This window comes from Ranitomeya variabilis, chromosome 6, assembly GCF_051348905.1.
Source record: "Ranitomeya variabilis isolate aRanVar5 chromosome 6, aRanVar5.hap1, whole genome shotgun sequence".
Taxonomy (NCBI): Eukaryota; Metazoa; Chordata; class Amphibia; order Anura; family Dendrobatidae; genus Ranitomeya; species Ranitomeya variabilis.
The window spans coordinates 208,772,877-209,061,234 of record NC_135237.1 but is presented as its reverse complement, the minus strand read 5'-3'; positions in this window follow the sequence as shown (position 1 = coordinate 209,061,234).

Below are 288,358 nucleotides of genomic sequence, written 5' to 3'. Positions count from 1 at the left end.
AAAAACCAGGCCCACTGTATTACACTACACAATGTAAGTGGCAGAACGTGGCTTGCAGATATACGACAAACAGAACTGATGCAGATCCACTTAGTGGCAATTTAAATCTCCCTTTTTTGTGTGGGAGACTGCTGAAGAAACCAGGCCCACTGTATTACACTACACAATGTAAGTGGCAGAACGTGGCTGGCAGATATACGACAAACAGAACTGACACAGATCCACTTAGTGGCAATTTAAATCTCCCTTTTTTGTGTGGCAGGCTGCTGCAAAAATCCGGCCCACTGCATGAAACTACACAATTTAAGTGGCAGAACGTGGCTGGCAGATATACGACAAAGAGAACTGACCCAGATCCACTTAGTGGCAATTTAAATCTCCCTTTTTTATGTGGGAGACTGCTGCAAAAACCAGGCCCACTGTATTACACTACACAATGTAAGTGGCAGAACGTGGCTGGCAGATATACGACAAACAGAACGGACGCAGATCCACTTAGTGGCAATTTAAATCTCCTTTTTTTGTGAGAGACTCCTGCAAATATCAGGCCCACTGTATTACACTACACAATGTAAGTGGACGAACATGGCTGGCAGATATACGACAAACAGAACTGATGCAGATTCACTTAGTGGCAATTTAAATCTCCCTTTTTTGTGTGGGAGACTGCTGTAAAAATCAGGCCCACTGTATTACACTACACAATGTAAGTGGCAGAACGTGGCTGGCAAATATACGACAAAAAGAACTGACACAGCTTCACTTAGAGGCAATTTAAATCTCCCTTTTTTGTGTGGGAGATTGCTGCAAAAACCAGGCCCACTGTATTACACTACACAATGTAAGTGGCAGAACATGGCTTGCAGATATACGACAAACAGAACTGATGCAGATCCACTTAGTGGACATTTAAATCTCCCTTTTTGTGTGGGAGACTGCTGCAAAAACCAGGCCCACTGTATTACACTACACAATGTAAGTGGCAGAACATGGCTGGCAGATATACGACAAACAGAACTGACGCAGATCCACTTAGTGGCAATTTGAATCTCCCTTTTTTGTGTGGGAGAATGCTGCAAAAACCAGGCCCACTGTATTACACTACACAATGTAAGTGGCAGAACATGGCTTGCAGATATACGACAAACAGAACTGATGCACATCCACTTAGTGGCAATTTATATCTCCCTTTTTTTTGTGTGGGAGACTGCTGCAAAAATCAGGCCCACTGTATTACTCTAAACAATGTAAGTGGCAGAACGTGGCTGGCAGATATACGACAAACAGAACTGACGCAGATCCACTTAGTGGCAATTTAAATCTCCCTTTTTTTTGTAGGAGTCTGCTGCAAAAATCAGGCCCACTGTATTACACTACACAATGTAAGTGGCAGAACGTGGCTGGCAAATATACGACAAAAAGAACTGACACAGATTCACTTAGAGGCAATTTAAATCTCCCTTTTTTGTGTGGGAGACTGCTGCAAAAATCAGGCCCACTGTATTACTCTACACAATGTAAGTGGCAGAACGTGGCTGGCAGATATACAACAAACAGAACTGACGCAGATCCACTTAGTGGCAATTTAAATCTCCCTTTTTTTCGTAGGAGTCTGCTGCAAAAATCAGGCCCACCGTATTACACTACACAATGTAAGTGGCAGAACGTGGCTGGCAGATATACGACAAACAGAACTGACGCAGATACACTTTGTGGCATTTTAAATCTCCTGTTTTGTGTGGGAGACTGCTGCAAAAATCAGGCTCACTTTATTACAATACACCATGTAAGTGGAAGAACGTGGCTGGCAGATATACGACAAACAGAACTGACGCAGATCCACGTAGTGGCAATTTAAATCTCCCTTTTTTGTGTGGGAGACTGCTGCAAAAACCAGGCCCACAGTATTACTCTATACAATGTAAGTGGCAGAACGTGGATGGCAGATATACGACAAACAGAACTGACGCAGATCCACTTAGTGGCGATTTAAATCTCCCTTTTTTGTGTGGGAGACTGCTGCAAAAATCAGGCCCACTGTATTACTCTACACAATGTAAGTGGCAGAACGTGGCTGGCAGATATACGACAAACAGAACTGACGCAGATCCACTTAGTGGCAATTTAAATCTCCCTTTTTTTCGTAGGAGTCTGCTGCAAAAATCAGGCCCACCGTATTACACTACACAATGTAAGTGGCAGAACGTGGCTGGCAGATATACGACAAACAGAACTGACGCAGATACACTTTGTGGCATTTTAAATCTCCTGTTTTGTGTGGGAGACTGCTGCAAAAATCAGGCTCACTTTATTACAATACACCATGTAAGTGGAAGAACGTGGCTGGCAGATATACGACAAACAGAACTGACGCAGATCCACGTAGTGGCAATTTAAATCTCCCTTTTTTGTGTGGGAGACTGCTGCAAAAACCAGGCCCACAGTATTACAATACACAATGTAACTGGCAGAACATGGCTGGCAGATATACTACAAACAGAACTGACGCAGATCCACTTAGTGGCAATTTAAATCTCCCTTTTTTGTGTGGGAGATTGCTGCAAAAACCAGGCCCACTGTATTACATCACACAATGTAAGTGGCAGAACATGGCTGGCAGATGTACGACAAACAGATCTGATGCAGATCCACTTAGTGGACATTTAAATCTCCCTTTTTTGTGTGGGAGACTGCTGCAAAAACCAGGCCCACTGTATTACACTACACAATGTAAGTGGCAGAACGTGGCTAACAGATATGCGACAAACAGAACTGACGCAGATCCACTTAGTGGCAATTTAAATCTCCCTTTTTTTGTGGGAGACTGCTGCAAAAATCAGGCCCACTGTATTACACTACACAATGTAAGTGGCAGAACGTGGCTGGCAGATATACGACAAACAGAACTGATGCACATCCACTTAGTGGCAATTTAAATCTCCCTTTTTTGTGTGGGAGACTGCTGCAAAAATCAGGCCCACTGTATTACACTACACAATGTACGTGGCAGAATGTGGCTGGCAGATATACGACAAAGAGAACTGACGCAGATCCACTTAGTGGCAATATAAATCTCCCTTTTTTGTGTGGGAGACTGCTGTAAAAACCATTCCCACTGTATTACACTACACAATGTAAGTGGCAGAACATGGCTGGCAGACATACGACAAACAGAACTGACGCATCCACTTAGTGGCAATTTAAATCTCCCTTTTTTGTGTGGGAGACTGCTGCAAAAAACAGGCCCACTGTATTACACTACACAATTTAAGTGGCAGAATGTGGCAGGCAGATATACGACAAACAGAACAGATGCAGATCCACTTTGTGGCAATTTAAATCTCCCTTTTTTGTGTGGGAGACTGCTGCAAAAATCAGGCCCACTGTATTACACTACACAATGTAAGTGGCAGAACGTGGCTGGTAGATATACGACAAACAGAATTGACGCAGATCCACTTACAGGCAATTAAAATCTCCCTTTTTTGAGTGGGAGACTGCTGCAAAAATCAGGCCCACTGTATTACACTACACAATGTAAGTGGCAGAACGTGGCTGGCAGATATACGACAAACAGAACTGACACAGATCCACTTAGTGGCAATTTAAATCTCCCTTTTTTGTGTGGGAGACTGCTGCAAAAACCAGGACCACTGTATTACACTACGCAATGTAAGTGGCAGAACGTGGCTGGCAGATATACGACAAACAGAACTGATGCAGATCCACTTAGTGGCAATTTAAGTCTCACTTTTTTGTGTGGGAGACTGCTGCAAAAACCAGGCCCACTGTATTACACTACACAATGTAAGTGGCAAAACGTGGCTGGCAGATATACGAAAAACAGAACTGACTCAGATCCACTTATTGTCAATTTATATCTTCTTTTTTTGTGAGAGACTCCTGCAAAAATCAGGCCCACTGTATTACACTACACAATGTAAGTGGCAGAACGTGGCTGGCAGATATACAACAAACAGAACTGATGCAGATCCACTTAGAGGCAATTTAAATCTTCCTTTTTTGTGTGGGAGACTGCTGCAAAAATCAGGCCCACTGTATTACACTACACAATGTAAGTGGCAGAACGTGGCTGGCAGATATACGACAAACAGAACTGACGCAGGTCCAGTTAGTGGCAATTTAAATCTCCCTTTTTTGTGTGGGAGACTGCTGCAACAACCAGGCCCACTGTATTACACTACACAATGTAAGTGGCAGAACATGGCTGTCAGATATACGACAAACAGAAATGACGCAGATCCACTTAGTGGTAAATTAAATCTCCCTTTTTTGTGTGGGAGACTGCTGTAGAAACCAGGCCCACTGTATTACACTACACAATGTAAGTGGCAGAACGTGGCTGGCAGATATACGACAAACAGAACTGACACAGATCCACTTAGTGGCAATTTAAATCTCCCTTTTTTGTGTGGGAGACTGCTGTAGAAACCAGGCCCACTGTATTACACTACACAATGTAAGTGGCAGAACGTGGCTGGCAGATATACGACAAACAGAACTGACACAGATCCACTTAGTGGCAATTTAAATCTCCCTTTTTTGTGTGGCAGACTGCTGCAAAAATCCGGCCCACTGCATTAAACTACACCATTTAAGTGGCAGAACGTGGCTGGCAGATATACGACAAAGAGAACTGACGCAGATCCACTTAGTGGCAATTTAAATCTCCCTTTTTTGTGTGGGAGACTGCTGTAAAAATCAGGCCCACTGTATTACACTACACAATGTAAGTGGCAGAACGTGGCTGGCAAATATACGACAAAAAGAACTGACACAGATTCACTTAGAGGCAATTTAAATCTCCCTTTTTTGTGTGGGAGATTGCTGCAAAAACCAGGCCCACTGTATTACACTACACAATGTAAGTGGCAGAACATGGCTTGCAGATATACGACAAACAGAACTGATGCAGATCCACTTAGTGGACATTTAAATCTCCCTTTTTGTGTGGGAGACTGCTGCAAAAACCAGGCCCACTGTATTACACTACACAATGTAAGTGGCAGAACATGGCTTGCAGATATACGACAAACAGAACTGATGCACATCCACTAAGTGGCAATTTATATCTCCCTTTTTTTTGTGTGGGAGACTGCTGCAAAAATCAGGCCCACTGTATTACTCTAAACAATGTAAGTGGCAGAACGTGGCTGGCAGATATACGACAAACAGAACTGACGCAGATCCACTTAGTGGCAATTTAAATCTCCCTTTTTTGTGTGGGAGACTGCTGCAAAAATCAGGCTCACTTTATTGCAATACACAATGTAAGTGGCAGAACATGGCTGGCAGATATACGACAAACAGAACTGACGCAGATCCACTTAGTGGCAATTTAAATCTCCCTTTTTTGTGTATAAGATTGCTGCAAAATCAGGCCCACTGTATTACACTACACAATGTAAGTGGCAGAACGTGGCTTTCAGATATACGACAAACAGAACTGACGCAGATCCACGTAGTGGCAATTTAAATCTCCCTTTTTTGTGTGGGAGACTGCTGCAAAAACCAGGCCCACAGTATTACAAAACACAATGTAAGTGGCAGAACATGGCTGGCAGATATACGACAAACAGAACTGACGCAGATCCACTTAGTGGCAATTTAAATCTACCTTTTTTGTGTATGAGATTGCTGCAAAAACCAGGCCCACTGTATTACATCACACAATGTAAGTGGCAGAACATGGCTTGCAGATATACGACAAGCAGAACTGATGCAGATCCACTTAGTGGACATCTAAATCTCCCTTTTTGTGTGGGAGACTGCTGCAAAAACCAGGCCCACTGTATTACACTACACAATGTAAGTGGCAGAACGTGGCTTGCAGATATACGACAAACAGAACTGATGCAGATCCACTTAGTGGCAATTTAAATCTCCCTTTTTTGTGTGGGAGACTGCTGTAGAAACCAGGCCCACTGTATTACACTACACAATGTAAGTGGCAGAACGTGGCTGGCAGATATACGACAAACAGAACTGACACAGATCCACTTAGTGGCAATTTAAATCTCCCTTTTTTGTGAGGCAGGCTGCTGCAAAAATCCGGCCCACTGCATGAAACTACACAATTTAAGTGGCAGAACGTGGCTGGCAGATATACGACAAAGAGAACTGACCCAGATCCACTTAGTGGCAATTTAAATCTCCCTTTTTTATGTGGGAGACTGCTGCAAAAACCAGGCCCACTGTATTACACTACACAATGTAAGTGGCAGAACGTGGCTGGCAGATATACGACAAACAGAACGGACGCAGATCCACTTAGTGGCAATTTAAATCTCCTTTTTTTGTGAGAGACTCCTGCAAATATCAGGCCCACTGTATTACACTACACAATGTAAGTGGACGAACATGGCTGGCAGATATACGACAAACAGAACTGATGCAGATTCACTTAGTGGCAATTTAAATCTCCCTTTTTTGTGTGGGAGACTGCTGTAAAAATCAGGCCCACTGTATTACACTACACAATGTAAGTGGCAGAACGTGGCTTGCAGATATACGACAAACAGAACTGACACAGCTTCACTTAGAGGCAATTTATATCTCCCTTTTTTGTGTGGGAGATTGCTGCAAAAACCAGGCCCACTGTATTACACTACACAATGTAAGTGGCAGAACATGGCTTGCAGATATACGACAAACAGAACTGATGCAGATCCACTTAGTGGACATTTAAATCTCCCTTTTTGTGTGGGAGACTGCTGCAAAAACCAGGCCCACTGTATTACACTACACAATGTAAGTGGCAGAACATGGCTGGCAGATATACGACAAACAGAACTGACGCAGATCCACTTAGTGGCAATTTGAATCTCCCTTTTTTGTGTGGGAGAATGCTGCAAAAACCAGGCCCACTGTATTACACTACACAATGTAAGTGGCAGAACATGGCTTGCAGATATACGACAAACAGAACTGATGCACATCCACTTAGTGGCAATTTATATCTCCCTTTTTTTTGTGTGGGAGACTGCTGCAAAAATCAGGCCCACTGTATTACTCTAAACAATGTAAGTGGCAGAACGTGGCTGGCAGATATACGACAAACAGAACTGACGCAGATCCACTTAGTGGCAATTTAAATCTCCCTTTTTTTTGTAGGAGTCTGCTGCAAAAATCAGGCCCACTGTATTACACTACACAATGTAAGTGGCAGAACGTGGCTGGCAAATATACGACAAAAAGAACTGACACAGATTCACTTAGAGGCAATTTAAATCTCCCTTTTTTGTGTGGGAGACTGCTGCAAAAATCAGGTCCACTGTATTAAACTACACAATGTAAGTGGCAGAACGTGGCTGGCAGATATACGACAAACAGAACTGACGCAGATGCACTTAGTGGCAATTTAAATCTCCCGTTTTTTGTGGGAGATTGCTGCAAAAACCAGGCCCACTGTATTACACCACACAATGTAAGTGGCAGAACATGGCTTGCAGATATACGACAAACAGAACTGATGCAGATCCACTTAGTATTGTTTTATATCTCCCTTATTTGTGTGGGAGACTGCTGCAAAAATCAGGCCCACTGTATTACTCGACACAATGTAAGTGGCAGAACATGGCTTGCAGATATACGACAAACAGAACTGATGCAGATCCACTTAGTGGACATTTAAATCTCCCTTTTTGTGTGGGATACTGCTGCAAAAACCAGGCCCACTGTATTACACTACACAATGTAAGTGGCAGAACATGCCTGGCAGATATGCGACAAACAGAACTGACGCAGATCCACTTAGTGGCAATTTACATCTCCCTTTTTTGTGTGGGAGAATGCTGCAAAAACCAGGCCCACTGTATTACACTACACAATGTAAGTGGCAGAACGTGGCTGGCAGATATACGACAAACAGAACTGACGCAGATCCACTTAGTGGCAATTTAAATCTCCCTTTTTTTTGTAGGAGTCTGCTGCAAAAATCAGGCCCACTGTATTACACTACACAATGTAAGTGGCAGAACGTGGCTGGCAGATATACGACAAACAGAACTGACGAAGATACACTTTGTGGCAATTTAAATCTCCTTTTTTGTGTGGGAGACTGCTGCAAAAATCAGGCTCACTTTATTACAATACACAATGTAAGTGGAAGAACGCGGCTGGCAGATATACGACAAACAGAACTGACGCAGATCCACATAGTGGCAATATAAATCTCCCTTTTTTGTGTGTGCGACTGCTGCAAAACCAGGCCCACAGTATTACAATACACAATGTAAGTGGCAGAACATGGCTTGCAGATATACGACAAGCAGAACTGATGCAGATCCACTTAGTGGACATCTAAATCTCCCTTTTTGTGTGGGAGACTGCTGCAAAAACCAGGCCCACTGTATCACACTACACAATGTAAGTGGCAGAACGTGGATGGCAGATTTACGACAAACAGAAATGACGCAGATCCACTTAGTGTCAATTTAAATCTCCCTTTTTTGTGTGGGAGACTGCTGTAGAAACCAGGCCCACTGTATTACACTACACAATGTAAGTGGCAGAACATGGCTTGCAGATATATACGAGAAACAGAACTGATGCATCCACTTAGTGGCAATTTAAATCTCCCTTTTTTGTGTGGGAGACTGCTGCAAAAAAACAGGCCCACTGTATTACACTACACAATGTAAGTGGCAGAATGTGGCAGGCAGATATACGACAAACAGAACTGACACAGATCCATTTAGTGGCAATTTAAATCTCCCTTTTTTGTGTGGGTAATGCTGCAAAAACCAGGCCCACTGTATTACACTACGCAATGTAAGTGGCAGAACGTGGCTGGCAGATATACGACAAACAGAACTGACGCAGATCCACTTAGTGGCAATTTAAGTCTCACTTTTTTGTGTGGGAGACTGCTGTTAAAGTCAGGCCCACTGTATTACACTACGCAATGTAAGTGGCAGAACGTGGCTGGCAGATATATGACAAACAGAACTGACGCAGATCCACTTAGTGGCAATTTGAATCTCCCTTTTTTATGTGGGAGACTGCTGCAAAAACCAGGCCCACTGTATTACACTACACAATGTAAGGGGCAAAACGTGGCTGGCAGATATACGACAAACAGAACTGATTCAGATCCACTTATTGGCAATTTAAATCTCCTTTTTTTGTGAGAGACTCCTGCAAAAATCAAGCCCACTGTATTACACTACACAATGTAAGTGGCAGAACGTGGCTGGCAGATATACGACAAACAGAACTGATGCAGATCCACTTAGAGGCAATTTAAATCTTCCTTTTTTGTGTGGGAGACTGCTGCAAAAATCAGGCCCACTGTATTACACTACACAATGTAAGTGGCAGAACGTGGCTGGCAGATATACGACAAACAGAACTGACGCAGATCCAGTTAGTGGCAATTTAAATCTCCCTTTTTTGTGTGGGAGACTGCTGCAAAAACCAGGACCACTGTATTACACTACACAATGTAAGTGGCAGAACGTGGCTTGCAGATATACGACAAACAGAACTGATGCAGATCCACTTAGTAGCAATTTAAATCTCCTTTTTTTGTGTGGGAGAATGCTGCAAAAACCAGGATCACTGTATTACACTACACAATGTAAGTGGCAGTACATGGCTTGCAGATATACAACAAACAGAACTGATGCAGATCCACTTAGTGGCAATTTTATTCTTCCTTTTTTGTGTGGGGGACTGCTGCAAAAACCAGGCCCACAGTATTACTCTATACAATGTAAGTGGCAGAACGTGGATGGCAGATATACGACAAACAGAACTGACGCAGATCCACTTAGTGGCGATTTAAATCTCCCTTTTTTGTGTGGGAGACTGCTGCAAAAATCAGGCCCACTGTATTACTCTACACAATGTAAGTGGCAGAACGTGGCTGGCAGATATACGACAATCAGAACTGACGCAGATCCACTTAGTGGCAATTTAAATCTCCCTTTTTTTCGTAGGAGTCTGCTGCAAAAATCAGGCCCACCGTATTACACTACACAATGTAAGTGGCAGAACGTGGCTGGCAGATATACGACAAACAGAACTGACGCAGATACACTTTGTGGCAATTTAAATCTCCTGTTTTGTGTGGGAGACTGCTGCAAAAATCAGGCTCAATTTATTACAATACACCATGTAAGTAGAAGAACGTGGCTGGCAGATATACGACAAACAGAACTGACGCAGATCCACGTAGTGGCAATTTAAATCTCCCTTTTTTGTGTGGGAGACTGCTGCAAAAACCAGGCCCACAGTATTACAATACACAATGTAACTGGCAGAACATGGCTGGCAGATATACTACAAACAGAACTGACGCAGATCCACTTAGTGGCAATTTAAATCTCCCTTTTTTGTGTGGGAGATTGCTGCAACAACCAGGCCCACTGTATTACATCACACAATGTAAGTGGCAGAACATTGCTGGCAGATGTACGACAAACAGATCTGATGCAGATCCACTTAGTGGACATTTAAATCTCCCTTTTTGTGTGGGAGACTGCTGCAAAAACCAGGCCCACTGTATTACACTACACAATGTAAGTGGCAGAACGTGGATGGCAGATTTACGACAAACAGAACTGACGCAGATCCACTTAGTGGCAATTTAAATCTCCCTTTTTTGTGTGGGAGACTGCTGCAAAAACCAGGCCCACAGTATTACACTACACAATGTAAGTGGCAGAAGGTGGCTGGCAGATATACGACAAACAGAACTGACGCAGATCCACTTAGTGGCAATTTAAATCTCCCTTTTTTGTGTGGGAGAATGCTGCAAAAACCAGGATCACTGTATTACACTACACAATGTAAGTGGCAGTACATGGCTTGCAGATATACAACAAACAGAACTGATGCAGATCCACTTAGTGGCAATTTAAATCTTCCTTTTTTGTGTGGGGGACTGCTGCAAAAACCAGGCCCACAGTATTACTCTATACAATGTAAGTGGCAGAACGTGGATGGCAGATATACGACAAACAGAACTGACGCAGATCCACTTAGTGGCGATTTAAATCTCCCTTTTTTGTGTGGGAGACTGCTGCAAAAATCAGGCCCACTGTATTACTCTACACAATGTAAGTGGCAGAACGTGGCTGGCAGATATACGACAAACAGAACTGACGCAGATCCACTTAGTGGCAATTTAAATCTCCCTTTTTTTCGTAGGAGTCTGCTGCAAAAATCAGGCCCACCGTATTACACTACACAATGTAAGTGGCAGAACGTGGCTGGCAGATATACGACAAACAGAACTGACGCAGATACACTTTGTGGCAATTTAAATCTCCTGTTTTGTGTGGGAGACTGCTGCAAAAATCAGGCTCACTTTGTTACAATACACCATGTAAGTGGAAGAACGTGGCTGGCAGATATACGACAAACAGAACTGACGCAGATCCACGTAGTGGCAATTTCAATCTCCCTTTTTTGTGTGGGAGACTGCTGCAAAAACCAGGCCCACAGTATTACAATACACAATGTAACTGGCAGAACATGGCTGGCAGATATACTACAAACAGAACTGACGCAGATCCACTTAGTGGCAATTTAAATCTCCCTTTTTTGTGTGGGAGATTGCTGCAAAAACCAGGCCCACTGTATTACATCACACAATGTAAGTGGCAGAACATGGCTGGCAGATGTACGACAAACAGATCTGATGCAGATCCACTTAGTGGACATTTAAATCTCCCTTTTTTGTGTGGGAGACTGCTGCAAAAACCAGGCCCACTGTATTACACTACACAATGTAAGTGGCAGAACGTGGCTAACAGATATGCGACAAACAGAACTGACGCAGATCCACTTAGTGGCAATTTAAATCTCCCTTTTTTTGTGGGAGACTGCTGCAAAAATCAGGCCCACTGTATTACACTACACAATGTACGTGGCAGAATGTGGCTGGCAGATATACGACAAAGAGAAATGACGCAGATCCACTTAGTGGCAATATAAATCTCCCTTTTTTTGTGTGGGAGACTGCTGCAAAAAACAGGCCCACTGTATTACACTACACAATTTACGTGGCAGAATGTGGCAGGCAGATATACGACAAACAGAACTGATGCAGATCCACTTAGTGGCAATTTAAATCTCCCTTTTTTGTGTGGGAGACTGCTGCAAAAACCAGGACCACTGTATTACACTACGCAATGTAAGTGGCAGAACGTGGCTGGCAGATATACGACAAACAGAACTGACGCAGATCCACTTAGTGGCAATCTACATCTCATTTTTTTGTGAGAGACTCCTGCAAAAATCAGGCCCACTGTATTACACTACACAATGTAAGTGGCAGAACATGGCTGGCAGATATACGACAAACAGAACTGACGCAGATCCACTTAGTGGCAATTTAAGTCTCACTTTTTTGTGTGGGAGACTGCTGCAAAAACCAGGCCCACTGTATTACACTACACAATGTAAATGGCAAAACGTGGCTGGCAGATATACGACAAACAGAACTGACTCAGATCCACTTATTGTCAATTTATATCTTCTTTTTTTGTGAGAGACTCCTGCAAAAATCAGGCCCACTGTATTACACTACACAATGTAAGTGGCAGAACGTGGCTGGCAGATATACGACAAACAGAACTGATGCAGATTCACTTAGAGGCAATTTAAATCTTCCTTTTTTGTGTGGGAGACTGCTGCAAAAATCAGGCCCACTGTATTACACTACACAATGTAAGTGGCAGAACGTGGCTGGCAGATATACGACAAACAGAACTGACGCAGGTCCAGTTAGTGGCAATTTAAATCTCCCTTTTTTGTGTGGGAGACTGCTGCAACAACCAGGCCCACTGTTTTACACTACACAATGTAAGTGGCAGAAGGTGGCTGGCAGATATACGACAAACAGAACTGACGCAGATCCACTTAGTGGCAATTTAAATCTCCCTTTTTTGTGTGGGAGACTGCTGTAGAAACCAGGCCCACTGTATTACACTACACAATGTAAGTGGCAGAACGTGGCTGGCAGATATACGACAAACAGAACTGACACAGATCCACTTAGTGGCAATTTAAATCTCCCTTTTTTGTGTGGCAGACTGCTGCAAAAATCCGGCCCACTGCATTAAACTACACAATTTAAGTGGCAGAACGTGGCTGGCAGACATACGACAAAGAGAACTGACGCAGATCCACTTAGTGGCAATTTAAATCTCCCTTTTTTATGTGGGAGACTGCTGCAAAAACCAGGCCCACTGTATTACACTACACAATGTAAGTGGCAGAACGTGGCTGGCAGATATACGACAAACAGAACGGACGCAGATCCACTTAGTGGCAATTTAAATCTCCTTTTTTGTGAGAGACTCCTGCAAATATCAGGCCCACTGTATTACACTACACAATGTAAGTGGACGAACATGGCTGGCAGATATACGACAAACAGAACTGATGCAGATTCACTTAGTGGCAATTTAAATCTCCCTTTTTTGTGTGGGAGACTGCTGTAAAAATCAGGCCCACTGTATTACACTACACAATGTAAGTGGCAGTACGTGGCTGGCAAATATACGACAAAAAGAACTGACACAGATTCACTTAGAGGCAATTTAAATCTCCCTTTTTTGTGTGGGAGATTGCTGCAAAATCCAGGCCCACTGTATTACACTACACAATGTAAGTGGCAGAACATGGCTGGCAGACATACGACAAACAGAACTGACGCAGATCCACTTAGTGGCAATTTAAATCTCCCTTTTTTGTGTGGGAGACTGCTGCAAAAAACAGGCCCACTGTATTACACTACACAATTTAAGTGGCAGAATGTGGCAGGCAGATATACGACAAACAGAACAGATGCAGATCCACTTTGTGGCAATTTAAATCTCCCTTTTTTGTGTGGGAGACTGCTGCAAAAATCAGGCCCACTGTATTACACTACACAATGTAAGTGGCAGAACGTGGCTGGTAGATATACGACAAACAGAATTGACGCAGATCCACTTACAGGCAATTAAAATCTCCCTTTTTTGAGTGGGAGACTGCTGCAAAAATCAGGCCCACTGTATTACACTACACAATGTAAGTGGCAGAACGTGGCTGGCAGATATACGACAAACAGAACTGACACAGATCCACTTAGTGGCAATTTAAATCTCCCTTTTTTGTGTGGGAGACTGCTGCAAAAACCAGGACCACTGTATTACACTACGCAATGTAAGTGGCAGAACGTGGCTAGCAGATATACGACAAACAGAACTGACTCAGATCCACTTAGTGGCAATCTAAATCTCATTTTTTTGTGAGAGACTCCTGCAAAAATCAGGCCCACTGTATTACACTACACAATGTAAGTGGCAGAACATGGCTGGCAGATATACGACAAACAGAACTGACGCAGATCCACTTAGTGGCAATTTAAGTCTCACTTTTTTGTGTGGGAGACTGCTGCAAAAACCAGGCCCACTGTATTACACTACACAATGTAAGTGGCAAAACGTGGCTGGCAGATATACGACAAACAGAACTGACTCAGATCCACTTATTGTCAATTTATATCTTCTTTTTTTGTGAGAGACTCCTGCAAAAATCAGGCCCACTGTATTACACTACACAATGTAAGTGGCAGAACGTGGCTGGCAGATATACGACAAACAGAACTGATGCAGATCCACTTAGAGGCAATTTAAATCTTCCTTTTTTGTGTGGGAGACTGCTGCAAAAATCAGGCCCACTGTATTACACTACACAATGTAAGTGGCAGAACGTGGCTGGCAGATATACGACAAACAGAACTGACGCAGGTCCAGTTAGTGGCAATTTAAATCTCCCTTTTTTGTGTGGGAGACTGCTGCAACAACCAGGCCCACTGTATTACACTACACAATGTAAGTGGCAGAACGTGGCTGGCAGATATACGACAAACAGAACTGACGCAGATCCAGTTAGTGGCAATTTAAATCTCCCTTTTTTGTGTGGGAGACTGCTGCAAAAACCAGGACCACTGTATTACACTACACAATGTAAGTGGCAGAACGTGGCTTGCAGATATACGACAAACAGAACTGATGCAGATCCACTTAGTAGCAATTTAAATCTCCTTTTTTTGTGTGGGAGAATGCTGCAAAAACCAGGATCACTGTATTACACTACACAATGTAAGTGGCAGTACATGGCTTGCAGATATACAACAAACAGAACTGATGCAGATCCACTTAGTGGCAATTTTATTCTTCCTTTTTTGTGTGGGGGACTGCTGCAAAAACCAGGCCCACAGTATTACTCTATACAATGTAAGTGGCAGAACGTGGATGGCAGATATACGACAAACAGAACTGACGCAGATCCACTTAGTGGCGATTTAAATCTCCCTTTTTTGTGTGGGAGACTGCTGCAAAAATCAGGCCCACTGTATTACTCTACACAATGTAAGTGGCAGAACGTGGCTGGCAGATATACGACAATCAGAACTGACGCAGATCCACTTAGTGGCAATTTAAATCTCCCTTTTTTTCGTAGGAGTCTGCTGCAAAAATCAGGCCCACCGTATTACACTACACAATGTAAGTGGCAGAACGTGGCTGGCAGATATACGACAAACAGAACTGACGCAGATACACTTTGTGGCAATTTAAATCTCCTGTTTTGTGTGGGAGACTGCTGCAAAAATCAGGCTCAATTTATTACAATACACCATGTAAGTAGAAGAACGTGGCTGGCAGATATACGACAAACAGAACTGACGCAGATCCACGTAGTGGCAATTTAAATCTCCCTTTTTTGTGTGGGAGACTGCTGCAAAAACCAGGCCCACAGTATTACAATACACAATGTAACTGGCAGAACATGGCTGGCAGATATACTACAAACAGAACTGACGCAGATCCACTTAGTGGCAATTTAAATCTCCCTTTTTTATGTGGGAGACTGCTGCAAAAACCAGGCCCACTGTATTACACTACACAATGTAAGTGGCAGAACGTGGCTGGCAGATATACGACAAACAGAACGGACGCAGATCCACTTAGTGGCAATTTAAATCTCCTTTTTTGTGAGAGACTCCTGCAAATATCAGGCCCACTGTATTACACTACACAATGTAAGTGGACGAACATGGCTGGCAGATATACGACAAACAGAACTGATGCAGATTCACTTAGTGGCAATTTAAATCTCCCTTTTTTGTGTGGGAGACTGCTGTAAAAATCAGGCCCACTGTATTACACTACACAATGTAAGTGGCAGTACGTGGCTGGCAAATATACGACAAAAAGAACTGACACAGATTCACTTAGAGGCAATTTAAATCTCCCTTTTTTGTGTGGGAGATTGCTGCAAAATCCAGGCCCACTGTATTACACTACACAATGTAAGTGGCAGAACATGGCTGGCAGACATACGACAAACAGAACTGACGCAGATCCACTTAGTGGCAATTTAAATCTCCCTTTTTTGTGTGGGAGACTGCTGCAAAAAACAGGCCCACTGTATTACACTACACAATTTAAGTGGCAGAATGTGGCAGGCAGATATACGACAAACAGAACAGATGCAGATCCACTTTGTGGCAATTTAAATCTCCCTTTTTTGTGTGGGAGACTGCTGCAAAAATCAGGCCCACTGTATTACACTACACAATGTAAGTGGCAGAACGTGGCTGGTAGATATACGACAAACAGAATTGACGCAGATCCACTTACAGGCAATTAAAATCTCCCTTTTTTGAGTGGGAGACTGCTGCAAAAATCAGGCCCACTGTATTACACTACACAATGTAAGTGGCAGAACGTGGCTGGCAGATATACGACAAACAGAACTGACACAGATCCACTTAGTGGCAATTTAAATCTCCCTTTTTTGTGTGGGAGACTGCTGCAAAAACCAGGACCACTGTATTACACTACGCAATGTAAGTGGCAGAACGTGGCTAGCAGATATACGACAAACAGAACTGACTCAGATCCACTTAGTGGCAATCTAAATCTCATTTTTTTGTGAGAGACTCCTGCAAAAATCAGGCCCACTGTATTACACTACACAATGTAAGTGGCAGAACATGGCTGGCAGATATACGACAAACAGAACTGACGCAGATCCACTTAGTGGCAATTTAAGTCTCACTTTTTTGTGTGGGAGACTGCTGCAAAAACCAGGCCCACTGTATTACACTACACAATGTAAGTGGCAAAACGTGGCTGGCAGATATACGACAAACAGAACTGACTCAGATCCACTTATTGTCAATTTATATCTTCTTTTTTTGTGAGAGACTCCTGCAAAAATCAGGCCCACTGTATTACACTACACAATGTAAGTGGCAGAACGTGGCTGGCAGATATACGACAAACAGAACTGATGCAGATCCACTTAGAGGCAATTTAAATCTTCCTTTTTTGTGTGGGAGACTGCTGCAAAAATCAGGCCCACTGTATTACACTACACAATGTAAGTGGCAGAACGTGGCTGGCAGATATACGACAAACAGAACTGACGCAGGTCCAGTTAGTGGCAATTTAAATCTCCCTTTTTTGTGTGGGAGACTGCTGCAACAACCAGGCCCACTGTATTACACTACACAATGTAAGTGGCAGAACGTGGCTGGCAGATATACGACAAACAGAACTGATGCAGATCCACTTAGAGGCAATTTAAATCTTCCTTTTTTGTGTGGGAGACTGCTGCAAAAATCAGGCCCACTGTATTACACTACACAATGTAAGTGGCAGAACGTGGCTGGCAGATATACGACAAACAGAACTGACGCAGATCCAGTTAGTGGCAATTTAAATCTCCCTTTTTTGTGTGGGAGACTGCTGCAAAAACCAGGACCACTGTATTACACTACACAATGTAAGTGGCAGAACGTGGCTTGCAGATATACGACAAACAGAACTGATGCAGATCCACTTAGTAGCAATTTAAATCTCCTTTTTTTGTGTGGGAGACTGCTGCAAAAACCAGGCCCACAGTATTACACTACACAATGTAAGTGGCAGAACGTGGCTGGCAGATATACGACAAACAGAACTGACGCAGATACACTTTGTGGCAATTTAAATCTCCTGTTTTGTGTGGGAGACTGCTGCAAAAATCAGGCTCACTTTATTACAATACACCATGTAAGTAGAAGAACGTGGCTGGCAGATATACGACAAACAGAACTGACGCAGATCCACGTACTGGCAATTTAAATCTCCTTTTTTGTGTGGGAGACTGCTGCAAAAACCAGGCCCACAGTATTACAATACACAATGTAACTGGCAGAACATGGCTGGCAGATATACTACAAACAGAACTGACGCAGATCCACTTAGTGGCAATTTAAATCTCCCTTTTTTGTGTGGGAGATTGCTGCAAAAACCAGGCCCACTGTATTACATCACACAATGTAAGTGGCAGAACATGGCTGGCAGATGTACGACAAACAGATCTGATGCAGATCCACTTAGTGGACATTTAAATCTCCCTTTTTGTGTGGGAGACTGCTGCAAAAACCAGGCCCACTGTATTACACTACACAATGTAAGTGGCAGAACGTGGATGGCAGATTTACGACAAACAGAACTGACGCAGATCCACTTAGTGGCAATTTAAATCTCCCTTTTTTGTGTGGGAGACTGCTGCAAAAATCAGGCCCACTGTATTACTCTACACAATGTAAGTGGCAGAACGTGGCTGGCAGATATACAACAAACAGAACTGACGCAGATCCACTTAGTGGCAATTTAAATCTCCCTTTTTTTCGTAGGAGTCTGCTGCAAAAATCAGGCCCACCGTATTACACTACACAATGTAAGTGGCAGAACGTGGCTGGCAGATATACGACAAACAGAACTGACGCAGATACACTTTGTGGCATTTTAAATCTCCTGTTTTGTGTGGGAGACTGCTGCAAAAATCAGGCTCACTTTATTACAATACACCATGTAAGTGGAAGAACGTGGCTGGCAGATATACGACAAACAGAACTGACGCAGATCCACGTAGTGGCAATTTAAATCTCCCTTTTTTGTGTGGGAGACTGCTGCAAAAACCAGGCCCACAGTATTACTCTATACAATGTAAGTGGCAGAACGTGGATGGCAGATATACGACAAACAGAACTGACGCAGATCCACTTAGTGGCGATTTAAATCTCCCTTTTTTGTGTGGGAGACTGCTGCAAAAATCAGGCCCACTGTATTACTCTACACAATGTAAGTGGCAGAACGTGGCTGGCAGATATACGACAAACAGAACTGACGCAGATCCACTTAGTGGCAATTTAAATCTCCCTTTTTTTCGTAGGAGTCTGCTGCAAAAATCAGGCCCACCGTATTACACTACACAATGTAACTGGCAGAACATGGCTGGCAGATATACTACAAACAGAACTGACGCAGATCCACTTAGTGGCAATTTAAATCTCCCTTTTTTGTGTGGGAGATTGCTGCAAAAACCAGGCCCACTGTATTACATCACACAATGTAAGTGGCAGAACATGGCTGGCAGATGTACGACAAACAGATCTGATGCAGATCCACTTAGTGGACATTTAAATCTCCCTTTTTTGTGTGGGAGACTGCTGCAAAAACCAGGCCCACTGTATTACACTACACAATGTAAGTGGCAGAACGTGGCTAACAGATATGCGACAAACAGAACTGACGCAGATCCACTTAGTGGCAATTTAAATCTCCCTTTTTTTGTGGGAGACTGCTGCAAAAATCAGGCCCACTGTATTACACTACACAATGTAAGTGGCAGAACGTGGCTGGCAGATATACGACAAACAGAACTGATGCACATCCACTTAGTGGCAATTTAAATCTCCCTTTTTTGTGTGGGAGACTGCTGCAAAAATCAGGCCCACTGTATTACACTACACAATGTACGTGGCAGAATGTGGCTGGCAGATATACGACAAAGAGAACTGACGCAGATCCACTTAGTGGCAATATAAATCTCCCTTTTTTGTGTGGGAGACTGCTGTAAAAACCATTCCCACTGTATTACACTACACAATGTAAGTGGCAGAACATGGCTGGCAGACATACGACAAACAGAACTGACGCATCCACTTAGTGGCAATTTAAATCTCCCTTTTTTGTGTGGGAGACTGCTGCAAAAAACAGGCCCACTGTATTACACTACACAATTTAAGTGGCAGAATGTGGCAGGCAGATATACGACAAACAGAACAGATGCAGATCCACTTTGTGGCAATTTAAATCTCCCTTTTTTGTGTGGGAGACTGCTGCAAAAATCAGGCCCACTGTATTACACTACACAATGTAAGTGGCAGAACGTGGCTGGTAGATATACGACAAACAGAATTGACGCAGATCCACTCACAGGCAATTAAAATCTCCCTTTTTTGAGTGGGAGACTGCTGCAAAAATCAGGCCCACTGTATTACACTACACAATGTAAGTGGCAGAACGTGGCTGGCAGATATACGACAAACAGAACTGACACAGATCCACTTAGTGGCAATTTAAATCTCCCTTTTTTGTGTGGGAGACTGCTGCAAAAACCAGGACCACTGTATTACACTACGCAATGTAAGTGGCAGAACGTGGCTGGCAGATATACGACAAACAGAACTGATGCAGATCCACTTAGTGGCAATTTAAGTCTCACTTTTTTGTGTGGGAGACTGCTGCAAAAACCAGGCCCACTGTATTACACTACACAATGTAAGTGGCAAAACGTGGCTGGCAGATATACGACAAACAGAACTGACTCAGATCCACTTATTGTCAATTTATATCTTCTTTTTTTGTGAGAGACTCCTGCAAAAATCAGGCCCACTGTATTACACTACACAATGTAAGTGGCAGAACGTGGCTGGCAGATATACGACAAACAGAACTGATGCAGATCCACTTAGAGGCAATTTAAATCTTCCTTTTTTGTGTGGGAGACTGCTGCAAAAATCAGGCCCACTGTATTACACTACACAATGTAAGTGGCAGAACGTGGCTGGCAGATATACGACAAACAGAACTGACGCAGGTCCAGTTAGTGGCAATTTAAATCTCCCTTTTTTGTGTGGGAGACTGCTGCAACAACCAGGCCCACTGTATTACACTACACAATGTAAGTGGCAGAACATGGCTGTCAGATATACGACAAACAGAAATGACGCAGATCCACTTAGTGGTAATTTAAATCTCCCTTTTTTGTGTGGGAGACTGCTGTAGAAACCAGGCCCACTGTATTACACTACACAATGTAAGTGGCAGAACGTGGCTGGCAGATATACGACAAACAGAACTGACACAGATCCACTTAGTGGCAATTTAAATCTCCCTTTTTTGTGTGGGAGACTGCTGTAGAAACCAGGCCCACTGTATTACACTACACAATGTAAGTGGCAGAACGTGGCTGGCAGATATACGACAAACAGAACTGACACAGATCCACTTAGTGGCAATTTAAATCTCCCTTTTTTGTGTGGCAGACTGCTGCAAAAATCCGGCCCACTGCATTAAACTACACCATTTAAGTGGCAGAACGTGGCTGGCAGATATACGACAAAGAGAACTGACGCAGATCCACTTAGTGGCAATTTAAATCTCCCTTTTTTGTGTGGGAGACTGCTGTAAAAATCAGGCCCACTGTATTACACTACACAATGTAAGTGGCAGAACGTGGCTTGCAGATATACGACAAACAGAACTGACACAGCTTCACTTAGAGGCAATTTATATCTCCCTTTTTTGTGTGGGAGATTGCTGCAAAAACCAGGCCCACTGTATTACACTACACAATGTAAGTGGCAGAACATGGCTTGCAGATATACGACAAACAGAACTGATGCAGATCCACTTAGTGGACATTTAAATCTCCCTTTTTGTGTGGGAGACTGCTGCAAAAACCAGGCCCACTGTATTACACTACACAATGTAAGTGGCAGAACATGGCTGGCAGATATACGACAAACAGAACTGACGCAGATCCACTTAGTGGCAATTTGAATCTCCCTTTTTTGTGTGGGAGAATGCTGCAAAAACCAGGCCCACTGTATTACACTACACAATGTAAGTGGCAGAACATGGCTTGCAGATATACGACAAACAGAACTGATGCACATCCACTTAGTGGCAATTTATATCTCCCTTTTTTTTGTGTGGGAGACTGCTGCAAAAATCAGGCCCACTGTATTACTCTAAACAATGTAAGTGGCAGAACGTGGCTGGCAGATATACGACAAACAGAACTGACGCAGATCCACTTAGTGGCAATTTAAATCTCCCTTTTTTTTGTAGGAGTCTGCTGCAAAAATCAGGCCCACTGTATTACACTACACAATGTAAGTGGCAGAACGTGGCTGGCAAATATACGACAAAAAGAACTGACACAGATTCACTTAGAGGCAATTTAAATCTCCCTTTTTTGTGTGGGAGACTGCTGCAAAAATCAGGTCCACTGTATTAAACTACACAATGTAAGTGGCAGAACGTGGCTGGCAGATATACGACAAACAGAACTGACGCAGATGCACTTAGTGGCAATTTAAATCTCCCGTTTTTTGTGGGAGATTGCTGCAAAAACCAGGCCCACTGTATTACACCACACAATGTAAGTGGCAGAACATGGCTTGCAGATATACGACAAACAGAACTGATGCAGATCCACTTAGTATTGTTTTATATCTCCCTTATTTGTGTGGGAGACTGCTGCAAAAATCAGGCCCACTGTATTACTCGACACAATGTAAGTGGCAGAACATGGCTTGCAGATATACGACAAACAGAACTGATGCAGATCCACTTAGTGGACATTTAAATCTCCCTTTTTGTGTGGGATACTGCTGCAAAAACCAGGCCCACTGTATTACACTACACAATGTAAGTGGCAGAACATGCCTGGCAGATATGCGACAAACAGAACTGACGCAGATCCACTTAGTGGCAATTTACATCTCCCTTTTTTGTGTGGGAGAATGCTGCAAAAACCAGGCCCACTGTATTACACTACACAATGTAAGTGGCAGAACGTGGCTGGCAGATATACGACAAACAGAACTGACGCAGATCCACTTAGTGGCAATTTAAATCTCCCTTTTTTTTGTAGGAGTCTGCTGCAAAAATCAGGCCCACTGTATTACACTACACAATGTAAGTGGCAGAACGTGGCTGGCAGATATACGACAAACAGAACTGACGAAGATACACTTTGTGGCAATTTAAATCTCCTTTTTTGTGTGGGAGACTGCTGCAAAAATCAGGCTCACTTTATTACAATACACAATGTAAGTGGAAGAACGCGGCTGGCAGATATACGACAAACAGAACTGACGCAGATCCACATAGTGGCAATATAAATCTCCCTTTTTTGTGTGTGCGACTGCTGCAAAACCAGGCCCACAGTATTACAATACACAATGTAAGTGGCAGAACATGGCTTGCAGATATACGACAAGCAGAACTGATGCAGATCCACTTAGTGGACATCTAAATCTCCCTTTTTGTGTGGGAGACTGCTGCAAAAACCAGGCCCACTGTATCACACTACACAATGTAAGTGGCAGAACGTGGATGGCAGATTTACGACAAACAGAAATGACGCAGATCCACTTAGTGTCAATTTAAATCTCCCTTTTTTGTGTGGGAGACTGCTGTAGAAACCAGGCCCACTGTATTACACTACACAATGTAAGTGGCAGAACATGGCTTGCAGATATATACGAGAAACAGAACTGATGCATCCACTTAGTGGCAATTTAAATCTCCCTTTTTTGTGTGGGAGACTGCTGCAAAAAAACAGGCCCACTGTATTACACTACACAATGTAAGTGGCAGAATGTGGCAGGCAGATATACGACAAACAGAACTGACACAGATCCATTTAGTGGCAATTTAAATCTCCCTTTTTTGTGTGGGTAATGCTGCAAAAACCAGGCCCACTGTATTACACTACGCAATGTAAGTGGCAGAACGTGGCTGGCAGATATACGACAAACAGAACTGACGCAGATCCACTTAGTGGCAATTTAAGTCTCACTTTTTTGTGTGGGAGACTGCTGTTAAAGTCAGGCCCACTGTATTACACTACGCAATGTAAGTGGCAGAACGTGGCTGGCAGATATATGACAAACAGAACTGACGCAGATCCACTTAGTGGCAATTTGAATCTCCCTTTTTTATGTGGGAGACTGCTGCAAAAACCAGGCCCACTGTATTACACTACACAATGTAAGGGGCAAAACGTGGCTGGCAGATATACGACAAACAGAACTGATTCAGATCCACTTATTGGCAATTTAAATCTCCTTTTTTTGTGAGAGACTCCTGCAAAAATCAAGCCCACTGTATTACACTACACAATGTAAGTGGCAGAACGTGGCTGGCAGATATACGACAAACAGAACTGATGCAGATCCACTTAGAGGCAATTTAAATCTTCCTTTTTTGTGTGGGAGACTGCTGCAAAAATCAGGCCCACTGTATTACACTACACAATGTAAGTGGCAGAACGTGGCTGGCAGATATACGACAAACAGAACTGACGCAGATCCAGTTAGTGGCAATTTAAATCTCCCTTTTTTGTGTGGGAGACTGCTGCAAAAACCAGGACCACTGTATTACACTACACAATGTAAGTGGCAGAACGTGGCTTGCAGATATACGACAAACAGAACTGATGCAGATCCACTTAGTAGCAATTTAAATCTCCTTTTTTTGTGTGGGAGAATGCTGCAAAAACCAGGATCACTGTATTACACTACACAATGTAAGTGGCAGTACATGGCTTGCAGATATACAACAAACAGAACTGATGCAGATCCACTTAGTGGCAATTTTATTCTTCCTTTTTTGTGTGGGGGACTGCTGCAAAAACCAGGCCCACAGTATTACTCTATACAATGTAAGTGGCAGAACGTGGATGGCAGATATACGACAAACAGAACTGACGCAGATCCACTTAGTGGCGATTTAAATCTCCCTTTTTTGTGTGGGAGACTGCTGCAAAAATCAGGCCCACTGTATTACTCTACACAATGTAAGTGGCAGAACGTGGCTGGCAGATATACGACAATCAGAACTGACGCAGATCCACTTAGTGGCAATTTAAATCTCCCTTTTTTTCGTAGGAGTCTGCTGCAAAAATCAGGCCCACCGTATTACACTACACAATGTAAGTGGCAGAACGTGGCTGGCAGATATACGACAAACAGAACTGACGCAGATACACTTTGTGGCAATTTAAATCTCCTGTTTTGTGTGGGAGACTGCTGCAAAAATCAGGCTCAATTTATTACAATACACCATGTAAGTAGAAGAACGTGGCTGGCAGATATACGACAAACAGAACTGACGCAGATCCACGTAGTGGCAATTTAAATCTCCCTTTTTTGTGTGGGAGACTGCTGCAAAAACCAGGCCCACAGTATTACAATACACAATGTAACTGGCAGAACATGGCTGGCAGATATACTACAAACAGAACTGACGCAGATCCACTTAGTGGCAATTTAAATCTCCCTTTTTTGTGTGGGAGATTGCTGCAACAACCAGGCCCACTGTATTACATCACACAATGTAAGTGGCAGAACATTGCTGGCAGATGTACGACAAACAGATCTGATGCAGATCCACTTAGTGGACATTTAAATCTCCCTTTTTGTGTGGGAGACTGCTGCAAAAACCAGGCCCACTGTATTACACTACACAATGTAAGTGGCAGAACGTGGATGGCAGATTTACGACAAACAGAACTGACGCAGATCCACTTAGTGGCAATTTAAATCTCCCTTTTTTGTGTGGGAGACTGCTGCAAAAACCAGGCCCACAGTATTACACTACACAATGTAAGTGGCAGAAGGTGGCTGGCAGATATACGACAAACAGAACTGACGCAGATCCACTTAGTGGCAATTTAAATCTCCCTTTTTTGTGTGGGAGAATGCTGCAAAAACCAGGATCACTGTATTACACTACACAATGTAAGTGGCAGTACATGGCTTGCAGATATACAACAAACAGAACTGATGCAGATCCACTTAGTGGCAATTTAAATCTTCCTTTTTTGTGTGGGGGACTGCTGCAAAAACCAGGCCCACAGTATTACTCTATACAATGTAAGTGGCAGAACGTGGATGGCAGATATACGACAAACAGAACTGACGCAGATCCACTTAGTGGCGATTTAAATCTCCCTTTTTTGTGTGGGAGACTGCTGCAAAAATCAGGCCCACTGTATTACTCTACACAATGTAAGTGGCAGAACGTGGCTGGCAGATATACGACAAACAGAACTGACGCAGATCCACTTAGTGGCAATTTAAATCTCCCTTTTTTTCGTAGGAGTCTGCTGCAAAAATCAGGCCCACCGTATTACACTACACAATGTAAGTGGCAGAACGTGGCTGGCAGATATACGACAAACAGAACTGACGCAGATACACTTTGTGGCAATTTAAATCTCCTGTTTTGTGTGGGAGACTGCTGCAAAAATCAGGCTCACTTTGTTACAATACACCATGTAAGTGGAAGAACGTGGCTGGCAGATATACGACAAACAGAACTGACGCAGATCCACGTAGTGGCAATTTCAATCTCCCTTTTTTGTGTGGGAGACTGCTGCAAAAACCAGGCCCACAGTATTACAATACACAATGTAACTGGCAGAACATGGCTGGCAGATATACTACAAACAGAACTGACGCAGATCCACTTAGTGGCAATTTAAATCTCCCTTTTTTGTGTGGGAGATTGCTGCAAAAACCAGGCCCACTGTATTACATCACACAATGTAAGTGGCAGAACATGGCTGGCAGATGTACGACAAACAGATCTGATGCAGATCCACTTAGTGGACATTTAAATCTCCCTTTTTTGTGTGGGAGACTGCTGCAAAAACCAGGCCCACTGTATTACACTACACAATGTAAGTGGCAGAACGTGGCTAACAGATATGCGACAAACAGAACTGACGCAGATCCACTTAGTGGCAATTTAAATCTCCCTTTTTTTGTGGGAGACTGCTGCAAAAATCAGGCCCACTGTATTACACTACACAATGTACGTGGCAGAATGTGGCTGGCAGATATACGACAAAGAGAAATGACGCAGATCCACTTAGTGGCAATATAAATCTCCCTTTTTTTGTGTGGGAGACTGCTGCAAAAAACAGGCCCACTGTATTACACTACACAATTTACGTGGCAGAATGTGGCAGGCAGATATACGACAAACAGAACTGATGCAGATCCACTTAGTGGCAATTTAAATCTCCCTTTTTTGTGTGGGAGACTGCTGCAAAAACCAGGACCACTGTATTACACTACGCAATGTAAGTGGCAGAACGTGGCTGGCAGATATACGACAAACAGAACTGACGCAGATCCACTTAGTGGCAATCTACATCTCATTTTTTTGTGAGAGACTCCTGCAAAAATCAGGCCCACTGTATTACACTACACAATGTAAGTGGCAGAACATGGCTGGCAGATATACGACAAACAGAACTGACGCAGATCCACTTAGTGGCAATTTAAGTCTCACTTTTTTGTGTGGGAGACTGCTGCAAAAACCAGGCCCACTGTATTACACTACACAATGTAAATGGCAAAACGTGGCTGGCAGATATACGACAAACAGAACTGACTCAGATCCACTTATTGTCAATTTATATCTTCTTTTTTTGTGAGAGACTCCTGCAAAAATCAGGCCCACTGTATTACACTACACAATGTAAGTGGCAGAACGTGGCTGGCAGATATACGACAAACAGAACTGATGCAGATTCACTTAGAGGCAATTTAAATCTTCCTTTTTTGTGTGGGAGACTGCTGCAAAAATCAGGCCCACTGTATTACACTACACAATGTAAGTGGCAGAACGTGGCTGGCAGATATACGACAAACAGAACTGACGCAGGTCCAGTTAGTGGCAATTTAAATCTCCCTTTTTTGTGTGGGAGACTGCTGCAACAACCAGGCCCACTGTTTTACACTACACAATGTAAGTGGCAGAAGGTGGCTGGCAGATATACGACAAACAGAACTGACGCAGATCCACTTAGTGGCAATTTAAATCTCCCTTTTTTGTGTGGGAGACTGCTGTAGAAACCAGGCCCACTGTATTACACTACACAATGTAAGTGGCAGAACGTGGCTGGCAGATATACGACAAACAGAACTGACACAGATCCACTTAGTGGCAATTTAAATCTCCCTTTTTTGTGTGGCAGACTGCTGCAAAAATCCGGCCCACTGCATTAAACTACACAATTTAAGTGGCAGAACGTGGCTGGCAGACATACGACAAAGAGAACTGACGCAGATCCACTTAGTGGCAATTTAAATCTCCCTTTTTTATGTGGGAGACTGCTGCAAAAACCAGGCCCACTGTATTACACTACACAATGTAAGTGGCAGAACGTGGCTGGCAGATATACGACAAACAGAACGGACGCAGATCCACTTAGTGGCAATTTAAATCTCCTTTTTTGTGAGAGACTCCTGCAAATATCAGGCCCACTGTATTACACTACACAATGTAAGTGGACGAACATGGCTGGCAGATATACGACAAACAGAACTGATGCAGATTCACTTAGTGGCAATTTAAATCTCCCTTTTTTGTGTGGGAGACTGCTGTAAAAATCAGGCCCACTGTATTACACTACACAATGTAAGTGGCAGTACGTGGCTGGCAAATATACGACAAAAAGAACTGACACAGATTCACTTAGAGGCAATTTAAATCTCCCTTTTTTGTGTGGGAGATTGCTGCAAAATCCAGGCCCACTGTATTACACTACACAATGTAAGTGGCAGAACATGGCTTGCAGATATACGACAAACAGAACTGATGCAGATCCACTTAGTGGACATTTAAATCTCCCTTTTTGTGTGGGAGACTGCTGCAAAAATCAGGCCCACTGTATTACACTACACAATGTAAGTGGCAGAACATGGCTGGCAGATATACGACAAACAGAACTGACGCAGATCCACTTAGTGGCAATTTGAATCTCCCTTTTTTGTGTGTTAGAATGCTGCAAAAACCAGGCCCACTGTATTACACTACACAATGTAAGTGGCAGAACATGGCTTGCAGATATACGACAAACAGAACTGATGCACATCCACTTAGTGGCAATTTATATCTCCCTTTTTTTTGTGTGGGAGACTGCTGCAAAAATCAGGCCCACTGTATTACTCTAAACAATGTAAGTGGCAGAACGTGGCTGGCAGATATACGACAAACAGAACTGACGCAGATCCACTTAGTGGCAATTTAAATCTCCCTTTTTTTTGTAGGAGTCTGCTGCAAAAATCAGGCCCACTGTATTACACTACACAATGTAAGTGGCAGAACGTGGCTGGCAGATATACGACAAACAGAACTGACGCAGATACACTTTGTGGCAATTTAAATCTCCCTTTTTTGTGTGGGAGACTGCTGCAAAAATCAGGCTCACTTTATTGCAATACACAATGTAAGTGGCAGAACATGGCTGGCAGATATACGACAAACAGAACTGACGCAGATCCACTTAGTGGCAATTTAAATCTCCCTTTTTTGTGTATGAGATTGCTGCAAAAATCAGGCCCACTGTATTACACTACACAATGTAAGTGGCAGAACGTGGCTGCCAGATATACGACAAACAGAACTGACGCAGATCCACGTAGTGGCAATTTAAATCTCCCTTTTTTGTGTGGGAGACTGCTGCAAAAACCAGGCCCACAGTATTACAAAACACAATGTAAGTGGCAGAACATGGCTGGCAGATATACGACAAACAGAACTGACGCAGATCCACTTAGTGGCAATTTAAATCTCCCTTTTTTGTGTATGAGATTGCTGCAAAAACCAGGCCCACTGTATTACATCACACAATGTAAGTGGCAGAACATGGCTTGCAGATATACGACAAGCAGAACTGATGCAGATCCACTTAGTGGACATCTAAATCTCCCTTTTTGTGTGGGAGACTGCTGCAAAAACCAGGCCCACTGTATTACACTACACAATGTAAGTGGCAGAACGTGGCTTGCAGATATACGACAAACAGAACTGATGCAGATCCACTTAGTGGCAATTTAAATCTCCCTTTTTTGTGTGGGAGACTACTGCAAAAACCAGGCCCACAGTATTACACTACACAATGTAAGTGGCAGAAGGTGGCTGGCAGATATACGACAAACAGAACTGACGCAGATCCACTTAGTGGCAATTTAAATCTCCCTTTTTTGTGTGGGAGACTGCTGTAGAAACCAGGCCCACTGTATTACACTACACAATGTAAGTGGCAGAACGTGGCTGGCAGATATACGACAAACAGAACTGACACAGATCCACTTAGTGGCAATTTAAATCTCCCTTTTTTGTGTGGCAGACTGCTGCAAAAATCCGGCCCACTGCATTAAACTACACAATTTAAGTGGCAGAACGTGGCTGGCAGATATACGACAAAGAGAACTGACGCAGATCCACTTAGTGGCAATTTAAATCTCCCTTTTTTATGTGGGAGACTGCTGCAAAAACCAGGCCCACTGTATTACACTACACAATGTAAGTGGCAGAACGTGGCTGGCAGATATACGACAAACAGAACGGACGCAGATCCACTTAGTGGCAATTTAGATCTCCTTTTTTTGTGAGAGACTCCTGCAAATATCAGGCCCACTGTATTACACTACACAATGTAAGTGGACGAACATGGCTGGCAGATATACGACAAACAGAACTGATGCAGATTCACTTAGTGGCAATTTAAATCTCCCTTTTTTGTGTGGGAGACTGCTGTAAAAATCAGGCCCACTGTATTACACTACACAATGTAAGTGGCAGAACATGGCTGGCAAATATAAGACAAAAAGAACTGACACAGATTCACTTAGAGGCAATTTAAATCTCCCTTTTTTGTGTGGGAGATTGCTGCAAAAACCAGGCCCACTGTATTACACTACACAATGTAAGTGGCAGAACATGGCTTGCAGATATACGACAAACAGAACTGATGCAGATCCACTTAGTGGACATTTAAATCTCCCTTTTTGTGTGGGAGACTGCTGCAAAAACCAGGCCCACTGTATTACACTACACAATGTAAGTGGCAGAACATGGCTGGCAGATATACGACAAACAGAACTGACGCAGATCCACTTAGTGGCAATTTGAATCTCCCTTTTTTGTGTGGGAGAATGCTGCAAAAACCAGGCCCACTGTATTACACTACACAATGTAAGTGGCAGAACATGGCTTGCAGATATACGACAAACAGAACTGATGCACATCCACTTAATGGCAATTTATATCTCCCTTTTTTTTTGTGTGGGAGACTGCTGCAAAAATCAGGCCCACTGTATTACTCTAAACAATGTAAGTGGCAGAACGTGGCTGGCAGATATACGACAAACAGAACTGACGCAGATCCACTTAGTGGCAATTTAAACCTCCCTTTTTTTTGTAGGAGTCTGCTGCAAAAATCAGGCCCACTGTATTACACTACACAATGTAAGTGGCAGAACGTGGCTGGCAGATATACGACAAACAGAACTGACGCAGATCCACGTAGTGGCAATTTAAATCTCCCTTTTTTGTGTGGGAGACTGCTGCAAAAACCAGGCCCACTGTATTACATCACACAATGTAAGTGGCAGAACATGGCTTGCAGATATACGACAAGCAGAACTGATGCAGATCCACTTAGTGGACATCTAAATCTCCCTTTTTGTGTGGGAGACTGCTGCAAAAACCAGTCCCACTGTATTACACTACACAATGTAAGTGGCAGAACGTGGATGGCAGATTTACGACAAACAGAAATGACGCAGATCCACTTAGTGGCAATTTAAATCTCCCTTTTTTGTGTGGGAGACTGCTGCAATAATCAGGCCCACTGTATTACTCTACACAATGTAAGTGGCAGAACGTGGCTGGCAGATATACGACAAACAGAACTGACGCAGATCCACTTAGTAGCAATTTAAATCTCCCTTTTTTGTGTCGCAGACTGATGCAAAAATCCGGCCCACTGCATTAAACTACACAATGTAAGTGGCAGAACGTGGCTGGCAGATATAAGACAAAGAAAACTGACGCAGATCCACTTACTGGCAAATTTAAATCTCCATTTTTTATGTGGGAGACTGCTGCAAAAACCAGGCCCACTGTATTACACTACACAATGTAAGTGGCAGAACGTGGCTGGCAGATATGCAACAAACAGAACTGATGCAGATCCACTTAGTGGCAATTTAAATTTCCCTCCTTTTGTGGGAGACTGCTGCAAAAATCAGGCCCACTGTATTACACTACACAATGTAAGTGGCAGAACGTGGCTGGCAGATATACGACATACAGAACTGATGTACTGACGCAGATCCACTTAGTGGCAATTTAAATCTCCCTTTTCTGTGTGGGAGACTGCTGCAAAAACCAGGCCCACTGTATTACACTACACAATGTAAGTGGCAGAACGTGGCTGGCAGATATGCGACAAACAGAAATGACGCAGATCCACTTAGTGGCAATTTAAATCTCCCTTTTTTGTGTGGGAGACTGCTGCAATAATCAGGCCCACTGTATTACTCTACACAATGTAAGTGGCAGAACGTGGCTGGCAGATATACGACAAACAGAACTGACGCAGATCCACTTAGTAGCAATTTAAATCTCCCTTTTTTGTGTCGCAGACTGATGCAAAAATCCGGCCCACTGCATTAAACTACACAATGTAAGTGGCAGAACGTGGCTGGCAGATATAAGACAAAGAAAACTGACGCAGATCCACTTACTGGCAAATTTAAATCTCCATTTTTTATGTGGGAGACTGCTGCAAAAACCAGGCCCACTGTATTACACTACACAATGTAAGTGGCAGAACGTGGCTGGCAGATATGCAACAAACAGAACTGATGCAGATCCACTTAGTGGCAATTTAAATTTCCCTCCTTTTGTGGGAGACTGCTGCAAAAATCAGGCCCACTGTATTACACTACACAATGTAAGTGGCAGAACGTGGCTGGCAGATATACGACATACAGAACTGATGCACTGACGCAGATCCACTTAGTGGCAATTTAAATCTCCCTTTTCTGTGTGGGAGACTGCTGCAAAAACCAGGCCCACTGTATTACACTACACAATGTAAGTGGCAGAACGTGGCTGGCAGATATGCGACAAACAGAACTGACGCAGATCCACTTAGTGGCAATTTAAATCTCCCTTTTTTTGTGGGAGACTGCTGCAAAAATCAGGCCCACTGTATTACACTACACAATGTAAGTGGCAGAACGTGGCTGGCAGATATACGACAAACAGAACTGATGCACTGACGCAGATCCACTTAGTGACAATTTAAATCTCCCTTTTCTGTGTGGGAGACTTCTGCAAAAATCATGCCCACTGTATTACACTACACAATGTAAGTGGCAGAATGTGGCTGGCAGATATACGACAAAGAGAACAGACGCAGATCCACTTAGCGGCAATTTAAATCTCCCTGTTTTGTGTGGGAGACTGCTGCAAAAATCAGGCTCACTGTATTACACTACACAATGTAAGTGGCAGAACGTGGCTGGCAGATATACGACAAACAGAACTGACGCAGATCCACTTAGTGGCAATTTAAATCTCCCTTTTTTGTGTGGGAGACTGCTGCAAAAAACAGGCCCACTGTATTACACTACACAACGTAAGTGGCAGAATGTGGCTGGCAGATATACGACAAACAGAACTGATGCAAATCTACTTAGTGGCAATTTAAATCTCCCTGTTTTGTGTGGGAGACTGCTGCAAAAATCAGGCCCACTGTATTACACTACACAATGTAAGTGGCAGAACGTGCCTGGCAGATATACAACAAACAGAACTGACGCAGATCCACTTAGAGGCAATTAAAATCTCCCTTTTTTGTGTGGGAGACTGCTGCAAAAATCAGGCCCACTGTATTACACTACACAATGTAAGTGGCAGAACGTGGCTGGCAGATATACGACAAACAGAACTGACGCAGATCCACTTAGTGGCAATTTAAATCTCCCTTTTTTGTGTGGGACACTGCTGCAAAAACCAGGCCCACTGTATTACACTACACAATGTAAGTGGCAGAACGTGGCTGGCAGATATACGACAAACAGAACTGACGCAGATCCACTTAGTGGCAATTTAAATCTCATTTTTTTGTGAGAGACTCCTGCAAAAATCAGGCTCCCTTTATTACAATACACAATGTAAGTGGAAGAACGTGGTGACGCAGATCCACTTAGTGGCAATTTAAATCTCCCTTTTTTTGTAGGAGACTGCTGCAAAAACCAGGCCCACTGTATTACACTACACAATGTAAGTGGCAGAACGTGGCTGGCAGATATGCAACAAACAGAACTGATGCAGATCCACTTAGTGGCAATTTAAATTTCCCTCCTTTTGTGGGAGACTGCGGCAAATATCAGGCCCACTGTATTACACTACACAATGTAAGTGGCAGAACGTGGCTGGCAGATATACAACATACAGAACTGATGCACTGACGCAGATCCACTTAGTGGCAATTTAAATCTCCCTTTTCTGTGTGGGAGACTGCTGCAAAAATCATGCCCACTGTATTACACTACACAATGTAAGTGGCAGAACGTGGCTGGCAGATATGCGACAAACAGAACTGACGCAGATCCAATTAGTGGCAATTTAAATCTCCCTTTTTTTGTGGGAGACTGCTGCAAAAATCAGGCCCACTGTATTACACTACACAATGTAAGTGGCAGAACGTGGCTGGCAGATATACGACAAACAAAACTGATGCACTGACGCAGATCCACTTAGTGACAATTTAAATCTCCCTTTTCTGTGTGGGAGACTTCTGCAAAAATCATGCCCACTGTATTACACTACACAATGTAAGTGGCAGAACGTGGCTGGCAGATATACGACAAACAGAACTGACGCAGATCCACTTAGTGGCAATTTAAATCTCCCTTTTTTGTGTGGGAGACTGCTGCAAAAACCAGGCCCACTGTATTACACTACACAATGTAAGTGGCAGAACGTGGCTGGCAGATATAAGACAAACAGAACTGACGCAGATACACTTTGTGGCAATTTAAATCTCCTTTTTTGTGTGGAAGACTGCTGCAAAAATCAGGCTCCCTTTATTACAATACACAATGCAAGTGGAAGAACGTGGTGACGCAGATCCACTTAGTGGCAATTTAAATCTCCCTTTTTTTGTAGGAGACTGCTGCAAAAACCAGGCCCACTGTATTACACTACACAATGTAAGTGGCAGAACGTGGCTGGCAGATATGCAACAAACAGAACTGATGCAGATCCACTTAGTGGCAATTTAAATTTCCCTCCTTTTGTGGGAGACTGCGGCAAATATCAGGCCCACTGTATTACTCTACACAATGTAAGTGGAAGAACGTGGCTGGCAGATATACGACAAACAGAACTGACGCAGATACACTTTGTGGCAATTTAAATCTCCCTTTTTTTGTAGGAGACTGCTGCAAAAACCAGGCCCACTGTATTACACTACACAATGTAAGTGGCAGAACGTGGCTGGCAGATATGCAACAAACAGAACTGATGCAGATCCACTTAGTGGCAATTTAAATTTCCCTCCTTTTGTGGGAGACTGCGGCAAATATCAGGCCCACTGTATTACACTACACAATGTAAGTGGCAGAACGTGGCTGGCAGATATACAACATACAGAACTGATGCACTGACGCAGATCCACTTAGTGGCAATTTAAATCTCCCTTTTCTGTGTGGGAGACTGCTGCAAAAATCATGCCCACTGTATTACACTACACAATGTAAGTGGCAGAACGTGGCTGGCAGATATGCGACAAACAGAACTGACGCAGATCCAATTAGTGGCAATTTAAATCTCCCTTTTTTTGTGGGAGACTGCTGCAAAAATCAGGCCCACTGTATTACACTACACAATGTAAGTGGCAGAACGTGGCTGGCAGATATACGACAAACAAAACTGATGCACTGACGCAGATCCACTTAGTGACAATTTAAATCTCCCTTTTCTGTGTGGGAGACTTCTGCAAAAATCATGCCCACTGTATTACACTACACAATGTAAGTGGCAGAACGTGGCTGGCAGATATACGACAAACAGAACTGACGCAGATCCACTTAGTGGCAATTTAAATCTCCCTTTTTTGTGTGGGAGACTGCTGCAAAAACCAGGCCCACTGTATTACACTACACAATGTAAGTGGCAGAACGTGGCTGGCAGATATACGACAAACAGAACTGACGCAGATCCACTTAGTGGCAATTTAAATCTCATTTTTTTGTGAGAAACTCCTGCAAAAATCAGGCCCACTGTATTACACTTCACAAAGTAAGTGGCAGAACGTGTCTGGCAGATATACGACAAAGAGAACTGACGCAGATCCACTTAGTGGCAATTTACATCTCCCTTTTTTGTGTGGGAGAATGCTGCAAAAATCAGGCCCACTGTATTACACTACACAATGTACGTGGCAGAACGTGGCTGGCAGATATACGACAAAGAGAACTGACGCAGATCCACTTAGTGGCAATTTAAATCTCCCTTTTTTGTGTGGGAGACTGCTGCAAAAATCAGGCCCACTGTATTACACTACACAATGTACGTGGCAGAACGTGGCTGGCAGATATACGACAAAGAGAACTGACGCAGATCCACTTAGTGGCAATTTAAATCTCCCTTTTTTTGTGGGAGACTGCTGCAAAAACCAGGCCCACTGTATTATACTACACAATGTAAGTGGCAGAACATGGCTTGCAGATATACGACAAACAGAACTGATGCAGATCCACTTAGTGGCGATTTATATCTCCCTTTTTTGTGAGGGAGACTGCTGCAAAAACCAGGCCCACTGTATTACACTACGAAATGTAAGTGGCAGAACGTGGCTGGCAGATATACGACAAACAGAACTGACGCAGATCCATTTAGTAGCAATTTAAATCTCCCTTTTTTGTGTGGGAGACTGCTGCAAAAACCAGGCCCACTGTATTACACTACACAATGTAAGTGGCAGAACGTGTCTGGCAGATATACGACAAAGAGAACTGACGCAGATCCACTTAGTGGCGATTTATATCTCCCTTTTTTGTGTGGGAGACAGCTGCAAAAATCAGGCCCACTGTATTACTCTACACAATGTAAGTGGCAGAACGTGGCTGGCAGATATACGACAAACAGAACTGACGCAGATCCACTTAGTGGCAATTTAAATCTCCCTTTTTTTTGTAGGAGTCTGCTGCAAAAATCAGGCCCACTGTATTACACTACACAATGTAAGTGGCAGAACGTGGCTGGCAGATATACGACAAACAGAACTGACGCAGATACACTTTGTGGCAATTTAAATCTCCTTTTTTGTGTGGGAGACTGCTGCAAAAATCAGGCTCACTTTATTACAATACACAATGTAAGTGGAAGAACGCGGCTGGCAGATATATGACAAACAGAACTGACGCAGATCCACGTAGTGGCAATTTAAATCTCCCTTTTTTGTGAGGGAGACTGCTGCAAAAACCAGGCCCACTGTATTACACTACACAATGTAAGTGGCAGAACGTGGCTGGCAGATATGCAACAAACAGAACTGATGCAGATCCATTTGTGGCAATTTAAATTTCCCTCCTTTTGTGGGAGACTGCGCAAAAATCAGGCCCACTGTATTACACTACACAATGTAAGTGGCAGAACGTGGCTGGCAGATATACGACATACAGAACTGATGCACTGACGCAGATCCACTTAGTGGCAATTTAAGTCTCCCTTTTCTGTGTGGGAGACTGCTGCAAAAACCAGGCCCACTGTATTACACTACACAATGTAAGTGGCAGAACGTGGCTGGCAGATATGCGACAAACAGAACTGACGCAGATCCACTTAGTGGCAATTTAAATCTCCCTTTTTTTGTGGGAGACTGCTGCAAAAATCAGGCCCAATGTATTACACTACACAATGTAAGTGGCAAAATGTGGCTGGCAGATATACGACAAACAGAACTGATGCACTGACGCAGATCCACTTAGTGACAATTTAAATCTCCCTTTTCTGTGTGGGAGACTTCTGCAAAAATCATGCCCACTGTATTACACTACACAATGTAAGTGGCAGAACGTGGCTGGCAGATATACGACAAACAGAACTGACGCAGATCCACTTAGTGGCAATTTAAATTTCCCTTTTTTGTGTGGGAGACTGCTGCAAAAAACAGGCCCACTGTATTACACTACACAATTTAAGTGGCAGAATGTGGCTGGCAGATATACGACAAACAGAACTGATGCAAATCTACTTAGTGGCAATTTAAATCTCCCTTTTTTGTGTGAGAGACTGCTGCAAAATTCAGGCCCACTGTTTTACACTACACAATGTAAGTGGCAAAACGTGGCTGGCAGATATACGACAAACAGAACTGACGCAGATCCACTTAGTGGCAATTTAAATCTCCCTTTTTTGTTTGGGAGACTGCTGCAAAAGCCAGGCCCACTGTATTACACTACACAATGTAAGTGGCAGAAAGTGGCAGGCAGATATACGACAAACAGAACTGACGCAGATCCACTTAGTGGCAATTTAAATCTCATTTTTTTGTGAGAGACTCCTGCAAAAATCAGGCCCACTGTATTACACTTCACAATGTAAGTGGCAGAACGTGTCTGGCAGATATACGACAAAGAGAACTGACGCAGATCCACTTAGTGGCAATTTACATCTCCCTTTTTTGTGTGGGAGAATGCTGCAAAAATCAGGCCCACTGTATTACACTACACAATGTATGTGGCAGAACGTGGCTGGCAGATATACGACAAAGAGAACTGACGCAGATCCACTTAGTGGCAATTTAAATCTCCCTTTTTTGTGTGGGAGACTGCTGCAAAAATCAGGCCCACTGTATTACACTACACAATGTACGTGGCAGAACGTGGCTGGCAGATATATGACAAACAGAACTGACACAGATCCACTTAGAGGCAATTTAAATCTCCCATTTTTGTGTGGGAGACTGCTGCAAAAACCAGCCCCACTGTATTACACTACACAATTTAAGTGGCAGAACGTGGCTGGCAGATATACGACAAACAGAACTGACGCAGATCCACTTAGTGGCAATTTACATCTCCCTTTTTTGTGTGGGAGAATGCTGCAAAAATCAGGCTCACTTTATTACAATACACAATGTAAGTGGAAGAACGTGGCTGGCAGATATACAACAAACAGAACTGACGCAGATCCACTTAGTGGCAATTTAAATCTCCCTTTTTTTTGTGGGAGACTGCTGCAAAAACCAGGCCCACTGTATTACACTACAAAATTTAAGTGGCAGAACATGGCTTGCAGATATACGACAAACAGAACTGATGCAGATCCACTTAGTGGCGATTTATATCTCCCTTTTTTGTGTGGGAGACAGCTGCAAAAATCAGGCTCACTTTATTACAATACACAATGTAAGTGGAAGAACGTGGCTGGCAGATATACAACAAACAGAACTGACGCAGATCCACTTAGTGGCAATTTAAATCTCCCTTTTTTGTGTGGGAGACTGCTGCAAAAACCAGGCCCACTGTATTACACTACACAATGTAAGTGGCAGAACGTGGCTGGCAGATATACGACATACAGAACTGATGCACTGACGCAGATCCACTTAGTGGCAATTTAAATCTCCCTTTTCTGTGTGGGAGACTGCTGCAAAAATCAGGCCCACTGTATTACACTGCACAATGTAAGTGGCAGAACGTGGCTGGCAGATATACGACAAACAGAACTGACGCAGATCCACTTAGTGGCAATTTAAGTCTCACTTTTTTGTGTGGGGGACTGCTGATAAAGTCAGGCCCACTGTATTACACTACGCAATGTAAGTGGCAGAACGTGGCTGTCAGATATATGACAAACAGAACTGACGCAGATCCACTTAGAGGCAATTTAAATCTCCCATTTTTGTGTGGGAGACTGCTGCAAAAACCAGGCCCACTGTATTACACTACACAATGTAAGTGGCAGAACGTGGCTGGCAGATATACGACAATGAGAACTGACGCAGATCCACTTAGTGGCAATTTAAATCTCCCTTTTTGTGTGGGAGACTGCTGCAAAAATCAGGCCCACTGTATTACACTACACAATGTAAGTGGCAGAACGTGGCTGGCAGATATACGACAAACAGAACTGACGCAGATCCACTTAGTGGCAATTTAAATCTCCCTTTTTTGTGTGGGAGACTGCTGCAAAAACCAGGCCCACTGTATTACACTACACAATGTAAGTGGCAGAACGTGGCTGGCAGATATACGACAAACAGAACTGACGCAGATCCACTTAGTGGCAATTTAAATCTCCCTTTTTTGTGTGGGAGACTGCTGCAAAAACCAGGCCCACTGTATTACACTACACAATGTACGTGGCAGAACGTGGCTGGCAGATATACGACAAAGAGAACTGATGCAGATCCACTTAGTGGCAATTTAAATCTCCCTTTTTTTTGTAGGAGTCTGCTGCAAAAATCAGGCCCACTGTATTACACTACACAATGTAAGTGGCAGAATGTGGCTGGCAGATATACGACATACAGAACTGATGCACTGACGCAGATCCACTTAGTGGCAATTTAAATCTCCCTTTTCTGTGTGGGAGACTGCTGCAAAAATCAGGCCCACTGTATTACACTGCACAATGTAAGTGGCAGAACGTGGCTGGCAGATATACGACAAACAGAACTGACGCAGATCCACTTAGTGGCAATTTAAATCTCCCTTTTTTGTGTGGGAGACTGCTGCAAAAACCAGGCCCACTGTATTACACTACACAATGTAAGTGGCAGAACGTGGCTGGCAGATATACGACAAACAGAACTGACGCAGATCCACTTAGTGGCAATTTAAATCTCATTTTTTTGTGAGAGACTCCTGCAAAAATCAGGCCCACTGTATTACACTTCACAATGTAAGTGGCAGAACGTGTCTGGCAGATATACGACAAAGAGAACTGACGCAGATCCACTTAGTGGCAATTTAAATCTCCCTTTTTTGTGTGGGAGACTGCTGCAAAAATCAGGCCCACTGTATTACACTACACAATGTACGTGGCAGAACGTGGCTGGCAGATATACGACAAAGAGAACTGACGCAGATCCACTTAGTGGCAATTTAAGTCTCACTTTTTTGTGTGGGAGACTGCTGTTAAAGTCAGGCCCACTGTATTACACTACGCAATGTAAGTGGCAGAACGTGGCTGTCAGATATATGACAAACAGAACTGACGCAGATCCACTTAGAGGCAATTTAAATCTCCCATTTTTGTGTGGGAGACTGCTGCAAAAACCAGGCCCACTGTATTACACTACACAATGTAAGTGGCAGAACGTGGCTGGCAGATATACGACAATGAGAACTGACGCAGATCCACTTAGTGGCAATTTAAATCTCCCTGTTTTGTGTGGGAGACTGCTGCAAAAATCAGGCCCACTGTATTACACTACACAATGTAAGTGGCAGAACGTGGCTGGCAGATATACGACAAACAGAACTGACGCAGATCCACTTAGTGGCAATTTAAATCTCCCTTTTTTGTGTGGGAGACTGCTGCAAAAACCAGGCCCACTGTATTACACTACACAATGTAAGTGGCAGAACGTGGCTGGCAGATATACGACAAACAGAACTGACGCAGATCCACTTAGTGGCAATTTAAATCTCATTTTTTTGTGAGAGACTCCTGCAAAAATCAGGCCCACTGTATTACACTTCACAATGTAAGTGGCAGAACGTGTCTGGCAGATATACGACAAAGAAAACTGATGCAGATCCACTTAGTGGCAATTTACATCTCCCTTTTTTGTGTGGGAGAATGCTGCAAAAATCAGGCCCACTGTATTACACTACACAATGTACGTGGCAGAACGTGGCTGGCAGATATACGACAAAGAGAACTGACGCAGATCCACTTAGTGGCAATTTAAATCTCCCTTTTTTGTGTGGGAGACTGCTGCAAAAATCAGGCCCACTGTATTACACTACACAATGTACGTGGCAGAACGTGGCTGGCAGATATACGACAAAGAGAACTGATGCAGATCCACTTAGTGGCAATTTAAATCTCCCTTTTTTGTGTGGGAGACTGCTGCAAAAATCAGGCCCACTGTATTACACTACGCAATGTAAGTGGCAGAACGTGGCTGGCAGATATATGACAAACAGAACTGACGCAGATCCACTTAGAGGCAATTTAAATCTCCCATTTTTGTGTGGGAGACTGCTGCAAAAACCAGGCCCACTGTATTACACTCCACAATGTAAGTGGCAGAACGTGGCTGGCAGATATACGACAAACAGAACTGACGCAGATCCACTTAGTGGCAATTTAAATCTCCCTTTTTTTTGTGGGAGACTGCTGCAAAAACCAGGCCCAATGAATTACTCTACACAATGTAAGTGGCAGAACGTGGCTGGCAGATATACGACAAACAGAACTGACGCAGATCCACTTAGTGGCAATTTAAATCTCCCTTTTTTTTGTAGGAGTCTGCTGCAAAAATCAGGCCCACTGTATTACACTACACAATGTAAGTGGCAGAACGTGGCTGGCAGATATACGACAAACAGAACTGACGCAGATACACTTTGTGGCAATTTAAATCTCCTTTTTTGTGTGGGAGACTGCTGCAAAAATCAGGCTCACTTTATTACAATACACAATGTAAGTGGAAGAACGCGGCTGGCAGATATATGACAAACAGAACTGACGCAGATCCACGTAGTGGCAATTTAAATCTCCCTTTTTTGTGAGGGAGACTGCTGCAAAAACCAGGCCCACAGTATTACAATACACAATGTAAGTGGCAGAACATGGCTGGCAGATATACGACAAACAGAACTGATGCAGATCCACTTAGTGGCAATTTAAATCTCCCTTTTTGTGTGGGAGACTGCTGCAAAAACAAGGCCCACTGTATTACACTACACAATGTAAGTGGCAGAACGTGGATGGCAGATTTACGACAAACAGAAATGACGCACATCCACTTAGTGGCAATTTGAATCTCCCTTTTTTGTGTGGGAGACTGCTGCAAAAATCAGGCCCACTGTATTACTCTACACAATGTAAGTGGAAGAACGTGGCTGGCAGATATACGACAAACAGAACTGATGCAGATACACTTTGTGGCAATTTAAATCTCCTTTTTTGTGTGGAAGACTGCTGCAAAAATCAGGCTCCCTTTATTACAATACACAATGTAAGTGGAAGAACGTGGCTGGCAGATATACGACAAACAGAACTGACGCAGATCCACTTAGTGGCAATTTAAATCTCCCTTTTTTTTGTAGGAGACTGCTGCAAAAACCAGGCCCACTGTATTACACTACACAATGTAAGTGGCAGAACGTGGCTGGCAGATATGCAACAAACAGAACTGATGCAGATCCATTTGTGGCAATTTAAATTTCCCTCCTTTTGTGGGAGACTGCGCAAAAATCAGGCCCACTGTTTTACACTACACAATGTAAGTGGCAGAACGTGGCTGGCAGATATACGACATACAGAACTGATGCACTGACGCAGATCCACTTAGTGGCAATTTAAGTCTCCCTTTTCTGTGTGGGAGACTGCTGCAAAAACCAGGCCCACTGTATTACACTACACAATGTAAGTGGCAGAACGTGGCTGGCAGATATGCGACAAACAGAACTGACGCAGATCCACTTAGTGGCAATTTAAATCTCCCTTTTTTTGTGGGAGACTGCTGCAAAAATCAGGCCCAATGTATTACACTACACAATGTAAGTGGCAAAATGTGGCTGGCAGATATACGACAAACAGAACTGATGCACTGACGCAGATCCACTTAGTGACAATTTAAATCTCCCTTTTCTGTGTGGGAGACTTCTGCAAAAATCATGCCCACTGTATTACACTACACAATGTAAGTGGCAGAACGTGGCTGGCAGATATACGACAAACAGAACTGACGCAGATCCACTTAGTGGCAATTTAAATTTCCCTTTTTTGTGTGGGAGACTGCTGCAAAAAACAGGCCCACTGTATTACACTACACAATTTAAGTGGCAGAATGTGGCTGGCAGATATACGACAAACAGAACTGATGCAAATCTACTTAGTGGCAATTTAAATCTCCCTTTTTTGTGTGAGAGACTGCTGCAAAATTCAGGCCCACTGTTTTACACTACACAATGTAAGTGGCAAAACGTGGCTGGCAGATATACGACAAACAGAACTGACGCAGATCCACTTAGTGGCAATTTAAATCTCCCTTTTTTGTTTGGGAGACTGCTGCAAAAACCAGGCCCACTGTATTACACTACACAATGTAAGTGGCAGAAAGTGGCTGGCAGATATACGACAAACAGAACTGACGCAGATCCACTTAGTGGCAATTTAAATCTCATTTTTTTGTGAGAGACTCCTGCAAAAATCAGGCCCACTGTATTACACTTCACAATGTAAGTGACAGAACGTGTCTGGCAGATATACGACAAAGAGAACTGACGCAGATCCACTTAGTGGCAATTTACATCTCCCTTTTTTGTGTGGGAGAATGCTGCAAAAATCAGGCCCACTGTATTACACTACACAATGTATGTGGCAGAACGTGGCTGGCAGATATACGACAAAGAGAACTGACGCAGATCCACTTAGTGGCAATTTAAATCTCCCTTTTTTGTGTGGGAGACTGCTGCAAAAATCAGGCCCACTGTATTACACTACACAATGTACGTGGCAGAACGTGGCTGGCAGATATATGACAAACAAAACTGACACAGATCCACTTAGAGGCAATTTAAATCTCCCATTTTTGTGTGGGAGACTGCTGCAAAAACCAGCCCCACTGTATTACACTACACAATTTAAGTGGCAGAACGTGGCTGGCAGATATACGACAAACAGAACTGACGCAGATCCACTTAGTGGCAATTTACATCTCCCTTTTTTGTGTGGGAGAATGCTGCAAAAATCAGGCTCACTTTATTACAATACACAATGTAAGTGGAAGAACGTGGCTGGCAGATATACAACAAACAGAACTGACGCAGATCCACTTAGTGGCAATTTAAATCTCCCTTTTTTTTGTGGGAGACTGCTGCAAAAACCAGGCCCACTGTATTACACTACAAAATTTAAGTGGCAGAACATGGCTTGCAGATATACGACAAACAGAACTGATGCAGATCCACTTAGTGGCGATTTATATCTCCCTTTTTTGTGTGGGAGACAGCTGCAAAAATCAGGCCCACTGTATTACTCTACACAATGTAAGTGGCAGAACGTGGCTGGCAGATATACGACAAACAGAACTGACGCAGATCCACTTAGTGGCAATTTAAATCTCCCTTTTTTGTGTGGGAGACTGCTGCAAAAACCAGGCCCACTGTATTACACTACACAATGTAAGTGGCAGAACGTGGCTGGCAGATATACGACATACAGAACTGATGCACTGACGCAGATCCACTTAGTGGCAATTTAAATCTCCCTTTTCTGTGTGGGAGACTGCTGCAAAAATCAGGCCCACTGTATTACACTGCACAATGTAAGTGGCAGAACGTGGCTGGCAGATATACGACAAACAGAACTGACGCAGATCCACTTAGTGGCAATTTAAGTCTCACTTTTTTGTGTGGGGGACTGCTGTTAAAGTCAGGCCCACTGTATTACACTACGCAATGTAAGTGGCAGAACGTGGCTGTCAGATATATGACAAACAGAACTGACGCAGATCCACTTAGAGGCAATTTAAATCTCCCATTTTTGTGTGGGAGACTGCTGCAAAAACCAGGCCCACTGTATTACACTACACAATGTAAGTGGCAGAACGTGGCTGGCAGATATACGACAATGAGAACTGACGCAGATCCACTTAGTGGCAATTTAAATCTCCCTGTTTTGTGTGGGAGACTGCTGCAAAAATCAGGCCCACTGTATTACACTACACAATGTAAGTGGCAGAACGTGGCTGGCAGATATACGACAAACAGAACTGACGCAGATCCACTTAGTGGCAATTTAAATCTCCCTTTTTTGTGTGGGAGACTGCTGCAAAAACCAGGCCCACTGTATTACACTACACAATGTAAGTGGCAGAACGTGGCTGGCAGATATACGACAAACAGAACTGACGCAGATCCACTTAGTGGCAATTTAAATCTCCCTTTTTTGTGTGGGAGACTGCTGCAAAAACCAGGCCCACTGTATTACACTACACAATGTAAGTGGCAGAACGTGGCTGGCAGATATACGACAAACAGAACTGACGCAGATCCACTTAGTGGCAATTTAAATCTCATTTTTTTGTGAGAGACTCCTGCAAAAATCAGGCCCACTGTATTACACTACACAATGTACGTGGCAGAACGTGGCTGGCAGATATACGACAAAGAGAACTGATGCAGATCCACTTAGTGGCAATTTAAATCTCCCTTTTTTTTGTAGGAGTCTGCTGCAAAAATCAGGCCCACTGTATTACACTACACAATGTAAGTGGCAGAATGTGGCTGGCAGATATACGACATACAGAACTGATGCACTGACGCAGATCCACTTAGTGGCAATTTAAATCTCCCTTTTCTGTGTGGGAGACTGCTGCAAAAATCAGGCCCACTGTATTACACTGCACAATGTAAGTGGCAGAACGTGGCTGGCAGATATACGACAAACAGAACTGACGCAGATCCACTTAGTGGCAATTTAAATCTCCCTTTTTTGTGTGGGAGACTGCTGCAAAAACCAGGCCCACTGTATTACACTACACAATGTAAGTGGCAGAACGTGGCTGGCAGATATACGACAAACAGAACTGACGCAGATCCACTTAGTGGCAATTTAAATCTCCCATTTTTGTGTGGGAGACTGCTGCAAAAATCAGGCCCACTGTATTACACTACACAATGTACGTGGCAGAACGTGGCTGGCAGATATACGACAAAGAGAACTGACGCAGATCCACTTAGTGGCAATTTAAGTCTCACTTTTTTGTGTGGGAGACTGCTGTTAAAGTCAGGCCCACTGTATTACACTACGCAATGTAAGTGACAGAACGTGGCTGTCAGATATATGACAAACAGAACTGACGCAGATCCACTTAGAGGCAATTTAAATCTCCCATTTTTGTGTGGGAGACTGCTGCAAAAACCAGGCCCACTGTATTACACTACACAATGTAAGTGGCAGAACGTGGCTGGCAGATATACGACAATGAGAACTGACGCAGATCCACTTAGTGGCAATTTAAATCTCCCTGTTTTGTGTGGGAGACTGCTGCAAAAATCAGGCCCACTGTATTACACTACACAATGTAAGTGGCAGAACGTGGCTGGCAGATATACGACAAACAGAACTGACGCAGATCCACTTAGTGGCAATTTAAATCTCCCTTTTTTGTGTGGGAGACTGCTGCAAAAACCAGGCCCACTGTATTACACTACACAATGTAAGTGGCAGAACGTGGCTGGCAGATATACGACAAACAGAACTGACGCAGATCCACTTAGTGGCAATTTAAATCTCCCTTTTTTGTGTGGGAGACTGCTGCAAAAACCAGGCCCACTGTATTACACTACACAATGTAAGTGGCAGAACGTGGCTGGCAGATATACGACATACAGAACTGATGCACTGACGCAGATCCACTTAGTGGCAATTTAAATCTCCCTTTTCTGTGTGGGAGACTGCTGCAAAAATCAGGCCCACTGTATTACACTGCACAATGTAAGTGGCAGAACGTGGCTGGCAGATATACGACAAACAGAACTGACGCAGATCCACTTAGTGGCAATTTAAATCTCCCTTTTTTGTGTGGGAGACTGCTGCAAAAACCAGGCCCACTGTATTACACTACACAATGTAAGTGGCAGAACGTGGCTGGCAGATATACGACAAACAGAACTGACGCAGATCCACTTAGTGGCAATTTAAATCTCATTTTTTTGTGAGAGACTCCTGCAAAAATCAGGCCCACTGTATTACACTTCACAATGTAAGTGGCAGAACGTGTCTGGCAGATATACGACAAAGAGAACTGACGCAGATCCACTTAGTGGCAATTTAAATCTCCCTTTTTTGTGTGGGAGACTGCTGCAAAAATCAGGCCCACTGTATTACACTACACAATGTACGTGGCAGAACGTGGCTGGCAGATATACGACAAAGAGAACTGACGCAGATCCACTTAGTGGCAATTTAAGTCTCACTTTTTTGTGTGGGAGACTGCTGTTAAAGTCAGGCCCACTGTATTACACTACGCAATGTAAGTGGCAGAACGTGTCTGGCAGATATATGACAAACAGAACTGACGCAGATCCACTTAGAGGCAATTTAAATCTCCCATTTTTGTGTGGGAGACTGCTGCAAAAACCAGGCCCACTGTATTACACTACACAATGTAAGTGGCAGAACGTGGCTGGCAGATATACGACAATGAGAACTGACGCAGATCCACTTAGTGGCAATTTAAATCTCCCTGTTTTGTGTGGGAGACTGCTGCAAAAATCAGGCCCACTGTATTACACTACACAATGTAAGTGGCAGAACGTGGCTGGCAGATATACGACAAACAGAACTGACGCAGATCCACTTAGTGGCAATTTAAATCTTCCTTTTTTGTGTGGGAGACTGCTGCAAAAACCAGGCCCACTGTATTACACTACACAATGTAAGTGGCAGAACGTGGCTGGCAGATATACGACAAACAGAACTGACGCAGATCCACTTAGTGGCAATTTAAATCTCATTTTTTTGTGAGAGACTCCTGCAAAAATCAGGCCCACTGTATTACACTTCACAATGTAAGTGGCAGAACGTGTCTGGCAGATATACGACAAAGAAAACTGATGCAGATCCACTTAGTGGCAATTTACATCTCCCTTTTTTGTGTGGGAGAATGCTGCAAAAATCAGGCCCGCTGTATTACACTACACAATGTACGTGGCAGAACGTGGCTGGCAGATATACGACAAAGAGAACTGACGCAGATCCACTTAGTGGCAATTTAAATCTCCCTTTTTTGTGTGGGAGACTGCTGCAAAAATCAGGCCCACTGTATTACACTACACAATGTACGTGGCAGAACGTGGCTGGCAGATATACGACAAAGAGAACTGATGCAGATCCACTTAGTGGCAATTTAAATCTCCCTTTTTTGTGTGGGAGACTGCTGCAAAAATCAGGCCCACTGTATTACACTACGCAATGTAAGTGGCAGAACGTGGCTGGCAGATATATGACAAACAGAACTGACGCAGATCCACTTAGAGGCAATTTAAATCTCCCATTTTTGTGTGGGAGACTGCTGCAAAAACCAGGCCCACTGTATTACACTCCACAATGTAAGTGGCAGAACGTGGCTGGCAGATATACGACAAACAGAACTGACGCAGATCCACTTAGTGGCAATTTAAATCTCCCTTTTTTTTGTGGGAGACTGCTGCAAAAACCAGGCCCAATGAATTACTCTACACAATGTAAGTGGCAGAACGTGGCTGGCAGATATACGACAAACAGAACTGACGCAGATCCACTTAGTGGCAATTTAAATCTCCCTTTTTTTTGTAGGAGTCTGCTGCAAAAATCAGGCCCACTGTATTACACTACACAATGTAAGTGGCAGAACGTGGCTGGCAGATATACGACAAACAGAACTGACGCAGATACACTTTGTGGCAATTTAAATCTCCTTTTTTGTGTGGGAGACTGCTGCAAAAATCAGGCTCACTTTATTACACTACACAATGTAAGTGGAAGAACGCGGCTGGCAGATATATGACAAACAGAACTGACGCAGATCCACGTAGTGGCAATTTAAATCTCCCTTTTTTGTGAGGGAGACTGCTGCAAAAACCAGGCCCACAGTATTACAATACACAATGTAAGTGGCAGAACATGGCTGGCAGATATACGACAAACAGAACTGATGCAGATCCACTTAGTGGCAATTTAAATCTCCCTTTTTGTGTGGGAGACTGCTGCAAAAACCAGGCCCACTGTATTACACTACACAATGTAAGTGGCAGAACGTGGATGGCAGATATGCAACAAACAGAACTGATGCAGATCCATTTGTGGCAATTTAAATTTCCCTCCTTTTGTGGGAGACTGCGCAAAAATCAGGCCCACTGTATTACACTACACAATGTAAGTGGCAGAACGTGGCTGGCAGATATACGACATACAGAACTGATGCACTGACGCAGATCCACTTAGTGGCAATTTAAGTCTCCCTTTTTTGTGTGGGAGACTGCTGCAAAAATCAGGCCCACTGTATTACTCTACACAATGTAAGTGGAAGAACGTGGCTGGCAGATATACGACAAACAGAACTGATGCAGATACACTTTGTGGCAATTTAAATCTCCTTTTTTGTGTGGAAGACTGCTGCAAAAATCATTCTCCCTTTATTACAATACACAATGTAAGTGGAAGAACGTGGCTGGCAGATATACGACAAAAAGAACTGACGCAGATCCACTTAGTGGCAATTTAAATCTCCCTTTTTTTTGTAGGAGACTGCTGCAAAAACCAGGCCCACTGTATTACACTACACAATGTAAGTGGCAGAACGTGGCTGGCAGATATGCAACAAACAGAACTGATGCAGATCCATTTGTGGCAATTTAAATTTCCCTCCTTTTGTGGGAGACTGCGCAAAAATCAGGCCCACTGTATTACACTACACAATGTAAGTGGCAGAACGTGGCTGGCAGATATACGACATACAGAACTGATGCACTGACGCAGATCCACTTAGTGGCAATTTAAGTCTCCCTTTTCTGTGTGGGAGACTGCTGCAAAAACCAGGCCCACTGTATTACACTACACAATGTAAGTGGCAGAACGTGGCTGGCAGATATGCGACAAACAGAACTGACGCAGATCCACTTAGTGGCAATTTAAATCTCCCTTTTTTTGTGGGAGACTGCTGCAAAAATCAGGCCCAATGTATTACACTACACAATGTAAGTGGCAAAATGTGGCTGGCAGATATACGACAAACAGAACTGATGCACTGACGCAGATCCACTTAGTGACAATTTAAATCTCCCTTTTCTGTGTGGGAGACTTCTGCAAAAATCATGCCCACTGTATTACACTACACAATGTAAGTGGCAGAACGTGGCTGGCAGATATACGACAAACAGAACTGACGCAGATCCACTTAGTGGCAATTTAAATTTCCCTTTTTTGTGTGGGAGACTGCTGCAAAAAACAGGCCCACTGTATTACACTACACAATTTAAGTGGCAGAATGTGGCTGGCAGATATACGACAAACAGAACTGATGCAAATCTACTTAGTGGCAATTTAAATCTCCCTTTTTTGTGTGAGAGACTGCTGCAAAATTCAGGCCCACTGTTTTACACTACACAATGTAAGTGGCAAAACGTGGCTGGCAGATATACGACAAACAGAACTGACGCAGATCCACTTAGTGGCAATTTAAATCTCCCTTTTTTGTGTGGGAGACTGCTGCAAAAACCAGGCCCACTGTATTACACTACACAATGTAAGTGGCAGAAAGTGGCTGGCAGATATACGACAAACAGAACTGACGCAGATCCACTTAGTGGCAATTTAAATCTCATTTTTTTGTGAGAGACTCCTGCAAAAATCAGGCCCACTGTATTACACTTCACAATGTAAGTGGCAGAACGTATCTGGCAGATATACGACAAAGAGAACTGACGCAGATCCACTTAGTGGCAATTTACATCTCCCTTTTTTGTGTGGGAGAATGCTGCAAAAATCAGGCCCACTGTATTACACTACACAATGTATGTGGCAGAACGTGGCTGGCAGATATACGACAAAGAGAACTGACGCAGATCCACTTAGTGGCAATTTAAATCTCCCTTTTTTGTGTGGGAGACTGCTGCAAAAATCAGGCCCACTGTATTACACTACACAATGTACGTGGCAGAACGTGGCTGGCAGATATATGACAAACAGAACTGACACAGATCCACTTAGTGGCAATTTAAATCTCCCTTTTTTTTGTAGGAGTCTGCTGCAAAAATCAGGCCCACTGTATTACACTACACAATGTAAGTGGCAGAACGTGGCTGGCAGATATACGACATACAGAACTGATGCACTGACGCAGATCCACTTAGTGGCAATTTAAATCTCCCTTTTCTGTGTGGGAGACTGCTGCAAAAATCAGGCCCACTGTATTACACTGCACAATGTAAGTGGCAGAACGTGGCTGGCAGATATACGACAAACAGAACTGACGCAGATCCACTTAGTGGCAATTTAAATCTCCCTTTTTTGTGTGGGAGACTGCTGCAAAAACCAGGCCCACTGTATTACACTACACAATGTAAGTGGCAGAACGTGGCTGGCAGATATACGACAAACAGAACTGACGCAGATCCACTTAGTGGCAATTTAAATCTCATTTTTTTGTGAGAGACTCCTGCAAAAATCAGGCCCACTGTATTACACTTCACAATGTAAGTGGCAGAACGTGTCTGGCAGATATACGACAAAGAGAACTGACGCAGATCCACTTAGTGGCAATTTAAATCTCCCTTTTTTGTGTGGGAGACTGCTGCAAAAATCAGGCCCACTGTATTACACTACACAATGTACGTGGCAGAACGTGGCTGGCAGATATACGACAAAGAGAACTGACGCAGATCCACTTAGTGGCAATTTAAGTCTCACTTTTTTGTGTGGGAGACTGCTGTTAAAGTCAGGCCCACTGTATTACACTACGCAATGTAAGTGGCAGAACGTGGCTGTCAGATATATGACAAACAGAACTGACGCAGATCCACTTAGAGGCAATTTAAATCTCCCATTTTTGTGTGGGAGACTGCTGCAAAAACCAGGCCCACTGTATTACACTACACAATGTAAGTGGCAGAACGTGGCTGGCAGATATACGACAATGAGAACTGACGCAGATCCACTTAGTGGCAATTTAAATCTCCCTGTTTTGTGTGGGAGACTGCTGCAAAAATCAGGCCCACTGTATTACACTACACAATGTAAGTGGCAGAACGTGGCTGGCAGATATACGACAAACAGAACTGACGCAGATCCACTTAGTGGCAATTTAAATCTCCCTTTTTTGTGTGGGAGACTGCTGCAAAAACCAGGCCCACTGTATTACACTACACAATGTAAGTGGCAGAACGTGGCTGGCAGATATACGACAAACAGAACTGACGCAGATCCACTTAGTGGCAATTTAAATCTCCCTTTTTTGTGTGGGAGACTGCTGCAAAAACCAGGCCCACTATATTACACTACACAATGTAAGTGGCAGAACGTGGCTGGCAGATATACGACAAACAGAACTGACGCAGATCCACTTAGTGGCAATTTAAATCTCATTTTTTTGTGAGAGACTCCTGCAAAAATCAGGCCCACTGTATTACACTACACAATGTACGTGGCAGAACGTGGCTGGCAGATATACGACAAAGAGAACTGATGCAGATCCACTTAGTGGCAATTTAAATCTCCCTTTTTTTTGTAGGAGTCTGCTGCAAAAATCAGGCCCACTGTATTACACTACACAATGTAAGTGGCAGAACGTGGCTGGCAGATATACGACATACAGAACTGATGCACTGACGCAGATCCACTTTGTGGCAATTTAAATCTCCCTTTTCTGTGTGGGAGACTGCTGCAAAAATCAGGCCCACTGTATTACACTGCACAATGTAAGTGGCAGAACGTGGCTGGCAGATATACGACAAACAGAACTGACGCAGATCCACTTAGTGGCAATTTAAATCTCCCTTTTTTGTGTGGGAGACTGCTGCAAAAACCAGGCCCACTGTATTACACTACACAATGTAAGTGGCAGAACGTGGCTGGCAGATATACGACAAACAGAACTGACGCAGATCCACTTAGTGGCAATTTAAATCTCATTTTTTTGTGAGAGACTCCTGCAAAAATCAGGCCCACTGTATTACACTTCACAATGTAAGTGGCAGAACGTGTCTGGCAGATATACGACAAAGAGAACTGACGCAGATCCACTTAGTGGCAATTTAAATCTCCCTTTTTTGTGTGGGAGACTGCTGCAAAAATCAGGCCCACTGTATTACACTACACAATGTACGTGGCAGAACGTGGCTGGCAGATATACGACAAAGAGAACTGACGCAGATCCACTTAGTGGCAATTTAAGTCTCACTTTTTTGTGTGGGAGACTGCTGTTAAAGTCAGGCCCACTGTATTACACTACGCAATGTAAGTGGCAGAACGTGGCTGTCAGATATATGACAAACAGAACTGACGCAGATCCACTTAGAGGCAATTTAAATCTCCCATTTTTGTGTGGGAGACTGCTGCAAAAACCAGGCCCACTGTATTACACTACACAATGTAAGTGGCAGAACGTGGCTGGCAGATATACGACAATGAGAACTGACGCAGATCCACTTAGTGGCAATTTAAATCTCCCTGTTTTGTGTGGGAGACTGCTGCAAAAATCAGGCCCACTGTATTACACTACACAATGTAAGTGGCAGAACGTGGCTGGCAGATATACGACAAACAGAACTGACGCAGATCCACTTAGTGGCAATTTAAATCTCCCTTTTTTGTGTGGGAGACTGCTGCAAAAACCAGGCCCACTGTATTACACTACACAATGTAAGTGGCAGAACGTGGCTGGCAGATATACGACAAACAGAACTGACGCAAATCCACTTAGTGGCAATTTAAATCTCCCTTTTTTGTGTGGGAGACTGCTGCAAAAACCAGGCCCACTGTATTACACTACACAATGTAAGTGGCAGAACGTGGCTGGCAGATATACGACAAAGAAAACTGACGCAGATCCACTTAGTGGCAATTTAAGTCTCACTTTTTTGTGTGGGAGACTGCTGTTAAAGTCAGGCCCACTGTATTACACTACGCAATGTAAGTGGCAGAACGTGGCTGTCAGATATATGACAAACAGAACTGACGCAGATCCACTTAGAGGCAATTTAAATCTCCCATTTTTGTGTGGGAGACTGCTGCAAAAACCAGGCCCACTGTATTACACTACACAATGTAAGTGGCAGAACGTGGCTGGCAGATATACGACAATGAGAACTGACGCAGATCCACTTAGTGGCAATTTAAATCTCCCTGTTTTGTGTGGGAGACTGCTGCAAAAATCAGGCCCACTGTATTACACTACACAATGTAAGTGGCAGAACGTGGCTGGCAGATATACGACAAACAGAACTGACGCAGATCCACTTAGTGGCAATTTAAATCTCCCTTTTTTGTGTGGGAGACTGCTGCAAAAACCAGGCCCACTGTATTACACTACACAATGTAAGTGGCAGAACGTGGCTGGCAGATATACGACAAACAGAACTGACGCAGATCCACTTAGTGGCAATTTAAATCTCCCTTTTTTGTGTGGGAGACTGCTGCAAAAACCAGGCCCACTATATTACACTACACAATGTAAGTGGCAGAACGTGGCTGGCAGATATACGACAAACAGAACTGACGCAGATCCACTTAGTGGCAATTTAAATCTCATTTTTTTGTGAGAGACTCCTGCAAAAATCAGGCCCACTGTATTACACTACACAATGTACGTGGCAGAACGTGGCTGGCAGATATACGACAAAGAGAACTGATGCAGATCCACTTAGTGGCAATTTAAATCTCCCTTTTTTTTGTAGGAGTCTGCTGCAAAAATCAGGCCCACTGTATTACACTACACAATGTAAGTGGCAGAACGTGGCTGGCAGATATACGACATACAGAACTGATGCACTGACGCAGATCCACTTTGTGGCAATTTAAATCTCCCTTTTCTGTGTGGGAGACTGCTGCAAAAATCAGGCCCACTGTATTACACTGCACAATGTAAGTGGCAGAACGTGGCTGGCAGATATACGACAAACAGAACTGACGCAGATCCACTTAGTGGCAATTTAAATCTCCCTTTTTTGTGTGGGAGACTGCTGCAAAAACCAGGCCCACTGTATTACACTACACAATGTAAGTGGCAGAACGTGGCTGGCAGATATACGACAAACAGAACTGACGCAGATCCACTTAGTGGCAATTTAAATCTCCCTTTTTTGTGTGGGAGACTGCTGCAAAAATCAGGCCCACTGTATTATACTACACAATGTACGTGGCAGAACGTGGCTGGCAGATATACGACAAAGAGAACTGACGCAGATCCACTTAGTGGCAATTTAAGTCTCACTTTTTTGTGTGGGAGACTGCTGTTAAAGTCAGGCCCACTGTATTACACTACGCAATGTAAGTGGCAGAACGTGGCTGTCAGATATATGACAAACAGAACTGACGCAGATCCACTTAGAGGCAATTTAAATCTCCCATTTTTGTGTGGGAGACTGCTGCAAAAACCAGGCCCACTGTATTACACTACACAATGTAAGTGGCAGAACGTGGCTGGCAGATATACGACAATGAGAACTGACGCAGATCCACTTAGTGGCAATTTAAATCTCCCTGTTTTGTGTGGGAGACTGCTGCAAAAATCAGGCCCACTGTATTACACTACACAATGTAAGTGGCAGAACGTGGCTGGCAGATATACGACAAACAGAACTGACGCAGATCCACTTAGTGGCAATTTAAATCTCCCTTTTTTGTGTGGGAGACTGCTGCAAAAACCAGGCCCACTGTATTACACTACACAATGTAAGTGGCAGAACGTGGCTGGCAGATATACGACAAACAGAACTGACGCAGATCCACTTAGTGGCAATTTAAATCTCCCTTTTTTGTGTGGGAGACTGCTGCAAAAACCAGGCCCACTGTATTACACTACACAATGTAAGTGGCAGAACGTGGCTGGCAGATATACGACAAAGAAAACTGACGCAGATCCACTTAGTGGCAATTTAAATCTCCCTTTTTTGTGTGGGAGACTGCTGCAAAAATCAGGCCCACTGTATTACACTACACAATGTACGTGGCAGAACGTGGCTGGCAGATATACGACAAAGAGAACTGACGCAGATCCACTTAGTGGCAATTTAAGTCTCACTTTTTTGTGTGGGAGACTGCTGTTAAAGTCAGGCCCACTGTATTACACTACGCAATGTAAGTGGCAGAACGTGGCTGTCAGATATATGACAAACAGAACTGACGCAGATCCACTTAGAGGCAATTTAAATCTCCCATTTTTGTGTGGGAGACTGCTGCAAAAACCAGGCCCACTGTATTACACTACACAATGTAAGTGGCAGAACGTGGCTGGCAGATATACGACAATGAGAACTGACGCAGATCCACTTAGTGGCAATTTAAATCTCCCTGTTTTGTGTGGGAGACTGCTGCAAAAATCAGGCCCACTGTATTATACTACACAATGTACGTGGCAGAACGTGGCTGGCAGATATACGACAAAGAGAACTGACGCAGATCCACTTAGTGGCAATTTAAGTCTCACTTTTTTGTGTGGGAGACTGCTGTTAAAGTCAGGCCCACTGTATTACACTACACAATGTAAGTGGCAGAACGTGGCTGGCAGATATACGACAAACAGAACTGACGCAGATCCACTTAGTGGCAATTTAAATCTCCCTTTTTTGTGTGGGAGACTGCTGCAAAAATCAGGCCCACTGTATTATACTACACAATGTACGTGGCAGAACGTGGCTGGCAGATATACGACAAAGAGAACTGACGCAGATCCACTTAGTGGCAATTTAAGTCTCACTTTTTTGTGTGGGAGACTGCTGTTAAAGTCAGGCCCACTGTATTACACTACGCAATGTAAGTGGCAGAACGTGGCTGTCAGATATATGACAAACAGAACTGACGCAGATCCACTTAGAGGCAATTTAAATCTCCCATTTTTGTGTGGGAGACTGCTGCAAAAACCAGGCCCACTGTATTACACTACACAATGTAAGTGGCAGAACGTGGCTGGCAGATATACGACAATGAGAACTGACGCAGATCCACTTAGTGGCAATTTAAATCTCCCTGTTTTGTGTGGGAGACTGCTGCAAAAATCAGGCCCACTGTATTACACTACACAATGTAAGTGGCAGAACGTGGCTGGCAGATATACGACAAACAGAACTGACGCAGATCCACTTAGTGGCAATTTAAATCTCCCTTTTTTGTGTGGGAGACTGCTGCAAAAACCAGGCCCACTGTATTACACTACACAATGTAAGTGGCAGAACGTGGCTGGCAGATATACGACAAACAGAACTGACGCAGATCCACTTAGTGGCAATTTAAATCTCCCTTTTTTGTGTGGGAGACTGCTGCAAAAACCAGGCCCACTGTATTACACTACACAATGTAAGTGGCAGAACGTGGCTGGCAGATATACGACAAAGAAAACTGACGCAGATCCACTTAGTGGCAATTTAAATCTCCCTTTTTTGTGTGGGAGACTGCTGCAAAAATCAGGCCCACTGTATTACACTACACAATGTACGTGGCAGAACGTGGCTGGCAGATATACGACAAAGAGAACTGACGCAGATCCACTTAGTGGCAATTTAAGTCTCACTTTTTTGTGTGGGAGACTGCTGTTAAAGTCAGGCCCACTGTATTACACTACGCAATGTAAGTGGCAGAACGTGGCTGTCAGATATATGACAAACAGAACTGACGCAGATCCACTTAGAGGCAATTTAAATCTCCCATTTTTGTGTGGGAGACTGCTGCAAAAACCAGGCCCACTGTATTACACTACACAATGTAAGTGGCAGAACGTGGCTGGCAGATATACGACAATGAGAACTGACGCAGATCCACTTAGTGGCAATTTAAATCTCCCTGTTTTGTGTGGGAGACTGCTGCAAAAATCAGGCCCACTGTATTACACTACACAATGTAAGTGGCAGAACGTGGCTGGCAGATATACGACAAACAGAACTGACGCAGATCCACTTAGTGGCAATTTAAATCTCCCTTTTTTGTGTGGGAGACTGCTGCAAAAACCAGGCCCACTGTATTACACTACACAATGTAAGTGGCAGAACGTGGCTGGCAGATATACGACAAACAGAACTGATGCAGATCCACTTAGTGGCAATTTAAATCTCCCTTTTTTGTGTGGGAGACTGCTGCAAAAACCAGGCCCACTGTATTACACTACACAATGTAAGTGGCAGAACGTGGCTGGCAGATATACGACAAACAGAACTGATGCAGATCCACTTAGTGGCAATTTAAATCTCATTTTTTTGTGAGAGACTCCTGCAAAAATCAGGCCCACTGTATTACACTACACAATGTACGTGGCAGAACGTGGCTGGCAGATATACGACAAAGAGAACTGACGCAGATCCACTTAGTGGCAATTTAAATCTCCCTTTTTTGTGTGGGAGACTGCTGCAAAAATCAGGCCCACTGTATTACACTACACAATGTACGTGGCAGAACGTGGCTGGCAGATATACGACAAAGAGAACTGATGCAGATCCACTTAGTGGCAATTTAAATCTCCCTATTTTGTGTGGGAGACTGCTGCAAAAATCAGGCCCACTGTATTACACTACGCAATGTAAGTGGCAGAACGTGGCTGGCAGATATATGACAAACAGAACTGACGCAGATCCACTTAGAGGCAATTTAAATCTCCCATTTTTGTGTGGGAGACTGCTGCAAAAACCAGGCCCACTGTATTACACTCCACAATGTAAGTGGCAGAACGTGGCTGGCAGATATACGACAAACAGAACTGACGCAGATCCACTTAGTGGCAATTTAAATCTCCCTTTTTTTTGTGGGAGACTGCTGCAAAAACCAGGCCCACTGTATTACACTACAAAATTTAAGTGGCAGAACATGGCTTGCAGATATACGACAAACAGAACTGATGCAGATCCACTTAGTGGCGATTTATATCTCCCTTTTTTGTGTGGGAGACAGCTGCAAAAATCAGGCCCAATGAATTACTCTACACAATGTAAGTGGCAGAACGTGGCTGGCAGATATACGACAAAGAGAACTGACGCAGATCCACTTAGTGGCGATTTATATCTCCCTTTTTTGTGTGGGAGACAGCTGCAAAAATCAGGCCCACTGTATTACTCTACACAATGTAAGTGGCAGAACGTGGCTGGCAGATATACGACAAACAGAACTGACGCAGATCCACTTAGTGGCAATTTAAATCTCCCTTTTTTTTGTAGGAGTCTGCTGCAAAAATCAGGCCCACTGTATTACACTACACAATGTAAGTGGCAGAACGTGGCTGGCAGATATACGACAAACAGAACTGACGCAGATACACTTTGTGGCAATTTAAATCTCCTTTTTTGTGTGGGAGACTGCTGCAAAAATCAGGCTCACTTTATTACAATACACAATGTAAGTGGAAGAACGCGGCTGGCAGATATATGACAAACAGAACTGACGCAGATCCACGTAGTGGCAATTTAAATCTCCCTTTTTTGTGAGGGAGACTGCTGCAAAAACCAGGCCCACAGTATTACAATACACAATGTAAGTGGCAGAACATGGCTGGCAGATATACGACAAACAGAACTGATGCAGATCCACTTAGTGGCAATTTAAATCTCCCTTTTTGTGTGGGAGACTGCTGCAAAAACCAGGCCCACTGTATTACACTACACAATGTAAGTGGCAGAACGTGGATGGCAGATTTACGACAAACAGAAATGACGCACATCCACTTAGTGGCAATTTGAATCTCCCTTTTTTGTGTGGGAGACTGCTGCAAAAATCAGGCCCACTGTATTACTCTACACAATGTAAGTGGAAGAACGTGGCTGGCAGATATACGACAAACAGAACTGATGCAGATACACTTTGTGGCAATTTAAATCTCCTTTTTTGTGTGGAAGACTGCTGCAAAAATCAGGCTCCCTTTATTACAATACACAATGTAAGTGGAAGAACGTGGCTGGCAGATATACGACAAACAGAACTGACGCAGATCCACTTAGTGGCAATTTAAATCTCCCTTTTTTTTGTAGGAGACTGCTGCAAAAACCAGGCCCACTGTATTACACTACACAATGTAAGTGGCAGAACGTGGCTGGCAGATATACGACATACAGAACTGATGCACTGACGCAGATCCACTTAGTGGCAATTTAAATCTCCCTTTTCTGTGTGGGAGACTGCTGCAAAAATCAGGCCCACTGTATTACACTGCACAATGTAAGTGGCAGAACGTGGCTGGCAGATATACGACAAACAGAACTGACGCAGATCCACTTAGTGGCAATTTAAATCTCCCTTTTTTGTGTGGGAGACTGCTGCAAAAACCAGGCCCACTGTATTACACTACACAATGTAAGTGGCAGAACGTGGCTGGCAGATATACGACAAACAGAACTGACGCAGATCCACTTAGTGGCAATTTAAATCTCATTTTTTTGTGAGAGACTCCTGCAAAAATCAGGCCCACTGTATTACACTTCACAATGTAAGTGGCAGAACGTGTCTGGCAGATATACGACAAAGAGAACTGACGCAGATCCACTTAGTGGCAATTTAAATCTCCCTTTTTTGTGTGGGAGACTGCTGCAAAAATCAGGCCCACTGTATTACACTACACAATGTACGTGGCAGAACGTGGCTGGCAGATATACGACAAAGAGAACTGACGCAGATCCACTTAGTGGCAATTTAAGTCTCACTTTTTTGTGTGGGAGACTGCTGTTAAAGTCAGGCCCACTGTATTACACTACGCAATGTAAGTGGCAGAACGTGGCTGTCAGATATATGACAAACAGAACTGACGCAGATCCACTTAGAGGCAATTTAAATCTCCCATTTTTGTGTGGGAGACTGCTGCAAAAACCAGGCCCACTGTATTACACTACACAATGTAAGTGGCAGAACGTGGCTGGCAGATATACGACAATGAGAACTGACGCAGATCCACTTAGTGGCAATTTAAATCTCCCTGTTTTGTGTGGGAGACTGCTGCAAAAATCAGGCCCACTGTATTACACTACACAATGTAAGTGGCAGAACGTGGCTGGCAGATATACGACAAACAGAACTGACGCAGATCCACTTAGTGGCAATTTAAATCTCCCTTTTTTGTGTGGGAGACTGCTGCAAAAACCAGGCCCACTGTATTACACTACACAATGTAAGTGGCAGAACGTGGCTGGCAGATATACGACAAACAGAACTGACGCAGATCCACTTAGTGGCAATTTAAATCTCCCTTTTTTGTGTGGGAGACTGCTGCAAAAACCAGGCCCACTATATTACACTACACAATGTAAGTGGCAGAACGTGGCTGGCAGATATACGACAAACAGAACTGACGCAGATCCACTTAGTGGCAATTTAAATCTCATTTTTTTGTGAGAGACTCCTGCAAAAATCAGGCCCACTGTATTACACTACACAATGTACGTGGCAGAACGTGGCTGGCAGATATACGACAAAGAGAACTGATGCAGATCCACTTAGTGGCAATTTAAATCTCCCTTTTTTTTGTAGGAGTCTGCTGCAAAAATCAGGCCCACTGTATTACACTACACAATGTAAGTGGCAGAACGTGGCTGGCAGATATACGACATACAGAACTGATGCACTGACGCAGATCCACTTTGTGGCAATTTAAATCTCCCTTTTCTGTGTGGGAGACTGCTGCAAAAATCAGGCCCACTGTATTACACTGCACAATGTAAGTGGCAGAACGTGGCTGGCAGATATACGACAAACAGAACTGACGCAGATCCACTTAGTGGCAATTTAAATCTCCCTTTTTTGTGTGGGAGACTGCTGCAAAAACCAGGCCCACTGTATTACACTACACAATGTAAGTGGCAGAACGTGGCTGGCAGATATACGACAAACAGAACTGACGCAGATCCACTTAGTGGCAATTTAAATCTCATTTTTTTGTGAGAGACTCCTGCAAAAATCAGGCCCACTGTATTACACTTCACAATGTAAGTGGCAGAACGTGTCTGGCAGATATACGACAAAGAGAACTGACGCAGATCCACTTAGTGGCAATTTAAATCTCCCTTTTTTGTGTGGGAGACTGCTGCAAAAATCAGGCCCACTGTATTACACTACACAATGTACGTGGCAGAACGTGGCTGGCAGATATACGACAAAGAGAACTGACGCAGATCCACTTAGTGGCAATTTAAGTCTCACTTTTTTGTGTGGGAGACTGCTGTTAAAGTCAGGCCCACTGTATTACACTACGCAATGTAAGTGGCAGAACGTGGCTGTCAGATATATGACAAACAGAACTGACGCAGATCCACTTAGAGGCAATTTAAATCTCCCATTTTTGTGTGGGAGACTGCTGCAAAAACCAGGCCCACTGTATTACACTACACAATGTAAGTGGCAGAACGTGGCTGGCAGATATACGACAATGAGAACTGACGCAGATCCACTTAGTGGCAATTTAAATCTCCCTGTTTTGTGTGGGAGACTGCTGCAAAAATCAGGCCCACTGTATTACACTACACAATGTAAGTGGCAGAACGTGGCTGGCAGATATACGACAAACAGAACTGACGCAGATCCACTTAGTGGCAATTTAAATCTCCCTTTTTTGTGTGGGAGACTGCTGCAAAAACCAGGCCCACTGTATTACACTACACAATGTAAGTGGCAGAACGTGGCTGGCAGATATACGACAAACAGAACTGACGCAGATCCACTTAGTGGCAATTTAAATCTCCCTTTTTTGTGTGGGAGACTGCTGCAAAAACCAGGCCCACTGTATTACACTACACAATGTAAGTGGCAGAACGTGGCTGGCAGATATACGACAAAGAAAACTGACGCAGATCCACTTAGTGGCAATTTAAGTCTCACTTTTTTGTGTGGGAGACTGCTGTTAAAGTCAGGCCCACTGTATTACACTACGCAATGTAAGTGGCAGAACGTGGCTGTCAGATATATGACAAACAGAACTGACGCAGATCCACTTAGAGGCAATTTAAATCTCCCATTTTTGTGTGGGAGACTGCTGCAAAAACCAGGCCCACTGTATTACACTACACAATGTAAGTGGCAGAACGTGGCTGGCAGATATACGACAATGAGAACTGACGCAGATCCACTTAGTGGCAATTTAAATCTCCCTGTTTTGTGTGGGAGACTGCTGCAAAAATCAGGCCCACTGTATTACACTACACAATGTAAGTGGCAGAACGTGGCTGGCAGATATACGACAAACAGAACTGACGCAGATCCACTTAGTGGCAATTTAAATCTCCCTTTTTTGTGTGGGAGACTGCTGCAAAAACCAGGCCCACTGTATTACACTACACAATGTAAGTGGCAGAACGTGGCTGGCAGATATACGACAAACAGAACTGACGCAGATCCACTTAGTGGCAATTTAAATCTCCCTTTTTTGTGTGGGAGACTGCTGCAAAAACCAGGCCCACTATATTACACTACACAATGTAAGTGGCAGAACGTGGCTGGCAGATATACGACAAACAGAACTGACGCAGATCCACTTAGTGGCAATTTAAATCTCATTTTTTTGTGAGAGACTCCTGCAAAAATCAGGCCCACTGTATTACACTACACAATGTACGTGGCAGAACGTGGCTGGCAGATATACGACAAAGAGAACTGATGCAGATCCACTTAGTGGCAATTTAAATCTCCCTTTTTTTTGTAGGAGTCTGCTGCAAAAATCAGGCCCACTGTATTACACTACACAATGTAAGTGGCAGAACGTGGCTGTCAGATATATGACAAACAGAACTGACGCAGATCCACTTAGAGGCAATTTAAATCTCCCATTTTTGTGTGGGAGACTGCTGCAAAAACCAGGCCCACTGTATTACACTACACAATGTAAGTGGCAGAACGTGGCTGGCAGATATACGACAATGAGAACTGACGCAGATCCACTTAGTGGCAATTTAAATCTCCCTGTTTTGTGTGGGAGACTGCTGCAAAAATCAGGCCCACTGTATTACACTACACAATGTAAGTGGCAGAACGTGGCTGGCAGATATACGACAAACAGAACTGACGCAGATCCACTTAGTGGCAATTTAAATCTCCCTTTTTTGTGTGGGAGACTGCTGCAAAAACCAGGCCCACTGTATTACACTACACAATGTAAGTGGCAGAACGTGGCTGGCAGATATACGACAAACAGAACTGACGCAGATCCACTTAGTGGCAATTTAAATCTCCCTTTTTTGTGTGGGAGACTGCTGCAAAAACCAGGCCCACTATATTACACTACACAATGTAAGTGGCAGAACGTGGCTGGCAGATATACGACAAACAGAACTGACGCAGATCCACTTAGTGGCAATTTAAATCTCATTTTTTTGTGAGAGACTCCTGCAAAAATCAGGCCCACTGTATTACACTACACAATGTACGTGGCAGAACGTGGCTGGCAGATATACGACAAAGAGAACTGATGCAGATCCACTTAGTGGCAATTTAAATCTCCCTTTTTTTTGTAGGAGTCTGCTGCAAAAATCAGGCCCACTGTATTACACTACACAATGTAAGTGGCAGAACGTGGCTGGCAGATATACGACATACAGAACTGATGCACTGACGCAGATCCACTTTGTGGCAATTTAAATCTCCCTTTTCTGTGTGGGAGACTGCTGCAAAAATCAGGCCCACTGTATTACACTGCACAATGTAAGTGGCAGAACGTGGCTGGCAGATATACGACAAACAGAACTGACGCAGATCCACTTAGTGGCAATTTAAATCTCCCTTTTTTGTGTGGGAGACTGCTGCAAAAACCAGGCCCACTGTATTACACTACACAATGTAAGTGGCAGAACGTGGCTGGCAGATATACGACAAACAGAACTGACGCAGATCCACTTAGTGGCAATTTAAATCTCATTTTTTTGTGAGAGACTCCTGCAAAAATCAGGCCCACTGTATTACACTTCACAATGTAAGTGGCAGAACGTGTCTGGCAGATATACGACAAAGAGAACTGACGCAGATCCACTTAGTGGCAATTTAAATCTCCCTTTTTTGTGTGGGAGACTGCTGCAAAAATCAGGCCCACTGTATTACACTACACAATGTACGTGGCAGAACGTGGCTGGCAGATATACGACAAAGAGAACTGACGCAGATCCACTTAGTGGCAATTTAAGTCTCACTTTTTTGTGTGGGAGACTGCTGTTAAAGTCAGGCCCACTGTATTACACTACGCAATGTAAGTGGCAGAACGTGGCTGTCAGATATATGACAAACAGAACTGACGCAGATCCACTTAGAGGCAATTTAAATCTCCCATTTTTGTGTGGGAGACTGCTGCAAAAACCAGGCCCACTGTATTACACTACACAATGTATGTGGCAGAACGTGGCTGGCAGATATACGACAATGAGAACTGACGCAGATCCACTTAGTGGCAATTTAAATCTCCCTGTTTTGTGTGGGAGACTGCTGCAAAAATCAGGCCCACTGTATTACACTACACAATGTAAGTGGCAGAACGTGGCTGGCAGATATACGACAAACAGAACTGACGCAGATCCACTTAGTGGCAATTTAAATCCCTTTTTTGTGTGGGAGACTGCTGCAAAAACCAGGCCCACTGTATTACACTACACAATGTAAGTGGCAGAACGTGGCTGGCAGATATACGACAAACAGAACTGACGCAGATCCACTTAGTGGCAATTTAAATCTCCCTTTTTTGTGTGGGAGACTGCTGCAAAAACCAGGCCCACTGTATTACACTACACAATGTAAGTGGCAGAACGTGGCTGGCAGATATACGACAAAGAAAACTGACGCAGATCCACTTAGTGGCAATTTAAATCTCCCTTTTTTGTGTGGGAGACTGCTGCAAAAATCAGGCCCACTGTATTACACTACACAATGTACGTGGCAGAACGTGGCTGGCAGATATACGACAAAGAGAACTGATGCAGATCCACTTAGTGGCAATTTAAGTCTCACTTTTTTGTGTGGGAGACTGCTGTTAAAGTCAGGCCCACTGTATTACACTACGCAATGTAAGTGGCAGAACGTGGCTGTCAGATATATGACAAACAGAACTGACGCAGATCCACTTAGAGGCAATTTAAATCTCCCATTTTTGTGTGGGAGACTGCTGCAAAAACCAGGCCCACTGTATTACACTACACAATGTAAGTGGCAGAACGTGGCTGGCAGATATACGACAATGAGAACTGACGCAGATCCACTTAGTGGCAATTTAAATCTCCCTGTTTTGTGTGGGAGACTGCTGCAAAAATCAGGCCCACTGTATTACACTACACAATGTAAGTGGCAGAACGTGGCTGGCAGATATACGACAAACAGAACTGACGCAGATCCACTTAGTGGCAATTTAAATCTCCCTTTTTTGTGTGGGAGACTGCTGCAAAAACCAGGCCCACTGTATTACACTACACAATGTAAGTGGCAGAACGTGGCTGGCAGATATACGACAAACAGAACTGACGCAGATCCACTTAGTGGCAATTTAAATCTCCCTTTTTTGTGTGGGAGACTGCTGCAAAAACCAGGCCCACTGTATTACACTACACAATGTAAGTGGCAGAACGTGGCTGGCAGATATACGACAAACAGAACTGATGCAGATCCACTTAGTGGCAATTTAAATCTCATTTTTTTGTGAGAGACTCCTGCAAAAATCAGGCCCACTGTATTACACTACACAATGTAGTTGGCAGAACGTGGCTGGCAGATATACGACAAAGAGAACTGACGCAGATCCACTTAGTGGCAATTTAAATCTCCCTTTTTTGTGTGGGAGACTGCTGCAAAAATCAGGCCCACTGTATTACACTACACAATGTACGTGGCAGAACGTGGCTGGCAGATATACGACAAAGAGAACTGATGCAGATCCACTTAGTGGCAATTTAAATCTCCCTTTTTTGTGTGGGAGACTGCTGCAAAAATCAGGCCCACTGTATTACACTACGCAATGTAAGTGGCAGAACGTGGCTGGCAGATATATGACAAACAGAACTGACGCAGATCCACTTAGAGGCAATTTAAATCTCCCATTTTTGTGTGGGAGACTGCTGCAAAAACCAGGCCCACTGTATTACACTCCACAATGTAAGTGGCAGAACGTGGCTGGCAGATATACGACAAACAGAACTGACGCAGATCCACTTAGTGGCAATTTAAATCTCCCTTTTTTTTGTGGGAGACTGCTGCAAAAACCAGGCCCACTGTATTACACTACAAAATTTAAGTGGCAGAACATGGCTTGCAGATATACGACAAACAGAACTGATGCAGATCCACTTAGTGGCGATTTATATCTCCCTTTTTTGTGTGGGAGACAGCTGCAAAAATCAGGCCCAATGAATTACTCTACACAATGTAAGTGGCAGAACGTGGCTGGCAGATATACGACAAACAGAACTGACGCAGATCCACTTAGTGGCGATTTATATCTCCCTTTTTTGTGTGGGAGACAGCTGCAAAAATCAGGCCCACAGTATTACAATACACAATGTAAGTGGCAGAACATGGCTGGCAGATATACGACAAACAGAACTGATGCAGATCCACTTAGTGGCAATTTAAATCTCCCTTTTTGTGTGGGAGACTGCTGCAAAAACCAGGCCCACTGTATTACACTACACAATGTAAGTGGCAGAACGTGGATGGCAGATTTACGACAAACAGAAATGACGCACATCCACTTAGTGGCAATTTGAATCTCCCTTTTTTGTGTGGGAGACTGCTGCAAAAATCAGGCCCACTGTATTACTCTACACAATGTAAGTGGAAGAACGTGGCTGGCAGATATACGACAAACAGAACTGATGCAGATACACTTTGTGGCAATTTAAATCTCCTTTTTTGTGTGGAAGACTGCTGCAAAAATCAGGCTCCCTTTATTACAATACACAATGTAAGTGGAAGAACGTGGCTGGCAGATATACGACAAACAGAACTGACGCAGATCCACTTAGTGGCAATTTAAATCTCCCTTTTTTTTGTAGGAGACTGCTGCAAAACCCAGGCCCACTGTATTACACTACACAATGTAAGTGGCAGAACGTGGCTGGCAGATATACGACATACAGAACTGATGCACTGACGCAGATCCACTTAGTGGCAATTTAAATCTCCCTTTTCTGTGTGGGAGACTGCTGCAAAAATCAGGCCCACTGTATTACACTGCACAATGTAAGTGGCAGAACGTGGCTGGCAGATATACGACAAACAGAACTGACGCAGATCCACTTAGTGGCAATTTAAATCTCCCTTTTTTGTGTGGGAGACTGCTGCAAAAACCAGGCCCACTGTATTACACTACACAATGTAAGTGGCAGAACGTGGCTGGCAGATATACGAAAACAGAACTGACGCAGATCCACTTAGTGGCAATTTAAATCTCATTTTTTTGTGAGAGACTCCTACAAAAATCAGGCCCACTGTATTACACTTCACAATGTAAGTGGCAGAACGTGTCTGGCAGATATACGACAAAGAGAACTGACGCAGATCCACTTAGTGGCAATTTAAATCTCCCTTTTTTGTGTGGGAGACTGCTGCAAAAATCAGGCCCACTGTATTACACTACACAATGTACGTGGCAGAACGTGGCTGGCAGATATACGACAAAGAGAACTGACGCAGATCCACTTAGTGGCAATTTAAGTCTCACTTTTTTGTGTGGGAGACTGCTGTTAAAGTCAGGCCCACTGTATTACACTACGCAATGTAAGTGGCAGAACGTGGCTGTCAGATATATGACAAACAGAACTGACGCAGATCCACTTAGAGGCAATTTAAATCTCCCATTTTTGTGTGGGAGACTGCTGCAAAAACCAGGCCCACTGTATTACACTACACAATGTAAGTGGCAGAACGTGGCTGGCAGATATACGACAATGAGAACTGACGCAGATCCACTTAGTGGCAATTTAAATCTCCCTGTTTTGTGTGGGAGACTGCTGCAAAAACCAGGCCCACTGTATTACACTACACAATGTAAGTGGCAGAACGTGGCTGGCAGATATACGACAAACAGAACTGACGCAGATCCACTTAGTGGCAATTTAAATCTCCCTTTTTTGTGTGGGAGACTGCTGCAAAAACCAGGCCCACTATATTACACTACACAATGTAAGTGGCAGAACGTGGCTGGCAGATATACGACAAACAGAACTGACGCAGATCCACTTAGTGGCAATTTAAATCTCCCATTTTTGTGTGGGAGACTGCTGCAAAAACCAGGCCCACTATATTACACTACACAATGTAAGTGGCAGAACGTGGCTGGCAGATATACGACAAACAGAACTGACGCAGATCCACTTAGTGGCAATTTAAATCTCATTTTTTTGTGAGAGACTCCTGCAAAAATCAGGCCCACTGTATTACACTACACAATGTACGTGGCAGAACGTGGCTGGCAGATATACGACAAAGAGAACTGATGCAGATCCACTTAGTGGCAATTTAAATCTCCCTTTTTTTTGTAGGAGTCTGCTGCAAAAATCAGGCCCACTGTATTACACTACACAATGTAAGTGGCAGAACGTGGCTGGCAGATATACGACATACAGAACTGATGCACTGACGCAGATCCACTTTGTGGCAATTTAAATCTCCCTTTTCTGTGTGGGAGACTGCTGCAAAAATCAGGCCCACTGTATTACACTGCACAATGTAAGTGGCAGAACGTGGCTGGCAGATATACGACAAACAGAACTGACGCAGATCCACTTAGTGGCAATTTAAATCTCCCTTTTTTGTGTGGGAGACTGCTGCAAAAACCAGGCCCACTGTATTACACTACACAATGTAAGTGGCAGAACGTGGCTGGCAGATATACGACAAACAGAACTGACGCAGATCCACTTAGTGGCAATTTAAATCTCATTTTTTTGTGAGAGACTCCTGCAAAAATCAGGCCCACTGTATTACACTTCACAATGTAAGTGGCAGAACGTGTCTGGCAGATATACGACAAAGAGAACTGACGCAGATCCACTTAGTGGCAATTTAAATCTCCCTTTTTTGTGTGGGAGACTGCTGCAAAAATCAGGCCCACTGTATTACACTACACAATGTACGTGGCAGAACGTGGCTGGCAGATATACGACAAAGAGAACTGACGCAGATCCACTTAGTGGCAATTTAAGTCTCACTTTTTTGTGTGGGAGACTGCTGTTAAAGTCAGGCCCACTGTATTACACTATGCAATGTAAGTGGCAGAACGTGGCTGTCAGATATATGACAAACAGAACTGACGCAGATCCACTTAGAGGCAATTTAAATCTCCCATTTTTGTGTGGGAGACTGCTGCAAAAACCAGGCCCACTGTATTACACTACACAATGTAAGTGGCAGAACGTGGCTGGCAGATATACGACAATGAGAACTGACGCAGATCCACTTAGTGGCAATTTAAATCTCCCTGTTTTGTGTGGGAGACTGCTGCAAAAATCAGGCCCACTGTATTACACTACACAATGTAAGTGGCAGAACGTGGCTGGCAGATATACGACAAACAGAACTGACGCAGATCCACTTAGTGGCAATTTAAATCTCCCTTTTTTGTGTGGGAGACTGCTGCAAAAACCAGGCCCACTGTATTACACTACACAATGTAAGTGGCAGAACGTGGCTGGCAGATATACGACAAACAGAACTGACGCAGATCCACTTAGTGGCAATTTAAATCTCCCTTTTTTGTGTGGGAGACTGCTGCAAAAACCAGGCCCACTGTATTACACTACACAATGTAAGTGGCAGAACGTGGCTGGCAGATATACGACAAACAGAACTGACGCAGATCCACTTAGTGGCAATTTAAATCTCATTTTTTTGTGAGAGACTCCTGCAAAAATCAGGCCCACTGTATTACACTACACAATGTACGTGGCAGAACGTGGCTGGCAGATATACGACAAAGAGAACTGATGCAGATCCACTTAGTGGCAATTTAAATCTCCCTTTTTTTTGTAGGAGTCTGCTGCAAAAATCAGGCCCACTGTATTACACTACACAATGTAAGTGGCAGAACGTGGCTGGCAGATATACGACATACAGAACTGAAGCACTGACGCAGATCCACTTTGTGGCAATTTAAATCTCCCTTTTCTGTGTGGGAGACTGCTGCAAAAATCAGGCCCACTGTATTACACTGCACAATGTAAGTGGCAGAACGTGGCTGGCAGATATACGACAAACAGAACTGACGCAGATCCACTTAGTGGCAATTTAAATCTCCCTTTTTTGTGTGGGAGACTGCTGCAAAAACCAGGCCCACTGTATTACACTACACAATGTAAGTGGCAGAACGTGGCTGGCAGATATACGACAAACAGAACTGACGCAGATCCACTTAGTGGCAATTTAAATCTCATTTTTTTGTGAGAGACTCCTGCAAAAATCAGGCCCACTGTATTACACTTCACAATGTAAGTGGCAGAACGTGTCTGGCAGATATACGACAAAGAGAACTGACGCAGATCCACTTAGTGGCAATTTAAATCTCCCTTTTTTGTGTGGGAGACTGCTGCAAAAATCAGGCCCACTGTATTACACTACACAATGTACGTGGCAGAACGTGGCTGGCAGATATACGACAAAGAGAACTGACGCAGATCCACTTAGTGGCAATTTAAGTCTCACTTTTTTGTGTGGGAGACTGCTGTTAAAGTCAGGCCCACTGTATTACACTACGCAATGTAAGTGGCAGAACGTGGCTGTCAGATATATGACAAACAGAACTGACGCAGATCCACTTAGAGGCAATTTAAATCTCCCATTTTTGTGTGGGAGACTGCTGCAAAAACCAGGCCCACTGTATTACACTACACAATGTAAGTGGCAGAACGTGGCTGGCAGATATACGACAATGAGAACTGACGCAGATCCACTTAGTGGCAATTTAAATCTCCCTGTTTTGTGTGGGAGACTGCTGCAACAATCAGGCCCACTGTATTACACTACACAATGTAAGTGGCAGAACGTGGCTGGCAGATATACGACAAACAGAACTGACGCAGATCCACTTAGTGGCAATTTAAATCTCCCTTTTTTGTGTGGGAGACTGCTGCAAAAACCAGGCCCACTGTATTACACTACACAATGTAAGTGGCAGAACGTGGCTGGCAGATATACGACAAACAGAACTGACGCAGATCCACTTAGTGGCAATTTAAATCTCCCTTTTTTGTGTGGGAGACTGCTGCAAAAACCAGGCCCACTGTATTACACTACACAATGTAAGTGGCAGAACGTGGCTGGCAGATATACGACAAACAGAACTGATGCAGATCCACTTAGTGGCAATTTAAATCTCATTTTTTTGTGAGAGACTCCTGCAAAAATCAGGCCCACTGTATTACACTACACAATGTAGTTGGCAGAACGTGGCTGGCAGATATACGACAAAGAGAACTGACGCAGATCCACTTAGTGGCAATTTAAATCTCCCTTTTTTGTGTGGGAGACTGCTGCAAAAATCAGGCCCACTGTATTACACTACACAATGTACGTGGCAGAACGTGGCTGGCAGATATACGACAAAGAGAACTGATGCAGATCCACTTAGTGGCAATTTAAATCTCCCTTTTTTGTGTGGGAGACTGCTGCAAAAATCAGGCCCACTGTATTACACTACGCAATGTAAGTGGCAGAACGTGGCTGGCAGATATATGACAAACAGAACTGACGCAGATCCACTTAGAGGCAATTTAAATCTCCCATTTTTGTGTGGGAGACTGCTGCAAAAACCAGGCCCACTGTATTACACTCCACAATGTAAGTGGCAGAACGTGGCTGGCAGATATACGACAAACAGAACTGACGCAGATCCACTTAGTGGCAATTTAAATCTCCCTTTTTTTTGTGGGAGACTGCTGCAAAAACCAGGCCCACTGTATTACACTACAAAATTTAAGTGGCAGAACAAGGCTTGCAGATATACGACAAACAGAACTGATGCAGATCCACTTAGTGGCGATTTATATCTCCCTTTTTTGTGTGGGAGACAGCTGCAAAAATCAGGCCCAATGAATTACTCTACACAATGTAAGTGGCAGAACGTGGCTGGCAGATATACGACAAACAGAACTGACGCAGATCCACTTAGTGGCGATTTATATCTCCCTTTTTTGTGTGGGAGACAGCTGCAAAAATCAGGCCCACTGTATTACTCTACACAATGTAAGTGGCAGAACGTGGCTGGCAGATATACGACAAACAGAACTGACGCAGATACACTTTGTGGCAATTTAAATCTCCTTTTTTGTGTGGGAGACTGCTGCAAAAATCAGGCTCACTTTATTACAATACACAATGTAAGTGGAAGAACGCGGCTGGCAGATATATGACAAACAGAACTGACGCAGATCCACGTAGTGGCAATTTAAATCTCCCTTTTTTGTGAGGGAGACTGCTGCAAAAACCAGGCCCACAGTATTACAATACACAATGTAAGTGGCAGAACATGGCTGGCAGATATACGACAAACAGAACTGATGCAGATCCACTTAGTGGCAATTTAAATCTCCCTTTTTGTGTGGGAGACTGCTGCAAAAACCAGGCCCACTGTATTACACTACACAATGTAAGTGGCAGAACGTGGATGGCAGATTTACGACAAACAGAAATGACGCACATCCACTTAGTGGCAATTTGAATCTCCCTTTTTTGTGTGGGAGACTGCTGCAAAAATCAGGCCCACTGTATTACTCTACACAATGTAAGTGGAAGAACGTGGCTGGCAGATATACGACAAACAGAACTGATGCAGATACACTTTGTGGCAATTTAAATCTCCTTTTTTGTGTGGAAGACTGCTGCAAAAATCAGGCTCCCTTTATTACAATACACAATGTAAGTGGAAGAACGTGGCTGGCAGATATACGACAAACAGAACTGACGCAGATCCACTTAGTGGCAATTTAAATCTCCCTTTTTTTTGTAGGAGACTGCTGCAAAACCCAGGCCCACTGTATTACACTACACAATGTAAGTGGCAGAACGTGGCTGGCAGATATACGACATACAGAACTGATGCACTGACGCAGATCCACTTAGTGGCAATTTAAATCTCCCTTTTCTGTGTGGGAGACTGCTGCAAAAATCAGGCCCACTGTATTACACTGCACAATGTAAGTGGCAGAACGTGGCTGGCAGATATACGACAAACAGAACTGACGCAGATCCACTTAGTGGCAATTTAAATCTCCCTTTTTTGTGTGGGAGACTGCTGCAAAAACCAGGCCCACTGTATTACACTACACAATGTAAGTGGCAGAACGTGGCTGGCAGATATACGAAAACAGAACTGACGCAGATCCACTTAGTGGCAATTTAAATCTCATTTTTTTGTGAGAGACTCCTACAAAAATCAGGCCCACTGTATTACACTTCACAATGTAAGTGGCAGAACGTGTCTGGCAGATATACGACAAAGAGAACTGACGCAGATCCACTTAGTGGCAATTTAAATCTCCCTTTTTTGTGTGGGAGACTGCTGCAAAAATCAGGCCCACTGTATTACACTACACAATGTACGTGGCAGAACGTGGCTGGCAGATATACGACAAAGAGAACTGACGCAGATCCACTTAGTGGCAATTTAAGTCTCACTTTTTTGTGTGGGAGACTGCTGTTAAAGTCAGGCCCACTGTATTACACTACGCAATGTAAGTGGCAGAACGTGGCTGTCAGATATATGACAAACAGAACTGACGCAGATCCACTTAGAGGCAATTTAAATCTCCCATTTTTGTGTGGGAGACTGCTGCAAAAACCAGGCCCACTGTATTACACTACACAATGTAAGTGGCAGAACGTGGCTGGCAGATATACGACAATGAGAACTGACGCAGATCCACTTAGTGGCAATTTAAATCTCCCTGTTTTGTGTGGGAGACTGCTGCAAAAATCAGGCCCACTGTATTACACTACACAATGTAAGTGGCAGAACGTGGCTGGCAGATATACGACAAACAGAACTGACGCAGATCCACTTAGTGGCAATTTAAATCTCCCTTTTTTGTGTGGGAGACTGCTGCAAAAACCAGGCCCACTGTATTACACTACACAATGTAAGTGGCAGAACGTGGCTGGCAGATATACGACAAACAGAACTGACGCAGATCCACTTAGTGGCAATTTAAATCTCCCTTTTTTGTGTGGGAGACTGCTGCAAAAACCAGGCCCACTATATTACACTACACAATGTAAGTGGCAGAACGTGGCTGGCAGATATACGACAAACAGAACTGACGCAGATCCACTTAGTGGCAATTTAAATCTCATTTTTTTGTGAGAGACTCCTGCAAAAATCAGGCCCACTGTATTACACTACACAATGTACGTGGCAGAACGTGGCTGGCAGATATACGACAAAGAGAACTGATGCAGATCCACTTAGTGGCAATTTAAATCTCCCTTTTTTTTGTAGGAGTCTGCTGCAAAAATCAGGCCCACTGTATTACACTACACAATGTAAGTGGCAGAACGTGGCTGGCAGATATACGACATACAGAACTGATGCACTGACGCAGATCCACTTTGTGGCAATTTAAATCTCCCTTTTCTGTGTGGGAGACTGCTGCAAAAATCAGGCCCACTGTATTACACTGCACAATGTAAGTGGCAGAACGTGGCTGGCAGATATACGACAAACAGAACTGACGCAGATCCACTTAGTGGCAATTTAAATCTCCCTTTTTTGTGTGGGAGACTGCTGCAAAAACCAGGCCCACTGTATTACACTACACAATGTAAGTGGCAGAACGTGGCTGGCAGATATACGACAAACAGAACTGACGCAGATCCACTTAGTGGCAATTTAAATCTCATTTTTTTGTGAGAGACTCCTGCAAAAATCAGGCCCACTGTATTACACTTCACAATGTAAGTGGCAGAACGTGTCTGGCAGATATACGACAAAGAGAACTGACGCAGATCCACTTAGTGGCAATTTAAATCTCCCTTTTTTGTGTGGGAGACTGCTGCAAAAATCAGGCCCACTGTATTACACTACACAATGTACGTGGCAGAACGTGGCTGGCAGATATACGACAAAGAGAACTGACGCAGATCCACTTAGTGGCAATTTAAGTCTCACTTTTTTGTGTGGGAGACTGCTGTTAAAGTCAGGCCCACTGTATTACACTATGCAATGTAAGTGGCAGAACGTGGCTGTCAGATATATGACAAACAGAACTGACGCAGATCCACTTAGAGGCAATTTAAATCTCCCATTTTTGTGTGGGAGACTGCTGCAAAAACCAGGCCCACTGTATTACACTACACAATGTAAGTGGCAGAACGTGGCTGGCAGATATACGACAATGAGAACTGACGCAGATCCACTTAGTGGCAATTTAAATCTCCCTGTTTTGTGTGGGAGACTGCTGCAAAAATCAGGCCCACTGTATTACACTACACAATGTAAGTGGCAGAACGTGGCTGGCAGATATACGACAAACAGAACTGACGCAGATCCACTTAGTGGCAATTTAAATCTCCCTTTTTTGTGTGGGAGACTGCTGCAAAAATCAGGCCCACTGTATTACACTACACAATGTAAGTGGCAGAACGTGGCTGGCAGATATACGACAAACAGAACTGACGCAGATCCACTTAGTGGCAATTTAAATCTCCCTTTTTTGTGTGGGAGACTGCTGCAAAAACCAGGCCCACTGTATTACACTACACAATGTAAGTGGCAGAACGTGGCTGGCAGATATACGACAAAGAAAACTGACGCAGATCCACTTAGTGGCAATTTAAGTCTCACTTTTTTGTGTGGGAGACTGCTGTTAAAGTCAGGCCCACTGTATTACACTACGCAATGTAAGTGGCAGAACGTGGCTGTCAGATATATGACAAACAGAACTGACGCAGATCCACTTAGAGGCAATTTAAATCTCCCATTTTTGTGTGGGAGACTGCTGCAAAAACCAGGCCCACTGTATTACACTACACAATGTAAGTGGCAGAACGTGGCTGGCAGATATACGACAATGAGAACTGACGCAGATCCACTTAGTGGCAATTTAAATCTCCCTGTTTTGTGTGGGAGACTGCTGCAAAAATCAGGCCCACTGTATTACACTACACAATGTAAGTGGCAGAACGTGGCTGGCAGATATACGACAAACAGAACTGACGCAGATCCACTTAGTGGCAATTTAAATCTCCCTTTTTTGTGTGGGAGACTGCTGCAAAAACCAGGCCCACTGTATTACACTACACAATGTAAGTGGCAGAACGTGGCTGGCAGATATACGACAAACAGAACTGACGCAGATCCACTTAGTGGCAATTTAAATCTCCCTTTTTTGTGTGGGAGACTGCTGCAAAAACCAGGCCCACTATATTACACTACACAATGTAAGTGGCAGAACGTGGCTGGCAGATATACGACAAACAGAACTGACGCAGATCCACTTAGTGGCAATTTAAATCTCATTTTTTTGTGAGAGACTCCTGCAAAAATCAGGCCCACTGTATTACACTACACAATGTACGTGGCAGAACGTGGCTGGCAGATATACGACAAAGAGAACTGATGCAGATCCACTTAGTGGCAATTTAAATCTCCCTTTTTTTTGTAGGAGTCTGCTGCAAAAATCAGGCCCACTGTATTACACTACACAATGTAAGTGGCAGAACGTGGCTGGCAGATATACGACATACAGAACTGATGCACTGACGCAGATCCACTTTGTGGCAATTTAAATCTCCCTTTTCTGTGTGGGAGACTGCTGCAAAAATCAGGCCCACTGTATTACACTGCACAATGTAAGTGGCAGAACGTTGCTGGCAGATATACGACAAACAGAACTGACGCAGATCCACTTAGTGGCAATTTAAATCTCCCTTTTTTGTGTGGGAGACTGCTGCAAAAACCAGGCCCACTGTATTACACTACACAATGTAAGTGGCAGAACGTGGCTGGCAGATATACGACAAACAGAACTGACGCAGATCCACTTAGTGGCAATTTAAATCTCATTTTTTTGTGAGAGACTCCTGCAAAAATCAGGCCCACTGTATTACACTTCACAATGTAAGTGGCAGAACGTGTCTGGCAGATATACGACAAAGAGAACTGACGCAGATCCACTTAGTGGCAATTTAAATCTCCCTTTTTTGTGTGGGAGACTGCTGCAAAAATCAGGCCCACTGTATTACACTACACAATGTACGTGGCAGAACGTGGCTGGCAGATATACGACAAAGAGAACTGACGCAGATCCACTTAGTGGCAATTTAAGTCTCACTTTTTTGTGTGGGAGACTGCTGTTAAAGTCAGGCCCACTGTATTACACTACGCAATGTAAGTGGCAGAACGTGGCTGTCAGATATATGACAAACAGAACTGACGCAGATCCACTTAGAGGCAATTTAAATCTCCCATTTTTGTGTGGGAGACTGCTGCAAAAACCAGGCCCACTGTATTACACTACACAATGTAAGTGGCAGAACGTGGCTGGCAGATATACGACAATGAGAACTGACGCAGATCCACTTAGTGGCAATTTAAATCTCCCTGTTTTGTGTGGGAGACTGCTGCAAAAATCAGGCCCACTGTATTACACTACACAATGTAAGTGGCAGAACGTGGCTGGCAGATATACGACAAACAGAACTGACGCAGATCCACTTAGTGGCAATTTAAATCTCCCTTTTTTGTGTGGGAGACTGCTGCAAAAACCAGGCCCACTGTATTACACTACACAATGTAAGTGGCAGAACGTGGCTGGCAGATATACGACAAACAGAACTGACGCAGATCCACTTAGTGGCAATTTAAATCTCATTTTTTTGTGAGAGACTCCTGCAAAAATCAGGCCCACTGTATTACACTTCACAATGTAAGTGGCAGAACGTGTCTGGCAGATATACGACAAAGAAAACTGATGCAGATCCACTTAGTGGCAATTTACATCTCCCTTTTTTGTGTGGGAGAATGCTGCAAAAATCAGGCCCACTGTATTACACTACACAATGTACGTGGCAGAACGTGGCTGGCAGATATACGACAAAGAGAACTGACGCAGATCCACTTAGTGGCAATTTAAATCTCCCTTTTTTGTGTGGGAGACTGCTGCAAAAATCATGCACACTGTATTACACTACACAATGTACGTGGCAGAACGTGGCTGGCAGATATACGACAAAGAGAACTGATGCAGATCCACTTAGTGGCAATTTAAATCTCCCTTTTTTGTGTGGGAGACTGCTGCAAAAATCAGGCCCACTGTATTACACTACGCAATTTAAGTGGCAGAACGTGGCTGGCAGATATATGACAAACAGAACTGACGCAGATCCACTTAGAGGCAATTTAAATCTCCCATTTTTGTGTGGGAGACTGCTGCAAAAACCAGGCCCACTGTATTACACTCCACAATGTAAGTGGCAGAACGTGGCTGGAAGATATACGACAAACAGAACTGACGCAGATCCACTTAGTGGCAATTTAAATCTCCCTTTTTTTTGTGGGAGACTGCTGCAAAAACCAGGCCCACTGTATTACACTACAAAATTTAAGTGGCAGAACATGGCTTGCAGATATACGACAAACAGAACTGATGCAGATCCACTTAGTGGCGATTTATATCTCCCTTTTTTGTGTGGGAGACAGCTGCAAAAATCAGGCCCAATGAATTACTCTACACAATGTAAGTGGCAGAATGTGGCTGGCAGATATACGACAAACAGAACTGACGCAGATCCACTTAGTGGCAATTTAAATCTCATTTTTTTGTGAGAGACTCCTGCAAAAATCAGGCCCACTGTATTACACTTCACAATGTAAGTGGCAGAACGTGTCTGGCAGATATACGACAAAGAAAACTGATGCAGATCCACTTAGTGGCAATTTACATCTCCCTTTTTTGTGTGGGAGAATGCTGCAAAAATCAGGCCCACTGTATTACACTACACAATGTACGTGGCAGAACGTGGCTGGCAGATATACGACAAAGAGAACTGACGCAGATCCACTTAGTGGCAATTTAAATCTCCCTTTTTTGTGTGGGAGACTGCTGCAAAAATCATGCACACTGTATTACACTACACAATGTACGTGGCAGAACGTGGCTGGCAGATATACGACAAAGAACTGATGCAGATCCACTTAGTGGCAATTTAAATCTCCCTTTTTTGTGTGGGAGACTGCTGCAAAAATCAGGCCCACTGTATTACACTACGCAATGTAAGTGGCAGAACGTGGCTGGCAGATATATGACAAACAGAACTGACGCAGATCCACTTAGAGGCAATTTAAATCTCCCATTTTTGTGTGGGAGACTGCTGCAAAAACCAGGCCCACTGTATTACACTCCACAATGTAAGTGGCAGAACGTGGCTGGCAGATATACGACAAACAGAACTGACGCAGATCCACTTAGTGGCAATTTAAATCTCCCTTTTTTTTGTGGGAGACTGCTGCAAAAACCAGGCCCACTGTATTACACTACAAAATTTAAGTGGCAGAACATGGCTTGCAGATATACGACAAACAGAACTGATGCAGATCCACTTAGTGGCGATTTATATCTCCCTTTTTTGTGTGGGAGACAGCTGCAAAAATCAGGCCCAATGAATTACTCTACACAATGTAAGTGGCAGAACGTGGCTGGCAGATATACGACAAACAGAACTGACGCAGATCCACTTAGTGGCAATTTAAATCTCCCTTTTTTTTGTAGGAGTCTGCTGCAAAAATCAGGCCCACTGTATTACACTACACAATGTAAGTGGCAGAACGTGGCTGGCAGATATACGACAAACAGAACTGAAGCAGATACACTTTGTGGCAATTTAAATCTCCTTTTTTGTGTGGGAGACTGCTGCAAAAATCAGGCTCACTTTATTACAATACACAATGTAAGTGGAAGAACGCGGCTGGCAGATATACGACAAACAGAACTGACGCAGATCCACGTAGTGGCAATTTAAATCTCCCTTTTTTGTGAGGGAGACTGCTGCAAAAACCAGGCCCACAGTATTACAATACACAATGTAAGTGGCAGAACGTGGCTGGCAGATATACGACATACAGAACTGATGCACTGACGCAGATCCACTTAGTGGCAATTTAAATCTCCCTTTTCTGTGTGGGAGACTGCTGCAAAAACCAGGCCCACTGTATTACACTACAGAATGTAAGTGGCAGAACGTGGCTGGCAGATATGCGACAAACAGAACTGACGCAGATCCACTTAGTGGCAATTTAAATCTCCCTTTTTTGTGGGAGACTGCTGCAAAAATCAGGCCCACTGTATTACACTACACAATGTAAGTGGCAGAACGTGGCTGGCAGATATACGACAAACAGAACTGATGCACTGATGCAGATCCACTTAGTGACAATTTAAATCTCCCTTTTCTGTGTGGGAGACTTCTGCAAAAATCATGCCCACTGTATTACACTACACAATGTAAGTGGCAGAATGTGGCTGGCAGATATACGACAAACAGAACTGATGCAAATCTACTTAGTGGCAATTTAAATCTCCCTGTTTTGTGTGGGAGACTGCTGCAAAAATCAGGCCCACTGTATTACACTACACAATGTAAGTGGCAGAACGTGCCTGGCAGATATACGACAAACAGAACTGACGCAGATCCACTTAGAGGCAATTAAAATCTCCCTTTTTTGTGTGGGAGACTGCTGCAAAAATCAGGCCCACTGTATTACACTACAGAATGTAAGTGGCAGAACGTGGCTGGCAGATATACGACAAACAGAACTGACGCATATCCACTTAGTGGCAATTAAAATCTCCCTTTTTTGTGTGGGAGACTGCTGCAAAAATCAGGCCCACTGTATTACACTACAGAATGTAAGTGGCAGAACGTGGCTGGCAGATATACAACAAACAGAACTGACGCAGATCCACTTAGTGGCAATTTAAATCTCCCTTTTTTGTGTGGGAGACTGCTGCAAAAATCAGGCCCACTGTATTACACTACACAATGTACGTGGCAGAACGTGGCTGGCAGATATACGACAAAGAGAACTGACGCAGATCCACTTAGTGGCAATTTAAATCTCCCTTTTTTGTGTGGGAGACTGCTGCAAAAATCAGGCCCACTGTATTACACTACACAATGTACGTGGCAGAACGTGGCTGGCAGATATACGACAAAGAGAACTGACGCAGATCCACTTAGTGGCAATTTAAATCTCCCTTTTTTGTGTGGGAGACTGCTGCAAAAATCAGGCCCACTGTATTACACTACGCAATGTAAGTGGCAGAACGTGGCTGGCAGATATATGACAAACAGAACTGACGCAGATCCACTTAGAGGCAATTTAAATCTACCCATTTTTGTGTGGGAGACTGCTGCAAAAACCAGGCCCACTGTATTACACTACACAATGTAAGTGGCAGAACGTGGCTGGCAGATATACGACAAACAGAACTGACGCAGATCCACTTAGTGGCAATTTACATCTCCCTTTTTTGTGTGGGAGAATGCTGCAAAAATCAGGCTCACTTTATTACAATACACAATGTAAGTGGAAGAACGTGGCTGGCAGATATACGACAAACAGAACTGACGCAGATCCACTTAGTGGCAATTTAAATCTCCCTTTTTTTTGTGGGAGACTGCTGCAAAAACCAGGCCCACTGTATTACACTACAAAATTTAAGTGGCAGAACATGGCTTGCAGATATACGACAAACAGAACTGATGCAGATCCACTTAGTGGCGATTTATATCTCCCTTTTTTGTGTGGGAGACAGCTGCAAAAATCAGGCCCACTGTATTACTCTACACAATGTAAGTGGCAGAACGTGGTTGGCAGATATACGACAAACAGAACTGATGCAGATCCACTTAGTGGCAATTTAAATCTCCCTTTTTTGTGTGGGAGACTGCTGCAAAAACCAGGCCCACAGTATTACGATACACAATGTAAGTGGCAGAACGTGGCTGGCAGATATACGACAAACAGAACTGGCGCAGCTCCACTTAGTGGCAATTTAAATCTCCCTTTTTTGTGTGGGAGACTGCTGCAAAAACCAGGCCCAATGTATTACACTACACAATGTAAGTGGCAGAACGTGGCTGGCAGATATACGACAAACAGAACTGACGCAAATCCACTTAGTGGCAATTTAAATCTCCTTTTTTGTGTTGGAATCTGCAGCAAAAACCAGGCCCACTGTATTACACTGCACAATGTAAGTGGCAGAACGTGGTTGGCAGATATACGACAAACAGAACTGACGCAGATCCACTTAGTGGCAATTTAAATCTCCCTTTTTTGTGTGGGAGACTGCTGCAACAATCATGCCCAGTGTATTACACTACACAATGTAAGTGGCAGAACGTGGCTGGAAGATATATAAAAAAAAAGGGACTGTACTACAATAACAATTTCCCTACAATGATCTCAGGACAAGTATGGCAGCCAGCATTAAAAAGGACTGCTGCACACAAAAGTGTGGACAAATAAACAATAGAACTGTGCAGAAGGGAGCAACAGGATTTTTGCTTTTAAAAAAAGCAGTTGGTTTTCACAGCGGTGTACAAACAGCAATGCAGCTATCAGGGAGCCTTATAAGGCAGCCTAATAAGCTACAGAGCTGATGCACAAAAATCTAGCCTCCACTGTCCCTGCAAAGAAAAGGTGGTGTTGGACAGTGGAAATCGCTACAGCACAAGCGGTTTGGGGGTTCATCTTCCCTCCCTAAGTATATCCCTGCTTCTGACGAAGCTGCAGCAACCTTTCCGTATGCTCAGATCGGCAGAAGTAATATGGCGGTCGGCATGCACGCCCCTTTATAGCCCCTGTGACGCCACACAAAGCAAGCCAATCACTGTCATGCCCTTCTCTAAGATGGTGGGGACCGAGACCTATGTCATCACGCTGCCCACACTCTGCGTCCTCCTTCATTGGCTGAGAAATGGCCCTGAATGCGTCATACGAAACGCGACTTTGGCGCGAAGATCGCCGACCGCATGGCCGATCCCACACTGGGAAACCCGACTTTGCCGAAAGTCGGCAATTTTTCAGTTTGTCCTATCCGTTTCGCTCAACCCTAATCTTCAGCAATAATATCCAAATGTCACAGTCGAAAATTATTTGTTGTAGTGTAACGAACACTGTTAAAGGAATGTCGCTAAACTTAGATAACCATGATCCTGGGAAACACCAGATTTCCTCTTTATAAGACATGGAAGATGATGGTATTGATGACGACTTTGAAATTTACCACATCCACACTAAGAAGATGAAGGTCACAGCTGCAAAAAATGTGCAAAAAAGGCTGTGAATGTCTGGAAAATCATTTTCTCTTGGGCAAACTTTCCATCTTACTAAAGTGGTACCGAATGATGCATACACAACTCTCATGTGTATTTAGCGTGAGATGGTTGAAAGATGATGTATTCTGTTTTGTCCATGTTCACTTTTTGAAAGCGAGCTGAAAAGAAGAATGAAATAAAGGGAAGACATGTGATTTTGGTCAGTAATGAGGTGATGTCAGGTACAGATAGGTAGACCTACATGTCATCGGCGTACTGATGATATTGCAAACTGTGCCATTACATGAGCTGTCCCAGGACGAAGATGGAGAAGGGTAGGGGTCCTAGAATTGAGCCTTGGAGAACACCGAAAGACTGGGGTCGAGGTGAGGAGGTGGTGTGGGAGAGGGAGACACTGAATGTCCCTGTAACAGCCTGGATGCTTTTTAAAGACTGTGCCAATAAATCCGAAAAGGCCATTTGCACTACCGGCCATGCCCACATCAGCAGGGGTAGCAAGACTCCCATCCTAACCACCACAAGCATGCTCAGGCACATGGCAGCAAAGCACCCGACTTTGTTGGTTGAACACAAGGCTCTATGAACAGTGTCTGCGGGTGATAACACTGCTTTTTCCGATGTTGTGCGTGCATGCCAACTCACTGTCCATAGTGCATGCAAAGATGCCTCATGCACTGCATCTGCAGTTGCATACAAACTCAACTAACACCATCAACAAGCATGTGCACATCCTTGTCCCAGCGTAGGGTTCAGTTGTTCATACCCCAGTCCTTGGAATGCAAGCGGAAATACGCAGCCAACGGCACAGTACTAAATTCACACATTTGTTGTCTACTTGCTCTCGAAATGTTGCATTTTAGGCCCGTGGGAGATGTAAGCTCTGCACAACCTGATGGCGGTGACCATCACAAGGTACTCGTTACCCAGCCGCCACAATTTTTCCCGGTCTGCCGTCACGACATTACACAAGCAACCATTACCCGTGCCCTCCACAATGCTGTTATTGGGAAAGTCTGCCTAACCACAGACACGTGGACAAGTGCTTGTGAACAGCGATGGTACATCTCCCTAACGGCACACCGGGTTAACATATTGGAAGCCGGGACCCAGTCCCACCTTGGGATGGTGCACGTCCTTCCAACCCCCGAGTATCGCGGGCCCCACATCAATCTGGGTTGCCCCCACAGTCTACAGCTCCTTTAGCTCCTCCTCCTTCGCGTCCTCTTCTGCCTCCATCTCCGAAAGTAACACATGAGTCTCAAGCTGGAAGCACTGCAGCACTGCCTCAGCCAAGCGGCAGCAGGCTGTGCTGAAGCTAATATGCTTAGCTGACAACCGTACAATGATGAAGAGTTGTGAACAGCTCTGAAAGAGCAGGCAGATCTGTGGCTGACACCGTTGCACCTACAGCTAGGCATGGTTGTGTGTGACAATGGCTGGAACCTGGTGGTTGCTTTGTGTCGAGGCGAGCTCACACACGTGCCATGCCTGGCCCATGTGCTTAACCTCATTGTTCAACGTTTTCAGAAAAGTGAAACGGAGGTGCTAAATCTGCTAGGAAAAGTACGAGGCTCTTGGTGCCCATTTTAGAAAGTCAGCTAGAGCTTCATCTGCCCTTGCCGTACTTCTGCAGCACTTGCAGCTTCTGGCTCACGGGACAGGTTGTGTGATGTCCTCCCCATGCATTGGAAAGGATTTGTGAGAAGAAGTGAGCAGTTATTGACTATCAGCACTATTCAGTTCTGACTTCACGCATAAGATCTCAGGAGTGGACATGGATGTCAGACATATGTACCATCCTCCAAAACTTTGAGGAATTCATCAAGATGGTGATCGGCAATGACGCCATATTTAACATATTCATGCTGCTTCTGTGTGTTCTAATATTAATATTTATAGTTATTTATATAGCCTCAACATATTTACAGTTTAAAACACAACAGTCCTAAGTAACAGCGATAATAATAATATAATAATTAAACAGAAATAAAACTACCCTGCTCGTTACAGCTTACAATCTACAGTAAGTAATAACGATAAAATTAATTAAAACCCCAAAAAATAATCCTGCTCTTGACAACTTACAATCTACAATAAGGAGGGGGAGATAAAAACTACAGGGGAATGTATTTACAATGATGTATTTACAATTATATTACTGATGACATTTGTCAAAAGTCGTGAAGCATGAGGACAAGGAGGAGGAGGAAACCATGGTCAGTTGTCCTCTTGGTGAGGACACGGAAGTATCGACTGTTAGCAGTCTTGCACGCATGACTGAGTTTATGTTACACTGCCTTTCCCGTCACCTTCGCATTCTCATAATTTTAGGTGACAAGCAATACTGATAGTTGACAATTCTAGACCCACGCCACAAGGAGAATTTTCTATCTCTTATTACCGAGGCAGACAGGTGTACTACAATGTTGGAGGATCATAGGGCCCTTCTTGCTGAATTACTAAAAAAATTCACATCTGAAAACGCTGGCAGAAGAGGTCACAGTTTGGTGGCCAAGCAAGGAGTACACGTGAGAGAGACACAACTCCAATCCAGCAGAGGTAGTGGAACACTGACATAGTTCGGGGAGAGTTTTCTCAGACCATCCCATTGCCCTGGCTCTGAGGCGTGGGAGTGCAAAGTTTGGGAAAATGTCGAGGGAGTACCTTGCTGACCATACCAACGTCCTCTGTCATTCCTCTGTACCCTTTAATCATTGTTTAGCAAAGCTGAACACAGAGCATGAACTGTCTCTTTAATGCGCACGTGAGCTGTACTCACGTTCATGGAGCGCACGGTGCCTCGCTCTATGGCTGTCACGGGGCACATGGCTCCTCACTTTCTGGCAGTACCACGGGAGCAAATGCCTTCGTAATACAGAGACAGAGTACAACACCACCCAAGCGTTCACACTGTGCTCCTCAGACTTTCTATGTGCGCAGTTACTGCCTCTGGGCAGAAGATGATGATGGTGGTAGTAGTAGTTGGAGCATTTAAGACAGTCATGAAGCAGCCTTGAAAACTTGAAAGAGAAGTATTTTTACAGAGATACCACATTGTTCGATATGTAGCTTGTATTTTTTAATTTTTTAAACTAAAATAGTGTACTGAACTAGGGTAAAAAAAACAGCAAATACAGCAGAATGTAGGCCTGAATTTCCAAAATTTGTAGGCCACAAATACATCAGAGGTCTGACAGCGATACCACACTGCCAAATATATGGCCTGTATTTTTTCCTATGCAAAATAGTGCTGCATATACAGCAACAGACAGCAAAAATAGTGTAAAACCATCCTAAAATGCCCAAACTTGGAGCACGCAGATATATGAGGCCTGTCACGGAAATACCACACTGCCAAATATGTGGCCTGTACTTTTTGGGGGTCTGCAAAATAGTGCTTTATATAACTAAAGTAACAGACAGCAAAAACAGTGGAAAACCGGCCAAAAATGCCCAAACTTGGAACATGCAGATATATGGGGCCTGTCACTTAAATACCACACTGCCAAATATGTGGCTTGTACTTTTTGGAGGTCTGCAAAAGAGTGCTGTATATAAATAGAGTAACAGATAGCAAAAACTGTAGAAAACCAGCCTAAAATGCCCAAACTTGGAGCAAGCAGATATATGAGGCTTGTCACGGAAATAGCACACTGCCAAATATGTGGCCTGTACTTTTTTGGGGGGTCTGCAAAATAGTGCTGTATATAACTAGAGTAACAGACAGCAAAAACAGTTGAAAACCGGCCAAAAATGCCCAAATAATAATAATAATTTTTATTTATATAGCACCAACATATTCCGCAGCACTTTACAACTAAGCGGGGACATGTACAAACAATAAATTCAGTACGAGTTAAGACAATTTAAACAGTGACATTAGGAGTGAGGTCCCTGCTCGCAAGCTTACAATCTACAAGGAAATGGGGGAAACAATAGGTGAAAAGTGCTTGTTGCCCAAACTTGGAGCACGCAGATATATGAGGCCTGTCACGGAAATACCACACTGCCAAATATGTGGCCTGTATTTTTTATTTTTTTAGTGCAAAATAGTGCTGTATATAGGTAGAATAACCGCGCTGCTTCCTCCTGCCTGTTGGGGTGATATGCCTCCTTTCCCATGTGTGCAGTTGTCTTCGTTCTGCATGTCCTCCTGCCAGGTTGGGTCAGTCACTATGTCATCCACCACCTCGTCTTCCACATCAGCACCCTTCTCCTCCTCCTGACTTTCTGGCAATTGTGTCTTATCATCGTCCACCTCTAGTGACACCTTCCCACCATCGTATACGTGTGACCATGGCTTGTCAAAGCTTTGGGCATCGCTACATGCGATCTCGTCTGTCCCCACTTCAAGTGAGGAATATCCGGGCCACACAAACAGTTAATCAGACTTGACCATGTGGAAGACATGGTGGTCGTGGTGGCTAAGTGACTGGAAGTATTATCCTCTATCCAACCTACAACCATTTCAGACTGCTCTGGCTTCAACAGTGGTGTGCTGCGGTCCCCTAGAAACTGGGACAGCAAGGTCGATCGAGAAGATCGTGGGTCTTTGTTGTGGCCCACTTTCAGCTTGGTCACAGCCTCGTCCTCTGCATGCACCATCAGCATCACGTCCACTTCCCCGTCCATTGTCCCTTACCTTGCCCATTTTAAATGGACTACTGCAGTATTTCAAAAGCTCAACAAAATTATATTTAACTGGAGCTAAATTATATCTGATCAGTATGCCTGCAAAGCTACGATTTTTCAAACACAGAAACACCAGGACATAACAAATTGTATAAATTTTTTTTTGCTTCTTGGTGAATTTAAAACAAAAAAAAAAAGAGTGGCACAAGGTTAGCACATCGAACTATGCTACGTATGCCTGCGGAAATACGATTTTTCAAAAACAGATACACCAGGACTCAGCCTGACAAAGACTGTATGTTAGGTGTCGAGTTCCCGCTGCTGCACATGGGGAATCTCAAACCATGTCCACTGTGGGCTCCCATTCTCCTCCAGCTGCAGTGGAACTTGCTTAGCAGAGACACCGGGCCCAGCATCTGGCTCAAGCTGATACTGAGCGCTTGGGTATTGCTGCTTTTCCAGGCTCAGCGTTTGTAGCCAGCACTGATCAGCAGCAAGCAGGCATTTCAGGGACTAAGTCCTGCTTTTCCCACACTGAGCATGCCCACGGGACGAACTCCAACTGGAGCTTGGGGGTAACATGCTCTCGTCCTGTTGCGGCTCCTATTGGACCATCAGGAAGGTCCCGGAGCGCTACTACTATAAAAGGTTCGCATGGCCGCTTGGCCATGCGCTAGTGTAAACTTGTGTGTGTGGATGAAAGCCTGTCGATGGATGAAAGCTCCGAATCACTCCCATCCCTAGTGCCTGCTCGCGAATGGTAGAGCTACCTAGCACCCGACAGTGCTATCCTGCACATTAGCACAAGTTACTTAATCTAGTTAGCAGCGACCGCTAGAGTGCAGATAGTGCGCTTCCCTGGCCCTAGTTAGGGTGGTTAGTGGCGGCGCCTCACACACTCCAGTGCGGTAAATGTTTACTTTAGTTGATCCCCTGGCACCACAGTAGCGGTGTCGAGCGCAAGAGATCTAGAGAGACTCTTACCCTGAGTCTTGGGGCAGAGTTCTATGTCGCCTTGCTTGCGCTCTCTGAGCAGCATTGTGGCCCTGTGACGCAACAGGGTTCGCTTCCTTCATACTGGGTGAAGCTAACCCGTGTGTGTACTCACATTATAATGCCATATAGTCCATCCTTACCAAGCAGTAGGTGTCTTAGCTGCACGGTGGACCCTGGACTGCGAACGCACCTTATATCATCTCTAATTATTATTTGGTGCGTTCCGCCAGTCCTAACACTGTATTATTGTGTTTTTTATTTTTTGGTGAATTTACAAAAAAAAAAAAATGACCAAGCTTAGCACACAGAACTATGCTACGTATGCCTGTGGAAATACGATTTTTCAAAAACAGATACACCAGGACTCAGCCTGACACACCAGTCTGTATTAATGTGTTTTTTGCTTTTTGGTGAATTTAACAAAAAAAAGAGTGGAACAAAGCTAGCAGACAGAACTATGAAACTTATGCCTGCGAAGCTACCATTTTTCCACCACAGATACAATAGGCCTCAGCGTGACATAACAGACTATATTAATTTTTTTGTGGGTTTTGGAGAATTTTTAAATTAAATAAAAAGAGTTGAACAAGTCTAGCAGACAGAACAATTAAACTTATGCCTGCGAAGCTACGGTTTTTTACCACAGATACAACAGGCCTCAGCCTGACATAACAGACTGTATTCAATTTTTGTGGGGTTTTGGAGAATTTTTAAAATAAAAAAAAAGAGCACAACAAGGCTGGCAGACAGAACTATGCTATGTATGCCTGCGGAAATACGATTTTTCAAAAACAGATACACCAGGACTCAGCCTGACATAATAGACTGTATTAATGTGTTTTTTGTTTTTTGGTGAATTTAACAAAAAAAAAAATTGACCAAGGCTAGCACACAGAACTGTGCTACGTATGCCTGTGGAAATACGATTTTTCAAAAACAGATACACCAGGACTCAGCCTGAAGTTTCATAGCTCTGTCTGCTAGCCTTGTTGTACTCATTTTAAATTTTTTACCAAATTTCACATACGAGAGAAAAAAAAATTAGACAGTCTGCTATCTGTGGCTGTAACATGGTGTATCGGTGGTGGAAAAACCGTAGTTTCGCAGGCATACGTATCATAGTTCTGTGTGCTAGCCTTGTTCTTCTCTTTTTTTTTTTCAAAAATTCACCCCCCAAAAAAATATTTTATACAGTCTGTTATGTCAGGCTGAGGCCAGGTGTACATGTGTTTGAAAAATCGTAGCTTTGCAGGCATAAGGTTCATAGTGCTTAACACCTATAGTGAATCTGCCTAACATATGATCACTAAGTGATCCCTTCTACTACCAAGATGAATCCGATATAGAATACAGAAGGTGCCAAATATGTAAAATATAAATTTTATTAAATACACCTATTGACAATAAATACATGCACTAAAACCTGCAGCTATACCAATGTCCCCCTCGTGATGTGTCTGGATAATATCACTACCACATTAGTACCATATATAATAGCTAAATGCTATCCATAAGGTGATAGTATAATCAAATACCAGCACACGCCATACGGAGCTCATATAGTACCTGCAGCCATGATGTAGTCCCAGATACGTGGTCCCGTAGCGCACATCACGAGGGGGACATTGGTATAGCTGCAGGTTGCCCTATCAATGCTTATATTTGGCCACTTTTTACTGCTAGTGAGGTTGCAAATACACTGGTATTACCTTGCTGGGACTGATATAGATTTTGACTTATTGTCCAATGGTGTATTATCTTTTTTAATATCTGATATTATTTCTCCCTTACTGCAGTTCTTTTGCACACCGGTAGTATTTGGGTACCATAAGCTATGTGAGTCCAAATTTATTGTCAAGATGAAGCGGTTATATACACACTTCATCTTGAGGCCATTATGGTACATGCCCCAGATATAGTATGGTCCCTTCTGGTTCTTTGCTGATATACAATTTGCCTTATTCTCCCCCTATTTTTTAGGGAATTGTTGTGTAATTGTATGTATAACTATATGTGTTGCTTGCCATTTAGTGCATGTATTTATTGTCAATAGGTGTATTTAATAAAATTTATATTTTACATATTTGGCACCTTCTGTATTCTATATCGGATTCATAAGGTTCATAGTGCTGTCTGCTAGCCTTGTTCCACTCTTTTTAAAAAAAAAAAAATTCTCCAACCCCCCCCCCCAAAAAAAAAAATTACAGTCTGTTATGTCAGGCTGAGGCCTGGTGTATCTGTGGTGGAAAAAATGTACCTTCGCAGGCATAAGTTTCATAGTTCTGTTTGCTAGCCTTGCTCCACTCTTTTTTAATTTAAATTTCTCCAAAACCCCCCAAAATTATAGTCTGTTATGTCAGGCTGAGGCCTGGTGTATCTGTGTTTGAAAAATCATAGCTTTGCAGGCATAAGTTTCATAGTTCTGTCTGCTAGCCTTGTTCCATTCTTATTTTTTTATTTTTAAAAATTCTCCGAAACTCCTCAAAAAATTATACAGTCTGTTCTCTCAGGCTAAGGCCTTGTGTACTGTGGTGTAAAATTTGTAGTTTCGCAGGCATAAATTTCATAGTTCTGTCTGCTAGCCTTGTTGTACTCATTTTTAATTTTTCGCCAAATTTCACAAACAAGAGAAAAAACAATTAAAGTATGTTATCTGCGATCTGGTGTATCAGTGGTGGAAAAATTGTAGTTTCGCAGGCATACGTATCCTAGTTCTGAGTTTTAGCCTTGTTCTTTTTTTTTTCAAAAATTCACCCCCCAAAAAAATATTTTATACAGTCTGTTATGTCAGGCTGAGGCCTGTTGTATCTGTGTTTGAAAAATCGCAGCTTCGCAGGCATAAGTTTCATAGTTTTTTCTGCTAGCCTTGTTCCATTCTTTTTTTTATTTTAAAAATTCTCCAAACCCCCCCCAAAAAAATTATACAGTCTGTTATTTCAGGCTGAGGCCTTGTGTATCTGTGGTGGAGAAATTGTAGCTTCGCAGGCATAAGTTGCATAGTTCTGTCTGCTAGCCTTGTTCCACTCTTATTTTTTTTATTTTTAAAAATTCTCCGAGATTCCTCAAAAAATTATACAGTCGTTTCTCTCAGGCTGAGGCCTTGTGTATCTGTGGTGGAAACATCATAGCTTCGCAGGCATAAGTTTCATAGTTCTGTCTGCTAGCCTTGTTCCACTATTTAAAAAAAAAAATGTAAAAAACAGAAAAAAATGTATACAGTCTGTTATGTCAGGCTGAGGCCTGTTGTATCTATGGTGGAAAAATCATAGCTTCTCAGGCATAAGTTTCATAGTTCTGTCTGCTAGCCTTGTTCCACTCTTTTTTTTTTCTTTTAAAAATTCTCCAAAACCCCCAAAAAATTATACAGTCTGTTATGTCAAGCTGAGAACTTGTGTATCTGTGGTGGAAAAATCGTAGCTTCACAGGCATAAGTTTCATAGTTCTGTCTGCTAGCCTTGTTGTACTCGTTTTAATTTTTTGTCAAATTTCACAAACAAGAGAAAAAAAGTTAAAGTCTGTTATCTGTGGCTGTGGCCTGCTGTATCGGTGGTGGAAATATTGTAGTTTCACAGGAATGCATATCCTAGTTCTGAGTGCTAGCCTTGTTCTCCTTTTTTTTCAAAAATTGACACATATTTTATATAGTCTGTTATGTCACGCTGAGGCCTGGTGTATCTGTTGTGATGCAGTGACCCCTGTAACAGGTAGGGGGCGCTGCATGATCTCCCTAGTATGCACACAGAGGTGTGTTGAGGCCATGATAGTGCATGGCAGTTGCATGCATTGCTGTGGTCATAAGACAAAGTCCGGCATTGTGATGAATGGCCGATATGTGTGTCGCAGAGGAGGAGACTCTGCGCTGCCAGCCTGAAGTGATGTGGTGGTCTGGGACCTGTAGTCCTACAGTTATAGTATTTGGCATATTTATAATGGGAGGCTAGGCAGGGCTAGTTATGTGAGATGGGTGGGACAAACTAGCCACACACACCCACACTCCCACCCGGGGGAGTGGTTAAAAGGGATATAATGTGACCAGGGTGTGGGTCACATGGTTCCTGTGTGGTCTGAGTGTGCAGACCTGTATAGTACAGGTGCAAGGTCCTGAGAGATACCTCAGTGTTGGGTGTGCTAAGCCCTGAAGAGCACGTGGTGGGACTTTGCTACTGGTGGCCTGGGTATTGGACGGTCTCAGCTGGGGATGGACGTCCTGAATAGTACCCGGACTGACCACCTGTGTGATCTTGTGTAACCTGGGTGTTGGGAGGTCCTGGGAGTAGGACCGGATCCCTGAACAGCACGAGGTGAGGACCGGGATCTGCATAGCCAGTGACAGCTACTGTGTGGGGAAGCTACAGTCCTCCGGTGGGTCTGGACTGACTAAGATATGCCGCCCAGGCAAGTTGGTGATCCCCGTGAGGCAGCTTACCCGGAAGAAAGGACTGACAAGGAGTCAGCAGGTGGAGCAGGAGCTCCCGTCAGGTACCTGTACAGACTGTTGGTACTTGTGATATGAACTGTGTGGTAACCCACGGCAACTGGTCAAGGGAGGACCAGCGTGTTTAGTTGCTGCAACCGTAGTGTCATATGTTGGTGCCTGTTGTGCTCCATGGACATCAATCAACTGTATGGCGTGCGGTCACCCACGATAACTGGACACAGAGGTTCAGTGTGTTTAGTGACTGCAGTTTAAAGCCATATACTGTGATGCCATAATAAACCATATAGACTGTTTTGTTTTGGAAAAACCGTGCCCATGTGCTTGAATCCCGTGCCAAGCGAGTGTCCCCCCAATACACTCAGTAAGAGCAATCTTACACTGTACAAGGAAAAATAGTGAAAACCAGCTCACCTATTAGGCATTTGTTGTGGGGAAGCCCGGATACCGTGCAGTCATCACGTGGAACGATAAGATAAAAGGAAAAAGAAATCCAGCTTCCAAAAATATCAAAATTTTTTGAAGATAAAATCCAAAGTCCAATGACATGGTTCACAGGAGAATGAGTAGCAGCAGGCTACGCGTTTCGAACAATGAGTTCTTTTTCAAAGCTGCTCACTATGCATCACAGTATGGTTAAATAGCAGCTGTGACAAATCACAGTGAGTAAATTTATCACCTGAAACATAAGTGAATATATACAATAAAAACAGCAAAAAATAACAAAGACAAAGGAAAATTCACATACAAGTGCATCAAGCATTACATACAAACTAAATAATGTTGATATCTTAATAGTGGAACATAATTTCTTTGCGAGCATTCAAGCCCGCAGGATGGCAAGTGTTAAGGCAGAACATCCAGTAAGCTTCACGCGTCATTAAGCGTCTTTTGAAGTCTCCTCCTCTGGCTGACATCGCAAGCTTCTCAATGCCGACAACCCGGAAAAATGCTGTGCTCCTCTGGTGACAGGTAATAAAATGCTTAGAAGCATGGGACATGGAGCGATTACTATCAGTGGAGACAACAATGTCAGTAATGTGCTCAGAAATACGGATCTTAAGCGTACGAGTAGTACAACCTATATAACTCAGTTTACATTTTATGCATGTTATCATATATACCACATTTTTACTGCTGCAATTAATATATTGCTGAATTCTATATTCCTGTCTGTTGTCGCTATCATAAAAAGAATGTGCAGCAACAGAGTGAGCACATGTTCGGCATCTGGAGGCACCGCAGCGGTAAAAACCTGTATAATGTAACCAGGTGCGAGAGACATTGCCAGAATTGAAAAAACTGGGAGAAAGAATGTCAGATAAAGTAGTGGCCTTCTTTGCAACCACTTGACACCCTGAAGACAAAATCTTAGAAAGAATTTCGTCCTCATATAAAATAGGGATGTTTTTTAAAATAAGAGATTTAATACTATTATATTGAGGACTGTATTTAATAGAGCAAAATGTCTTTTGATTTTGATTAGAATTCCTCTCCCTATTTTTTGGCAAGAGCATATCGCTCCGTTTTTTCTTTTTCACTATATTTTTGGCTCTATCGAGCGACCAATTAGAGTAGCCTCTCTTTTCCAATCTTCTGCAGCACGAATCAATTTCTTGCCTGAGAATACCAGCATCATTGCAGTTTCTAGTTATCCTGGTTAATTCACCTACTGGTATGGATTTAATAGTATGTCCAGGATGACTACTATAATAATGGAAAAACGCGTTGAATAAACCACCCGAACACCTTATAACTATATCTGGATCCATTATTTGTCGCAGCAGCGCGGATTTTATCCACATTCATCTATTATAACTATTGTTGAGCGATACCGTCCGATACTTGAAAGTATCGGTATCGGAAAGTATCGGCCGATACCGGCAAAGTATCGGATCCAATCCGATACCGATACCCGATACCAATACAAGTCAATGGGACTCATGTATCGGACGGTATTCCTGATGGTTCCCAGGGTCTGAAGGAGAGGAAACTCTCCTTCAGGCCCTGGGAACCATATAAATGTGTAAAAGAAAGAATTAAAATAAAAAATATCGCTATACTCACCTGTCCGACGCAGCCGGGACTTCAGCGAGGGAACCGGCAGCGTTGTTTGTTTAAAATTCGCGCTATTACTTGGTTACGCGAATTCCCGGCTTGTGATTGGTCAGGTCGGCCATGTTGCCGGGACGCGGACCAATCACAGCAAGCCGTGACGAAATTACGTCACGGCTTGCTGTGATTGGTCCGCGTCCCGGCAATATGGCCGCCCTGACCAATCACAAGCCGTGACGTCACGGGAGGCTGGACACGCGCTCATTTTAAAATTGGCGCGTGTCCAGCCTCCCGTGACGTCACGGCTTGTGATTGGTTGCGCCGCGGTCAACCAATCACAAGCCGGGAGGCTGGACGCGCTCATTTTAAAATGGGCGCGTGTCCAGCCTCCCGTGACGTCACGGCTTGTGATTGGTCAGGGCGGCCATATTGCCGGGACGCGGACCAATCACAGCAAGCCGTGACGTAATTTCGTCACGGCTTGCTGTGATTGGTCCGCGTCCCGGCAACATGGCCGACCTGACCAATCACAAGCCGGGAATTCACGTAACCAAGTAATAGCGCGAATTTTAAACAAACAACGCTGCCGGTTCCCTCGCTGAAGTCCCGGCTGCGTCGGACAGGTGAGTATAGCGATATTTTTTATTTTAATTCTCTCTTTTACACATTTTAACATTAATGTTGTTGCGATACCCGATACCCGATACCACAAGAGTATCGGAATCCCGGTATCGGAATTCCGATACAGCAAGTATCGGCCGATACCCGATACTTGCAGCATCGGAATGCTCAACACTAATTATAACGTCTCTAAGAGGTCGCAGCGCCGACCTGTGGATCTGCAGCAGCTGACAAACTACACGCCTTTACTGTGTACCACCAGGTGAGCAGTTCTCTCATAATTGATTAGAAGCAATCCTGAGGATAAGACCCTATTTGTGCTTTTTTTGTCTCCTACTTTTCTATACCAGGATGACTACTAGACGCATGCAAGATGCTGTTACCCGACAATGGTTTACAATATGTAGAAGTGGTGATGACATCACCTACAACACCACGCAACGTCAGATCCAAAAAAGAAATTACATGTGAATCAGTGTTACAAGTAAAACGAAGATTAAATTCATTAGAATTAAGAAAACTCAAAAATTCCGGTATGGCAGATACATCACCACTCCAAATAAGGAGCATGTCGTCGATGTATCTGCCATACCAGAATATATCCGAAAAGAACGGATTGCAGTCCGAATATAGAAACAATTCCTCCCAATAACACATGACCAAATTGGCCACGGATGGTGAATGTTTACCTCCCATAGAGACTCCTTTGCATTGGAGAAAAAACTGTTGATCAAAAGAAAAATAATTATGAGTCATCAGAAAATAAATAGCTTGCATAATGTAATTGCACAAATCGATAGTATAATTGCTGTATTTGTGCAGATGAAATTCAAGCGCTTGAATGACAATATTCTGTGGGATACATGTATAAAGAGAGATGACATCGCAGCCTATCCAATGGAAACTGTCACTCCATACAGTATTAGAAAGTTGATGCAAGACATCCCTTGAATCTCTCAAAAATCCTGGAACTCTCATGACAAGAGGCTGCAACAGAGAGTCCACCCATTGACTTAAATGTTCCATAAGGGAACCCATCCCAGATATAATAGGACGCATTGGAGGAGGTGTAGTGCCCTTGTGCACTTTGGGCAAGCCGTACATCGTGGGTATAATAGGATGACCCACCTTCAGATATTCCACATGCGTTTTAGTAAGTATACCCAAAGCTGCACCATCATCTACTAGGCTACACAATTCATTCTTAAAAGAAAGTGTGGGATCTGAAGGCAATCTCCTATATGTCGTACTGTCACTGAGCAGACAATTAATTTGATCTTTATATGTCGATGTGTCCATCACTACTATTAAACCACCTTTGTCTGCCTTTTTTATAGTGATCTCGTCCATGTTTCTGATTTCTTGAAGAGCTTTGCGCTGCTTCAAATTAAGATTACCTTTACATGCTTTCTGCTGAACAGATATATCTAGAGATCTCAAGTCCCGTTCGATAACAGCTTGAAATCTATCCATGCAGTCTACTCTCGATTGAATGGGATAGAATGATGGATTTTTGGTGTTAAATTGTTCAGCTTGATTTACATCTCTATTCATGGATACATTGAGATTATTTAGATCATTCAAATTTCTCAATAAACATTGTTCATTAAATGTGAGATCACAATATTCATTCTGAACAGTAGAAACACCCTCAATTGCAACCGAAAAGGAACTACTCGTACGCTTAAGATCCGTATTTCTGAGCACATTACTGACATTGTTGTCTCCACTGATAGTAATCGCTCCATGTCCCATGCTTCTAAACATTTTATTACCTGTCACCAGAGGAGCACAGCATTTTTCCGGGTTGTCGGCATTGAGAAGCTTGCGATGTCAGCCAGAGGAGGAGACTTCAAAAGACGCTTAATGACGCGTGAAGCTTACTGGATGTTCTGCCTTAACACTTGCCATCCTGCGGGCTTGAATGCTCGCAAAGAAATTATGTTCCACTATTAAGATATCAACATTATTTAGTTTGTATGTAATGCTTGATGCACTTGTATGTGAATTTTCCTTTGTCTTTGTTATTTTTTGATGTTTTTATTGTATATATTCACTTATGTGTCAGGTGATAAATTTACTCACTGTGATTTGTCACAGCTGCTATTTAACCATACTGTGATGCATAGTGAGCAGCTTTGAAAAAGAACTCATTGTTCGAAACGCGTAGCCTGCTGCTACTCATTCTCCTGTGAACCATGTCATTGGACTTTGGATTTTATCTTCAATAAATTTTGATATTTTGGAAGCTGGATTTCTTTTTCCTTTTATCTTAATCTTACACTGTGTTGGAAAAATCTTAGCTTTGCAGGCATAAGTTTCATAGTTCTGTCTGCTAGCCTTGTTCCACTCTTTTTTTTATTTTAAAAATTCTCCAAATTCCCACCAAAAATTATACATTCTGTTATGTCAGGCTGAGGCCTTGTGTATCTGTGGTGGAAAAATCATAGCTTCACAGGCATAAGTTTCACAGTTCTGTCTGCTAGCCTTGTTCCACTCTTTTTTTTTATTTTAAAGATTCTCCAACCCCCCCAAAAAAAATTATACAGTCTGTTATGTTAAGTTGAGCACTTGTGTTTCTGTGGTGGAAAACTTGTTGCTTCACAGGCATAAGTTTCATAGTTCTGTCTGCTAGCCTTGTACTCATTTTTAATTTTTTGTCAAATTTCACAAACAAGAGAAAAAAAATTAAAGTCTGTTATCTGTGGCTGTGGGCTTGTGTATCGGTGGTGGAAAAATTGTAGTTTCACAGGAATACGTATCCTATTTCTGAGTGCTAGCCTTGTTCTCCTTTTTTTTTTTTTTTCAAAAATTCACACAAAAAAATATATATTTTATACAGTCTGTTATGTCAGGCTGAGGCCTGGTGTATCTGTGCTTGAAAAATCGTAGCTTTGCATAGTTTCATAGTTAAAATAGTTTCATAGGCAGTTAACTGGTTCATGCAGCTTTACATGAACACCCGAGCCTTACACTATGGCTGGTCCAAATGACTAAAGCAATTGTTACCATCCACCTCTCGTGTCTCCCCTTATCCTCGTAGTTTGTAAGCTTGCGAGCAGGGCCCTCATTCCTCCTGGTATCTATTTTGAACTGTGATTTCTGTTATGCTGTAATGTCTATTGTCTGTACAAGTCCCCTCTATAATTTGTAAAGCGCTGCGGAATATGTTGGCGCTATATAAATAAAAATTATTATTATTAGTTCTGTCTGCTAGCCTTGTTCCACTCTTTTTTTATTTTAAAAATTCTCCAAACTCCCCCCAAAAATATACTTACTGCTATGTCAGGATGAGGCCTTGTGTATCTGTGGTGGAAAAATCATAGCTTCGCGGGCATAAGTTTCATAGTTCTGTCTGCTAGCCTTGGTGTACTCATTTTTAATTTTTGTCAAATTTCACAAACAAGAGAAAAAAAAATTGAAGTCTGTTATCTGTGGCTGTGACCTTGTGTATCGTGGTGGAAAAATTGTAGTTTCACGGGCATACAGTACAATCCAAAAGTTTGGACACACCTTCTAATTTAAATATTTTTTCTGTATTTTCATGACTATGAAAATTGTACATTCACACTGAAGGTATCAAAACTATGAATAGAACATGTGGAATTATATACTTAACAAAAAAGTGTGAAACAACTGAAATTATGTCTTATATTCTAGGTTCTTCAAAATAGCCACCTTTTTTGCTTTGATGATTGCTTTGCACACTCTTGGCATTCTCTTGAAGAATCTAGAATATGAGACATATTTTCAGTTGTTTCACACTTTTTTGTTAAGTATATAATTCCACATGTGTTAATTCATAGTTCTGATGCCTTCAGTGTGAATGTACAATTTTTATAGTCACGAAAATACAGAAAACTCTTTAAATGAGAAGGTGTGTCCAACCTTTTGGTCTGTATTGTACGTATCCTAGTTCTGTGTGCTTGCCTTGTTTTGTTTCAAAAATTCACAAAAAATATATATATATTTTATACAGTCTGTTATGTCAGGCTGAGGCCTGGAGTATCTGTGTTGGAAAAATTGTAGCTTTGCAGGCATAAGTTTCATAATTCTGTCTGCTAGCCTTGTTCCACTCTTTTAAAATAAAAAAAAATTAAAAAAAATTAAAAAAAATTTCCAACCCCCCCAAAAAATTACAGTCTGTTATGTCAGGCTAAGGCCTTGTGTATCTGTGGTGGAGAAACCTTAACTTCACAGGCATAAGTTTCTTAGTTTTGTCTGATATCCTTGTTCCACTCTTTTTTTTATTTTAAAAATTCTCCAAACCCCCCCCAAAATAATTATACATTCTGTTATGTCAGACTGAGGCTTTGCGTATCTGTGGGGGAAAAAATCATAGCTTTGCAGGCTTAAGTTTCATAGTTCTGTCTGCTAGCCTTGTTCCAATCTTTTTTTAAAAAAAATTATCTAAAAAACAGAAAAAAATGTATACGGTCTGTTATGTCAGACTAAGGCCTGTTGTATCTGTGGTGGAAAAATCACAGCTTCCCAGGCATAAGTTTCATAGTTCTGTCTGCTAGCCTTGTTCCACTCTTTTTTTAAATTCTCCAACCCTCCCCACCCAAAGAAAATTATACAGTCTGTTATGTCAAGCTGAGGACTTGCGCTCGAAATATTGCCTTTTAGGCTTGTTGAGACGGAGGCTTTCCGCAACCTGATGGCTGCGGCCATCTCAAGGTACTCGGTCCCAAGTCACCACTATTTCTCCCGGTGTGCTTTACCGGCATTACACCAGCCTGTGTCCCACAACATTACCCGTGCCCTCAACAATGTTGTTACTGGGAAAGTCCACCTAACCACGGACACGTGGACAAGTGCTTGTGGGCAGGGACGGTACATCTCACTGAGGGCACACTGGGTTAACATAGTGGAAGCCGGGCTGCAGTCAGACCTTGGGATGGAACACATCCTCACCAAGCCGAGGATTGTGGGCCCTACATCAATCAGGTTTTCCCCCACAAACTACAGCTCCTGCACCTCCTCCTCCTCCTATTCAGCTTCCATCTCTGAAATCAACACATCAGTCAGAAGCTGGAAGCACTGCAGCACTGCCTCAGCCAAGTGGCAACAAGCAGTGCTGAAGCTAATCTGCTTAGGGGACAAACCGCACAATGCTGAAGAGTTGCTGAAAGAGCAGTTAGGTTTATGGCTGACACCACTGAACCTACAGCCAGGCATGGTCATGTGTGACAATGGCCGGAACCTGGTGGCGGCTCTGAGGCAAGGTGAGCTCACACACGTACCTGGCCTGGCCCATGTGCTTAACCTCGTGGTTCTGCATTTTCTGAAAAGCTACCCAGAGCTGCCAGATATGCTAGTGAAAGTACGCCATCTGTCTGCCCTTTTTTTGAAAGTCAGCAACAGCTTCAGCCGCACTTGCCATGCTTCAGCAGCGTTTGCAGCTTCTGGCTTACTGACTGTTGTGTGATGTCCCCACGCATTGGAACACTACACTACCTATGTTGGAAAGGATTAGTGAGCAGAAAAGGGCAGTTGTTGACTACCAATATCAACAAAGCCATCAATATTCAGTTTAGACTCCACACATTAGACCTAAGGAGTGGACATGGATGTCAGACATATGTACAATCCTATAAAACTTTGAGGACTGCACCAAGATGGTGAGCGGCGATGATGCCATAATTGGCATGACCATCCCGTTTCTCAGCAATCTGAAAACTTCTCTGCTCACAATTAAAGAGAATGCACTACAGGCAGAGCATGAGGACATGGAGCAAGGAACCATACAGGGGAATTACTCTCTGCCCAGCCTCATGGCTTCCCAAAGTGGATTGGTAGGCAATGAGGAGGAGGAGGAGGAAGAATAGGAGCTACTTTCATGTGCTATACTTGTAGATGGTACTACAAGTACAGCTGTCATACCGTCTGTACAGCGGGGACAGCCTGAGGAGGAGGAGGAGGAGGACAGCATGGTCAGTTGTCCTGTTGGTGAGGACACGGAAGTCTTGCCTGTTAGCAGTCTGGCACGCATGGCTGATTTTATGTAGCGCTGCATTTCATGTGACCCTCGCATTATAAAAATTTTTGGTGACACTCATTACTGGTTGGTGACACTTCTAGACCAGAGGCAGAGAGGTGTACTAAATTGTTGCAGTACCAGAGGGCCCTTGTGGTGGAACTACTTAAAAAATGTCCACGTGAGAAAGCTGGCAGCAGACGTCAGAGTTTGTTTTACAACCAAGGACTCCAAGCGAGAGAGACAGAAGTACAATTTAGGTCAGGCAGGAGAACAATGGCAAAGTTCTGGGACAGTTTTATCAGACCCTCCCATCGTGCCTGTACAGAGGCAATGGGTGCTGTTACAAGAAGAGCAATGTTTTGGAAGATGCCAAGGGAGCACTTTGCAGATCGTAAAAACATCCTCCGTCATTCCTCTGTGCCTTTTATTTATTGGGTATCCAAGCTCGACACGTGGCATAAACTGGCTCTCTACGCCTTGGAGGTGCTGGCCTGCCCTGCTGCTTGCGTTCTGTCAGAGTGGGTTTTTAGTGCCGCTGGTGGAATTATAACAGATAAGCGCTTCCACCTGTCAACTGAATATGCTGACAGGCTGACTCTTATAAAAATGAACAAAGGCTGGATAGGGCAAGACTTCTGTACACCACCAAGTGAAAACAGCGAAACATAACCTTTAATACATTGTCTTTTTTATGGAGGTGTATTATCATGCACCTCTCCCCAACCACACATGGGTATCCGCTTCCTGATTTGGTCTGTTTGGTGTTATCCTCCTCCTTATCCTTATCCCCATCCTCATCATCCACAACCAGTACAACACCAGGGTGAACGTATTCCGTGATGCCAAAGTCACTCAATTTTTGTGCAAGGGTGTTTTTATGATGCCCGTTACTAATTAGAAACCAAAATAAACTCCCCCAGGGGGAACTGTCATCAAAATGAGATGTACGTATTTTTTTCCCATTTATTCTTATATATTCCAGTTTTAATATCTCTGGACCATCCTTTTATGACCTAGTGTATACCCCTACAATATGAAAATATTGAAAAACTATGATATTAATTTTTTACTTATAACCCTGTCTCTGAGCTGTTGCTAGGGACAAACATATCTCCTTGGACGCATTCTGGCATCATATATATGAACCTGTTTTTGCCCCTCCCTTATGTTATTTACTTTCATCGGTATATTCACATCCTTTATTTTTTTTATTTCAGTATGATTTATCTTTGTCTCCTCATTCTCCGCCACTAGATCACCAGGCTTAACGTCTTCTGTGCCGCTACAGGCAGTCTTTTTTGGCATGGGTGTCTATGATGCCCATAGTATATTTTTTAGAAATGTATCCACCTTGGGGAAATGTCTAGGAGACACACTCCTTTACATTGGGCCTAGTTTTGAATGAGGCCTTTAGCAATGTCTCCTCATTCTACACCATTAGATCAACAGGCTTAACGTGTTCTGTGCTGCTATAGGCAGTCCAATTTTTGGCAAGAGTGTCTATGATGCCCATAGTATATATATATATTTTTTTAAATATGTCCCTCTTGGGAAATGTTTGTCAGCCCATGGAATGTGTGTATGGGCATGACAAGTCTAGGAGACACACTCCTTTACACTGGGCCTAGTATTTAATGAGGCCTTCAGCAATGTCTCCTCATTCTCCGCCAACAGATCACAAGGGTTAACGTGTTCTTTGCTGCTACAGGCAGTCCATTTTTTGGCAAGGGTGTCTATGATGCACATAGAATATTTTTTTAAAATGTATCCCCCTTGGGGAATGTTTGTCAGCCCATGCACTGCGTTTCTGGGCATTACAAGTCTAGGAGACACACTCCTTTACACTGGGCCTAGTATTTAATGAGGCCTTCAGCAATGTCTCCTCATTCTCCGCCAACAGATCACAAGGGTTAACGTGTTCTTTGCTGCTACAGGCAGTCCATTTTTTGGCAAGGGTGTCTATGATGCACATAGAATATTTTTAAAAAATGTATCCCCCTTGGGGAATGTTTGTCAGCCCATGAACTGCGTTTCTGGGCGTTACAAGTCTAGGAGACACACTCCTTTACACTGGGCCTAGTATTTAATGAGGCCTTCAGCAATGTCTCCTCATTCTCCGCCAACAGATCACAAGGGTTAACGTGTTCTTTGCTGCTACAGGCAGTCCATTTTTTGGCAAGAGTGTCTATGATGCACATAGAATATTTTTTTTTAAATGTATCCCCCTTGGGGAATGTTTGTCAGCCCATGCACTGCGTTTCTGGGCGTTACAAGTCTAGGAGACAAACTCCTTTACATTGGGCTTAGTTTTTAATGAGGTCTTCATCCAAATCTCATCATTTTCTGTAACTAGAACATCATGGTGAACTTGTTGTATGCTGCTACAGACAATCCATTTTTATGCAAGGGTGTTTTTATGATGCCTGTTGCCAATTTGAAACCAAACCAAAACAAATGTTAGTCCCCCAGGGGGGAAATGTAGTAAAAATGAGATGTGTTGTGAATTCTGCTCTTGGGTTCCCTCCGGTGGTTATAAGTAGTAGCGCTGCTGTCTGTCTTTCACAGCAGTCATCAGGTGTGGCCACTTCGGACTGGGCTATTTAGTCTGGCTTCACCCTTTGGTCAGTGCCAGTTGTCCATTGTTCCTGGAGGATTCACATCCTTTCCTGGTCTCTCCTGCTTGCTGGGCAGTTCATCAAAGATAAGTTCTGACTTTGCTTTTTGCTGTCCACATGCTGTGGGCTTAATAGTTCAGTTCATTTTCATGTTTGTTTTGTCCAGCTTGGTCTGTGCAAGGATTTGTTCAGCCATGCTGGTATCTCTGGAGATGCAGATATACCCTCCATATCTTTAGTTAGATGTGGAGCTTTTGTATTTTTCTGTGGTGGATATTTTCTAGTATTTTAATACTGACCGCATAGTACTCTGTTCTTTCCTTTCTATCTAGCTAGTACGGCCTCCTTTGCTAAATCCTGATTTCAGTCTGCGTATGTTTTTTCCCTCTCCTCTCACAGTCAATATTTGTCGGGGGCTGTCTATCCTTTGGGGGTTTTCTCTGAGGCAAGATAGTTTTCCCTTTTCTTATCTCTAGGGGTATTTAGATCTCCGGCTGTGACGAGGTGTCTAGGGAGTGTTAGGTACATCCCACGGCTGCTTTTAATTGCGGTGTTAAGTTCAGGGTCTGCGGTCAGTACAGGTACCACCTTCTCCAGAGTGTTCCCCATGCTGCTCCTAGGCCACCATATCATAACAGAGATGTACGTATATTCTTCCCATTTATTTGTATATTTTCCATTTTTCATATCTCTGGATCATCCTCTAATGAGATACTGTATACCTCTACAATAGAAAAATATTGAAATACTATTATTTTTATTTATATCCCTGTCTCTGAGTTATTGCTAGGGACAAATATATCTCGTTGGACACATTGCTTGTCTCAGTTAGTATATAGTATAAGGAATAGATAGCAGTTAGTGTATAGCATAAGGTAAGGATAACGTTGAGGCATATTTAGTGGATATTAATTATTAAGTCAAGTTTGGCGATAATAGTTAATATCCGACCTCAATAGAGGTGTAAGGAGAGTTCCCCTATTTGATAACCATAAGGTTTGATATTTTGTAGGAGGGAACCTTGTCTCCTTTAACAATGGCGAGCTACAGGCCCACTGTTTAGATTTTATTTAACATGTTTTGCTGTTTGAATTTCTGGTCATCGTCTGTGAACTGATCAGGCCAGAGGGACGTGGACAGATTACATTGATACAGGGTGAACTGTTGTGTAATCCTGTGCATTCAGAGCGCTGATAGTTCAGACTGGTAATGCAGATTTTTAATACAAGCTATACATGGAACAAAATCAATAAGAGAACCCAGTCTTCTGATTTTTTTTACATTTTTTTTTCTTTTACCTTTGCTTGGTCATCTTTGAGAGTTCTGGGTGATCTTTACCAGTCCAATCTTCCAAAGAGTAATAGTCGTTCTCAAGGTAAAGTCCAGCTGGTCAGGAAAAGGCGTTCCGGTGGTAAAAGGACCTTTTCAAGCAGCAGAGAAAGTATGAGTGAGTATGGACTTATCAACCCTTAAAAGATTAGCAAAGCACAGTAAATTTCACCCAGTAACCACCACTGTACCAAAATCTGCAGAAATGCTGTGGTCTACCCTATTGGAACAAGCGTGTAGGCATGACAGCATGTGTATAGAGAGGCTGTCGGTCTTGAATAAATCAAGTAAACGACTACAAATGTTAGCTAAACTGATCTGTGTGTATGAGGAATCCCTGTGTAATGCAGATTCCCCAAATTTCCACTGCCAGCATTGTGTGACTAATGTGCAGAGAGTGTGTGCCTTACAGACATAACTGGCAGAGAATGAACAGTATAATGTGGACAGAGAAAAGCAGATTGCTAGCCTTGAATCACAACTGCTGAAAATGAAAAATCATTGTGTTGATATGGAAGCCCAGCTGACTCAGTCTGGGGCTGAGATCAAAGCTGTGAAGAAAATGGCAGCAGCTAGTGATGCCATTAATAATCAATGCAGTGTGGAGCTGGATACTGATTACTAGTCTGAAAAATATCATCAATGATTTTTCATATGTGGTGCCGGCCTTCTCTTTGTCTCTGAAAACAAGGGCAGATCCCAGACCAATTGTGCCCTGTGCAGGGCAAAAAGGGGGGAGTGATGGAACAGGTGAGGGATCAAATATATTATTACATTTTGATCCAATAACGAATAGTAATGACAGATATGTGCTGTCCAAATTACAAAGAAAGTGCAAACGTAACGTTGTTAAGAGTGCATCCTTAGTAATGGAAGAGTTTAAAGTTCCAGACAGAAGGAAGTATGTTCTATCCGGGCCCCTAAATCAGGCATGGCATGTGTTAGATGTTATGCCTTTGCTGGCTCCAGCCATATTGCCAGGTATTGCAATTGGCCGTGTACAGTGATGGAGAGAGGAAATTTCATTCTGTGAAATGTTTTAAATGTGGTCACTTTGGACATATTGCAAGGAATTGTTACTGCACAAGTAATTGTGAGGGGCTTAGCAATATTGTCAAGGAGCACAGGCATTTTCACAGCCATAATGGCATTTTCTCTCAGTCTGTGTCCTGCCATGTGCAGACTCCTCAAAATGGCCGATTACAAACAGGGAGGCTAGTGAGGCCTTGATGTAAACTCAGCTTATAAGAGTTTCACTCTGGCCTCTGGTCTTTCTGATTGTTTGCTTTGTTTAATTTTTTTTTACTCTTCTTCTGTTTGCGAAGTTTGCTCTTTTGTAAGTGAAATGTATTGTTTTGTTGGTTGTTTGCGGTTTTCTATCAGACCCCCTGTGAAGTAAATGAGGTTTATTTACTGGTACTTGTTTTTTTTTAGCTCCAGTTTTCCATAGAATTCATAATGATAAGAGTAACACAGATCGCAGGATAATAGAGTCACATCCATAGATGCTCTGACTTGTTTCTTGAACTAATATAGGTAGGGAGGTGTGTGTTCACATAGATTTTGAAGTTCAGCTCTAAAATTGACTGTTTGTTTTCCTGTGCATCTTAGATTGGATAAAGGTTGTTGTTACGTGAACTAAGATAGGCGAAGAAGCATGGACAGATAAAGGATGTACACGATGGAGTGTCATGTTATACTGTGTGCTGCTAAGACCTTGAAGTTTGGACGGATAACATGGTTTTGTTTAAGACCTGATGCAGGATACAACTAAAGTCGGTGTACCTTAGTTTTACTTTTAGTTTTCCTAAGGGAGTTAATGTTGTTATGGTTCCTTTAATAATAGAGTCACATACATGGATGCTCTGATTTGTTGCTTGAACTAAGATAGGTAGAGAGGTGTGTGCTCACTTAGGCCTTGAAGTTCAGCTGTAAAATTGACTTTGTTTGTTTTCCTGTGCATCTTAGATTGGATAATGGGTGTTATTACGTGAACTAAGACAGGGGGAGTAGCATGGACAGATAACAGATGTACACGAGGGAGTTTCGTGTTATACTGTGTGCTGACCTTGAAGTTTGGACGGATAACATGGTTTTGTTTAAGACCTGATGCAGGATACAACTAGAGTCAGTGTACCTTAGTTTAACGTTTAGTTTTCCTAGGGTGTTAAGTAGCTGCGAGGGTTGTATGTTACTCTTTTGAATTGTGGAAAACTGGTAGAGGTGTCTGTATAGAAAACAGAAGCAATTGACTAGGATCGTACAAAAAGAAAAGAAAATTGCACTCATTTTGTGGGGTTCAGGAGAGTTGAGGCATTGGATAATTACTGGGCAGCTCAAGAAAGGTTAACAGGGGGAGGTCACCCTGAAGTAAAAGTATAAAGAATGAGTGAGCTTGGGGGGACAGGGAAGCATCAAATAAAGATGTTTATTAATTGCACTGGGAGATCTCCCATAGCGTATTGTTCCTTTTGTCCCATTTTAGGTATCTATGTAGAATTGCACCTATCACTCCAGAGAAGAAGTCTTGACCTTTGCCCAGATGCCCCTGAGAGACTCCAGAACACCCCTCTTACGTTTGGTGCCGAGCTGAAACATCTCCTCTCAGATTTCAGCCATGAAGAGGAGACTGTAATAAAACCCAATGCCACTTCGTCCTGTCATTTTCCTCCTAGTCATTATTTTATATATATTAGACTGTTTATGATCTGCAGGAGGACCAAAAGACTAGACACCCAACTGCACGGAAGTCAGGCTGAGCACCATTAACTCAGTTGGTGTAGGGGGTTAAGGACATAAGAAAAATCCAGTCCTTTACCCCGAATTATATATAGACACTTTAGGTTTAAGTCCATCCAGGACTACCTGTACATTGACATACTCAGTAAGTGTGTTCATGTGAAGGTGTTCATGCATTTACAGCCAGTAGATAACTCCAACTGTACGTGGATCAATGATCTTCATGTGCATTATGGATCTGTAGCAACCATGCTATTTTAGTTTGTCTCTATTTGCATTATGGAATTGTAATATGTATTTTGTGTGAATGGGGTGTGAATGGGGGAAAAGAGTTCCCTAGGGACAGGTCCCCTCATCTAAGGTATTTGCCGCTTTAACCCTAGCAATGGTGAAGTTCGTAAGGGATGGATTGAATGTCGGTCAGAATTAGACGGTGTAATTTTCCCGCAGTCCACTTAGGTACTGTAACATCACTCCCTACTTAAGAAATTCTGACCTGCCTAGTAAAGATCTGCGTATCTGTCCATGGAGGAACCTCATCAACAATCTTCAATCAAGATTAAAGAAGAGCCTGATGGAAGTCGTGTCTGATGCATGTCTGATGAAAGTCGTTTCCAGTGCCAGAGTCCAGTCGTTTCCAGTGCCAGAGTCCAGTCGTTTCCAGTGCCAGAGTCCGCGAGGCCCAGAGGAAAAAAGAAACCTGTGACATCCAGCAGTCTCATCATGCCAGACATACTCAAATTCCTGCTGAATCAAGCTATAGGAGAGTAACGTGAAGTCTGGCAAGGTGACAGGTGCACATAGGATGATGTTGACTGACTATGGACTGTGAAGGTGAAGCCGTTCCAGAGTCTGACCAGTCACAACTGAAGAAAGATGGCTTTGGGATGGGCCGATACCTTAAGATTGATAATTAAAGACCAGAACAGAGACTGAAAACTGCAATAAGACTCCAAGAAAGAAAAAGGTGTACTCTGTGGATAGATGTTGTGAATTCTGTTTGTGGGCTCCCTCTGGTGGCTACTGGTGGTACTGGTTGACTTCTGTCTTCTATCTCCAGTGCACCTGTTCCCTTCAGGAAATGGGAGTTTCCTATATAGTCTGGCTTCTCACTCATTTACTTGCCGGCTATCAATGTTACCAGAGCTCCTCTGTTACTTGCTACCTGCTCCAAGTCTGCTGAGTCAGATAAGTTTGATCATTTGTATCTTTTGTCCAGCGTGCATTTATATGAATCTTGCTGCTGGAAGCTCTAGTGAACTGAAGTGACCACTCCGGTGTCATGAGTTGATACCGGAGTTTAAAGTCACTTCAGGATGGTATTTTGTAGGGTTTTGAGTTGACCGCGAAGTCCACTTTTGTATTTTCTGCTATCTAGTTAGTGGGCCTCTCTTTGCTGAACCTGTATTCATACTACGTATGCGTTTTCTTCTTAACTAACCGTCATTATATGTTGGGGGCTACTATTACTTTGGGGTTTTCTCTGGAGGCAAGCCAGGTCTGTGTTTCCTCTAGTAGGGGTAGCTAGATCTCCGGCTGGTGCGAGACGTCTAGGGATAAAACGCAGGTACGTTCCCCGGCCACTGGTAGTTGTGTGTGAGGTTCAGCATCGCGGTCAGCTTAGATTCCATCATCCTAGAGCTAGTCCTGTTTTTGCCTATGTCCCTGCCATTGGGAATCATGACAGTATAGCCGGCCCGACTGTGTTAAGTATTGGCTGAAGAAGGAGAGAAGAGAAGTTTCTGACACCTTTTTTTTTTACTCTGAAGTCTGTCTAGCCATAATTGCAGTCTGCTTCTTTCCCCTCCTCTTAATCCCTGAATGGCTTAGATCTCAGCTGCTGAGAAATGGATATCCAGAGTTTAGCTTCAAATCTGAATAATCTTGCCTCTAAGGTTCAAAATATACAAGATTTTGTTATACATGCTCCTATGTCCGAACCTAAAATTCCTCTACCAGAGTTTTTTTCTGGAGATAGATCTCGTTTTTAGAATTTTAAGCACAATTGTAGATTGTATCTTTCTCTGAGACCTCACTCCGCTGGAAACCCTGCTCAGCAGGTTAAGATTGTTATTTCCTTGCTGCGGGGTGACCCCCAGAATTGGGCATTTGCATTGGCGCCAGGGGATCCTGCGCTGCTCAATGTGGATGCGTTTTTTCTGGCGCTGGGGTTGCTCTATGAGGAACCGAATTTGGAGATTCAGGCTGAAAAGGCCTTGATGGCCCTCTCTCAAGGCCATGATGAAGCTGAAATATATTGTCAAAAGTTTTGTAGATGGTCTGTGCTTACTCAGTGGAATGAGTGCGCCCTGGCGGCGAATGTCAGAGAGGGTCTCTCTGACGCCGTTAAAGATGTCATGGTGGGGTTTCCTACGCCCACAGGTCTGAATGAGTCCATGACAATGGCTATTCAGATTGACCGACATTTACGGGAGCGCAAACCTGTGCACCATTTGGCGGTGTCTTCTGAGCAGGCACCGGAGAATATGCAATGTGATAGAATTCTATCCAGAAGTGAATGGCAGAATTATAGGCGTAAAAATGGGTTGTGCTTCTATTGTGGCGATTCTGCTCATGTTATATCAGCATGCTCTAAACGCACAAAAAGGGTTGATAAGTCTTTTGCAGTTAGCAACTTGCAGTCTAAGTTTCTTTTGTCTGTAACTTTGATTTGTTCATTATCATCTGTTAATGTGAATGCCTATGTGGACTCTGGCGCCGCCCTGAGTCTTATGGATTGGTCCTTTGCCAGGCGATGTGGGTTTAGTCTAGAGTCTCTGGAAGTCCCTATTCCTTTGAAGGGTATCGACTCCACACCATTGGCTAGGAATAAACCTCAATACTGGACACAAGTGACTATGTGTATGACTCCAGACCATCAGGAGGTGATTCGATTCCTTGTGTTGCACAACTTGCATGATGTCTTAGTGCTTGGATTGCCTTGGTTACAAACTCACAACCCAGTTCTTGACTGGAAAACAATGTCCGTATTAAACTGGGGATGTCAGGGGGTTCATGGGGAAGTACCTTTGGTTTCCATTGCTTCATCTACTCCCTCTGAGGTTCCGGCATATTTGTCTGACTATTGTGATGTGTTTGAGGAGCCTAAACTTAGTTCGCTCCCTCCTCATAGGGATTGCAATTGTGCTATAGATTTGATTCCTGGCAGCAAATTTCCTAAAGGTCGTTTGTTCAATCTGTCTGTGCCAGAGCATGCCGCTATGCGTGAGTATATTAAAGAGTCCTTGGAAAAGGGACATATCCGTCCATCCTCATCCCCTTTAGGAGCAGGTTTTTTTTTCGTGGGTAAAAAAGATGGTTCCCTGAGGCCTTGTATTGATTATCGGCTGTTGAATAAGATTACAGTCAAATATCAGTATCCTTTGCCACTGTTGACTGATTTGTTTTCTCGTATTAAGGGGGCAAGGTGGTTCTCTAAGATTGACCTTCGGGGTGCGTATAATTTGGTGCGGATTAAGCAGGGAGATGAGTGGAAAACTGCATTTAATATGCCCGAGGGCCATTTTGAGTATCTGGTAATGTCTTTTGGTCTTTCTAATGCCCCTTCAGTCTTTCAGTCTTTTATGCACAATATTTTCCGTGAATATCTGGATAAATTTATGATTGTGTATCTGGATGATATTTTGATTTTTTCCGATGACTGGGAGTCGCATGTTCAACAGGTCAGGAAGGTTTTTCAGGTTTTGCGGGCCAATTCTTTGTTTGTAAAGGGCTCAAAGTGTATTTTTGGGGTTCAGAAGATCTCTTTTTTGGGGTACATTTTTTCCCCTTCTTCTATTGAGATGGATCCTGTCAAGGTTCGGGCTATTTGTGATTGGACGCAGCCGACTTCCCTTAAGAGCCTTCAGAAATTCTTGGGCTTTGCTAATTTCTATCGTCGATTTATAACTGGTTTTTCAAGTGTTGTTAAGCCTCTAACGGATTTGACTAAGAAGGGTGCTGATGTTTCCAATTGGTCCTCGGCGGCTGTGGAGGCCTTTCGGGAGCTTAAGCACCGCTTTTCTTCTGCTCCTGTGTTGCGCCAACCTGATGTGTCACTTCCTTTTCAGGTCGAAGTTGATGCTTCAGAGATCGGAGTGGGGGCGGTTTTGTCGCAGAGAAGTTCCGATTGCTCGGTGATGAGACCATGTGCGTTCTTTTCTCGAAAATTTTCACCCGCCGAGCGAAACTATGATGTTGGTAATCTGGAACTCTTGGCTATGAAGTGGGCCTTTGAAGAGTGGCGTCATTGGCTTGAGGGTGCTAGGCATCAGGTGGTGGTCTTGACTGATCACAAGAATCTGATTTACCTTGAGTCAGCCAGGCGTCTGAATCCTAGACAGGCGCGCTGGTCGTTATTTTTCTCCCGGTTTAATTTTGTGGTCTCATATCTACCGGGTTCAAAAAATGTGAAGGCAGATGCCCTTTCTAGGATTTTTGAGCCTGACTCCCCTGGTGATTCTGAGCCTACGGGTATTCTTAAGGATGGGGTGATATTGTCTGCTGTCTCTCCAGACTTGCGACGTGCTTTGCAGGAGTTTCAGGTTGATAGGCCTGATCGTTGTCCGCCTGGGAGACTGTTTGTTCCAGATGAGTGGACCAGTAGAGTCATCTTGGAGGTTCATTCTTCTGTGTTGGCAGGTCACCCTGGAATCTTTGGTACCAGAGATTTGGTGGCCAGGTCCTTCTGGTGGCCTTCTCTGTCTCGGGATGTGCGTACTTTTGTACAGTCTTGTGATGTTTGTGCTCGGGCCAAGCCTTGTTGTTCCCGGGCTAGTGGATTGTTGTTGCCCTTGCCTATTCCAAAGAGGCCTTGGACGCACATCTCTATGGACTTTATTTCGGATCTCCCAGTTTCTCAGAAAATGACCGTCATCTGGGTGGTGTGTGACCGTTTTTCTAAAATGGTTCATTTGGTACCCTTGCCCAAGTTGCCTTCTTCATCGGAGTTGGTTCCTCTATTTTTTCAGAATGTGGTTCGTCTACATGGTATCCCAGAAAACATCGTTTCTGACAGGGGATCCCAATTTGTGTCTAGATTTTGGCGGGCGTTCTGTGCCAGGATGGGCATTGATTTGTCATTTTCGTCTGCTTTCCATCCTCAGACGAATGGCCAGACAGAGCTAACTAATCAGACCCTGGAGACTTATTTGAGGTGTTTTGTGTCTGCTGATCAGGATGACTGGGTCGCCTTTTTGCCGTTGGCGGAGTTTGCTCTTAATAATCGGGCTAGTTCTGCCACTCTGGTTTCTCCTTTCTTCTGCAATTCGGGGTTTCACCCTCGTTTTTCATCTGGTCAGGTGGAATCTTCGGATTGTCCTGGAGTGGACACTGTGGTGGATAGATTGCACCAGATTTGGAGTCATGTGGTGGACAACTTGAAGTTGTCCCAGGAGAAGACTCAGCAGTTTGCTAATCGTCGTCGTCGTGCTGGTAATCGTCTTCGCGTTGGGGACTTGGTGTGGTTATCTTCTCGTTTTGTCCCTATGAAGGTCTCTTCTCCTAAGTTTAAACCTCGGTTCATAGGTCCTTATAAGATTTTGGAGATTCTTAATCCTGTATCGCTTCGTTTGGACCTACCAGCATCTTTCACTATTCATAATGTCTTCCATCGGTCTTTGTTGCGGAGGTACGAGATACCGGTTGTTCCTTCTGTTGAGCCTCCTGCTCCTGTGCTGGTGCAGGGTGAATTGGAGTATGTTGTGGAGAAGATTTTGGACTCTCGCATTTCCAGACGGAGACTTCAATATTTGGTCAAGTGGAAGGGATACGGTCAGGAGGATAATTCTTGGGTGACTGCCTCTGATGTTCATGCCTCTGATTTGGTTCGCGCCTTTCATAGGGCTCGTCCAGATCGCCCTGGTGGTTCTCATGAGGGTTCGGTGCCCCCTCCTCAAGGGGGGGGTACTGTTGTGAATTCTGTTTGTGGGCTCCCTCTGGTGGCTACTGGTGGTACTGGTTGACTTCTGTCTTCTATCTCCAGTGCACCTGTTCCCTTCAGGAAATGGGAGTTTCCTATATAGTCTGGCTTCTCACTCATTTACTTGCCGGCTATCAATGTTACCAGAGCTCCTCTGTTACTTGCTACCTGCTCCAAGTCTGCTGAGCCAGATAAGTTTGATCATTTGTATCTTTTGTCCAGCGTGCATTTATATGAATCTTGCTGCTGGAAGCTCTAGTGAACTGAAGTGACCACTCCGGTGTCATGAGTTGATACCGGAGTTTAAAGTCACTTCAGGATGGTATTTTGTAGGGTTTTGAGTTGACCACGAAGTCCACTTTTGTATTTTCTGCTATCTAGTAAGTGGGCCTCTCTTTGCTGAACCTGTATTCATACTACGTATGTGTTTTCTTCTTAACTAACTGTCATTATATGTTGGGGGCTACTATTACTTTGGGGTTTTCTCTGGAGGCAAGCCAGGTCTGTGTTTCCTCTAGTAGGGGTAGCTAGATCTCCGGCTGGTGCGAGACGTCTAGGGATAAAACGCAGGTACGTTCCCCGGCCACTGGTAGTTGTGTGTGAGGTTCAGCATCGCGGTCAGCTTAGATTCCATCATCCTAGAGCTAGTCCTGTTTTGTCTATGTCCCTGCCATTGGGAATCATGACAGTTAGAGATGTGGGTTACGGTGAACGGCAGGGAAGAGCTGACAGCCGTGTGGATGATGTCTCAGTACCTAAGTGCAGTATTATGCTTCATTCCATCCTGAACTGTCACTAGTTATAAATGGGGTTGAGTAGACCAATAAATCCCAGCACAAAACGTCCCTCAATTTTCATTGTCGTGTTCTCGACAACGGGGAATGTCGAAGGGAAGTGCTCCAAAATGTGTATCTTTACATAGAGATGTGTTTAGTGATATGTAATTCCCCCATATGTGCTCAGTAGCCCCCTCCTCAAGCTTGTATATCAGGTTTCATTTAGGACTTAGGCCAGTGGACAATAGATTTGTGACCTCATCCCCACACACCTGGGGCTGGACACACCTTTTTAACACTAGAACTACTGGTGGGGTCTTTTTGACTCCTTTCACTTTTTATTTCTCTTCTGTGGCTACATTTTTCGGAATTCCGGCTTGAGACTCGGTGACTTTTCCTCAAATAGGATGTGAAAAAAAGATTTTGTGACAAATAATTTTGGTGAAAAAATTGAGCGTTTTTTTCACAATTTACCATTAACTACTAAAGGTAGTCATTTTGACTACCTACTAAATTGTGCTGTCCTTTTGTCACTAAATGTTGCTGTAAAGTTTTGTGCATAAATAAATAAAAGTTGTAAAAGATCCCTGCATCTACCTCAATGAATTGTTAGGAAAGAGTTTAGCTGTCTGTCAACTGATTCAGCCCACCTAAGTTTGAAGAAGGTGGCAGAACAGTTATTATTTCTTTTAGTTTTCATTTCATTTCTATTTTTCAGCAGTGAACCAGTGAACTCTCGAGTGGAATTTGTGAAGAATACGGCTGCAATTTCTCCAATTGCTAATGTGGCTAGATCTTACAATAATAATACATTAAAAAAAATATAATTATTAATAAATAACCACAAATGAAACTCTAAAAATAATTGAAAACAAGTCAGTAGTCAAAATGACTACATTCAGTAGTTCTAGTCGGGGTCACGAGTCCAGTAGTTCTAGTTTAAGCTGGTCACATAAAAGGCACAAGACACATGTGCTCTGCCTCTTTTGCTGTGCCTGCATGCTGGAATGAAGATGGACCCACATGGCTTAATTATACTCTGTATCCCCTTTTCTTAATAGGCCCAGTACTATTCATTAGGGTTAGCTAGCCATAGGTGGGAGGGCTAATATTGTATGTGTGATTTGGGTAATCGGGCAGTTAATTGATTATTGTGATGTTACTGGTAGGGTTGAGCGACTTTTACTTTTTCAGGATCGAGTCGGGTTTCGCGAAACCCGACTTTGTCAAAAGTCGGGTTGGGTGAAATCGGCCGATCATTGCAAAAAGTCGGGGGCCGACTGAAACACAAAACCCAATGCAAGTCAATGGGGAATAAAAGTCGGCAGTGAGTGGAGGACAGGAAAACACCTACCGATCCCATTTTAATGTCAAAAACATCAATTATTGTTACTTAAGCTTGTCAATCTTAATTTACCTTATAATAATAGTTAGCCATTGAAAATTTGGGGGTAATTTTGCAACAGTTGTGGGGGGAGTAGGGCTGGCTCAAGTTTTTCGTGGGCCCAGGAAACACGGACTACGTCACGGCGGTGGAGCAGGGAGAGGTAAGTATTTCAACTTTGCAAGTGCTGTGATCATGAGCAAGCAGGGGGGGCACACTCGTTTGCATTGCCACTGGCACAGGGCCCCTCAAAGTACGGCGTTGTGTTTGACGGTGGGGGCGCCTCCCACCGGCAGTGACACTTTTGCGTACTATGACGGGCCCTGTGACAGTGACGTCGCCAACGAGTATGCCCCCCCCCCAACTGATGAAGGACCCTGCACTTTCATATGCACCTTCCTCTTTGTCCCCGTGTAAGGTGGTATAGTATGCGGGAAGGGGGACCTGACTTTCAGCAGGGTCAGATTCTGGCTGTGTAGTGCAGACATTCGTCTGTGGTCTGGGTCAATGTACCAGCAGACCCATCAAGCAGTGGCTGGGTAATAGGCAGGATGAGGAGGAAACACAGATATAGGCCCAAAATAAAAAAGGAAGCTAAAAGCAGGAAAAAATTGGTTACAGGAGTAAACAGGCAGCATTGCTTTGTTCAGTGGAGGATGACAACAAGCAGCAGCAGACACCGTTAGTAGGGCCCAACCAAACTAGTAGGCCAAATACAGTTTCAAATTCTAAATATAGGCCGAAAGCCTGTAGATTGAAACTCAGCTTTGTTTCTTTGAGGAAGCCAAGAGGCAGCAGCAGACATAACTAGACCCAAACCAAGAACCAGGCCAAATGCAGTTTCATATTGTTGATAGAGGCTGAAAGCCTGTAGATTCAAACTCAGCTTTGTTTCTTTGAGGAAAGCAAGAGGCAGCAGCTGATGAAACTAGGCCCAAACCAAGAACCAGGCTAAATGCAGTTTCATATTGTTGATAGAGGCTGAAAGCCTGTAGATTCAAACGCTTTGTTTAGTAAAGGTAGAGTGGGCGCACCCACCTGTCCAGGCAAACGGCACTTGCACGGGTGCTTGCGCCATGTGGTGACCACGGTTCTGTGGGGGGAGTCAGCCCATTTAGGGAGGTATAAAAATGGCCTATGGTGGACAATCAGCAGCTGCAAATGGAGGAATTGGCAAAGTCAGTAAGAGGTGGGCAAAAGCGAGTCATTTATCACCCAAGCTAGGTGTCAGCAGGGGAAGGTGGGGCAAAAGAATTGGCAATCCATGATTTGTTCATTTTAATGAAGGTTAGATCATCTACATTTTGGGTAGCCAAACGTGTCCTTTTTTCGGTCAGTATTGTACCAGCAGCACTGAAGACTCTTTCTGAAAGCACACTGGCAGCAGGGCAAGCGAGCTCCTGTAATGCATATTCTGCCAATTCGGGCCAGGTGTCTAGTTTAGATGCCCAGTAATCAAAGGGGAATGACCTGTGAGGGAGAACATCGATAAGGGATGAAAAATAGTTTGTAACCATACTGGACAAATGCTGTCTCCTGTCACTTTGAATAGATGCAGCAGTCCCTGTTGTGTCAGTGGTCATTGAAAAATCACTCCACAACCTTGTCAGAAAACCCCTCTGTCCAACGCCACTTTGGATTTCGGCACCTCTAGCACGTCTGTCATGTTGCCCCCTACGGCAAGTGTGAGGACCATCACCGCCTCTGTGTGCTGGGAATGCCTGAACCAAACGGTCTACAAGGGTGGCTTGTTTGGTAGCCAATATTTGCTCAAGGTTCTCATGTGGCATGATGCTTTGCATTTTCCCCTTATAGCGTGGATCCAGGAGGCAGGCCAACCAGTAATCGTCATCTGTCATCATTTTGACAATGCGGGGGTCCCTTTTTAGAATACGCAAGGCATACTCAGCCTTGTGGGCCAATGTTCCTGGTGTCAATTCACTGGTCCTGCTGGGTTGAGGAGCACTTTCTTGGAAATCCACATCACAAGTGTCCCGCAAGAAACCTGTACCTGACCTTGCAACGCCACCAGTTTCAAGTGGCCCCTGAGAAGCATCCTCCTCCCATACATAGTCATCCCCATCATCCTCCTCCTCATCCTCTTCGACTGCCACCTCGTCCTGGACAGTTCCCTGACCAGACAATGGCTGACTGTCATCAAGGATTCCCTCCTCCTCAGCTGCAGACGCCAGCTCCTTGAAGTGCGTCAAACTTTGCATCAGCAGACGCATAAGTGGGATGCTCATGCTTATGATGGCGTCGTCTGCACTTGCCAGCCATGTGCATTCCTCAAAACACTGAAGGACTTGACAGAGGTCTTGTAGCTTGGACCACTGCACACCAGACAACTCCATGTCAGCCATCCAACTGCCTGCCCGTGTATGCGTATCCTCCCACAAATACACGACAGCACGCCTCTGTTCACACAGCCTCTGAACCATGTGCAGTGTGGAGTTCCACCTTGTTGCAACGTCGATAATTAGGCGGTGCTGTGGAAGATTGAGCGATCGCTGATGGTTCAGCATACGGCTGGAGTGTACGGGCGTACGGCAGATGTGCGAGCAAAGTCTTCGCACCTTCAAAAGCAGGGCTGGTAACTCCGGATAATTTTTAAGAAAGCACTGCACCACCAGGTTCAAAGTGTGAGCCAGGCAAGGTATGTGTTTGAGTTGTGAAAGGGCTATGGCAGCCATAAAATTTCTTCCATTATCATTGACTACCTTGCCTGCCTCAAGATGTACACTGCCCAGCCATGACTGAGTTTCTTGCTGCAAGAACTCGGCCAGAACTTCCGCAGTGTGTCTGTCGCCCAAACACTTCATTTCAAACACAGCCTGCTGACGCTTCCCACTAGCTGTTCCGTAATGGGACATCTCTTGTGCAACACTGGCAGCTGCAGATGGAGTGGTCGTGCGACAGCGCTCTGTTGACGAGCTTTTGCTTCTGGAGGAGTAGGAGGAGGAGGTGGGGTGGCGAACGTCTACAGCCAACTGTTTCCTAGATCGTGGGCTAGGCAGAACTGTCCCACTATTGCTGTCCCCTGTGGACCCTGCATCCACGACATTAACCCAGTGCGCCGTGATGGACACGTAACGTCCCTGGCCATGCCTACTGGTCCATGCATCTGTTGTGAGGTGCACCTTCCCACTGACAGACTGCCTCAGTGCATGGACAATGCGGTCTTTGACATGCTGGTGGAGGGCTGGGATGGCTTTTCTCGCAAAGTGGCAACTGGGTAGGTCATAGCGTGGTACTGCGTAGGCCATCAGGGCTTTGAAAGCTTTGCTTTCAACCAACCGGTAGGGCATCATCTCTAACGAGATGTCTGGCAATGTGGGCGTTCAAACCCTGTGTACGCGGATGACAGGATGAGTACTTTCATTTCCTAACAAGAGTCTCTTCTAGGGTGAGCTGGACTGGAGAGCTGCCTATGGTGGAACTAGCAGTGGTGGTGGTTGTGGACATGGCAGATTGAGAGTGAGTTGGTGATGTTGGCCTACATACGGTGCTTCCTACCAATAACCTTCTGACTCCCTGACTGCTTTGGCCTAGCGACGATCCCTCCACATTTGCTGCTGCTGGTGTCCTAATCGGTGGTTTTACAGTGAGGGAAGCAATGTTGCGGTGCTAACTACCTTCATTCAGACCTGGTGCACCAACGGTACGGGACGTTAGGTAGTTAGTCCAGGCTTGCAAGTGCATGCTGTTTAAATGTCTACGCATGCACGTTGTATTTAAATTGTTAAGAATCTTCCCTCTGCTAAAGGTCTTTGAGCATTTTTTACAGATCACTTTTGACTGATCATTGGGATCTTGGTCAAAAAAATGCCACACTGCACTCTTCCTACTATGGAATTCCTTTTCAGGCATTGCACGCTGTGCAACTTTCACAGGATGGCCACGCTGTCCTAAAACTGGTTTTGTCAAACGTTTTTTGCCTGATACGGGCCTGCCAGATGACAGCTGTTGCGATGTAGATTGGTGCTGCTGCTGATAACCCTCCTCCGCTTCTGAGCTACTGGCAGCGCCACCCTCTTCCCCCCATGGCTGCCAATCTGGGTCAACAACTGGGTCATCTATCACCTCCTCCTCCTCAATGTCATGTGCACCTTCCTCAGTGTCACCGTGTAAGGTGCTATAGCGTTCGGGACAGGGCATCATAGTCTCATCAGGGTCAGATTGTGGCTCAGCAAACTGCGAGGGCAATGTAGTGATCTGACTCAATGGAACAGCATCATAATCTAGCTGTGGCTGTGCATCAGTGCACTCCATGACCGATTCTTCTTGTAATGGGCAGGGTACAATTTCCCTTTCTAACCCAGGCACGGTATGTGTAAAGAGTTCCATGGAGTAACCTGTTGTGTCGCCTGATGCATCCTTCACTTTTGGTTTGGGAGAAGGACACAAGGAAACGTATTGTTCCTGACCGGGAGCATCCACTGACGACTGGCTGCTGTGACATTTCGAACTTTGGGAAGAGGAGGCCAAAGAGCTAGAGGCTGAGTCAGCAAGGAAAGCCAAAACTTTTTCCTGCTGCTCCGGCTTTAAAAGCTGTTTTCCTACTCCAAGGGAAGGGAGCCTTCGAGGCCTTGTGTAGCCAGACGATGACGCAGGCTCAAAACCTCCAGCCTTAGGTGCTACTGTGCTTTTGCCACTACCACCAGATGCAGCACCACCATCAGTACCAGCTGACAACCCCCGCCCACGGCCTCTTCCACCAGACTTCCTAATTTTTTGGGGGGAGACACAGAAGCACAACTCTGGCCCAGTGGTATAACACAACACTATGAACGTGCCAGAAAGTGGCTGGAATTATTTAAAAAAAAATAAATAAATAAATAACAAGCTCCCTACAATGAGCTCAGGACAAGTATGGCAGCAATAAAAAGGACTGCTGAACACAAAAATGTGGATAAATAAACAAGATAGGTAACTGTGCAGAAAGGAGCAACCGGAATTTTGCTTTTAAAAAAGCAGTTGGTTTGCACAGCACCGTGCACACAGCTATGCAGCTGCTGCACTAAAGTATGACCTCCACTGTCCCTGCACAAAAAGGTGGTGTGGGACAGTGAAAATCGCTCCAGCACAAGCGGTTTGGGGGTTTATATTTCCTCCCTAACTCTGTCCCTGCTTCTGACTAACTGCAGCAACACCTCTCCCTATGCTCAGATCGGCAGAAGTAAGATGGCGGTCGGCGTGCACGCCCCTTTATAGCCCCTGTGACGCCGCAGACAGCAAGCCAATCACTGCCATGCCATTCTCTAAGATGGTGGGGACCAGGGCCGTATTTAGAGTTTATGCCGCCCTAGGCACTTTTAGTGCTGCCTCCCCCATTGGTGAGTATGACTAATTCAGACACTATTGGCAGTCACTTAGGCTACTTTCACATCAGCGATTTTTGCCATTTGCAGCAGATCTGGAAGTTTTTCCACATCTGCCGCGTAACGGATCACTTACATCAGCACTGCGTTCGGCCTCATTCATTCCCTATGGGACTTGCGGACATGTGCGGCACTTGCGGTTTTTCCATGATCCAGCAAATGCGGTACTTCCAGCAAGAGAAAAAAAAACGCTGCTAGCGCTGTCTTTTTGTCTCACTGCAAGAGCCGCACATGTCCGCATGTCCCATAGGGAATGAATGAGGCTGAATCTATGTATATGCCCATGTAGCTCTTTCAAAATATTCCAGCAATATTTTTACATGTCCAGTCCATTCATCTGAAATTGGTTTGCATACATGTGCAAATGAGGGAGTAGATTTGTTACTCCAGCTATATACCCGCTCAGTGCCACCTCTTCCTGATCGACATACAGCTCTTTTTCCAGAAGGAAACACAGCATAGAGGCCATCAGTGAAGCAAAAGGAGGTGGCACTCTGTGGGAAATAGAGCTGGAGTGATAGAGGGTTAAGATCTACCATAGTGGTTAGGCATTATTTATATATCAATTGAAATGCTGATTTGGCCCATTATACTGATTACAATGATACCTGGTGATGAAATCCGTCTTGTGGTTGTTTAACTCAAAACTGAAGATAAAGATTACTGATATGCTCCTGCTCTGTGGTGGCTTCATGTGGCGCTCTGATTAGCTATTCAACTGTATGGCTTCTGACAGGTCACTGAATATTTTATATATTAATTTAATTCTTTTATCTGGCATAAATTTGTAATATATATATATATATATATATCTCAAAATGGCGATCCAATAGATGCTACTGCGCCAGCACACCATTTTGCTAGAGAGAAAAAAAAATCCTCCATCAAGATGGCGCCGTCTGCGTAGTAGCATCTATTGCATCGTCGATAGCTGCTACTGGGCAGGTGTCGCCCTTTGTATACAGATTTTATACCAACAAATAAAAGAATTAAATTCACATTATACATGCAATCATGCTGCAGTGCAGGCGCCTGCCTGCTGAAGGTGATTTATTTTAATCTTGCAATATATATAATTTCAGGATGTAAACTAGGGGGCAGGTCAGTGAGGGATCAGTGATCTGTCAGAAGCCATACTGATGAATACATAAGCAGAGCACCACATGAAAACCCCCCCCCACAGGCCGCCCCGGAGCACGGGAATCTCATTAACTGAAAATAAAGATTAAACAACAACCACAAGACGAATTTCATCAACCAAGCTGTCATTTTAATCAGTATAACTGTGCCGACCAGACACTGTCTGTAGGTTACTGAGCACAATCCTGCTGACAGGTTCCCTTTAACCCCTTACTGCCAGCTGATGGAATAGTACGTCAGCTGGCAGTATCCCCCTTTTTGAGGTGGGCTCTGGCAGTGAGCCCACCTCAAAGCCGAGACATGTCAGCTGTTTAAACAGCTGACATGTGCCTACATTAGGTGTAAGCAGAACCACGATCCGCCCGTGCCTATTAACTAGTTAAATCCCGCTGTCAGACGCTGACATCAGGCATTTAACTAGAGCTTCCGTCGCGCGGACGGAAATACGCGCATCTCTGACCCCCGTCACATGAGCGGGGGATCAATGCTGCGTTTCCATAACAACCTGAGGTCTCCTCGAGACCGCTATGGTTGTTGATGCTGGATTGCTATGAGCGCCTCCCTGTGGTCGGTGCTCATAGCAATGCTGTAGTTCTACTACATAGGAGCGATCTATGCATCACCTCTATATAGCAGAGGCGATCACACTATGCCAGCTTCTAATCTCCTATGGAGGCTACTGAAGCATGCCAAAAGTTTAAAAAAAAAAAAAAAAAAGTGTTTAAAAAAAAAAAAATAAAGTTTAAATCACCCCCTTTTTGCTCAAATAAAAAAAAAATCAAACCTGCACATATTTGGTATCGCTGTGTTCAGAATCGCCCGATCTATCAATAAAACAAAAAAAAGATATAATCTGATCTCTAAACAGCGTAGCGGAAAAAAAATAAAAACGCCAGAATTACTATTTTTGGTCGCCGCAACATTACATTAAAATGCAATAACAGGCGATCAAAAAAACATATCTGCACAAAAGTGGTATCTTTAAAAACGTGAGCTCGGCGCACAAAAAATAAGCCCTCACCCAACCCAAGATCATGAAAAATGGAGCCGCTACGGAAGGCGCCATTTTTTTTTTGTTTTAGCAAACTTTGGAATTTTTTTTTCACCAAGTAGATAAAAGAGAAGCTATATATGTTTGGTGTCTATGAACTCATAATGACCTGGGAATCATAATGACAGGTCAGTTTTAGCATTTAGTGAACCTAGCAAAACAGCCAAAAACAAAAGTGTGGGATTACACTTTTTTTTTTAAATTTCACTGCTCTTGGAATTGAATTTTTTTCCTGATTTCGAGTACACGACTTTGGAAAACCAATGATGTTGCTCAAATGTGCAACTTGTCTTGCAAAAAATAAGCCCTCACATGGTCGTATTGACGGAAAAATAAAAAAGTTATGGCTCTGGGAAGAAGGGGAGTGGAAAACTAAAACTAAAAAAAGCTCCTGTCAAGAAGGGGTTAATATAATCAAACAAGTCCCATTTTATTGATAAAGGAGATTCTTAGACTTGTAGTTCCACTAACTGCTGAGCCCCGTCCACTTTTAGAGAGGGGAGATGAGGCACATCAGAGGCGGATAGCTGCACATAACTGTAAGGCTTCTTTCACACTAGCGTCAGGCTCGGCCCGTCGCCGTGCGTCGGGCCGAGGTCCCCGACGCTAGCGTTGTCCCCGCCGCACAACGGGGGCAGCGGATGCATTTTTCCAGTGCATCCGCTGCCCCATTGTGAGGTGCGGGGAAGTGCGGGGAGGTGGGGGCGGAGTTCCGGCGGAGTTCCGGCCGCGCATGCGCGGTCGGAAAAAGCGGACAGTCGTGAGCAAAAAACGTTACATGTAGCGTTTTTTGCTCCCGACGGTCCGCCACTGCACGACGCATTCGTTGCACGACGGGTGCGACGTGTGGCAATCTGTCACAATGCGTCGCTTCATGTTAATCAATGGCGAAAAAACGCATCCTGCAAACACTTTTGCAGGATGCGTTTTTTCGGCAAAACGATGCATTGTGACGGAATGCAGTTAACGCTAGTGTGAAAGTAGCCTAAGCCATCAGATGTAGCAGAGCTGAAGCGGTCATGCTGCCCTGTATGTGCTGGGTATTAGACCAGCAGCCCCCAGGGTTATGCCAGAACATCGCAGAGGAACATGATGTGACATTAGTACAAGACATAATTTGAGCAAAGTCGCTTGATGCCCAATAAATGTGGTATAACCCCTTTTAAGAAATCACAATACGATTTCCCCAGATAACACACGACTCCTTCAGCACTGCTACATCCATACTCACGCGGCTGCTGTCCGGTCTCATAGTAACAATTTTGCACAATTCTTGACACCTGGAGATCAGTCATATTGTGCACTAATTCTGTGTATTTAGAAAGAACATTAGCTTCTCACTAGATTTCTAATGCACAAAGCAGATTTGCACCATCCACTAAGCTTCAGCCCTGCAGTGTGTGCTGGGACCTGTAGTTCCACTCAAGCTGCACAGCTATAAGCTTGCTAGCAACCCTTGCCCCAGAGACTGGATATCCCACCTGCAGCTTCTAATGCTCAAAGCACAAAGTCTGTGTCCCGTTCTCAGTGCAATAAGTAAAACAAGTTCTGCAGTTCGCCCCCCTTCCCCCACACAGGCTGCAGCGGACTGAGGCGTCAGACCGGACACAGCACTGACCTGCTGGAGGACACTGTGACTTGGCAGAGCAGGGAGCCTGGCCGCATCTGCACCGGAGCAGCTCCTGCTAGGTATTGACAATAACTTAGGAACCACATGACCCAGGCAGGTCCCTGCAACATTGGGGTCTGCAGTGTATAGCACAAGTGTATAGCCGGCGCCCGAGACCCCCTCCCCCCGCAGCAGCCGGGACTGAGGTGGGTGGGCGGGGCGACCCCCGCACTTTAAAAAAAAAATTTTTTTTTTTTTTGTTTTTTTAAACCTTGCTAAGGTGCCGCCCCCTGCATTGTCCCTGCCCTAGGCACGTGCCCTCAAGTGCCTAGTGGCAAATACGGCCCTGGTGGGGACCGAGACCTATGTCATCACGCTGCCCACACTCTGCGTCCTCCTTCATTGGATGAAAAACGGCGGTGACAGCGTCATATGAAGCGCGACTTTGGCGCGAAGATCGCCGACCGCATGGCCGATCCCACTGTAGGATCGGTTCGGGTTTCATGAAACCCGACTTTGCCTAAAAGTTGGCGATTTATGAAAATGACCGATCCGTTTCGCTCAACCCTAGTTACTGGTTATTGTGAATTTTTATATTGTGGTGATATTGTTGGGATATCATTGTATACTGTAGTGATATTACTGTAATAGAGCTGTAATATCCGTATATTGTGTGTGTGTATATGTATGTGTGTGTGTATATATATATATATATATATATATATATATATATATATATATATATATATATATATATATATACACATATATATATATATATATATATATATATATATATATATATATATATATATATATATATTAATCTCTATCAAGCTTGGGTATAAATATATATTTATGTTATAGACTGCAGATTTGTGTGTGTAATAAATACCCTTTATTGATACACGGTTCTGTCTCAGTTAGTATATAGTATAAGGAATAGATAACAGTTAGTGTATAGTATAAGGTAAAGATAACGTTGAGGCATAGTTAGTGGATATTAATTATTAATAGTCAAGTTTGGCGATAATAGTTAATATCCAACCTCAATAGAGGTGTAAGGAGAGTTCACCTATTTGATAACCATAAGATTTGATATTTTGTAGGAGGGAACCTTGTCTCCTTTAACATAGCCCCACCTCAAATTGTTTAAGTTTTTTAAAACATTTACCACTAATGTTATGGTGCCAGATACCACAAGATAGCTTCAAATCTTGAAATTAGAAATGTATATACTATATGCTTACTGTCAGTTCCCCAATAAGGCCAGGGTCACACTACCATAGAATACGGACAAGTGCTATGTGACAAAACATTGCATAGCACACGGACCAGTGTTAATCTATGGGGCAGCTCTCATCGCCATATTTTTTTTCTCAGGCGTATTCGACGTACTTGTAAAATCACAGCATTCTGCAATTGCATGTGTGCATTGTCCGAGAATCGCCAATGCAAGCCTATGGGTGCGAGAAACTCGGACACCACACGGACCATCCGTCTAGCTTGAGACAAATACTCACTGATTTTCGTCATTTAATTTAATGGCTCAATGGGCTAAAATGAGGAAAATGTGTGTACATTTTCCTCATTTTAGCCCATTGAGCCATTAAATTAAATGACGAAAATCAGTGAGAAATGGAAAGCCATACGCATGTCAAACGGATCTCATACGGATACATAGGTGCGAGGAAATCGCATCATCGCATTGCAAATGCATTACACACGGATGACCATACGGAGAGCATTTGTACGACTCTCGGCAAGGAGACTTGGATCGATTTTCCTTGCGTTAAGTGTGACTCAGGTCTAACTGGCCTGTTAGGAATAGAGAGTACGGAAGGCTAGCACTCGACAAACGTGGAAGTGACGGTGCAAGTGAACGGAACCAATGGTCCTCTCAGTCATAAAATATATAATCACTGCACTCGTACGATGAAGATACTTGATTCATGTGCATAATTTTATTGAGAAAATGTTCAGGTGAAGCGATAAGTACACAACGTTTCGGCCAACCCGTGGCCTTGATCACTAAATCGCTGAAACAAATAAGATAAGACATAGTAAATAACTATATACATAGTGTAGACAAAGACAATAATACATATATACATATATACACTACAGTAAACATGTCAAGACCGTATGCTGAGAAAAATGAAGGCCATGTGGTATCATACCATCAATAAATGATAAGGAACACAAATAAAGGAAAGGAAAAGGATACAGAAATGCACACTAGATAGATATTAGTAAGGAGACGGTAAAGATTAAAGCATACCCTTAGGTAAAAATTCCTTTCTCAAGAGTAACTGGTGCTGCTAGGGTATCAGCCAAAAAAAAGGTAGACAGACCTGCAAAGGGTAATAGGACCAAGATGAGTCGTATTGCTGTGATACTGGTATTGATGTGACATCAGGTAAGATCAAGAGTAGGCCCTGGACATGACGGGCGTATATGTGTGTACAAAAGCCAGGGGCTAATAAATGAACTTTACAGGGTTTGAGGAATATTTATCACCTTAATCTTATTGATGCCGCGGCCGCCGTGGAGAGAAGTCGGTTGCTATATGCATCAATTGCTGTAAGGGTAAATATAGACACACTAAATACTGTCGTCTGTTGGCAATATCTAAGTGGTGGGTTCAAATAGCAATAACTACCTGTTAGTTTGAGAAGCTCGTCAGAGCGAATGATTGGTGCTTTTAAAGGGGTAGACCAGTAATCCGGAAAAGTCTGCACGACTGGAAGGGGGTAGATAATGTGAGGATATAAACACCCATACTATGTTGTAGTCCATTGGCAAAGTAAATGCAGCATGTCAGAAATGAATCACTACCTCTTTGTTTGTGGAGCCAGCCCAAACCAATATGTGATAGTTTTGACAAGTTCGACCCGCAAGGTAAGGGAGTCAGTATAGCTATAGAAAGACATAAAAAGACTGATAGCATAAAAATGGAGCACAACTAGAGCTGTCATGAGTTAATAACTTATCTGATGGTGGTAGCTCACATCCGTCCTAGGAGTTCCGTATATGGAGTGGCTGGGACCAGCGTTGGTGGGCGAGTGGGATATGCAGACACCGGCTGTGTCAATGCATGTGGCAGCGCTACTAGTAGGTGTCAGAAGGGCGCTTTAAATAGGGTCCCGGGTCCTCCTGTATCGGTAATGAGTGCAGGGACGCCGGCGCATGCGCAGTACCAGTTACGGCCGTTTGCGCATGCGCAGTGGAAGCGGAGCTGAATCGATCAGCTATAGAATGGCTGGGCCTGCGCAGTATGTGTAAGCCCAGAAATGCAGATGGCCGAGAACTCTGAGCCTGCGCTGTAGGGGCTGTAGAAGGTGTCGGTGTACACATAGTAAAAGGAAGGGGGCGGTAATATCGCCAATCCTGCTGGGAGGGCAACAAATGCTCCAGCAAGGTAGATGAGAGATGCTGGGACTGTATAGTGAAGGCTCTGATGGTGCTTGCACTGTGTATACAAGGGGAATGAAACATGACAAAAAGCTCATGTGCCGAGGGGCACTTGTTAAAAAGATGTGAATGGCTAATAAGCACAATATAGAAGAAGATTCTAGTAGAGAAAACCCACAGATCCACATGATGACACATTTTATACAGTACAAGAATATACAGTAGCATGGTTATATGCAGATACATGGTAGGAGTCCAAACAGAATAAATGAAATAAATAAATAAATAAATGAATAAAATGAAATGAATGAACGATGAAAATCAATGAAATGAATGAAAAAGGAAATAAATAGAAGAAAATGAATGAAAAAAATTGAATGAAAAAAATGAATGAAAAAAATGAATGAAAAAAAAATGAATGAAAAAAATGAATGAAAAAAAAATGAATGAAAAAAATGAATGAAAAAATAAATAACTGGAAAAAATAAGAAAATAAATAAAATCAGGGGTACTGTTTTAAAAGGCACTGGGGTGTAATCTTACCGTCTCGAGTGCGCAGAAGGATGAGGCTAATAGTGCAGTGGGTTAAGTCTAGAAGAATAGGGCAAAAAATAGAGTTAATCATATTAGCCAGTCTATTTCTCGGTTCAATCCCCTAGGGTGGAGGCTATCAAGAGTATAAATCCAGAAAGTTTCCCTCTGTTTCAATAATTGGATATGATTACCCCCCCTCCTCGGGCGAGGAACTCTTTCTACAATCTGAAACCTAAGTTGTGACACATTATGTCTTGCCTCTTTAAAATGTAGTGGTAACGGTAGCCATACCTTACCACATCTAATTGTAGACTTATGGCTTGATATTCGGTCTTTAATGGCTTGAGTCGTTTCCCCCACGTATAGTAGCCCGCAAGGGCACTTGATGATATAGACCACATAATTTGTGTCGCAGGTATAGTGTTCTTTGACGGGATATGATTTCCCAGTACGCGGATGAACAATCTCATTGCCCTTAATGATGTTAGAGCAACATCTACAATTTAAACAAGGGAAAGTACCCGTTCTGCTTAGGCCAGTCAGAGTTCTAACTGATGATGTATTATGAGGTCCCAAGTCAGCCCTCACTACTTTGTCCCGTATGTTCCTAGGTCGTCTGGTACACATTAAAGGTGGATCTTTAAAGATAGAGATCGTAGGATAGGCCTTGCTGAGAAGAGGCCAGTGTCCTCGGATTAGATTATGTATTTTGTACATTGTGGGGTGGTGGTTATGTACAAAGGGGAGTCGTGGATTCTTTTGTACCCTAGAGGTTGTACTGTCTGATTCATGGAGGGCTCTGGAAGATTCCGTATTGAGAAGGTCAGATGGATATTGGCGGGCTTCAAACTTATTCGACATTTCTTGTAGTCTAATTTCTCTAGTGGAAGGATCGGAAACAATTCTGGTAACCCTTTTAAATTGTGATCTAGGGAGACTATTTTTAATGGACCTGGGATGACAGCTGTTGTATAGTAAAAGGCTGTTGCAGTCAGTTGGTTTTGTAAAGATGTCCGTGCTTAGATTACCCTTGAGATCTTTTAATATTTTAGTGTCTAAGAAGGTCACTTCCTCCTTGTGATGAACTAATGTGAAGGACAGTTCAGGTCTGACATTGTTGATGGTGTCATAAAATTCTAGGAGGCTAGTCTGGTCGCCCCGCCATATGCAAAAAATGTCGTCTATGTATCTAAACCAGGCGAGAGAATGCTGCTGGAAAATGGGGTTAGTGTATACAAAGTCACGTTCGAAGCGATCCATATAGAGATTGGCGTAGGCCGGGGCCACATTGGACCCCATTGCCGTACCGCATGTCTGTAGGAAAAAGTCATCCTCAAATCTGAAAAAGTTCTCCCTGAGTACTAGGTTTAGGAGATCTATACAAAGTTCCTGGGAACCCCCAGGCTTTTGTACACACATATACGCCCGTCATGTCCAGGGCCTACTCTTGATCTTACCTGATGTCACATCAATACCAGTATCACAGCAATACGACTCATCTTGGTCCTATTACCCTTTGCAGGTCTGTCTACCTTTTTTTTTTTTGGCTGATACCCTAGCAGCACCAGTTACTCTTGAGAAAGGAATTTTTACCTAAGGGTATGCTTTAATCTTTACCGTCTCCTTACTAATATCTATCTAGTGTGCATTTCTGTATCCTTTTCCTTTCCTTTATTTGTGTTCCTTATCATTTATTGATGGTATGATACCACATGGCCTTCATTTTTCTCAGCATACGGTCTTGACATGTTTACTGTAGTGTATATATGTATATATGTATTATTGTCTTTGTCTACACTATGTATATAGTTATTTACTATGTCTTATCTTATTTGTTTCAGCGATTTAGTGATCAAGGCCACGGGTTGGCCGAAACGTTGTGTACTTATCGCTTCACCTGAACATTTTCTCAATAAAATTATGCACATGAATCAAGTATCTTCATCGTACGAGTGCAGTGATTATATATTTTATGGCCTGTTAGGAAAACAGCCGCTGTCTCGTCCATGACTTGTCGATAAGTTGCGTAATTGTCCAGATGGTTGGAGGCAGCGGAGTATCGACCTCTGACAAAGTAATGGTTGAGTTAGGATCTGTGTGATAGCTCCACTCTTCTCCTTGGCATCAGTGTTGCTTTACCAGCACAAAAGACACATACACAATATTAGTCACGTAATTTTAATGCTATGGCTGTTAGGCGTATCTTATTATTATTACTACAATAATAATGTTTTTTAGATATCAATTTTTTATTTGGCATCTGTCTTGTTATAATACTAATAATTTTATTTATATAGCGCCAACATATTCCGCAGTGCTTTACAAATTATAGAGGGGACTTGTACAGACAATAGACATTACAGCATAACAGAAATCACAGTTCAAAATAGATACCAGGAGGAATGAGGGCCCTGCTCGCAAGCTTACAAACTATGAGGAAAAGGGGGAGACATGAGAGGTGGATGGTAACAATTGCTTTAGTTATTCGGACCAGCCATAGTGTAAGGCTCAGGTGTTCATGTAAAGCTGCATGAAGCAGTTAACTGCCTAAGTATGTAGCAGTACAGACAACGAAGGCTATTAACTGTATAAAGTGTATGAGAACAACATGATGCGAGGAACCTGATTATGGTTTAAGTTTTTTTTCTTTTTGAATGGGCCACACAGGGATGGTTAGGTTAATGCATTGAGGTGGTAGGCCAATCTGAACAAATGAGTTTTTAGGGCACGCTTAAAACTGTGGGGATTGGGGATTAATCGTATTAACCTGGGTAGTGCATTCCAAAGAATCGGCGCAGCACGTGTCTTGGAGAAGGAAGTGGGAGGTACTGATTGAGGATGCTAACCTCAGGTCATTAGCAGAACGGAGGGCACGGGTAGGGTGGTAGACTGAGACCAGAGAGGAGATGTAGGGTGGTGCTGAGCCATGGTGTGCTTTGTGGATGAGGGTAGTAGTTTTGTACTGGATTCTTGAGTGGATGGGTAGCCAGTGTAATGACTGGCACAAGGTAGAGGCATCGGTGTAACGGTTGATGAGGAATATGATCCTGGCAGCAGCATTAAGGACAGATTGGAGCGGGGAGAGTTTGGTAAGAGGGAGGCCGATTAGTAGAGGGTTACAATAGTCCAGACGAGAATGAATGTGAAACAGTAAGAGTTTTTGCAGAGTCGAAAGTAAGAAAAGGTCGAATTCTAGAAATGTTTTTGAGATGCAGATAAGAAGAGCGAGCCAGTGATCAGAAGTGGGTGGTGAATGAAAGCTTGGAATCAAGTGTGACCCCAAGGCAGCGGGCATGTTGCTTTGGAGTAATGGTGGAACCACACACGGAGATGGCAATGTCAGGCAAAGGTAGGTTAGTAGAGGGAGAGAACACGAGGAGTTCAGTTTTTGACAGGTTCAGTTTCAGATAGAGGGAGGACATGATGTTAGAGACAGCGGTAAGACAATCACTGGTGTTTTCTAAAAAGGCCGGCGTGATATCAGGAGAAGTATATAATTGGGTGTCATCAGCATAGAGATGGTACTGGAACCCAAATCTACTGATTGTTTGTCCAACAGGGGCAGTATACAAAGAGAAGAGGAGGGGGCCTAGGACTGATCCTTGAGGAACCCCTACAGTAAGGGGAAGGTGAGAGGAGGAACCAGCAAAAGATACAGTGAAGGAGCAGTCAGAGAGATAGGAGGAGAACCAGGAGAGAATGGTGACCTTGAGGCTGATGGAGAGGAGCATAGTGAGGAGGAGCTGATGATCCATAGTGTTAAATGCTGCGGAGAGATCCAAGAGAATTAGCATGGAGTATTGACCATTAGATTTCGCTGTTAGTAGGTCATTAGAGACTTTAGTGAGGGCAGTTTCAGTAGAGTGTAAAGAACAGAAACCAGATTGAAGAGGGTCGAAAAGAGAGTTATCTGAGAGATGGCGGGTAAGATGGGAGTGGACCAGGCATTCAAGGAGTTTAGAGATGAAGGGAAGATTAGAGACAGGTCTATAATTAGCGGCACAGTTTTGATCGAGGGATGGTTTTTTAAGTAATGGATGTATGATGGCATGCTTAAATGAGGAGGGAAAATTACCAGAAAGAGAGAGAGGTTGAATATTTTTGTTAGGTGAGAGGTGACAGCCAGGGAAAGGGACTGGAGTAGATGTGACAGAATGGGGTCACTGGTGCAAGTGGTCAGGCGAGAAGATGCAAGGAGCCTGATTACTTCTTCTTCTGTAACTGGTTCAAAGTCAGAGAGTGAACTGGATGCAGTGGGGGCGGGAGGACAGTGCATAGTATGAAGGGATTGGGAGGTAATTTCCTGTCAAATGTGGTCAATTTTTTCTTTCAAGTAATTGGCCAGATCGTTATTGGCTGATCGTTATAATTGAATCACTATTGGTGCCCATGCTGAAGGACATCAAGGTTATACTCATTCATATCTTAAGGAATATGGAGGTGATACATATAGTGTCCATTTAATCCATAAGAAGTTTGGTAAGAACAAAGAAGAACATTAAGACCTTATTTACCTTGCATTCAGTTATGTTATAATAGATTTGTGTAATTTGGAAAGGAAATGTACACTTAAAGGTCAGTTGCAACAAGCCTGGATTATATTATTTAAAATTCTACAGAAGGCTTGCTTTTGACTAATGTTGATTTAATATGTTCTCTAAATCTCTTACAATGGTTATAGTGTTTTGTGAGGAGGTAGACGGAAATGCAAGTTGTTGACCTTTAAAAAGAGAAATTCATCAGCGCATTAATTTGAAATAAGATAAATCCAATGAAAATTGCAAATACTTTAAAAACCTGAAAATAATCCAAGAATTAATGTAAAATAAGCTAGAAAATAACTAAAACAAGTAAAATCATAAAATGTATACCTATACCATATACTCAAATATTTTATATATTATATATATATATATATACATACATACACACACTATATACAGTATGTATAGCTGTTATGAAAATGGCATTATTTTTATCAGCAAATTGATTCAACGCTAATCATAAATATTGCAAATCCTTTGCCCAGAGAAGATGTGTAACAGTCTAAAGTCTCCTATAACTATTTTGAACCCTTTTTGAGCTCTTTAGTAGAGATGAGCAAATATTTCAATGTTCGGATCGGATTACGATCGCAGAATTTGCAATATTCTCCAATTTGTTTGTCGAATATTCGCTGAACATAAGCGAACTTCATTGGAGTCAATGGGAGGCAAAAGAAATGCATACACAACACCTTCAAATGGGCCCAAATCTGCCAAAACACATCAAATTAGGAGCAGACACTAGTTATGGGTGAGCCCTAAAATGCTCGGGTCGAGCAAATTTGAATACTCAGGTACTCGGCCAGAACAACGAGCCCAATGTAAGTTTATGGGAGACCCGAGTTTTTTTTACCTCGATCCCCCCCCCGGGGGTCCTTTAAGGTCTAAAAACATCTGAAAATGATGGAAACACTGTGTCACACTCGCGCCCTAGACTGGATGGCGCGGGCGTGTGGGGGTGTGGCCCCACTGGACCACAGACCAGACTTCCCTGGAAGGGGTGTAACTAAGTAGCTTCCTTGGTATTCGCTGGAGCCTCTGATGGTGAGGTCAGACTTGTGCGGCAGGAAGCTACCTGGTGCTACTCCAGGGTGGTGTCTGGCTGTGGCTGCTGATCCCTCCAGAGAACGGAACATAGACAGGCAAGTGGGCATGGCTGGCACTCTAGCAGACAGGCGGGCATGGCTGGGACACAGGCAGGCAGATGGGTACAACAGAGACACAGGCAGGCACGGCTGGCTCTCTGGCAGGACAGGCAGACAAGGCCGGTACACTGGAAGAACCAGTAGGGACCAGTCTGCAGGCAGGTATGTAAAACAGGTAAGAACCTGTTCAGACAGGAGGATTTATGAATAGGTAGAGAAAGACCGCAAGAGGGGATGTAGAGCGATAACACAGGAGCTAGAGCCAAGAACAGAGACATAGGAGGCGGAGCCAGGAGGAGGAGCCAAGTGTAGAAACGCAGGAGGCGGAGCCAAGAGCAGGAGGCAGAGCCACGTGCAGAAACACAGGAGGCGGAGCCAACAGAAAAAGATGTAGAACCGCAAGGAGCAGAGCAAGGTAGAACAGCAAAGAGCGGAGCCGCAGAGTGAGAGCTGAGCGGAGCCGCAGAGCAAAGCCACAGAGTGCAGAGCAAGGTCAGAGTGCAGAGCAAAGCTACAGAGAGCAGAGCTGAGAGCAAATCCACAGAGTGCAGAGCTGAAAGCAGAGCAAAGTCAGAGTGCAGAGCAAGACACAGAGTGCAGAGCCCAGAGCAAAACCACAGAGAGCAGAGCAAGGTCACAGAATGCAGAGCAAGAAGCAAAGCAAGGTCGCAGAAAGCGGAGCTGAAAGCAGAGCAAAGCAAGACACAGAGTATGCACAGCAGGGAAAAGAAACCAAGGCAGGGATATAAACGGACACAGGAACAGGAATAGGCTAAGACAAAGTCAGGAACAGGACAAGGCACAGAGACATGGACACAAGCCAGGGAATGACGTCCCTCTGGGTGGCGGACATAGGACAGGGTACGAAGCCCCGCTGGGTGGCTACACAAGGACATAGGCCAGGGTACTAAGCCCCACTGGGTGGCTACACAGGACACAGACCAGGGTACAACGCCCTCCTGGGTGGCAGACACAAGAGAAAAAAAGAGATAGGGCCTGGCACCTCAGCAGCTAAGAACTGACTGTGGGAGTAAGTTGCACAGGCCCCCACCAATGGGTGGGGATGTCTTAAATACAGGAAGCCTCATGGCGATTGGCCGGGGACACATTAGCAAGGTGCACACAGTCTCAATAAGACACAGGAGTTGCTGGCGCCGCCCCTCTATGCACACAGACAGAGCATGCACACAGCATTGAGCTGGCAGCAGAGAAAAGTCACAAGGCCCAGAGAAGTAAGTGAGTTTGAGTGTAATGCACGTGGGGGATTGGAGGCCATGCAGTGATGCCAGCAGGGTTGTTACACACTGCTCAAATGACACAGGGACATCATGGGTATCGCCCCTGGAAGCATTCCTGACTCCTAGTTCACAGCTTTAATCATTTTTTTTCTGAGATTCATGCCATTTTTCCCGATGCCACAAAAAACACATGAAAACAAAACCAAAACGGGTTTTGCTTGGTAATATGTCAAGGTACATCCTTTGCAGGTTAATGACTTGTCTGTAAGGCCAAATATTTAACCCCATACCTCTCCCACTTAGGCTTAGTTCAGACTCTTCATTTTTGAAGCATTTTTCAACTTTAATATTGCTTTCAACCACTACAAATGCATTCACTGGGAAATGTCATTGTAACATTTAACCCCTTCACCCCCAAGGGTGGTTTGCACGTTAATGACCGGGCCAATTTTTACAATTCTGACCACTGTCCCTTTATGAGGCTATAACTCTGGAACGCTTTGACGGATCTTGGCGATTCTGACATTGTTTTCTCGTGACATATTGTACTTCATGTTAGTGGTAAAATTTATTCGATATAACTTGCGTTTATTTGTGAAAAAAATGGAAATTTGGCGAAAATTATGAAAATTTTGCAATTTTCCAACTTTGAATTTTTATGCCCTTAAATCACAGACATATGTCACGCAAAATACTTAATAAGTAACATTTCCCACATGTCTACTTTACATCAGTACAATTTTGGAACCAAAATTTTTTTTTGTGACGGAGTTATAAGGGTTAAAAGTTGACCAGCAATTTCTCATTTTTACAACACCATTTTTTTTTAGGGACCACATCTCATTTGAAGTCATTTTGAGGGGTCTATATGATAGAAAATACTCAAGTGTGACACCATTCTAAAAACTGCACCCCTCAAGGTGCTCAAAACCACATTCAAGAAGTTTATTAACCCTTCAGGTGTTTCACAGGAATTTTTGGAATGTTTAAATAAAAATGAACATTTAACTTTTTTTCACACAAAATTTATTTCAGCTCCAATTTGTTTTATTTTACCAAGGGTAACAGGAGAAAATGGACCCCCAAAGTTGTTGTATAATTTGTCCTGAGTACGCTGATACCCCATATGTGGGGGTAAACCATTGTTTGGGCGCATGGCAGAGCTTGGAAGGGAAGGAGCGCCATTTGACTTTTCAATGCAAAATTGACTGGAATTGAGATGGGACGCCATGTTGCGTTTGGAGAGCCCCTGATGTGCCTAAACATTGAAACTCCCTACAAGTGACACCATTTTGGAAAGTAGACCCCCTAAGGAACTTATCTAGATGTGTGGTGAGCACTTTGACCCACCAAGTGCTTCACAGAAGTTTATAATGCAGAGCCGTAAAAATAAAAAATCATATTTTTTCACAAAAATGATCTTTTCTCCCCCAATTTTTTATTTTCCCAAGGGTAAGAGAAGAAATTGGACCGCAAAAAATGTTGTGCAATTTGTCCTGAGTACGCTGATACCCCATATGTGGGTGTAAACCATTGTTTGGGCGCATGGCAGAGCTTGGAAGGGAAGGAGCGCCATTTGACTTTTCAATGCAAAATTGACTGGAATTGAGATGGGACGCCATGTTGCGTTTGGAGAGCCCCTGATGTGCCTAAACATTGAAACTCCCTACAAGTGACACCATTTTGGAAAGTAGACCCCCTAAGGAACTTATCTAGATGTGTGGTGAGCACTTTGACCCACCAAGTGCTTCACAGAAGTTTATAATGCAGAGCCGTAAAAATAAAAAATCATATTTTTTCACAAAAATGATCTTTTCGCCCCCAATTTTTTATTTTCCCAAGGGTAAGAGAAGAAATTGGACCCCAAAAAATGTTGTGCAATTTGTCCTGAGTACGCTGATACCCCATATGTGGGTTTAAACCATTGTTTGGGCGCATGGCAGAGCTTGGAAGGGAAGGAGCGCCATTTGACTTTTCAATGCAAAATTGACTGGAATTGAGATGGGACGCCATGTTGCGTTTGGAGAGCCCCTGATGTGCCTAAACATTGAAACTCCCTACAAGTGACACCATTTTGGAAAGTAGACCCCCTAAGGAACTTATCTAGATGTGTGGTGAGCACTTTGACCCACCAAGTGCTTCACAGAAGTTTATAATGCAGAGCCGTAAAAATAAAAAATCATATTTTTTCACAAAAATGATCTTTTCGCCCCCAATTTTTTATTTTCCCAAGGGTAAGAGAAGAAATTGGACCCCAAAAAATGTTGTGCAATTTGTCCTGAGTACGCTGATACCCCATATGTGGGTGTAAACCATTGTTTGGGCGCATGGCAGAGCTTGGAAGGGAAGGAGCGCCATTTGACTTTTCAATGCAAAATTGACTGGAATTGAGATGGGACGCCATGTTGCGTTTGGAGAGCCCCTGATGTGCCTAAACATTGAAACTCCCTACAAGTGACACCATTTTGGAAAGTAGACCCCCTAAGGAACTTATCTAGATGTGTGGTGAGCACTTTGACCCACCAAGTGCTTCACAGAAGTTTATAATGCAGAGCCGTAAAAATAAAAAATCATATTTTTTCACAAAAATGATCTTTTCGCCCCCAATTTTTTATTTTCCCAAGGGTAAGAGAAGAAATTGGACCGCAAAAAATGTTGTGCAATTTGTCCTGAGTACGCTGATACCCCATATGTGGGTGTAAACCATTGTTTGGGCGCATGGCAGAGCTTGGAAGGGAAGGAGCGCCATTTGACTTTTCAATGCAAAATTGACTGGAATTGAGATGGGACGCCATGTTGCGTTTGGAGAGCCCCTGATGTGCCTAAACATTGAAACTCCCTACAAGTGACACCATTTTGGAAAGTAAACCCCCTAAGGAACTTATCTAGATGTGTGGTGAGCACTTTGACCCACCAAGTGCTTCACAGAAGTTTATAATGCAGAGCCGTAAAAATAAAAAATCATATTTTTTCACAAAAATGATCTTTTCGCCCCCAATTTTTTATTTTCCCAAGGGTAAGAGAAGAAATTTGACCGCAAAAAATGTTGTGCAATTTGTCCTGAGTACGCTGATACCCCATATGTGGGTGTAAACCATTGTTTGGGCGCATGGCAGAGCTTGGAAGGGAAGGAGCGCCATTTGACTTTTCAATGCAAAATTGACTGGAATTGAGATGGGACGCCATGTTGCGTTTGGAGAGCCCCTGATGTGCCTAAACATTGAAACTCCCTACAAGTGACACCATTTTGGAAAGTAGACCCCCTAAGGAACTTATCTAGATGTGTGGTGAGCACTTTGACCCACCAAGTGCTTCACAGAAGTTTATAATGCAGAGCCGTAAAAATAAAAAATCATATTTTTTCACAAAAATGATCTTTTCGCCCCCAATTTTTTATTTTCCCAAGGGTAAGAGAAGAAATTGGACCGCAAAAAATGTTGAGCAATTTGTCCTGAGTACGCTGATACCCCATATGTGGGTGTAAACCATTGTTTGGGCGCATGGCAGAGCTTGGAAGGGAAGGAGCGCCATTTGACTTTTCAATGCAAAATTGACTGGAATTGAGATGGGACGCCATGTTGCGTTTGGAGAGCCCCTGATGTGCCTAAACATTGAAACTCCCTACAAGTGACACCATTTTGGAAAGTAGACCCCCTAAGGAACTTATCTAGATGTGTGGTGAGCACTTTGACCCACCAAGTGCTTCACAGAAGTTTATAATGCAGAGCCGTAAAAATAAAAAATCATATTTTTTCACACAAATGATCTTTTTGCCCCCAATTTTTTATTTTCCCAAGGGTAAGAGAAGAAATTGGACCCCAAAAAATGTTGTGCAATTTGTCCTGAGTACGCTGATACCCCATATGTGGGTGTAAACCATTGTTTTGGCGCATGGCAGAGCTTGGAAGGGAAGGAGCGCCATTTGACTTTTCAATGCAAAATTGACTGGAATTGAGATGGGACGCCATGTTGCGTTTGGAGAGCCCCTGATGTGCCTAAACATTGAAACTCCCTACAAGTGACACCATTTTGGAAAGTAGACCCCCTAAGGAACTTATCTAGATGTGTTTTGAGAGCTTTGAACCCCCAAGTGTTTCACTACAGATTATAACGCAGAGCCGTGAAAATAATTTTTTTTTTTTTCTCAAAAATGATTTTTTAGCCCCCAGCTTTGTATTTTTACAAGGGTAACAGAATAAATTGGACCCCAAAATGTGTTTTCCAATTTGTCCTGAGTACGCTGATACCCCATATGTGGGGGGGAACCACTGTTTGGGCGCATGACAGAGCTCGGAAGGGAAGGAGCGCCATTTGGAATGCAGACTTAAATGGATTGGTCAGCAGCCGTCACGTTGCATTTGCAGAGCCCCTGATGTACCCAAACAGTACAAACCCCCCACAAGTGACCCCATATTGGAAACTAGACCTCCCAAGGAACTTATCTAGATGTGTTTTGAGAACTTTGAACCCCCAAGTGTTTCACTAAAGTTTATAGCGCAAATCCGTGAAAATAAAAATTCTTTTTTTTTTTCACAAAAATGATTTTTTAGCCCCCAGTTTTGTATTTTCACAAGGGTAACAGGATAAATTGGACCCCAAAAGTTGTTGTCCAATTTGTCCTGAGTACGCTGATACCCCATATGTGGGGGGGAACCACTGTTTGGGTGCATGACAGAGCTCGGAAGGGAAGGAGCACCATTTGGAATGCAGCCTTAAATGGATTGGTCTGCAGGCGTCACGTTGCATTTGCAGAGCCCCTGATGTACCCAAACAGTACAAACCCCCCACAAGTGACCCCATATTGGAAACTAGACCTCCCAAGGAACTTATCTAGATGTGTTGTGAGAACTTTGAACCCCCAAGTGTTTCACTACAGTTTATAACGCAGAGCCGTGAAAATAAAACATCTTTTTTTTCCCACAAAAATGATTTTTAGCCCCCCAAATTTTTATTTTCCTAAGGATAACAAGAGAGCTTGGACCCCAGAAGTTGTTGTTCAATTTGTCCCGAGTACGCTGATAACACATATGTTGGGGTAAACCCCTTTTTGGGCGCACGGGAGAGCTCGGAAGGGAAGGAGCACTGTTTTACTTTTTCAACGCAGAATTGGCTGGAATTGAGATTGGACGCCATGTCGCGCTTGGAGAGCCCCTGATGTGCCTGGACAGTGGAAACTCCCCAATTCTACCTGAAACCCTAACCCAAACACACCCCTAACCCTAATCCCAACGGTAACCCTAACCACACCCCTAGCCCTGACACACCCATAATTCTAATCCCAACCCTAATCCAAACGTAAATGTAATCCAAACCCTAACCCTAACTTTAGCCCCAACCTTAACTTTAGCCCCAACCCTAACTTTAGCCCCAACCCTAACTTTAGCCCCAACCCTAGCCCTAACCCTAACCCTACCCCTAACCCTAAACGTGACTGAAATACGTGGCACTGAAATACGTGGCACTGAAATACGTGGCACTGAAATACGTGGCACTGAAATACGTGGCACTGAAATACGTGGCACTGAAATACGTGGCACTTAAATTCGTGGCACTGAAATACGTGGCACTGAAATACGTGGCACTGAAATACGTGGCACTGAAATACGTGGCACTTAAATACGTGGCACTGAAATATGTGATACGTGGCACTTAAATACGTGGCACTGAAACACGTGGCACTGAAACACGTGGCACTGAAATACGTGATACGTGGCACTGAAATACGTGGCACTGAAATACGTGGCACTGAAATACGTGGCACTGAAATATGTGATACGTGGCACTGAAATACGTGGCACTGAAATACGTGGCACTGAAATACGTGGCACTGAAATACGTGGCACTGAAATACGTGGCACTGAAATATGTGATACGTGGCACTTAAATACGTGGCACTGAAATACGTGGCACTGAAATACGTGGCACTGAAATACGTGGCACTGAAATATGTGATACGTGGCACTTAAATACGTGGCACTGAAACACGTGGCACTGAAATACGTGATACATGGCACTGAAATACGTGGCACTGAAATACGTGGCACTGAAATACGTGGCACTGAAATACGTGGCACTGAAACACGTGCAACTGAAATACGTGGTACTAAAATATGTGGCACTGAAATACGTGATACGTGGCACTGAAATACGTGGCACTGAAACACGTGGCACTGAAATATGTGATACGTTGCCCTGAAATACATGGCACTGAAATACATGGCACTGAAATACGTGGCACTGAAATACGTGGCACTGAAATACGTGGCACTGAAATACGTGGCACTGAAATACGTGGCACTGAAATACGTGGCACTATGACTGTCAGAAAATGTTCATTAAACGGTTAGGGGTGAGGTTAGGGGTAGAGTTAGGGTTAGGGTTTGGATCCCTTTATCACAATGATGGTGGTGGGTGGCTTTTCAGTGTGTTTTCTGTTTTTTTTTCGATAAAAATGCATGCGTTTTTAACGCAAACAAACGCATGTGCTTAAAAACGCAAGAAAATACTGCAGGTTGTATTTCTGAAAATTAACGCATGCAGAAAAAAACCGCATGCGTTTGAAAACGCGACCAAACGTGTACAAAAAAAACGCATGCGTTTTCAATGTTAAATATAGGGAAAAAAACGCATGCGTTTTTTTGTGCAAAAAACGCTGCAGACAAAAACGCAAGTGTGAAACCAGCGACGCTTTTTATAGCAAAAAAGTTTTTGCGTCTCCACATTTTGAGAGCTATAATTTTTCCACATTTTGCTCCACAGAGTCATGTGAGGTCTTGTTTTTTGCGGGACGAGTTGACGTTTTTATTGGTAACATTTTCGGACACGTGACCGTTTTTGATCGCTTTTTATTCCGATTTTTGTGAGGCAGAATGACCAAAAACCAGCTATTCATGAATTTCTTTTGGGAGAGGCGTTTATACCGTTCCGCGTTTGGTAAAATTGATAAAGCAGTTTTATTCTTCGGGTCAGTACGATTACAGCGATATCTCATTTATATCATTTTTTTATGTTTTGGCGCTTTTATACGATAAAAACTATTTTATAGAAAAAATAATTATTTTGGTATCGCTTTATTCTCAGGACTATAACCTTTTTTATTTTTTTGCTGATGATGCTGTGTGGCGGCTTGTTTTTTGCAGGACAAGATGACGTTTTCAGTGGTACCATGGTTATTTATATATGTCTTTTTGATCGCGTGTTATTCCACTTTTTGTTCGGCGGTATGGTAATAAAGCGTTGTTTTTTGCCTCGTTTTTTTTTTTTTTTTCTTACGGTGTTTACTGAAGGGGTTAACTAGTGGGGCAGTTTTATAGGTGGGGTCGTTACGGACGCGGCGATACTAAACATGTGTACTTTTATTGTTTGTTTTTTTTATTTAGATAAAGAAATGTATTTATGGGAATAATATTTTTTTTTTTTTTTCATTATTTTGGAATATTTTTTTTAATTTTTTTTTACACATTTGGAAATTTTTTTTTTTACTTTTTTACTTTGCCCCAGGGGGGGACAATACAGATCGGTGATCTGTCAGTTTGCATAGCACTCTGACAGATCACCGATCTGCGAGAGGTGCAGGCTGCTTCACAGTGCCTGCTCTGAGCAGGCGTCTGTGAAGCCACCTCCCTCCCTGCAGGACCCGGATCCGCGGCCATCTTGGATCCGGGTCTGGAGCAGGCAGGGAGGGAGGTAAGACCCTCGCAGCAACGCGATCACATCGCGTTGCTGCGGGGGGCTCAGGGAAGCCCGCAGGGAGCCCTCTCCCTGCGCGATGCTTCCCTGCACCGCCGGCACATCGCGATCATGTTTGATCGCGGTGTGCCGGGGGTTAATGTGCCGGGAGCGGTCCGTGACCGCTCCTGGCACATAGTGCCGGATGTCAGCTGCGATATGCAGCCGACACCCGGCCGCGATCGGCCGCGCTCCCCCCGTGAGCGCGGCCGATCGGCTATGACGTACTATCCCGTCGGCGGTCATGGGGGCCCACCCCACCTCGACGGGATAGTACGTCGGATGTCAGGAAGGGGTTAACAACCCTAACTGGCCATGTGATGTATGACACATAAGCAGACCCATCTTGTTTCATGTACGAAGGAGGGACTCTTAAAGTCACAGCCTATTTTTACTGGTGCATCAGGTGGCATTAATCTTCTTAAAAGGCCATTATGAAACAGTGGGTCTCCTAAGCTGTTGTAGCCTATGCTGTGAGTGGATGGGTTACCAAGAATTACGACGCACCACAATACCCCTTTCATAAGATGTCCAGGAGGGCCTCCTGAAAAAATGTTGCATTGAATGCAAGGCCTGCCCTGCTACCAATTCATATGCCCCCCCTTACGCCTTGGAACCCACATACTGTATGGGCCCATGAAAATCCACTTCACAGTATGCATTTTGTGCTCCATACTCCTTTGTTTTATACAGTTAGGTCCATATATATTTGGACAGAGACAACATTTTTATAATTTTGGTTATAGACATTACCACAACAATTCAGATGCAGTTGAAGTTCTGACTTTCAGCTTTCATTTGAGGGTATCCACATTAAAATTGGATGAAGGGTTTAGGAGTTTCAGCTCCTTAACATGTGCCACCCTGTTTTTAACACCAAAATTAATTGGACAATTGACTCCAAGGTTATTTCCTGGACAGGTGTGGGCAATCCCTTCGTTATGTCATTCTCAATTGAGCAGATAAAAGGCCTGGAGTTGATTTGAGGTGTGGTGCTTGCATTTGGAAGGTCTTGCTGTGAAGTAAACATGTGGTCAAAGGAGCTCTCCATGCAGGTGAAACAAGCCATCCTTAAGCTACGAAAACAGAAAAAAAACATCCGAGAAATTGATACAATATTAGGAGTTGTAAAATCTACAGTTTGGTACATCCTGAGATAGAAAGAAAGCACTGGGGAACTCATCAATGCAGAAAGACCTGGGCGCCCAAGGAAGACAACAGTGGTGAATGATCGCAGAATAATCTCCATGGTGAAGAGAAACACCTTCACAACAGCCAACCAAGTGAACAACACTCTCCAGGAGGTCGGCATATCAATATCCACATCTACAATAAAGAGAAGACTGCACGAAAGTAAATACAGAGGATTCACTGCAAGATGCAAGCCACTCATAAGCATCAAGAATTAAAAGGCTAGACTGTACTTTGCTAAAAAAACATCTAAAAAAGCCAGCACAGTTCTGGAAGAACATTCTTTGGACAGATGAAACCAAGATCAACCTCTACCAATATGATGGAAAGAGAAAAGTATGGCGAAGGCGTGGTACAGCTCATGATCTAAAGCATACCACATCATCTGTAAAACACAGCGGAGGCAGTGTGATGGCTTGGGCATGCATGGCTGCCAGTGGCCCTGGGTCACTAGTGTTTATTGATGTGACACAGGACAGAAGCAGCCGAATGAATTCTGAGGTATTCAGAGCCATACTGTGTGCTCAGATCCAGCCAAATGCAGCCAAACTGATTGGTCGGCGTTTCATACTACAGATGGACAATGACCCAAAACATAAAGCCAAAGCAACCCAGGAGTTTATTAAAGCAAAGAAGTGGAATATTCTTGAATGGCAAAGTCAGTCACTTGATCTCAACCCAATTGAGCATGCATTTCACTTGTTAAAGACTAAACTTCAGACAGAAAGGCCCACAAACAAACAGCAACTGAAAACCACCGCAGTGAAGGCCTGGCAGAGCATCAAAAAGGAGGAAACACAGGATCTGGTGATGTCCATGAGTTCAAGACTTCAGGCAGTCATTGCCAACAAAGGGTTTTCAACCAAATACTACAAATGAACATTTTATTTAAAATTATTGAATCTGTCCAATTACTCTTGGTCCCTTTAAAAACAGGGTGGCACATGTTAAGGAGCTGAAACTCATAAACCCTTCATCCAATTTTAATGTGGATACCCTCAAACGAAAGCTGAAAGTCTGAACTTCATCTGCATCTGAATAGTTTTGTTTAAAATTCATGGTGGTAATGTCTATAACCCAAATTAGAAAAATGTTGTCTCTGTCCAAATATATATGGACCTAACTGTACATTGGAAGAAGGTGAGCCCTGCTGCATAGTCAGTCATATGCACCCCATTAGGCCTTGGAACCCACATACTGGATGGGCCCATTAAAATTCACTTCACAATATGCATTTTGTACTCCCGTACTCCTTTGTTTTACACATTGGCAGCAAGGCCAGCCTTCTGCATAGTCAGTCATATGCACCCCATTAGGCCTTGGAACCCACATTCTGGATGGTCCCAGGAATATCCACTTCACAATATGCCTTTTTTGCTCCTTACTCCTTTGTTTTATACATTGGCAGGAAGGAGAGCCCTGCTGCATAGTCATATGCACCCCATTAGGCTTTGGAACCCACATACTGGAAGGGCCCAGGAAAATCCACTTCACAATATGCATTTTGTGCTTCATACTCCTTTGTTTTATTCATTGGCAGGAAAGCGAGCCCTGCTGCATAGTCATATGCACCCCATTAGGCCTTGGAACCCACATACTGGATGGGCCCAGGAAAATTCACTCGTATTTTTTAATGGCATGATGGTTCCCTCTTTGCACAATTATTTACAGGAGAATTTGGCAATTTTATTTGCCATGTTTTTAACACTAAGGTTCAGATATGGCTTTAAAAAAGGCTAATAGTTGAAATACAAGGCAATTTTATTGCAAACTACAAAATTCAAGGAATAGTATGATTGAATAGTGTGAGTGCGTACAGTTTTGTATGTGTTAACATACACAGGTTAATAAGTACATATAAGGATTAAATATAGTGATTATGTATATATGAAGATTAACTACATACAGTATAGTTAGATCATCACCAAGAGGCTTTTAAACATCATCCGTCTGGAATATCAGAGAAGCAACACCAAGACAGAGAACCCCTGGGAGATTACCTACACTGCATGGGTGTCCCCAATTATGCAGGTATCAGCACACTGTACATGTACAGGTACCCTAGTTTTGGCATCTGTCTTAGTCATGTTTCTCTGGTCTTATATAGTGAATAATACTATGTAGTAACTCTAGTTTCACCCACAGCTTCAAGTGGCCACTTTTCAAGGTTGGATGAAACTGAGATATCAGTCATCAGACGAGGGACCATAAACCCCTAGAAAAGAAAAGCCACAAGGATTTAGATCAAACCACCACCGGCATAGTTTCAGTTAACGTTTTACAATGACAAACAGCAAACATATAGAGGCTTAGAACTGTTTCTGAAGTGAATAAACAAACATTTATCAAGATTTTGTCACTATTAGTATTGTCTGTCACATCTCTAAATGTTTTACAAGAAATGAAGCTATGTGATTGTTTGAATGCATTCGGTATACAGTATTTCAATCTTGGTTACAAATCGCCATTTGTATATTCTCCATTTGTACATTTGAGGCAGATAAAGTTAAGGCTCGTAAGGAGAGAAACTAATATAGTGGACAAAGCTATATTTTTAATGAACTACTGAGGCAAAGTAACAGCATTGCTTTATCGAATTTATATGAAGTGTATTGTGTCCAATGTTAGCAACCAGGCAACACAAAAAAGAGCTTTTCAAGTGAGCTCTTTAAGGTACACAAATGTTATGAAGTGTTTGCCAACAAGGATGTGGTTTCACCAATGTGGGGTACCTTTTTTCAAAAATAGACTAGTGCCATCACAGCCCCTTGACCAAATTTCACCGGCCTATAACAGTACAAAGCACGTTCACCCTGGTGATCTAATGGCAGTTAAACAAGAGACATTGCAGGAGACAGAGTTAAGAAGTAGGCCCAATGGAATTCCATTCCCAATTCCCCAATGTGGGGTCCTTTTTGTACTGATTAAAATAGTGCCGTCACAGCCCCCTAGCCCTAAATGCACCATACAGACCATGTTCACCCTGGTGATCGACTGGCAGGAACAGGACAGATTGCAGGAGACCGTGTTAAGGAGTAGGCCCAAAGAAATGTCATGCCCAATTCCCCAATGTGATGTCCTTTTTGGACTTAAAATATAGTGCCATCACAGCCCACTTGCCCAAAATTCACTGGCCTATAACAGTACAGACCACATTGACCCTGGTGATCTAGTGGCAGGTACAGGACACATTGCAGGAAACCAAGTTAAGAAGTAGGCCCAAAGTAATGTCATGCCCTATTCCCCAATGTAAAATCCTTTTTTTAAAAAAAAATAAGAGTGGCATGACAGCCCTCTTGGCCAAAATGCACCTTACAGAGCACGTTCACCCTGGTGATCTAGTGGCAGGTACAGGACAGATTGCAGAAGACCGAGTTAAGAAATAGGCCCAATGGAATGCCATTCCCAATTCCTCAATGTGTTGTCCTTTTTGGACTGATTAAAATAGAGCCATCACAGCCCCCTTGGCCAAAATGCACCGTACAGAGCAGGTGCACCTTGATGATCTAGTGGCACGTACAGGACACATTGCAGGAGACAGACTTAAGAAGTAGGCGCAATGTAATGCAATGCTCAATTCCCCAATCTGGGGTCCTGTTTTTACAAAATTAAATAGTGCCTTCCAAGCCCCCGTACCCAAAAATCACAGGCCTATAACAGTACAGAGCACATTCACCCTGGTCATCTAGTGGTTCTGGATGATGAGGATGAGGATAAGGAGGAGTGGAGAAGAACAAACAGACTAAATGTGAAAGCATATACCCATGTGTGGTTGTGAAGAGGTCTATGAGAAAGACAAAGATAAGGCGCACTGCAATATAAATGTAATATTCACTGGATGGTGCAAAACAGTAATAAGAACAAGACCAATGAAATAGAGAAAAGCATTACTGCAAAAGATGCACTCCATCCAGACAATGACACATATGATAGAAGTAACAAAATGATTTATTAACACATCTTAAAACACACCAACATCTAAAACATAATTAAAACAACCAAAAAACAATACACTGACCAGGTTGTAATAGCCATATGAATAATGGACAAATCCTTAAACCTAACCCTACTGGCTCATGGGGTAATGACGTGATTGTCTATAGTAAGACACAAACACGGATTACCCTAATAATAAAAAGGAAAAACCGGATCCCATGGAACAATATAGCCATGACCAATAGGGTCTCAATAGTATCAGATCAAGGCTAAACAGAGAGCTAAGTAGGCGGCCATAAAAACGGCACAAAAAAGCTCATGGCAATGCAGACAGGAAGACCTTCATGAGCATACAACCTGGAAAGGAGAAGGTGTCCCACCTGCCCTCATTTGTTCAGGACTCATCACATTTCATCCGCATTTGTTGGGGGCTTACTTTACCTTCTAATTTTCTGTTAGTGACTTGTGATGTTGAGTCCTTGTACTCGAACATAAGTCATGAGGACGGTGTTACGGCTGCTTTGCATTTTCTTGACCAACTGGGACATTCAGATCGAATGCATGATTCCCTAGTGGTGGATCTGCTTGAGTTCATTATGAGGCATAATTTCTTTTTATTTGACAGAACTTATTATCTTCAGACCTCGGGGGTGGCCATGGGAGCTAGATGTGCCCCGGCCGTTGCTAATCTTTTTTTAGGCTGGTGGGAGGCGACCATGGTCTACCTCCTTGAGGATTGTAAGAATCACGTGCGTCATTGGAGTCGTTACATCGACGACGTGTTTTTCATTTTGGATGGGGGTGAACAGGAGTGTTGCAGGTTTATTGATGCTCTGAATGAGAATTCACACATCATTTTAACCTACTTTCTCCCCCATTAGTTACCTTTTTGGATCTACAGGTATTGGTTAGTGGAAACGGTTTGTCCACAAAACTTTTTCGTAAATTGACTGCAACAAATAGCTTATTGGATTACAGAAGTTTCCATCCCAGGCATACTAAGAATGGGGTCCCAACTGGACAATTTTTGAGGACAAGAAGAAACTGCACCTCGGATGAGGATTTTCGTGCAGAGGCCTGTAGGCTGACCGATCGATTCAGACAGAGACATTATCCTAGGAAAAGTGTTGCCACAGCTTTTCAACGTGCGGCGGCCCATTCACAAGAATCATTGTTGGAACCTCATAATAAGGTACGAGATGGAAAAACGAGATTTATCACCAACTACAATGATAAATGGCCACAAATCAGATCCATTCTCCAAAGACACTGGGGTATTTTGGCTACTGATTTGCACACTTCTATGGTGGTCGGTGATCGGCCACTGCTCACAGCCAGAAGAGCCCCTAATTTTAGGGATCTCCTGACTGAGAGTCATTACAGGAGGCAAACCACTAGATTGCATCATGGCATGGTGTTGCATCGGTCCTTTGCTTGTGGCAATTGTAATGTCTGCCCACACATGGCCCCGATTAGGGATTTTTTGGTCAATCCTAGGGATGGTAATAGGCACAGACTACGTTTCTATATTAATTGCAGAACATCGCATGTCATTTATGCTTTGATCTGCCCTTGCCAACGTGTATATGCTGGCCAGACCTCCCAAGAATTGCGCCGTAGGGCACAAACATTTTTCCACCATAAATCTGGTGCCCACGGACTCCCTAAAAGGCAAGGTACTTACTCCAGTAGCCTCTCATTATTTAGCCCATCATGGTGGTCAGTTACTGAACACAAGGGTTATAGGCCTGGATAGTCTTCAACTGTCCAACAGTGGGGGCCTATAAACGGTCCCTCTTACAGATGAAAGCACGATGGATTTTTAATTTGGGTTCTGTTGCTCCCGCAGGTCTAAATGAAGAACTACTATTTACCGGATTCCTAGGATGACATCTGTTGTGAATTTGGATTCTGGGCTCCCCCGGTGGCTACTGGTGGAATTGAACTGGTGTCTTCATCTTCTCTGTTCACCTGTTCCCATCAAGATGTGGGAGTCGCTATATAACCTTGCTGCTCTGTTAGTTTCTTGCCGGTCAACAATGTTATCAGAAGCCTCTCTGTGCTTGTTCCTGCTCCTAGACAACTGCTAGATAAGTTGGACTCTTGTCCATGTTTGTTTTTGCATTTTTGTTCCAGTTCACAGCTGTAGTTTCGTTACTGTGTCTGGAAAGCTCTTGTGAACAGGAATTGCCACTCTGGTGTTATGAGTTAATGCCAGAGTTTTAAAGTAATTTCTGGATGGTGTTTTGATAGGGTTTTTAGCTGACCATGAAAGTGTCCTTCCTGTCTTCTGCTATGTAGTAAGTGGACCTCAAATTTGCTAAACCTATTTTCATACTACGTTTGTTATTTCATCTTGATTCACCGCCAATACATGTGGGGGGCCTCTGTCTCCTTTCGGGGTATTTCTCTAGAGGTGAGCTAGGACTAATATTTTCCTCTACTAGTTTTATTTAGTCCTCCGGCTGGTGCTGGGCATCTAGAATCAACGTAGGCATGCTACCCGGCCACTGCTAGTTGTGTGTTAGGTTTAGTTCATGGTCAGCTCAGTTTCCATCTTCCAAGAGCTAGTTCCTATATATGCTGATGCTATGATCTCTTGCCATTGAGATCATGACAGTTTGACCGGCCCACTAAAGGGTTAAAATCCTTGGCTGAGAAAGGAGAGAAATAAGTAGTCTGCTGAAATTTTTTTTTTTTTTTTTTTTTCTCTCCTTTGAATGGCTCTGTGTTCACCTGTTTGCAATGGATCTTCAGAGTGTAACTGCAGGTTTGAATAATCTCGCCACGAAGGTACAAAATTTGCAAGATTTTGTTTGTCATGCACCTGTATCTGAGCCGAGAATTCCTTTGCCGGAATTTTTCTCGGGGAATAGATCTGGGTTTCAGAATTTTCGAAATAATTGCAAATTATTTTTGTCCCTGAAATCTCGCTCTGCCGGAGATCCTGCACAGCAGGTCAGGATTGTGATTTCCTTGCTCCGGGGCGACCCTCAAGACTGGGCTTTTTCATTGACACCAGGGGATCCTGCGTTGCTCAATGTGGATGCGTTTTTTCTGGCCTTGGGGTTGCTTTATGACGAACCTCATTTGGAGCTTCAGGCAGAAAGAACCTTGATGTCCCTATCTCAGGGGCAAGATGAAGCGGAAATTTACTGCCAAAGATTCCGTAAATGGTCTGTGCTTACTCAGTGGAATGAGTGCGCCCTGGCGGCGACTTTCAGAGAGGGTCTCTCTGATGCCATTAAGAATGTTATGGTGGGGTTCCCTGTGCCTGCGGGTCTGAATGAGTCCATGACAATGGCTATTCAGATCGATAGGCGTTTGCGGGAGCGCAAACCAGTGCACCATCTGGCGGTGTCCACTGAGAAATCGCCAGAGAGTATGCAGTGTGATAGAATTCTGTCCCGAAGCGAGCGGCAGAATTTTAGACGGAAAAATGGGTTGTGTTTCTATTGTGGTGATTCTACTCATGTTATATCAGCATGCTCTAAGCGCACTAAAAAGCTTGGTAAATCTGTTTCCATTTGCACCTTACCGTCTAAGTTTATTCTATCTGTGACCCTGATTTGCTCTTTGTCGTCTATTACCACGGACGCCTATGTCGACTCTGGCGCCGCTTTCAGTCTTATGGATTGGTCCTTTGCCAAACGCTGTGGGTATGATTTAGAGCCTTTGGAGACTCCTATTCCTCTGAAGGGGATTGACTCCACCCCATTGGCTAATAATAAACCACAATACTGGACACAAGTAACTATGCGTATTAATCCGGATCACCAGGAGATTATTCGCTTTCTGGTGCTGTATAATCTACATGATGATTTGGTGCTAGGATTGCCTTGGCTGCAATCTCACAACCCAGTCCTCGACTGGAAAGCTATGTCTGTGTTGAGCTGGGGATGTAAGGGGGCTCATGGGGATGTACCTGTGGTTTCCATTTCATCATCTATTCCCTCTGAAATTCCTGAGTTCCTGTCTGACTATCGTGACGTCTTTGAAGAATCCAAGCTTGGTTCGTTACCTCCGCACCGAGAGTGCGATTGTGCCATAGATTTAATCCCGGGTAGTAAATACCCAAAGGGTCGTTTATTTAATCTGTCTGTGCCTGAACATGCTGCTATGCGTGAATATATAAAGGAGTCCTTGGAAAAGGGACATATTCGTCCATCGTCATCTCCCTTAGGAGCCGGTTTTTTCTTTGTGTCAAAAAAAGACGGCTCTTTGAGACCATGTATTGATTATCGGCTTTTGAATAAAATCACTGTTAAATATCAATACCCATTGCCGTTGCTGACTGATTTGTTTGCTCGCATAAAGGGGGCCAAGTGGTTCTCTAAGATTGACCTTCGTGGGGCGTATAATTTGGTGCGAATCAGGCAGGGGGATGAGTGGAAAACCGCATTTAATACGCCCGAGGGCCACTTTGAGTATTTAGTGATGCCTTTTGGTCTTTCAAATGCTCCGTCAGTTTTCCAGTCCTTTATGCATGATATTTTTCGCGATTATTTGGATAAATTTATGATTGTGTATCTGGATGATATTCTGATTTTTTCGGATGACTGGGACTCTCATGTCCAGCAAGTCAGGAGGGTTTTTCAGGTTTTGCGGTCTAATTCTTTGTGTGTGAAGGGTTCTAAGTGTGTTTTTGGGGTACAGAGGATTTCCTTTTTGGGATATATTTTTTCCCCCTCTTCCATTGAAATGGATCCTGTCAAGGTTCAAGCTATTTGTGATTGGACGCAGCCCTCTTCTCTTAAGAGTCTTCAGAAATTTTTGGGCTTTGCTAACTTTTATCGTCGATTTATTGCTGGTTTTTCGGATATTGCTAAGCCATTGACCGATTTGACTAAGAAGGGTGCTGATGTTGCTGATTGGTCCCCTGATGCTGTGGAGGCCTTTCGGGAGCTTAAGCGCCGTTTTTCCTCTGCCCCTGTGTTGCGTCAGCCTGATGTTGCTCTACCTTTTCAGGTTGAGGTCGACGCTTCTGAGATCGGAGCTGGGGCAGTGTTGTCGCAGAAAAGTTCTGACTGCTCCGTGATGAGGCCTTGTGCCTTCTTTTCCCGTAAATTTTCGCCCGCTGAGCGGAATTATGATGTTGGGAATCGGGAGCTTTTGGCCATGAAGTGGGCTTTTGAGGAGTGGCGCCATTGGCTTGAGGGGGCCAGACATCAGGTGGTGGTATTGACTGACCACAAAAATTTGGTTTATCTTGAGACCGCCAGGCGCCTGAATCCTAGACAGGCGCGCTGGTCATTATTTTTCTCTCGGTTTAATTTTGTGGTGTCATACCTACCGGGTTCTAAGAATGTTAAGGCGGATGCCCTTTCTAGGAGTTTTGAGCCTGACTCGCCTGGTAACTCTGAGCCCACAGGTATCCTTAAGGATGGAGTGGTATTGTCAGCCGTTTCTCCAGACCTGCGGCGGGCCTTGCAGGAGTTTCAGGCGGATAGACCTGATCGTTGCCCACCTGATAAACTGTTTGTTCCTGATGATTGGACCAGTAGAGTCATCTCTGAGGTTCATTCTTCTGCGTTGGCAGGTCATCCTGGCATTTTTGGTACCAGGGATTTGGTGGCAAGGTCCTTCTGGTGGCCTTCCCTGTCACGAGATGTGCGAGGCTTTGTGCAGTCTTGTGACGTTTGTGCTCGGGCCAAGCCTTGTTGTTCTCGGGCTAGTGGATTGTTGTTGCCCTTGCCTATTCCTAAGAGGCCTTGGACGCACATCTCGATGGATTTTATTTCAGATCTGCCTGTTTCTCAGAAGATGTCTGTCATCTGGGTGGTGTGTGACCGTTTCTCTAAGATGGTCCATTTGGTTCCTCTGCCCAAGTTGCCTTCTTCTTCCGAGTTGGTTCCTCTGTTTTTTCAAAATGTTGTTCGTTTGCATGGTATTCCTGAGAATATCGTTTCTGACAGAGGGACCCAATTCGTGTCTAGATTTTGGCGGGCATTCTGTGCTAGGATGGGCATAGATTTATCTTTTTCGTCCGCTTTCCATCCTCAGACCAATGGCCAGACTGAGCGGATTAATCAGACCCTGGAGACATATCTGAGGTGTTTTGTGTCTGCTGACCAGGATGATTGGGTTGCTTTTTTGCCATTGGCGGAGTTCGCTCTCAATAATCGGGCCAGCTCTGCCACTTTGGTGTCCCCGTTTTTCTGTAATTCGGGGTTTCATCCTCGATTTTCCTCTGGTCAGGTGGAATCTTCGGATTGTCCTGGAGTGGATGCTGTGGTGGAGAGATTGCATCAGATCTGGGGGCAGGTGGTGGACAATTTGAGGTTGTCCCAGGAGAAGACTCAGCTTTTTGCTAACCGCCGTCGTCGTGTTGGTCCTCGTCTTCGTGTTGGGGACTTGGTGTGGTTGTCTTCTCGTTTTGTCCCTATGAGGGTCTCTTCTCCTAAGTTTAAGCCTCGGTTCATCGGCCCGTATAAGATATTGGAGATTCTTAACCCTGTTTCCTTCCGTTTGGACCTCCCTGCATCCTTTTCTATTCATAACGTTTTTCATCGGTCATTATTGCGCAGGTATGAGGTACCGGTTGTGCCTTCCGTTGAGCCTCCTGCTCCGGTGTTGGTTGAGGGTGAGTTGGAGTACGTTGTGGAGAAAATCTTAGACTCTCGTGTTTCCAGACGGAGACTCCAGTATCTGGTCAAGTGGAAGGGATACGGCCAGGAGGATAATTCTTGGGTGAATGCATCTGATGTTCATGCCTCTGATCTGGTTCGTGCCTTTCATAGGGCCCATCCTGATCGCCCTGGTGGTTCTGGTGAGGGTTCGGTGCCCCCTCCTTGAGGGGGGGGTACTGTTGTGAATTTGGATTCTGGGCTCCCCCGGTGGCTACTGGTGGAATTGAACTGGTGTCTTCATCTTCTCTGTTCACCTGTTCCCATCAAGATGTGGGAGTCGCTATATAACCTTGCTGCTCTGTTAGTTTCTTGCCAGTCAACAATGTTATCAGAAGCCTCTCTGTGCTTGTTCCTGCTCCTAGACAACTGCTAGATAAGTTGGACTCTTGTCCATGTTTGTTTTTGCATTTTTGTTCCAGTTCACAGCTGTAGTTTTGTTACTGTGTCTGGAAAGCTCTTGTGAACAGGAATTGCCACTCTGGTGTTATGAGTTAATGCCAGAGTTTTAAAGTAATTTCTGGATGGTGTTTTGATAGGGTTTTTAGCTGACCATGAAAGTGTCCTTCCTGTCTTCTGCTATGTAGTAAGTGGACCTCAAATTTGCTAAACCTATTTTCATACTACGTTTGTTATTTCATCTTGATTCACCGCCAATACATGTGGGGGGCCTCTGTCTCCTTTCGGGGTATTTCTCTAGAGGTGAGCTAGGACTAATATTTTCCTCTGCTAGTTTTATTTAGTCCTCCGGCTGGTGCTGGGCATCTAGAATCAACGTAGGCATGCTACCCGGCCACTGCTAGTTGTGTGTTAGGTTTAGTTCATGGTCAGCTCAGTTTCCATCTTCCAAGAGCTAGTTCCTATATATGCTGATGCTATGATCTCTTGCCATTGAGATCATGACAGACATCTTTCTGGATAGCTGCTCTTGGTGGATCGGGATCTGGACACTGAGGAATTCCTTCCTTCTTTTCCCCTCATTGACCCTTTTTGTGGGACTTTACAACTAATTATCAGATATCAGATGAATTCTCTATATTTTTTGTTAAATAAATTTTGTTCTGGGCTCTTTCACAATCGTGTGTGGGTTTTGCCGTTATGGTGCCTTTATTCCATGGATATGGGTCCATAGTTAGTTTTTGTGGGCTCATAATATTTGGGGCTCCATCACAGGCTTAGTGTTTAGTACTGGCTCATTAGGCAGGCTCCAACTGGCTCATGGTCATTGCTTTTTTGGCTGGCATTTTTTTACATTTATTAATATTGCTGGTCTTGCTTTCTAGTTACTTCCATTTAGGACTATTGTGTATGTATTTATAGTGCCTACAGTTCACTATTCTATTAGTGTATGACGTGTACTTATATTTATATTAATTATTTATTATATTATATGCATTGCTATATGTAATAAAATATACTTTTTCTATTGGGCATGCGGATGTGTTGACATTTCTATCTATGTTTGGATGATCATGTATGTTGCTGGATGTGGATGCCTCCCCGGGGAGTGATTGGTGTTTGAGTGTAACATGTGTTCCATCATATATGTTGCTTTCCCATCCTGGTTCTGCTTATAGGCCATATTGGAGGGCTGTAACAATAGTGCCTGTATTTGTTGTGGCCTGCCTTTTACTCATGCCCCTGGCATTATTCTCATTGTGCCGTGATTGTGACTTGTTTCGGCGTATCCATTGCCTCCTGGTTGTTATTTGCACATGAGCACATTTTGGTCTTGCGTTTCATTCAGCGCGTGCGCCTGGCTTCTCTATTCCTTTGTGTAGGGCGGATCTGCGATTGCGCGGATCCTCCTCACTCCTTACTCTACACACCGCTCTCATCTGCGACTGTGCGAGTCTCCTGCTCCTTCCGGCCTGCTGCATCTCCTCACACCAGTACCACTTTAGGCTTATTGTTTGTACTATTTAAGATGTATGCACACGTCTTTTGGCACCTTCCCTGACGAAGCCTGGCTCGCCGGGCAATACGCGTGGGACACCTGCTCCTTTGCAGGTTGTATGCTCATGAAGGTCTTCCTCTCTGCATTGCCATGAGCTTTTTTGTGCCGTTTTTATCGCCGCCTACTTAGCCCTCTGTTTAGCCTTGATCTGATACTATTGAGACCCTATTGGTCATGGCTATATTGTTCCATGGGATCCGGTTTTTCCATTTTATTATTAGCGTAATCCGTGTGTTTGTCTTATTATAGACAATCACGTCATTACCCCATGAGCCAGTAGGGTTAGGTTTAAGGATTTGTCCATTATTCATATGGCTATTACAACCTGGTCAGTGTATTGTTTTTTGGTTGTTTTAATTATGTTTTAGAAGTTGGTGTGTTTTAAGAGGTGCATGAGAATACTCCTCCCCAAAAGAGAGAATGTATTTGAGGTTATGTTTCGCTGGTTTCTCTTGGTGGTGTACAGAAGTCTTTCCCAATCCAGGCCTTGTTCATTTTTATAAGGGTCAGCCTGTCAGCATTTTCAGCTGACAGGCAGATGCGCTTATCTGCGATAATTCCACCAGCGGCACTAAAAACCCGCTCTGACAGAACGCTAGCAGCAGGGCAGGCCAGGACCTCCAAGGCGTAGGGGGCCAGTTCATGCCATGTGTCCAGCTTGGATACCCAATAATTAAAAGGCACAGAGGAATCACGGAGGATGTTTGTACAATCTGAAAGGTACTCCCACACCATCTTCCTAAACATTGCATTTCTTGTGACAGCACCCCTTGTCTCTGTGCCACCACGATGGGAGGGTCTGAGAAAACTGTCCCAGGACTTGGCCATTGTTCCCCTGCCTGAGCTGTATTGTACTTCTGTCTCTCTTGCTTAGACTCCTTGCGTTCTCACATGGGAATTTTCTAAGTAATTCTGCCAATAGGGCCCTGTGGTACTGCAACATTTTAGTACACCTCTGTGCCTCAGGCAGAAGAGATTGAAAGATCTCCTTGTAGCATGGGTTTAGAAGTGTCACCAACCAGTAATGAGTGTCACCCAAAATTTTGATAATCCGAGGGTCACGTGAAATGTAGCACAGCATAAAGACAGCCATGCATGCCAGACTGCTAAAAGGCAAGAATTCTGTGTCCTCACCAACAGGACAACTGACCATGCAGTTCTCCTCCTCCTCATCCTCCTCATCCTCCCTGTCCTAAGGCCATCCCCGCTGAACAAAAGCTAATACAGATGTGTTTGCAGTACCGTCTATAGAGCATGAAAGTAGCTCCTGTTCTTCCTCCTCCTCCTCCTCATTGCCTACCAATCCAAGTTGAGAAGACATGAGGCTGGGCTGAGTGTAATCCCCCTGTATGTTTCCTTGCTCCATGTCCTCATGCGCCACCTGCAATGCATCCTCCTTGATTGTGAGCAGAGAGATTTTCAGAATGCTGTGAAGTGAGATGGTGACTCTAATTATTGCTTCATCGCCGCTAACCATCTTTGTGCAGTCCTCAAAGTTTTGGAGGATGTTACATATGTCTGACATCCATATCCAATCCTGAAGTCTTGTGTGGAGTCTGATCTGAAATTCGATGGCCTTGTTGATGTTTGTAGTCAACAACGGTCCTCTTCTGCTCACAAATCCTTTCCAACATATGCAGCGTAGAGTTCCAGCTCGTGGGGACATCTACGCAAAACAGTGGAAGAAGCAGTGGTGTGACCAGCAGACAGTGGTCCTGGAGCCTGGGATTCAGCCCACAAAGTCAGGTGCTTTGCTTGCATGTGCCTGAAAATGCTGGTGGTGGTCAGGCTGGTTGTTTTGCTACCCCTGCTGATGCGGGCATGGCAGGTGCTGCAGATGGCCTGTTTGGGGTCATCGGCAGAGTCTTTAATAAATAACCAGACTTGGGAAGAACTAACAGTTGGAATGGCAACTTCCCTCATGTTGGTGTTACTGGGAACGGATGCACGCCTTCTGTCTGTGGCCACCACACTGCTTCTTCATGACTGTTGGGGGGATATGCCTCCTTCCCCATTTGTGCTGCTGTCCTCACTATGCATGTCCTCCTGCCAGGTTGGGTCAGTCACTATGTCATACACCACCTCGTCTTCCACATCCGCACCCTGCTCCTCCTCCTGATTTTCTGGCAATTGTCTCATCAACGTCCACCTCTTGTGACACTTTCCCACCATAGCCTTCATGTGACCGGGGCTGGTCAAAGCTTTTGGCAGCTCTACATGCGATCTCATCATTCCCCACTTCAAGTTGACCGACAGATTTCCAAATCTTGATATGGAAAACTGAACAGCTGTTCAGAGTGTCCAAGTGTGGGATCAGTTGTCTCAGGGCACTCGGCATGGTGGGAGGAAGGAGGATCAGGGTGAGGAATATCCTAGCCACACTCACGGCTACTCAGACTTGACCATCTGAAAGACAAGGTGGTGGTGGTGGCTAAGTGACTGGAAGCATTATCCGCTATCCAACCAACAACCATTTCACACTGGTCCGGCTTCAATAGTGGTGTGCTGCGGTCCCCTTGAAACAGGGACAGGGATGTTGAGCAAGAACATGTGGGTCTTTGTTGTTGCCCACTTTCACCTTGGCCACGGCCTCATCCTCTGGATGCACCATCAGCATCACGTCCACTTCCCCGTCCCTTGCCCCTTGCCTTAACCATTTCAAATGGACTTTTGCACTATTTCAAATACTCAATACAAATGTCTTTATTAGTAGCGAAATAATATCTGATCAGTATGCCTGCAAATCTACGATTTTTCAAACCCAAACACCAGACAGGGCTCAGCCTGACCTAGCAGACTGTAATATATATATATATATATATATATATATATATATATATATATATATATATATATATATATATATATACAGCATCACATATTACCGCAGTTGTCGTGCAGCGCTTTCCCGACCAAAGTTCAATTGGCCTCCAGTAATAAAGATAAAAAAAGGAAAACAGCACAAAAATTTAAGAAAAAAATGGGCTTTAATGCCTGAATGGCGTGGCAACGTTTCGGATATAGTAACCTTTCTCAAGCAGTGAACATACAAATGAAGTGAGTATATATAGAAAACACACATGTTTTTCAATAAAAGATCGTTTAACAGTCTTTAGCTATTTAAAACATCAAAAACAGTAACGATCATTAAGCCAAAAAGTGCAATCAGTGCCATTATAGTAAATCTATTCAATATATGACTCATGTACATACATCATAAAGTGCACAGTGATAACTTTTAAAATTTACCAAATGGTCAATCAAAACAACTCAGGTGTCCCCAAATCTGTGAAACAGAACATGTTGCACACTTACAAATATAGTCTCACATGTGTATAAATCTCCAGCGTTCTCCTGACACCAGTGCGCATGTCTATGACATCAACACAAGACCCAATGAATTATGGTCCACTTTTGCGCACTACTATGCTGAAGGTATCAGCGCCATGTTGGAAAGGTGCATACCTAATTATATCCCAACATGTTATACTGTCCCCAGCGTCTTCTTAAAATAAGTGCGCATGTCCGTGACATCTATGCAAGGACCGAAAGAATTGTGGTCCGCATCTGCGCATTAATACGCTGAGGGCGGCGGCGCCATATTGGAAAAGGTGCAAAAACCACAGAGGATCAATATCTTAGAAAAGCAAAGTAGTTATATCGCCATTAGTCTGCGCAACTTGTAACAATTCTTTTTATTATAATTCCACAAAAAAAAAATACATTGTAGCTCAAGTCAGTCAAGTAGGGTTGAGCGACTTTCATTTTTTTAAGATCGAGTCGGGTTTTGCGAAACCCGACTTTGTCCAAAGTCGAGTCGAGTGAAGTCGGCCGATTATCGCGAAAAGTCGGGGATAGACCGAAACATGAAACCCAATGCAAGTCAATGGGGAAGCATAGTCGGCAGTGAGTGGAGGCCAGGAAAACACCTACAGTGCCCATTTTAATGCCAAAAACATCCATTCTTGTTTCTGAAGCTTGTCAATCTTAATTAACTTTATAATAATAGTTGGGCATTGGAAATTGGGGGTCATTTGGCAAAAGTTGTGGGGGGTAGGGCTGGTTCAAGGTTTTAGTGGGCCCAGGAAACGTGGACTACTGTTGTGAATTTGCTTTTTGCTCCCTCTAGTGGTTACTAGTTTTTTGACTCTGGTTTTTCTGTCATTCCTTTTATCCGCACCTGGGTCGTTAGTTAGGGGTGTTGCTATATAAGCTCCCTGGACCTTCAGTTCTATGCCTGGCAACGTAGTTATCAGAGCTAGTCTGCTGTGCTCTTGTCTACTGATCCTGGTTCCAGTTATATCAGCTAAGTCTGCCTTTTGCTTTTTGCTATTTGTTTTGGTTTCGTATTTTTGTCCAGCTTGTTCCAAATCTATATCCTGACCTTTGCTGGAAGCTCTAGGGGGCTGGTGTTCTCCCCCCGGACCGTTAGACGGTTCGGGGGTTCTTGAATTTCCAGTGTGGATTTTGATAGGGTTTTTGTTGACCGTATAAGTTACCTTTCTTTATTCTGCTATCAGTAAGCGGGCCTCTCTGTGCTAAACCTGGTTCATTTCTGTGTTTGTCATTTCCTCTTACCTCACCGTTATTATTTGTGGGGGGCTTCTATCCAGCTTTGGGGTCCCCTTCTCTGGAGGCAAGAAAGGTCTTTGTTTTCCTCTACTAGGGGTAGCTAGATTCTCCGGCTGGCGCGTGTCATCTAGAATCAACGTAGGAATGATCCCCGGATACTTCTAGTGTTGGCGTTAGGAGTAGATATATGGTCAACCCAGTTACCACTGCCCTATGAGCTGGATTTTTGTATTCTGCAGACTTCCACGTTCCTCTGAGACCCTCGCCATTGGGGTCATAACAGTTTGCCAGGCCAGTATTAAATGTTTAATGCATTGCAGAAGAGGGATTATAAGAAAGAAGATTCTGAGTTTTTTTTTTTTTTTTTTTTTTCTTCTTCTCCTTTACCTCAGAGTGGCTATGCTTGCTGCAGACATGAATGTCCAGACCTTGATTACAAGTGTGGACCAGCTGGCTACTCGTGTGCAGGGCATACAAGACTATGTTATCAGAAATCCTAGGTCAGAACCTAAAATACCGATTCCTGAACTGTTTTCCGGAGACAGGTTTAAGTTTAGGAATTTCAGGAATAATTGTAAATTGTTTTTGTCCCTGAGACCCTGTTCATCTGGAGACTCTGCTCAGCAAGTAAAAATTGTTATTTCGTTCTTACGGGGCGACCCTCAGGATTGGGCTTTTTCGCTGGCGCCAGGAGATCCGGCATTGGCTGATATTGATGCGTTTTTTCTGGCGCTCGGTTTACTTTATGAGGAACCCAATCTTGAGATTCAGGCAGAAAAGGCCTTGCTGGCTATGTCTCAGGGGCAGGACGAGGCTGAAGTGTATTGCCAAAAATTTCGGAAATGGTCCGTGCTGACACATTGGAACGAGTGTGCACTGGCCGCTAATTTTAGAAATGGCCTTTCTGAAGCCATTAAGAATGTTATGGTGGGTTTTCCCATTCCCACAGGTCTGAATGATACTATGGCACTGGCTATTCAAATTGACCGGCGGTTGCGGGAGCGCAAAACCGCAAATTCCCTCATGGTGTTGTCTGAACAGACACCTAATTCGGTGCAATGTGATAGAAAAACCGCAAATTCCCTCATGGTGTTGTCTGAACAGGCACCTGATTTAACCCTTATCCGGCTGAATAGGTACAATTGTAACTATTCCGTTTTAAAATTGCAATAACTTTTTTTTGAAAAGACGTAGAGGGCTGAAATTTCGTGACATCTCTACATTTTTGGTCCAGAATATATTGGCCAAATTTCAATAAAATATCTCCACCCGCTTCCGAGATAAGGGGTCGAGATCTTTTTGCATCCATAACAAGCTGCATAGGTACAAATGTACCTCATATATTTTGAATGAAGATAATGCAAGGGAAAAAGCATAAATTTTTTTTTAATGATAATGCTATTTAACTATTATAAACAAGTAAAAAACTGTTCATTTACATTATAAAAGAAAATGTAAGAAACTTTTTTTTATTGATTTTCTTTGCAAGTAATGCATGTTGGCTTTGCTACAGAGTGTTCATCGCAAATGGGTTTCACACAAACCACACAAGACTTTCTAGTCTTGCGTTGTTTTCGCCTCAGGTCTCTGCAGACATAGCAACTACCAACAACAGGGGAGGGTCCACGACTACCATGAGGTATGTTGGGGCCAGCTGCTGGCTGCGATGCTACCACAATGCATCGTCCAAGCACCATTTCTACTGCACCTCGAAGAAAATGGTTTCTCATTATCATTTTGTTTGTACTACGATCTTCAATTGCAATCATACACAGCTGATTTGCGAGATCTTTCAGGAACTTTCTTCGTTGATCCTTTGCCCTGAAGCTTGGATTGTGTTCTCTGTAGATGATGTAGGATGCTAACCCACTGACATCAATCATATTGTAGAAAAATGCCAAAGTCCAACGTGATGTTCGTCGTTTCACAGTGTACTCTCCCAACATTTTATCCATAACATCAACGCCACCTTTTGTTATGTTGTAGTATTTTATTATCTCTGGCTTGGCTGCTAGTGTCTCTTCAACTTCTCCCGTCATGTGCATAGATGATAGAAGCACGACTGATTTGTTCTTCTTTGGTACATATGAACAGACGGTTGCATCATGATTGTAGGCAAAATATGTCGAGTTTACAGGCCTTTCTTTGGCAGGCTGCATGTTGTTAGGTAGGAACCTTTTGTTTTTTCTCACTGTACCAACTAGTGTCATGTTCCAGGAGTTCAATACCTTAGCTAGTTCCATGGTTGTAAAGAAGTTATCGGTGGTGACATTTCTTCCAGAGCCTTTATACGAGCTCACTAGGTCCAATACTGTTCGTTCTCCAATGTTTACTTGTCGAGGACCATCAGTTGGTTTCCCAGTGTAGAGCTGACCTTGTAAAGGGTAGGCATTTGATGAGTCACAAGCCCAGAAAATCTTTATGCCATATTTAGCTGGTTTTGAAGGTATATACTGGGTAAATTTAGTATGACCTCTAAATGGAAATAATTGCTCGTCGACGGTGATACAATGATATGGCTTGTAGGCTCTCTCCAGATTACTGTTCAGCATTGTCCAGATGTCCCGTATTGGTGCAGCTTTATCTGTTTGCACACGTTCTGCACGTGTATTTTCGTTGTCAAACCTGATAAATCTGAGTATCATCTTGAAGCGGTCACGAGACATGGCTGCACGTATAAGAGGCAGAGCAGCAACATTCCACATTTCCTCCAGATTCTCTTTGTTGGCTCTGTGCACACCAGCAGCAATCAGTATGCCCAAAAATGCATGAAGTTCAGTTTCAGTAAATTGCTTGAATGTTTTTTGTGGTGGCCGTTTGGAAGAATCAGGAAAACGTTGTACCAGTTCGTTGTTGTAAGCATCACAAACTCTCTTGGCCTTTCGATTCGTTTCCCGTAATATGATGTCACACATCTCGGGAGTCATGATGGACTTGAATAGCTCTTTTGCTGTATATAGGTTGCTGATTGCTGCAGGGCCACCTCTTTGTCGTAGGACATTACGAGATTTTGTTTGTGCATTTGGCAGTGGATTACTGCACCATTGAGTTTCATCCTTAGCAGTCCAAATGTCGCCTGCACTTTGAGGCACAGAATCATCCTCAACACTTTCGTCTGATTCGTATTCATTTTCATGCTCTATGACCATTTCTTGTTCAATGTCTGAATCTTCTTCAGTAACATCCACTTGTGGTACATAGTTTTCATCATCAGATGCAACATATGGTTCATCCTCATGCTCAGAATCAGATTCTTCTAGCATTCGCATTATTTCGTCAGACGTAAATCTGTAAATATGAAAAAATGTAAAATAAATAATTTTCCGAAATACTACATTATTGGCTTTTCACAAAATTATACTAACCTGCAAACACGTTTTCTTGGATTATGGCGGAAACTAGATCCAGCATTACTATCACTCATGATGACTTGCTAGATGAATTTTGGCTTCGTATTTTGTGCTGAATATAAATAAAACATCGTAAAACAATATGTAGATACTAATTATTATCCATTTTTCGTATAAAAATTATACCTATAGTGATAAGTTTCATACAAAATATATGTAAGCCAAGTCCAGGCTGAAAGACAATTTGACTGTTCTGTCCCCACATAATGAGAATAAAGGTATAACTGGCTGTTAGATGCTGTGAGACTTTCCTACCTTTGTTTCCAAGAAATTGAAGACTTCACAAGCCTAGAAATGTGTGCTCACAGCAATGAGATGAACAGCAAAATGGCTAATGAGAGGAGGGAGGCAGGAAGACAAGTAGAAGCCACTCCCAGTTTGAATTAACTTAATTGACAGCAACATAAGTGACCAGTAACAACACTGAACAATAGATATCAGCATAACATTTGTAGCTGAATGAACTTTAGTTTCTGAAACCAAGTAAAGTCTTCCCACAGTGGAGGTATATGTGAAGGTACAATTGTACCTATGCAGCCTGTTAAGGTTGTAAAATTATGCAGCCTGACAAGGGTTAATGCAATGTGATAGAATCCTGACTAGAAATGAGCGGAAAATTCATAGACGCCGGAATGGCTTGTGCTACTACTGTGGTGATTCTACACATGTTATCTCAGCATGCTCTAAACGTATAGCTAAGGTTGTTAGTCCTGTCACCGGTGGTAATTTGCAACCTAAATTTATTCTGTCTGTAACTTTGATTTGCTCACTGTCGTCTTATCCTGTCATGGCGTTTGTTGATTCAGGTGCTACCCTGAGTCTTATGGATCTGTCATTTGCTAAGCGCTGTGGTTTTACTCTTGAACCATTAGAAAATCCTATTCCTCTTAGGGGTATTGATGCTACGCCATTGGCAGCAAATAAACCGCAGTATTTGACACAGGTTACCATGTGCATGACTCCTGAACACCGCGAGGTGATACGTTTCCTGGTTTTACATAAAATGCATGATTTGGTTGTTTTAGGGCTGCCATGGTTACAGACCCATAATCCAGTCCTGGACTGGAAGGCTATGTCAATCTCTAGTTGGGGCTGTCGTGGTATTCATGGGGATTCCCTGCCTGTGTCTATTGCTTCTTCTACGCCTTCGGAAGTTCCTGAGTATTTGTCTGATTATCAGGATGTCTTCAGTGAGTCTGAGTCCAGTGCACTGCCTCCTCATAGGGACTGTGACTGTGCTATAGATTTGATCCCAGGCAGTAAATTTCCTAAGGGAAGACTGTTTAATCTGTCGGTACCTGAACATACCGCTATGCGTTCATATATCAAGGAGTCTCTGGAGAAAGGACATATTCGTCCGTCTTCTTCCCCTCTTGGTGCGGGATTCTTTTTTGTGGCAAAAAAGGACGGATCTTTGAGGCCTTGTATTGATTATCGGCTTTTAAATAAGATCACTGTCAAATTTCAGTATCCTTTACCGCTGTTGTCTGACTTGTTTGCCCGGATTAAAGGTGCCAAGTGGTTCACCAAGATAGACCTTCGTGGTGCGTACAACCTTGTGCGCATTAAGCAAGGTGATGAATGGAAAACCGCATTCAATACGCCCGAAGGTCATTTTGAGTACTTGGTGATGCCTTTTGGGCTCTCCAATGCGCCTTCAGTTTTTCAGTCCTTTATGCATGACATTTTCCGGAAGTATCTGGATAAATTTTTGATTGTTTATCTGGATGATATTTTGGTTTTTTCTGATAATTGGGATTCGCATGTGGAGCAGGTCAGGTTGGTCTTTAAAATTTTGCGTGAAAATTCTTTGTTTGTCAAGGGCTCAAAGTGTCTCTTTGGTGTACAGAAGGTTCCCTTTTTGGGGTTCATTTTTTCCCCTTCTGCTGTGGAGATGGACCCAGTCAAGGTCCGAGCTATTCTTGATTGGACTCAGCCCTCGTCAGTTAAGAGTCTTCAGAAGTTCTTGGGTTTCGCTAACTTCTACCGTCGTTTTATCGCTAATTTTTCTAGCATTGTGAAACCTTTGACGGATATGACCAAGAAGGGCTCCGATGTAGCTAACTGGGCTCCTGCTGCCGTGGAGGCTTTCCAGGAGTTGAAACGCCGGTTTACTTCGGCGCCTGTTTTGTGCCAGCCCGATGTCTCACTTCCCTTTCAGGTTGAGGTGGATGCTTCAGAGATTGGAGCAGGGGCCGTTTTGTCGCAGAGAGGCCCTGGTTGCTCTGTTATGAAACCTTGTGCCTTTTTCTCTAGGAAGTTTTCGCATGCCGAGCGAAATTATGATGTGGGCAATCGGGAGTTGTTGGCCATGAAATGGGCATTTGAGGAGTGGCGTCATTGGCTCGAGGGTGCTAAGCATCGTGTGGTGGTCTTGACTGATCACAAAAATCTGATGTATCTCGAGTCTGCTAAACGCCTTAATCCGAGACAGGCCCGCTGGTCATTGTTTTTCTCCCGCTTTGATTTTGTTGTCTCGTATTTACCAGGTTCAAAGAATGTGAAGGCCGATGCTCTTTCTAGGAGCTTTGTGCCTGATGCTCCTGAAGTCGCTGATCCTGTTGGTATTCTTAAAGATGGAGTTATCTTGTCAGCTATTTCTCCGGATCTGCGACGTGTGTTGCAGAGATTTCAGGCTGATAGGCCTGAGTCTTGTCCACCTGACAGACTGTTTGTCCCGGATAAGTGGACCAGCAGAGTCATTTCCGAGGTTCATTCCTCGGTGTTGGCAGGTCACCCGGGAATTTTTGGCACCAGAGATCTGGTGGCCAGGTCCTTTTGGTGGCCTTCCTTGTCAAGGGATGTTCGGTCATTTGTGCAGTCCTGTGGGACTTGTGCTCGAGCTAAGCCTTGCTGTTCTCGTGCCAGCGGTTTGCTCTTGCCCTTGCCTGTCCCGAAGAGACCTTGGACACATATCTCCATGGATTTCATTTCTGATCTTCCGCTATCTCAGGGCATGTCCGTTATCTGGGTGATATGTGATCGCTTCTCCAAGATGGTCCATTTGGTTCCTTTGCCTAAGCTGCCTTCCTCTTCCGATCTGGTTCCTGTGTTTTTCCAGAACGTGGTTCGTTTGCACGGCATCCCTGAGAATATTGTGTCAGACAGAGGATCCCAGTTCGTTTCCAGGTTCTGGCGATCCTTTTGTAGTAGGATGGGCATTGATTTGTCGTTTTCGTCTGCTTTCCATCCTCAGACTAATGGACAGACGGAGCGAACCAATCAGACTTTGGAGGCTTATTTGAGGTGTTTTGTCTCTGCTGATCAGGACGATTGGGTGACATTCTTGCCGTTGGCTGAGTTTGCCCTTAACAATCGGGCTAGTTCCGCCACCTTGGTTTCGCCTTTTTTCTGCAACTCTGGTTTCCATCCTCGCTTTTCTTCGGGTCATGTGGAGCCTTCTGACTGTCCTGGGGTGGATTCTGTGGTGGATAGGTTGCAGCGGATCTGGAATCATGTGGTGGACAACTTGAAGTTGTCACAGGAGAGGGCTCAGCGCTTTGCCAACCGCCGCCGCGGTGTGGGTCCCCGACTACGCGTTGGGGATTTGGTATGGCTTTCTTCCCGCTTTGTTCCTATGAAGGTTTCCTCTCCCAAATTTAAACCTCGTTTTATTGGGCCTTACAAGATATTGGAAATCCTTAATCCTGTATCTTTTCGTCTGGATCTTCCTGTGTCGTTTGCTATTCACAATGTATTTCATAGGTCCTTGTTGCGGCGGTACATTGTGCCTGTAGTTCCTTCTGCTGAGCCTCCTGCTCCGGTGTTGGTTGAGGGCGAGTTGGAGTACGTGGTGGAGAAGATCTTGGATTCTCGCCTCTCCAGGCGGAGGCTTCAGTACCTGGTCAAGTGGAAGGGCTATGGTCAGGAGGATAATTCCTGGGTGGTCGCCTCTGATGTTCATGCGGCCGATTTAGTTCGTGCCTTTCATGCCGCTCATCCTGATCGCCCTGGTGGTCGTGGTGAGGGTTCGGTGACCCCTCACTAAGGGGGGGGTACTGTTGTGAATTTGCTTTTTGCTCCCTCTAGTGGTTACTAGTTTTTTTACTCTGGTTTTTCTGTCATTCCTTTTATCCGCACCTGGGTCGTTAGTTAGGGGTGTTGCTATATAAGCTCCCTGGACCTTCAGTTCTATGCCTGGCAACGTAGTTATCAGAGCTAGTCTGCTGTGCTCTTGTCTACTGATCCTGGTTCCAGTTATATCAGCTAAGTCTGCCTTTTGCTTTTTGCTATTTGTTTTGGTTTCGTATTTTTGTCCAGCTTGTTCCAAATCTATATCCTGACCTTTGCTGGAAGCTCTAGGGGGCTGGTGTTCTCCCCCCGGACCGTTAGACGGTTCGGGGGTTCTTGAATTTCCAGTGTGGATTTTGATAGGGTTTTTGTTGACCGTATAAGTTACCTTTCTTTATTCTGCTATCAGTAAGCGGGCCTCTCTGTGCTAAACCTGGTTCATTTCTGTGTTTGTCATTTCCTCTTACCTCACCGTTATTATTTGTGGGGGGCTTCTATCCAGCTTTGGGGTCCCCTTCTCTGGAGGCAAGAAAGGTCTTTGTTTTCCTCTACTAGGGGTAGCTAGATTCTCCGGCTGGCGCGTGTCATCTAGAATCAACGTAGGAATGATCCCCGGCTACTTCTAGTGTTGGCGTTAGGAGTAGATATATGGTCAACCCAGTTACCACTGCCCTATGAGCTGGATTTTTGTATTCTGCAGACTTCCACGTTCCTCTGAGACCCTCGCCATTGGGGTCATAACAGACTACGTCACGGCGGTGGAGCAGTGAGAGGTAAGTATTTCAACTTTGCAAGTGCTGTGATCCTGAGCAAGCAGGGAGGCCCACTCATTCGCATTGGCACTGGCACAGGGCCCCTCAAAGTACGGTGGTGTGTTTGCACGGCGGGGGCGCCTCCCACCGGCAGCGACATTTTTGCGTACTCTGAGGGGCCCTGTGCTTGTGACGTCGCCAACGAGAATGCCCCCCTACCTGTTGAAGAAACCTGCACTTTCATCTGCACCTTCCTCTTTGTCCCTGTGTAAGGTGGTATAGTATGCGGGAAGGGGAACCTGGCTTTCAGCAGGGACAGATTGTGGCTGTGTAGCGTGCAAGGGGAATGTAGTGGTCTGGGTCAAAGTACCACAAGACTCATCTAGCACCGGCTGGGCAATGGGCAGGATGAGGCGGAAACACTGATATAGGCCCAAATAATAAAGTGGGTAAAATGCAGGTCAAAATTGGTAACAGGACTAACCAGGTGGCATTGCTTAGTTGAGTGGAGTAGAAAACCCAGGAGCGGCAGACACCATTAGTAGGGCCGAACCACACTAGTAGGCCCTATGCAGTTTAATATTACAAATGAAGGCGGAAAGCCTGAAGATTAAAGGTCAGGAAAATAACACAGGACAACACCAAGGTGCGGCACACACCGTTACTAGGCCCAACCAAAGTAGTAGGCCAACTGCAGTTTAATTATTTAAAATGTAAGCCGAAAGCCTGAACATTGAAGGTCGGGACAACAAAACAGGAGAAAACCCAGTAGCATCAGACACCGTTTTACGGGCCCAACCACACATTTTAAAAACAACTACTTAATGAGAGCTTTAAGATTGAAGCTCAGCTTTATACAGTGGAGGACAACACCATGGCGCGGCACACACCGTTAGTAGGCCCCAACCACCAATTTTTATAAACAAATACTTAATGAGAGCCTGAAGGTTGAAGCTCAGCCTTATACAGTGGAGGACAACACCAGGGAGCGGTACACACCGTTAGAAGGCCCCAGCCCAGGTAGCAGGGCAACTGCAGTGTTACATTTAAAAATACTTAATGAGAGCCTGAAGGTTGAAGCTCAGACAAGGAAACCTGGAGGGGAACACCAAGGAGGAGGAGAACACCGTTACTAGGTCCCAACCCAAGTAGTATGGCAACTGTAGTGTTACATTTAAAAATACTTAATGAGAGCCTGAAGGTTGAAGCTCAGACAAGGAAACCTGGAGGAGAACACCAAGGAGGAGGAGAACACCGTTACTAGGCCCCAACCCAAGTAGTATGGCAACTGTAGTGTTACATTTAAAAATACTTACTGAGAGCCTGAAGGTTGAAGCTCAGACAAGGAAACCAGGAGGAGAACACCAAAGAGGAGGAGAACACCGTTACTAGGCCCCAACCCAAGTAGTATGGCATCTGTAGTGTTACATTTAAAAATACTTAATGAGAGCCTGAAGGTTGAAGCTCAGACAAGGAAACCTGGAGGAGAACACCAAGGAGGAGGAGAACACCGTTACTAGGTCCCAACCCAAGTAGTATGGCAACTGTAGTGTTACATTTAAAAATACTTAATGAGAGCCTGAAGGTTGAAGCTCAGACAAGGAAACCTGGAGGAGAACACCAAGGAGGAGGAGAACACCGTTACTAGGCCCCAACCCAAGTAGTATGGCAACTGTAGTGTTACATTTAAAAATACTTACTGAGAGCCTGAAGGTTGAAGCTCAGACAAGGAAACCTGGAGGAGAACACCAAGGAGGAGGAGAACACCGTTACTAGGCCCCAACCCAAGTAGTATGGCATCTGTAGTGTTACATTTAAAAATACTTAATGAGAGCCTGAAGGTTGAAGCTCAGACAAGGAAACCTGGAGGAGAACACCAAGGAGGAGGAGAACACCGTTACTAGGCCCTAACCCAAGTAGTATGGCAACTGTAGTGTTACATTTAAAAATACTTAATGAGAGCCTGAAGGTTGAAGCTCAGACAAGGAAACCTGGAGGAGAACACCAAGGAGGAGGAGATCACCATTACTAGGTCCCAACCCAAGTAGTATGGCAACTGTAGTGTTACATTTAAAAATACTTAATGAGAGCCTGAAGGTTGAAGCTCAGACAAGGAAACCTGGAGGAGAACACCAAGGAGGAGGAGAACACCGTTACTAGGCCCCAACCCAAGTAGTATGGCAACTGTAGTGTTACATTTAAAAATACTTAATGAGAGCCTGAAGGTTGAAGCTCAGACAAGGAAACCTGGAGGAGAACACCAAGGAGGAGGAGAACACCATTACTAGGCCCCAACCCAAGTAGTATGGCAACTGTAGTGTTACATTTAAAAATACTTAATGAGAGCCTGAAGGTTGAAGCTCAGACAAGGAAAACTGGAGGAGAACACCAAGGAGGAGGAGAACACCGTTACTAGGCCCCAACCCAAGTAGTATGGCAACTGTAGTGTTACATTTAAAAATACTTAATGAGAGCCTGAAGGTTGAAGCTCAGACAAGGAAACTTGGAGGAGAACACCAAGGAGAAGGAGAACACCGTTACTAGGCCCCAACCCAAGTAGTATGGCAACTGTAGTGTTACATTTAAAAATACTTAATGAGAGCCTGAAGGTTGAAGCTCAGACAAGGAAACCTGGAGGAGAACACCAAGGAGGAGGAGAACACCGTTACTAGGTCCCAACCCAAGTAGTATGGCAACTGTAGTGTTACATTTAAAAATACTTAATGAGAGCCTGAAGGTTGAAGCTCAGACAAGGAAACCTGGAGGAGAACATCAAGGAGGAGGAGAACACCGTTACTAGGCCCCAACCCAAGTAGTATGGCAACTGTAGTGTTACATTTAAAAATACTTAATGAGAGCCTGAAGGTTGAAGCTCAGACAAGGAAACCTGGAGGAGAACACCAAGGAGGAGGAGAACAACGTTACTAGGTCCCAACCCAAGTAGTATGGCAACTGTAGTGTTACATTTAAAAATACTTTGAGAGCCTGAAGGTTGAAGCTCAGACAAGGAAACCTGGAGGAGAACATCAAGGAGGAGGAGAACACCGTTACTAGGCCCCAACCCAAGTAGTATGGCAACTGTAGTGTTACATTTAAAAATACTTAATGAGAGCCTGAAGGTTGAAGCTCAGACAAGGAAACCTGGAGGAGAACACCAAGGAGGAGGAGAACAACGTTACTAGGTCCCAACCCAAGTAGTATGGCAACTGTAGTGTTACATTTAAAAATACTTAATGAGAGCCTGAAGGTTGAAGCTCAGACAAGGAAACTTGGAGGAGAACACCAAGGAGAAGGAGAACACCGTTACTAGGCCCCAACCCAAGTAGTATGGCAACTGTAGTGTTACATTTAAAAATACTTAATGAGAGCCTGAAGGTTGAAGCTCAGACAAGGAAACCTGGAGGAGAACACCAAGGAGGAGGAGAACACCGTTACTAGGTCCCAACCCAAGTAGTATGGCAACTGTAGTGTTACATTTAAAAATACTTAATGAGAGCCTGAAGGTTGAAGCTCAGACAAGGAAACCTGGAGGAGAACATCAAGGAGGAGGAGAACACCGTTACTAGGCCCCAACCCAAGTAGTATGGCAACTGTAGTGTTACATTTAAAAATACTTAATGAGAGCCTGAAGGTTGAAGCTCAGACAAGGAAACCTGGAGGAGAACACCAAGGAGGAGGAGAACAACGTTACTAGGTCCCAACCCAAGTAGTATGGCAACTGTAGTGTTACATTTAAAAATACTTTGAGAGCCTGAAGGTTGAAGCTCAGACAAGGAAACCTGGAGGAGAACACCAAGGAGGAGGAAAACACCGTTACTAGGCCCCAACCCAAGTAGTATGGCAACTGTAGTGTTACATTTAAAAATACTTAATGAGAGCCTGAAGCTTGAAGCTCAGACAAGGAAACCTGGAGGAGAACACCAAGGAGGAGGAGAACACCGTTACTAGGCCCCAACCCAAGTAGTATGGCAACTGTAGTGTTACATTTAAAAATACTTAATGAGAGCCTGAAGGTTGAAGCTCAGACAAGGAAACCTGGAGGAGAACACCAAGGAGGAGGAGAACACCCAGGAGGAGGAGAACACCCAGGAGCGGCAGACATCACTAGTAGGCCCCAACCAAACTAGTAGCCCAAATGCAGTTTGATATTTTTTAAAAAAGCCCGAAAACCTGAATTGAGGACAGTTTTAATTAGGGACTGCAGACAGACTTAGTAGGCTGTCCCCTGTGGACCATGCATACACCACATTAACCAATTGCGCCGTAATGGACACGTAACCTTCCGTGGCCATGCCTACAGGTCCATGCGTCTGTTGTCAGGTGCACCTTTGTACTCACAGATTGCCAGAGTGCGTGGACAATGCGGTCTTTTACATGCTGGTGGAGGGTTGGGATGGCTTTTCTCGCAAAAGAAGTGTCGACTGGTTAGCTTGTAGCGTGGTACAGCGTAGTCCATCATGGCTTTATTAATATTAAATAAAATATATAAATAGGCTCTATGAACTTTTAAATAGGTTCCAGGGGTACACGGGCAGCATTGGTGTGGTCAGTGGAGGACTATTGGAAGGAGGGACCGCAGACTTAGTACGCCTACAATTAAAAAAGTGGCTATATGCACTTTAAAATAGTTTCCAGGGGTACACAGGCAGCATTGGTGTGGTCAGCGGAGGACGATTGCAAGGAGGGACCGCAGACAGGCTTACCGGGCCTAAAATAAATAAAAATAGGCTATATGCACTTTAAAATAGGTTACATGGGTACACAGGCAGCATTGGTGTGGTCAGCGGAGGACGATTGCAAGGAGGGACCGCAGACAGGCTTACTAGGCCTAAAATAAATAAAAATAGGCTATATGCACTTTAAAATAGGTTACATGGGTACACAGGCAGCATTAGTGTGGTCAGCGGAGGACGATTGCAAGGAGTGTCTGACACAGTTAGTACTCCCAAAAAATAAATAGATGTTAATGTCTCGCAAAACAACAAAACAAAAAACAAAAGTGTGGCATACTTAGGTATAGGGGTGGGCTCCTCTGCTGAGTTTCAGACATAGTAATTTGGCACTAAGTATTTACTGGTGTCAATTTAGGACACTGACCCAGACTTTTTTAACTAGCATCATAGATGTCAACAAATCGGTATTGTCAGTGCCAGGCATTGAATGATGTCAGTGCATAGACTAAACATTGGTGGAGCTGTGAGAGATAATTTTGCACGTGGTAGAGCACAGTTTGAGCTGGGGGGGCGGTTAACTCTCTTGTGGCCGGCGGTACCGTCCCAGGGCCCCTCATGTTACAACGGTGTGTCTGACGTTGGGTGCGCGCCACCACCGCCAGAGACACTTTATTGTACTATGAGGGACCCAGTGGCAGTGCCGTCGACCAAAAGCGGGCACATCCACCTCTTCAGACAAACGGCACTCTAACGGGTGCTTGCGCCAAGTGGCGAGACCACGGCCCCGTGGGTGGAGTTTTCCCATTGAGGGAGGTGTAAACATGTCGTATGCTGGACAAACAGCTGCTGCAAATTAAGAGATTGGAACACTCAGTAAGACCAGTCCACAAGCAAGACCTTTTTATAGGAAAGCTAGTGTCGTAGCTGTTTTCATTCTGACCCAAATGTCAGCTGACAGATCACCAGTGAGTCCTAATTGTGGATTTACGCCCTTAGTTGACAAGCGCTTGGAGACAAAAGACACCTCACACGTATCCCGTGAGCAAGTCACTTTTATCTGATATATAAAAAGCCAAAGCAATGTTTTATACCATTTACATCCAATGCATTTCAATGTAACTCATGTAGCCTCCACCAGCACCCAGGGTCATATTCTATTTACCATAGCTCAGAACATATTGTAACTGACTATTGAGAACATACATGATAAGAAGTGTAGTCTCCTTGGAGAGGAGACCATCAGACTACTGAGTCAACAGATTCTAATAATTCTAACACTTAAAGGTAAAAGGCACTTAAACGCAAGGCAGTTAAAGGCAAACTATTAACCCTTCTATAACACTAGATGTCAGCCGGGAAAGGTGGGGCAAAATAATTTGAAATCCAGGAGTGGTTCATTTTAATGAAGGTTAGATCATCCACATTTTGGGTAGCCAGACAAGTCCTTTTTCGGTTAATATTGAACCAGCAGCACTGAATACTCTTTCTGATAGCACACTAGCTGCTGGGCAAGCAAGCTCCTGCAATGCATATTCTGCCAATTCAGGCCAGGTGTCTAATTTGGATGCCCAGTAATCAAATGAGAATGACGGTTGAGGGAGAACATCGATAAGGGATGAAAAATAGTTAGTAACCATACTGGACAAATGTTGTCTCCTGTCACTTTGAATAGATGCTGCAGTACCTGTCCTGTCTGCGGTCAATGCGAAATCACTCCACAACCTGGTCAGAAAACCCCTCTGTCCAACGCCACTTCTGATTTGCGCACCTCTAACACCTCTGCCCTGTAGCCCCCTGCAGCTCGTGTGAGAACCATCACCGGCGCTGTGTGCTGGGAATGCCTGAATCAAACGGTCTACAAGAGTTGCTTGTTTGGTTGCTAATATTTGTTCGAGGTTCTCATGTGGCATAATATTTTGCAATTTGCCTTTATAGCGAGGGTCAAGGATGCAAGCCAAACAGTAATCGTCATCGGTCATCATTTTTATAATGCGTGGGTCCCTTTTGAGGATACGTAAGGCATAATCCGCCATGTGGGCCAAAGTTCCAGTTCTCAAATCTGCGGTTGTGCTGGTTTGAGGGGCAGTTACAGGCAAATCTACGTCAATTGTCTCCCTTAAAAAAACAGAACCCGGCCTTGCAATGCCACTAATTTCTGTTGGCCCAGGAGAAGCTTCCTCATTAAAAAAGTACTCATCCCCATCATCCTCCTCGTCCTCCTCCTCCTCTTCACCCGCAACCGCGTCCTCTACACGGCCCTGACCAGACAATGGCTGACTGTCATCAAGGCTTTCCTCTTCCTCGGCTGCAGACGCCTGCTCCTTTATGTGCGTCAAACTTTGCATCAGCAGACACATTAGGGGGATGCTCATGCTTATTATGGCGTTGTCTGCACTAACCAGCCGTGTGCATTCCTCAAAACACTGAAGGACTTGACACAGGTCTTGTAGCTTCGACCACTGCACACCTGACAACTCCATGTCTGCCATCCAACTGCCTGCCCGTGTATCCTCCCACAAATACATAACAGCACGCCTCTCTACGCACAGTCTCTGAAGCATGTGCAGTGTGGAGTTCCACCTTGTTGCAACGTCGATGATTAGGCGATGCTGGGGAAGGTTCAAAGACCGCTGATAGTTCTGCATACGGCTGGAGTGTACGGGCGAACGGCGGATATGCGAGCAAAGTCTGCGCACTTTTAGGAGCAGGTCGGGTAACCCCGGATAACTTTTCAGGAAGCACTGCACCACCAGGTTTAAGGTGTGAGCCAGGCAAGGAATGTGTTTCAGTTGGGAAAGGGCTATGGCAGCCATGAAATTCCTTCCGTTATCACTCACTACCTTGCCTGCCTCAAGATGTACAGTGCCCAGCCATGACTGAGTTTCTTTCTGCAAGAACTCGGACAGAACTTCCGCGGTGTGTCTGTTGTCGCCCAAACACTTCATTGCCAATACAGCCTGCTGACGCTTGCCACTAGCTGTCCCATAATGGAACACCTGGTGTGCAACAGTGGCAGCTACGGATGGAGTGGTTGTGCGACTGCGGTCTGTGGATGAGCTCTCGCTTCTGCAGGAGGACGAGGAAGAGGAGGAGGGGGGGCGAACGCCTACAGCCAACTGTTTCCTAGACCGTGGGCTAGGCAGAACTGTCCCAATATTGCTTTCCCCTGTGGACCCTGCATCCACCACATTCACCCAGTGTGCCGTGATGGACACATAACGTCCCTGGCCATGCCTACTGGTCCATGCATCTGTTGTCAGGTGCACCTTTGTAGTCACAGATTGCCTGAGTGCATGGACGATGCGGTCTTTAACATGCTGTTGGAGGGCTGGGATGGCTTTTCTAGAAAAGAAGTGTCGACTGGGTAGCTCGTAGCGTGGTACAGCGTAGTCCATCAGCGCTTTGAAAGCTTCGCTTTCAACTAACCGGTAGGGCATCATCTCTAATGAGATTAGTCTAGCAATGTGGGCGTTCAAACCCTGTGTACGCGGATGCGAGGATGAACACTTCCTTTTCCTAACAAGAGTCTCATGTAGGGTGAGCTGCACTGGAGAGCTGGAGATCGTGGAACTAGCGGTGGTGCCGGTGGACATGGCAGACTGAGAGAGGGTTGGAGATGGTATTCTTGCCGGTGCCCTACATGCAGTGTTTCCTACTACAAACCTGGTGATTCCCTGACTGCTTTGGCCTGGAGACGAAAGCTGCACAGATACTGCAGGTGGTGCGGGAAATGGTGGGCTTACAGTGAGGGAAGGGATGTAGCGTTGCTGACTAGCTTCATTGGCCGAGGGTGCTGCAACCTTTAGGGACGTTTGGTAGTTAGTCCAGGCTTGCAAATGCATGGTGGTTAAATGTCTATGCATGCAACTTGTATTTAGACTTTTAAGATTCTGACCTCTGCTTAAGGTAGTTGAACATTTTTGACAGATGACTTTGCGCTGATCATTTGGATGTTGTTTAAAAAAATGCCAGACTGCACTCTTTCTACTATCGGATACCTTTTCAGGCATTGCAGACTGAGCTTCTTTAACCGGATGGCCACGCTGTCCTCCAACTGGTTTTGGTTTTGCCACGCGTTTTTGGCCAGATACGGGCCCGGCAGATGGAACCTGTTGTGATGTTGATGCCTGCTGCGGCTCCTCCTCCTCCTCCTCCACTTCAGAACTACTGCCGCCTGCACCCTGTTCCCCCAATGGCTGCCAATCGGGGTCAACAACTGGGTCATCTATGACCTCCTCTTCTATCTCGTGTGCAACCTCATCTGTGTCACCGTGTAAGCCGGTGGTATAGCGTTCGTGACGGGGCACCATAGTCTCAGCTGGGTTTGATTCTGGCTCAGTACACTGCGAGGGCAATGTTCTGGTCTGAGTCAAAGGAACAGCATAGTAATCTGGCTGTGGCTGTGCATCAGTGCACTCCATGTCCGACTCAACTTCTAATGGGCATGGCCTGTTAACTGTTTCACTGTCTAACCCAGGAACGGTATGCTCCATGGATTAACCCGTTGTGTCGCCTGATGCATCCTTCTCTCTTGTTCTGGGTGAAGAAGACAAGGAAGCGATTTGTCCCTGACCGTGAACATCCACTAACGACGCGCTGCTTTTACATTTAGCACTTTCAGAAGAGGAGGCAAAAGAGCTAGAGGCTGAGTCAGCAAGGAAAGTCAAAACTTGTTCTTGCTGCTCCGGTTTTAAAAGCGGTTTTCCTACTCCCAGAAAAGGGAGCGTTTGAGGCCTTGTGTAGCCAGACGACGAACCTGGCTCAACAACTCGAGACTTAGGTGCTGTATTGCTTTTACCATGACCACCTGATGTTCCACCAACACTACCATCATTACCAGCTGACAATGACCGCCCACGGCCACGACCTCTTCCACCAGACTTCCTCATTGTTTGCAAAACGTAACCAAATTAACGGTATCTGTTACTGTAAAACAACTTATAAGGTGAACTCAAACTTCTGTAGGATTTATATATACCTTTATAGGTGGCTGACAACGTAGGGAAAATCAGGCCCAATGTTACACACTAGGTTTTATGGGCCCCAATAATTTGAGACAGATGGCACACACAGGACCGGCACTCAAGCAAAAATGCCAATCTTAATCTCCCACTATGTTTTTTTTGTCAGGGAGAATTTAAACAAAAATAAAAAAATTCCCAGTATGACACACTAGGTTTTATGTGCCCCAATAATTTGAGACAGATGGCACACACAAGACCGGCACTCAAGCACAAATGCCAATCTTAATCTCCCACTATGTTTTTCTTTTTTCAGGGAGAATTTAAAAAATCCCCAGTATGACACACTAGGTTTTATGTGCCCCAATAATTTGAGACAGATGGCACACACAAGACCAGCACTCAAGCACAAATGCCAATCTTAATCTCCCACTATGTTTTTTTTTTTCAGGGAGAATTAAAAAAATTCCCAGTATGACACACTAGGTTTTATGTGCCCCAATAATTTGAGACAGATGGCACACACAAGACCGGCACTCAAGCACAAATGCCAATCTTAATCTCCCACTATGTTTTTTTTTGTCAGGGAGAATTTAAAAAAAAAAAAAATTCCCAGTATGACACACTAGGTTTTATGTGCCCCAATAATTTGAGACAGATGGCACACACAAGACCGGCACTCAAGCACAAATGCCAATCTTAATCTCCCACTATGTTTTTTTTGTCAGGGAGAATTTAAAAAAAAAAAAAAAGGGACTGTCCTACAATTACTATCTCCCTGCAGTAATCTCAGCAAGGTATGGCAGGCAGCAATAACAAGGAGTGGACAGCTGCACAAAAAAAACAAAAGTGTGGACAAACAAACAAGATAGCTGTGCAACAACAGGATTTGTGCTTTGAAAAAAGCAGTTGGTTTGCACAGCGGCGTACACACACAGCAATGCAGCTATCAGGGTCAGGGAGCCTTCTAGGGCAGCCCAATGAGCTACAGCGCTGAGGAAAAAATATGTAGCTTCCACTGTCCCTGCAAACAAAAGGTGGTGTTGGACAGTGGAAATCGCTACAGCACAAGCGGTTTGGGGCTTTATGTACCCTGCCTAACACTATCCCTGCTTCTGAAGAAGCGGCAGCAACCTCTCCCTACGCTCAGATCAGCAGCAGTAAGATGGCGGTCGGCGGGAACGCCCCTTTATAGCCCCTGTGATGCCGCAGAAAGCAAGCCAATCACTGCAGTGCCCTTCTCTAAGATGGTGGGGACTGAGATCTATGTCATCACGCTGCCCACACTCTGCGTCCACCTTCATTGGCTGAGAAATGGCGCTTTTAGCATCATTGAAACGCGACTTTGGCGCGAAAGTCGCGTACCGCATGGCCGACCCCACACAGGGATCGGGTCGGGTTTCATGAGACGCCGACTTTGGCAAAAGTCGTCGACTTATGAAAATGACCGATCCGTTTCGCTCAACCCTACAGTCAAGTGTGCAACATGTTCTGTTTCACAGATTTGGGACACCTGAGTTGTTTTGATTGATCATTTGGTAAATGTTAAAAGTTATCACTGTGCACTTTATGATGTATGTACATGAGTCATATATTGAATAGATTTACTATAATGGCACTGATTGCACTTTTTGGCATAATGATCGTTACTGTTTTTGATGTTTTAAATAGCTAAAGACTGTTAAACGATCATTTATTGAAAAACGTGTGTTTTCTATATATACTCACTTCATTTGTATGTTCACTGCTTGAGAAAGGATACTATATCCGAAACGTTGCCACGCCGTTCAGGCATTAAAGCCCATTTTTTTCTTTAATTTTTGTGCTGTTTTCCTTTTTTTCTTTATTACTGGAGGCCAATTGAACTTTGGTTGGGAAAGCGCTGCACGACAACTGCGGTAATATGTGATGCTGTTCCAATTTTGACTTATATATTATGTTTTGTGGAAATTTGCATCGGACTATTTTTTTTTCTTTTTTTTTCATTTTTTCTTTTTTCCTTTTATTGTGTTTTTCGTACTGCTCAGTGTGGGCTATGGAAAATTTGTCTGAACCTGGTGTTTTTACTTATACCAGTGAGGATGGAGAAAGAATATTGGGTGGTATGGAAGTGGATGCTGCCTTCCTAAGTACACCATCACTGTATGATTTGAAAATCAAATATGAGAATATTACAAAAAAGACTATAACTACACAATTGCATTTGGTGACTCTGAGTGATTATAGAGTCAAGAAAATTCCTAGAGGACTCCGTTCCAATATTCGCCCAAATCTAATGTCTAATGATGTTTCTTTTTGTGCTAAATTTAGCAAGATTTCAAACAAATATGGCTTGGATATTATTCTCCTTAATATTGAATATCTGCAACAGGAGATTAAGAGACTTAATTCTGAAATAGCACAGGTGGAACCCCAGATAAAAAGTCTTATGAAGGAAGATGAATTAAAAACTTTCAAAGAGGCACTAAAAATTAAGATGGACAAATTGCGTATTGAACTGGAAGATGTAAAGCGTAGGAAGTGGAACCAGGATATGGATGATTATAGAGATGGAAATATCTATAATTGGCAAAGAGAGAATTCAGGAACTTGGAAAAAAGGTCGCTGGATAAACAGGGATAACTTTGGTGGTTGTAGTAATGAAAATGTGTTACCTAATTGTGATTTTTTTTAGGACCAGATTCATCAAAGGAAAAAATGAAACCTGTAGGAAAAGGGGAGGTAAAAAACATCGGAGACAGCAAAAAAGAGAAAAGAGGGAAAAACAAATCACCGGCAGAGAAACAAATGGCAACAAGGAGCAAGGAACAAGTCTGGTAGTGAATATTTCAAATAAAATTCTGTCTGAAAATCACATATCAGTTTTAAATAAGGGCTTGTCGTTTGGTTTAAGCACTCATGTGAACTGGTTCCAACTGAATGTTGATTTACAGCGTTTTTTTAGATCAATTAGATTAAAGGAATGGTTTTGTAACAAAATCCAAATAGATAAAATTCTTAGTAGTGAATTAAACTGCAATAAATTGGCCTTTCCTAAAAAAAGGAATTTTACTCCATCTGAAAATTCCCCTGTAATAGATGCGTTTATATTGGCTGTAAATAATGACTTAGAAAAACTGAAAAGTAAAAGTACCAAAGAGTTTTTGCATCCCAATATGTCAAAAAGTGAAATGGAGGCTCTGCATGAATTGGCACATGATGATAGTGTTATTGTTAAAAATGCTGACAAGGGTGGTGCAGTTATTATGGACAGGGGTGATTACCTTCAAGAAATTCGGGGACAGTTGGCCGATCCGGAGGTGTACGAAAAACTTTCTTATGATCCAAAATTTGATATTGCAAGGGATATAAAAATTATTCTGGATAATGCTCTTGACATGTGTATAATTGATTTGGATTTGTATGAATACTTGACTGTGAGGTGTCCAATTACACCAGTGATATATACTTTGCCAAAGATACATAAGTCCCTAGTGCATCCTCCGGGTCGGCCTATTGTGTCTGGATGTGATTCTATCCTGTCTCATATTGGAGTTTTTCTTGATAAAATTCTTAATCCAATTGCTAGCCATGCAGAGTCTTTCATTAAAGACACTACAGATTTTCTTGAAAAAAATCTATGGAATAGAGATTGTAGGGGAAGTTATTTTGGCATCTTTTGATGTTACATCATTATATACATCTATTAACCATAGTAAAGGTTTGGATGCAGTGAATAAAAAATTGGAACTACACAATATTCTGAAAAGACGAGAAAGTTTATATTGGAGCTTTTGGAACTAATTTTGACAAATAATTATTTTTTGTTTGGTGATACTTTTTATTTGCAATTGCGGGGAGTGGCCATGGGTGCCAACATGGCACCCACGTATGCAAATATTGTCATGAGTATTCTTGAGGAAGATGTCATCTATGTGTCCCACCACTACAGCTATGTAGCCACGTGGTGGAGATACATAGATGACATCTTCCTGATCTGGACTGGTTCGGAGAGTTCATTGAAGGAATTTCACGGTTATCTCAATACAATAGACGAGACTATCAAATTTACCCTTGTGCATTCTGACAGTGAAATCCAATTTTTGGATGTCAGTGTCAAAATTAAAAACAATAAACTTGTCACTGAATTATATTCGAAGGTGACAGAAATGACCTTTTGCTTTTCAATAGTCAACATCCAAAAAAAACTTTAGAATCTATTCCATTTAGTCAAATGATTAGAACTAAGAGGATTGAAAGTGAAGATGATTCATTGAAAACATCTATGGAGGGTACTCTGAAAAAATTTGTGGAGAGGGGTCACCCAGATAATCTATTGAAGGTCCAGAAAAATAAAGTTGACTTAATTAAAAGAGAAGATCTTTTCCAGAAAAAATTGGAGAAAAAAAGAATTGATCGCATACCATTTGTAACAGCATTTTGTGAGGAGAGTGGTGGGATTTCAAATATTATATATAAGCTTTGGGGTATGCTACATAAATGTCTGCCACATGTACCAGAATTTTCTAGGCCACCTATTTTTTTCCTATAAACGAAATCGCACCATTGCTTCCAGTTTAATAAAATCAGACATTGGCTCATTTAAAAAATGTAGCCAAACTACGCTATCTGGACATGATAGAAAGGGGTGTTTTCCTTGTTTGTCATGTGTTAATTGTACTCTAATGCTCAAAGGATCTTATTTTTTTCATCCTGTGACTCAAAAAAAATATGAGATACGTCATTTTCTGACATGCGATTCGGAATTTGTTATATACTTGTAAATTAATTCTATAATGATATTGTAAATTTTCAATATGTGTAATAAATGAATTATGAGACAGCACTCATTGTTTTCTCTTTTTTTGTTTCTTTAAAATTGTGGCATAATACATCTGGTTGTTTGGTGTCAGTGCGGGTAGTTGATGATACATGGGGGATTTCCCAACCCCCTTTGTGTCTCTATTTTCCTGCTCCGGTTTATGACTCCTTGCTTAATTGTGGGGAGCCAGGGACTGTTCACACTATATTGAGCTCATGCTCCAACCATTTGTGCCTATTATGTTTTTTTTATGTTTATTATTTAAACATATGAGTGTGGTCCTCTATTTTGGTGACTATATCGTATATAATGTTATTTATGCCAGTATAGTTGTGCTGACTTGAGCTACAATGTGTTTTTTTTTTGAATTATAATAAAAAGAATTGTTACAAGTTGCGCAGACTAATGGCAATATAACTACTTTGCTTTTCTAAGATATTGATCCTCTGTGGTTTTTGCACCTTTTCCAATATGGCGCCGCCGCCCTCAGCGTATTAATGCGCAGATGCGGACCACAATTCTTTCGGTCCTTGCATAGATGTCACAGACATGCGCATTTATTTTAAGAAGACGCTGGGGACAGTATAACATGTTGGGATATAATTAGGTATGCACCTTTCCAACATGGCGCTGATACCTTCAGCATAGTAGTGCGCAAATGCGGACCATAATTCATTGGGTCTTGTGTTGATGTCATAGACATGCGCACTGGTGTCAGGAGAACGCTGGAGATTTATACACATGTGAGACTATATTTGTAAGTGTGCAACATGTTCTGTTTCACAGATTTGGGGACACCTGAGTTGTTTTGATTGACCATTTGGTAAATTTTAAAAGTTATCACTGTGCACTTTATGATGTATGTACATGAGTCATATATTGAATAGATTTACTATAATGGCACTGATTGCACTTTTTGGCTTAATGATCGTTACTGTTTTTGATGTTTTAAATAGCTAAAGACTGTTAAACGATCTTTTATTGAAAAACATGTGTGTTTTCTATATATACTCACTTAATTTGTATGTTCACTGCTTGAGAAAGGATACTATATCCGAAACGTTGCCACGCCGTCCAGGCATTAAAGCCCATTTTTTTCTTCAATTTTTGTGCTGTATATATATATCTATATATATAATTGTCTAAGGGTTTTTCCGTCTGTCTGTCTGTCTGTCTGTCTGTCTGTCTGTCCTGGAAATCCCGCGTCTCTGATTGGTCGAGGCCGCCAGGCCTCGACCAATCAGAGACGGGCACAGCATGGCGACGATGATGTCATAATGGAAATCCAGCGTCTCTGATTGGTCGAGGCCACCAGGCCTCGACCAATCAGCGACGGGCACAGTATCGACGTAGATGTCATAATGGTTGCCATGGCGACGATGATGTCATAAAGGTTGCCTCGACCGATCAGCGACGGGCACAGTCTGCCGCGAATTCTGGAATCATCATTGTCAATATACTACGGGGACATGCATATTCTAGAATACCCGATACGTTAGAATCGGGCCACAGTCTAGTATATATATATATATATATATATATATATATATATATATATATATATATACTAGACTGTGGCCCGATTCTAACGCATCGGGTATTCTAGAATATGCATGTCCCCGTAGTATACCTCTATGACATCATCGTCGCCATGGCAACCATTATGACATCTACGTCGATACTGTGCCCGTCGCTGATTGGTCGAGGCCTGGCGGCCTCGACCAATCAGAGACGCGGGATTTCCAGGACAGACAGACAGACAGACAGACAGACAGACAGACAGACAGAAAAACCCTTAGACAATTATATATATAGATATATATATATATAGAGTGTTGTATATTATTTGAGTATAAGACAGCCAAAAAATAAGTACACCGGCCTACAATGCCCAAACATGGGGCAGAGATATATGAGGGCTCTCACGGAAATACCACACTGGCAAATGTGTGGCCTGTTTATATTATTGTATGCTAAATAGTGCTGTCTAGAATTTGAGTATCAGACAGCGCAAAAATAAGTACACCTGCCTACAATGCAAAAACTTGGAGCTCAGAGATATGAGGCCTTTTTCGGTGAATTTAAAACACAAAAAAAAAAAGTGGCACAAGGGTAGCACACAAAACTATGCTACGTATGCCTGACAAACTATGATTTTTCAACAGCCCCCTCAGTCTGACAGAACAGACTGCATATTTATTTATTTTTTTAGGGGGGGGGGGAATTTTGGGGAAAAAAAAAAAAAGTAAATAGTAAATAAGCTGAAGCATCAGCAGGCAGTTATGGAGCTTTGGGAAGGATGCAGTGGGATCAATGGACGCACATACAGTGTCTGCAGGTCTTCCACTGATATGGACATACCGTGCCGTGCCTACCTAGCGCTGCATTATCGGGACCCACGAATTAGCCCTAAAAAGGACTTTTTCTTTCTGAGGAGTTATGGATATAAGAGTTGCAGACCTACACGATCTCTTAAAACCAAGATTCTGACCCTATCTCGGCAGCAGCTCTCCCTACTCTCTCTGAAACAGGAACAGAATGCGGCGAGCAGGGCGGCGCCAGGTCTCTTATACTAGGGATGATGCTGTGCGGCCAAGCCAATCACTGCACGACCACAACAAAGATGGCTGTGGCATTTCATGGCCTGGCAGACAATCACTGCAACATTATTGGGTCTCTAAAGTCTGCCAAAACTGCTGGGTGGAGACTGCAGTTACCACCGAATAATCCTGGAAATACTCGCTACTCGCCGAGTACGCCGAGAATAGCGATACTCGGGTGAGTACCGAATAGTGGCGAGCACGTTCACTCATCGCTAGCAGACACCACAAAGCCACAATTCACCCACAGTACAAATTTTAGAATGGCACAGCAGCAATCAGCCATTCATGAGGTATCAGGGTCTAGGCCATCATTTACAGCTTTAAATTGAACTTCAAATTAAGATGAGTTGTGTGAAGCATCAGTGTAGGCCTGCTGTGCTGGGAGCCCTGATACCACGTGCAGCAGCTCAACCTGCTTTGATGCTCAGCCGCACTCAGTTGGCACAAATATCAGTTTCATAGACTACTATTGTAAGAAAAATCTAAGAATAGTAACACGGGCTGCTGACTCAAAGGAAGTGAAGGCCTGCCATTGTCAGAGGCCTACTGCTACAGGCAACACACATGAAGGAGACCCAATCAGGATTCTACACATTTCCAAAAATTAGTGGAAGACACCAACAATGTGGGATAAATTTCATCAGAGTAGAACTAGCATAATGGGGACCAACACATCTTCCACTACAGCCAACCAAGCAGATGGAGAATTTAACGGGCAAGGTTGTGGAACAACTGTGCTGTAGCCATAGATGGCCAAGCAAATCCGCCTCAGATAAGCGGCAGCAGGCAAAAACTGAGACCCAAGAGGGATAAGGAGGTGGCACCAGGTGCGAGGCTAGGGCTGACCTACAGAGAATGGCAGTTGACCACCTACCGTGGGTAAAAAATACCAAAACAAGGGGCATAATGTAAATAAGCTCAGCCATGAATATATCCACGTCGGTTATAGCAGGTTGATTATTTTACCCTGTCTCCCGTGCTTATATCTTTTAGTGCCCTTGAGTGCACATCTTCACTATTCACGGAGGTCTGGGGGTCTACCTACATTGCTATCTACTTCTGTGCATTGCCTATATATACTGTGGCCTTTAGTATCTTAACATTTGGGTCCTCTATTATTACATTTTACTCCATAGTGAGCTATATTCTTCATTTATATAAATTAATCTTTCTGGTACATGTGATGCCCGGGAGACCGAGGTACCCAGCACTAGACCAATGAAATCTGTCTCTTGAGGGGGATGTTACGAATGGCTTGACCCAGTGCTGCGGTCTCAGGCAATGCACAGTGTAAGGGATATCGTGAAGGAACAGGCACTTACTTGATCAGCAGCAGATCCTCCCAGTAGTGATGATCCCGATCTTGAGTAGATGATTATTGTCCAAATGAAAGACTGAGGCGTTGAAACGTTTAACCAGTTTACTTCAACATGAAGGGATTTGCAATCAGTACTGTCACCGGAGTTTGTATGAGCACTCTGAATTACTCTGACCTTGTCAAGATTTCTATCTCTTATTATGCGCAGTCTCCATGTGGCCCTACTGCTGTATGTGAACTGGCTGCCGACTCAATCTGTCCCTCCCGGGTCCTGGTTTGACGGGCAACCCGAGTCCTTTTTGTCAGTTTATCCCCTCTGGGAATACCGCTGAACTCTGTGTCTGTTGCTGCGCCTGACCCTAGTGAGGCTGATATCACCTGACATCTTTCCGGTTGCTGTATTATATATAATGAATATAGCCGCGGATCCGGTATCCGTCTCTGCGCCTATTCTGGGTAATAATTAATGCTACCCGGTTCTCACAATGTCCTTTCTCTCTATTTTCCTTCTCTTCAGGTCGATGGTCCTGACTTATCAACCGTCATAGGGTTGTTAGAAAATCAGTTGTATGACCTTTCACTCCTAGCTCCTTAGCCCAACTGCCAGTCCTTTTCTCAGACCAGAATAGATCAAGGGGAGTCTCTGGAGCTCCCCCTTCTGGCCGGAGATGGTAGTGCAGTCTTGCTATTTTAGTATTTGTATTTGGTGTCAATAACTATTTTTGTGGCAAATACCCCTAGGGGCGCCACATACACATATTACATGGCAGTCCATATAAAACCGCATATTAGCCGTATATAAGCACTTTGCACTTTATCCTGGCATTTGCTGGAAAATTAAGGATGATTGTATTAATTCCATTCCCTGTATATGTATGTATTAGTAATTAATTTAGGACTCTTATTTGTCTATCAGCCACTGGGCAATATTACATAGCCTTTGGTATAGATATTAGCTTCATATTCCTTGTATACCACCTGCTCTGACGTGGCACTAGGGTATCGTCTTTTTTTTAAACTTGTGTCTGATACGCTTTCATATGTATTGTTGTTAATAGGGTTGAGCGAAACGGGTCGGCAATTTTCAGAAGTCGCAGACTTTTGGCAAAGTCGGGTTTCATGAAACCCGACCCGACCCCTGTGTGGGGTCGGCCATGAAGTCGGCGATCTTCTGAATCTGGAATCGGAATTCCGATACCGATTCCCGATATGTTTAAGATATCGGGAATTGGTATCGGAATTCAGATTTAAGTGTAAAATAAAGAATTAAAATAAAAAATATCGCCATACTTACACTCTGACGGGCCCTGGTACTAAGCGGGAACCTTCCTTCCTTAGAATCAGCCTTCCATGACCTTGCGGTGACGTCACGGTGACGTCGCGGCTTGTGATTGGTCCGCGGCCACCCATGTGACCGCTCGCGCGACCAATCACAAGCCGCGACGTCACCGTGACGTCACCGAAGGTCCTGGAAGGGCTGATTCTTAGGAAGGAAGGCTGCCGGAAAGAAGCCGAGGGTGAGTATATTCCTATTAGGTATATACTCACCCTCGGACATGCCCTGCTTCTTTCCGGCAGCCTTCCTTCCTAAGAATCAGCCCTTCAAGGACCTTCGGTGACGTCATGATGACGTCGCGGCTTGTGATTGGTCCGCGGCCACACATGTGACCGCTCGTGCGAGCGGTCACATGGGCGGTCTCGGACCAATCACAAGCCGCGACGTCACCGTGACGTCACCGCAAGGTCATGGAAGGCTGATTCTAAGGAAGGAAGGTTCCCGGTTAGTACCAGGGCCCTTCAGAGGGTAAGTATAGCGATATTTTTTATTTTAATTCTTTATTTTACACTTAAATATGGATCCCAGGGCCTGAAGGAGAGTTTCCGCTCCTTCAGACCCTGGGAACCATTGGAAACCCAATGCACTGCATTGGGTTTCGAGTTTCAGCCGACCCCGACCCCGACTTTTTTATAGGATCGGCCGATTTCACTCGACCCGACTTTTGAAAAAGTCGGGTTTCGTGAAACCCGACCCGATCCTATAAAAGTAAAGGTCGCTCAACCCTAGTTGTTAATATTTGATAAAATTGTGACATTTTATCATTTATTGCTCTATGTCCATTTATTTTTGGGTTTCACCTACAGTGGGTAGGCTGATACGGCCCAAAGGAGGGATAAAGAATGCAGGCAGGCACTGTAGGGACACTGAAACCGCTGGGACCGGCTGAAGAACAGAAAAGCACTGGCAGTTGCAGGCTCAACTGGCTGATGGAAAGAAGAGCACTGACAGGCTCAAACACAGGTACTGGGTAGTCAAGCAGACAGGGGGATCTTGTGCATCTGACAACTAGCAAGCATGCAAGACAAACTAACAATATTGCTCAGGCACCTCCATATTGGAAGAAGAGCAATAAATAGAAGATGACACCCAGCTATTGGCTGGGATCACCTTTCGGCAATGAAAATGGTCCCTTTAACAAGGAAGGAGCACTCGCGAAATAAGAATGGTGCTGATTCTATAACAGAGCCTTGGGGGACACCAACACATAGGGGGCAAGATGAGAAGGTGGTGTGTGAGTGTGAGACACTGAATGGCATGTCTGTTAGGTATGAGGAGATCCAACAAAGGGCCAAGTCTGTAATGGCAAGAGATCATAAAGTCTGTAGTAAGAGAGAATTATTATTATTATTATTATTATTATTTATTGTTATAGCGCCATTTATTCCATGGCGCTTTACATGTGAGGAGGGGTATACATAATAAAAACAAGTACAATAATCTTAAACAATACAAGTCATAACTGGTACAGGAGGAGTGAGGACCCTGCTCGCGAAGGCTCACAATCTACAAGGGATGGGTGAGGATACAGTAGGTGAGGATAGAGCTGGTCATGCAGCGGTTTGGTTGATCGGTGGTTACTGCAGGTTGTAGGCTTGTCGGAAGAGGTGGGTCTTCAGGTTCTTTTTGAAGATTTCGATAGTAGGCGAGAGTCTGATGTGTTGTGGAAGAGGGTTCCAGAGTAGGGGTGATATGCGAGAGAAATCTTGTATGCGATTGTGGGAAGAGGAGATAAGAGGGGAGTAGAGAAGGAGATCTTGTGAGGATCGAAGGTTGCGTGTAGGTAAGTACCGGGAGACGAGGTCACAGATGTATGGAGGAGACAGGTTGTGGATGGCTTTGTATGTCATGGTTAGGGTTTTGTACTGGAGTCTCTGGGCAATGGGGAGCCAGTGGAGGGATTGACAGAGGGGAGAGGCCGGGGAATAGTGGGGGGACAGGTGGATTAGTCGGGCAGCAGAGTTTAGAATAGATTGGAGGGGTGCAAGAGTGTTCGAGGGGAGGCCACAGAGAAGGAGGTTGCAGTAGTCAAGGTGAGAGATGATGAGGGCATGGACTAGGGTTTTTGCAGATTCTTGGTTGAGGAATGAACGGATTCGTGAAATATTTTTGAGTTGAAGTCGGCAGGAAGTGGAAAGGGCTTGGATATGTGGTTTGAAGGAGAGATCAGCGTCAAGGATTACCCCGAGGCAGCGAGCTTGTGGGACTGGGGAGAGTGGGCAGCCATTTACTGTAATGGTTAGGTTCGTTGTGGGGGTTGCGTGAGATGGGGGAAAGATGATGAATTCTGTTTTGTCCATGTTAAGTTTCAGAAATCTAGCGGAGAAGAAGGATGAAATAGTGGACAGACATTGAGGGATTCTGGTTAGTAGGGAGGTGATATCTGGTCCAGAGATGTAGATCTGTGTGTCATCAGCATAGAGGTGATATTGAAAGCCATGAGAAAGAATGAGACATTGTATGAAAGGCAGTGCCGGGTCCAGGAGAAAGGAGGACAAACTAGTGGTGCTTTCATTTGTCACTTAGTGGGTCACTGTTGACTTTAGTCAGGGCAGTTTCAGTGGAATGATGCGGCTGGAAGTCATATTGTAAGCGGTGAAAGTGGGAGCAAGAGGAGAAGTGGGAGGACAGTTTATAATGGATGTGATGTTCCAGTAGTTTGGAAGCATAAGGGAGAAGGAAGAGGATGGGACAAGGGAGGGAGATTTCAGAATAGGTGTGATCAAAGGTATGTTTGTATCAGGAGGGAAGACACCAGTTGTTAGTGACAGGTTGAAAAGGTGAGTTTGGCTTGGGTTGAAGATTATGGTCGGGTTGAAGATTATGGTCAGGTTTGGAATGAGGTGGGATATTATTGGGTTAAGGTCACGGATGATGAGGCAAAGTCTTCAGCTGAGATGAGAGGAAAGAGCTGGTGAAAGTAGGAGAGAATTTAAAGTACTGAATAGCTGTTTAGGGTTAAGAGACAGGTATGGTATGATAGATGAAACGTAAATTTGTTTTGTTGCAGTGAGCAATTGCGCAAAATTTTTACCACTTCTGTTACTGGAGGGGCTATTACACTCCCTTTCTTTGGCAGCCAGGTTTTACCACTTCTGTTACTGGAGGGGCCATTACACTCCCTTTCTTTGGCAGTCACAGAGCGGAACGCTTTGTTGATGGGGGCCAAAAAGAAAATGTGCTCCAGTAGAATACAATAGCTGTATCCAGTGACCTTTGCTTTGCTTCCTCCACCTTAACATCACACAATACAGTCCTCATAGGCGCCACCCCAATTACCCTTGTTTTCTCCCACATCACAACTCTCTAACCACACAACTGACTGTAGGGAACCACAGATGGGTGAGTCTGCAGATCTGTTCACACATTCTATGCCATGGCCATTGTAAGTGCACTCCAAAGATTCAGAGACATGAGGAGGAAATCAGCTGCACCGATGCCCAAATTGTTTTTCAGTTTGATCCGGAGCCAGATGAAGTAGGGTCTGAGCAGAATTCAAACCCTCATCAATAGATGTTAACCCTGGGGTGTGAAGGTAATCCTGATGAGACTCAATTGAGAAAATTGCGGACTGTACTGTGATGTCAGGGCAGGAAGAGGAGGAGGGTGACTCTCTGGGTGAAATGTGGGAGAAGAGAGAGGATGACAATGAGGTTGTAGATCCCACTTGATGTAAACCCAGAGGCATGCAGCTGAGTAGCTCAGAAGAGGAGGAGGAAGACAAGGTTACTTTGCGGCTTCCTGCAGACACAAAGTTATGCAACCCTGACAAGCAATGCATCCTCAGAATCAATTTTGTCAGTGGCCAGCAGCATTCGCGGGTCTGCAGTTGCCTAGCTTGGGTTTTTTTTTTTTCAGACTGCCAAAAATGACACAAATCACGTTATCTGCCAACTTTGTTAAAAACAGAGTAGAGTTTTAAAAAAATGCAATAATTTGACTACTACATGTATGAACTGGCATATGCACAATCAACATGCAATAATCTGGGAATCTCAATGTACTAAAATCCACATTAGCGGGTCTCACAAACTACCATCCACTCCCTCAACTGCACCTTCTTGTTTTTTCTCCATCTTCACTGCGGCATGTGTTGTCACACAGGTCTCCAGAAGCAGAAGCTCCACTTGTTTACCACTACAGCCACCTTGAGTGAGAGCATGTCAGCTGATATGGAAGTAAACATGCCTGCTGTTTTTGACTGATCTTTGATACCAAGCACACCTCATCTTTCTCAATCCACCGTAACATCTCCTCCTGCACCTCTCTCACAGTCCAGCAGCTTGTCCTGTTCACCCTACTCCACCCTCTGTCAGCACAGCAGCCAGCCCTTGTTTGTGCATTTGTACTCAGGTATAATATTGTTTCCTCCTACACATGGCAAAGCTAAGAGCTTGAACTTCACCATCTTCAATCTACTAATAACCTTTATTTATATAGCGCAAACATATTCCGGAGAGCTTTACAAGTCAGCAGCTCATATAAAACAGTCAAAAGTTAAAAAGTTTACAATAACCAAACAATTAAAGCAAAAATAAAGATGACCATGCTCTTCAGAGCTTACAATCTACAGTGAGGTGGGGTGACACAAACTAAATGATTATCAAATTGGAAGAAACGTGGATATTACCCATGCTATACTATGAATCGGTCAGTGGTTTGACATGTGGATCTGCGGTGGCTGTAGACTCTGAGTCCTATATGCCTTAATATTGTGGAATATCAGGTGAGTGCAAACTAAATACTAATTCGATATCACCATCGGATAATTTCCTATTGGCGCTTTTCTCTCCTATAGTGTTTCTCTGGTACAAATTAAATGATGAAATGGGGGGTAGATAAAGGCTGCTTGAGGCTTTTGAGTACAGTTGAGTTTGATGGCGAATTATGTTCAGAGAAGTAGAGAATAGGCTATTTATAAAAAGGACTGTGCTTCTAGGTAGAGCCTAAAAATCTGTAAGTTGTGGCTATACTTTCAATTTCATGGGGAAGAAAGGATAAGAGATGAGTTATCTAGGTAGGAGAATGAACTGAGCCCGACAAAGACTAGATCAGGGGTGTTACCGTCTTTGTGTGTCTCAGAGATTGAAAGTTGTGAGTGGCAACGAGAAGTGGCTAGAGATAGAAGCTCTGATGCAGTTAGGGAGGTGGGGCTTTTGAAGTCTCCCAGGATAAGCGTTGTCAATTCTAGGAAATTAAGTGTTTCAACAAGGGACAAAAGTGGTCAGGGAAGTGGGTGGGTTAACCTTGGGGATGGAATGGTATAAGTTAGTATGTCAGTATATACACATATTCCATGCATTGTAATCCGGAGGTGGATATGCTGTACGCATCACCTGTTGTCATGAGTTACAGGGGGAATATTTTTATTATCCCGCCGCTGCCACCAATATGTCATGAATTGGGTTTGTTTGGCTGCCCTGGTTCTTTTCTGAAGGGGGTTTATTTATATCCCAGTTACCAGTTCCGGTTTGGAACTCGCAGCTCTCTGGCACCCCCCTTACCTTCAGGTCAGTCATGAAACTGCACCTAGGATAATTAGTCACCAAAGGCTGCCTGCTATGTACTGGTTATTAAGCACACACTGCAGTTAGGGTGATATAATTATTCCCAGCCGCAGCCGAGCAATACACTATGAAAAACCCCATTCCATCACTGCCAGCGTTACCCACCAGCGCAGGACACTTTTGCTGCCACCAGTTTCTATTTCTTAATTAATAACGGGTCAGGAGCAACCCAATAAGTAGCATAATTTACTTCAGAGGACGTGAAAGTACGTTATAAAGCAAGAGAAACTAGGCTAGTAATTTTATATATTTTACTCCAAAAGGTAGGCAGTGTTTACCAAAGTATAAAAAGATATTATAAAATGAGACAAGTATCGTTATGTACAGACAATTACAAAAATAAAAGGGATTAAAGATGAAAATAAACTTACGGTTCTTTCATATCATGGCTGACCATGCGGCTGGGGAGAGGGGAGCATACGTCCCAATGCATCAGAGTGTCTCTCAGCTAGTTCCCTGGACAAAGACTAGTGCAAAATGAGGTCTCCCTGTCTTATACCTGTGCCCAAAACCAAGGCACTCCCCTTGTGCTGACTTCACTTGGTGGCTGAATACTCCCCTTTTTCAAAGTTATGGAAAATCATCTCTAGACATATCTCGCCATATGAACCTCGTAGAAGAATGACACAATTATCATTATGCTCAGTGTGACATGAGGGTTCATTTAAGTATAATCACGAAGTGGATACATGACCTGCTTACAGAGAAATCCATTCCTTAAGTTTCATTGGGTTTAGTCCTAGAGATTTCAGTGGGGTATAGATCTTGTATGGTGAATCCCTGAGGAAGCGCGATTCACCATACGCGAAACGCGCGTTGGGGTAGCTGACCGGGATCTGGACGGGACCTGTTAGATTTATGGGTAACTAACTTTAATCCCATCTTTACATTACACATTGGATTTGTACGGACATGCGGCGATGTCATTGGTAGCAACTGTGCAACTTATTAGTAAATTGCCACTTGCCTAATATAGCCTTATTAATTGGCGACATATTGATTGTATATCTGGCAGTGTGCGTTCTCCTTTGGCATGTCAAGCAATGTCCTAGTTATCACTAGTCCGGATTCCGGATCATTGTTTGTATTCATGGATCACTCACCTTGTTTTTTATCAACTACTTTATGGTAATTTTGTATTCTTGTAATGCCCTAATAAAATTACATGTGATTATTTACTTCTGGCCTCTTTTGGATCCTTGGTTCTCCTGGGTTTCAATATTGTTATTAGATTCGCCAATAATATCTATTTTAGAATTAGATTTATCTATAACTGATGTTTGTTCTATACCTAGGATAATTAGTTGCCAGAAAGGCTGCCTGCTATGTACTGGCTATTGGGCACACACTGCAGTGAGAGTGATAGAATTATTCCCAGCCGCAATGTAGTAATCCCATAGTGATATTGTATAAGAAACACTCACCCAGAATAAAGTCCATTATTTGAAATAATGACACAGAACACCAGAACACCTCTCTCAAAAAAGTTAGTGTACCTTTGACATAAGTGTATGATCTGTCAGAATTTGACTTGCTTCGGATGCCTGTGGTTATATATCCGTGGTTTGATGTGGAAAACTTTATAATACTTAAGGGATAAAAAGACAGATGGAGAAATAAGATGTACTGTCTTTTTAAGTGTGTTATTTCCCAGCTCCAGGAGACTTTGTTTACCTCACTGGATCTGATATATAGCACATCCCTTTTTTTGGGTACTGATTAGTCCCTATTTTCTGAAGTGGGATATCATCACTCCCCTACCATATTTGGGATGGAGTCTGAGACTAATGATCCAAATAGCCTCAGATAGAGGTGATGCCTTGTGTTTGAACAACAGAGAAAAGAAAAAGGCACATGCATAAATTCAGGATCACCACAATGTATAGAGAAACACAATAGTTTTTTTATTTCCAAACCAAAAAACACACACAAAAAAAACATCTAAAACAACCCAAAGAGCAAACTCATATTAGAACCAAAATTTAGAATATAATATTCACAAAGATATCCACTAGCTGCACAATTACCATATTTATACAAAGTTATTACATAATAACCCAAAAAGATGCTTCTAACAAATTATCATCCATGAGGCCAGTCTCACACGTCCAGATAATTCCGGTACCGGATAAAACGGTACTGGAGTTATCCGTGTCCGTGTGCTCACGTGGCACATCAGTGTGGCACACGTGCGGCAGCCGTTTGCCGCCCATGTGCCGCCTGAGGACCACACGGACTGTGCAGGAGAGACAGCGCTACAGTAAGCGTTGTCCCCAGGGTGTGGTGCTGAAGGCGGCATTCATCCCTTCTGTCCTGCTCAGCTAAAAGCAGTGCTTGCAGGAGAGAAGGGATGACAGATCAAGTTTTTTTTTGTTAAAAATAAAGTTTGGGGTCACCTCCATAGGAGTGGAGCCGCATATTCATCACTGTAATGAGCGGTACCACGTGACCGCTCACACAGGACAAGCTGCCGGCGCTGAGAGGAGGCATCGCAGGATCTGGGTGAGTATTTATCTGCTAGCGGGCGGGCGTGCGGGGGGTAGGGAGGGGTGGGATGCGGGAGGTGACCCCAAAACTTTATTTTTAACAAAAAAACTTGATCTTTCATCCCTTCTCTCCTGCAAGCGCTGCTTTCAGCCGAGCAGGACAGATGGGATGAATGCCGGCTTCAGCAGCACACGCAGGGGACAGCACTTAACTGTAGCGCTGTTTCTCCTGCGGCGGTACGTGCACACGGAGGAGAGTGCACACTGTTCTCCATGTGCACGTGTGCGGGACTCTTTGCGAACCGTGCTGCCGGAGAAAAACGGACATGTCTCCATGTTTTGCACACGGACACACGGTCCGTGAAAACACGCAGGCATGTGCATAGACCCATTCATTTGAATGGGTCTACGTGTGTCAGTGTCTTCGGTACGTGAGAAAACTGTCACTCACTACACGTACCGGAGCCACTGACGTGTGAAACCGGCCTGATATAGTTAATGCATAAACAGACCAAGATAATAGCATCTTAACCCCAAAAAGGCATTGTTAGTTTCTAGAGCATGACCACCTCAGGACCCTGCACAATAACACTGGGCTGAAAGTCCCAACCCAAAAACGCATTAGTCTAATAAAAGCAGACAAATATAGATGTAAACGAAGGCAAACTAATATTTCACCCTAACCAGTCCAAGGAATTTGCCCTATAGCCCAAGTAGCAATGGTGTAGCCAAGTGGAGAGAGGGGACACACACGTTCCGACACTCAAGGTGTCTTTTTAAAGGTGAGTGTATCTAGTCAGGAAAGGGTAACTTATTTATAGGCATATAATTAGTTGTAAATCTTACCAGCTGGTAGGCGGCGGCAGGAATAAATACTACATGTCTCGAAGACATACTAGAAAGGCCCCGGAATTAAAGCACAGCAGAGGTCAAATTGTTTAGTGTGCTTGCGCACATAATGTATCGGGTGGAAGTCACAAAAGATCTTAGCACACACGCAATGGATGAGAAATGCAGGCACAAGTCTGCGGAAATAGTAGAACGCAAGCACACACTACCCACCGTCAAGCGCATGCGCAATGACTAGATGCCATAAATTTCAATGGCATGCTAGGGAGCCCGAGAATAAAACACAGAAGAGGTCAACTTGTTAAATGCGCTTGCTACACCATGTGTCAGACAGAAGTCACAAAGAGTACTGGCGCGTGCGCAATAGGCGAAGTAATGAGATAAGGACTCAAGTCTGCTAAAGCAATAGAACGCCGACACACACTGCATACCATACTCAGTATGATATACGTCCAGAGATAAGGGTCATGGACATAGAGAGGGGTACCCAAAGAAATATGTATAAGATATAAACACAAAAAAAACCCTCCATAACTAATATGTGTATATATAGTGAATACAAGTAGAAGGATCATGATTTAACAAGGTATTTTCTGTCCCGTTATGTGTATGGTTATAAACGGATTCCCATTTAAGTTTAAGCAATACAATAGCAGAGTCACAAATACACAGATATATATCGTGGAAACCTAGACGTCTTCCATGAAAAGAATGACACATAATAACCCTAATACTAGTAATGGGAGATTAGTAAACAAACATATACAAAATCTCCATATAATTAACCCCTTCACCCCAAAGCCTGTTTTCACCTAAGTGACACGGCCAATTTTTACAATTCTGACCACTGTCACTTTATGAGGTCATAACTCTGAAACGCTTCAACGGATCCTGGTGATTCTGAGATTGTTTTCTCGTGACATATTGTACTTTATGATAGTGGTAAAACTTCTTCGATATGACTTGCATTTATTTGTGAAAAAAACAGAAATTTGTCGAAAATTATGAAAATTTAGCAATTTTCAAAATTTTGTTTTTATGCCCTTAAATTAGAGAGTCATATCACATAATATAGTTAATAAACAACATTTCCCACATGTCTGCTTTACATCAGCACAATTTTGGAAACATATTTTTTTTTTGTTAGGGAGTTATAAGGGTTAAAATTTGACCAGCGATTTCTCATTTTTGCCACAAAATTTGCAAAACCATTTTTTTTACGGACCACCTCACACTTGAAGTGACTTTGAGGGGTCTATATGACAGAAAATGTCCAAAAGTGACACCATTCTAAAAACTGCACCCCTCAAGGTACTCTAAACCACATTCAAAAAGTTTATTAACCCTTCAGGTGCTTCACAGGAATTTTTGGAATGTTTAAAAAAAATTGAACATTTAACTTTTTTTTCACAAAATTTTTACTTCAGATCCAATTTGTTTTATTTTACCAAGGGTAACAGGAGAAATTGGACTAAAAAAGTCGTTGTACAATTTGTCCTGAGTACGCCGATACCCCACATGTTGGGGTAAACCATTGATTGGGCACATGGCAGAGCTCGGAAGGGAAGGAGCGCCATTTGACTTTTCAATGCAAAATTGGCTGGAATTGAGATCGGAACCCATGTCGTGTTTGGAGAGCCCCTGACGTGCCTAAACAGTGGAAACCCCCAGAAGTGACACCATTTTGGAAAGTAGACCCTCTAAGGAACTAATCTAGATGTGCGGTGAGCACTTTGAACCTTCAAGTGCTTCACAGAAGTTTATAATGTAGAGCCGTAAAAAAATTTATATTAATTTTCACAAAAAATGATCTTTTTGCCCCAAATTTTTTATTTTCCCAAGGGTAGCAGGATAAATTGGACCCCAAACGTTGTTGTGCAATTTGTCCTGAGTATGCTGATACTTCATATATGGGGATAAACCACTGTTTGGGCGCATGGCAGAGCTCGGAAGGGAAGGAGCGCCATTTGACTTTTCAATGCAAAATTGGCTGGAATTGAGATCGGAACCCATGTCGTGTTTGGAGAGCCCCTGACGTGCCTAAACAGTGGAAACCCCCACAAGTGACACCATTTTGGAAAGAAGACCCCCTAAGGAACTTATTTAGATGTGTGTTGAGCACTTTTAACCCCCAGTTGTTTCACTAACGTTTAGAATGTAGCGCTGTGAAAATTAAAAAATCATTTTTTCTTTCCACAAAATGATGTTTTAGCCCGCAATTTTTTTTCCCCCAAGGGCAACAGGAGAAATTGGACCACAAAAGTTATTGTGCAATTTGTCCTGAGTACACTGATACCCCACACATTGGGGGGAACCACTGTTTGGGCGCACGGCAGAGCTCGGAAGGGAAGGAGCGCCTTTTGAAATGCAGACTTAGATGGATTGGTCTGCAGGTGTCATGTTGCATTTGCAGAGCCCCTGATGTACCTAAACAGTAGAAACCCCCCACAAGTGACCCCATATTGGAAACTAGACCCCCCACGGAACTTATCTAGATGTGTTGTGAGAACTTTGAACCAACAAGTGTTTCACTACAGTTTATCACGCAGAGCCGTGAAAATAAAAAATATTTTGTTTTCCACGAAAATTATATTTTAGCCCCCACATATTTATTTTCCCAAGGGTAACAGGAGAAATTGGACAACAAAAGTTGTTGTCCAATTTGTCCTGAGTACGCTGATACCCCATATATGGGGGGGAACCACTGTTTGGGCGCACGGCAGAGCTCGGAAGGGAAGGAGCGCCGTTTGAAATGCAGACTTAGATGGATTGGTCTGCAGGTGTCATGTTGCATTTGCAGAGCCCCTGATGTACCTAAACAGTAGAAACCCCCCACAAGTGACCCCATATTGGAAACTAGTCCCCCCACGGAACTTATCTAGATGTGTTGTGAGAACTTTGAACCCCCAAGTGCTTCACTACAGTTTATAACGCAGAGCCGCGAAAATAAAAAATATATTTTTTTCCAAGAAAATTATATTTTAGCCCCCATGTTTTTATTTTCCCAAGGGTAAGGCTGGTTTCACACTTGCGTTTTTATCTGCATGCGTTTTTTTAAAAAACGCATGTGTGAAAAAACGCATGTAAACGCGGTAAAACGCATGCATTTTTATAGAAAAACACAAGAAAACAAGAAAAAACCAAAAAACCCTAACCCTACCCCTAACCCTAACCTGAAATACGTGGCACTGAAATACGTGGCACTGAAATACGTTTATATACGTATATACGTATATAAGTGCCACGATATTTCAGTGGCCACGTATATAAGTGCCACGTATATAAGTGCCACGTATATAAGTGCCACGTATATAAGTGCCACGTATTTAACGTAAATGCCACGATATTTCAGTGCCACGTATTTCACTGAAATATCGTGGCACTGAAATATCGTGGCACTGAAAGACGTGGCACTGAAATATGTGGCACTGAAATATCGTGGCACTGAAAGACGTGGCACTGAAATACGTGGCACTGAAATACGTGGCACTGAAATACGTGGCACTGAAATACGTGGCACTATGACTGTCAGAAAATGTTCATTAAACGGTTAGGGATGAGTTTAGGGGTAGGGTTAGGGTTTGGATCCCTTTATCACCTTGATGGTGGTGGGTGACTTTTCAGTGTGTCTTCTGGTTTTTTCCTATAAAAACGCATGCGTTTTTAACGCAAACGCGTTGAGATCGGACGCCATGTCGCGATTGGAGAGCCCCTGATGTGCCTAAACAGTGAAAACTCCCCAATTCTAACTGAAACCCTAACCCCAACCCTAACCCTAGTCCTAACACTAGCGCTACTTTCACACTAGCGTTTTTTTGCATACGTCGCAATGCGTCGTTTTGGCGAAAAAACGCATCCTGCAAAGTCATCTGCAGGATGCGTTTTTTCCCCATAGACTAACATTAGCGACGTATTGACACACGTCGCAAGCGTCGTGCGACGGTTGTGTCGTGTTGTGGCGGACCGCCGGCAGCAAAAAACGTTACATGTAACTTTTTTTGTGCCGACGGTCCACCATTTCCGACCGCGCATGCGTGGCTGGAACTCCGCCCCCACCTCCCCGCACCTCACAATGGGGCAGCGGATGCGTGGAAAAACAGCATCCGCTGCCCCCGTTGTGCGGCGCTTGCACAGCATGCGTCGGTACGTCGGGCCGACGCAGCGCGACGGCCCCGTACCGACGCTAGTGTGAAAGTAGCCTAACGGGAAAATGGAAATAAATATATTTTTTAAAATTTTATTATTTTTCCTAACTAAGGGGGTGATGAAGGGGGATTTGATTTACTTATATAGCGTTTTTTGGGCGGATTTTTATGGTTGGCAGCCATCACACACTAAAAGACGCTTTTTATTGCAAAAAATAGTTTTTGCATCACCACATTTTGAGAGCTATAATTTTTCCATATTTTGGTCCACAGAGTCATGTGAGATCTTGTTTTTTGCAGGACGAGTTGACGTTTTTACTGGTACCATTTTCGGGTACATGACATTTTTTGATCGCTTTTTATTCCGATTTTTGGGAGGCGGAATGAACAAAAACCAGCAATTCCTGAAATTCTTTTAGGGGGGGCGTTTATACCGTTCCGCGTTTGGTAAAAAGGATAAAGCAGTTTTATTCTTCGGGTCAGTACGATTACAGCGATACCTCATTTATGTAATTTTTTTATGTTTTGGCGCTTTTACACAATAAAAACTATTTTATATAAAAAAATAATTGTTTTTGCATCGCTTTATTCTGAGAGCTATAACTTTTTTATTTTTCTGCTGATGATGCTGTATGGCGGCTTTTTTTTGCGGGACAAGATGACGTTTTCAGCGGTACCATGGTTATTTATATCCGTCTTTTTGATCGCGTGTTATTCCACTTTTTGTTTGGCGGTATGAGAATAAAGCGTTTTTTGCCTCGTTTTTTTTTTATTTGTTTTACGGTGTTCACTGAAGGGGTTAACTATTGATATAGTTTTATAGGTGGGGTCGTTACGGACGCGGCGATACTAAATATGTGTACTTTTATTGTGTGGTGTTTTTTTTATTTAGATAAAGAAATGTATTTATGGGAATATATATATATATTTTTTCTTTATTTAGGAATTTTTTTTTTTTTTTTTTTTACACGTGGAAAATTTTTTTTTTTAACTTTTTTACTTTGTCCCAGGGATCTGATAGTGTGCACAGCACTCTATCAGATCACCGATCTGACAGGCACATTGCAGAGGCTTGCCGGCGCCTGCTATGAGGAATTCTCAGCAGACGCCGGCAAGCAGGGTCATCTTATGACCCGGAAGGAGTCCCGCGGCCATCTTGGATCCGGGGACTCCTTCCAGGTCACCGGAGCAGCGCGATCTCATCGCGTTCCTCCGGTGGGAGAGCGCAGGGAGCCCCTGTCCCTGCGCGATCCCCCTCTATGCCGCTGTCACTATTGACAGCGGCATCAGAGGGGTTAAATGCCCGCGATCAGCGACAGCGCCGATCGTGGGCATTGCTGCGGGGTGTCAGCTGTCATATATAGCTGACACCCGCACCCGATCACCGCGGCGCTCAGCGTGAGACCGCGGTGATCGGGGCGCCGTACTAGTACTGCGGCTGGCACTAATGCAGTGCCGGCAGCGCAGTACTAGTACGGCGCATGTCGCGAAGGGGTTAAATGAATAAAGAAAAAACATATTAAGGGGCAATATATTCGCAACATATGCATATACATAAAGATAATAGGATCACATAACCCACTGGATATACAATAAATCTCAATATGCTAATAGTATAAATCCACATAAGCTGACCACTACATGTCAGCGCTCCAATTTAGTGCAAATCTCGAAAGAGTATATTTCTATACAGTGCCATATACAGCGATACAATAACAACGGTAGTCCAATCTTCAAGAGGATACTTCAAGCTTGAAGCTGTCGATCCAGTGCTACTTGTAGTTGAAAAATGGCAATCGTACCTAAAAAATAATACCAAAAGATTTTTAGAACAGAGAGCAAAAATATGATCTGTAAGGAGGAACGATGACCCTCTGGACACAAGGATCAACAGGAAAATGCTTATAGGGAAGGTGCCATCAAAAAAATTTTTTTACAGCAATTGTAAAAATGTAAAGAATTAATGTTTAAATTTTCTTAAAAAATATTTTCATTTGTTTATAATTTAGTAAAATATGAAAAATAATTTGAAAAGTTTTGGAATTTCCACTTTTAAACACTAGGGGGAGCAGCTGCTGAAATTTCAGAAAAACCTAGTGTACAACTAGCTCACATTACTGCACTGCAGTAATTATGGGCGGAGTCTGCTGACGTGTGTGATGTCACTCCTCTCCTTCCATGTGTTTGCTAAGGGATGAGAGGATTCAGGAACCCAGGGAGCAGCCATTTTGTTGGTGACTGCAGAGTAAGGCTGCCGTCACACGGTCAGTATTTGGTCAGTATTTTACCTCAGGATTTGTAAGCCAAAACCAGGAGTGGAGCAATTAGAGGAAAAGTATAATAGAAACATATGCTCCACTTCTGCATTTATCACCCACTCCTGGTTTTGGCTTACAAATACTGAGGTAAAATACTGACCAAATACTGAATGTGTGACCGCAGCCTTATACTGACAAGTAGACAGTCACCGAGGATGGCAGGCAGCAAGGATTCTGGGAGATATGTGGTGGAGGGAGCAGGGTGACAGCAGCACAGAGTATTTCAGGAGAGCAGTGTGCTGGTCTATGGGGGGCACCCTGTTCAGTGCGCGGAGCAGCCAGGGATTGTACATAGAACGCTGTCTTTTATACACATGGATGGACCGTCTGCTCCACAGAAATCCAGGAAACATTTCTGTGGATTGATGGCCTGTTCTGATCCAGACTTTGCATGCAGACCCCATTCCCCTCCTCACATCCTGTCTTCTCCATCCTGTCCTGGCGATGTGTGAAAGTGAGACGTCAGGCGCAGTCCGGGGTGACGCTGGGGGAAATGTAGCCATAGAGTAATGATAAAAATGAGACCCCTCTCTTCAGCTGCCTCACCAGCCCTGACTGGAGGTCATGCTGCCCCCTCTATTACCCCAGACCCGCGTGCAGGTGCTCAGCCAGAACCACCGTAGAATGGGTCCACTTTCTGAAGATAATACTGCCATAGTGTTCTCACATAATACCGCTATATAGATCACACATAATACCGCCATATACATCACACACAATACTATCAAATAGATCACACAATACTGTCATACAGTTCTCACATACCACCATATAGATCACACATAATACCGCCATATAATTCTCACCTAGTACTTCCACATAGATCACACATAATCCCACAATATAGTTCTCATATACAACCGTCATATAGTTTTTACATCATTCCACAACACTGATCAAACATAATATTGCCATATAGATCACATATAATACCGTCACATAGATCACACAATACTTGGTGGCACAATGTGTGATATTATATATATATTATAATATCCCGGCATAATGTGTGGTCTTTATGGGAGTATTATGTGATTATATATATATATATATATATATATATATATATATATATATATATATATATATATAATCGGCATTATACGTGATCCATATGGTATTGTGCTGCTCTAGGGAGGTGAGAGACGTATGGTGGAAGGAGCAGGGTGACAGCACAGTATTTCAGAAGAGCAGTGTACTGGTCTGTGGGTGGGAGGGTGTGCTCACTCACACGCTCGCAACTGTATACTTATAGCCTTTACTGGCTATTAAAATGGGGGACACCCCCCCAAAAAAGACGTGGGGCCCCCTATAATTAATAACCATGAAATATTATGCAGACAGCTGCGGGCTTACATTAATAGCCTAGGAAGGGGCCATGGATACTGTCCCCCCCCAGGCTAAAAACATCAGCTCTCAGCTGCCTTTTACATGCGCCTTTTCTGGCGCTTTGCCTGGCAATTTCCACTTGCCCTGTAGCGGTAGCAAGTGGGGTTCATATTTGTGGGGTTGATGTCACCTTCATATTGTCCGGTGACATCAAGCCCACGGCTTAGTAATGGAGAGGCGTCTATAAGGCACCCATCCATTACTAATCCTATAGTTGTATTGTAAATAAAGACTCAGCCAGAATAAAGTCCTTTATTAATCTTTTTTAAACCATACCGAACGCATAATCCTCGACTCCCACATCTCCCACAACAAAAATAATAAACCACAATGGGAAAAGACACGCAGGGGGGAGAGTGCATAGGAGAGGATTAGATACTGACTGCTGAGCCGTGTATCTAATCCTGTCCTGTGTGATACCGACTGCTGAGCCGTGTATCTAATCCTGTCCTGTGTGATACTGACTACTGAGGACACAGTACACGGGACAGGATTAGCTACCCAGGACTAGATTAGCTACACAGGACAGAGGTAGCAGTGGTATACAGAGGCAGGCAGGCAGTGGTATACAGAGGCAGGCAGTGGTATACAGAGGCAGGCAGTGGTATACAGAGGCAGGCAGGGGTATACAGAGGCAGGCAGGCAGTGGTATACAGAGGCAGGCAGGCAGGGGTATACAGAGGCAGGCAGGCGTATACAGAGGCAGGCAGGCAGTGGTATACAGAGGCCGGCAGCAGTGGTATACAGAGGCAGGCAGGCAGTGGTATACAGAGGCAGGCAGGCAGTGGTATACAGAGGCAGGCAGTGGTATACAGAGGCAGGCAGGCAGTGGTATACAGAGGCAGGCAGGCAGTGGTATACAGAGGCAGGCAGGGGTATACAGAGGCAGGCAGGCATATACAGAGGCAGGCAGGCAGTGGTATACAGAGGCAGGCAGGCAGTGGTATACAGAGGCAGGCAGTGGTATACAGAGGCAGGCAGGCAGTGGTATACAGAGGCAGGCAGGCAGTGGTATACAGAGGCAGGCAGGGGTATACAGAGGCAGGCAGTCATATACAGAGGCAGGCAGGCAGTGGTATACAGAGGCAGGCAGGCAGTGGTATACAGAGGCCGGCAGCAGTGGTATACAGAGGCAGGCAGGCAGTGGTATACAGAGGCAGGCAGACAGTTGTATACAGAGGCAGGCAGTGGTATACAGAGGCAGGCAGGCAGTGGTATACAGAGGCAGGCAGTGGTATACAGAGGCAGGCAGGCAGTGGTATACAGAGGCAGGCAGGCAGTGGTATACAGAGGCAGGCAGTGGTATACAGAGGCAGGCAGTGGTATACAGAGGCAGGCAGGCAGGGGTATACAGAGGCAGGCAGGCAGTGGTATACAGAGGCAGGCAGGCAGTGGTATACAGAGGCAGGCAGCAGTGGTATACAGAGGCAGACAGGCAGTGGTATACAGAGGCAGGCAGGCAGGGGTATACAGAGGCAGGCAGGCAGTGGTATACAGAGGCAGGCAGTGGTATACAGAGGCAGGCAGGCAGTGGTATACAGAGGCAGGCAGGCAGTGGTATAGAGGCAGGCAGTGGTATACAGAGGCAGGCAGGCAGTGGTATACAGAGGCAGGCAGTGGTATACAGAGGCAGGCAGTGGTATACAGAGGCAGGCAGGCAGTGGTATACAGAGGCAGGCAGGCAGTGGTATATAGGGGCAGGCAGTGCTAGGTGGTATATAGGGGCTGGTAGCAGTGGTAGATGCATAAGAAAATAAAAACCCTGTACTTACCTTCCATCCTCTCTCAGGAAATGCTGAGTCATCAAACAGGTGCTGCGCTAGCAGGAGGAACTGTGACTAGGAATACATCTCAGTCACCTACCTCACTGTTATGAACTGACGTGTCCACTTGGGACAATGGGCTGCTGCAGACTGTCCTCTGCTATCTTGGAAGATCTGTGATTAGAACAGTGCAGCCACGAAAGCGATGCACTACAATCCGGGGAGCGTCCTCCCGTAGTGCTGAAAACCCCACCAGTCTCGCCGCTGTAGTATCCGGCAGGCAGCTGCGGCCGATAGCGCTGCCGTGCAGTGGCGTGGTGAGCGGGGGGCGTGGCTACTAGGTGACGTCACCAGTCCGTATAACGGGATTGGCCCCTGTTAGTGTCCGTTATACGGACTGGTGACGTCACCTAGTAGCCACGCCCCCCGCTCACCACGCCACTGCACGGCAGCGCTATCGGCCGCAGCTGCCTGCCGGATACTACAGCGGCGAGACTGGTGGGGTTTTCAGCACTACGGGAGGACGCTCCCCGGATGGTAGTGCATCGCTTGCGTGGCTGCACTGTTCTAATCACAGATCTTCCAAGATAGCAGAGGACGGTCTGCAGCAGCCCATTGTCCCAAGTGGACACGTCAGTTCATAACAGTGAGGTAGGTGACTGAGATGTATTCCTAGTCACAGTTCCTCCTGCTAGCGCAGCACCTGTTTGTTGATTGTATTCTAATTTTAATATTGGTTGGCAGGGTTGCACACTACGTGCCAAGGTGCTTGCAGCTGAAAGATCATAGCGCCAGTGTGTTACTTTACAGTGTTTGGTAAATGCTGAGTCATGTTCAGGGCAGAGCAGTGCGACGATCTCCCTGCTCTGCTCTGAACAGGTCGGTAGTGAGCAGTGATTGCAGCCTGTACTGTAATACTAAGTACAGGCTGCAATCACAGCTCCTCGCTGCAGATACTTACCTCGGACCCTCGCTTCCCAGCAGCAGCTTCTGCCATCGCACGCACTGAGCTGTGTGTGCGACGGCAGAGGGAAATAAACAAAATGGCCGCGATCTCCTCTCACAGCTGTGACGTGGCAGCTCAGTGGGTGTGGCCAAGTGACACCTGAGAGGCAGGAGATGCGGTCGGAGCCCGACCGTTGGCTCCTATGTACATGGCTGCCGTAAGTGAGGAGTGAAAGTGTCGTGCCCAGACACTTACACCCACACTAATGAAAATGGCGGCCTCCAGTGGTGAAAGTAAAAGTGAATAAATAAAAAAGTATGAAAGAGGTGCATTTACTTTTGTATTGAAAATAATTTACTTTTGTATTGAAAATAATTGATTATATAATCAATAATTATTAATACAAAAACTAAAATCACGGCACCCTCCCTTTAAGTGCATAAACTCGGGTATGCCTATCCTCTCCCAGGCCCTCTGCCGCTGACGAGAAGACCCAGCAGAGGAAGAGGGCTGGGAGAGGGGAAAACCAGATGGACCGGCTGCCTGTTCCCCAGCCTGTGAAGCCTGCCAGGTTGCTTCATTGGTGGTGGATAATTGGGACTGCGTCTGTTCGGTGGCTGGTCGATGAGGGGCCGCTTCAACAGAGGATGATCCAGGTTATGTTGTGCTGCACCAGGTTCTGTGTGGAAAACAAAAGAAACACATTAGTAAAAAAATACATGTTGTGTTGTGCTGCTCCAGGTTCTGTGTGGAAAAAAAAATCAAACATTTTAAAAACAACATAAAAAAAAATAAATAAATAAATATATATATATATATATATATATATATATATATATATATGTGTATATATATATATATATATATATATATATATATATATATATATATATATATATATACTGAAGAGCCCGGTGTTGCCTGGGCATAGTAATATCTGTGGTTAGTTATAGCACCTCACTTCTCTTATTTTCCCATCATGCCTCTCATTTTCCCCCTCAGATCTTTCATTTTCCCCTCACATCTCTCATTTTCTCCCTCACACCTCTCATTTTCCCCTTCACTCCTCTTATTCCCCCCTCACTCCTCTCATTCCCCACTAACACTTGTCGTTTTGACCTCACATCTGTCATTTTCCGATCACTCCACTATTTTCCCTCACTCCTCTCATTTTGCACTCACACCTTTTCATTTTCACCTCACACCTCTCATTTTCACCTCACACCTTTCATTTTCCCCTCAGTATATACATGTTTGTCATCTCCTTTATATATAGTATACACCTGTATGTCATCTCCTGTATCTAGTATATACTTGTATGTCATCTCCCCTGTATATAGTATATACCTGCATGTCATCTCCCCTGTAAATAGTATATACCTGCTGTATGTCATCTCCTCCTGTATATTGTATATACCTATGTGTCATCTCCTCCTGTATATAGTATATACCTGTATTTCATCTCTTCTGTATATAGTATATACCTGTATGTCATCTCCTGTATATAGTATATACCTGTATGTCATCTCCCCTGTATATAGTATATACCTGCTGTATGTCATATCCTCCTCTATATACCGATGAGTCATCTCCTCTTTTATATAGTATATACCTGCTGTATGTCATCTCCTCCTGCATATAGTATATATGTGTCATCTCCTCCTGTATATAGTATATACCTATATGTCATCTCCTCCTATATATAGTATATACCTGTAAGTCATCTCCTCCTGTATATAGTATATACCTGTGTGTCATCTCCTCCTATATATAGTATATACCTGTATGTCATCTCCTGTATATAGTATATACCTGTATGTCATCTCCCCTGTATATAGTATATACCTGCTGTCTGTCATCTCCTCCTCTATATAACTATGAGTCATCTCCTCTTTTATATAGTATATACCTGCTGTATGTCATCTCCTCCTGTATATAGTATATACCTGTGAGTCATCTGCTCCTGTATATAGTATATACCTGTGTGTCATCTCCCCTGTATATAGTATGTACCTGTATGTCATCTCCTCCTGTATTAGACCTCGTTCACACGTTATTTGGTCAGTATTTTTACCTCAGTATTTGTAAGCTAAATTAGCAGCCTGATAAATCCCCAGCCAAAAGGAAGCCATCCCCCCTGGCAGTATATATTAGCTCACACATACACATAATAGACAGGTCATGTGACTGACAGCTGCCGTATTTCCAATATGGTACATTTGTTGCTCTTGTAGTTTGTCTGCGTATTAATCAGATTTTTATTTTTGAAGGATAATACCAGACTTGTGTGTGTTTTAGGGCGAGTTTCATGTGTCACGTAGTGTGTGTTGAGTTGCGTGTGGCTACATGCATGTAGCGACTTTTGTGAGATGAGTTTTGTGTGGCGACATGCGTGTAGCAACTTTTTTGCATGTCGAGTTGCATGTGACAGGTTAGTGTAGCAAGTTGTGTGCAGCAAGTTTTGCGTGTGGCGAGTTTTATGTGTGGTGCGTTTTGAGTATGTGCAAGTTTTGTGTGAAGCAACTTTTGCATGTGTAGCAACTTTTGTGCATGTGGCAATTTTTCCATGTGTGCAAGTTTTGTGTGTGGCGAGTTTTCCATGAGGTGAGTTTTGCACGTGTGGCGAGTTTTGCATGTGGCGAATTTTGCGCGTGGGGAGTTTTGAGTGGTGACTTTTGTGTTTCGACTTTTATGTGGCGAGGTTGGTGTATGTGTGGTGAAATGTATGCTGAGAGTGGTATATGTGTTCAAGCATGTGGTAGTGTGTGGCGCATTTTGTGTGTGTGTTCATATCCCCGTGTGTGGTGAGTATCCCATATCGGGGCCCCACCTTAGCAACTGTACGGTATATGCTCTTTGGCGCCATTGCTCTCATTCTTTAAGTCCCCCTTGTTCACATCTGGCAGCTGTCAATATGCCTCCACCACTTTTCCTTTCACTTTTTCCCCATGATGTAGATAGGGGCAAAATTGTTTGGTGAATTGGAAAGCGCGGGGTTAAAATTTCGCCTCACAACATAGCCTATGACGCTCTCAGGGTCCAGACGTGTGACTGTGCAAAATTTTGTGGCTGTAGCTGCGACGGTGCAGATGCCAATCCCGGACATACACACACACACACACACACACACACACACACACACACACACACACACACACACACACACACACACACACATTCAGCTTTATATATTAGATATATATATATATATATATATACATATACATATATATATATATATATATATATATATATATATATATATATTCTTACTTTCTCAAGAAAGCAAGGTTCTTGTGGTATTTGTATTTTCTTAAACTTGGTGCAGCACCACTTTTAGCCCGATTCTCCTCTCTCATGTCCTTGTTGAAGCAGTCCTTCATCGAAAGCCACCCGATTTTGATTTTCTTCACTGTGAAGGGGAAGAAAAAGTAAAAATTAATTGGAAAAAAATACATTAACATTTTCACTGCTGCATCAGACCACATTGCAATATTTACCAAAATCATTTCTGGCACGTGGCATGGTCCCAATCAGCCAGCAGCGATGTTGCCACTTCTTGCCGGAGTCGTCGAATCACCACATTGTTGGAGTGCTGACGGGCACGGGTGTCCCACAATGGTACTCGCTCTTGGACAAGGTTGATGAGTTTCTCATATCTTGATTGGCTTCTTCCCGTTGTGGAACCTATAGATCAAATAGAACAAAAATAAATGTTAAATAAAACTGAAAACAAATTCTATTACAAATCTGCTGAAAAGACTACTTACATCCCATATTTCCTCCTGAGACACATGTGTCACAGGGAACTAGGTGAGCGAGAACTAATAACCCGGGCCCCTGCAATTTCCCTCAGACTAGGGAAATCCTGACCGACCCTCTACCTGGAGTTTACACTGATGGTGTGCATGTCCAGGCCTCGAACCTCACCCTGTCTCCTGTTTCAACCCTAGGCTGAAACCTCCGCCCACCACGCAGTGAAGAGGTAATACACCAATACCCACAGTTAGTACAGAAAAGGATAAAGGAAAATATACACCACGCCGCAGTCACTCAGGACTACACTATAAATGTGCAGGGCAAAATAAATACAAATATAGGAAGGAGTAAATAAGACTAAGGAAAATACACCACCAGCAACGAATCTCCAACAACCAGCTCTCCACTCCATACCGAGATAACAACGCACAAGACAGAAGCTATAATCGGCGACGCACAATGATCAGGAGAACTATTTAAAGGCAATGGGCATGGCCCAGCTTCCAATCCGAGGATCAGGTAAATTAACCCCGGAACAGCTAGATAAAATCTAGCCGACGCCAATGAGCAAATAGTGGTCAAAAGCGGAATTACCGCTGTCTGTCGAACGACCTGGTCTGAACAGCGTCCGACATGACAACATGGGCCCGACGACCCCGGGAAGCTTCATTTTCACTTGACTGCTCCAGCTAGTCCCCAATGGAACTTACCTGTAAACAAAATACATGATTTACCACATGTATAGTATTCCAAGTCAATACATACCTATCAGAAATCAAATGTGATTACATAGTCAGCGTTATGTCTGCCTTCAGAGGCTTCAGTGGAGGACATCTTGTAATAGCTGACAGCAGTCAAGTGAAACACTAGAGAAAAGAACAGAGAAGAAAAATTAAAGTTGTTAAGAGCCAAAAAATATGCTGGAAAAAAAATGAACACCAATACTTAAATTACAGGCAGTAGTCCAACAGCACAGCAGTCAGCACAGGCCAGGGACAGAGGGCAGCACCAGGAGACAACCACAGCACCAGGAGACAACCACAGCACCAGCAGAGCCAACCAGTCTACAAGGAACAGAAAAAGCTGTGAGAGAGACAGACATTTTTTAATGTTCTACACTTACATAGCCAGTGTTGTCCTCACCAGGACAGCCAACAACACCCGCTGCACCAGGAGAGAATTGCTGCACCAGGAGACAACCGCAGCACCAGCAGAGTTGACCAGTCTACAAGGAACAGAAAAAGCAGTGAGAGAGACAGACAGTTTCAAAGGTTCTATACTTACATAGCCAATGTTATCCTCACCAGGCCTGCAGCACCAGGAGAGTCGCCAGCACCAGAGACAGATAGCAGCACTAGGAGAGACCCCAGCACCAGAGACAGATGGCCGCACCAGGAGAGACACCAGTACCAGAGACAGATGGCAGCACCAGGAGAGATGCCAGCACCAAGAGAGATAGTAGCACCAGGAGACAACCAGTCTTGTAACATAGTAACATAGTTATTAAGGTTGAAGGAAGACTTTAAGTCCATCTAGTTCAACTCATAGCCTAACCTAACATGCCCTAACATGTTGATCCAGAGGAAGGCAAAAAAACTCCATGTGGCAAAGAGTAAGCTCCACATTGGGGAAAAAAATTATTTCCCGACTCCACATACAGCAATCCGACTAATCCCCTGGATCAACGCCCTATCAAGGAATCTAGTATATATAACCTGTAACATTATACTTTTCAAGAAAAGCATCCAGTCCCCTCTTAAATTTAAGTAATGAATCACTCATTACAACATCATACGGCAGAGAGTTCCATAGTCTCACTGCTCTTACAGTAAAGAACCCGCATCTGTTATTATGCTTAAACCTTCTTTCCTCCAGACGTAGAGGATGCCCCCTTGTCCCTGTCTCAGGTCTATGATTAAAAAGATCATCAGAAAGGTCTTTGTACTGTCCCCTCATATATTTACACATTAAAATAAGATCACCCCTCAGCCTTCATTTTTCCAAACTAAATAGCCCCAAGTGTATTAATCTATCTTGGTATTGCAGACCCCCCCAGTCCTCTAATAACCTTGGTCGCTCTTCTCTGCACCCGCTCTAGTTCAGCTATGTCTTTCTTATACACCGGAGACCAGAACTGTACACAGTATTCTAAGTGTGGTTGAACTAGTGACTTGTATAGAGTTAAAATTATGTTCCCCTCATGAGCATCTATGCCTCTTTTAATGCATCCCATTATTTTATTTGCCTTTGTTGCAGCTGCCTGACACTGGCCACTAAATGTGAGTTTGTCATCCACCCATACTCCCAGGTCTTTTTCATTGACGGTTTTGCCCAGTGGTTTAGAATTAAGCACATAGTTATACATCTTACTACTCTACCCAAGTGCATGACCTTACATTTATCCCCATTAAAGCTCATTTGCCATTTATCAGCCCTAGCTTCTAGTTTAAGAAATCATCCTGTAATATAAAATTGTCCTCCTCTGTATTGATTATCCTGCAGAGTTTAGTGTCATCTGCAAATATTGAAATTCCACTCTGTATGCCCCCTACAAGGTCATTAATAAATATGTTAAAAAGAAGAGGGCCCAATACTGACCCCTGTGGTACCCCACTGCTAACCGCAACCCAGTCCGAGTGTGCTCCAAATCAGCCTTTGTTTCCTATTCCTGAGCCAGCTCTTAACCCACTTACACATATCTCCCCCTTCCCCAATGTTCTCATTTTATGTATCAACCTTTTGTGTGGCACCGTATCAAAAGCTTTTGAAAAGTCCATATACACTACGTCCACTGGGTTCCCTTGCTCCAGTCTGGAACTTACCTCCTCATTAGTGTTGAGAATTCCGATACCGAGTTACGATATTTTCAGTATATTGGATACCGGAATCGGAAGTTCCCACAATTCAAAGTGCCCGAATTCAGCCAATGAGGAATGATTAGAAGTGTGGGCACATCCTGTTCTGCATGGTGGGCATGGAAGTACTGGCATGGCTGTGATTGGCTGCTGAAATGATGTCATGATGCACTATAAAAGTCGCTGCCGCCATTTAGGGCTCACTCTGCTGTGAATTCAGTTAGGGACAGGATGCTGTGTTCTGACTGAGGGCCAGTTTAGAGATAGCGATTTGCTTCATTGTGCTTTACCAAGGCTAATTTAGCAACCGCCGTGTAAGATCCTTGCTTTTGCCTTGCAGCGCTGTTCAGAGCTGTCTGCAAGGTCTCTGTGTGTGTGAGTGCACATCGCTCTGTAGTCTGTCTGCAGCCACAGCCGGTTGTAGTCAGCTCAGAGTGCGTCACTGCCTCATACTGTTCTATCCATTGTCCTTTTTTGCAATCAGTGCAGCCTGCTGCAAATTTTTTCAAATATTTCCTATTAGTGGCTTTCCATCCGTATCCAGCTAAATTGTGGAAAAACACTACATAGGATTACATAGAGCAGCTTTTTTTGGCCTTGCAGCGCCGTTTACGGCTGTCTGCATGGTCTCTGTGTGAGTGCACATCGCTCTGTAGTCTGTCCGCAGCCACAGCCGGTTGTAGTCAGCTCAGGGTGCGTGACTGCCTCATACCGTTCAATCCATTGTCCTTTTTTGCAATTAGTGCAGCCTGCTGCACATTTTTTCAAATATTTCCTATTAGTGGCTTTCCATCCATATCCAGCTAAATTGTGGAAAAACCCTACATAGGATTACATAGAGCAGCTTTTTTTGGCCTTGCAGCGCCGTTTACGGCTGTCTGCACGGTCTCTGTGTGAGTGCACATCGCTCTGTAGTCTGTTCGCAGCCACAGCCAGTTGTAGTCAGCTCAGGGTGCGTGACTGCCTCATACCGTTCAATTGTCTGTTTCTCAATTAGTGCAGCCTGCTGCACATTTTTTCAAATTTATCCTATTAGTGGCTTTCCCTCCGTATCCTGCTAGATTGTGGAAAAAACACTAAATAGGATTACATAGAGGAGCTTGTTTTGGCCTTGCAGCGCCGTTCACGGCTGTCTGCACGGTCTGTGTGTGAGTGCAGCTCACTCTGTAGTCAGTTCTGAAAAAAAAAAAAGTAATAAAGTTCACCAAACACACCACTTTACAGTTGTGTAGGCCACATTAGCTCATATTAAAGTCTAGTCCAAACTTTAGAAAATTAGTGTTTCTTATACCTGTTAGGAGCTGTTCAGGAATAAGCACACTAAGCCCTTAGTACTTTTCTGCTTATCTTTATTAGTCTGCCAAGATGAAGAAGGCAGGGAGTAAGGCACGTGGGCGTGGGCATGGGTGTGGAGCAGGGAGAGCACTTGGGGATTCTGTGCCTGCTGCAGGCACCGGACACTCATCATCACCCAGTTTCAGCAGGGAACAGTCCTTCATGCGCAGCTTTGTAGGGGACCGCCGTACACCGCTGCTGCGTGAAGAACAAATTGTAGCTGTTGTCGGATGGATGGCAGCTAACGCATCAACTTCAATTAGTGCCACATCCTCTCAGTCACAGAGCACTGGAGAGCACCCATCTGTCTCTTCACCACCTGCCAAATTGCCCAGGCAGTCAGAGAGCCTAGGACAGGAACCATCTCTACTTCTGTTCTCTGAATCTCTTGGCTTGGAAACAGGGGGCCAGCCAAGCAGCATTGGAGAAATGGAACAAGAGGCAGTATGCAGTGATGCCCAACAGCTTTGTCTCTCTGACTATGAAGAGACAGGTGGGCCAGTGCCTCTAGTCACCACACCGCAGTACGCATCTGATCATGAGACTCAGGTGCCACTTTCTGATGCGTACTGTGCTGCCGAGACTACCCAGGAGAAGCAGTTGGTGGCAGAGGGTAGTGTAGATGATGAGGTCCTTGACCCATCGTGGCGTGAGGTACAGAAAGGTGGTGGGAGCAGCTCTGAGGAAGAGATTCCCCAAACGGGCCAAAGAGGGAGAGGGAGGGGCAAGACTGCGGTTCCTGTAGCCTCCACTTCGGCACCCGTTAGGAGCATGCCTTTTCCAAATGCCAAAACAGGTGCTCCCAAGACTTGCAGTGCCTGGTCCTTTTTTGACACAGTTGCAGATGACATTTGCTTTGTCAAATGCAAGGTGTGTCATCAGAAAGTCAAAAGAGGGAAAAATGTCTGCAACCTCAATACCACAAATATGTGGAAACATGTGCGGACCAAGCATGCGGTGGAGTTACAAAAACACACTGAAGACCTAGGCCAACCAACAGCGGCACCTACCACCTCTTCAGCTCGTGTTGTTGCCTCTTCCTCCAGCTCACACACAGCTGGTTCGGCTTCCTCACAGGATCGCCATGGAAGAACCTCTGGCACTGTTGTCCAGAGACCCAGTGTAATTCCACCCACAGCACCACGTTCCCAGTCATCCTCACACTCCCAGCCCAGTCTACAGCCATCGGTAGCACAAGCATGGGAGAAAAGGCAGCCATTCTCGGCAAACCACCCCCGAGCACAGGCTCTGAATGCTGGCATTGCAAAACTACTGCCCCTTGAAATGCTGTCATTCAGGCTGTTGGAGACTGACAGCTTCCGTAACTTGATGGCATTGGCAGTCCCACAATACAATGTGCCCAGCCGCTTTTATTTCAGCAGGCAAGCCGTCCCTGCCCTGCACAAGCATGTGGAGGGACACATAAGACACGCGCTACTGAACGCCGTCAGTAGCAAGGTCCACCTCACCACCGATGCGTGGACCAGTCACCATGGACAGGGGTGATACCTTTCCCTCACTGTCCATTGGGTTAATGTTGTTGAGCCGGGTACAGATCGTGTGAGTGGCGCAGGATGTGTACTGCCAGCTCCAAGGATTGCAGGAATCCAGTCTGTACACATTGACTCCTCCTCATACACAAGTTCCTCAGAATCATCGCTGCAGGAGCCGTCACAGTCCACCTCCACATGGACCCGTGAACGTTTACCTGTTACGACCGACATGAGCACAGCTGTGGCGAAACATCAACAGGCTGTCTTGAAATTAATTGCTTTGGGGAATCAAAGCCACAAAGCGCAGGAGCTCTGGAATGCCATCAAGCAGGAGAGCGACGTGTGGTTTGTGCCAGTTAATCTCCAGCCTGGCATGGTAGTGTGTGACAATGGCCGAAATCTGGTGGCAGCTCTTGCCCTAGGCAACCTCACTCACATCCCATGTCTGGCACATGTGCTCAATTTGGTCATGCAGAGTTTTTTGAGGGACTATCCGGATCTTGATGCACTGCTGCACAAGGTCCGCCTAGAGTGTGCTCACTTGCGGCGTTCCAGCATGGCAAGATCGCGCATTGCAGCTCTGCGGCGCCGATTCCGCCTTCCGGAACATCGCATCATATGTGACCTACCCACCAGGTGGAATTCCACGTTTCAGTAACGTCAGCTGATCCCCAGCTGTGTAGCTGGCAATGTGTCCTGCGACTGCCACGCTGACACAACTACTGAAATTTGAGGGAACCTGTCCCCCCCCCCTGGCGTTTGTTACTGAAAGAGCCACCTTGTGCAGCAGTAATGCTGCACAAGGAAAAGATAGCTCTTTTAGCTTAGCTCCTTGCACACGCAGAACTTAACACTTATAAAATGTGTCCCCTGATACCGTGAGACCGTCCCGGAGGTGGGACTTTCCTTCATATTGGGACGCAGCACAGCCGTCATTCTTACCCCCTTGGTGCCGTGCGCCGCCTCCTCAGTGTTGTTTGAATCTGTCCCATAGCCTGTGCTGTTATGTTATCCCTTGGCCATGCGCACTTAGCGCTGCCCGTCTTCTGATATCATTTGTTGTCAGGCTGCCTGCGCCTGTGCGGGCGCGCTGCCCGAGATCCAGCCTCGCAGACTTTTCTGATTTAATCACACTGTGGGCCTGAGATCCATGGGCATGCGCAGTGCATATCTTCACCTCAGGCTCTCACTCATCTCCCTCCGCCTTCTTCAGACTATGCGCCGTCAGCTAATCCCTAATAGTATGCCACGGTCATGACACCGCACAGTCTGAAGAAGCCGGAAGGAGGGGAGTGAGAGGCAAAGATATGCACTGCACATGCCCATGGTTCCCAGGCCCGCAGTGTGATTACATTAGATGACACTGCGAGGTGGGATCTCGGGCAGCGCATCCACACAGGTGCAGCCAGCCTGACAACAAATGATGTCAGAAGACGGGCAGCACTAACTGCGCATGGCCAAGGGATAACATAACAGCGCAGGCTACGGGACAGATTCAAACAATGCTGAGGAGGCGGCGCACGGCACCAAGGGGGGTAGGAATGATGGCTGTGCTGCGTCCAATTACGAAGGAAAGTCCCACCTCCGGGACGGTTTCACAGTATCAGGGGACACATTTTATAAGTGTTTCCTTCTGCGTTTGCAAGGAGCATAATTAAAAGAGCCACCTTTTCCTTTTGCATCATTTGTGCTGCACAAGGTGGCTCTTTCAGCTACAAATGCCTGGGGGGGGGTTAAAGGTTCCCTTTCAACTTGCTCCAATTAAGCCTCGGCCTACAGTCTGCTTCTCCTGCATTCCTTGGGCTCCAACACCGCCAGTTGCTGTCCGGAAGTGCTGCCTGCACAGTCAACAGTTGCTCCTCTGTTATTGGGGTTCAGTAACGCCAGCTGCTCCCCTGCTGTGTTGCAGCAATAACTCTAGCCTGCTCCTCCTGCATTCCCTGGGCTCCAACACCGCCAGTTGCTGTTCGGAAGTGCTGTCTGCACAGTCAACAGTTGCTCCTCTGTTATTGGGGTTCAGTAACGCTAGCTGCTCCCCTGCTGTGTTGCGGCAATAACTCTAGCCTGCTCCTCCTGCATTCCCGGGGCTCCAACACCGCCAGTTGCTGTCCGGAAGTGCTGTCTGCACAGTCAACAGTTGCTCCTCTGTTATTGGGGTTCAGTAACGCCAGCTGTTCCCCTGCTGTGTTGCGGCAATGTGTCCTGCAAACGCCACGCTGACACCACAACTGAAATTTAAGGGAACCTGCCCCCCCCAGGCGTTTCTTACTGAAAGAGCCACCTTGTGCAGCAGTAATGCTGAACAAGGAAAAGGTGCCTCTTTTTGTTGTGCTCCTTGCATACGCTGAACCTAACACTTATGAATTGTGTCCCCTCACACCGTGAAACCGTCCTAGAGGTGGAACTTTCCTTCGTAATGGGACGAGGCACAGCCATCATACCTACCCCCTTGGCGCCGTGCGCCGCCTCCTCAGCGTTGTTTGATTCTGTCCCATAGCCTGCACTGTTATGTTCAACCTTGGCCATGCGCAGTTAGCGCTGCCCGTCTTCTGACATCATTTGTTTTCAGGCTGCCTGCGCCTGTGCGGCCGCGCAGCCCGAGATCCTGCCTCGCAGTCTCTTCTGATTTAATCACACTGCGGGCCTGGGATCCATGGGCATGCGCAGTGCATATCTACACCTCAGGCTCTCACTCATCTGCCTCCGCCTTCTTCAGACTGTGCGCCGTCAGCTGAACCCTAATAGCATGCCAAGGCCATGACGCCGCACAGTCTGAAGAAGCCGGAAGGAGGGGAGTGAGAGGCGAAGATATGCACTGCGCATGCCCACGGATCCCAGGCCCCCAGTGTGATTACATTAGATGACACTGCCAGGAGGGATCTCGGGCAGCGCGTCCGCACAGGTGCAGCCAGCCTGACACCAAATGATGTCAGAAGAAGGGCTGCGCTAACTGCGCATGGCCAAGGTTGAACATAACAGCGCAGGCTAGGGGACAGATTCAAACAACGCTGAGGAGGCGGAGCACGGCGCCAAGGGGGTAGAAATGATGGCTGTGTTGCGTCCCATTTTGAAGGAAAGTCCCACCTCCGGGACGGTTTCACTGTATCAGGGGACACATTTTATAAGTGTTTAGTTCTGCATTTGCAAGGAGCATAATTAAAAGAGCCACCTTTTCCATTTACATCCTTAGTGCTGCACAAGATGGCTCTTTCAGCTACAAACACCTTGGGAGGGATTAAAGGTTCCCTTTCAACTTCCTCCAATCAGGCTTCGGCCTACACTCTGTTCCTCAGTAACACCAGCTGTTCCCCTGCTGTGTAGCCGGCAACATGTCCGGCAAATGCCACGCAGACACAACAGACACTAAGCTGCCTCCAGTGCAGGCTTCGGCCTACACTCTGCTCCTCCTGCTGTCCCTGGGCTCTAACACCGCCAGTTGGTGCTCAGAAGTGCTGGCTGCACAGAGAAAAATATTCGCCACTGTGTCAGTGGGGTTCAGTAACGTCAGCTGTTCCCCTGCTGTGTAGCCGGCAATGTGTCCTGCAAACGCCACGCAGACACAACAGACACTAAGTTGCCTCCAGTGTAGGCTTCGGCCTACACTGTGCTCCTCTGCTCCTCCTTGATTCCCTGGGCTCTAACACCACCAGTTGGTGTTCGGAAGTGCTGACTGCACAGAGAAAAACACTCGCCACTGAGTCAGTGGGGTTCAGTAACATCAGCTGTTCCCCTGCTGTGTAGTCGGCAATGATGTGTCCTGCAAACGCCAGGCAGACACAACAGACACTAAGCTGCCTCCAGGGCAGGCTTCGGCCTACACTCTGCTCCTCCTGCTGTCCCTGGGCTCTAACACCGCCAGTTGGTGCTCGGAAGTGCTGGCTGCACAGAGAAAAACACTCGCCACTGTGTCAGTGGGGTTCAGTAACGTCAGCTGTTCCCCTGCTGTGTAGCCGGCAACGTGTCCTGCAAACGCCACGCAGACACAACAGACACTAAGCTGTCTCCAGTGCAGGCTTCGGCCTACACTCTGCTCCTCCTGCTGTCCCTGGGCTCTAACACCGCCAGTTGGTGCTCAGAAGTGCTGGCTGCACAGAGAAAAATATTCGCCACTGTGTCAGTGGGGTTCAGTAACGTCAGCTGTTCCCCTGCTGTGTAGCCGGCAATGTGTCCTGCAAACGCCACGCAGACACAACAGACACTAAGCTGCCTCCAGTGTAGGCTTCGGCCTACACTGTGCTCCTCTGCTCCTCCTTGATTCCCTGGGCTCTAACACCACCAGTTGGTGTTCGGAAGTGCTGACTGCACAGAGAAAAACACTCGCCACTGAGTCAGTGGGGTTCAGTAACATCAGCTGTTCCCCTGCTGTGTAGTCGGCAATGATGTGTCCTGCAAACGCCAGGCAGACACAACAGACACTAAGCTGCCTCCAGGGCAGGCTTCGGCCTACACTCTGCTCCTCCTGCTGTCCCTGGGCTCTAACACCGCCAGTTGGTGCTCGGAAGTGCTGGCTGCACAGAGAAAAACACTCGCCACTGTGTCAGTGGGGTTCAGTAACGTCAGCTGTTCCCCTGCTGTGTAGCCTGCAACGTGTCCTGCAAACGCCACGCAGACACAACAGACACTAAGCTGCCTCCATTGCAGGCTTCGGCCTACACTCTGCTCCTCCTTGATTCCCTGGGCTCTAACACAGCCAGTTGGTGCTCGGAAGTGCTGGCTGCACAGAGAAAAACACTCACCACTGTGTCAGTGGGGTTCAGTAACGCCAGCTGTTCCCCTGCTGTGTAGCCTGCAACGTGTCCTGCAAACACCACACAGACACAACAGACACTAAGCTGCCTCCAGTGCAGGCTTCGGCCTACACTCTGCTCCTCCTTGATTCCCTGGGCTCTAACACCGCCAGTTGGTGCTTAGAAGTGCTGGCTGCACAGAGAAAAACTCGCCACTGTGTCAGTGGGGTTCAGTAACGTCAGCTGTTCCCCTGCTGTGTAGCCTGCAACGTGTCCTGCAAACGCCACGCAGACACAACAGACACTAAGCTGCCTCCATTGCAGGCTTCGGCCTACACTCTGCTCCTCCTTGATTCCCTGGGCTCTAACACAGCCAGTTGGTGCTCGGAAGTGCTGGCTGCACAGAGAAAAACACTCACCACTGTGTCAGTGGGGTTCAGTAACGCCAGCTGTTCCCCTGCTGTGTAGCCTGCAACGTGTCCTGCAAACACTACACAGACACAACAGACACTAAGCTGCCTCCAGTGCAGGCTTCGGCCTACACTCTGCTCCTCCTGCTTACCCTTGGCTCCAACACCGCTAGTTGGGGCTCAAGGAAGACAATCTTGTATAGGTCCTCCTGGTTCCAGTACAGTCAGCTGGTTCCGGGCAGAGCCTTTGGCTTAGGTGCCTCATTCTGGGTATCCGAGTTCCACCAACATCAGGTGGTCCTTGGTAGTGCTTTCTGGCACGAATACCTCCTGCTTAGTAACCGGGTTCCAGTAACGTCAGCTGGTTTTCTGTAGTTCCATTGGCTCTTGTACCTTCGTCTACCCATCCTTGTTCCAGTACCGTCAGCTGGTTCTCGGCAGTGTCTTTTGCTCTTGTACCTTCTGCTCCCCATCCTGGTTCCAGTACCGTCAGCTGGTTCCGGGCAGAACCTTTGGCTTAGGTGCCTCCTTCTGCGTATCCGAGTTCCACCAACGTCAGGTGGTCCTTGGTAGTGCTTTCTGGCACGGGTACCTCCTGCTTAGTAACCGGGTTCCAGTAACGTCAGCTGGTCTTTGGTAGTTCCATTGGCTCTTGGACCTTCAGGTAGCCATCCAAGTTCCAGTTCCATCAGCTGGTCCTTGGCATTTTCTCAGCCTTCTTGTACCTTCTGCTACATTTCCAAGTTCAAGACCCTAAAGATGACGACCCGGCAGACCGAGAAGCAGAAGAACAAGAGGCTGCAGAACAAAGAGCAGAAGAACATTAAGAATAAGACTAAACATCAGAGCAAAAGATATTATCTAAATTATAAGCAGAAGAAGACTAAGCAGTGTATGGGGGTGAGTCCATTCCTCCTCGTGGTGCCCCTGGAAAAAGCCTGCTGCTGCAGGCCTAACTGAACACGGACAAATCCTGTTGTAACTCTTTTGTGACAGGCAGAACGTAAGGTGTAATCTTCAAACTTTTATAGATAACAACTACAGGAATGCCTGTCACAAATAAGAATATGATGAAGAAGTAGAATATGAAGAAGAATAATAGTAAATAAAAAGAATATGAAGAATCTAACAAAAAAAAATAATAGGTAGAAGATGAAGAAGAAGATGAATAAGGTGAAGAAGAAGTTGATGTCAAAGATGCTGCTGCTGAGGATGATGAAGAAGAAAGTGGGGGAGAAGTAAAAAAGAAGGTGAAGGGCATGGAAGTAGTGAAACATCAATATCTGACAAAATAAAAAAAATCTTAACATAGTCAATATCTTTGTAACTCCGAACGTCTTTAAAAAAAAAAATTAAAATTCCTGCTATTCTATTTGATTGGGCTAAACCTATATGCCTTTAATGTCTCCGCCACCTCCCCCAATACATCCTACATTATTCTTAGTTATTTTCCTTCATGTAGAATGAATCTACAAGGAAAGAAAGGGTTTATTTTAATTCCGACATTTTGGTCCCTTTGACTTGCATTGGTCAAATATCGGCGATATCCGATATTTTTTGAATATCGGCCGATCCAATCAAATACCGATACTTTCCGATATTGGAAGGTATCGCTCAACACTACTCCTCATAGAAATTGATCAGATTAGTCTGACAGGAACGGTCCCTAGTAAACCCATGTTGATACTGGGTCATGAGGTTATTCCTCTTCAGAAACTCCAGTATAGCAGGATTTTACCCACAGTAGAGGTTAAGCTTACTGGTTTTTAATTTCCGAGTGCAGTTTTGGTCCCCATTTTGATTATTGGCACCACATTTGCTATACGCCAGTCCTGTGGTACAGACCCTGTTATTATGGAGTCTTTAAAGATTAGAAATAATGGTCTATTAATGACTGTACTTAATTCCTGCAGTACTCGGGGGTGTATCCCATCCAGGCACGGAAATTTGACAATTTTAGTGATTTTTAGACCCCACCATACTTCCTGCTGAGTTAAGCAGGTGACATTTAATGAGGAATTTTTGTTATTACTGATCATATTGTCTGCCATGGAATTTTCTTGTGTAAATACTGATGAAAAAAGTCATTTAGCATATTGGCTTTTTCCTCATCCTCATCCACCATTTCACCCAGACTTTTTTTAAGGGAGCCAACACTATCATTTTTTAGTTTCTTACTATTTACGTAGTTAAAGAATATTTTGGGACTAGATGGTGGCCCGATTCTAACGCATTGGGTATTCTAGAATATGTATGTAGTTTACAGCCACGTAGTATACAGCACAGCCACGTAGTATATAGCACAGCCACATTGTATATTGCCCAGCCACGTAGTATATAGCACAGACACGTAGTATATTGCATAGCCACGTATATAGCACAGAGACGTAATATATAACACTGCACATGCAGTATATAACACAGGCCACGTAGTATATTGCCCAGCCACGTAGTGTATAGCACAGTCCATATAGTACATAGCACAGAGATGTAGTACATAACACAGCCCACACAGTATGTAACACAGCCCACGTAGTATATAGCAATGTGGGCACCATATCCCTGTTAAAAAAAAATTATTAAAATCAAAAAAAGTTATATACTCACCTTCCGGAGCCCCTGGATCCAGCCCAGGCGTTTACCGATGCTCCTCGCGACGCTCTGGTGCCAAGAGTGCATTGCATTCTCACGAGATGATGACGTAGCGGTCTCACGAGACTGCAATGCATGGACCGGTTGAAAGGAGCGGGAAAGGCCTCGGCTGGATCCAGGGCCCCACGGAAGGTGAGTATATAATGATTTTTTATTTTTTTTTATTTTTAACATTAGATATTTTAACTATTGATGCCGCATAGGCAGCATCAATAGTAAAAAGTTGGTCACACAGGGTTAATAGCAGCGTTTATGAACTGCGTTACCGCAGCATAACACGGTCCGTTAACGCTGCCATTAACCCTGTGTGAGCGCTGACTGGGGGGGGGAGTATGGACTGCGGGCACTGACTGCGGGGAGTAAGGAGCGGCCATTTTGCTGCCGGACTGTGCCCGTCGCTGATTGGTCGTGGCCGTTTTGCCACAACCAATCAGCGACTTGGGATTTCCGTGACAGAAAGAAAGACAGACAGACAGAAGGACAGACAGAAAGACGGAAGTGGACCTTAGACAAGTATATTTTGGGATTATTTTTACTCTCTCTGGCAATGAGTCTCTCTGTCTCAATTTTTGCTGCCTTGATTTGCTTTTTACAGAATTTATTTAATTTTCTGTATTTATTTAATGCCTCATCACTACCTACTTCCTTTATTTCTCTAAATGCTTTCTTTTTCTCACTTATTGCGCCCCTTACAGCTCTATTTAGCCATATAGGTTTCCTCCTATTTCTAGTATGTTTATTCCCATACGGTATATTTTGTGCACAGGTCCTATTCAGGATGCACATTTTCTTTGTGTATTTTTATGTCTCAGGATATCGTCCCAGTTAATTGCACCAAGATCATCTCTCATCCGTTGGAAATGTGCCCTCCTGAAGTTTAGTGTCCTTGTAACCCCTCTGTTACACATCTTATTAAAGGATACATGAAAACTTACTGTGCTTCCATGCAGAGACTTGTGCTTCCGTGCAGTCTTGTGCTTCAGAGCTTAGTTTTGTGCCTCAGTGCTGAATCTTGTGCTTCCATCCGCAGTCTTGAGAGTAATGGACTACCTGTCTCCACACCTCCTTTTATGCATCAGTGATTTTGGTAACATAGTCTCCTGGACATGATTAGTGTGAAGTATGTATTGCGTTCCGAACGCATGCGCCCGCATGTCCTTGCGTACCAATGCGTTCCTATAGACAGTAATGCGTTGTTTTGATGCGCTCCATCCGCGTGTGGATGACTGCGCATAACTGCCTCAAAAAATGCAACATGTTGCATTCACCGGAACCCGCAGCACACCGAGAAATGACGCATGCGTGTACGCAGACGCATACAAGCGTATGTCCCTGCATACACCATGTTAGGCCGGAGTCACACTACAGCGAGATACGGCCGAGTCTCGCAAGTTCAAAACAAGCTCTGGCACCGGCACTCCGGAGCGGAGTGTGCAGCTCCATGTATTGCTATATGGCCGCATGCTCCGCTCTGGGGTGCCGGTGCCAGAGCTTGGTTTTAACTTGCGAGACTCGGCCGTATCTCGCTGTGTGTGATCCCGGCCTTAAAGGTAGGTATGCATGATGCTTGCGGATCTGTGCGGATCATATGCTGCACACAGAGAGGCAAATGTGAAACCACCCTAACAATACAACAGTATTCAAGTATTGTCTCCTATAGATATTTTGGACTGTGTCTTATATTGTGCTGGAAACAGCAACTTAGACTTTTTAGGTACTATACAGTGCACTATTATTGGTTCATAGCACTTGTGTATACACAGTTTTTGTTCTTTTTTGAATTTTTAAAACACCTATTAAAGGTTAAGTTTTAATATCCCCATTCTTGCTATACCTGTGATTATATTTATGGGCTTTAAATAATCCCCTGCGACGAATAAATGTTGGTGTGTGTTGTTGCCAATTTGGCCAATTGGCCAATTAAAGCAGGTATTGAAAAACTAAAATGTGTCCTATCTTTAAAATGTAAAATAATGAACTCATAAGCCTTTACAAAAATGGATAGGAAAAGTAAAGGAAGGAAAATTCAAGTTCTAAAGCAAGTACACGTAAATGGCTGCTGTATTAAGGTGGCATGTACAGCTCTATTGTGCAATTTAGTATGAAAAAAATTACAACACCTTTGTGAGGCAGACAGGTGTGCTAAATTTCTTCATCAGGACCTTGATGCACATGCACCGACCCAGGGAATGATGGCGCTTAAGATCTTGGATCGGCAAGTCACTAGAAGATAAGCGACATGCAGAGAATATGGAAGGGAGAGGCAGGAGAGCTGCAAGTGCACTGTCAGCCCCAATACACCTCCAGGTCATTTGCATAAAATTGCTAAATTATTTTCTCTAAAATAGAGTCACAGATTTGTAAAAAAAAAAATAATTGTTTACTCAACATTACAGAGACTTTACACAGATGACATTGGCTTGGAGCATAAAAACCTGATGTCAGGTTCTGTTTATGGTGCAGTTATTGCAGTATATCAAGATGAAATACTTCAGTCACACTGAGTGACATTGCAAGTACAGTGCTTCCTTAAATAACTTGAGTCTTTGGACTAATATTTCCAGACTGAGACTACTGCTCCCATTCTCAGTGTGTGCTTCAGCACTGCAATGGTAGACTACAGTCAGATTAGGCTTTTTTCTAACCCTAGGTGGACTGAACTGTGTGCTCTGACCTGTATCCCTACACTTTAACCCCTTAAGCCCCGAGGGTGGTTTGCACGTTAATGATGGGGCCAATTTTTACAATTCTGACCACTGTCCCTTTATGAGGTTATAACTCTGGAACGCTTCAACAGATCTTAGCGATTCTGACATTGTTTTCTCGTGACATATTGTACTTTATGATCGTGGTAAAATTTCTTTTATATAACTTGCGTTTATTTGTGAAAAAAACAGAAATTTGACGAAAATTTTGAAAATTTTGCAATTTTCCAACTTTGAATTTTTATGCCCTTAAATCACAGAGATATGTCACGCAAAATACTTAATAAGTAACATTTCCCACATGTCTACTTTACATCAGCACAATTTTGGAACCAAAATTTTTTTTTGTTAGGGAGTTATAAGGGTTAAAAGTTGACCAAAAATTTCTCATTTTTACAACACCATTTTTTTTTATGGACCACATCTCATTTGAAGGTGCTCAAAACCACATTCAAGAAGTTTATTAACCCTTCAGGTGTTTCACAGGAATTTTTGGAATGTTTAAATAAAAATGAACATTTAACTTTTTTTCACACAAAATTTAATTCAGCTCCAATGTGTTTTATTTTACCAAGGGTAACAGGAGAAAATGGACCCCAAAAGTTGTTGTGCAATTTGTCCTGAGTACACTGATACCCCATATGTGGGGGTAAACCACTGTTTTGGTGCATGGCAGAGCTCGGAAGGAAAGGAGCGCCATTTTACTTTTCAATGCAAAATTGACTGGAATTGAGATGGGACGCCATGTTGCGTTTGGAGAGCCACTGATGTGCCTAAACATTGAAACCCCCCACAAGTGACAGTATTTTGGAAAGTAGACCCCCTAAGGAACTTATCTAGATGTGTGGTGAGCACTTTGACCGAACAAGTGCTTCACAGAAGTTTATAATGCAGAGCCGTAAAAATAAAAAATCATATTTTTTCACAAAAATGATTTTTTGCCCCCAATTTTTTATTTTCCCAAGGGTAAGAGAAGAAATTGGACCCCAAAAGTTGTTATGCAATTTGTCCTGAGTATGCTGATACCCCACATGTGGGGGTGAACCACTGTTTGGGCGCATGGCAGAGCTCGGAAGGGAAGGAGCGCCATTTGGAATGCAGACTTAGATGGATAGGTCTGCAGGCGTCACGTTGCATTTGCAGATCCCCTCATGTACCCAAGCAGTAGAAACCCCCAACAAGTGACCCTATATCGGAAACTAGACCTCCCAAGGAACTTATCTAGATGTGTTGTGAGAACTTTGAACCCCCAAGTGTTTCACTACAGTTTATAACGCAGAGCCGTGAAAATAAAAAATATTATTTTTTCCACAAAAATTATTTTTTAGCCCCCAGTTTTGTATTTTCCCAAGGGTAACAGGAGAAATTGGACCCCAAAAGTTGATGTCCAATTTGTCCTGAGTATGCTGATACCCCATATGTTGGGGTAAACCCCTGTTTGGGTGCACAGGAGAGCTCGGAAGGGAAGGAGCACTGTTTTACTTTTTCAACGCAGAATTGGCTGGAATTGAGATCGATCGCCATGTCGCGTTTAGAGAGCCCCTGATGTGCCTGAACAGTGGAAACTCCCCAATTCTATCTGAAACCCTAATACAAACACACCCCTAACCCTAATCCCAATGGTAACCCTAACCACACCCCTAACCCTGACACACTCCTATCTCTAATCCCAACCCTAATCCCAACCCTAAATGTAATCCAAACCCTAACCCTAACTTTAGCCCCAACCCTAACCCTCGCTTTATTCTGAGGACTATAACTTTTTTATTTTTTTGCTTATGATGCTGTATGGTGGCTCGTTTTTTGCGGGACAAGATGTCGTTTTCAGCGGTACCATGGTTATTTATATCCATCTTTTTGATCGTGTGTTATTCCACTTTTTGTTCGGAGGTATGATAATAAAGCGTTGTTTTTTGCCTCGTTTTTTTTTCTTACGGTGTTCACTGAAGGGGTTAACTAGTGGGACAGTTTTATAGGTTGGGTCGTTACGGACGTGGTGATACTAAATATGTGTACTTTTATTCATTTATTTTTTTATTTAGATAAAGAAATGTATTTATGGGAATAATATTTTTTTTTTCTTTATTTAGGAATTTTTTTTTATATTTTTTTTACACACGTGGAATTTTTTTTTTTACTTTTTTACTTTGTCCCGGGGGGGGACATCACAGGTCGCTGATCTGACAGTTTGCACAGCACTCTGTCAGATCAGCGATCTGACTTACAGCACTGCAGGCTTACCAGCGCCTGCTCTGGACCCGGAAGTAGTCCCTGCAGGACCCGGATGCTGCCATTTTGGATCCGGGGCCTGCAGGGATAGGAGGTAAGAGATGCTTGAAGCAATGCAATCACATCGCATTGCTCCGGAGGTCTCAGGGAAGCCCGCAGTGAGCCCCCTCCCTGCGTGATGCTTCCCTATACCACCGGAACACTGCGATCATGTTTGATCGAAGTGTGCCGGGGGTTAATGTGCCAGGAGTGGTCCGTGACCACTCCTGGCACATAGTGCCTGATGTCAGCTGCGATAGTCAGCTGACACCCGGCCACGATCGGCCGCGCTTCCCCCGTGAGCGCGGCCGATCGCATATGACGTACTATCCCGTTGGTGGGAATTAAGGCCCACCCCACCTCGAAGGGATAGTACGCCATATGGGATTAAGGGGTTAAGGCCACGCTCACATGTTCAGTATTGGGTCCGTATTTTACATCAGTATTTGTAAGCTAAAATGAGAAGTGGAACCATCAGAGGAAAAGTATAATAGAAACATGTCACCACTTCTGTATTTTTCACCACTCCTGATTTTGGCTCACAGATACTGATGTAAAATACTGACCACACAGTGAACGTGTGAACATAGCCTAATCATCCTGAAATGGTGCTTCTCGGCCGATCCTCAACTTTTACTGTCCGTGCTCTAGCCCACCCATTTTATGCTGTACTAGATTGATCTGATGGCTGCAGAGCATTCAGGGTAAGCCCTCCTGATGTCATTGCCCTGCTCTCTGAGTTTTCAGTTGTGTGCTTAATGGCGCCAGGAATTGTATTGCTTTTTTTTTTTGCTCATTTCCATCAATTGAATTGTTGATTTTTAAAGTCTACGGAAACCTCTGAATTTAAGGAAAATAGACTCAAAGTCAGTTCTCCACAGATCGATCGGTTCATTTCTGCTGGGTAAGCCTCATCATCACTTCTTTGTTTTTTTTCCAAAGCATACATAGTTTCTGATATTTTTTTTACTGAACATCACAGTACAATTTGTCATGCTTACATTTCTATATTGAGGTTTTTAGCAATAGGAAATTTAGGTAAATATAATATACTAGATGGCAGCCCGATTCTAAAGAATCGGGAGTCTAGAATCCATATATACTTTATTTATTCAAATGTAAGAATAATACAATTAATAAATAATAGTAAGAAAGAACAAAAAATGGCTGCACTCACCAGCTCTTGACAATTCTTGACAGTACGGCACATTTCTGATTGGTCGCTCGCGGCAGGCGGCAACCAATCAGAAAAGTGCCGCGCACCACGAAGGCATATATCTTTGTCCACCCTGAGCGGGTGTAGGACGCTGGTGACGTCACTTATCTCCGGACATTATCTCCGGACAAAGCCACGGAAGTTGGCACAAATTGCCGGAAGTAGTATTCTAGGCAATTATATATTAGATTTTAATGTTATCAGTGTTTACCTTTGAACGTTTATATTGTATTGTCCTGTCACCAGCCATGTGTACGATTATCGGCCGAAAGCCTCTCTGGAACCAATAATCACCCCATGTAAAGGTATCTTTATAAGTTAAAGATTCAGAATACTATGACTTTTATCATATCCTGAACAGTCAAGTTTTTTATGAACCGTTAAGGTTTTCTGGTTGAAGTAAAAAAAACTCTGAGTGTTTACAGTTTGAAACCATAAAATGTTGAAAAATTATGTCATTCTTGAGTATATCACTCAATGGTGCTCATAAACGTGTCAAATTTGATCTATAATATACTTTAATATACGTTACTTTAATCTTTAATATACTTAAGAACAGGGCCCCAGACATCACACAGGGGGTCTGAAACACCGCACAGTGGTCCAAAATATCGCTGTGCTCTGCCTGGGGCCCCATATGCTGCCTGGGGCCCCTGTGCTCTGCCTGGGGCCCCATATGCTGCCTGGGGCCCCTGTGCTCTGCCTGGGGCCCCATGTTCTGCCTGGGGCCCCTGTGCTCTGCCTGGGGCCACTGTGCTCTGCCTGGGGCCCCATATGCTGCCTGGGGCCCCTGTGCTCTGCCTGGGGCCCCATATGCTGCCTGGGGCCCCTGTGCTCTGCCTGGGGCCACTGTGCTCTGCCTGGGGCCCCATATGCTGCCTGGGGCCCCTGTGCACTGCCTGGGGCCCCATATGCTGCCTGGGGCCCCTGTGCTCTGCCTGGGACCCCTGTTCTCTGCCTGGGGCCCCATGTTCTGCCTGGGGCCCCTGTGCTCTGCCTGGGGCGACTGTGCTCTGCCTGGGGCCCCATGTTCTGCTTGGGGCCACTGTGCTCTGCCTGGGGCCCCATAAGCTGCCTGGGGCCCCTGTGCTCTGCCTGGGACCACTGTGCTCTGCCTGGGGCCCCATATGCTGCCTGGGGCCCATGTGCTCTGCCTGGGGCCACTGTGCTCTGCCTGGGGCCCCATTTGCTGCCTGGGGCCTCTGTGCTCTGCCTGGGGCCCCATATGCTGCCTGGGGCCCCTGTGCTCTGCCTGGGGCCCCATATGCTGCCTGGGGCCCCTGTGCTCTGCCTGGGGCCCCTGTGCTCTGCCTGGGGCCCCATGTTCTGCCTGGGGCCCCTGTGCTCTGCCTGGGGCCACTGTGCTCTGCCTGGGGCCCCATATGCTGCCTGGGGCCCCTGTGCTCTGCCTGGGGCCCCGGTGCTCTGCCTGGGGCCCCTGTGCTCTGCCTGGGGCCCCATATGCTGCCTGGGGCCCCTGTGCTCTGCCTGGGGCCCCTGTGCTCTGCCTGGGGCCCCATGTTCTGCCTGGGGCCCCTGTGCTCTGCCTGGGGCCACTGTGCTCTGCCTGGGGCCCCATATGCTGCCTGGGGCCCCTGTGCTCTGCCTGGGGCCCCATATGCTGCCTGGGCCCCCTGTGCTCTGCCTGGGGCCCCTGTGCTCTGCCTGGGGCCCCTGTGCTCTGCCTGGGGCCCCATATGCTGCCTGGGGCCCCTGTGCTCTGCCTGGGGCCCCTGTGCTCTGCCTGGGGCCCCATGTTCTGCCTGGGGCCCCTGTGCTCTGCCTGGGGCCACTGTGCTCTGCCTGGGGCCCCATATGCTGCCTGGGGCCCCTGTGCTCTGCCTGGGGCCCCATATGCTGCCTGGGCCCCCTGTGCTCTGCCTGGGGCCACTGTGCGCTGCCTGGGGCCCCTGTGCTCTGCCTGGGACCACTGTGCTCTGCCTGGGGCCCCATATGCTGCCTGGGGCCCCTGTGCTCTGCCTTGGGCCACTGTGCTCTGCCTGGGGCCCCATACGCTGCCTGGGGCCCCTGTGCTCTGCCTGGGTGTAGGACACTGGTGACGTCACTTATCTCCGGACATTAGCTCCGAACATTAGCTCCGGACATTATCTCCGGACATTAGCTCCGGACATTATCTCCGGACATTAGCTCCGGACAAAGCCACGGAAGTTGGCACAAATTGCAGGAAGTAGTATTCTAGGCAATTATATATTAGATGGGCATTTCCTGAAGGAAATACATGGTGCTTGAACAGCGCTACCAGCTTTACAGCAGCACTTTTCACACACGGGACTGGGGGGCGCGCTTACTTTTGCACCCGGGGCCGGGGGCGCGCTTACTTTTGCACCCGGGGGCGCACTTACTTTTGCACCCGGAGGCGCACTTACTTTTGCACCCGGGGGCGCACTTACTTTTGCACCCGGGGGCGCACTTACTTTTGCACCCGGGGGCGCACTTACTTTTGCACCTGGGGCGCACTTACTTTTGCACCCGGGAGCGCACTTACTTTTGCACCCGGGGGCGCACTTACTTTTGGGGCCGCACTTACTTTTGGTGGGCGGGGCTCCTCGGCCTCCGATTTGGTTGGTGGGGCCCCTCGTCCTCCGATTTCGTGGGTGGGGACCCTCGGCCTCCGATTTGGTGGGCGGGGACCGGCCTCCGATTTGGTGGGCGGGGACCCTCGGCCTCCGATTTGGTGGGCGGGGACCGGCCTCCGATTTGGTGGGCGGGGACCCTCGGCCTCCGCTTTGGTGGGCGGGGCCCCTCGGCCTCCGATTTGGTGGGCGGGGTCCCTCTGCCTCCGATTTGGTGGGCGGGGACCGAATCCAATTTGGTGGGCGGGGACCCTCGGCCTCCACTTTGGTTGGCGGGGCCCCACGGCCTCCGATTAGGTGGGCGGGGTCCCTCTGCCTCCGCTTTGGTGGGCGGGGCCGCTCGGCCTTCGATTTGGTGGGCGGGGCTCCTCGGCCTCCGATTTGGTTGGTGGGGCCCCTCGGCCTCCGATTTGGTGGGCGGGGCCCCTTATCCTCCAATATGGTGGGCGGGGACCCTCGGCCTCCGATTTGGTGGGCGGGGACCCTCGGCCTCCGATTTGGTGGGCGGGGCCCCTTGGCCTCCGATTTGGTGGGCGGGCACCCTCGGCCTCTGATTTGGTGGGCGGGCACCCTCGACCTCCGATTTGGTGGGCGGGGACCCTCGGCCTCCGCTTTGGTGGGCGGGGCCCCTCGGCCTCCGATTTGGTGGGCGGGGTCCCTCTGCCTCCGATTTGGTGGGTGGGGACCCTCGGCCTCCACTTTGGTTGGCGGGGCCCCACGGCCTCCGATTTGGTGGGCGGGGTCCCTCTGCCTCCGCTTTGGTGGGCGGGGCCGCTCGGCCTTCGATTTGGTGGGCGGGGCTCCTCGGCCTCCGATTTGGTTGGTGGGGCCCCTCGGCCTCCGATTTGGTGGGCGGGGCCCCTTATCCTCCAATTTGGTGAGCGGGGACCCTCGGCCTCCGATTTGGTGGGCGGGGCCCCTCGGCCTCTGATGTGGTGGGCCAGGCCCCTCGGCCTCCGCTTTGGTGGGCGGGGCCGCTCGGCCTTCGATTTGGTGGGCGGGGCTCCTCGGCCTCCGATTTGGTTGGCGAAGCCCCTCGGCCTCCGATTTGGTGGGCGGGGCCCCTCGGCCTCCGATTTGGTGGGCGGGGACTCTTGGCCTCCGATTTGGTGGGCGGGGACCCTCGGCCTCCGATTTGGTGGGCGGGGACCCTCGGCCTCCGATTTGGTGGGCAGGGACCCTCGGCCTCCTATTTGGTGGTCGGGGACCCTCGGCCTCCGCTTTGGTGGGCGGGGCCCCTCGGCCTCCGATTTGGTGGGCGGGGTCCCTCTGCCTCCGATTTGGTGTGCGGGGCCTTTCGGCCTCCGCTTTCGTGGGCGGGGCCCCTCGACCTTCGATTTGGTGGGCGGGGCTCCTCGGACTCCGATTTGGTTGGTGGGGCCCCTCGGCCTCCAATTTGGTGGGCGGGGACCCTCGGCCTCCGATTTGGTGGGCAGGGACCCTCGGCCTCCGATTTGGTGGGCGGGGACCCTCGGCCTCCGATTTGGTGGGCGGGGACCCTCGGCCTCCGCTTTGGTGGGTGGGGCCCGTCGGCCTCCGATTTGGTGGGCGGGGCCCCTCAGCCTCCGATTTGGATGGTGTGGACCCTCGGCCTCCGATTTGGTGGGCGGGGACCCTCGACCTCCGATTTGGTGGGCGGGGCCCCTCGGACTCCGATTTGGTGGGCGGGGACCCTCGGCCTCCGATTTGGTGGGCGGGGACCCTCGGCCTCCGATTTGGTGGGCGGGGACCCTCGGCCTCCGATTTGGTGGGCGGGGACCCTCGGCCTCCGATTTGGTGGGCGGGGACCCTCGGCCTCCGATTTGGTGGGCGGGGACCCTCGGCCTCCGATTTGGTGGGCGGGGACCCTCGGCCTCCGATTTGGTGGGTGGGGACCCTCGGCCTCCGATGTGGTGGTCGGGGCCCCTCGGCCTCTGATGTGGTGGTCGGGGCCCCTCAGCCTCCGCTTTGGTGGGCGGGGCCGGGCCCCTTGGCCTCCGCTTTGGTGGGCGGGGCCGCTCGGCCTTCGATTTGGTGGGCGGGGCTCCTCGGCCTCCGATTTGGTTGGCGGGGCCCCTCGGCCTCCGATTTGGTTGGCGGAGCCCCTCGGCCTCCGATTTGGTTGGCGGAGCCCCTCGGCCTCCGATTTGGTGTGTGCTCTGCCTGGGGCCACTGTGCTCTGCCTGGGGCCCCATAGGCTGCCTGGGGCCCCTGTGCTCTGCCTGGGACCACTGTGCTCTGCCTGGGGCCCCATATGCTGCCTGGGGCCCCTGTGCTCTGCCTGGGGCCACTGTGCTCTGCCTGGGGCCCCATATGCTGCCTGGGGCCCCTGTGCTCTGCCTGGGTGTAGGACACTGGTGACGTCACTTATCTCCGGACATTAGCTCCGGACATTAGCTCCGGACATTATCTCCGGACATTAGCTCCGGACATTTTCTCCGGACATTAGCTCCGGACAAAGCCACGGAAGTTGGCACAAATTGCAGGAAGTAGTATTCTAGGCAATTATATATTAGAAGATACATACAGGGACTGTGTACACTATAGAAATATTCAGACATGATAAATAATAATAAAAAAAATTAACAAAATTATATCTAGCTTTAGATACCATCAGCACACCAATAGCCATCTCTTTATTAAAATAAAAAAACTGTACAAAAAATAAAGAGATTGAATAATAGACTTGCCTTTTTGAGCTTTGGTTTGTAATGAAACATTGACTAGGAGTGCAGAATGACGAATAAAAATCAAAGAGATACAATTTCATGGTGCTACTGATGAAAGTCAATTTTTTCTTATTATTATTCAATTCAGTAAAGATATCTTCTCATGTATAAATGAAGAGCGGGTAATTACAATAGAATTCAATTCCAATGCATGCTAATGTGATTCTGAAGTCTTAGAATTTATTCATTTAAAATCTTGACAATGCAGAGAAGTACATGAAGCCGCTTGTTAAGATTTTCTTTCTTACTCAAATTAGCAAGTTTATTTAAAGCCTGCCTGCCGCTGTTTGTTCTATTCTGCATTGTTGACAGGTATTATTTTACTCGTATTAGTATAATTCAAAATCACGTACTTAAAGGAGTTTTCCACAAACATTTTTTTAATTCCCTTTTGCTCTAGCTAAAATGCATAAAATCAGGGTTATTTACTCTCTACGGTTTCAGTAATACTTTTTCGCTACTGCCTCCAAACTGCAGGTGTGATATCATACATACAGAGAACAGGAATGCTGCAGGCAATCACTGAGCACAAAGGTTATGCCAATGTAAGCAGGACAACACCGCTGAGTTCAGTAATTGGAAGCAATAGTTGCATCAAAAGAATACATTTGTATACTGCATATCATACTGTAGTTAAAGGGGACACCCACCACGAGACAACTCCCTCTTAACCCCTTCTAAATACTGTAGTGCTGCAGACAAAAAAAAAAACATGTGGACTGATGACATTCCAGTAATGATGGCTCTGTGTGTTCCAGCAGCCACACAGCGGAACTAATGTATATGCATAGTACCATAACTGACAAGATCGATATATAGCAGAAGACTAGCAGAATACACAGTTGGCACACAGATGACACACTGATGGAAAACACAGACAAAACACAGTTGGCACACGGATGACATACTGATCTGATGACACACTGATGGAATACACTGATGACACCGGTACAGTTTTTTCACGGATGTGTTTTATATGGGCACATGAATTAGGCATTAGAAAGAGGCCTTTCAAATCATTAAATTGAGCCACCGTAGCAACAATTACATATTTTTTAAAAATACCATTGTATTTTTAATATCTGATTTTACCTTCTCTATGGTTTTGTTAGCACAATCATATGCAGAAATGTGAAGACTAGACAGATTATCATCTAATCTTTGGAAAAGAGATTTGCACTTCATTGCATCCATATCTCCTTTTATAGAAAATATTAACTGTGTTGCTGAAGGAATGCTTTTGTGCATCAGTGAAGTAATCTCAGCAGTATTTATAAATTCATCCTACAAAAATATGAGAGAACGATTAAACGTTATAATTTTTGGAATCTTAGTGCAACATGTAGGAAAATACATGCGGTACCTTTTTAGTGAGTATTAGCTCATGACCTTGTCCATATTTATTTTTAAGATATGATGGAGAACCCTGCCGGATGATGGCAATTTTATCACTGAGATATTCTGACTCATCCAGATTATGAGCTATGAAAATAGTGTGTCCTGAAAATAATTCAAATGGAAAAAAATGAGTATAAATGCAAATAAAAAGCCATAGTTAGAATCATATGTTTTCAGCATAAATATATAAATGGCAATATTTGTAAAAATGTATTAGAGTGTAACAGTGCCTTCAAGTAACTTTCAGAATAAGTTGCCGTGTGTATGTACAATATATAAGGAATTACACTATTTCTAGCTATTATTCAACTTCTAGCCTAAATGTTCACCAGGTCTATCTTATCCGTTATCCATGTGGTTTTCTGTTGGCCGTTTATGTGTACCATCCATGTGCCATCCGTGTGCAGTCCATGTGACACATACCGGAATAGAATGCAGAATGGAAATTACAGATTTTTTGTGTTAAAGATATGCAAAGATATAGATAGATCGATAGATAGTGTGGAGACACGAGGGTCAATAGGTGATCTCGTCCGCTGGCCCACCTGACTTTAGAAAGACCTCATGGACAGGGCTCATCCCACTAAATACCCTCACTCCTTTCCCCTGGACAGACTACTACTCAGACAACACAGGGTGAGGATAAAACAGTGTGGCAATACTTTATTAAACCATCAATAGACAATACCATATAGTACAAACCCAGCAAGTACATACGATGGTGCAAATTACAGAGTTTCCCCCTTCTGCTGGCCCACCAGCATTAGAGCAGTTGCCATTTTGGGGCTTCCAGGGCCAAATACCCCAACTAGTGGAACCCCACATTTGGCAGGCACACACAGAGAGAAGGCAGTGGCAAGCTAACCAAACTAATAGTTTGTTTAGCTATATGGCCAGGTGACCTGTGCTCCAAACATTTCCATGGGCTCAGTGATGGACAGTGTATAAAATCTGGATTTTATACCCACAGCTGTCCTCCAGGCCATTATCCACAGGTCAGGGGGAAGGTGGGATGAAGTCAACCCTTATTGTTTTAGTATTCAATCAATTTGCATAGTTTACCCTTCACTGTTTGCAGGTCAATAAGCTGCATAGACTAATACAATTGGAATTAATAACATATTAGCAAACATCAATTGTTCAAATAACTTCCTTCCCTGTCTTCCAAGGGTAACATCACAATAAGTTGCAACAAATATCAATTCAATGTTCAGGCTCATATGAACAAAGGCTTAGTTCTCTTAACCTACCAAAAAACACGTATGGCCTAATCAAAACAAATGCTGTGTCATCATATTCCTTCCCCTTCTTAATTAGTTAGACATGATATGCTTCCAGTCATCCTTTACTTGTTGGGGACATTCTATCACCATTTCTTTCAAAACAGACACGAATGTAAGAAGTTTCAACTTCATGGGAACGAAGTTTTATAGCATCCAGATTCCTCAAAGCATATTCCATGTCTTCCTGGCAAATAAACTTCACAATCCCCATTCCATCCTTGTATACATCAGCATAGCATTTCCAGATTCTCTCATGTGATATATCAGATTCTACCAACTTCCTGATGGAGAAGCTCTAAGATAAGGATGCTGTATTCAGTTCGTTTGGATGGGGGTACGTTCCCCCTGTGGGGCCCTCCATATCCTCCCCCTGGTCTCTGACTTGACCTGGGAAACCCCAATTTAATGACGAGAATCAAACTCATCTCCATTGCATCCAAACATGGTGTGATCCACATTCTGCAGATCCTGGAAACTGATGAAGGCAAATGGTGTGGCACCACCTCCTCCGTGATTCTTCAGCTCGATATTACGGATCCATCTGTAATGATGAAACGACTTTTCCAGCTTCGTCTCCTGTATATCGGCCGGTAAATTGCCACACTCATATTGCCATTTCCCAAGCACTGACCACCAGCCTGGGAGATGGTCATTTGGTGGTTTGGTAAAAGGTGTTCTGCGGGAACAATATCTGAGTCGACTAATGTGTTGGAAGACCCAGTGTTCCAAGGTCCCTGGGCCTTGATATCACTGACCTTGACAGGCTGGATGTTGCTATGGAGGTTGGCTGGTGCACGGTGGTCAGTCTGCCATATAGTGTGTTGTTATGATCTGGTGACCTTGGAGCCACATGAAACTTTCTCTGGAGTCGGTGGAACCTATACTGACCGCAATTCCTGAACTAACACCGCAACTAGAAGTAGCCGTGGGGTGTGCCTAACATACCCTAGACACCTCGACACAGCAGGAGGACTAAATACCCCTATAGATAGAAATAGAAATGCTACCTTGCCTCAGAGCAGACCCCCAAAGGATAGGCAGCCCCCCACAAATAATGACTGTGAGTAGGAGAAGAATAGACACACGCAGGTAGAAAACAGGATTTAGCAAAAGAGGCCACTCTAGCTAAATAGGAAAGGATAGGACAGATTACTAGGCAGTCAGTATTAAAACCCTTCCAAAAATATCCACAGCAGATAATACAAAAAGTTCCACAATCTAACTAAAGACATGGAATGTATATCTGCCACTCCAGAGAATCCAGCAAGACTGAGAAAATACTGATACAATCTAAGCTGGACAAGAAAACACAAAGAATAGCACTGAATTGTGAAGCACACAACATGTGTGCCACAAGGAAAAAAAAAACAGACACTTATCTTTGCTGATTTGGCAGAAAGGCAGGAGGAACCAGGCAGAGGTCCTACACCTCCCAACAACAATTGACAACTGGCAAGGACTAATGAATCCTGCACGCCTAAATACCCCAGTCAGAACTGCAATCAGCAGATACACCTGACCAGGACTGCAACTCAGGGGCAACTGCATTACCACCTACAACCACCGGAGGGAGCCCAAAAGCAGAATTCACAACAGTACCCCCCCCCCTTGAGGAGGGGTCACCGAACCCTCACCAGAGCCCCCAGGCCGATCAGGATGAGCCAGATGAAAAGCATGAACCAAATCAGCAGCATGGACATCAGAAGCAAAAACCCAAGAATTATCCTCCTGGCCATAACCCTTCCATTTGACAAGGTACTGAAGCCTCCACCTCGAAAAACGAGAATCCAAAATCTTCTCAACCACATATTCCAACTCCCCATCAACCAAAACAGGGGCCGGAGGATCAACAGAGGGAACAACGGGCACCACATATTTCCGCAATAAAGATCTATGGAAGACATTATGAATAGCAAAAGAGGCCGGAAGCGCCAATCGAAAAGACACCGGATTAATAATCTCAGAAATCCTATAAGGACCAATAAACCGAGGCTTAAACTTAGGGGAAGAAACCTTCATAGGAACATGACGGGAAGACAACCAAACCAAATCCCCAACCCGAAGCCGGGAACCAACACACCGACGACGGTTAGCAAAACGTTGAGCCTCCTCCTGAGACAACACCAAATTGTCCACCACATGAGCCCAAATCTGCTGCAACCTGTCAACCGCAGAATCCACACCAGGACAGTTAGAAGGCTCAACCTGCCCAGAAGAAAAACGAGGATGAAAACCAAAATTACAAAAAAAAAGGCGAAACCAAAGTAGCCGAACTAGCCCGATTATTAAGGGCAAACTCGGCCAATGGCAAAAAGGCCACCCAATCATCCTGATCGGCAGACACAAAGCATCTCAAATAAGTCTCCAAAGTCTGATTAGTTCGCTCGGTCTGGCCATTTGTCTGAGGATGAAATGCAGAGGAAAAAGACAAATCAATGCCCAGCCTAGCACAAAAGGCCCGTCAAAACCTAGAAACAAACTGGGAACCTCTGTCGGACACAATATTCTCCGGAATACCATGCAAACGAACCACATGCTGAAAAAACAACGGAACCAACTCTGAAGAGGAAGACAATTTAGGCAAAGGCACCAAATGAACCATCTTAGAAAACCGGTCACAAACAACCCAGATAACCGATATCCTCTGGGAAACCGGAAGATCAGAAATAAAATCCATAGAAATATGCGTCCAGGGCCTCTCAGGGACCGGCAATGGCAAAAGTAACCCACTAGCACGGGAACAACAAGGCTTGGCCCGCGCACAAGTCCCACAGGACTGCACAAAAGAACGCACATCACGTGACAACGAAGGCCACCAAAAGGACCTACCAACCAAATCTCTGGTACCAAAAATACCAGGATGACCAGCCAACACAGAACAGTGAACCTCAGAAATCACTCTACTAGTCCATCTGTCAGGAACAAACAATTTCCCCACAGGACAGCGGTCAGGTCTATCAGCCTGAAATTCCTGAAGAACCCGCTGTAAATCAGGGGAAATGGCAGAAAGGACCACCCCTTCTTTCAGAATGCCGACCGGTTCAAGGGCTTCAGGAGAATCAGGCAAAAACTCCTAGAAAGGGCATCAGCCTTAATATTCTTAGGACCCGGAAGATACGAGACCACGAAATCAAAACGGGAAAAAAACAAGGACCATCAAGCCTGTCTAGGACTCAGCCGTTTGGCAGTCTCGAGGTAAATCAAATTCTTATGATCGGTCAGGACCACAATACGGTGCTTAGCTCCCTCAAGCCAATGTCGCCACTCCTCAAACGCCCACTTCATAGCCAACAACTCCCGATTGCCGACATCAAAATTGCGGTCAGCAGGCGAAAGCTTGCGGGAAAAGAAGGCACACGGTTTCATCAAAGAACCAACAGAATCCCTCTGAGACAAAACGGCCCCTGCCCCAATCTCAGAAGCATCAATCTCAACCTGAAACGGAAGAGAAACATCTGGTTGGCGCAGCACAGGAGCAGAAGTAAATCGGGGTTTAAGCTCCTGAAAGGCAGAGACAGCCGCAGAGGACCAATTCGCCACATCAGAGCCTTTTTTCGTCAAATCAGTCAAGGGTTTAACCACGCTGGAGAAGTTAGCAATGAAACAGCGATAAAAATTTGCAAAACCCAAAAATTTCTGAAGGCTCTTCACGGATGTGGGTTGAATCCAATCATGAATGGCCTGAACCTTAACCGGATCCATCTCCATAGATGAGGGAGAAAAAATAAAGCCCAAAAAAGAAACCTTCTGCACCCCAAAGAGACACTTAGACCCCTTCACAAACAAAGCATTGTCACGAAGGATCTGAAATACCATCCTGACCTGTTCCACATGAGACTTCCAATCATCGGAAAAAATCAAAATATCGTCCAAATATACAATCAAGAATTTATCAATATAAGTCCGGAAGATATCATGCATGAAGGATTGAAAAACAGATGGAGCGTTAGTGAGCCCGAATGGCATCACAAGGTATTCAAAATGGCCTTCGGGCGTATTAAACGCAGTTTTCCATTCATCACCCTGTTTAATACAAACAAGATTATATGCCCCCCGAAGGTCAATCTTCGTAAACCAACTAGCCCCCTTAATCCTAGCAAACAAATCGGAAAGCAAAGGTAAAGGGTATTGAAACTTGACAGTGATCTTATTCAAGAGGCGATAATCAATACAAGGTCTCAAGGAGCCATCCTTTTTAGCAACAAAAAAAAAACCTGCTCCCAACGGTGAAGAAGATGGCCGAATATGCTCTTTCTCCAAAGACTCCTTAACATAACTCTGCATGGCGATATGTTCAGGCACAGAAAGGTTGAAAAGTCGACCCTTAGGAAACTTACTGCCTGGAATCAAGTCAATAGCACAATCACAGTCCCTGTGCGGTGGAAGAGAACTGGACTTGGGCTCATCGAATACATCCTGAAAATCAGACAAAAACTCTGGAATTTCAGAAGAGGAAGAAGAGGAGATTGACATCAAAGGAACATCATTATGAACCCCCTGACAACCCCAACTAGTCACAGACATAGATTTCCAATCCAACACAGGATTATGTACCTGCAACCACGGGAAACCCAGCACGATAACATCATGCAAATTATGCAACACCAGAAATCGACAATCTTCCTGATGGGCTGGCACCTGTGTCCAAAACTGAGGCTTATTTTTAGCCAAAGGTGTAGCATCAATCCCCCTTAAAGGAATAGGGTTCTGCAAAGGCTGCAAAGGAAAACCACAACGCCTGGCAAACTCAAAATCCATTAAGTTCAAGGCAGCGCCTGAATCCACAAACGCCATGACAGAAAATGATGACAATGAGCAGATCAAGGACACCGATAACAGAAATTTAGGTTGTACAGTACTGATGGTAAATGAACTAGCGATCCTCTTTGTCCGCTTAGGGCAGACTGAAATGACATGAGAAGCGTTGCCACAATAATAACACAACCTATTCTGACGTCTGAATTCTTGTCGTTCCGTTCTAGACAAAATCCTATCACACTGCATTGGCTCAGGAATTGGTTCTGAGGACGACGACACAGCACGCATAGTTCTACGCTCCCGCAAGCACCGATCAATCTGAATGGCCAGAGACATAGAATCACTCAGACCGGAAGGCGTGGGAAACCCCACCATAACATCTTTAACGGATTCAGAAAGAACCTTTCTGAAAATTGCCGCCAAAGCATCATCATTCCATTTAGTCAACACAGACCACTTTCTAAATTTCTGACAAAACAATTCTCTTGACCCTGAGACAGGGCCAACCAGGTTTTCTCCGCTTGATCCACAGAATTAGGTTCATCATATAATAATCCTAAAGCCTGAAAAAAGGAATCTACATTAAGCAAGGCCAGATTCCCAGATTCCAGGGAAAATGCCCAATCCGGTGGATCGCCACGCAGCAGGGAGATGACAATTTTAACCTGCTGAATGGAATCACCGGAGTAACGTGGTCTCAGAGCAAAAAACAATTTACAATTATTTTTAAACCCCCAAAATTTGGACCTATCACCAAAAAACAAATCAGGAGTAGGAATCTTCGGCTCTAAAGCTGGAGTCTGAACAATATAATCAGAAATACCCTGTACCCTAGCAGCAAGCTGGTCTACACGAGAAGCTAATTCCTGAACATCCATGCTGGCACAAGACTCCTCAGCCACCCATAAATAAAGAGGGAAAAAAAGACAAAACAGACTGCAGAAAAAAAAATGGCTCAACACCTTTCTTCCCTTCTTGTGAGATGCATTTAACTCATTATGGGCCAGTTGTACTGTTATGTTCTGGTGACCTTGGAGCCGCATGAAACTTTCTCTGGAGTCAGTGGAACCTGTACTGACCGCAAATCCTGAACTAACACCGCAACTAGAAGTAGCCGTGGGGTGTGCATAACATACCCTAGACACCTCGACACAGCCGGAGGACTAAATACCCCTATAGATAGAAATAGGAATGCTACCTTGCCTCAGAGCAGACCCCCAAAGGATAGGCAGCCCCCCACAAATAATGACTGTGAGTAGGAGAAGAATAGACACACGCAGGTAGAAAACAGGATTTAGCAAAAGAGGCCACTCTAGCTAAATAGGAAAGGATAGGACAGATTACTAGGCGGTCAGTATTAAAACCCTTCCAAAAATATCCACAGCAGATAATACAAAAAGTTCCACAATCTAACTAAAGACATGGAATGTATATCTGCCACTCCAGAGAATCCAGCAAGACTGAAAAAATACTGATACAATCTAAGCTGGACAAGAAAACACAAAGAATAGCACTGAATTGTGAAGCACACAACATGTGTGCCACAAGGAAAAAAAACCAGACACTTATCTTTGCTGATTTGGCAGAAAGGCAGGAGGAACCAGGCAGAGGTCCTACACCTCCCAACAACAATTGACAACTGGCAAGGACTAATGAATCCTGCACGCCTAAATACCCCAGTCAGAACTGCAATCAGCAGATACACCTGACCAGGACTGCAACTCAGGGGCAACTGCATTACCACCTATAACCACCGGAGGGAGCCCAAAAGCAGAATTCACAACAGTGGGTACAGGGTATATCACTTCTTTCTCTGCTTTTGTATACCAGGGGTAGCATCACTCAGACTCTGATGGCTCATCTTGGCAGAAGTTGACCGGATGTGCCAGCAGATGGGCTCCAGGCATGGGGCTTCAGCCCCATAGACAATCTTTGCACATGTGCCCAAGGTATCTGTAACAATGCCATTCGTTGAGAAAATCATGGGTGCTGTTTGAAAACCTTTGTCCTTCTGGGGTTTCTGCTGGGCAGTGGGATAGTTCTGCTTGAATGGCTGGTGGCTAGCGATGAGAGAATATACTCGTTACTCGAGATTTCTCAAGCATGCTCGGGGGTCCTCCGAGTATTTTTTAGTGCTCGGAGTTTTAGTTTTTCTTGCCGCAGCTGAATGATTTACATCTGATAGCCAGCTTAAGTACATGTGGGGATTCCCTAGCAACCAGACATTCCCCACATGTACTTAAGCTGGCTATCATATGTAAATCATTCAGCTGCGGCAAGAAAAACTAAATCTCCGAGCACTAAAAAATACTCGGAGGACCCCCGAGCATGCTCGAGAAATCTTGAGTAAAGAGTATATTCACTCATCACTACTGGTGGCCACTAGAATACACGGTTGAGGGATCTCCCAGGAATTGGGGGGCATATCGGGTCTCCAGTGGGGTCAATTGGCAGTAAACTTATCAACCAATCAGGCTGCTTGATCTGGGATTTCGGGCTTCCAGTTGGTTACCCACTCTTGTAATTCTGGAGCTATTTTCTCCATGTACGATATCTCTTGGAGGTGATGCTAAAAAGGACCAACAGGGTGTCCTTAATAGTCCAAAAGTCCAGTTAGTCCTGAGGCCCAAGCGACCAAACAGTATCTTGTGCCCGGCCAGTTATACACAGGTATTTGGCTCAGTCAGCTGTGGGCACCTGGTGCATGATTATTAGGGTCTCAAAGCTTTGCAGATGTTCATAAACCTCTGTGTTAAACACTGGCATGTCTCTTTAAAGAAAATGATTTCCTTGGAGGTGGGCCATCATGGAATTAGGGTCCGGTGCTGGCAGTAGGGGTACTGGAACTCCCAAAAATGATTCTATAACACTGACTCTCTCCTCTATTGAAGCTCTGGGTCCCAATGTGATCAACACTTCTGCATTCAGGCTGTTTGGGACTGGGCATTTGATTCCAGACTACCACTTAATCCTTGAATTGGAAGTCAGTTGAATTCCTCTGGGTCCACCTCAGTGTTAATTTCATTGTTCTCCACAATGTTCTGGGCATCCCAACTGACCAACTGCTGGATCAAATTAGACCGAGTGTCAGTGACCCAGTATTCGAACCGTCGAAGCTGGCACAGTGCATGTACTTGTTGTTTCTTGTTGTGTCTATATATCCTCTCCAGTCTTCCTCCCAAGGCTGAGATGATGAAGTTGGACATGGTGGCATCCAAAACTTGCTCTGCTTGCCTCGCCTATACTCTGCTTGGTCTGTCTATCTGCCTTGCTGGACTGGAGTCCCCGAACACCATTACCTGCAGCTTCCCCGGTAACCGCTGGGCTGAGTAGTGTTGTGAATTCTGCTTTTGGGCTCCCTCCGGTGGTTGTAGGTCAGTGATGGGCAACCTTTTGAGCTTGGTGTGTCAAAATTCGCCAAAAAACCGAGCATAACTTGGGTGGTGTGTCACCTTGATAAAAAACCATAATTTTGCGACATGTATAGTTTAAATAACAAATATGTATAATTAGAATTAACTTACCTGCTTAGTGACTTCTTTGTTCATCTGTCAGTTGGTTTCTTTTGTTGGTCTTGCTATTATTTTACTTGTGTGGGGTGCCGTGAACTAAGATAAGTGAGGGGGAGGGGGAATTCTTCCCGTGATGGCGAACCTGTGGCACTCCAGCTGTTGCAAAACTACAATTCCCATCATGTCTTCACAGCCAAAGCCTTTGCTTTGAATGGCCAGCCATGATGGGAATTGTAGTTTTGCAACAGCTGGACTGCCACAGGTTCGCCATCACTGATGCCTCCCTCTCACTTATCTCAGTAATGGCCAATGACACCCCACAGTTCACTGGATGATGGTTGCTGTAGAAGTCACAGGGCCTCCAGACAGCAATCACAGGGCCTCCAGACAGCAATCACAGGGCCTCCAGACAGCAATCACAGGGCCTCCAGACAGCAATCACAGGGCCTCCAGACAGCAATCACAGGGCCTCCAGACAGCAATCACAGGGCCTGCAGACAGCAATCACAGGGCCTCCAGACAGCAATCACAGGGCCTCCAGACAGCAATCACAGGGCCTCCAGACAGCAATCACAGGGCCTCCAGACAGCAATCACAGGGCCTCCAGACAGCAATCACAGGGCCTCCAGACAGCAATCACAGGGCCTCCAGACAGCAATCACAGGGCCTCCAGACAGCAATCACAGGGCCTCCAGACAGCAATCACAGGGCCTGCAGACAGCAATCACAGGGCCTCCAGACAGCAATCACAGGGCCTCCAGACAGCAATCACAGGGCCTCCAGACAGCGATCACAGGGCCTCCAGACAGCGATCACAGGGCCTCCAGACAGCGATCACAGGGCCTCCAGACAGCAATCACAGGGCCTCCAGACAGCAATCACAGGGCCTCCAGACAGCAATCACAGGGCCTCCAGACAGCGATCTCCTCAGGCCTCAGAAGTGCAGCCTGGGACTTCTGGCCGGCGCAGCAGGGAGCAGGGAGCAGCGCAATGCCGCCCAAACAACACAGATCCGACGCAGAGGCCTGGGACTTCCGGGAGCTGCGCCTGGCCTACCGGAAGTCCCAGGCCTAGACGCTCTGCACCGGAGCTCTGTTGTTTGGACCCACAGACCTCCTGCATGGCATCCGATCCGATAAAAAATCGGATCGGATGCCATTGTTTAGCATTCCGATACCGCAAGTATCGGGTATCGGCCGATATTTGCTGTATCGGAATTCCGATACCGAGATCCGATACTTTTGTGGTATCGGGTATCGGTATCGAAACAACATTAATGTGTAAAATAAAGAATTAAAATAAAAAATATAGCTATACTCACCTCTCCGACGCAGCCTGTACCTCCGCGAGGGAACCGGCAGCGTTGTTTGCTTAAAAATCGCGCTTTTCCTTCCTTACGTGAAGTCCCGGCTTGTGATTGGTCGCGTGCCGCCCATGTGGCCGCGACGCGACCAATCACAGCAAGCCGTGACGTAATTTTAGGTCCGTCAGGATTTTAAAATCACGTTCTGGCTTGTGATTGGTCGCGTCGCGGTCACATGGGCGACGCGACCAATCACAAGCCAGAACGTGATTTTAAAATCCTGAAGGACCTAAAATTACGTCACGGCTTGCTGTGATTGGTCGCGTCGCGGCCACATGGGCGGCACGCGACCAATCACAAGCCGGGACTTCACGTAAGGAAGGAAAAGCGAAATTTTTAAGCAAACAACGCTGCCGGTTCCCTCGCGGAGGTACAGGCTGCGTCGGAGAGGTGAGTATAGCTATATTTTTTATTTTAATTCTTTATTTTACACATTAATATGGTTCCCAGGGCCTGAAGGAGAGTTTCCTCTCCTTCAGACCCTGGGAAAGAAGCAATTTCTATGGGGCCGCGGCCGGCGGCCGGCGTGTCACTGAAAATGACTACGCGTGTCAGCACTGACACGCGTGTCATAGGTTCGCCATCACTGTTGTAGGTGGTAATGCAGTTGTCCCTGAGTTGCAGTCCTGGTCAGGTGTATCTGCTGATTGCAGTTCTGACTGGGGTATTTAGGCGTGCAGGATTCATTAGTCCTTGCCAGTTGTCCATGGTTGTTGGGAGGTTTTGGTCCTGGTTTGGTTCCATCTGCCTTCTGCCAAATCAGCAAAGATAAGTGTCTGGTTTTGTTTCTGTGGCACACATGCTGTGTGCTTGATAATTCTGTGCTATTCAGTGTTTTTTTGTCCAGCTTAGATTGTGTCAGTATTTTCTCAGTCTTGTTGGATTCTCTGGAGTGGCAGATATACATTCCATGTCTTTAGTTAGATTGTGGAACTTTTTGTATTATCTGCTGTGGATATTTTTGGAAGGGTTTTAATACTGACCGCTTAGTATTCTGTCCTATCTTTCCCTATTTAGCTAGAGTGGCCTCTTTTGCTGAATCCTGTTTTCTGCCTGCGTGTGTCTTTCCTCTCCTACTCACAGTCAATATTCGTGGGGGGCTGCCTATCCTTTGGGGTTCTGCTCTGAGGCAAGGTAGTATTCCTATTTCCATCTATACACTATGTTCCAAATTATTATGCAAATTACATTTTTATCAGATTTTCCTAAATGGTCGGTGCAAATGACAGTCAGTCTAATAAAAGTCATCACCCATTAGACTATACATCGAATTTTATTGAAGAAACCTCCCAATGATAACAGTATAATCTCCAAAATGAATAAAAACTCAAAATGCACTGTTCCAAATTATTATGCACAGTAGAATTTCTAAACATTTGATATGTTTTAAAGAACTGAAAATGCTCATTTGTGGAATTTGCAGCATTAGGAGGTCACATTCACTGAACAAAAAAGCTATTTAACGCCAAAACATCCCAACAGGCCAAGTTACATGTTAACATAGGACCCTTCTTTGATGTCACCTTCACAATTCTTGCATCCATTGAACTTGTGAGTTTTTGGAGAGTTTCTGCTTGTATTTCTTTGCATGAAGTTGGAATAGCCTCCCAGAGCTGCTGTTTGGATGTGAACTGCCTCCCACCCTCATAGATCTTTTGCTTGATGATCCTCTAAAGGTTCTCTATAAGGTTGAGGTCAGGGGAAGATGGTGGTCACACCATGAGTTTATCTCCTTTTATGCCCATAGCAGCCAATGACTCAGAGGTATTCTTTGCAGCATGAGATGGGGCATTGTCAGCATGAAGATGATTTTTCTCCTGAAGGCACGTTTCTGCTTTTTAGACCATAGAAGAAAGTGGTCAGTCAGAAACTCTATATACTTTGCAGAGGTCATTTTCACACCTTCAGGAACCTTAAAGGGCCTTACCAGCTGTTTCCCATGATTCTGGCCCAAAACATGACTCCTCCACCTCCTCGCTGACGTTGCAGCCTTGTTGGGATATGGTGGCCATCCACCAACCATCCACTACTCCATCCATCTGGACCGTCCAGGGTTGCTCAACACTTATCAGTAAACAGGACTGTTTGGAAATTAGTCTTCATGTATGTGTGGGCCCAATACAACCATTTCTGCTTGTGAACACTGTTTAAGGGTGGCCAAATAGTAGGTTTATGCACCACAGCAAGCCTTTGAAGGAGCCTACACCTTGAGGTTCGAGGGACTCCAGAGGCACCAGCAGCTTCAAATATCTGTCTGCTGCTTTGTAATGGCTTTTTAGCAGCTGCTCTCTTAATCCGATGAACTTGCCTGGCAGAAATTTTCCTCATTATGCCTTTATCAGCACAAACACATTTGTGCTCAGATACAGCCACAAATCTCTTAACAGTACGATGATCACTCTTATGTTTTTGGAAAATTTCTAATGTTTTCATCCCTTCACCAAGGCATTGCACTATTTGAGGCTTTTCAGCAGCAGAGAGATCCTTTTTCTTTCCCATGATACTTGAAAACTGTGACCCGCTTAATAATGTGGAACATCATTTTTAACTAGTTTTCCTTTAATTAGAATCACCTGGAAAACCAATTATCACATGTGTTTAAGATTGATTTCAGTGATCCATTGAGCGCTGAGACACAATACCATCCACGAGTTTATTTGAAAAACGAAACAATTAAATCTTTATGACACTTAAATCCAATAATTTGGAACACAGTGGAGGGGTATTTAGTCCTCCGGCTGTGTCGAGGTGTCTAGGCTTTGTTAGGCACACCCCACGGCTACTTCTAGTTGTGGTGTTAGTTCAGGTTTTGCGGTCAGTACAGTTTCCACCTACTCCAGAGAAAGTTCATGTGCTCCAAAGTCACCGGATCATAACAGTACAACTGGCCTACTATGAGTTAAATGCATCTCAGAAGAAGGGAAGAAAGGTGTTGAGTCATTTTTTTTTCTGCAGTTTGCTTTGCCTTTTCTTCCCTCTTTTTCTCTGGGTGGCTAAGGAGTCTTGTGTTAGCATGGATGTTCAGGAATTAGCTTCTCGTGTAGACCGGCTTGCTGCTAGGGTACAGGGAATTTCTGATTATATTGTTCAGCCTCCTGTTTTAGAGCCGAAGATTCCTACTCCTGATTTGTTTTTTGATGACAGGTCCAAATTTTTGAGTTTTAAAAACAACTGTAAACTGTTTTTTGCTTTGAGACCTCGATCCTCTGGGGATTCTATTCAGCAGGTTAAAATCGTCATTTCCCTGCTGCGTGGTGATCCACAGGATTGGGCATTTTCCCTGGAATCTGGGAATCCGGCTTTGCTTAATGTAGATTCCTTTTTTCAGGCTTTAGGACTATTATATGATGAACCTAATTCTGTGGATCAAGCGGAGAAGACCTTGTTGGCTCTATCTCAGGGTCAAGAGGCGGCAGAATTGTATTGTCAGAAATTTAGAAAATGGTCTATGTTGACTAAATGGAATGATGATGCTTTGGCTGCAATTTTCAGAAAGGGTCTTTCTGAATCCGTTAAAGATGTTATGGTGGGGTTTCCCACACCTGTCGGTTTGAGTGATTCTATGTCTTTGGCCATTCAGATTGATCGGCCCTTGCGGGAGCGCAGAACTGTGCGTGCTGTGGCGTTGTCCTCAGAGCAGAGTCCTGAGCCAATGCAGTGTGATAGGATTCTGTCTAGGACAGAACGACAAGGACTCAGACGTCAGAATAGGTTGTGTTATTATTGTGGCGACGCTTCTCATGTCATTTCAGTCTGCCCTAAATGGACAAAGAGGATCGCTAGTTCATTTACCATCAGTACTGTACAACCCAAATTTCTGTTATCGGTGTCCTTGATCTGCTCATTGTCATCATTTTCTGTCTTGGCGTTTGTGGATTCAGGCGCCGCTTTGAAATTAATGGACCTTGAGTTTGCCAGGCGTTGTGGTTTCCCCTTGCAGCCTTTGCAGAACCTTATTCCTTTAAGGGGCATTGATGCTACACCTTTGGCTAAAAATAAGCCCCAGTTTTGGACACAGGTGACCATGTGCATGGCGCCAGCCCATCAGGAAGATTGTCGATTTCTGGTATTGCATAATTTACATGATGCTATCGTGTTGGGTTTTCCGTGGTTACAGGTACATAATCCTGTGTTGGATTGGAAGTCTATGTCTGAGACTAGTTGGGGTTGTCAGGGGGTTCATAATGATGTTCCTTTAATGTCCATCTCCTCTTCTTCCTCTTCCGAAATTCCAGAGTTTTTGTCTGATTTTCAGGATGTATTCGATGAGCCCAAGTCCAGTTCTCTTCCACCGCACAGGGACTGTGATTGTGCTATTGATTTGATTCCAGGCTGTAAGTTTCCTAAGGGCCGACTCTTCAACCTGTCTGTGCCTGAACATACCGCTATGCGGAGTTATGTTAAGGAGTCTTTGGAGAAAGGGCATATTCGGCCATCTTCTTCACCGATGGGAGCGGGATTTTTTTTTGTTGCTAAGAAGGATGGCTCCTTGAGACCCTGAATTGATTATCGCCCCTTGAATAAGATCTTCCGGTTTCCCAGAGGATGTCGGTTATCTGGGTTGTTTGTGACCTGTTTTCTAAGATAGTTCATTTGGTGCCTTTGCCTAAATTGCCTTCCTCTTCAGATTTAGTTTTGTTGTTTTTTCAGCATGTGGTTCGTTTGCATGGTATTCCGGAGAATATTGTGTCTGACAGAGGTTCCCAGTTTGTTTCTAGGTTTTGGCGGGCCTTTTGTGCTAGGCTGGGCATTGATTTATCTTTTTCCTCTGCATTTCATCCTCAGACAAATGGCCAAACCGAGCGAACTAATCAGACCTTGGAGACTTATTTGAGATGCTTTGTGTCTGCTGATCAGAATGATTGGGTGGCCTTTTTGCCATTGGCCGAGTTTGCCCTTAATAATCGGGCTAGTTCGGCTACTTTGGTTTCGCCTTTTTTTTGTAATTTTGGTTTTCATCCTCGTTTTTCTTCTGGGCAGGCTGAGCCTTCTGACTGTCCTGGTGTGGATTCGGTGGTCGACAGGTTGCAGCAGATTTGGGCTCATGTGGTGGACAATTTGGTGTTGTCTCAGGAGGAGGCTCAACGTTTTGCTAACCGTTGTCGGTGTGTTGGTTCCCGGCTTCAGGTTGGGGATCTGGTCTGATTGTCTTCCCGTCATGTTCCTATGAAGGTTTCTTCTCCTAAGTTTAAGCCTCGGTTTATTGGTCCTTATAGGATTTCTGGGATTATTAATCCAGTGTCTTTTCTATTGGCGATTCCGGCCTCTTTTGCTATCCATAATGTCTTCCATAGATCTTTATTGCGGAAATATGTGGTACCCGTTGTTCCCTCTGTTGATCCTCCGGCCCCTGTGTTGGTTGATGGGGAGTTGGAGTATGTGGTTGAGAAGATTTTGGATTCTCGTTTTTCGAGGCGGAGGCTTCAGTATCTTGTCAAATGGAAGGGTTATGGCCAGGAGGATAATTCTTGGGTTTTTGCCTCTGATGTCCATGCTGCTGATTTGGTTCATGCTTTTCATCTGGCTCGTCCTGATCGGCCTGGGGGCTCTGGTGAGGGTTCGGTGACCCCTCCTCAAGGGGGGGGTACTGTTGTGAATTCTACTTTTGGGCTCCCTCCGGTGGTTGTAGGTGGTAATGTAGTTGTCCCTGAGTTGCAGTCCTGGTCAGGTGTATCTGCTGATTGCAGTTCTGACTGGGGTATTTAGGCGTGCAGGATTCATTAGTCCTTGCCAGTTGTCCATGGTTGTTGGGAGGTTTTGGTCCTGGTTTGGTTCCATCTGCCTTCTGCCAAATCAGCAAAGATAAGTGTCTGGTTTTGTTTCTGTGGCACACATGCTGTGTGCTTAATAATTCTGTGCTATTCAGTGTTTTTTTGTCCAGCTTAGGTTGTGTCAGTATTTTCTCAGTCTTGTTGGATTCTCTGGAGTGGCAGATATACATTCCATGTCTTTAGTTAGATTGTGGAACTTTTTGTATTATCTGCTGTGGATATTTTTGGAAGGGTTTTAATACTGACCGCTTAGTATTCTGTCCTATCTTTCCCTATTTAGCTAGAGTGGCCTCTTTTGCTGAATCCTGTTTTCTGCCTGCGTGTGTCTTTCCTCTCCTACTCACAGTCAATATTCGTGGGGGGCTGCCTATCCTTTGGGGTTCTGCTCTGAGGCAAGGTAGTATTCCTATTTCCATCTATAGGGGTATTTAGTCTTCCGGCTGTGTCAAGGTGTCTAGGGTTTGTTAGGCACACCCCACGGCTACTTCTAGTTGCGGTGTTAGTTCAGGTTTTGCGGTCAGTACAGTTTCCACCTACTCCAGAGAAAGTTCATGCGGCTCCAAAGTCACCGGAACATAACAGTGTAGTAATCCACCAATGATACCAAGTGTGGAGACATGAGGGACAGTGGGTGCACTCATCAGCTGGCCCGGCTGCCTTTAGAAAGAGTTCATGGACCATGGCTCATCCCATTGAACGCCCGCACTCCATACCAGTGTGAAGACTACCACTCCAACAACACAGGATGAAGGTAAAACAGTGTGGGAATGCTTTATTGAACCACCAATAGACAATAACATATAGTACAAACCAAGTAAGTAAATAAGATGGTGCAAATTACAGAGTCTCACCCTTCCGCTTGCTCACCAAGATTAGGGCATCTGTGACTTAGGGGCTTCCAGGGCTAACTATCCCAACCAGTGGGACACCGCTTTTGATGAGCAAGCACAGAGAGAAGGTAGAGACAAGCTTAAGAAGCTGATAGATCATTGAGGTGTGTGGCCAGGTGACCTGATTTTTCCAACCTGTGTGCTCCAAATGTCTCCATAGGCTCAGTGATGGACAGTGGATAAAATCTATATTCCTCTGGCTGGAGCCATGGTGCCTAGCTGCTGTTATAAAAAGTCTCCCTGCAGAAGGATTGAGGTCCTTTTTAATACACACAACTGTCCTCCAGGCCAACATCCACAGGTCAAGGGCATGGTGGGAAGAGGTGAACTCTCATTGTTCAAGTATTCAATCAATCTGCATTGATTGTTCATCACTGTTTGTAGATCAACAAGTTGTATGGACTAATACAATGAGAATCAACATATTAGCGAACATCTATCATTCAATTACCCTGCGTCGCTGTATTTCAAGAATTGCATCACAATAAGTTGCCACAAATATCAATTCAAGAGTCAACATTCTGGCTCATATGCACAATGGCTTCGGTTTCTTGACCTACCGAAAGACGTGACTGGCCTAATCAAGAACAAATGCTGTGTCGTCACAACTGCAATAAACATCAATTCAAGAGTCAACAATCAGGCTCATATAAACAATAGCGTATGTCTCTTGACCCACTGAAGAAAAACATGTCTGGCCTAATCAAGAGCAAATGCTGTATCATGATAGATAGAAACATAGATAGATACAGGTGCTTCTCACAAAATTAGAATATCATGAAAAGTTAATTTATTTCAGTTCTTCGATGCAAAAAGTGAAACTATAGAGTCGTTACAAACAGAGTGATCTATTTCTAGTGTTTATTTCTGTTACACAGCTTGAATAACAGTGTACATTGGGCATGCCCTCTTAAAAACTACTCATTGCACAGCCATTAATATTTAAACAGCCGGCAATAGACGTGTGTACACCCCTAAGTAACGATGGTCAAATTGTGCCCAATTAGCCATTTTACCTACATGGTGTCATGTGACTCATTGGTATTATAAGGTTTCAGGTGTGACTGGAGAGCAGGTTTGTTAAATTTGGTGTTATCGCTCTCTCACACTCTCTCAAACTGGTCACAGGAAGTTCAACATGGCACCTTATTGCAAAAAACTTTCAGGATCTGAAAAAAAAAAATTTTTGCTCTACATAAAGATGGCCCAAACTATAAAAAGATTGCCCACACCCTAAAACTGAGCTGTAGCATTGTTGGTCAAGACCACACAGCGTTTTAACAAGACAGGTTCCACTCAGAACTGGCCTCATCATAGTCGACCAAAGAAGTTGAGTGCATGTGCTCAGTGTAATATCCAAAGACTGTCTTTTTAAAATAAATGTATGAGCAAAACAGATCGGACAAATTGAAACCCGACCCGATCTCACTGTGGGATCGGCCGTGAGGTCAGCGATTTTCGCGCCAAAGACGCGTTTCGTATGACGCGTTCAGCACCATTTCTCAGCCAATGAAGGAGGACGCAGAGTGTGGGCAGCATGATGACATAGGTCCCAGTCCTCACCATCTTAGAGAAGGGTATGACAGTGATTGGCTTGCTTACTGCGGCGTCACAGGGGGTATAAAGGGGCGTGCACGCCGACCGCCATCTTACTTCTGCCGATCTGAGCATAGGGAGAGGTTGCAGCAGCTTCGTCAGAAGCAGGGATATAGTTAGAGAGGGAAGATTAACCCCAAACCGCTTGTGCTGTAGCGATTTCCACTGTCCAACACCACCTTTTCTTTGCAGCGACAGTGGAGGCTACATTTTTGTGCATCAGCTCTGTAGCTTATTAGGCTGCCTTATAAAGCTCCCTGATAGCTGCATTGCTGTTTGCATGCCGCTGTACAAACCAACTGCTTTTTAAAAGCAAAAATCCTGTTGCTCCTTTCTGCACAGTTCTATTGTTTATTTGTCCACACTTTTGTGTGCAGCAGTCCTTTTTATTGCTGGCTGCCATACTTGTCCTGAGATCATTGTAGGGAGATTGAAATTGTACTACAGTCCCTTTTTTTTATATATATATCTTCCAGACACATTCTGCCATTTACATTGTGTAGTGTAATACAGTTGGCCTGGTTTTTGCAGCAGTCTCCCACACAAAAAAGGGAGATTTAAATTGCCCCTAAGTGGATCTGCATCAGTTCTGTTTGTCGTATATCTGCTAGCCACTTTCTGCCACTTACATTGTGTAGTGTAATACAGTGGGCCTGATTTTTGCAGCAGTCTCCCACAAAAAAAAGGGAGATTTAAATTCTCAAGAAGTTTATATACACCTTCTACCTTGTTTTACAGTACCATATAACGGTTGTTAGTTTGGTTACATTTTCCCCAAAATGAGGAAGTCTGGTGGAAGAGGCCGCGGGCGGTCATTGCCAGCTGGTAATGATGGTGGTGATGGTGGTGGTGGAGCATCTGGTAGTAGTTGGAAAAGCAAACTAGCACCTAAGGCTCGAGTTGTTCAGACAGCGTCATCGTCTGGCTACACAAGGCCTTGAAGGCTCCCTTATCTGGGAGTAGGAACAGCGCTTTTAAAGCTGGAGCAGCAGGAACAAGTTTTGGCTTTCATTGCTGACTCAGCCTCTAGCTCTTTCGCCTCCTCTTCAGTAAGTTCTAAATTTAAAAGCAGTGAGTCGTCAGTGGATGCTCCCGATCAGGAACAAGTCACTTCCTTGTGTCCTTCACCCAAAGCAAAAGTGAAGGATGCGTCAGGCGACACTACAGTTTACTCCATGGAGCTCTTTACACATACCGTGCCAGGGTTAGAAAGGGAAATAGTTAACAGCCCATTACAAGATGAATCGGACATGGCGTGCACAGATGCACAGCCACAGCTAGATTATTATGCTGTTCCATTGACTCAGATCACTACATTGCCCTCGCAGGGAACTGAGCCAGAATCTGACCCTGATGAGACTATGGTGCCCCGTCCCGAACGCTATAGCACCTTACACGGTGACACAGAGGAAGGAGCACAGGACATTGAAGAGGAGGTGATAGATGACCCAGTTGTTGACCCAGATTGGCAGCCATTGGGGGAACAGGGTTCCGCTGGCAGTAGCTCTGAAGCGGAGGAGGATGATCAACAACATCGCAACAGCTTTCATCTGGCAGACCCGTATCAGGCCAAAAACATGTGTCTAAAACAAAAACAGTTTTAGGACAGCGTGGCCATCCGGTGAAAGTAGCACAGCGTGCAATGCCTGAAAAGGTATTCAATAGTAGGAAGAGTGCAGTGTGGCAATTTTTTAACCAAGATCCGAATGATCAGTGCAAAGTTATCTGTAAGAAATGCTCAAAGACCTTTAGCAGAGGGAAGAATCCCCTAAATTTAAATGCAACGTGCATGCGTAGACATTTAACCAGCATGCACTTGCAAGCCTGGACTAACTACAAAACGTCCTGTAACGTTGGTGCACCCGCTCACAATGAACGTAGTCAGCAACGCTACATTGCTTCCCTCACTGTAAGCCCACCGTTTAGGACACCACCTGCAGCAAATGTGGCGGTATCGTCGCAAGGTCAAAGCAGTCAGGGAATCACCAGGTTCTTGGTAGGAAACACTGTATGTAGGCCAACATCAAGAATACCACCACCAACCCTCTCTCTCAATCTGCCATGTCCACCACCACCCCTGCTAGTTCCACCATATGCAGCTCTCCAGTCCAGCTCACCCTACAAGAGACTCTCGTTAGGAAAAGGAAGTACTCATCCTCTCATCCGCGTACACAGGGTTTGAACGCCCACATTGCTAGACTAATCTCGTTAGAGATGATGCCCTACCGGTTGGTTGAAAGCGAAGCTTTCAAAGCCCTGATGGCCTACGCAGTACCACGCTATGACCTACCCAGTCGACACTTCTTTGCGAGAAAAGCCATCCCAGCCCTCCACCAGCATGTCAAAGATCGCATTGTCCATGCACTCAGGCAAGCAGTCAGTAGAAAGGTGCACCTCACAACAGATGCATGGGCCAGTAGGCATGGCCAGGGACGTTACGTGTCCATCACGGCGCACTGGGTTAATGTGGTGGATGCAGGGTCCACAGGTGACAGCCATAGTGGGACAGTTCTGCCTAGCCCACGATCTAGGAAACAGTTGGCAGTAGGCGTTCGACACCCCTCCTCCTCCTCCTCCAGAAGCGAAAGCTCATCCACAGAGCGCAGTCACACGACCACTCCTTCCGCAGCTGCCAGTGTTGCCCACGAGGTGTCCCATTATGGAACAGCTAGTGGTAAGCGTCAGCAGCCTGTGTTGGAAATGAAGTGTTTGGGCGACAACAGACACACCGCAGAAGTACTGGCCGAGTACTTGCAGCATGAAACTCAGTCATGGCTGGGCAGTGTACATCTTGAGGCAGGCAAGGTAGTCAGTGATAACAGAAGGAATTTTATGGCTGCCATAGCCCTTTCAGAACTGAAACACATACCTTGCCTGGCTCACACCTTGAACCTGGTGCTTCAGTGCTTCCTGAAAAGTTATCCATCCCTGCTCCTGAAGGTGCGAAGACTTTGCTCGCACATCCACCGGTCGCCCGTACACTCCAGCCGTATGCAGAACCATCAGCGATCGCTGAAGAGTCCCCAGCACCGACTAATAATTGACGTTGCAACAAGGTGGAACTCCACACTGCACATGGTTCAGAGGCTGTGCGAACAGAGGCGTGCTGTAATGTATTTATGGGAGGATACACATACATGGGCAGGCAGTTGGATGGCAGACATGGAGTTGTCAGGTGTGCAGTGGTCGAAGCTACAAGACCTCTGTCAAGTCCTTCAGTGTTTTGAGGAATGCACATGGCTGGTAAGTGCAGACGACGCCATCATAAGCATGAGCATCCCACTAATGCGTCTGCTGATGCAAAGTTTGATGCACATTAAGGAGCAGGCGTCTGCAGCCGAGGATGAGGGAAGCCTTGATGACAGTCAGCCATTGTCTGCTCAGGGAACTCTCCTGGACGAGGTGGCAGACGAAGAGGAGGAGGAGGAGGATGATGGGGATGAATATTTATGGGAGGAGGATGCTTCTCAGGGGGCAATAGAAACTGGTGGCGTTGCAAGGTCAGGTACAGGGTTTTTGCGGGAGACAAGTGATGTTGATTTGCAAGAAAGTGCTCCTCAACCCAGCACAAGCAGTGAATTGACACCTGGAACATTGGCCCACATGGCTAATTATGCCTTGCGTATCCTAAAAAGGGACCCCCGCATTATAAAAATGATGACCGATGATGATTACTGGTTGGACTGCCTCCTGGATCCACGCTATAAAGGGAAATTACAAAATATCATGCCACATGAGAACCTTGAGCAAATATTGGCTACTAAACAATCAACTCTTGTAGACCGTTTGGTTCAGGCATTCCCAGCACACAGCGGCGGTGATGGTTCACACACGAGCTGTAGGGGGCAACATGGCAGAGGTGTTAGAGGTGCACAAATCAGAAGTGGCATTGGACAGAGGGGTTTTATGACCAGGTTGTGAGTGGGAGTGATTTTGCAATGACCGCAGACACGACAGGTACTGCTGCATCAATTCAAAGTGACAGGAGACAACATTTGTCCAGTATGGTTACTAACTATTTTTCCTCCCTTATCGATGTTCTCCCTCACACGTCATTCACCTTTGATTACTGGGCATCTAAAATAGACACCTGGCCTGAATTGGCAGAATATGCATTACAGGAGCTCGCTTGCCCAGCTGCTAGTGTGCTATCAGAAAGAGTCTTCAGTGCTGCTGGTTCAATACTGACCGAAAAAAGGACTCGTCTGGCTACTTAAAATGTTGATGATCTAACCTTCATTAAAATGAACCAATCATGGATTTCTAATTATTTTGCCCCACTTTCCCCTGCTGACACGTAGCTTGCCTGAAAAATGTCTTGCTTTTGGACTCCTCTTACTGACTGCTCCAATTCCTCCATTTGCAGCTGCTGAATGTCCACCATAGGCCATTTTTTTACCTCCATAAATGGGCTGACTCCCCCCACAGGGCCGTGGTCACCACCTAGTGCAAGCACCCGTGCGAGTGCCGTTTGCCTGGACAGGTGGGTTTGCCCACTCTTGGGCGACGGCACTGGCACAGGGTCCCTCATAGTACAATGGAGTGTCTCTGACAGTGGTGGTGCACAACCAACGTCAGACACACCGTCATAATATGAGGGGCCCTGGGCCATTACCGCCGCCCACGAGAGAGTGTCCCCCCCAGCTCGAACAGCGCTCTACCACTTGCAAAACTTACCTCTCCCGGCTCCACCACTGTGTAGTCTGTGCTGTTAAATCCTTCAATGGCACTGACAATAAAAATGTGTTGAAATGATAGATGATAGTAAAAATATACAGGGGCCCTGGCCTCCATTTAGACCAGTTAACACTTTGCGCCAACTACAACTGTCTGCTACTCAGCAGAGGAGCCCAACCCTGTACATAGCTATGCCACCTGTTTATTTATGAAAAAAATTTTGGCAGACATTTACCTCACTTTATTATTTTGGCCTACTAACTGTGTCATCCACTCCTTACAGTTGTCCTCCACTGAACAAACCTATGCCACCAGTTTACTCCTGTTACCAGTTTTGAACTGCATTTAGCCTACTTTTTTATTTTAGGCCTACTAAGTGTGTCTGCGCCACTCCTTACAATCGTCCTCCGCTGAACAAACCAATGCCGCCTGTGTACCCCTGTAACCTATTTTAAACTGCATTGAGCCAACTTTGTTATTTTAGGCCTACTAAGTGTGTCTGCGCCACTCCTTACAATCGTCCTCCGCTGAACAAACCAATGCCGCCTGTGTACCACTGTAACCTATTTTAAACTGCATTGAGCCAACTTTTTTATTTTAGGCCTACTAAGTGTGTCTGCACCACTCATTACAATCGTCCCCTGCTGAACAAACCAATGCCGCCTGTGTACTCCTGTAACCTATTTTAAACTGCATTGAGGCAACTTTTTTATTTTAGGCCTACTACCTGTGTCTGTCTGCGCCACTCAATACAGCTGTCCTCCACTGAACAAACTGAGCTTCAATTTTCAGCCTATATCACATATTAAACTGCATTTGACCTACTTGTTTGGTTCGGCCTACTAACGGTGTCTGTCGCTCCTTGCTTTTCTCCTCCACTGACAAAGCTGAGCTTCAATTTTCAGGCTTTCAGCATATATGAAATATGAAACTGCATTTGGCCTACTTGTTTGGTTGGGCCTACTAACGGTGTTTGTAGCTCCTTGCTTTTCTCCTCCACTGAACAAAGCTGAGCTTCAATTTTCAGGCTTTCAGCCTATATGAAATATGAAACTGCATTTGGCCTACTTGTTTGGTTGGGCCTACTAACGGTGTTTGCTGCTCCTTGCTTTTCACCTTCACTGAACAAAGCTGAGCTTCAATTTTCAGGCTTTCAGCCTATATGAAATTTAAAACTGCATTTGGCCTACTTCTTTGGTTGGGCCTACTAACGGTGTCTGCTTCTCCTTGCTTTTCTCCTCCACTGAACAAAGCTGAGCTTCAATTTTCAGGCTTTCAGCCTATATGAAATATGAAACTGCATTTGGCCTACTTGTTTGGTTGGGCCTGCTAACGGTGTCTGCCGCTGCTTGTTGTTCTCCTCCACTGAACAAAGCAGTGCCGTCTGTTTACTCCTGTTACCAATTTTGAGCTTCATTTGGCCCACTTTATTACTTGGGCCTACTAACTGTGTCTGCCACTCATTACAGTTTTCCTCCACTGAACAAAGCAATGCCGCCTGTTTAGTCCTGTTACCAATTTTGAACTGCATTTAGCCTACTTTATTCTTTGGGCCTATATCTGTGTTTTCTCCTCATCCTGCCCATTGCCCAGCCACTGCTAGATGAGTCTGCTGGTACATTGACCCAGACCACTACATTCCCCTTCCACTCTACACAGCCAGTATCTGAACCTGCTGAAAGTCTGGTTCCCCTTCCGGCATACTATACCACCTTACACGGGGACAAAGAGGAAGGTGCAGATGAAAGTGCAGGTTCCTTCATCAGGTGAGGGGGCATATTCCTTGGTGACATCACTGGCACAGGGCCCCTCATAGTACGCAAAATTGTCTCTGCCGGTGGGAGGTGCCCCCACCGTCAAACACACCGTAGTACTTTGAGGGGCCCTGTGCCAGTGCCAATGTGAACAAGTGTGCCCCCTGCTTGCTCAGGATCACAGCACTTGCAAAGTTGAAATACTTACCTCTCCCTGCTCCACCGCCGTGACGTAGTCCGCATTTCCTGGGCCCACAAAAAACTTGAGCCAGCCCTACCCCCCCCCACAACTTTAGCCAAATGACCCCTAATTTTCAATGCCTAACTATTATTATAAGGTAAATTAAGATTGACAAGCTTAAGTAACAAGAATTGATGTTTTTGGCATTAAAATGGGCACTGTAGGTGTTTTCCTGTCCTCCACTCACTGCCGACTTTGCTTCCCCATTGACTTGCATTGGGTTTCATGTTTCAGTCGGATCCCCGACTTTTCGCAATAATCGGCCGATTTTACCCTACCCGACTTTTGACAAAGTCGGGTTTCGCGAAACCCGACTCGATCCTAAAAAAGTAAAAGTCGCCCAACTCTAATGCCAGCATTTCCGCAGAAGTTAAAGGGGTGGGGTTCAGCTTCTCAGTGCTAAGACATATTGGTCTGCATGGCAGTCTTCCCAGAATGAAGCCTCTATTAAGATGATGCACAAGAAAGCCCATAAACATTGTGCTGAAGACAAGCACTACTGGAACAATGTATTGTGTTCTGATGAGACCAAGATAAACTTGTCTAGATCAGACACTGTCAAGTGTGTGTGGTGGAAGACGGGAGAATTACAAAGACAATTGTGTCTTGCCTATATAGTCAAGCATAGTAGTGGTAGTGTCATGGTTTGGGATGGTATGAGTACTTCCAGCTGTGGGGAGCTACATTTCATTGAGTGAATCATGAATGCCAACATTTACTGTGACATATTGAAGCAGAGCATGATCCTCTCCCTTCAGAAATTGAGACACAAGACAGTATTCCAACATGGCAATAAACCCAAACACACCTCCAAGACCATTGCCTAGCTAAAGAAACTAAGGGTAAAGATGCTGGACTGGCCAAGAATGTCTCCATACCTAAACCCTATTAAGAATATGTGGGGCATCCTCAAACGGCAAGTGGAGAAGTGCAAGCTCTACAACATCCACCAGCTTTCTGATGTTGTCATGAAGGAGTGGAAGAGGATTCCAGTGGTAACCTGTGAAGCTGTAGTGAACTTCATTCCCAAGAGAGCTAAGGCAGTGCTTGAAAATAATAGTGGCCATACAAAATATTGACATTTTGGACACAATTTGACAATTTTCACTTAGGGGTGTACTATTATTGTTGCCTGTGGTTTAGACATTAATGGCTGTGTGTTGAGTTATTTATAGGGAACACCAAATTTACATTATTATACAAGCTGTATACTGACTACTTTGCAACATAACAAAGTGTCACATTTTCAGTGTTGTCTAATGAAAAGATATAACAAAATATTTCCAATCACTCCTCACTTTGTGTCATACTGTATTTGCCATCTATCTATCTATCTATCTATCTATCTATCTATCTATCTATCTATCTATCTATCTATCTATCTATCATATTTGCACATCTTTAACACATAGAGATCTGTCATTCTGCATTCTATTCTGGTACATGTCAAAGGGATGGTACACGGATGTCACATAAATCTCTTCCATGTGCTGTACATATCTACACAAACCCATTAACTTGTATTGTCCCTTGTCATCTGTGCTGCATGGTTCACATGGAAACACAGCCGGTGTGAAAACATGAATATGTGAATAATGTGATAGGATTTAATAGGTACATGTGGATACGTGTCTCTGGTACCTGTTAAAACAGATGCTACACATACCGGAGGTGCGTACATGATTTGTCTCATTTTATTTCTTCAGGAACTTATCACTACTCTGCCTCCCATTTCCCTGATTGGCAGGTGTAGTGCGAAACAGCAGAGCCACTGGTCCAAATTGAGTGCTCTCCTAAACTGCTGGATGAAACACCTTTGCCTCTGCAGTATGTGAGAACAGCAGGGGGACTAAATCTGGCTGTATTCAGCAATGTGGCCTTCTTCAGAATTGCAAATTCAGACTCTAAAGCATTGACCCTTGAAGTGATTAATTATTTTTGACTCGGTAACCAATCACACATTGAATGCCAAGGTGGCAAGTAACCTAAACAGAGAGCAGTACACAATAGAATAAAAATTACATTTATGCTTGGGTACAGACAGGATTTGTAACCAGAGGTAAATTGCAAAATTTTTGTATTCGCAAGCACTGTGCAATTTTATTCTTTGAATAAGATGAGACTAACCCTTTACTTTGCAATTGACTTTGGTTTAGTGATACCAGAGTATCTGCTAGTCTGCAATGGATGTCCTTGCTCTAATAAAATATTTGTCACAGCTCTGTTGTCGGGTATCCCGGGACCAAGGGCTCCTTCCCTGTCCCTAACGCTAGGGGCACCCTAGCCTGCCCTGTTCCTTGGATTACTTCTGATGGTGAAGACGCCTAGGGCAATGTACCTTGCCTTAGCTACTGAATCTGTCCTCTGTCTGTATCCCATCCCCAATCAGGGAATATTGGGGTAGTAGTGTACCATAATACACCAACCAGACTGACAAGTAATACAAACAGGGATAAAGGAATATACCAATCATACAAATATGGAGTGGAAGATGAGGAAAAAACAATGACGCACCCTGCAACAATACAGCCCCCACTTCAGGTGCGTCAACCTCTACAATAAATGGCTGAGTGATGTCAGATTGTATGAGAATCAGCGCAGATGCAAAACACTCCTTCAGGGTATCAAATGCCTTCCTGGCTGGACTGGACCATTTGAAAAAGTCTGTCCCTTTCCTGGCCATATTTGTCAGAGATCTAGCCACTACCGAAGAGTTTTTGATTAACTTACGGTAGTAGCTGGCGAAACCCAAAAACCTTTGTAACACTGTCAAATCCTCAGCACGATCACCATCCAGTACCGTTTGGACTTTCGCTGGATCCATGCAAAAATCGATGGATGATAAAACATAGCCTAGAAAAGAGATCTCCTTAACCGAGAACATACATTTCTCTGGTTTGACAAATAATTTATTGTCTCTGAGTATCTGTAAGATGTCCTGCCTGACACGTACTTGATGTGGTCAAGTCAGGACAGGTGAATAAATTAATATGTCATCACAATAGATCACAACAAATCTACCTACCAGGTGACTAAAGATGTCATTTACAAAGTGCTGAAAGACGGAGAATTAGTAAACCAAAATTACATCACAAGGTTCTCACAGTGTCCTTGAAGTGTATTGTAAGCCATTTTCAACCCATCTCCTTCTTTAATTCGAATGAGGTTACACGCCCCCTGATTTAAAGTTTAGAAAACCATTTTGCTCTTACGCTCTGATTAAAGTGGTCTGGAATGAGAGGGAGCGAATATGGACCTTTATCTGATTGAGTTTGCAGAAATCTAGCCAGGGGGCGTAACCCCCCCATCTTTTTTTTTTTTTTTTACAAAGAAAAACCCCTCAGCAATGGGGTTTGAGGATGTAAGATATGACCCTTTGCCAAATTTTCTGTGATATAATCCCTCGAGACCTTCCTCTCTGGACCAGAGATATTATAGTCTGCTCTTTGGCCCAAAGGACAAGATTATAGTAAGGATGATGGGGAGGAAGTTCTTGGCTTCTCTGTTCTGAAAACACATCCCCAAAGTCAGACAGGTATTTAGGCACAGACTGGATATCCACCCTAGCTAGCCAGGTGCCCAAACAGTGTACTTGACAATACTCGCTCCACTTAACCACCTCCCAAATGTGCCAGTCTACCACAGGGTTGTACAGCATGAGCAAAGTTAGTCCAAGAACCACAGGAGAGGGCACACCCTCTAGCACATAACAGTAAATACATTCTGAGTGCATTGCCCCTACCTGTAAATCTAACCCTCGGACAACTTGAGTTAAATACTCCTTTCTCAAGGCTGCTGTGTTGATGGACATTATTGGTACATGTCTGGACTGTGTATGTGGTTTGAGGCCCTGGACGAACCTAGCATCAATCAAGTTAAACCCAGCCCCACTGTCCAGAAAGGCAACAACAACCACCTTATTTATGCCGAGATGGATTTCAGCTGGTAGAAAAAATAGTGTCCTACCCAGGGAGGAGTTTTGTACACCCGGGTTCCTAACCTCTCTACAATTCAGGCTCCTTAGTTTTCCTGTGGCTGTTTACAGTGAGGTAGGTTAGGACATGCACCCATGAAATTATCCTTTTTCCTACAGTAAAAATACACTCAACCTTTATGCCAAACTATAGTTTGATTCCCAGAACTACTCGCCTCACCCAACTGTTTGGGTTCCTCAGATAACTCAGACCAGAGTTCCCTTGGCCCCGGACCTCTCGCATATTGTGGTGTTTCCTTATGCTTCTAGTGAAGATGGCAATCCATCTGTATAGCCAGAAACATGGCCACCTCAAGGGAATCTGGAGTCTAATATAAGACAAAGGCATCCTTCACCCTTACCGATAGCCCTTGACAAAACTGACTACAGAGAGTGGGGTCATTCCACTTATTTTCAGCGGACCACCTCCGAAACTCAGAGCAATACTCCTCCATCATCCTGTCTCCCTGCTGAAGCTGACATAGTGTGGACTTAGCCAGGGAGACGCGGTCAGGGTCCGTATTTTTTGGATTATAAGAAGCACTTTTTTCCTCCCAAAATGTGGAGGAAAATGGGGGGTGCGTCTTATAGTCCTGATGTATGGGCTCTGGCTGTGGTGGGGAAGTGGGGGAATGGTTTTGGTGGAGCAGATCCAGCTAACTCCTGTGCCCGCTGCTAAAGTGAAATGAATATGCACTGCATTCCATGCCCATGGGCAAGGAGGGCAATGAATATTCATTTCTTTCTGGCATCCTGGTATGATTGGCCCCATCCTGTTTCTGGTATGATTAATGCCATCAGAAAAGATTAGAAAAAAAAACATTACAATTACCTTCCTCCACTCCCTTGCAATGTCCTGCTAAGCTGCCGCAGCTGCCTAAATACTCACCCGGACCGTTCATCGAAGAGAGAGGTGAGTATCCATTCCTCTTCAGTAGTGCGCAGTGTCAACCGGAGCCTTCCTGCTGCTGCCAGCTGTCACATGTGCCGATTCTTAAGAGAAATGAATATCCTGACTATTCAATTCTCTTACGTATTGGCACATGTGACCGCCACAGCAACAGGAAGCCGCTGGCTGACACTGCATGCTACTGAAGAGGAATGGATACTCGCAGCTCTCTGCAATGAACGGTCCAGGTGAGTATTCTAGCAGTTGTGCTCTGCTTGTGAGCAGCACATGACATCCCTGCCATGCGCTGCATACAAGCATTAAGCAGCTGCTGGCTCCGGAGCAGGATGCTGTGACAGCAAGGGAGCGGAGGAAGGTAAGTGTAATTTTTTTTTAATCTTTCCTGATGAGGCATACCAGGAATGGGATGGGGCCTATTATAAAAGAAAAAGGATGGGACCAATCATACCAGGAACAGGATGGGGCCATTTATACAAGAAAAAGGATGGGACCAATCATACCAGGACCTCAATGGGGACAATCATACCAGAATAAGGATGGGACTAATCAAACCATGACCGTGATGGGGCCAATCATACCAGAATAAGGATGGGGCTAATCATACCAGGACTGGGATGGAGCCGTGCATAATAGGACCGGGATGGTGCCAATCATACAGGATTAGGATGGGGCCATGCATACCAGGATAGGGATGAGGGGGCCATGTATACCAGGATAGGGATGAGGGAGCCATGCATACCAGGATAAGGATGAGGGGCCATGTGTATCAGAATGGGGATGAGGGGACCATATATACCAGGATAGGGAATATTAAGTACAGAATTGACCATTTATTTGCTTCAAATTTTTTTCCTAATTTCCTCCTCTAAAACCTAGGTGCGTCTTATCGTCCGGTGCATCTTATAGTCTGAAATTATGCAAATTGTCTCTTGAGAGAGGAAGAGAGCTAGAACTCTAGTGCCACCTATTGGAAGGTAGCAATCCTACAAGTCAATGTTGACCCTTTAATGAGCCTTGTCACATGACTTAGGATAATAGCCAAAACAGAATCTGAATTTGTAGACACTGTGTTTTGGGGTACTGCCCCTCATCAGTGCAAAGCAGAGATCTGGTTTGGCTGTGTGAGAGTCATGTGACAAGGCTCGTTAAAGGGTCAACATTGATTTGTAGGATTGCTACCTTCCAATAGGTGGCACTACAGTTCTATCTCTCTTCCTCTCTGAAAAGACAATTTGCATAATTAGCATATTACCCAGAGGAGCATTGCGGCTTTAAGTCTCCTCATCTCGGCATGCTTAGCTGGGAGTGCAACGAGAGAGAGAATGCCCATGCTTGAGGTCACCCTGAAGGAGCGAGATTATTACCACCCATTGATAAGTTCCTGCGGAGAAAGGACGTAACTTAAAGTATAGGTTAAACTAATAATTTATGGGGGCATCACAGAAAACAATTGACTGGGATCCTATCCTTGACCTAAGAAACGCATGAGCAATGAAAAACAAAACACAGAATAGGCCATACAAACTGGGGATCACCAAAACGCAAAGATTGGACCAAAGAAACACAGTTTTATTACAATGTAACACAGGACATGAACATTTAAAAACATGTAAAACCTGGGGATACAAGCAGTGTCCCATTTCTTGGATCAGAATACATCTGGAGATAGAAGGCATGACTCGTTTCTACTGGACCTCCTACTGTTCATATTGGAAAAAAATTATTTCATCTTCAACCATGTCTACTACAGGCAAGTAAGAGGTACTGCAATGGGTGCCTGGTGCGCCCCATCATACCCCAACCTATTTTTAGGTGGTGGGAGACAACCAGGGTGTACTGTCTTGAGGCATTTTCCATGCATGTTATTAAATGGTTATGTTACATCGATGATGTTCTATTTCTCTGGACAGGCACCCTAGAGGAGTGTCAACAATTTATTGGGATGCTTAATAACAACCTTTGGAACATACACCTCACATCGCAATACTCACAAATGGTGATTGAATTCCTGGATCTAAAACTCAGCTTGAGCAATTCCAGCATCACTACAATGCTATATCAAAAACCTACAGCTACCAACAGCCTACTGCACTTCACGAGCTTTCATCCACAACATCTAAAAGAATGGATACCGAAGGGCCAATTCTACAGGGTTAAGAGAAATTGTACCCGGCAGGAAGACTTTTTGAGACATTCTCGGGAACTTACCTCAAGGTTCAGAGACAGAGGCTACCCCAAAAGGGAATCTCGCTTGCCTTTATTTTGGCAAGAGATTGGGGTAGGGAGGAATTGCTACATCCTCGGGTGAGGGCTCCTGGTAAACCGTTGGGGATTGTTACAGCGTATAACAACCAGTGGCGTGATATACGAGAGATTATATCTAGATACTGGGGCATTTTGTTGGGTAAATCCAAACTACAGCCACACATTGCCTCCAGACCCAATTTAATAGCCAGGAGAGCCAGAAAACGTAAAGATTGTCTTAGTCAGCCATTTTCAACATCCGGTTGTGAAACTAAATAGGGGGGTCCGACTCCTTGGTTCTTTCCCATGTGGCAAATGTAATATCTGCCCTTTTACCGCTGGAGATACTAATATCACTTTGCCTTCTTTACCTTTCCAGATTGCTCCCAAAGCTTATTTCAACGTGTAAATCACGTAATCTGGTCTATACCTTGGTGTGCCCTTGCCCCAAGGTATATGTTGGGTAAACAACACAAGAATTGAGGAGTGTCAGGACTCTGAACATTTTTTATTACCTTTTTGTGCATTACTGCCCTTTTCCAAGATGGTGTCTTTGGTCTCATGTGCACTGTGTCTTCCTGCTATAAAACTCCACCCAGCCTTCAGTCTGTGCTAGAGTATTCTGACTTGCATCCAGCTCCTGACCTCTGGTGACTCCCTGGCTATATACCTGCTCAAGTGAACCTGTGTGGTGATCCTGTTACTCTGCTCTGAGTTCCTGCTGCATACACCAGTTCCAGTAATCCTCCTTCATCTGCTACTCGTATTTACTTCCATCTGCATTTGCTGGACATGTAAGCTGTTTCTGCTTTGCAAGAACCTGAGACTATTACCCAGACCTCCATGGTTGAGCTAAGATATTATTTGAACTGCCTTATAAGCATATCTGTCTGTGTTTTGGACTAAGCAAGGACTTATTCGTGTCAAGTATCCTCAAGAATAATTGTGCTTCATAGACTTTCTGCATGATTGCATTTTCCTCTGAAGTTTCCTATAGACTGCTGAACTGCATTTGATATTTGCACCAAGTGTTGTGGACTTGAGTTTCTCTCTGCACCTGTTTTAATCACCGTGTGATAATATAGACTTTACTACTTATAAAACTGTGTCCTGTAGTTGTCTTGTTCCATGCAAAGTTTCTCCTGAGTTATCCCCTATAATTAAAGGATACTCAAGCCTAAAAAAAGGAGACTGCTGGAACAATGCCTGCAGAAAGCAGACTAGAGCAGGTGTTTTCCATAATTAGATCACTGCAGAAAGATGTGGAAGGTCTGCAAAAGAAGTTTGGAAGCTTTGAACACAATCAACAAGTGTTTGGACAGACTTTGCAGGACTTAAGCACCCGCATGGCAGCCCAGGAAAACAAACTTGCTGGCATAGAGTCCCAGTATGGACGGGCTTTTCAGGATATAAGCACACAAATAGCTGCACAAGCGACTTTTCCCTCTGGGCAACCGCCACCAGGTAGCCCACTTAAGTTGCCCCCATTCAGATTTAATGGTGATCGCGACAAATTTCGCGGCTTTGTGAATCAATGTATGCTATATTTTGATGTGCATGCTGACCGTTTTCCTAATGATAGATCCTAAGTATTGTGTGTAATAATGCTGCTGACCGCACGAGCGCTCGCTTGGGCTAATCCGATGATTGAGTCTCGTGACCCACGGTTAAATAACTTGGATGATTTCTTGGCCGCTATGGCATTAATGTTTGATGACCCTAATCGCCGTGCAACCGCTGAATCTGCTTTATTGTCTTTACGCCAGGCAAAACGTTCTGTTATTGAGTATGATACTGAATTCAGGAGATTAGATACCAATTGGGACAGTTATGCACAATTGCCTATTTTTAAAAGGGGTCTGTCTAGTTTTGTAAAAGATGAACTAGCTCGCTCTGAGTCACCACAAGAGCTAGAGACATTTATACAGCATTGTGTACGTATTGACATTCACCTTACTGAGCGTAGGCAGGAGAAGTTTGCTGCATATAACTGTGTTTCTAACTTTTCCCTTCCTTCCAAAGAGCCTGCAGGTAAAACATCTCGGGAGGTGGAGGAGGTGCCCATGCAAATTGATTCCGTTCAAAGGCGTGAGATCAATAAGCGCCGGGGCATCGCCTTCATGAAAGTCTATGTTTCTTCTGCGGCCAGTCTGACCACTTCTTGATCAATTGTCCTAAGTGTCCTAGACGGCCTAACAAGGTGCTAGCAGCAGTAGGGGAGTATGACAACTGTGATGATGAATCTGACATGTCTGAATGTAGACTTCCTTTAAACGCTGTATTCCATTCACTTTCTATGACTTCACCCCCCAAGGAGCTTAAGGAAAAGAACTCTCACTGTTCTCTCCCTATTAAGATCCTGTGTTCAGGATAGTGGATTTCCAGTGCAGCTATGATTGACTCTGGTGCAGGTGGCAATTTCAAGGATATCGCATTTCCCAAGGAACATGGTATTGAAATTCAGCAAAGAGCCTCTCCAATTACCATGGAAACAGAGGATGGGTCACCTTTAATCTCTGGGCCTGTGGATCAGGACACCGTACCCCTTTGTTGGGGCCTAATCATCAGGAGCAACTTTCTTTCTTGCTAATTTCTTCTCCTCATTTTCCTGTGATTTTAGGCATTCCTTGGTTGCGTTCTCAGAACCCAATTATAAACTGGGAGAACAAGGAGATTATCTTTCCAACAAGGAACAACGCAGCATTAACAGAAGCTGTCCCTGAGTCCACGGCTACGGAACCACATGTACAGGTATTTTCTTTACCTCCAGCATATAAACAGTTCTCTGACATCTGTGACAAGAAGAATGCAGATCAGCTTCCTCCACACAGGCATTATGACTGTCCCATTGAGTTGCTTCCTGGGGCAGCTATTCCTTTTGGTAACGTATACCCTTTGGCGGCACCTGAGCTTCAAGCCTTAAAGGAGTATATTGATGAAAATCTGGCCAAAGGCTTCATACGTCCTTCTTCCTCACCAGCAGGGGCACCTATCTTTTTTGTAAAGAAGAAGGATGGGAGCCTGAGACCCTGTGTTGACTATCGGGAACTCAATAAGGTAACCGTACGAAACCGTTACCCTTTGCCTCTGATTCCCGAATTACTGGAAAGAGTCCGCCATGCTAAGGTATTCTCTAAACTTGATCTTCGTGGGGCTTATTATTTGGTGCATATTCGTCCAGGGGATGAGTGGAAGACAGCATTGAGATGCCGGTATGGACACTTTGAATCTCTTGTGATGCCCTTCGGGCTTTGTAACGCCCCTGCAACATTTCAACACCTTGCTAATGACATTTTCAGAGATTTGTTGGACCAGTTTGTAGTGATCAATTTGGACGATATACTAATCTTTTCTGACTCTCTACAGGAACATGAAGAACATGTCAAAACTGTTTTAAGACGTCTGAAAGAGAACCATCTGTATATTAAGCTGGAGACATGCGAGTTCCATCGTTCTGAGATACAGTTCTTAGGTTATATCATCTCTCCCCAGGGGCTGAACATGGAATCTGGCAAGATTCAGGCTATCCTTGACTGGCCGGTACCCAAGAACGTTAAGGAGGTCCAACTTTTTATTGGTTTTGCAAATTTCTACAGACGCTTCATTCGAAATTTTTCTGATATTGTCCATCCCATTACTTCCTTGACAAAGAAGGAAAAGCCCTTTAAGTGGTCATCACAGGCTCAAGAAGCTTTTGATCGGCTTAAGATCTGTTTCGCATCAGCACCGCTGTTGATATACCCAGATCCAACACTTTCTTTCATTGTGGAGGTGGACACTTCTGATAATGCTTTGGTGGCTATTCTCTCCCAAAGAACTGGAGAGAAGGGTCTGCTACATCCTTGTGCTTTCTTTTCCCATAGACTAACCTCAGCAGAGAAGAATTACTATGTGGGAGACAAGGAATTGCTGGCTATTATTGCAGCTTTCAAAGAATGGAGGCATCATCTGCAAGGAGCTGCACAACAGATCATAGTGCTAACTGACCATCGCAATTTAGAGTTCCTTAGATCCGCTAGATGTCTTTCTCCTCGTCAGGCTCGTTGGAACTTATTTTTAAATCAATTTAACTTTGTTATCTCGTACCATCCAGGTTCTCGTAATGGGAAGGCTGATGCTTTATCCCGAATCCATGCTGCGGATTCCGTACCTGGAGCCCCTTCCAAGACCATTCTACCTGATGCCAATTTCATCAGAGTTATCCACGATCAGGACTTGTGGAAGGAGTGCAGGGAGGCCTATGACGGTGATGTATTTCTGGCCAACCCACCTGTAGATATTAATCTTGTCTTTAAGGGTGGCATGTGGTTCAGAGATCGACGTATCTACATCCCTGACATCGTCCGTCTGCAGATCCTCAAGTTGGTACATGACTCCAAGTTGGCTGGTCACAGAGGGGTACAGAAGACACAAGAGTTCCTGAGCCGATTCTTCTGGTGGCCAACTTGCCTGAAGGATACCAAGGACTATGTTCTCTCTTGCGAGGTATGTGCTCGTTACAAGACTCCTCATGTGGCACCTACGGATCTTCTACAACCATTACCTGTTCTGTACCGCCCTTGGGGGTCTATATCAATGGACTTTATTGTGGAGCTGCCTACATCGGGGGGCATGAATATAATCATGATGGTAGTTGATCGCCTGACTAAAGCTGCTCATTTTGTTCCGTGCACTGGCCTCCCCTCAGCTAAAGATACAGTGAACTTGGTTATACAGAATGTCTTTCGGTTGCATGGGGTTCTGGATGAGATCATCTCTGACCATGTATTGCAGTTCACTTCAAGATTCTGGAAGGGGTTTTGCTCTGCACTCAATATTAATGTCTGTCTCTCTTCCGCTTACCATCCCCAGACAAATGGTCAGACTGAGCGTACCAACCAGACGCTGGAACAATATCTAAGATGCTATGTCAGCCATCTCCAGGATGATTGGTTGGAGTTGCTGCCGTTAGCCAAATTTTCATATAACAATTCTCAGAGCGCCTCCACTAAATTTACACCTTTCTTTGCCAATCTGGGTTATCATCCGTGTATCTTACCTAGGTCCCCAATTAATTCTCCGGTTCCGGCAGTGGTGGAAAGGCTGACTGCGATGAGGCAAAATCTGGAGGTTCTGAAGGAATCCCTGACCACAGCTCAAGAACGTTATAAGAGATCGGCTGATAGATTCCGTAAACCTGCACCCATGTTCAAGGTAGGAGATTCCGTGTGGTTAGCAACTAAGAATCTGAAGTTAAACGTTCCTTCACAAAAACTTGGACAGAAATTCATTAGCCCTTTCAAGATCAATGGTATTGTGAGCTCTGTGGCCTGCCGGCTGAAGCTGCCTAGGACTATGAAGGTACACCCAGTTTTTCATGTATCTTTACTAAAAGTAGTGTAGCAGAGGTATTACTCGTCAAACTCAATTTGACAGGTGGACACGCCCCTATCAAAGTGTATCAAAGTGTGTAACCCCGCCCCTCTCCTTGTCTTCTAACAGCAGCTGTGTGGTAGCTCCCCCTCCCTTTTTATATAGTTTAATATTATTATCAGTGTATTTGATACAGTGAATGTTATCCCCGTAATTGATTTATATTAGAGTTTTATGTTTATATGTGATTTATAATGCGCACATTATGTATGTGGGCATGTTACTATATAGTTTAATATTATTATCGCTGTATTTGATACAGTGAATGTTATCCCCGTAATTGTTTTATATTAGAGTTTTATATCTCATTTATATGTGATTTATAATGCGCACATTATGTATGTGGGCATGTTACTATATAGTTTAATATTATTATCGCTGTATTTGATACAGTGAATGTTATCCCCGTAATTGTTTTATATTAGAGTTTTATGTTTATATGTGATTTATAATGCGCACATTATGTATGTGGACCTGTTACTATATAGTTTAATATTATTATCGCTGTATTTGATACAGTGAATGTTATCCCCGTAATTGTTTTATATTAGAGTTTTATATCTCATTTATATGTGATTTATAATGCGCACATTATGTATGTGGGCATGTTACTATATAGTTTAATATTATTATCGCTGTATTTGATACAGTGAATGTTATCCCCGTAATTGTTTTATATTAGAGTTTTATATCTCATTTATATGTGATTTATAATGCGCACATTATGTATGTGGGCATGTTACTATATAGTTTAATATTATTATCGCTGTATTTGATACAGTGAATGTTATCCCCGTAATTGATTTATATTAGAGTTTTATATCTCATTTATATGTGTTTTATAATGGCCGCATTATGTGTGCGACCATATTACAACAAGCGCAGGTATGAATCGTGGTGTTTTATACGTTTATAAAAAAGCAAAAGACAGGGTATTGTAAAAGTAAAAGATATTTATTGTAAAATAAGCACAACTCAGAGACATTTCAATGATTCTTGCAGGGTATAAAAGCAGTCACATTAAATAGCACGATGATTAGATGTCTATGTAACACACTATCACCACTTTCTGAACACTTGTAAAATCAGTGGTGCTATAACTTGTTAAACTCAGAAACTTTGGCTCGAATGTATGTCATGCAGACACACACCTGTTTTGTGTGAGTGATCGCAGGGCTTGGGAAATGTTTGCATATGCTTCACACCGATGTTTGTGGGGCTCCCCGCAGCTGTTTCTCTGGTACCCCAAATAACAGCACAAGCAGAGGATGGCTAAAAATAGTTTACTGTGTGAAGTAAAGCATGGTAGAATTCCCACTAGCTGACCAAACACAGAATTTGCTAGCAGCTGTCGCCCTTGAACGTCCTCTAAGAATTTAAACAATTATTTAGACCAGTGAAGACAAGTGTAGTTTTGATTAAATTGATAATTACAATTAGAACGAGTTAAATTTTAAAATGTTGACGAAATAAAAGCTGTTACTCTATTCTGGGTGAGTCTGTGTACAGACTGCAGGGGCTGCAGTCAGAAAAGTGTGTACCCCACCCCTCCCTGTCAGCCAGCTGTCCTCCATGTCTGGCTCTCCCTTTTTGATATAGTTTAATTTGTTAATACAGTGAATATTATCCCAGTAATTGTTTTATATTAGATGTTTATATGATATATTAAGATTAGTCTTGTTTGATAATCCACGGATAGGGAGAGTGAGGCTGTGTTTCTACAGTATTATTCTGCTGTGAGCTTGAAGGATTCTAGTACTATAATAGCTAACAGATGCTAAGAGTTTCTGTGATGCAGATACAAACACTCCACTAGTCCCAATAATATTTATTTGGCCTGCAGATAATTAATTAAAAACGGATAAAATGTGTTAAATAGACATCATAGCGAGTATAAAATGTATTAAATTGGTTACTGATACTCTTCCAACAAATTGATAATAATATCAAAAGTGTACCAATAATATTTATTCTCTTTTTATTGACATTTTCATAAACCTATAGCGCCAATAATATTTATATGACCACCAGATAATTAATTAAAATCGCATAAAACGTGTTAAATAGACATTACACCAAAATCATAGCGGATCAAATTGTATTAAATTGATTACTGATACGCCGCCAACAAGTTGATAATAATATCAAAAGTATACCAATAATATTTATTCTCTTTTTATTGACATTTTCATAAACCTATAGCGCCAATAATATTTATTTGACCACCAGATAATTAATTAAAATCGCATAAAGCGTGTTAAATAGACATTACACCAAAATCATAGCGGATCAAATTGTATTAAATTGATTACTGATACGCTTCCAACAAGTTGATAATAATATCAAAAGTGTACCAATAATATTTATTCTCTTTTTATTGACATTTTCATAAACCTATAGCGCCAATAATATTTATTTGACCACCAGATAATTAATTAAAATCGCATAAAGCGTGTTAAATAGACATTACACCAAAATCATAGCGGATCAAATTGTATTAAATTGATTACTGATACGCTCCCAACAAGTTGATAATAATATCAAAAGTATACCAATAATATTTATTCTCTTTTTATTGACATTTTCATAAACCTATAGCGCCAATAATATTTATTTGACCACCAGATAATTAATTAAAATCGCATAAAGCGTGTTAAATAGACATTACACCAAAAGCATAGCGAATCAAAATGTATTAAATTGATTACTGATACGCTTCCAACAAATTGATAATAATATCAAAAGTGTACCAACAATATTTATTCTCTTTTATTGACATCGGATATCGTAGTGACTGTGCCGTCTATTTGCACACAACCATTTTGAATCCATGTTTTGCTGACCTTAAACATTTTGTATAACAGATGTGTTTCTCCTGATTTTTCTAGCGCAGCTCGCTGAGCGTTACCACTGCACTAATTTCTCTTTGCTGCTTCTGAATGTACACTATTCTCACCCATAGACAGCTTTCCTTTAAAAAATACGAATATTATTGAATATAATGTTTTACATATGTTACAGTATTTTATTTTTCCTGGTGTTACTTTAATAATAATAATGATAATAATAATAATAATAATCATACACCGCAAAATTGTGTCAATATTGGACGACTATGAAATTTTCCATAAAAATCTTCTTGGTTAACCCAAGACATGTAAGAAACAAATGCATGACTTTTAGCACCGCCACAGACACGTATATTATTCCATCTTTCTTTAATTCAACATTATTTTACCACATATTAATTTCACAGATGTCTGTGCCGGCTATTTGCACACAACCATTTGAATCCATGTTTTGCTGACCTTAAACATTTTGTATAACAGATGTGTTTCTCCTGATTTTTCTAGCGCAGCTCGCTGAGCGTTACCACTGCACTCATTTCTCTTTGCTGCTTCTGAATGTACACTATTCTCACCCATAGACAGTTTTCCTTTAAAAAATATGAATATTATTGAATATAATGTTTTACATATGTTACAGTGTTTTATTTTTCCGGGTGTTACTTTAATAATAATGATAATAATAAAAATATGAATATTATTGAATATAATGTTTTACATATGTTACAGTATTTTATTTTTCCTGGTGTTACTTTAATAATAATGATAATAATAAAAATATGAATATTATTGAATATAATGTTTTACATATGTTACAGTGTTTTATTTTTCCTGGTGTTACTTTAATAATAATAATGATAATAATAATAAAAATATGAATATTATTGAATATAATGTTTTACATATGTTACAGTGTTTTATTTTTCCTGGTGTTACTTTAATAATAATAATGATAATAATAATAAAAATATGAATATTATTGAATATAATGTTTTACATATGTTACGGTGTTTTATTTTTCCTGTTGTTACTTTAATAATAATAATGATAATAATAATAATAATAATCATACACCGCAAAATTGTGTCAATATTGGACTACTATGAAATTTTCCATAAAAATCTTCTTGGTTATCCCAAGACACGTAAGAAACAAATGCATGACTTTTAGCACCGCCACAGACACGTATATTATTCCATCTTTCTTTAATTCAACATTATTTTATCACATATTAATTTCACAGATGTCTGTGCCGTCTATTTGCACACAACCATTTTGAAACCATGTTTTGCTGACCTTAAACATTTGTATAACAGCTGGGTTTCTCCTGATTTTTCTAGCGCAGCTCGCTGAGCGTTACCACTGCACTCATTTCTCTTTGCTGCTTCTGAATGTACACTATTCCCAACCATGGACAGTTTTCCTTTAAAAAATATGCGTATTATTGAATATAATGTTTTACATATGTTACAGTATTTTATTTTATTAATAGTTACTTTTAACTATTCTTTTAGAGTGTCTAGTAGATTTATATTCTTTGCCTGATATATTTCTACACAAAGCTTCAAACTATTTTGTAATTTATAATGTATCACAGTAGTTTCATATGAAGTTACATCTTAGGCCCCATTCAGACTATTGTAATATCTGTAGCTTAAAATAGAGCCAAATAGCTACTTTCAAATCCGGACATACACCACTGATTTTAATGGGGTCTAAGGGGGTTCTATCAAGGTTTCCACATAATAGTTATGGAAAGAATAATGCTACAGAATTGGCCGCTCCAGTTATAAAACAAAAATGATGAAAATTATCCATGATGTTAATGTGAAAAAGGCTTATGCAGTGGGTTTATGGTTCTCTACAATAAACACCATGTGTAGAAATTTGGTTCTAGAACTTGTTGGATTAGTGAATATAATAACGTTTGTCATATTTTATAACATGCAGGTTAATGATTCTTGCTTTCAACTTGTATGTAACTGGATTAAAATAAAGAATAATGACCTAGCTGATTTGGGTGATATTGTAAAACCATTTATTGTTTCTACTACTTGGCAATTGTTACATTCAGTTATTTTTATTTATTTATTTATTTATTTTTATTTTTATTTATTTATTTATTTATTTTTCCATGGAATTTGTTAGTCATTACAATTATTTTTGCTCCCAAGATAGGTTATTAGAGCCACCAAGCTACATAAATGTGCAGGCTCCTGAATATTACAATTACAAAACATTCAAAGTTTGTTTCTCCACTTTTTGCAGATAATAAATCTTAATTTCTTTATAATCTGACTTTTAGTTATAGTTTGTCGCAGTTCTTTGGCGTTCTATGTATACCGTAAATTTTGCTTCCTTTCAGTGAATAATATAAGACAGATTATTTTTATTCAAAAAACATCTAACTTATGTATACTTTTAAAGCTTTGTTACATTTCTAGCCAGTCTACACCATGCTGTGTAACATAAATACATGCGGCCTTGTAGTGATTTAATATAGTGCACCAAACATGGTATGGTTTTTGGTTTCTCTGAACTGACGCAAACAAAAACATATAAGGTAGTACGGCACAAGACGTGAGCGTGCCCGCAGCTCAATCTTTATAGAAATAATACTTCTGCACTCATGGCCACTTCTCCTCCACCTTTGCCTCCTAAACTCATCATTCACTGTGAAATAATGCAAAAATCCAGCTTTGTGCTGTATGTGTTGTGTGTGTTTGTTGTTTTGCATTATTTCACAGTGAATGATGAGCTGCGGGCACGCTCACGTCTTGTGCCGTACTACCTTATATGTTTTTGTTTGCGTCAGTTCAGAGAAACCAAAAACCATACCATGTTTGGTGCACTATATTAAATCACTACAAGGCCGCATGTATTTATGTTACACAGCATGGTGTAGACTGGCTAGAAATGTAACAAAGCTTTAAAAGTATACATAAGTTAGATGTTTTTTGAATAAAAATAATCTGTCTTATATTATTCACTGAAAGGAAGCAAAATTTACGGTATACATAGAACGCCAAAGAACTGCGACAAACTATAACTAAAAGTCAGATTATAAAGAAATTAAGATTTATTATCTGCAAAAAGTGGAGAAACAAACTTTGAATGTTTTGTAATTGTAATATTCAGGAGCCTGCACATTTATGTAGCTTGGTGGCTCTAATAACCTATCTTGGGAGCAAAAATAATTGTAATGACTAACAAATTCCATGGAAAAATAAATAAATAAATAAATAAAAATAAAAATAAATAAATAAATAAATAAAAATAACTGAATGTAACAATTGCCAAGTAGTAGAAACAATAAATGGTTTTACAATATCACCCAAATCAGCTAGGTCATTATTCTTTATTTTAATCCAGTTACATACAAGTTGAAAGCAAGAATCATTAGCTGCATGTTATAAAATATGACAAACGTTATTATATTCACTAATCCAACAAGTTCTAGAACCAAATTTCTACACATGGTGTTTATTGTAGAGAACCATAAACCCACTGCATAAGCCTTTTTCACATTAACATCATGGATAATTTTCATCATTTTTGTTTTATAACTGGAGCGGCCAATTCTGTAGCATTATTCTTTCCATAACTATTATGTGGAAACCTTGATAGAACCCCCTTAGACCCCATTAAAATCAGTGGTGTATGTCCGGATTTGAAAGTAGCTATTTGGCTCTATTTTAAGCTACAGATATTACAATAGTCTGAATGGGGCCTAAGATGTAACTTCATATGAAACTACTGTGATACATTATAAATTACAAAATAGTTTGAAGCTTTGTGTAGAAATATATCAGGCAAAGAATATAAATCTACTAGACACTCTAAAAGAATAGTTAAAAGTAACTATTAATAAAATAAAATACTGTAACATATGTAAAACATTATATTCAATAATACGCATATTTTTTAAAGGAAAACTGTCCATGGTTGGGAATAGTGTACATTCAGAAGCAGCAAAGAGAAATGAGTGCAGTGGTAACGCTCAGCGAGCTGCGCTAGAAAAATCAGGAGAAACCCAGCTGTTATACAAATGTTTAAGGTCAGCAAAACATGGTTTCAAAATGGTTGTGTGCAAATAGACGGCACAGACATCTGTGAAATTAATATGTGATAAAATAATGTTGAATTAAAGAAAGATGGAATAATATACGTGTCTGTGGCGGTGCTAAAAGTCATGCATTTGTTTCTTACGTGTCTTGGGATAACCAAGAAGATTTTTATGGAAAATTTCATAGTAGTCCAATATTGACACAATTTTGCGGTGTATGATTATTATTATTATTATTATCATTATTATTATTAAAGTAACAACAGGAAAAATAAAACACCGTAACATATGTAAAACATTATATTCAATAATATTCATATTTTTATTATTATTATCATTATTATTATTAAAGTAACACCAGGAAAAATAAAACACTGTAACATATGTAAAACATTATATTCAATAATATTCATATTTTTATTATTATTATCATTATTATTATTAAAGTAACACCAGGAAAAATAAAACACTGTAACATATGTAAAACATTATATTCAATAATATTCATATTTTTATTATTATTATCATTATTATTATTAAAGTAACACCAGGAAAAATAAAATACTGTAACATATGTAAAACATTATATTCAATAATATTCATATTTTTATTATTATCATTATTATTAAAGTAACACCAGGAAAAATAAAATACTGTAACATATGTAAAACATTATATTCAATAATATTCATATTTTTATTATTATCATTATTATTAAAGTAACACCCGGAAAAATAAAACACTGTAACATATGTAAAACATTATATTCAATAATATTCATATTTTTTAAAGGAAAACTGTCTATGGGTGAGAATAGTGTACATTCAGAAGCAGCAAAGAGAAATGAGTGCAGTGGTAACGCTCAGCGAGCTGCGCTAGAAAAATCAGGAGAAACACATCTGTTATACAAAATGTTTAAGGTCAGCAAAACATGGATTCAAATGG